This window comes from Calonectris borealis, chromosome 13 (assembly GCF_964195595.1).
Source record: "Calonectris borealis chromosome 13, bCalBor7.hap1.2, whole genome shotgun sequence".
Classification (NCBI taxonomy): domain Eukaryota; kingdom Metazoa; phylum Chordata; class Aves; order Procellariiformes; family Procellariidae; genus Calonectris; species Calonectris borealis.
This window is the reverse complement of record NC_134324.1, coordinates 1,740,188-2,021,717: the sequence shown is the minus strand read 5'-3', so window position 1 is coordinate 2,021,717 and position 281,530 is coordinate 1,740,188. Positions and strand designations below refer to the sequence as shown.

Below are 281,530 nucleotides of genomic sequence, written 5' to 3'. Positions count from 1 at the left end.
TCAGGCACTGTTTTTCTCTAACACCTGGGGAGGAAATGCCACACAATAACATCTTAATTACATCTGCAGCATTTTGCAGTTTTGCCATGTTTCGAGCAGAAAGCATCCTTCCAATTCTGGGATGACACAATGGTTAAGCTACAGCCTATTTTTCTTACTTATTTTTCTTACTTTTTTTTCTTATTTTCTCACTTTTTTAGCTTCTCACCTATTTCATTTTCTATCCATAATGTGGATTGTATCAAACTACCAATTCCTTAAATGGTATTTCTGAAGCTGGGGTATCGGTTGCCTTAAGGGATTTGACTCCAAGTTGGTATTTCTAACCATATATAATCAGATATAGGATTAATGAGCTAGGAGAAGGAACATTTGTTGCCTTTGAGTCAGTTTAATTTTATTTTTCCCCTGTGTTGTACTTGGAGAGGGAAAGTGCAACTACCAGTTGCACTACCCTTGAACCAGTACCACAACTCCTATCTATTCATTAGGGCTTAAATCTGAGCTTTAACTGGCAAAACCCCATGCAAACATTCCACATCGTTTCTAGGGCTGTTTAAGTTCTTGCACAGAAATCAGGCCCATTTGAAGTGCGTTTGAGCTGTGTGTGCAAGCATTAGGGACATTTACCACAAACACATCTTGCAAACGACTTCCCACACACACAGTGAGCATTTAGCTAAGATAGCTAATTAAGGAGCCAGATCACAACAGTCCTACCCCCCTTGAGAAAACAAGTATCCCACCAACTTCTAATGGGTTTTTAACTTGATATTGTAACTTTCAATTTTTGCTGCATTAAAATGAAAACCTTTGAGAATCTGTTTGGGAGATTCAGAAGAAAGCTTCTGAGACTGGGATAATGCCTCTGTCTTTAAAACCTGTTGAGAAACTGAGTATGGTCTGGGGGGCTCCACATGGAGAACACCCCAACGAGTAGTCAAAGAGAAAAATTCAGAATTGGCTTCTCAAAAAGTCTAATTTCAGACTAAAACAAAGTTCCTTATTTCCTCTCCTCCCTGAAATCAATGGAAGAATGCACGACAACCCTACGATCCCCTGTAAATCAAGCCATAGCTAATCCCAGTTTTCATTGGGCTCTGACTGAGAAATTATAATTGTCTTTGAGCTAGAACTGTACTCTACACTTTCTCATTTCAGACTGGGTTATTAGGTTTGGGGCTTTTTTGTTTGGCTGTTTTTTGGGTTTTTTTGGCTTGCTGAGCTTTCATAAAACACTTTGGGTTTTTTATTTTTCTGTTTACTCTTCGTAAGCAGAACACAAATGTTTCCCAGATCTGTCAGTAATTCTCAGGTTCCTCTTCCATGTCGATATCAACCCCATCTCTACTTTTCCCAGGATGTCTCAATATCTTTGCATCTAGATAAAAACATTTTTAGCCACAGTAAATGAAAAAATACATTGTCTTGGATAGCTGCATCTCATAAATTCATGATGCAATCATTTTTTCTGAGAACTATTGTACAGTTAAAAAAAAAAGAAACCACTGTTTTGTGGTCAAGACATGCACAGTGATGTGAGAGTTTTACTCAATTGAATAATGGTGTCAGGGTGCAAAGATCAGCCATGGTGATTCCTTTTTCTTTCTTTCTTTCTAACTGGAAAGAGAACAAATATCTGGAAGAAGCACTGAACAGTCACTGTATCAGGGATTTCAAGTTAGCTCTATTAACTTGTATTTATTAGATTGCCACAGAGCAAAAGACATCAGGCTTCATCAAAGCAATATCCTGCCTTTTGTCAGTGGTCTCAACAGATGCTTCGGAGGAAGGAAAGATATGCCTTCCACAGTGTGTGCGGCAGTGAGACAGCATGTATTGGAGCCGGAGGGAAGTTCCAGCGAGAGCACGTGAGGGATACCGCGAGGGCTGAGCAGTGTTTAACCACTCTTACTCACTGCAGCTGTGCTGGGGCTGGTGCGTGTTTAGGCAGCTCAGGCAAGTGAGAAGTGCCTGTGCCCTGAAAGGTGGTGCCATGGGAGAGGTGCAGGAAACAGAAAGGGATAAGCATGTCCTGAGCAGTCCACGGACTACCTTGCAGGAGGAGGAAGGGACAGTGACCACATACAGTCAGGCACAGACACCTTTGAACCATAGAATAGGCACTGCAGGGCAGTGAGAGAGAAACAGGGCTGATTTCATGTGAAGTCAGGCCAAATCTGCAAGCAGGAAATGTTTGTTATTTGCTGGCAATATAGCTTCTTGTTAAAAGTGGCAAAAGTAATTAATCCTATTCTTGTGGGGAGTGAATGAGCGATGGCAACAAAATATATTTTTGCTTCCTAAAACATAGATTAAAGCCGTTGCAGAAGTGAGAGGAGCTTTGCAGCTGAGGGAACTCATTGTTTTTCTGTCCTCATTCAAACCTCTCTGTTGAGAAAAGGTTACCAAAAGATGGAGCGAGGGTGTTTAAATCCTATTGTGGTGCTGTTTAAACATGACCCTTTTCACATTAAGGTGTGAATTCATCACACGTAGCTTAGCAGCCTCTTCCATTAGCGCTGTATTTTTAAAATTACATGTTTAAGCCCAAAACTCAGCTACCTTTCGTCTTGTAGCTACTTCTTCAGACAAGGCTATATATAACTTTCAGCTGAAACTGGCCCAGAGCAGTACATGGCTGCTTTCTGCTCGTATATGTTGGGGCTAGACCCACTGCATCAGCATATCCTTGAACAATAGGAACTCCCATGCCTGATGTTTGGACACTTAAGCAGAGGCTTGTATGCGGCTCACGGTTTCTCCTCCAGCCCCAGGGGGGGTAGGCTCCTCGGGAGAGTGGGTGCTGCAAGCAGGGAGCTCAGAGGAGAAGCTGAGCCAATGGGTACATGATCTTTCCCTCCATCTTTCGGCTCAGTGAGTCTTGAATTCTTGGCTGCACAAGTGGAAGAGCTGAGAAAAGAAGGGTGGAGAAGGCACCCTTCCTTTTTACAAGGAACGATTAACAAGTGTGGTAGGTAGGGCAGTTTTTCTTGAGGTGTGTGACATGGGTGGGAACCCACCTTGAATGCCAGCACTGAGCCGCGCGGGTCCTCCAGCCACGTGGAAATTACAAAGGACAGCAGTAGCACCACCACAACTGCCAGGCATTTGGTTTCCATTTGTTTATTTTAAGCACCACTGCAGCTGCATTTTGTGACGACCCTGATCCTGTCAGTGTAAGTGTGCTCTGAGCACAGGGACTGGGTGATCTAGGTTGTCCAAGAGGCTTGAAGGAATAGCTCTGTCCTGGATTCCTGCCGGATTGAGACAGGAGTTTGGTGTTGAGCGGCTATGAACAGGGCAGCTCTAGGCATGTGGCTCAGTTCCAGGCACCTTCTGTAGCACAAATGGAAATGCAAAGTGTCTAAAGCACTTGGGCACATCCAGGGCGGTGCTGGCTGTGCCTGTGACAGCAGTTTTGGTACCTCTGTCCTACCAAAATCCCTTTTAAGAATCCCAAGTCCTTTGTTTAACCTCAGCTTGAGTGTTTGGGAGTGTGCTTGCTGATTGAAAGCTGATCACCAGGGAAGACAATTAAAAGACTTCCCCATGTAGGTCACCAAAAAAATGATTTTTTCTCAGCCTGTTTCTCAGCAAGAGAGTAAACTTGGGCAGAAGGCAGCTAATACTGGAACACTGGCCATGCAGCTGCATGACACACAGCGTTGACCTGGCTGAATTCACTGAGGTTTCACATTCATTCACGAAATTTTCACTTCGGAGTGGCATGCTTGTCTGTCCTTTTGTATAAATTTGTCCTGTACTCCCCACTGCTTGTCCTGATTCGTTTGACTGAAGTGTGACTGCTCCGACCAGAATCTAAACCAATTCTGGATTGTTGGATAATCCCCTGGTGCACAAATCCCCACGTCTCCCTGTGCTGCAGTTGCTGCAGAATGCTTTACCCTCAGACCATTTCGCTCCAGCACCGAGCAGCGCGGCTGTAACAGCACAGTTCTTTGCATGAGCTGTCTGGATATTTATGCAGCTTCGTGGGCAGGCTTCATAGCCCACACTGTTTCGTGCAGCTGTGGCTATACTGTTATTAGTTCCCCAGGCAGCACGTCTGAAGGTCCCTGAGCTATGATATGAAGCATAGACAAATGTTTGTGTATTTATATAACTTCCCTGATAAATTATTTGAGCGCCTCGTGGCCTTTAATGTGTTCAGCCTACTAGGAAAGGCAGTGGTATTAGCTCTGTTTCACAGAAAGAGGACCAAGAAACAGAAAGGACTAAGACAAAAAGCTTCTGATTTCTCATGTTCATCTTGGTCCCTTTATCCACAGCCCTTCATGTCAGCGTTTATTTGGCTCTGCCTTTATAGCTGGCTGCCTTAATGAGAGATCTCCGTGTGCAGAGGTTCATTCACATTGCAGCTCTGCTAATGGGTGCAACCATGCCAAACCAGCTGGCCAACCGTAGCCCTCCAGAAAGATCTTTGCAGATTTTAGGACTTTTAGCCTTCCTAAAGACCAGAATGTGTCCAGCAGACCATGGCAGTCTTGAATCACTCCCTTCTGATTCTCAACCAGAACTGCAGCTGGTTCTCAATCCATTCGCTGTTCCATCTAGAGAGGGGGGCAGCCGCTGTGCCATTAGCACATGCATCTTGCATTGCAGGACTGATAGCTCTCCTTATTTCTGTGCTTGCTAACCCAAACATCACAGTCGCTGGGGCTGGCTTCTATGCTGTGCCATCCTTTCTATTTACTTGCTGGTGTGGCACTTTGTCTAGACCTTTTTTCTAAGCGGTCCTGAAAAAAACTCTGAAAGGAGTAACGTGGGCAGAGGCAGATGGATATAGAGTCGCAATGAGCACTCTGGGTTCAGTGCAGCAGGAGGCTATTCCTGTTTGGTGTGCATTGCCTGCGCACACCCAGGCCCTTGTGTTGGTTTTCTTTTATCACGTCAGACAAGGCTGCTCCCATCACCCAGGGCCTGACTTCTGGAGCGGTCCACATAAGAAAGGGCTACAGACAAGGTGGATGAAAGACTTGCACAGAGCACCACTGGAGAATTTTGGGAGTTGCTCAGAGCCCAGCCCCAGTGCAGACCGAGGTGCCGAGAGGAAGCGAGGCAGCCAGGTGAACCACAGACAGCCACCTTGTCTGACACAAACTTCACAGCTCTTTCAGAAGCTGTTTGGGCCTTGGCTCTTGGCTCTTGCCTCTGCCAAAGCCATGGCCAATGGCTTCTGCAGTGGAAATTCATGCTCCTTGCAGCCTCCCTCTGCTTCCACAGGGCCCTCCCATGGAGCCGTGTGGCAGGTAGGGCACACAGGGTCTACCACAGCATGCAGCCGTGATGCAGAGCAGGAGGGATGGGAGGTGAAGACCATCACCAGGCACATCCTGTCTTTGTGCATGAGATCTGCTGAGGGGAAAAGATCAGTCCTGGATTCACGAGAGCACATTCCCACACTGCGTTCAGCAGTTATGGTGGCGGTGAAGAGAGGAAAGAGGCCTCTACTGTGCAGACAGGGCGTTGGTTTATTAGAAAAGGAAGAAGGTTTTCTAGGGGGCTGCTGAAAGGAAGCTGGTGTGAGAGTGACTCAGTGTCTGGAAGGCTGGAGGGCTCCACAAACAACAATCTCATAGCAGTGGTGTTTGGGAGCTGCTACATCCAGTTACTAAACCTTTGCTGGTGTCAATACCCCTTAATGGCCCTGAGCAGCCTCACCTGGGGCTCCCCACACCTACCCCCTGGCTCCATTTAAGCTCAGGGTGGGGCCCTCAACCTCTTCCTCACCTTGGTGCAGGCATGCCTATCTCTGGCCCTGCCTCTGGGATGGACCTCAGCTGTGCAGGTAACTCACCTCTGGCATGGACCCTTGGATGCACATCGTAGTTTGTTTCCAGCCTGGGCTTTGACCCTGGCTCCTGGGGGGAGGTTTTGGAGTCTTGTTGCAGCCTTGTCTCCAGCCCTGCCTCTGGCTCTGCTTCCCTTTGCTCTGGTCCGGAATGCCTGGATGGACCCCAGACCTGGCTCCATGCTTGCCCTGGCTGGGACTGTTGATGGGATGAGCTGCCTGCCCTGGGAGGGTCACACCCGGTGGGTGAGGGCACTGCCTGTGCTGGGATCACCCTTGGCTCCCAGGTCCCCTGGCTTTACAGAGGCCACCCTTGTGCTCCCTGATGGTCTCCTGTTCAGTCTGAGGTTGTACATAACTTCCTGAGAATGCCTGAATAGCTGCTTCCTCTCAAGCAAAGAAGTTGGAGCAGATAAAGGACTTGTAGCCTTCAAGGTCAGTGTTAGAGTAGCTAATTTTAGGTTTTGGAGTGGATGCACAACTCGATAAGGTGTTGGTGCTTCCCCTATGTTCCCAGGGAAAAGTAAAGCATCTTAAAAGGGGATCTGGAACAGCCAGCATCCTGTGCAGATAGCAGCCTAAGCTGAGCTCATAAGGAGCATTTAGCCCAGGGACCATTTTCTACTTCTATTTTATTTTTAAAGAAAATGCTGACTTTGTTGGACATGTGATGGCTTATGCTAACAGTAGGGTATACACAGAGGATGTCTGTTGGGTTCAGCCTCTCCACAGAGTCCGTAAGGACCTTGTTGGGGCACAAGCGAGCACCATGCTGTGAACTACTGTGCTGGGCTCCTCCTTTAGTTACCAAGAAGAAATGGGTATGGTTAGGGTGTGATTGTTTTAGATACCTATTCTAGAAGAAGATAAACTTTGCTATTGTAAATGGCTATTTTCCTCCAGTGACTAAAGGGAAGTCAAGATGACTAATTAGCATCTAAGATTCTGCAAGTTGTGTCCCATGCCCGGTGTCTGGAGCCATGAAAAGGTTGAGATCAGACATGCCCACAGAGTTCAGACAGCAGAACTATGAGAAACTGTAGCATGTCAGCTTGGGATTTAAGCTCCTAAATTTCACTTGAGTGAGCTGCCAAAATCCTTTTTGGATCTAGCCTGGCACACCTGGCATAAAGGTCAAAGCAGGAGCTGGGCCCCTTCTCCTTCAACCTACTGCCTTTCCAGCTGCTGAACTGCTTTTTCTTCCTTTCAACTATGAAACCGATGGTGACGGGGCCATGTAGTCCCCCTTCTTCCCTGCCAGCCTCTGTGACCCATTTCTTGCTCTCTGGCAGAGATGGCTGTGGAGTTCATTTCGATTTCAGACAATTGCATTTACAGAGTAAATGATTTTATAGCTATGGCTTATTAATGCTTGGGCTTACTTGCTATTGCAAGCTTATTTTTCAGCTTTAAGCTCTGGCTAAATGGACTTTCCCTTGCTGAAAATGTGCCTTCAGAGCAGGAAGGAACTTGACTTTGTGAAGATTTATGTCCCTTTTAACCTAATTACTTGACTATTTGTAACAATAAGCTTCAGTTCCATTTCAGATAGTAAAATTTCTGTAAGCAGTTATTTGCCCCAGGCTGTAAAGTATCTACTACTGAAATGCAATGAAATGGAGGAATTTATATGTATAAAACATTGCAAATGTGTTACTAAAGTCTGGACCCTGTCTTGAACCGTTTGTGCAGAAGTCTAAGAATGTGGAGTTGGAAATACGATGTATGTGGAACAATACAAGAAAATGTCAATTTCTAAAAAACACTTAAGGTTATTTAAAATGAACTTTAAATGTTTTCTGGCTGAAATGAAAACAAAAGTGAAAAAATTTCTCTAGATGTGTAAGTGTAGGGAAAGCAGAAGATTATTTCACTGTTATTGAGAAAACATGAAATGAGGAAAAGGTGTTTCTTTGGAACAAAGAACCTTACAAAATTTTGAGACAAAGCACTTTAACCACTTTTGGTCTGATAGACATTTCCATCCAACCAAACTTTATTTTAGCAGTAAATACGTGCCTGAAGGTTTTAAGCAAAGATTCACCTCAGCAAGCACTTCATCTCCCTGTTGCTTCATCCCCCCCTTATTTCTTGCTCTGTGCAGCTGCTGTCTTTTTCCTTTAATTAAAAATATAGCTAGATGGGCACCAATAACAAGATCTCCCCCATCTCCCCTGGCGCAGCGCAGGGCCTCCATGCTGCCTGGGTCCCCCTGTCCCTGGGGATGCCCCGCAGGAAATGGCGGCCAAGGAGGGCCCACAGTGCCATTAGCTGTGGGGACAGCAAAAGGCGACAGTGGGGCTGCCTCCAGCAATGGGAGATCACCATCGGCTCTGCGTGCACACCCAGGCGCAGGACACCGTCCTGGGAGGGTTCGCCCTCCGGTGGCCCTGGGAGCCGCGGCCATGCCAGGGCGTGAGGCCTTGCAGGGCGTGAGGGAACCCGCAGGTCGTTGCCTCACAGGGTGGGTGCTGTGGCAAGCGCTCGTTCTTCATCAGATATCCTCCTCAGGGCGTTTCCACTGTCATCATTTTTTCTTCTTTTTTCTTTTTTTTTTTTTGCGTGTATTTTTTTCCTGTGAAGGATGGACCAAAAGAAGTGATAACAGGAAAGCACAGAGCTGTATTGCTTGCCCTCCCTGAGGTGCAGGAGGGGCAAGCGGGAGCATGTCCCCTCTGGCCCCAGCCGGCCATGCTTCCCCGCAGGTGCTATAAGCACCAGCGCGGAGCGTGTCGGCTTCACGCTGCCATACCCTGCTCCCCTGAGGGGAGCTCTGTTGAGGCGGAACGTGCCGGAAGGGCCTGGCAGCCATCTTGGCAGTGCCACCTTGGCAGAGCCCTGTTGCGGAGGGGAAGCAGCTGGGTGTCTGTGGTGAGGGCTGCTAGCAGTCCTGGCCCTGCTGGCACCCCTCACTGCGCCTCAGCGGTGGTTTCTGAGGGAAGGTGTCCGTTTCTGTTAATTGAACCCAGAAACACCTCTGATTTTCATCCGTCTGCATAAGCGTAACAGCCCCGTGCATCACTTCTGCCCTCCATTCCCGCTCTGTGCAACTCTCCTGACAGAAAAGATGTCCTGCTTTTCTGCTTTCCTCCTCTCACTCTCACCTGGCTTTTTCCCCCCCATCTTTCCGCCCTCAATCCTTGTAAAATCCCTTCTCTGTTCTGATTTCTTTCCCACCGGTACTTTTATTTCCTCATCCTCCTCGGTTCTGGAGATCTTTTTCTTATGCAGACAGATCACCTTCTTTATCTTTACATCTCCCACGCTTGTTTCCACCACTATTTCTGCAAAATTGGCTCTCATTTAATTCATTTCCTGCTTCATTTTCTTTACCTCTCCCCTACCTTTTCCTTTTCCGTCTCTGAAATATTTACTCTGTCTCTAGAAAAGTCTTCATCCCTCACAGCCTCCTCAATGTCAGTCCTTCAGGCACTGCTTCTGCCTTTGACAATGTCTATTTTCACCTCCCTTGCTTCTGCTTCCCAACCCACCTTCACACACCTCTGTGCACCCCTCGCCCTTTCTCTTCTTCTCCATCCCCTGGTTGTTGATGGGGATCTTCACTCAGCCAACTTCTCCAATGTCAGCTCATGTTTCTTTGTCTTCTCTTTGCAGACTTCCCCTCTTGCCTTCCATGACCTCAATGATTCATCTTGCACTTTTGGTCCAGCCTCATGTTGCATGGTCCAGCCTGACAACTCCAGGCTCTGCCTTTCATCCCATACTCTTTCGGTTACACGTATAGCTGGCATGAATGCTGTTGCCTTTCTGCAATGCACATGTGATTTCTTTCTCAGAAATTGTGGTGTTGTACTTAGCAATTCTCCCTCTCTGGGTTAATCAAACCCCAAATCCACAGTTCTGTCTTCTCTTGGCTAGAACTCCATAGTCTCCTGGTTTCCCTGCTATGTCTCTAGTCCTTTTTTCCCCCAGAATACATCTTCCTCCCTTTTTTAGGTTTCCTAGAGGATTCTGTCCTTCATTCTCTTCCATTCTCCCTCTACACCCCATCTCTGGGTGAAAAAGAAAAAGAAAAAGAAAACCTTTGCCTATGCTGCACAACGTACAGAGTGAACCCCTCGGGTGCTGCTGGCTCACCTCCCTTTGTCCGGGTTGTAGCCTCAGGAGAGCCAGATGCCCTCTACAGTTCAGTGTGGTCCTTACTCTACCATTCCAAACTCACCACTGCATCCTTTTTAATCCCAAGGGATAGCATAGAAATTGTATCTGTCATCTGATATTGCTATAGCTGTCTCATCACTTAGCAAACTTATTGGAAATTCATGATGCAACACCCTAATGTGTGCGGAAAGCAACAAACAATGGCTGTCTCTTCATTAGGATTTTCACATGCTTCAGCTTTTTTCTGATGGGTTGTTTAAGGAGAGGAGACACCTTTTCAAAAGATTCCTTAACAATTAGTTGATGTTAATAAATAATTGACCTCTCTCCAAACATCATTGACACAAGTTATCTCCCAGACTTCCATCTTGAACAGCCAGCTTTGTTACCACAAAAGATTTTTGGTTGCTAACATTTAGCTCCTGCTTCCCTGGAAAGAGCCATGCCAGCTGATCTTGTCCTTGATGTTTCCAGTAAATTTCAAAAGCACTTGAACGTGTGCACGAGTCGAGCAACAGGGTGGAAGTGAGCTGGGTCAGTGCTCAGAGGTGCTCGGGGCTGTGCCTGTGCTTCATCAGAAAAGGAAAAAGAAAACTTGCCCTCTGGCAGAGTGACATTATGGTGGGTCCAAGCAAAGCACCGGTGCTTTCAATTTGGAATTAAATAACTTTCTAAGAGGTGTGAAAGTGGGGAGCAAAAAGAGCTTTGTTATGGTAAACCTCAAAGGAGAAATAACTTGGCTTATGTTTACACTTTAACAGGTGGTTCTTTTTTTTAGTTTTAACCACTTCATCTATGTCTGCTTTGAAGGTCAGCCAGTTTCACATCAGCTTTTCATGGGAAGCTGAGGGTCTTTCAGATTGTCTGCTAGCAATATTCCTGATCAACTATGCAATTATGAAGACATCAGTAGATTGGCCTTCTTGGGTAACAGTCACTCTGTTGTCCGTCTTGTTGCAATAAGCCTTTTATAATTGTTTGAAAAATCTCCTATAATGACCGAGTTCCCTTTGAGGGCAATGACACTCTGGATCAGGGGATTAATAAGGGAAGTCACCAAAAAGCGTACTTGGTACCTCCATCTCAAGGAAGAGCCTCATACTGCCTATTCCCAGCATTTGTATATCGCTGCCTGCAGGATTGTGGCTCTGCCGTCACAATACCAAGAGGTGTTATTGCTAAAGAGTGTCTCTGAACTGCAGTTTTGAGAGCAATTTGGTAATCTGTGAGCAATTTCTTATAGCAAGGATGGAAGGTGGTGGCAGTGGGAGGAAAGCTAGAAAAAAGGCACAGCTGGGGTATGTTCTCCACGTGAGCCTCATCCCTGGTCTGAACCAGGATGGGGAAGGCAGGAGAGGGCAAGCTTGTGTGGGAAGCTGGTTGAATAGTTTGATTTAGACTAGCTGTAGTTTTGGGTTTTTTCCTCCTACTCTTACCATCCTTTTGTTTGATTATCTCAGTATCTATCTGAGGGGAGTGTTTTGTTGCAGGCCAGTAAGTACACCGAAGAAGCATGTGCAGTGTTGTCAGGGAAAATCCTCATTTCTACAGGGGTATTTTAGAGCTTATTTGGGCAAATAAGCTGAGCTGCTTGGAGCAGTACATCGGAACCGAAAACGAATGCCTAGGAGTAGCTGATGTTATATGATGGCTTGAAGATCTTGCAAAGCAGAAGTGCTCTCACCCCCCCACTGAGCTGCTTAGGTCAGTTCCTCCTCTTGTCTTGTGTTTTTCTCTCTGAACAGACGGTGGCAGTACATGCTTTAAGCACCAGTTACAACAGTTAATTTAAAAAAAAACCCTGAATGCAAACTTCTAAACCTTTTCTTACAGTTGCTTGTAAGAAATGAAAGAAGTATTTATTCCCCCATGCCCCATCGCAGTGCTTTTTGTGCAAGATGGTGCTTCCCGTGTGTAGATAACGCAGCTTTGGGGATTTTACTGATAGATCAACTGTAGCTCAGGATGGTACAATGGGAAAAGCAATTTCTGGCATTGGAATAACAAACATTTCATCAAAGGAATCTGTCCAAGGTGGAATAAAGAAGGCAGCTCAGAGGAAGAGGACCTTCAGAAGCAGTTGCAGAGGAAGAAATTCTTGCTATGAATGTATGGCATGAGGATTTGGAGTGTCTCAGGCTAGCTTGGATAAGAAGATTTTAGACGAGTTGTTTTTGAAAGGTCCTTATGAATTTCTTTTTTCCTGATCTTTCCTCTACTTCCTGGGGGTCGTGTGCGTGGCAACAATGTTCTCCCTCCAAAGATACCCTCAATTTTCTCTGTCAGTAGATGAATTTATGGAAGGCAACTCTCATTCTCATTACACCTTCCTTTCGTGTCCCACGGCTGCCCTCTGGTGTTGCTGGGGCTCTGTAACGGGACTGGTCCGTTATCAGGTTTCTGGTTGTCATTAAGCAGATTTGCATACAGACTTTGTAGACTTGAGTTTTGCTTCATGTTGCTTATCTTTTGCCATTACTGCTATTTGAGGGTACGATTCTAGGACCAGACTTAAATTAACAACCTCTAATACAGACACTGTTTTGGTATAACAGAGATTTTTTCCATAAAAGGTAACTTCTTACAACTATATTTGCGTTCTCACTAAATGCTTTACAGTTTCCGCACCTCTCTTTCCTTGATGCACCGTCTGATTTGGCCTCTCTTGTTATGTTTGACATATATAACTGTTTTGTCTGTGATACAATAAGACCTTCACACAGGAAAAACAAAAGAAATGGCTCTTGCCTCTATTTTTGCAGCAATCGAAACCATCCACGCCTATCCCTCATGTGGGACAATGGTTTTAGTCCAGCAAGCCAGACAATCAAATTAAGTCATTTGGGAGCACTTTGTATTCACTTTTTCAAGCTTTCTGGAACCACCATGGTGTGGGCAGTCTGTAAGAGATGCTCTGGAGCAGGCTGCCGTGCTCACCAGGGGTTCAAGTTTAACTGGAGACTGGATAAAACCCTGACATGGAGCAGAACAGACCCATTGCACTGCTTAGCTCAGAGTGACATCTGAGCAATGCAGACCTGCTGTAAACAGACTTCTTTTAGTTTTTGAAAAGAAAAAGGAGCTGCTGTCTGGAACACAGATGGCTTAAATTGTAAATTAGTCTGTATCTAACCAGTTGAGAAACTTGCTATTTCCTCAGGCCCTTGCTGTCTTTAATAGCTTCATTAGTCTCTTAGTTAACATGAGCAAGCCACAAAACTGAGCAGTACCGGACTGCACTCTGAAGTAGTGGCTGCACTGCCCTCAGGAAAGCCAAAGAACACTTGCTTACTGTAAAGAAGATATAAATGCATAAGCCAGATGTGGAGCTAGAAATGAAGATGACTGAAATAACAGAGGCAGAAGGCAGCAAGCATGTGAAATTCAAGGCTTAAAAGTGTGAGCATTTTCTCACTGAATGCATCTATGTACCTAACTATATGAATAAATAATGCTTTCTAGCAGAAGTGTGGGAAAATAAACTGTTACTGGATTTAAAATATGTCAAAACCCTACTCTAATTAAGAGCGCATTCATGAAGGGGAAGTTTGCGGATGTCTTCTGTGGGTTAGGGAAGCTCAAAGTGATGCAGAGGGAACCCATCTATTGCACAGGACAGATATGCCTTGGACAGCTGCTTGTGTGCAAAGGCAGAGAATAAGGGAAGAGTATATTCTTACTTCTAAGGACCAGAGAAGAACTGACCATGTGGATGCAATCATTTGTCATTGGAGAATGCTCTCCTTGTACACAGAACCCAAATAATTAGATGTGTAAAATTGAGAAGCATCCTTTACCAACCTTCAAGGGTCAGATTTTACAAAGACTACCTTAAAAAAATGACAGGCCAGCAGAGTTCTAAGAGCTATCCTCTGGGAAAAAAAGAGTAGGAATTTGTGCATGCTCTGTACTGCCTTTGGGAGAGGCAGCCCAAGTCCTGAAGACCCAAGGATGTTGGAAGCACGTCTTAGCAAAGCGCTTTCAACCCTGAAGAGGTTAATTGAAGAGGCTCCAGTCCTAATGACAGCAAGTGCAAAACTACAAGTCATTCCCAGACGTTTCCTGTGGAGTGTATTGACACAGCGTTCCTGCAGCAGGATGATCAGGAGAGGAGACAAGTCGCTTGTGCGTTCTGGGAATTAAGAGAAACAAAGCATCAGGGCTCCCATGTAGCTTTGGCCAACTTCCAGGTCTCATTGGTGGGAAAGAAGTATTAATTGAAACTCACCAAAAACTTCTTACTGGCATTGCTAAAAGGGGTCTCAAAAACAGTCCTCCTCCTGATTTCTAAGGCTTGATATTAATTTTTCATCTAACTATATAATCTGCAAATTAAATGTTACAGTGGACACAGTTTAGAGAACGTGATCTTATGTAATTTGCAGTAAAGCACGACACATCCCTGAAAATCCCTATTTTTCCATACCTAGGATTGGTGCACATCTCATCTGAAGACTGCCCCCGGGGAGGGGGGAGTGGTGAGATCGGAATCTGATTTGTCTTCAAATAGTACCAGTGAAATTATGACTTGTCACCTACTGAAGCTTTGCTGAGGCCTCAGTCAGTTTGATGGGAAGGGATGTTGCAAACTTGTTGTAATAACAGGTCAGTGACGTTCTGCTCAACAGAGAGCTGTTAAGGGACCTCACTGTCTTGTGCCTGGTAATTATTTAGGAATTACTGTATACGTGCATGTAGTGGTGAGGAGGCAATTGCCTGCCCTCTTAGTTCACTATCACTGTGTGTGGGGGTCTCACGGAGCAGTCGCACCTTGCTGGCTTTCTTGGTACTGGCAATGATGTGTTTATTCTTCCTGACTTCTTACACTAGCACACGGTTAGAAGAAAACAGGATGAGCCGGTAGCGTGAATCCTTTTTGGGCTGGGAAACTTTGGTGTGGGAGTTGATGACATCAGTGATGCTGGACCTAGGAGTCTCTACCCTTTTCTTTGTAGTGCCTGTGAGAGAGTTTCAGCATGTGATAGATGGGAGGCTATAAAAAAGTGACTCATGCTGGTTTAACTTATCTTCCCATTTCATGCTTTATGTTCTGGGTTTTTCTTTCCTGTCTGTCCTACGCCACCTCCCTTTTCTGGCCCATTATGTCTGCTCTCTAGCCAGCTCTCTCCTTCCCTCTAGTTCTTACAGGTTTCTTTCTGCTTTACCTCTTTTTATTTGCCCAAGCCCATCTTGCCCCCATCACGTCTTTCAGTTGTCTGCATGTCCCTTTTTCATCTCTCTCTGTTGTTCCTTGCATCCTCCATTGCCCCGGGGACATGGGAGGACTTCGAGCTCTACCTCCTCTACTTTTGAATTAGGTGGAAGCATTCAAGCCATCTAACTGCCATCTAATCAACATATTAGCTAATCCCAACCTCAGTGCTGATTCTTTAACGCAGTGTAACACATTTAACTGGGTAAAATCAAGCTAAGGGGTAGGTTGAGGAGATGTATTTGGGGAGCACCCATTGCCAGGCAATATCCAGGTGGATTTCCAAGGGCAGGTAGATGGCTGCAAAGCCAGTACTAGGACTGATTTTACCTTCAGAAGTGGCGTAAGACTCTGTAAGCAGGACCTGCCTAAGGGTGGGTGACATCTCTGTGCCTGCAATGTGGCAAGTGCACAAATGCAGGCTGCTAATGAACGCATTCCTCTTCAGGGTCCCCCTCCAGATGACAGGCAGAAAAGCGTTGGGATGACCCTCATACCTGATCCTGTCTCATCGGTCCTGCAATGTGCAAGGAGTAGCATCTGCCCACAGATACCAGCCAGCATCACCTCCGTGATTACATCCCACTTCTTGCTGAGCATCGTGCCTTTGGATCAGAGGTAAGGAGTCAGCGCCCAGCTCCTGACTCTGCAAACCTCCCTTTCGGGTATACCATGTTTTTATTGTTCATGAAAGCTGGAAAGAAAAAGATGTTTCTTGTTCTAGAGGCTTACTTCGAGATGAGATACTTTGCATTTTTGTTTGACACGGTATCTAATGAGCCATCCCAGTGACAAGAGAACTGGGAAAGGCAGATGGGAGTGTGCTTAGAAATGGCCCTGGGCCCTGTACCAGCCAGGTATCCTAAACCTGGTTCTCACTTGAAATGTGCTCACTTGAAATAGCTTCAAAGACCAAAGAGAAATACTGATATTGCCTGTAAACTAAATTCTTGATATTTTGAAATAATTGCACAGCTGTTGTCTGAAGAGCTGTAACATGAAATCAAATGTGTCAGCAGTGGTTTAGCATCATGTGGCCAGGCACATTGATGGTCATGGTAGGATGACTGGCCACCTGAAGTGAAACCCAGCACACCTGGATATTCACAGCCAAGTAATGCCCAGCTGCTTCCTTCCCACTGCTAGATTTGACTTAAGTGTTGGGTTTTTGGAGGGGAAGAACAATGTTGTCAGCATTCAGCTCTGAAGGTGGAGGCCACGGAAGCACTTGTGCGTGAAGCCCCAATGCTGGTGCAGGCAGTGGTTTGCTGCTTCAGGTGTCCAAGTTGCAGGAGTTTGCAGAGTCTGGACATTATGCCTTGTTTTGTTGGTTTGACTGTACAATTCAGTGTCTGGGGTTTTTGTTGTTGGTGGTTTTTTAAGGCAAAACTGTCTGTCTCATTTCCATCGTTAGGGAAAAACACTCTATACAAACAGCTCCAATTCTGATACAGAAATATAGTATGCAGGGAACAGGCATTTCGGCGTGACTCCTGAGCTAGGGCTCACTTCTTCCAAGTCCGTAATAGCTCAGGGCCAGCTCAGCAGAGAGCTCTCTAAGGCTGACTTTTTCCACTTTGGTTTTGGGGGATGAGTTTGGTAAGGTCTGCGCCGAGGTCTCTGAAGGTTGTGTCTGGGGTCCGCATCAGTCCTACCCATGTCATAGCCCTGTCTGAGCTGAAGCCACTGATGAGGGTGTGCTTGTTCAGAAACAAATGAAGGTGTGCAGCATGTTGGGCAGGTTTTCTTCTTTTCTGTATATTTCTAAATAAATAGTATAAATGTCAGTCCTTCAGCTAATGGAGAAAATCTAGACTGTTTAAAGGGAGATTAGTTTCTGTGTCAGCAATCTGTCAATCAGTGTGACTATAAAAGATAACAGCTTCAACATTAGGGACTACAGTAGAGAAAGCTAACTAAAAATGTTTCTGTACGATTCTCCAAAGTATACACCCCTGAAAATAAAGCCTCCTTTGCTGTCTTGCCCTACACCTTCACCAGAAAACTTGCCTCTTCCATTAGGAAACAGAGTGTTTTAAGTGATGTATGGACATATAGGCCACACAGTGAGAGCAGACCAAGAATTTGCAGATCCTAAAATGAAGGATTTTCACATTGGAGGAGTTTTTACTTTTAAATAGATCAAGCTTAAAAATAAGCCCAGTTGTTCTCATGTGTTTGACATCAGGTTTCCTGTAGAAGTATTAGCAATAAGGTATTTAAATAATTACCTTTACCCTTTGCCAGCTTTCTCTGCTATCCTAAAGCTAGCTTAAAAAGAGTTGCTATGGAAATTCAAACTTGCCAGGCCATATGCATAGGATTAGAGTTTGACTATGAATCAAGAAACAAAAGGAACTGGATGAAAAGTCTTTTTATCTGAATGCACATCTTCAGCAGTGATCACTTGTAATCAAAATTCCTTCCCTGATTTCCTGCTGGAGACCCAAGACTGCAAACCTGGCTGCAGTGCAAGAGGAGCTAACACGAACCTATTTTTCGTCACTATGGTGCTAGGAATAAATAGCCTTTTTTAGGATAGTCTCCAAAATACCAGTGGAGCTTGCTAGTTAACACACAGTCATTCGACTTCTGAATTATCTGCATCCTTTTGTATTTCAATTTATCTTGTGTTTCCTTAGTTAAAACATTGTTTTCCATACGGGGATGCAGCTTCCTTCCTCACTGGCTTTTCATGTTCCCAGTGTGAACAGAGGAGCATGAATCAGAAACCTGCTACCTACCACCAGCTTTTTTCCTGAGAAACTAAGTGGCAACCTGGCAATCTCTGGGATGGCTTGTTTTTAGCCAGTTGCTTCTTGAGGTCTGAAATTGTGTGATGCTGTGACGTTGAGCTTCATCATTATAAAAATGACTGGGGACATGGAGGTTTTGGAAGAATTATTTTCCTTAGTCCTGTGAAATAACTGAGACGGGAGGACTTTTTACATGGTGTGAGGTTGCAGTTGGACTGTGCTGTTCCGTGCAAAGAAAGATGTGACCTTGAGGTGCACAATCTGACTCGATTTGATAAGCCACTCGCAGTTCTGGCTTAGAGAGTGTTACAAAGCCAAGATGCGCAGCTTTCATCAGTTCTGTAAGGTGCCAATAGGCCTCTCGCAGAGCCCCTGGCTCTGCACACGGGGCCAAGCACATTAAAAATTAGCCGGTTGAATTCTTCCTGTGAATGTGTCCTTTAATGTTTCTCTGGAACTTTGTGATGTGGCTCAGCCCATCCAGTGCAATGTCAATGATACAGACAGATACCAGGCCCTGTCTCTGGTCTTTATCCAGAGCAGTCATACATAGGCCATTGCAAAAAGAAAGAAAGAAAAAAAAGTAAAAATATGCTTGATATAGTTTCAAGAGAAAGCACTGTGGAATATGGTCTTTCACTTTAAACTCTGCAAGAAAAGGAAGTAAATTCGATCTCTGCTCCTTGCCTAGAGCCCGTTAGGTTTCTTTCTGTAGCAGTCAAATGAGACAAAGCCAGTAAAAATATGTCCTGTTCTAGCCATTGGTCTCACCCTGCTCCAGCTGCAACTCTCCGGTTAGCCTTACCAGATGAAATTTTACTGCTGGAGCTTGGGCTATGAAACTGAGCAGGTTTATGAGGAACTGCTTTAAATCTCCTGCGTTACCCATCCTCCCCCTGGTGAAATATTTAGCAGAAGAGCAGTCCAGGAGAGAGGTGTGAAAACACTACCAGCAACGGCTGCTGAGAAAGTCGCTGTTTGCTCAGAGCCCTGCTTGGTGTTTGCGTAGATTTCCTGTTTGAAGCACAGACCCGGCTGTGGTGTTGATCACCATTACCAGATAAAGATCGTTTTTAATGGTGAGACGGTATAGCTAAGAAACACTGCATGAATCAAGGCGAAGCATGTCCATTAGGAGCAGAGACCGTGTCTGTCTTTTCTGTAAAGCATCCAGAGAGCACCTTCATCTGAGATTGGGACCCTTAACAGCTCTTATTTCCCAAACAAATCTCTCGTCGGGGTGGGGACTCTTGCCTTGGATTCTCCCTGAATAGAGACAGAAAGATATAGAGATAAATGGGGCCTACTTCTGAGAGCTCCCATGCGTAAGACAAGTCATTCTTGAACCGAAGGGTAATTCCAGCTCTAGCTGTTAGCTCCGCACACCACAAATTTCTTTGCGTAATCAGGAACTTGTTCCATACATCTGCTATATAGATTTACTTGTAGCATTTCCTTTTTTACCGAGATGTCCTTTTTGTACTGTGATACTTCAGTATGTACTTTCCTGTAAGTACTCTCCGTGGCTGTGTCTGTACTGCAGCACGTTTTCCCAGTGCTGGGGCCAGGCGTTCGGCTCCCTGAAATCCCTGCCAATTCTAATCTGCAGCTCAAGTGACTTGGCACCCATTTCTCACAAAGACCCTTGGTATCCTGCACCTCTGTGCACGCCCCAGATACTTATATTTATCTTTGCCTGATTAGGGCTCATCTGCTGCAGAGTTTCTGCAGATGTTTCTTTATTTAAACCATACTTTATGAAGGGAAGGAAAGCATGCAGAGGAAGGAGGTGTGTTTCATAGCATCACTTACTCTGAAGTGACTCCAATGCCAGGAAAATGTGCACATTGCTCATAATGCTTTTTGTCTCATTTGTTCTTCCCTCCTACTCCCCCTTCAGCCCCCCCCCCAAAAAAAACCATCAACAGGAATTCCTTGCTTCCTTACTTACTAATTAAATCTCTCTGCCTACAATAAACCAAGAAGGTCTGTCAATGAGGCAGTATGTGGTCAAATGATGGTCAGAACCGCTCAGCAGGAAATTTGGTAGGAAAATACGACTTCAGCATCTTAGCAGGCTTTATTTTTAGGGTGCATGAGCTTGTTTAATTTTCAGATGCAAACTGCCAAATTTCTATTGTTGTCAGATGGCTCATGTCCCACCAGGCTGAGTCAAACTGGTGACTCACGGGCAAGGAGGAATCGCTTTGGCAATGTGTTGTGATTTTCTTCCCTCCTCCGGTCTAAGATGTCGAAGATGATAAAACCTCCAGTCTACGATGATAAAACTTGTTTGCAAAACTAGTTTCCAGCTTGTTCTGGTTAAAAAATCCTGTTCGTAATAAAAAAAAAAAACAAACCATCGCATTGCAAAATTATTTGAAAAGCACCTGACGTATTAAAGTTGGGTGCTTTTGCAGTTGGCGTGGGCTGTCTCTGCTCATGCTCTGGACTGGCCAGGTGCAAGCCAAGCCTGAACGGAAACAACGGGGCCATGTTAGCTCAGCGTTGTTCCTCGGCCAGCAACCCCTGCCGAGAGCCGGGATTTATTAAACCCAAAGCATGGTGCTGTACTGGGGCAGGGACGAGGATTTCAGGTGTGAACTGACTGGCATCTAGTCAGCTTGGCAAGTGGATGTAAATCCTGTGGAAGATTCAAGTTCATATGTTATTTGAGGAAATTCATGTTCTAATTCCAGCACACAGCCTCTCTCCGTCTCTCCTCTCCCTCAGCCCCGCTCCCCCCAAATCCTTACCCTCACCTATAGTACAAGCTATTCCTTCTAGAAATCACTAAATTAGTTCCTTGAGTTATATATACATGTGGGATTATCTTAAACTCCTTACTGTGCTTGCTTCTTACCCTTCTGCCCTTTTGGCTCTTTAAAGCGTTGTGCGCAGTCGGATACCGGCTGGGATACAGCGAGGATGTGCTTTCAGGCCATTGCCCACAGAGATGAGAGAACCTTACGCCATTCTGGTGGTTTTGTCTTACCGTGTGCTCTGAAGCAGGTTGGGGTCTGGTGCCTTGCAGGAGAGCAGCAGCTGAGCAGCGTGGGGGCATGCATCACTTCAAGCACTCCTATATCTTACACCCGGGTGTGCAGTTACTCCTGGGTCAGTCTGTCTGTGTGTAGCGGAGCTAGAAGGCAGCGAGCCTGACTGTCCGCGGAGGGGTTTTAAGGTTGTTTCTTCAGGCTTACAGCACCTTGCAGAGATCTTGCCAATTCACTCAGAAGTTATTTAGAAGGAGCCAGACATTTCTTCTGTTATCGCAGTCACCAAGAGGTGTTTGGATCTAATGACTTGTCGCCTTGCCCGTTGGGCATGTCGTTCAGAGCACTGGTTCCCCTACACGTCAGCTTTCTCCTCTGCGTTAGCGTGCACTAGGCATTGCTGTCTGGCAGCTGTTCAGGCACCGAGGACATGAACTGTTGCTGTCAGCGTTGAATTATGCTCGAGCGTGCCCCTGAAAATCAGTAACAAGTCTCTCTAATACAACATCTTGTTCTGTAGGCCTCGTCAACATGGAAAAAGATGAATGGCCTTAGCAGAAGGTACAATTAAACTTATTTAGTAGCCTACTACAGTGTGACACTTACTTCTGCTTATAGCAGGCTTATATTGGTTTAATTAATACATAAGTGACTTATGTACTGAAGGGTCTGTTATGAGTTCGTAGGTTGGTGACTATATGAGATTTTTCTGTTTATTTTACTTTTAAAGAACTTTACGCATTGTGAGTTTCTTACTGTAGCATGTCCTTGGGCCCTTCACTAAAGTGTTAGATCACACAAAGTCTGAGGTTTGGGCGTTGGACAAATCCACATGTGATTTTTAAAATTCCTAAATAGCCAAAATGTCCAGTCCTGCAATTTTTACATCAGTCAAAGACTGGCTCAAGGCCATGGCAGTCTGTCACATACAAGGACTTCTCAAGAACTCAGGCAATTGTTCTCACTTCTTGACAGTGGTTATCCTGATTTTTTTTTTTTCCCCTCTTTGACCTTGTGTCTGATCTGCACACTCAAACTGTCCTGCTTTGTCTAACAGGAATAAAGTGATAACTGTCCCTCCTCAGCTGTAAGCTTGCTGATAACAGCAAAGGATGCTTTTAACAGTATCGTGTATTTCTTTTCCAAGGGCATGTTGCTATATCAGCAGAAGGTACTCTGATGCTATGAGAGCTGGAGTGCAAACCCAAACAGGTTAAGATAACTAAATAAAAATGGAGTATGAGTCAGGCTCTCAAAGGGAGGAAGGTGATTGTTTGGTGGGGAATATATGCAGCCAGCTAGGTTATGCACTGTAAATGATGTGTGCAATAGGTTTCATTTCTGTTTTGAACTGTGAAATAGTGTTGGAATCATCCTCGATAATTCTGATACGAACTACAGGTATGCTGCCTATGTGCTGACCTCTAAGGATGACATGGCTTTGGTGAGGTGCTAGTCTTACCAGCTAGGGAGTTTAAATGTTCAGGTGTTGTATTTAAGGCTTCACGTGGAAATCAAAATCCACCTCCACTATACACCTACCCTTTATTCTGGGAGTGGGGCTTTGTGATGCACTGACCTGAGCTGCAAAGCTGGCTTTAAAAGTTCCTGTTGTCGTGCCTCCATGGATGCCATCCCCTCAGTTGTGCCAGCACAACCATTGATGGGATAGAGCTATTAACAGGAACCTGGTTAAATGATCCAGATGAAAAATAAACCCCCATTTTGGGAGGAGGTGGTGGAAATAAGAGTTATATTTAAACCGGATCATTGCAGTGATCTAGTAGACAATGTGACCTCCCAAGTAGTTGTTGCACAGCTCAAGGGCAGCAGAAGAGCCAGAAAGGGGTGTGGGGAGAAGAGCAGGTGGCAGCCTCCGAAATCAGTTTCATTGTCCTCCACCGCTCAGGAAAAGAGGGACAATTTAACTATGAACACTGGTTTCAGAGAGTATCAACCAACATGAATTGTGTTTAAAGGGGGAACTGTAGAGTGAGTAAGTATTTGGGAATACGAGTGACTGCTGCATGTGAGTGTCTTACACGTACCTCTTCCATCCTCATTTCTACCTGAGGTCCCTAGCTGCTATGCTAGTTTTTGATGATGAGATAATATATGGGAACAAGACAGGAATCTGAACTTTCAAACCACAGTCGTATTTATGGCTGTACCAACATCGCAACAAACGGGTCTTACCAATATTCCCCTTTCTCTTGGGTTGGGATGGCTCTATTGCGTAGGTATGCCTTCTTTCACACGTGCAAGTGGGAGTGGGGTTGCAAAATGAAAAATTATTCTTGTGAGCAATGCTGAGAGAAGATGCATTTCAAATTATATAGTTGGCAATGCAAAATCTTTAGGTTAGTGGAGGAATTTTAATAGGAGCCCTTGGCCCCTTGCTCTGTGGCCTCTTAGCTGTACACGTGCCAAGTGCCAGCACTGAAAACAGCATAACCAAGGACCAGAAACAGAAAATGTCTTCTCCAGATATCATTGCGAGAAGAACATTTAGCAGGATGTGATTGTTGGACTTGAGACTGAAATTTGTCTTTTCATAAATTTGAACCCTTTTCCTGCACAAATCTGAAAATGAATCAAGATCTCCTCAAATTACTTCCTGGGTATGATTGCAGTCAGGTAGTTACAAGCCTGGCTTTACACTGGTTTTAAGAAGTCATTTTGCATACTTGATATTGCTCATGTGCTGGAAGTCTTGTTTCCCTTCTGATAGCGCTACAGTTGCGTAAGTGAATCTCAACTCAGTTGTAACCTCAAGTTCTATATGAGTGGCACTGATCATACCTTTTTATACCAGAAAATATTTTCTTGCTAAAATGTCTTCACTGCCTTACCCAGAGCAGCATGGTCAGCATCTGACCTTGCTGAATTGTGCCCTATGCTTACCCAAGGCTTTATTGTGGTGGTTTTTTAGTCCAGGTTGTGAGTGCATTACTGCACAGGTTCTGTGCAAGGCTATAATGGACAGTGACAGAGCAGGCTAGAATTTGTAATGTTAATAATGACAGGATGTCACTATTATAATATAAGATAACTTTTTTAACTTGTGTGACCTACGTAAAATTTGTAAAAGTATTTCCCAGCCAAAGACTACATCTGTGCAGTAGAAAGCAATCCTCCCTGTGATATCTCACTGTGCTGATCTGATCCTGTGCCCTGGGACGTCTCTGTTTAAAGCGCTTTCCCCAACTCCCTAATGCAGCTAATATTGACTTAGCGTATGAAATAACACCTCCACTGCCTGTCAGCTGCTAAATCAGCATTGTTCAAATGTGCCATGTGGTTCTCAGACTCCTTGTGTAAGATCTCAACGCTCGCTTTTGCTGAGATGGCTTTTCTGCCATCTCACTTCCAGAGATAACACAGCTTGATGCCAGCTTTGGAAACAGCACAGTCCTTCCAGTGGTCAAAAGATATTTCAAGATGAATTTTATTCTGTTAGTGTGAGGACACAAACTTTGTGCCGCAGTTGAGTTTGAAATTAATGTGTAACAGCAAAACCACCAGGTCTAGAAAGACATTTTCCCCTTCCCTTAGAGACGATCTCTACCCTCACTTTCTTATTGGGTTGAGTGTCGTGTAACAGTAAACAAACTCCTTCCAGCAAGGCACGAGAAGTAGGAAATGTGAGGATGAAAGAGGGGCTGCAGACGTGCACGCTGAAGGGAGGGTGGCTGTGGGAGGCACAAGTAGGGACAGAAGGTGTTTTGGCAGCCCAGGCTCTGACTTCATCATCCTGTGCAGGAGAGAGATATGGGAACTCGGGGAAACAAATTTATTAAAATAGGTTCGGTGGCAACTGCTTCGGTCTTGTCTGTGGTCTTAAGATGCTGACTTTCAGAAGCGATCTAGTGAATGAGTTCCAAGAAAGTATTCCCTGACTGCAGAGACGATTGAGGTTAATGATGCATTGCCCCAGAAGGGGCAAACAAAAAGGAATGACCAGTTTCCCATGCTTACGGTTTCCAGGAAATTCTCCATGTGTGCTGGATGTACTCAGAGTTTCTTAAGAGGTCTACAGAAAAACTTAAATTTAAATATTATTCCAACTAATACGTATATTTATAGAAGTCAGAGTAAATGAGCACACTCACACATACTATTTTTCCAGAAAAAACTTTCCTTTTTCATTATACACACACATGCACACAGATACATAAAAGAGCAAACAGTGCAAAACATGCGTGTTGTTAAGTTCTATGCAATATTTACATTGGTCAAAATCCCCCAGGCAGAGAAAAGCTAGCACAGGTGTTTCTTAGGTACTGGACAGTTAAATATTCTGGGAACACATATGCACAGTGATCCTAAAGAGAAACCACCCGACTCCTTGCTTGTCCCAGTGTCTTAGGAGCATGAGTGTCCTGTTGTTTTTGCATGGAAGTTAAATTTAAGAATTAAACAAACAGCAGTGTTAAACATTATTTTAAAGTGAAGTGACAGTTTCCAGAGAAAAAACAGGAATAGCGCTATGCTTTGCTTTGCTGTGAAATGTGCCCATTTTAGAGAGGTTAAAATCACTGTTAAATGACAAGCTTAGGACTGTCCATTTTCTGCCCTCCCTTTTCCCTACCCAGCAGGCTCCAAAACCTGACTAACATGAAGAACCCTGGCAGGCACAGCCCTTCACACATGTCCACATCGGCTCTATTGACGGCTCTGCCTGGCAATCTTTCACGCTTCTGGTGCAAACTCACTATGTTTCATGTCTACAGCAAAAAGCACAGCAAGGGGCAGAACGAGCCCTTACTAATATACCTGGATGTTGACGGAACAAACGTGGAATGGAGAAGATTACAGCAGCTGGAATTGGCACCTAGAGAAAAGGATCTTCGACCACTGCTGAGGGAAGAAAAAAGAGGGGGTTGAGTAGATCTTCCTCACTTTCTAGGCAATTTGAGTGCATCATCTTGAATCTCCCACAAACTTAGTTTTCTGAACAAGACATCTCCGTAGCACAGCATCTTGGGGGTGATTTGAGTTCTGGTCCTTAGGAGTGTGTCAGAGAGCAAATGCACAGCTCATACCCAGGCAGGACTCTCAGGGGTAAGCTTGAGGTCAGTATTCAGAAGTTAAAATTACAGCTTTTCCGGCATTAGGGGGGGAAACAGGGCTTGGACTTCTAATCTTATGAAGAATAGCTCTGCCTCTGTCTTAAATTAATGCTGAGCAACATAATCTGCTTACTGAAATGAGGACTGTTTTGTTTCTGTTCTTAAATCCCACCCAAAGAACTATGTGCAGCCCTTTCAGATGCAGCAGAGCTTTGGGGTTATCCTGTGCTTAGGCTTACGTTTGCTCAGCAGACGCAGTGAGACCCAGCCTGGCTTTTGGTGCCCCACACCAGCAGAGAAGGACGGGGCAGCTCTCCCGACCCTCTCTGCGGGACGGTCACCTTTGTGCAGCCGGCCGCTGAGCAGAGCTGGGGGTGTGCAGGAGCCTGGCGGTGCTGCTTCCAGCCCACGTGCCTCTGCCTCTTTTGCTTGGACTTTGCAGCCTGGGTCGATGATAATTTGAGCATCTCCTTGCTGTGCTCTGTGGTGTGCTGTGGAAACAGCCTCGGCTGCTCCCCTCAGTTCTCTCACACCTCCTAGTTTTGCTTTTTGCAAATAGAGCACTGTGTAGACGTGCTTTCACAGGGACTGTTGTTGTCTGTTGCTGTCCCTGTTCTGAGATGGCATTTCCAAGATGGCAATTTGCTGCCTATTTTACAGCAAATCCACCCATTGCGAATGACATGGGGTGTTGCTGGGGAGCTCTTTAGGGACACCGGCCTTCGAGAAGATCATCAGAGGTGCTGTATCATCTTATCAGTGTGGTGGGTCCCCTTTTCCTTCACCAGCTGTTTGTCAGAGGGAAGTCCTCTCTGGGTTACACAGCAGGTTTTTGCTGGGTAGGGGGCAGGGAGGGAGAGCAGACAGTCTCACTCCATCACCCCTGCAGCACCACAGGGACAACTTCCTAAAAATGTTATGGGGCTATTTTTAGAGGGACTAGAGGCTGAATCTGCACAGCAGGTCTGCAGTGGGCAAACTTAGGAGGAACAGAGCCTTGCTCTCTGATGAGCAGCTATGTACTTGCACGTGCCACACAGGAACTTTTCATCCTTCTTGCACAAAGGAGCCAGAACATGACTTTTGTGTGACTTGTGTTGCCTCCTTGCCCTTGCATTTCATAGACTTGAGCCTGAGTAGTTCGCACTGATTCTGCAAAGCTGGTGAAGATTTATGCTGTCCCATGAACAATTGGCACCTTTCATCTGATGTAGAGCCTGGTGTGTTACTAAGAAAAGCCTGCTGTAAGAGGGGGGGCTTTCATGGTGACTGTAATACAAGGCCCTGCTTCCTCCTGTCATGACACCTACCATGAAAACTCAGACTGGCGTGGCATTTTGCCTAGGTGTACGTATAGAAAGGTGAGTTTGGGCAGAGAGGTTTTCGTGTTGCCTTTCAGAGCTTCAGCTTTCCAGCAGGGCAATGAGTTGCAAAGCCTGTGGTGAGCTTATAGTGAATGAATCACACACAGAGGACTGAGGAATAGGAAAAGTGAGCTGGCTGGGAGCAATGAAATCCTTGATTAATGCTGTGTGTTTAGCATCTGAGAGGATTGCTGGGCCCTGTCTCTCAGCTTCAGCTAGATAAAGGCACTGACTTCTAATTAATTTGATTTTTGCTTTTAAACTCATAGTTCTGGTGTGTGCCGTTTGCTGACAATAGCCCTTTGTCAGACAGGGGAGAAGGAACACTCAGCTGCACCTTGGCCAGAAAAACTGTGAATCCACTTTTCTTTTACCACCATCGTTCCTTCCAGCTTCGCTTTACCAACATCTGAAAAATTACTTTTCCTCTCTCTGAATGCATAATTGGTTATTTATACACAAACCGTAGAGCATTTACTTCGTATACCTGACCTAGAAAAAAAGATTAGTCAAGAGCTATCCTACCAGATGTGAGTGTCAGTCAACATATGATCTCCATATAATTTATAAGGTATTAAATTACAAAATAATGAATCTTTTCAGTTAGTATTTTGGCACATGATGATAGTATTACATTTTATGTGAGAATATCGACCACAGCTCTTGCCCCATAAAACTGCAAACAGAAATTTGTAAGCGTTGGCACTAGTTTCGCTTAGAAAAAGACACCCATTATGCTCGGATTACAGTTAAGCTATGTATGTACAGCCTGGAGGTTGTCCAGTCACACGCAGTTCTTTCCCTCCTCTCTTTTAACATTTCCTTAAGAAGGCTAGACAGTGGTTTCTAGGTTAGATTTTTTTTCTCCTTCCCTTGGATTTAACTAGAGCAAGGTCTGCGGAGCACAGAGCAGAAGGTTTTCCAGGATTCTTGCAAACAAGATATTCCTCTGCTGTCAGCTCCGAGGTGCTGGGCCAAATTCTGCTCCCGCTCACACTGGAGTGACTGAGCAGGCACCATGCGTGAGAACAGCCCTGTCCCATGAAGCTCCCAAACCCATGTAACTCGGGAATCTCATCTTTCTGCTTTTTGTGGCTTGTGGAAAGAAGCAGCTTTAAAATAAGATTTACAAGCTGACAGTTAAAAGGTTGCCCATTGACAGCAAGCTGGCATGTAAACAAGTTTCTAGTCTCATTTTGTAAAATTGACAGAATAAGGTTTTTTTGCCTCGGAGAAGAGCACTTACGCATGCACCACATATTTTTCTTGCAAATAGGAAGAGGGTTTGAAATGCACCCTCAGCTTTTTAGTGAATCCTTCCCACACTCATTCCTTCTCTCTCCCATCCCTAAAAACAAAGCTCTAGTCTCATTAAGTAGAATTTTTAATAACCAGTTAATGGTAGGGCAGTGGAACGGGGGTGCCCCACCTCTCTTGCACAGCTTAGGATGTGTCAGAGTTGTTGATGGTTTCACAGCCCCCTCTTCTTTGCTTGACAGCGTTGCAGTGTGAAGGAAAGGTTTGCTGCATGCGGAAAACCCTGCCTGTATCGAAGCCTGTAAAATCCCTCTTGGCTCACTTTGCCTTTCGATCTGAAGTTATGGAAACAGCTTCTCTGAAATATATACATTTTATGGCAAGTGTTGAAACAGGCTCATCAGCCAAAGGAAATACGAATTTTAAAAAGCCCTCTAAACAGTTCGGTTCAGGCCTGTGCGGGAAGGAAAGGGGCACGGCACTGTCTTTCACTTTGCGTACAGTTAAATGGCAAATACTGGTGCTTCTTAAAACACAGCTCATTGCTTCTGTTTGAAGTAAACCTTTCCCAGCTGCTGACAAATTCACTGTAATTGACTGTGCCCTTGTCCTGCCACATCCACCTCACCCCACCAACTAGTTTGACCCATCTGTCCTTGTTTTCACGTTTTGTTTCTGCTCCAAAGTGTTGTCTGAGGGTTTAATATGCAGCAAAAATCTCCCAAGCCAGTCTTGTGTGCGAGTTTCTAGTAAATATAGCTGTAACTTAAAGCTGAGATATAATAGTTTGGTACTCTCATGCTCCCTGCATATGATGAGTTGATCATATACTTTTCTGCAGTAAGAGCCAAAAGCCAGGGGCACTAGATAAGCGACAGTCATTTTAGGGCTAAAATAGAATGATCTCTGGGGTCTGTCTTAGCCTTTTTTTGTTCAAAGTGAATGTAGTGCTAAATAAATATTCCCTTCAAAGCATTAACATTTTTTTGCAGCTGAATTCTTTTCACACTTTAAAAACCTCTGATTGCTTTAAGTAGTAATCACATTTGATGTGTAGCTCTCTGTATCTCATGAGGCTTGATCTGAGAGACTTAAGATAAATAGTTGAGTGGAAAACATCTGTTCAATTAATATTTTGTCTGTCTTTTTTTTGGCAACATAGTCATAGAATTACCTTTATGCTGTACTGTGGAAAATGTAGATTACTGATCTAACAAGTCGTAACTTCATACTTTTGCAAAAGTTGTTTTTCTCATTTATGCGTCTTACACTTAAGAATGAATCAGCCTGTTAAGGTCAATATAGCTTCAAATATGAAACAATGGCTGGAGAAATGAACCACCTAGTAAAACGCAATGACATACAGATAGTTAACTTTCCATATATTTCTATAATCTATATCTATAAAAGGAAATGCAGGATATGTAATAAATTAATTGAAAAACAAGAAAACATTGCAGTAACCGACTAAGAAAAAAGTGCGATTGACTTGTTTTACTTACTCTTCTTTTGGAGTTACTTTGAGATCCTCTAGTTTAATTAGTTGACTGTATAGCAAAAACCAGCAAGCAATCACTTACAAGATCTTCTCTTAATTGGATGCTCTGACATCAATTGTCTGTATCCAAACAGGCTCTTTAGTAAGGTCAGCACTCTGTGGTTCTTCAGCCTGTCAGCTGCACGCAATTTCCATATGAGAGATTTGCCCTTGCCAGAACTCTGGGGTTTCAGGCCTTTTCTTTCAGCTGACTTTATAGTCTAGCCCTTACCAGAAATAGTCACATATAATCTCCTGGGACATAAAAGCCCAGGTGCAACAGCGCAGTAATGAGCTCTTTACTTATCCCTAGAGGTGGCATTTAAAATAAATTAAAAGATAGCTTAATCTGACAAAAATGAAACTTCTTATTTCAAAACTGCATTATTAATTATTCTCTTCTCTTATTATTTTTTTCTCTTCTATCACCAAGCAACTGTTTTGTCTACTTTCAAAACAATTATTTACACTTCAAACCTCTCCATACAATAAATTCAGCAAGCCTGTATCTGGTGAAACAGGGATGTATACTCTTGCAGTGAAATAAGGAAAAGCCAAAAGCTTTTATTATGCCTTTTTAAGCAAACATACATATTGTGTGAAGTTATTGAGTTAACATATGATGATGCATCTCCAGAAGGCATGAAATATTGGCAGGTATCTCTAAGAAAATTATATTTTCCATTTCCCAACTGGTCCCATGTGAACTGCTGGGGAAAAAAATGCCAAATGTTGGCAACTTCTGATTAAAGAAGCTGTTCTGTTCCCTCCTTAGTTGGTGCATATGTTGTCACCCATCCATAATCTCCAAAGGGAGATCCATCAGGATTTTTGTATTTCATGTTCACCTGTTGCATCTGATGGGACCATTCCAGTATAAGGATTTGTCTACCTGTGTAGTTATCCCCCAGCAACTTTTCTTCATTAACCCCATGTGTGAGCCCGCATATTCTGAAACAAATATTTCACACATGGTGTTAATCAAAAGTTAATGGAGGATAACTCCATGTGTAAACATCTCACTAGAAATGCGATTCAGATGTTGGGTCTCCTCCATTCGTAATAGCCTGGTCACTTATTTCATCCTGTGGTGCTGGTAGAGCAGTCTTTGTTAGAGGTGTCTCAGTCTTGAAAAGAGAATCCATTTTTATCTGGGTTTTTATGTTGAAAGACTTCTGGAAGGATTCTGATGTAAAGTAGTAGATGAACGGGTCAAAGCAGCAGTTCATTGTTGCAATGCACAATGTGATTGGGTACATTGTCCTCGCAAACCTCTCCAAGGAGCAATTTGCTATCGCCTGGGACCGCACAAGAGCATACAAGAAGAGTATGGAATTGTAAGGCACAAAGCACACGACAAAAATGGCCACGTGCACAATGATCATTTTCAATACTTTCTCTTTGTTTGTCCCAATTTGAGACAAGGTGGCAGGTTTCCGGAGAGTCCTGAGAACTAATGAAGAGCATGTAAGGTTGAGTAGCAAAGGAATTATGAATCCTACCACTTCAATAAATATAGTGATCTTAGACAGATAGGTTTTCCAGATACGTTTGGAAAAACCTTCGAAACAGGTTGTGCTGGTGTTGGAAATGTTGGTTGTGGAGAACAGTGAAGCTGAAATTCCACCGCTGAGGACCAGTATCCAAACACCAGCACAGACTATGGCAGAATTTCTCCTGGTCCTAATGGTGCGAGATCGGAATGGATAGACGATAGCAAGGAAACGGTCAACACTAATGCAGGTGAGGAACAGCATGCTCCCATAAATGTTAGTGAGAAATGCTGTACCAGAAATCTTGCACAGGCTATCTCCAAAAGGCCAATGCCTGTTGAAATTATAAAAAATTTTAAAAGGCAAAGTGAACACAAAAAGCAAATCTGAAACAGCCAGGTTTGTCATGAAAATGGCTGTTTCGCTTCGCATTTTCATCCGAAAGCAGAAAACAAAGAGGGAGGCACAGTTAGTAATCAAACCAAGGATGAAGACCACACTGTACACGGCTCCATACAAGTTGTACTTAAAGGAATCATCTGTCAAACAGGTATGATTGTTGCTGTGGTTTCCCATGCCAAGTTTGTGGTGTACTTCTGAAGAACTTCAAAGTCTACTTCAGTGACATCCATAAAATAAGACAGTGATCTCTTTTCTTCCTGAAGAAACACATTCCAGGAAGGTTGCTTGACACCTTGCTACCACATCTCCGTCATGAATCCTTTCATCCTAAAGGAGAGAGAAATAGATGCCATCAGTCTAGCCATCACTATCACCTAAAGTGGCTGTGCAAGAGAACACGTACTCTTTCCTTTCCAAATGAATGGATGTGCAAACAAGACCAGAAATTGGTTTTCAAGGTAGTCTTTATAAATTCCACTATTATTGGGATTTTTCAAAGTTGAACACAGCGGTTACTGTACTCAGCCTTTCCTTTCCTTCCCCCATCGTTCCCTCGTCCTCCTGTTGGAAGGAGAGTGATCGCTAATTCCAACTTTCCACTTGGAAAGGTTTTTCTTTAAAATTTGAGATGGAATTGGCCCAGTGTGTTTGGAAAGAAATCATGGACCTACGATATTGCCCAGGTATAGAATCAAACAGCCCGAAACGTTCACCTAAACTTGTAACAAGAGGAGAAAGAAGTTGAAAGTTTTAGTGTTTGCGTTTAACTGTGCAGAAATGAAAGTTCTATGGTTTTTCAACCTTTTTTTGATGCAAAAGTATTAAAAAAACCCAAACCTTACATTGACAAAGTACTGCTTTGCCTTTTCTCTACTTGAAAATAGGAGCATCCTTACACATGTTTTTCAAAGTGAAAAACTGAAATGTTGTATTTCAGAAATGTTTTTCAAAAATACTTTCCAAAGTTATGCTTGCCACTTTTGGAAAATGTTGCATTTTTTTTCTTTAAAATTTCTGCAAAAATGGTATTACTTTCAAAAGGACTTTTTTTGCAAATGTAAAATGCTTTGCAAAAAGGACTCCTCTAAGTTGTACTGACAGCTTCATTTCATTTCTACTCTTTGTCAAGGTTCAGAACTGAAATTTGGGAAATCTCATAAACTACACTCTCGTAAGATTTTTGTCCCAATTCAGTATGCTTTAGAGAAGTGTAGAGTTGAAGTAAGCATGTTTGTTGGAAATCAGTGCTTTCTGAGCTGTCTTGATGTTCTCTTATTGCTATTCTAAGTATTGTTTTCAAGGCCTGTGAGGATAAGCAGTTGGACAGTCTCCCTCACTGGAGTGAGGAGGGTTTGTGTGTTGGAGCGTGAGCATGGCAGCCAGTACATCTTGGAAATGTGGAGCAAAGTTGGATAACTAAGGGAAAGACCTTTGCCTTGTAAAACACGGCAAACCAAATACAAAACAAAGTTTGTAATCTTCTTGTAATCTAAGAAACATCTTGGTAGGAACAACTATGGAGTAACTTAGAGAGATGAAACCCTTGTGAAGAGTACAATTCTGTCCAGAAAGTGATCATCTGACAACATAGTTTCAACAGCAAACATATAACTGAGCAAGCTTGTGTTAAAGGTTGAAATGGCAACATATAAACAAATAAACCGGGGAAGAAAGCATGGAATCAAGACAGTTTGGGATGCAGACTGATCAAAATCAAATGTTTTCCGTATGTTTTCCTACTGGAAAAGCTCATGCTGACAATTGTTCTTGCACGCAGGCTGTCAGCGAGTCAGCTGATAAAATGTCAAGTGTTGAGAAAGATGCAATAGCCAGGGCTTTGCCAGATGGAAGGTGCAAATTCTGCCCTCACCTGGGAGTGCCTGGGCAGCTGCAGGCTTTACAAAATCCCGGAGAGCAGGCAGCACCTCGCCTTTGCACCTCATCAATTAGTTGGACGTAAAGCAAAATAGCAGGAAGGGAGGATCCCCAGATCTCACTTGTCAGAAAGATGACTTTCAAAAGACTTGAACTTTTGACATCCAAAAAGATGACTTGGAACTACTGGGGTCTCCTGTTGGGGAGGGTCCATGTTCTCTGCAGAGCGGGGCAGCGTCAGGGCTGGGGCAGTGAAGTGCTTTGTGCTGGTTTGCTGTTCTGGCTGTGTTTGCTGTGCGTGCCTCGAACTACCAGAACTCCCTGTGATTTTCGTAGGCGGCTTTGGTACACGCTCTTCACTCAATTTAGTAAATTCTTCCTTCGGTTTAGTTGCATTTTGAGTTACACATTTGTGATGATATCCTGCATTAGCAAATGTTCCAGCCAGAAGTAGATACGCCCTTATCTGATCGCTGTCGATTGTGTGGCAATGACAGAGGAGACCAAGCCCACGTTGGGGCTTTCCCTACAGCACATGTAAGCAGGCACTTCGTTACACAGACTGTACAGGGCTTTGGGGACAGATGGACAGAGTAGGGAACAGGCTGTGTAGGGAAGCAAAATGTTCGTTGCACCCCTTTGTGCTTTTGACTTATCTCAGTGTTTTTCCTACTAAGTTCATGGCCAAATGAACTTTACTGTGAAATGACCTAAAGAAGATATTAAGCATTTAAACTTATGAAAAGGATAGTAGTAAAATCTCAAAGGTGCGCTTTCTTTGAATACATAGTAATCCAAACAAGCAGAGTCTCACCCACAAGTTGAAACACCTTTAAGCAAGAACTTAGTTGGATTCAAAAGTGCACATGAACTCTAACAGGAATAGCTGTGCCTCTTAGCTTAAACCTCAGCCTAATGCATTAAATTCTTGGCTTGTAACTCCCTTTCAGTAAGGAAAGAGACTGCATGTTATCTCCATCAAGAGCAATTTTTGTTTATACTGAAACGTAACCTCCATAAGTAGACCCTTTTCTTCTGCAGTTTGTAAAACACAGGTGTGCCAGACTCTCCTGGTCCAGGTTTCATGTCTGGGTCCTGGCTGGGGAAGTTTGAGAGCGATTGGGTGTCCTTTGAAACCTTACATAGCCATGTGCCTGGGAGGTCGATGGAAATCCCACTTTCCAATCTGTGCATGCAGTCCAGGATTTTGGCTGTTCCTCAAAACACAGCCTGACGCAGCAGGTTTGAAAGGCAGCTTTGAAATGCTTACCTTTACTACTGACACACATGGTCGTGGCCAGCAGCCTGACCCAGATACTCGCTACACAGGAGAAAAGGTGCTCGATCTCTTGATTCTTTTTTCCCTGCTCTGCATCAGACAGCCACAAGGTCAAAAATTTTCTGGTGTATAAGTCTATGGGAATTGCCTGCCAGCAATTGTCTAGCTAAGTTATGATCTTTAAAATATAGTCGTGTGTTGTTTACCTATCTAACACTGAGGTGTCTAAACAAGCTGACAGGTTGCTTTGAAACTCAGCCATGTGCTTTAAATTCTGCAGCTTGAGTCTACAGATTTAGTTTTCTGAATGCAAAATTCACATTCTCTCCTTTCGACTAAGGATTAAAGCAGTAGGATGCTCTTCATGTACACCACGTTCACCACTGCTATTGCCTTGTTGGGGAAAAAAAACCTAGCAATGTATTTTGAGACTTAAAATGCTGAGGTAAGTGAATATAAAGAAAACCACTTTACCGTTCCGTATTTCAGGCAGGCCAAAACTTTAAATTCTGTTTCTAAAATGGGGGGCAGTACACAAGGAGAGGAATGTATCTAGCTGTTGTCAGAAGTGGTACAATAACAGAATATACAGCCTGTTTAATGTGGTAATATTGAGAATATTCTCTCTCGCAGTGGGGATGGTACAAGCAAACCTACAGGAGCTGTTACTTACTCACGTAACCCTGTTATTCTCAGAGCTATGAAGTGTGGTTCAGCAGAGTAGCTGACAGGGTTTGCTCCCATTTGCCTTTTATTGTAGAGATATCCCCTGTCTTCCATGTACTGAAAAGAAAGGAAAACTACGTATTACTTCCTACGGTGCACGAGTATCCTGTTTACAATTCTTTTATTTCCTCCTCCTGGCACCCCAAGAAATCTTCACAACTGCCAGCCTGCAGCTTAATTCAGATCAACCGTTTGTTAGTACAGAAAATTACTGCAGGTAAAAAGCACACTTTAAAATCAGATTCTGTAATTCTATTAAGCCCATTCTTTCTGCTTCGTACACATCCCATTCTCCACAAGTCCATCAAACGGAGGTCAGAAAAAAGTGTGAAGTTTGGGACTGACATTTTTGCATCTTCACATTTCCTTTTTCTCATAGGAGATGTAAGATGAATGTAACTTTAGCAGCCAGAATACGTAGGATATCCTGTGTGTGTTCATTTAAATAACTAAACACTGCAAAGCCTTTTCTTGTGAGGTCTGATACAGACCAAATGTAAAACCTTTCAAACCTGAAGGATCTCTTTCTAGACTATCACTATGTGTACTCAGGTTATCTCTAAATTTTGTGAGACAAAGGTTTTATGGGCACAGAAGGCAAAACCTGACAGATCAAAAGGTGGGGATCTGAGGTTTTTTTGGGGGGTTTCTATGGGTTTTGTCCAGAAGTGTCCCTAGGTTATGGTAGCACTTGTTGTGTTTTGATATAGTCTCAGACCCTGACCTTGGAAATAAGTAAGTATTTTCCTTGGGCACAGCATGCGCTTTATGCCTTCTCTTGACAAGAACTACATTCATTAGAGGGTTTTCACTTCCCTGTTACTCACCCAGTTGGTACAATGATCGTGTGATGTGTAACTCACTCCCACCACTGAGCCCAGGGTTATGGCTTTACAACCACAAACTCTACCATTTCTTCAATTTCTTGGTTTTTATTTCCCTCCTTCATGCCACTTCAGTTATGCAGAAGGCTCAAAAAAAGTTGTTGCTGGGGGGGGGAAATTGTTTGGGTTTTTTGAAGATTTTTGCATAGATAATAATTCTGCATAAGGCTATAGGACTTGGATTCTTCCAGACTAAGTACTATAGGTAAGGGGAGATATACTGCAACTGTCTGAATATGGACTTAAAGAAGAAACTACTTCTACCTGAAAAAGGAAACATTTCTGACAATTCTATGGCAGTGCTAATGAGGAATTATGACACCACCAAACTATCATTTCTAAAGGCTTACAAATGTTCACTTGAAAACCACAAAATGTGGTTTTCAAAGAAAGCAAAGCAAAGCAGCGATGGAAAACGCAACAAAACGGTCTCACCACAGAGTTCCCCACTGCTTTGCCACTTTGCAATACCTTAGTGCCTGCAATGGGATCTCCACTTACTTTCTCTTTTCAATAAAAGTTTCACTAGTTATTTTTGGTTGCAAAGAACTTTGAGAGCATTAACTGAAAGCAGTTACAAGAACAAACCTCCAATTTGGGGAAATCTGGTAGCTGGATTTTCCCTTTTCAAGGCTGACAGGGCAGTAACTGTGTTGCGCAGCGATGCTGGCTCCATTTCCCCAGTGCCAGCAGTGAGGGCTTACGGAAAGCTGTACCGGCAACAGCGGGTGCTGCTGGACCCAGCTGCTGCTCCGGGGAGATGGCTGGGGATGGGAAATGGCTTGGGACACCAAGGTGGGGTTGGCTTTTAAATGGACGAGCTTGCTGAGCTGCTGTGAGCTCTCCATCCTCCCCAGAGCTTCTTGCAGTTTCACAGTAACCTTCGCCTACGTTTCTTCCCTGGTGCAGTAGGAGCAGGAGAAAGGGTGGGATTAGACAGTGGGAAACAAAGCAGCTGCCTGTAAACAAAGCACTATTGACTATATGAAGCGATGGAAAGTAGAAATATTTCTAATCTCTTTCATTTACTAATCCTAAGTGATGTATTTGAGAACAGTAGGAAAGAATTAGACAGAAGTGCGACTTTGAAGTCCAGCAAAGGTTTCTGTAGCTTCAAAGAGCCATTCTTCCCTGCGTTTTATCAGAGGGAATGCCTAGTCGGTATGCTGGGCAAAAGGGGGACGTTTTCTGATGATTAGCACAAAAGACAGGCAGGAAGGCTCTTATTCATGGCTTTGACACTTATTGTGCAAGGACCTTCAATACCACCAGTATCCTCATTCCCCAGTATTTGCTATGAGTGTAATAACGTCTCCTGCACCTGGTGGGAAGGTGAAATCGTGAGTTGCTCATGATCATTTCAGTCAATCAGGTTTCACTGTCTGCTTTTCAAATCTTCTTTGATAGAAGAAAAACAAAACACAGGAGCCTGTGGGGCATTTCCCTTTGCTCAGGCACCAGGAGTGATCCCGGGGACCTGTTGGGATTAGGTGGGAGCGCGCCGGCCACTCCTTTTCTCCCTGCCTGGGATGGCTTTGGCTCTCCAGGAACCTCACAGACCCTCCAAGTTCAACAGCTACTTTCTGTTGCCTGGAAGTCAGTGAACGAATTGCGGCAGGACCCCAATTTCATTCTTCTCCAAGACAGAGTGGGGAAGTGGAAACCTGAGCCCATCGGACCTAATCCTAAAGGCGCTCTCCTTTTTTCTTTCCTTTTTTTTTTTTTAATTGGTCAGCACTGCCATTGTCTCCTAACTGTCCTTTGAGACTTACAAAGCATTTCCTGCTCATGGTGACTTCTCTGTGCTGTATCTGTTTTGTATTGAGCTAATTAAAATGTTTCCTTCTGAAGAGAATAGTGAACTGACTTAGCCCATATTCAGACACTGATCCTCAGGGCATGACTCTCTTTTTGTTTTCACTGAGAATGTCTCTCTCCATTTACATCACCCCTTTAACCCTTGGTGCGCTTTGGCCTTCCCCATCCACCACTGCCTTCGGAGGGTCTGGTCCACAGCCCAGAAATGATGGAATTCACCTCAAACTTCCCAGCAAAGTTTGCATTATTTTACTCTTGTAAGAGGGACTTTTTTGCTTGCGAAGGAACCTCAATCTGATGATGGAGGACTGTAGGAATGCTGTTTTCTTTTGACCCTCAGGTCTCTCACTAATGGGAGATTGCTTTATAATAGCATCGCTAGGTTCAATAGAGATCCCGATAAGAGAAGATTTAGATGCAAAGAAAAAACTGATGAAACGATGAAAAGCAGAGTTACACTGTTCAGCCCAATACTTGAAGATTTACAGGTTGTTTTCACTCAGGAGTAGAAGCTGGTGATGGAGGTAGCTGTGTCTTTGATGTAGCCCTGTTTATTTACAAAGTGTGGTTAAGAAAAAAAAAATAAAAAATAAGAGAGTCCTGTTTCCCTGAACCACTGGGGAATCCAACAACAGGACTCGGTTTATTTGCTTACGGTTCCAAAATGCTTTCCAGTCAGCGTCCTGCCCAAAAAGCTTCCTTTCTTTGCTTTCTCTGACACAATTTCCAGTGGTTCCTTGGTGATTGCTTGACTTTTTGGCTCCTTGTTGCCTTTACCCAGCTCCTCGTGAGGTGCCTGCAGCCCCATGAAGCCCTCCTTTCACCCGAGCCTCATTTGACCGCTCTCACCCAGGGCTGTGGCTCCAGGCTGGTTCCTTTGCAGTCCCTTTGCTGAAGCAGGAGAGCTGAACTTTCACCTCTGTTTATCCAAAGATTATAGGCTTTTTTATTTTTTCCCTTGCATACATTAGCACCAACAAGCTTCCATCCAGCCGCCAGCACCACAGCACAAACGCCTATTTCAGCTTTTGCAAGCTGAACTGGGTGCAAGGAGGTGCGGCTGGTTCTCTTGTGGGTGCTGAGCACAGTCCTTCAGCGGGGCAAAGGCAATCTGTACTCTGCTCCAGTGCTCAGGACCTTGAAGGATCTGTGCCCTGCATTTATTTACTGGAAGGATTTGATAAAATAGGGCTTTATTCTGGGGGCAAAAGGGGAAGGTTTGAGAACTCTCTTTTGACAGCAGTATGGTCAGCCTTAGTTTCATTTGCTCCAGTGGTCTGGCCTCTGAGTGCTGGAGATCCGTGGTCCCCTCCCGGAGCTGCTGGGCTCCCTGTTTGCCTTCGTGCATGTTTCTCAGCAAGAAATTTTTGCTGATTTGGAGGCATGACTGGGATTTTCATGTCATCTCCCTCACCTCCCCTCTGGGGAAAAACATTAAGGTCTTGAAAAATATTTAGTGATGTATAATGAAAGGATGCATTTATCATGTAAAAGCACATGCATGCTGGGGCGGAAGATGGTGTGTTATCTGCAGGTTCAAGAAATTAAAATGGGAATATTATTAGATGAAAATAAGAGCTTCCATTGTGGCCGTCTATATACAGGCATAATGGGTACTCAAAATATCATGAGGACATGTTATGTACAGAGAAAGCAATCTGCTCTGTTGCTAGCATGCACCTTTGCCTCTGCACTTAGGGACTGATGAATGTCCCTCAATTTCACTTGCCAAGATAGAGAGACTTGCCTTTTTCTACAAAACCAAACCAAGCCATTACAAATAATTCAGAAAACTTTCCTTGCAGCTGGGGTCAGCTAAGGCTAGTTTGGCTCCAAAGCGTTGTGGATCTTTACCCCCTTTTATGGGACTGAACTGAGAAGATGGTGCATTAGAGGAAGTCTTGCAGAGCCACTGTCTGTTCTCGTGAATAAAGAGCTCCTCTTTTCAAGGAGAGAATTTGCCTTTTGTGAAAGGTGGTGGCTCCCCTTCCCTGAGACTAAATCGGATCCTTATTTACGGAGGAGGAGCAATGTGTGAAGGAGCAGAGTGAGTCTCTGCACGCACACTTGACCTGGAAGGACCTATTGAGGCTGGATGCGTGCTGCAGGAGCCATCCTCACCCACCCCAGCCCGCGGATGGGACGGCTCACCGCCATCTCATTTGCGATCCTGGAGCAGTGAGAGCCGTCAGGCTGGGGCCACCACATCATCCGTGCACACCTGGCCAGCAATGCTCAGACATCAGTAAGCAGAGCCTCGACACTCAAATATGCTTTAACCAGAGTTAGCTACAGCCTGCACAGACGCATCACAAACATGGGCATAAATACCTATGGCTGCAAGCGGCCGCCCTGTAAACGCCAAGGCAGTACCACGATAACTGAGTCCCAAATCGTTTTGCCATATACTGCTCTCCTCAGGGAGCAATCTTCTCTCACCCTCTGTTCCAGAAGTGACATACCCTCCTACAGCGCACCCTTTTCCCCAGGGTCTGGCCCAAGGTTTGGGTAAAATTGCCTTAATTCCTGCTTTTGTGCTCCAGCCGTGAGGTTACAGGCTGGAGGAGGGCAACCATCTTACAGCTGGGAGCGCATCCTCTCTCTGGCACAAGCTGCAGCGCTCAGGCACACTGAATGTTTTGATCGCTGCTTCTCAGAAAACTGGGAGGCGCAGGTTTTCGCAGGTTTTGTCTCATTACAATACTCTGAATGAAAGTGAATGGGTAGTTGCGTTCAGGCATTAGTTCTGTTTGTCTGTGTAGAGCTGAGCTCCTAATTCCAGAATTTGAAAGACACTGATTTTTATCAACTGACCTAACCCCAGCTAAGGAGGAGTCTCATTTTTAGTCCCAAAGGATTAAAGTGAAATGTATGCTCAGCCTCCCCTTCCCTTCCTCCCTCCCATGTTTTTCAGGACTTTCCTTTAAAATTCAGAGGCTTTGAACCCCCTAAAGTAGGAAGGTTAGTTTCCTGCCTGTTTTATTTTGGCTTTCAGAATGCTAGTAAGGAAAAGAAGATGGAAAAGTGTTACGAGGGGAGAATATCCTTATCACCGACCTGTGAACTTTGCACTTCCCATCCTCTGGGTTTTACTGTTCTGTTCGTGTAGGGGAGCGATACAAAACCATGCAATTATCTCCTCTCAAACAAAGATTAAGGAGTGTCATTAAAAAACCCAAACATTTCTTGCAAATTCTTCTGCAGTGGGCTTATATTGTATTAAATATTTTTTCTTCCAAACAGCTACATCTTTTAGATTAAATATGTTGTTCATCATTCATTTTACTTCTGACACCAGGTTTTCTATCTGCTTAGAGCTGTATTTGAATTTTTCTCGTGGAATTTTGCCACTGAGCTTAAAAGGAGTAGATTTTAGCCATAAATGAAAGCCAAAGTGATAAATAACATTTTTAAGTTTTGCAGTATAAAACATATCACTTATTTCCTAATTTTTAATATAGTATAGTTTGTAGGAACCAGATCTCACATTACATGAAGCTGAAAGCATGTATCATTGTAAGCTGAAAGTCTAAGTTTATGCCCCATTTATATACAACCCTTTCTTAAGCTTATATTAAAGCGTCTTTATGATACTGACTTCAAGTACAAAAAAAAAAGCCCTAACCAATGGATATTTTTCACAAATCTGAAACAAACAACAGGGATAGAAAAGTCCTTAACTTGTCATCTGCAGTGACACAATGAGAATTACGATGTGAACTATAACGATTTCCACGGCAACAGTTTGGAGGAGTAGCTCACATAGTAATTACTTTCCAAAAACCTGGAGATCATCTTTCTCACTTTAAACAGAAACATTCGCCTCTCCCGTCCCAACCATAGCATAGCTCAAGTAAGAGGAATGAGATCTGCCTGTGTAGAAAAAACATTGCTAATCTCCATTGAAACGTACAACTCGAGCCCATCTCCGGCTAGTTTTATCCCACAGATTTGTCTGAGCCTTCAGATTTCAGAAAACACTACAATCCTTTTTTCAGAGCTGACATTAAATCAGATGCTTTTCTGTTGAGTTAGAAAGTGAGGAAACAGAAACTTACCACGGCAGAGCAGCCAGGGCTGAGATCATGCCCGCGGCTCGGCAGATTTCAGCCCGATTCCTCCCTGACAGCCCACATTTATCCTTTTTGTGTGCGTGGAACGCAAGCCGAGTTAGTCCCACACGGAAGATCTGCGTGCTCGACTTTCTAAAAGTTTACCCATTCATCTTCAAAATCTAAAGCGACTGGCAGTTGTCTGCCTTCCTTTGTTCGGAGAGGAAACAAAACTGCTGAACGCTGCAGCCATCATGTCTTGGGAACGGGACACAAGAATGGGCCCAATGTCTGGGCAGGGTCTGTGGGCAGGGGGAACTCTTGGGGGTCTCGATAGGAAACGCTTTCCATTGGGCAGGGATGTATTATTAGTGCCTGAGCCCGCCCCGCGCCTGGGTCTCTGCTGGGTCCCTCTCGCGGGGCTGTATTCCCTTCCCGAGCGTTGCCCAGCCCAGGCAGCTCCCAGTTCAGAATTAGCAGCTTAAGGACAGCCCGACAATGGGTAACGCGGATTTCCTGAGCAATTAGCTGGCGGACACAGCCTGCGAGAGCGTGCCCGCGCCTCCACGCCAGGGATGGTAATGAGCAGGGGAAAAGCTGTTTAAATCTCGGATTTTCCTTTGCACGGCTGTAATTGTTTTTCCTTCTAATTAAAAAATACAAGTGGGGAGGGGAGGGGGGAGCTGGGAATGGGGAAAGCATTGGGTGAGACTAAGAAGCTGCAAAGCAAAGCTGGCCATAAAAATAAAATATCTTTCTAAACAGATTTAGAAAGGGGTTGTTTTTTAGGTTGGGGTTTGTGTGGTTTTTTTTTTAATCTTCTCAAAGAAGCTGACTAGAACAGTCTGGACTCTTGTCCCCCTGCAGTTTGCTCTGAAAGCCCTGGGTTCCTGCTGGAAAACCTGTAGGCTTTCAAATGTTCAGGGACATAATTACAAATACTCCAGGGAAGTGCGGCTGCTTTTGCCTGTGTAGCTCACCCTGAGAGCTGCTGCTGCCTGTCAGTGAATCTGCCTTCCAGCAGAGCCACTAGCTAAAAGCTTTTTATTTTTATCTCTTACCTTTAATATCAGCCCTTCAGCTAGGGAAGAGGATCTTCTGGCAGCAGGAGTAATGCAGCGGATGACTTACTTGCCTCAGCCTGTTTGTGCCGTGGAGCAGCCGGTGCCCTTTTCTTTCTTTTTCAGCCCTCTCCAGTTCCATAGGTTTGAAATCCTGAGTCTGCTTTTAAAGCCCAGCCTCCCACCTAACGTGTCTCACTCGCATTGTGTTTGTCTCTCCTTTTCCTCTGCTCTTCTTGGCTGTTCCCACAGGCAGCCAAGGCCGGTAAACAACTCATTGTGAAGCTGGAACTAATGTTATTCCTTGAGCTGGTGGCTGATGCAGCGGTCTCTGACTCGCTTCTGCAGCACACCCAGCTGCCACAGGCTTTTATCCAGTCAATGCAAATAACTTCCTGAATCTCTCATATAACAGCCTAACTCCAGCCTGCAAAACCTCATCCTCTGAGGGCTCATGGTTTAATAAAACATATAAAAACATGAGCGTGGATTTGGATTGAAAACGGTGAAGGTGCAGATGTTTCCTGCTCCTAATGGTCAAAGGTCCATTTTCCCTTTTTTAGCTGGTAAAGATGACAGACAATCTGGGTAAATTATGAAGGGATGGCCGAAGACATCGGCCATCACCATCACTTGTGTACAAATGTGGGGGTGAGTATGCGGGCTGGGAGAAGGCTCAAGATGCAAAATCCACCAGTATCACCAGTAAACTCGCATACAGAAATCAGCTTCGGCCCTTCATGGCTTGTGGGCATTTTCAGGCTGGCTGCATGGAAATCCTGATCCCTCGGGTATAATGCAACTGCTTTTCATACCCCGGGGCCCATTCTTATGCGGGTGTGAGTCCTCTCAGCGGGACCGATTAAACAACATGTCTGCATTTGAAATCGCCCTTTTTAGGGAAAGGAGTGTGGTTTGGATGGTTGGAAGCTGCGTATACAGATTAGAATGAGCACACTGAAACCCTTTGCAGATTAACATCTTGTGTCTCAGCCTTCAAAACTACCAGTTGCTGGGCAAAACCGTTAGAGAGGAGACTTATTACTCCTTGAAGATTAAATACAGCATAAATCTTGAAACAAAACAAAACTTCTGTGCTTCTTACAGTATTTAGCCAGAATGTTGGCAATTGTGCCAACTTTGATGCTGTTGGAATTTAACCAGGCAGCTGTACCTATCTGGGATGTTGATGTTTGCTTTCTCTAGAGAGTTACTGGATTAATTAAACACTCCTAACCAAAGTCTTCAGCTGTTGTGAACTTCAAGGGCTCTCAGGAACTCCTCCTTATAACGTTACCGCTAACCTAACAGGAGACTGGGGATGGTATTTTTGCCCTTTATGGAGTCCATCCTTCTAAACTATTGTAGTTGTTTCAACTTCATATACATCCATGGTTGCCATTAAATTCAAAAGCATCTCTAGTCACTGTTATTCAGTCACTGTTACTTTGGGTTCTTTCTTTAAAGAGGAGCATCTTTTTCTACTAGCCATAGCTGAAACTAGAAGCTGGACAAGTAGAACCTCTACATTGACCCATGATGCTACTCTCCAGTCTCTGGAGTTCATAAAAAAAACATCCCAAACTTTTCCCTTATGGGACACAGAAAGGTTTTGGTGTTAACGAGAAAGAAAATGTCCCCAGAGCAATATGTTCCTGCTCCCCTCCAAGACACATTTCACAAAGCAATACACATACACCTTTACCTTCTCCGCACCATTTTGCATAGGCCAAATGCTGTGCTATGAATGTACTCTGTATATTTTTTTAAATAAATAAAGTACAAACATTTCCAACAAAGTACCCTTAGCATAGGTTTATTTGCCAAACATGAAAAAAGGAGGTGGCTGCCTCTCTTCTTGGTTACAGTTACAGGCAAGTGTTTTCTTTAAAATAGAAAAACAATGAATAGACTCCTCGGCTCTTCATCTCTCCTCTCTGCACAACTCATTTGCTGTCCCCACCCTGATCCCATGGAGTTCATCTTAGACTTGGGACAGGGTGGGATTTAGTGAGCTCTCCTTGTTAAAACATTGGCAGTACATCAATAATCTCTAGTTATTTTGGAAAACAAGGGAAACTGGACTGTTATCTTATTGGAAACCATGGCTGCTGAGAAGGCATAACATGTTTAAGCAAAAGTTTTACCCCCTGTTTACAGTACTCGGATTTTCTGCTTGTGCATAGAAACCCTACTGATATGATACTTCTGTTATAGTCTTGGTTGTCTGTTGCGTCAGTGGTTTGGTGGCTTTTGGACTGGCATATGAAATTTCCATTGATTTCAGCCAGGCAGGAATATCTGAATTTAAGGAAGAATTTTGCCCAGAAGACTAGCATATTGCATTTCCAGATGATTAACACTTAATTCTTCTGTTGTCAAACATACTGACTATTTTCAGTCAATTGATGCTTTATTGTGCCAAGATTCCTACTTCAGGGCACTTATGAGCACTCAAAAGGAGCCAAAAAGCAGAAACCAAATTAAAATTGCATTTTAAAGGCCACTAGAATGTGTATGATAGAGACATTAGCTTTTCCCTTTCCTCCTCTATTCATTGGCAAGGTTTATTTCCTTCCTTTGCTTTCCTACAACAGCAGACCTAGTTTGTCATTTGGTAGCTAAATATTGCATGGCTTTAGTTCATCCTGGTACGGCAGCGCATATCAGATGTTCTGAGGCCCCGTGGAGCCCTCCCTCCCGTAGAGAAGAGTCTGTGAACAAGCTGCGGTGGTCAAAACGAACCATCCAGGAGTGGCTTCACAGCACCAGAGTGGTTTAGGGACCCTGCCTGGGGAAGTGGGTAACCCACGTTGCCAAAATACTTACTCTTTGAGCTTACAAACTCGGCTGTATTTAGAAATTTTGGCTGTCTGCTATACATCCATATGATGTCCTGTATCATTGGCTCATCCTGTGAGGCACACAGCTTCCTAAGGTCTCACGCTTCTAAAGTACCAGCTTTAGGACTACAGCTCCCACTCTACAGCAGTTCCAGTGGAATAAGGTTAACGTCTGGGTGACCCCAACGGAAACGTTTGGATGATTAAACCAACAGGTTCAATTCCATTAAAACAAAGTATTTCATTTAGATGTACCCCTGGAAAGCTAAAGGAAAAAAATCAGTAATACTGATATTTTCCTGGGGAAAAAAGGAAAAAAGTGACTTTACAGAAACCACAGTCTCTGCTGGAAAAGATTTTGAAGGAAAATTCCTGAGCAGATGCAGCAGAACCCTTCAGGAGCTCCCTAATGCTGCAGTGTTTACTAATCCTTAATGGTTTGTCAGGGCTTCCATTTGAAATTCTTTTTGAAGAGTTTTATAACAAAGCCATAAAAAATCGCTTTGGAATCAAATGGAAATGCAAAGTCTCATCCTGTTTGGTTTGTTTTTTTTTTAAATATGCATTTAGAAGGACCTTTTTCGATCATTTTAAATGCTGTAGAGACATAGGAAAAAAAAAAAAAGCAAGTGCCCATTTGAATTGATATCCTTGCCATTTTAAGAAGGCTTCATTTGAAAACCCTGGTTTGTAAATTTACCAGCATTTAAAGTTCCATTACTTTCCAATCCAACAGGGCTTTTTGCTAGTAAATGACAGGATATTTCTTCTCCAAATGTTTAGTCAAATTGAAGCTTTTCGGGGGTGGGGGAAAGTGCTGCTCATGCCAGCGCAGTGACTGAGTGTGCAGAAAGTCCCCGCTGCTCTCAGTGCTGACAGTTTTCTAGCGAACACAGCCTGCTAAAAGACGAATATGGTCCATCCGGGTAAGGACTGGATTAACCGATTAACCTGTGATTTGTTTCTCTGATTTTTAGACCCATCCAATAGCAACTATTTGCATTCTCATGAGTCCTGAGGGCCTTTCTTTATTAAATGCAGTTAGCTCAAAGCAAAGGCATTAGATTATGAGCTGCTGAAATGTATTTCATTGTGTAAAAAGTAAAACAAAAGTTTGTACTGTTTGCTAGGTCAGGCAAATAGAAACCTCCAGTGGCACCAAATGCCTGAACCAGAATATTCCTCCAAACTATGCATTTTTCCTAAGCCTTTGCTTTTCTTTGCTACGTAGCATCATCAATAAGCTAGAAGAATGTCAGTCCTTTGGACACTGTCCTCTCCGTGCCTCGAGGCACGCGCCTCCCTTTGCTTTCCATGTTTTGCAGTAATTTAACCAGGCTCTTCCAAGTCTGTCTCACTAGTTTCAGAGTCTTTAATTTTTCTTGTCAACGGAGAAGGGATTCATTTTGCAGACTCCCCACTCATTAGTCATTTTCCCCATAACGTGGAGCAATTTCCAATTTTGCATGACCAAATCTAGCCCATAATATCTCCCTTCAGAAACTGTATCCAGGAGTTACTTCAGGCAAGAAAGAAATACCTGATTATTCTCTCCTCCAGAATGAGTTCAGAATCTCGCTCTGTCCTAATTTGGTGTGGGATCTGCCTTGATTCTTTTTACCCAGTTCAAAGAGACTGCTTTTCAGCTCTGCATGCTTCAGAGTCCCCGCTTTAATAAACACGCGGTAATGTATACCATTGTTTTGACAAGAGGCACCGGTTATGCCGAAATCTTATCCCCTGGAAAACGGAGCAGGTGTTTTCCAGCAAAGCTGCTGGGCTGCCTGCGTGAGCCGCCACCAGCACCAGCTGATGAGGAGCCTGATTTCAGAGTGAAGTGACATTGCTCCTGTCGCGGTGGAGGATGATGTTTGAACGTGTCCAAGGGGAAGCTGAAACGGCTGCCTTTGTCTTCCCATGGTGGGGAGCAGAGCAGGTTTTAACAAAAAGCGGGTGAAATAGAGTTGGTTTATTCTTTTTCTGAATCCCAGTGATAGCCAACCAATGGCTCCTATTCCAGGCATGGTGGACCCTGGTTTTTTTAGTAGGGATAGCCCTGTTTGACTGGTGTGACTGGACCTGCAGTGGCTGTCGGTGTCAGCAGAAGGTACCGTACCCATATTTCACACAGCACAGCTTCCCTGGGTTGTGGGGCAGCTGTAGTCAGACCGTAATGTGGCATCAGTAAGTGCTAGTGTTTTACTGGAGGAAACCGAGTTTCACCAAATAATTTGGGAAGGTTGAAGAGCTGCGATGCCAGGAAGAGCCACTGCAGAGCAGTTAACAAAGCGAGCAGAGAACCACAGACGATGCGGGCCAGTGCTGGCTGACTTCCCCATGCAGTAGCAGGGACAGCATATCGGAGCACGGCAGTGGAGGGATATTAAGTTTCAACAAAACAAACCCAAAGGACATGAGAAGCCAGTGAATATAGTCTGTGTTCTGATGGCAAAAAATCAGAGTTTGAAAGGAGCCTGGAGCACCTAAAACAATTGAAGGCGCAACCGGGCAGGAGCTTGCAATTCTGCTGTGCATGAATAGAAGGAAGAAGCAGCTGAATATCAGGAAACATTTTCTAACAATGTGGACTATTAGGCTTCGGTGGAGACTCCCGAGGGAAGTGGTAAAAGCCCACATGGGCTGAATAATAGAAAAGTAGACAAAACCACAGCGTACATATACTGGAAAGAAATCCTTCAGTATGGTGATACACAACTCACAATTCCTACTGAACATAGCGTTGCTATTATTGATAACATCTTTAAGATGCATGTTTTGATACACAGATTTAGGAGAATTCTTGCAAACGAGGAGGCTGCAAGCTTTCTGTGCAGGTCCTGTCCCTGCGAGGTGGGCGGTAGAGAAGGGGGAGATGGGACACGCTGCCCATCACAGCCCCGCGTTTCCCAACAACGCGAAGTGGTTGCCTTGGCTATCCCTGTCCCTGGGAGGAAACCTGTTTTCCGCATTTTCATAAGAAATCTCAATTAACCCAGGTCCCGCTCCCTCTAGAGGGCGGCTGCTTCCCTTAGAACTGCTTGGGAGAGTGATCTCCCCACCAGCATGCTCTGGTTCCCACTTTACATGCAGTGAGCTGTTGGGGCTTGCAGGATTTTGGCTGTGCCGCAGACCGCAGGGTGATGCCAGACGATCCACAGCCCCATCGGGCTCCCCCCACCTTCGGCGCTGCGCCAGCCTCCATGGTTCTATCACCGATGGAGAACGGAAACAGAGCTAAATTAGTAAAATTCATCATGCTCTGTAGCTTCACTGTCTTGGGAGCACCTTGCAGCATTGCAACATACAGCAGAATAGCTGTTATCAGAGAATTTATTGATGAAATAAATATGCTAGAATGGATGAAAAATCAAATATTTCCAATTTTTGTTGGCATGCAAGCCATTGCAGTACCTAGGAGTTGGTCTAGCCTGCGGTTCCCCCCTGCCTCCTCAGTGGATGACCCTTTTGAGTATCTTAACCCAAAAGAAGACTGAGCATCCCTAACGCCCGACTCCGCAGTGAGGTGTGTGCCATTGCGCAGGGCTGTGCCGCACGCCGAGGTCCAAACCCTCGCACTGTACTTCTCTCCTAGGCACTGTGTTAGTAAAGCGTATTAACGGAGATAATCTCGCGAAGCCATGTGCTTTTCTGTTGCACAAACTTACAGTCGGACAGTGTTATGCAAATCAAAGCGGTATTATATGTGTTGCACCACCACTTAACTCCTGCTCTCTACCAGCCCATTGTTGATAGTACTTTGGCATCGTGTCAATCTGATTGCAATTAAGCTTTTTACAAAGCATCGTTCAAGGCTGTCTGTTCTGGTTTTGATTGTTCGTGCTCTGAAAGGTTCTTCACAATGGATGTTCTGGGGAATATGCTACCAGCTGTGTTGGTAATGCCCTTGTCTGATAGTTTTGATAATTTTTTCGTGACTCCTGGAGGCTATTTTGGTACCAAGTTGTTTGTTTTTCTGATTGAAAAGTGGTTTCTGAGGAGAGAAAAGTACATATTTAATGCCCTAGGGTTATGCATTTTTTTCCCCAAGCCTTTTTCTAACCACAAAAGACTTTCTTAAGGTTTCTTCTACTAGAAGAAGTTCCTAACGAAAGCAGGATGCTATGTGTAGAAAAGCAGTAAAGAGGAAGGATTCTGATACAGATATCAAGGCCTAAGTGTGTTGCCAATACATAAATGTAAAAATAAAATGGAGCCTGTGTTTCATTTTGGAAATAGACTGTATTTCCAGCTGAAACTTGTTGCCTTGGTTCAGCAGAGTCTGCAAAAAAGCAGTTATGACCCTGTACTGAGAAGGAGCAAACAATCTCTTTCAGCTCGTGAGCAAATGTGGGAAGGCAGCAGCATCCAGCCGGTGACTGTCTTATTTGGGGAAGGTCTGTAGCTTGGGATCCCCCCTCCTCATGGCCGGTTTCTTACGTTTAAACTTGGGATGCTTATTTTCCATTACATTCTTTCAACCTCTTCTGTCTCAGGACATTATTTTGGCATTGGGGTATGTGTGTGTGTTTTTTCTGCAAATGAGCTTAATGTGCAGGAATTAGGCTGGTCAGGTCCCTATTTTACATCAGCTTATAGAGAATACAGAAACTTTCTCTCCACTGTGCTCTGCGATTCTGACGTCCTCCCCTGCTTGCAGTCCACCTAATCCAGAAACGGTAGGAAAAAGATATTTCTTTAACGTTTGACTGTTTGACCTAGCGCAGGAATTGACTATTCCAGGCTCTCTCCAGCGTTTCTTGTTTCTCTCCACTTTGCCCTAGACCATTATATTTCACTCCATAAGTCTATGAACTGCTATTTGCATCTGTGCTAAAGCAACATAAAATAAACATCAGGTGTGAAAATATAAGCATTGGCCAATTTCCTTTTATTTTAAACTAAAGGCAACTTGCAGTAATTTAGTACGAGTTGAGCATATCAAGGTTTCCCTGACGTGAGAGAAGATCCCTCCTCCGTTTGATTGATAATCCTCATGGACAGAGGGACAGGACCCAGCTCCTGTCTGAAAGCACGTGTATCTCCTTGGAAGCTTGCAATGAAATGTTTCCTTGTGGATGGCCCCAAAACGCCTCCAAAGTGCCCATCAGGGAGCTCTCATGAACCCCTCTGGAGCATCAGGACCTGACCTTCTCCCTAGCGACTCTCCCTTTCTCCAGGACCATGGTAGCCTATAGCAGACACTTGGCATCCACTGAAGTTACAAATTAATCCCAAAGCTTCTAGTTCACAACCCAAAATTCATGCCCAGGCTTACGCTGAAGGACCATGGCTGACGGAAGGTATACTACATGCTGCACATCGCCAGGTGTCCTCTAGAAAGTGAATCCAACCAGTTTTTCATGGAGTCGCCTGGAGAGAAGTTATTATGGGCCAAACTCCTCAGTGATAGCTTCCACCAACAAGGAGGCAACGGCAAATATCTAATTACATATACCAGGGCTTAGCTTAACAGTGTGTCACTGATACAGGACAAGCTGTGCAGCTTGTGAGGTTCAGAAATATGGATGAGTCCAAACTACAGAGTTTTGAACTGAACTTTCCTGCAGATGTGAGGAGCTCAGGGCATGCATCTCAGCCCGAGCCACCTTGAAAACGGTATCACCAGTGCTATGATTTAAAATACAGAGGGCTGCTGTTAGCAGATAACAACAGATGGTCTCTGTTCGCTTCCTTGGAGTGCCCAAGGAGGGCTGCAGAGAGGCTCAGGGTGTGACACCTGGACACCGCTCGGCTGCTGCCAACAGGTTGTGGTACAGAGAACGCAGATGTCACATCCTAGCCGCTGCCATGCTCCGAGGTCTGAGGGTACAGCGACAGCAGTGCCTCGGGATGCCCGTCGTGATGAATATTTCAGTTTCTGGTACAAGGCTGCCATGGGGCACGTCAGCACAAGCGGAGAATTTGTTCCAATAATAATGACTTTCTGAGATACATTTGCAGCTCTCAGCTGCTCATCATATGGAAAGACCTGGTGCCCAAGTCATGCGGTGACTGAGAACCAGTGGGCCTTTCAGAGGAGAGAGGTATTTCTGCAGTGCCATCAGGTTGAAAAAAGAGCACCAAGACAAATAAATACAGAAGATATACTGAATAAAAGCTGCTTTTCTAAAAATGTTTTTACTCCTGAAGGAGGAGGAGCTTGGAGAGGCAGCCTACCATGTCAGGGGAAAGGCCACCCTGTCTAGGAGCTCCTTAGATAAGAGTGGAAATCCTTGTATAATGTTTCCCTTTGTTATCAGAGGGGAAGAAGCACTTTTAAAAGCATTGTTTTTGCAGAAGAAAGCAACCAACAGGGCCATGACTTTTTTTCTTTAATCTTTTCTCTGTTGACTCGTGATGGCCTTCTAAGCCGAGTCTTCAAACCACCCGCCGCCGCTGTCCCTTCGCCCGTCTCTGCCGTGGGCTCTCCCAGGGCTCTCTCTGGGTTTGGTCAGTTCCTGGTGCAACTCTTCAAATCTAGGAGGGGTTTTTGCTTCTGTGCTCTTTTCCTTCCCTGGCCTGAGCCTACCCACCTGCCTGGGACATTATGTCCTCACCCCCTGCCCATTGCTTCCCATCACCGTGGCCATCTCGCACGTTCTTTGATCTGCTCTCAGGGCACCGAGTCCCTTGCTTCGCTGAATGCACCCTGTGCACAGGTTGCTGCACAGGAGAGGCTGATGCTCTGTATTTGTTACCGGGGCTAAATGTTAGCTAATTTGTTCCCTCAGCAGAGTTGGTGCCCCGCTGGGTCTGGGTCAGGACAGGGTTCACACCAGACTGCGTGCCTCCTTCCATGAGATGCTCAGCATTTTGACTAAAGTTTTCTTGCAATTCAATGCCCTCGGATTTAGTTGCCAAAGTGCCAGAGCTCCTGTGAAACCAGCTGCTCCTCTGAGATTTAGCCATATGCAGACGATCCCTTCCCTTCTGGTTTTATGCATTATCTGGTACCACAACAACAGGGGTTACACGTAAAACTTGGGAAGACTGAGGAGTATCTGGATCTGAATTTGCAGTTTTATTTCTCCTTTGTCTGAAAGCCATTTTTAGTGTGGAATTTCCCAGATTCAAAATTCAAATAGCATTCTTATCCAAATGACATCCTGACAGTTTGCACCAATGTGGAGATTTTCATCTTGTAAAATTCCCCATGGCTGATGCCTTCCCGGTGACCAACGCCACTGCCGCCAGCTCAGCTCCCGCAGGAGCGCGAGGCACCGCAGCCCCGTTGCACACCCGCCGCGCTGCTCTAGAGCACAGCTCTCCGTGGAACATGAGACCCTCACTCATAATTCATGGACTTCCTATTTTATCATCACTAAGTGAACAGGGGAGGACAAATACGTTTCCTGTGACTTGGAGCAAAATACAGGATTTACTCCTGGGTTCATGTCTTCCCTCCTTTACCACCCTTCTTCTCCTGTGGGAGAGGATTTACTTAAAGGAAGGATTTTACTTAACATTTAACAGTGAGTGTTATTGACTAAAGCAAATAGACCAAAACAAATAAACCCCTATAGTTTTAGATAGTCTGATTAAAAGCCTTTCCTGCTGGTTGCTAAGTAGTCTCTTGTTCCTTGCGATGTAATTTCACTAATTAGTAATCATCATGGACTCCTCCAAAGCAAACTGGCTGTGAAATGGGGAAAGATGCGATGCTTTTTTGTTTATAATAGCATCTGAGCAACTGCTGCCCAAGCTGCATCAGCACCCACTGCCCTCCGGTGCGGTGCTGTGGACTTGAGGATTATCCTGTCCCCACCGCTGCCTTTGTCAGAGCCACAGATGTGATGTTCAGCAAAAGGAAAACTGGGAAGATTTTCATCTAATTCAGCTAGGGAGTGACGCAGCCACGGCCGGCAGGTTTGCTAAGGCTTCGATGGAGCTATTCTGTATTTGTTGGAAATGGCTTTTATTAACCTCACGCAACCAAAAGGCTTCCAAATGGCCCAGTTCAGACTCCTTCGCTTCTGGGCCTGACTCTGTGCTGCCTGTCCCGGGGAGGGCTGGGAACATCAGGGAGCAGAGCGCTCCGTGGGCTACGAGGGGCCGCGGTACCCAGGTTGACTGCAATGTACATTGAGAGTAGGACGGCATGTCGAGGCCACCGAGATGCATTGACCGCCGCATGCTGCGGGCTCTCCCCACTCCCCTGGCAGAGGGACCTCTCCTCCCCTGCAAATCGCCCTTTTTGAGCTCTGGCCTGGCAGTGCAGCTCTGCCTGTTCGGGGATTTGGCTGCTGCCACATAGGCTGCGGCTGTGCAGCTCTGCCTGCAAGGCTGCAGGAGGCCGAGGAGCGCGTTGCTGCTGCCGTGGCATGCTGTCCGCGGCAAAGGCTGGAAGGAGAGGCTGTGCCACCAGCAGCATCACCCCAGCCCGGCAGCAGCAGCCCTGCCAGCCTCCGCATGTCCTTCAGCATAGGACAGTCCTTTCCTCATCGATCACCTCTGCGTGCACATCGCCCTACCCATTTCATTGCAGACTATCATCGTGTGGAAGATAAAAGGCCTAATCCTCCTCCTTTTCTGTAGGCTTGGTGCGTGCAATTTCCCTGCTTGCAGAGAAGGTACTTCCGCTGTGCTGCGGTGAGCTGGGCTGCAAGGCAGACCCCAGCCCTGGGGAGAGGCAGCTCTTCTGCAGGAGCTGCAGATGCAGTTTCCTTGCAGGACCGGAATACAATGAGTTTTCAATCAAGCCAGCATCTTCTAGCAGGCTCTCAGCCCTGTGCCTGGGGGGATCCAGCTCCAGCTGCACTGTGCTGTGATTCAGGACAGGAAGCAGAAAACAGCACGCCCAAAGGGAAGCGCCGGAGGAATTCAGGGAGACAGAAAGCAATTAAATAGCCTGGAATTTGTCCAGGTCCTTGGGGTTGTCACCCCATCTCCTACAAAACTTTAATGACCACATGTGGCCTGGATCTCCGTGCCATGTCCCCTCTGAGAGGCAGTGTGCAGGGCAGTGGGACCGGAGCAGTGTGAAACGTTTCCTCGGTACCGGTTTCAGACCCAGCTCCAGCTCCAGCCGTTGCAGTGCAGTTTTCTGCAGCAGCTCAGCTAGGGAGTGATGCAGCCACGGCCGGCAGGTTTGCTAAGGCTTTGATGGAACTATTCTGTATTTGTTGGAAAAGGCTTTTATTAACCTCATGCAACCAAAAAGCTTCCAAATGGCTTCCAAAAACGGGGGGGTTTGCTTTGGGAGCTCTCGCTGTGGCAGTGGCATGGCTAGACTCTGCTGGAGCTTATGATATACATTCTCATGGGAATTTGAAGCGACTTCTCGGACCATTACTAGCAGATGTTATGTTTATCCTAATGCTGACACGTCTTTAAATAGCACAGTTACATCACAAGGTCCCTGTTTAAAGAGTTTACCACTATCACTTTCGTTGAGTGTAGTTCATTCAAAGCAGTTTGAAAAGGAGCAGAGCCTCCCTAAGCACCTCTTTGATCCTACTAACATTTTTCTGACCAGAAATAGTTGCCAGAGACTCTCCCTTCTCTGTCAAGTCATTGTTACACCTCTTCTGTAAATGTTTTTTTCTCTCTATCTGTTTTCTTTAGCTTTCCCAAACCACCTCTCCTACCATCTTCCAAATCCTGCTGAACTGCATCCAAATTCCTCATCGCCCCCCTTCTGAACACAGCCTTTTGGTACAGGCTGCCCTCGACTGCCAAGCACGTGGTCCTCCGCTTCACCTTGGAGTAGATGACTTATTTCTAACCATCCCTTGAGAAGTATGATTTCACCTCTTTGGCTGGGGTGCCCTGCTCCAGTATTGGCGGGACATCTGTTTGCAATGTGAGTGATAGAAAACTGTAGCGGTTTTTTTTCCCCTTCTCCTTCTTGTTGGCTCTTCACACTTAAACTTGGCTTCTGCTAATTTATAACGATGATGGATGCATCTTTAATCACAGGAGCACTTTGCATGTCCCTCTGGCAGCTGCTGCCTTTGATACCATGCCCGCGCTCGGGGAGCTGCTGCCAAGGCAGAGCAGCGGCTGCTGGCCCGGCTGGTGGTGAGCACAGCCCAGGGTTCAACACACTGCTCGTGTTTCCCCATCTCTTTCTTCTTCATGTGTTTTTATTTATTTTTTGACTGCATTATCTTTTAATGAGGACAGTGTCGCCAAATGACAGTTCAGTCTAAGCTTTTAGCAGCACCAACAAAATACCACCCATGGAGAATGAACCAGAATCAAGGTCTTTCCGATGGTGGTAAGCAGTGGTTGCAGCAGCTTTACAACCATTTTTAATAACGGTCCTTTATCTGGAGAAGGAGGGAGGAAGAATCTTAATAAAGCCATCTGATGGAAGGAAAAACTTACCCAGTGCATGGGCTCAGCTTCGCTACCACTGCAGTTGGTTGGGTTGCATGAGGGTCACATAAGAGCAAGCTGAGTCCTATATTTCTCATCCTCGGGCCCCTTTACAGGCAACAGAGCTTTCAGTTTGTTAAACATGATGCTGCAGCACAGCTGGCAGTGGAGAAGGGGAGGACGCAGCCAGCCCTGCAGCTATGGCCCGCTTCCTAAGGAGAGAAGGGGACAGGAGCTGCTGAAATGACCCCAGCTTCATTTTTTGAGATACTGTTGCACCTGAAGTCATGGGAAGCACCATAACTTCTCATCACTAGAGAAGCTCATGATTATATACCCTGTTCTTCACCCCACGTTGCCATGGGCATATCTGTGGTCAAGTGGACATGTTCTCTCCATCCCCGGCAAGGGCTGTAACCCACCTTTTGCTTCTCTTCCAAGCTGCTGCTCAGTCTTTGTTCTCCTCCCCTCTGGGACCCTTTTCCTTGGCCCTTTTCAGTTTAGTTTTGCTACGAGCACAAGTTATGACCATAGCTCTGTCTTTGCGCAGTGTTGGAGTTAAACTTTCCCCTTGTTTTAGAAGAACACATGGTTTTGCTTAGCACTAGCTAAGGAATTACAAGCCGTATGTCTTGAATATGTATCTGCCAAGGTAAGTAATCTCTGCTGTGAACTTGAACAATCAAAGCTCATGGTTATTTGTTTTCCTATGTATAGATTTACCAGCTGCTGGTCTCTAACATTTATTGATGTTTTCTTTTTTCTAATCAAGACGTCATTGCCGTGTTTAACTAGGCGGTCTGTCATCTGACATGCGGTGGGGTAGCTGGGCATACTGCGAGGCTTTTCCACCGCCCGGGGCAGCGCAGCCCTCCTGCACGCCTGCAGCAGCCTGGGGCAGGATCTGGCAAGGAATCCCAATTTACTGTTTCTATCAAATTTACTGGGGGGGAACAGGTACAAGCAGTGTTTTACACATCTAGACGGCTCCCCGTAGTCAGCCCCCAGAAAAGGACTTGCAGAAATCTTAATACGGGCTGTTCAAAATGCCAGGGGAGCCTGAAAGAAGTGACTGGATATTTTATATCAACTTTTCTGAAATGTGCAGCATATGTTTGCTTAAAGAAGATAAGGGAAAGCCTGACTCTAAAGGTGTGTGTCGTATCTTGTGAGATTCCTGAATATTTTCTGTGATTCACTTTGGTTTATGTGTTAGTTAGGTTCTGAGGGAAAGCTTTGCAGAAAGAGCATATCCTGGAGCCATCCCAACTAGATCTTGAATCTTGTCATTCACAGGTGGGCATTTGTGTTCACAAAACTCATGATTCCTTGCTTGCTGTGTGTCACTTAGCCCCGCCAGCGGATTGTATAGCTTTATCTACACCAGCGTCCGTGGGTTAGACACGCTGGATGAGGACAACTGAAAACGATTTGTGCTGTTTATGATTCAAATCAACAGTTCTCCATATACCTTACGCTGAAAAATTTTAAGTGTTTTGAGCCATGACTATCACATTTACAAAGCCTGTGCAGAAGGAGTTTCAGTTATGGAAGGAACTCATCAGTAAAGGATGAGGAAGGGGTTACTTTTTTGTAAAAAATGACTGTGTTTTGCAAAACTGCCTTGGCAGCATTGACACAGACAAGGCTTTGAGACCATTTTGATGGCTTGTACAAGTTGTTTTTACAAATAAAAACAATTTCCCACACTGTCATTTAGAATTTGCTTCCTACCTAGTGTCTTAACCTCAGACTGGTGTGGAGAGAGCAGTGGTATCAATTTAGACTGCAAACGGAGCATTCCAAAGTTAAGAAATGCCACTATTTCAGTTATCTGCACATTTTTTGTACCAGCAAGTATGTTATTTTCTCCACAAGCTACCACTCCATTTTGCTGCACAGAATGATAAACGGCAGGTTTCAGAACTTGAAAAATTGGCTAAGTCTTTACAAAGAAAGAGTTTATCTAGCTCAGAGGGTTTTTCCTTGCCAGATTTCAAAGGCTTCCTCAAACAATGACAGCAACAGAGATTCTTGGGACAGTTTTTGAGAAAACTTTAAAATGCAATTTGGGAGCTGTTATCACTTGCCTTTATAGTACAGAGAAAAAGAGATTTGAAATGTGGGTACTCTCTGATAATCTACTGACTTAAAGGACCATTTATTTTAGTCCTGGAGTTACTTGACATGCATGCAGGCATAGAGCACTTCCAAGATCTCTCTAGCCCCAGGGAAACATTGGGAGCAGCCTGAGGCTCAGCTTGCCCTGCAGCCTGGCTGCACCCAGCACCTCGCCTGGAAAACCTCAACCTGTGCTCCTGGCACGGGTTGCACGCATCTTTTTTTGGTCCAGCAACTGGCACAGAGCCTGGCGTAGCTGCATGTGCAAAAGCAGGGCCAGAACCCAGCAAAAGCGCCTTCAGGGAGCAGAGCCAGGGGAGAGTGGTCTCTGGTCTGCTGGGAGGGAGCAGGCTGTGCTTCAATTCAGAGAGGCACAGCCAAAGTAATGCCGCTTTTCCTGGCTGCAGGCAGAACTGTCTTCAGTCTGGCAGAAGCACAGAGTACGATGCCTGTGTCCCTGTTCTCTAAAGGGAGGTTTGAAATTGGGAAGGGAGAAAGGGAGGCAAGTTTCTGGTCCCTTCTCCCCCAGGGAAGAGCTGGTGCTCCCGGGGAACGAGCAGAAGGGAATGCTGTACTAACCTGCTACACAAACCGGGACAAACAATATAAAAAACCCATCAAGTGCCACAAAACGAGCCCTAGAACATAGATACAGCAAAATCTCTGCTCACCAAAGCTCCCCATGCCACAAGCAGGGAACAGGCAGGAGTCTGGCTTTTGCCCGTCTGTCCCGAGGCTTTCCGTCAGTCGGTGCAAGCACTCACCGTTCGGTTCTGTTTATTTGGGTGAGTTGTTCTTAATCTTCGTGGGAGGATTTCTTGAGCTGCAGAATCTTTGATTCTGAGCATGCTCTGTGCTCTTGACCAAGGCAACTATATTGAGCATTGAGGTTTTGAGGTTGCTCTGGCTCTCAGCTGAGCAGGTCTCCGTAAACACACAGGGCATGGCGATCCCGGCGGCAGCTCTGCTCAGGCGCAGCACTTGAACCTGACATTTAAAAATAGCCCGAACGGAGGCTGAGAGATGAAAGGACCCCACAGCACGTCCTCCAAAAACAAACCCTTTAATGAAGCCGAGGGACTGGGGCTGGACCAACAACTTTGTGAGCAGAGGGAGATCTAGTAGCCAGTGTCACTATGAATAGACCGCTTGTAAAAAGGCTTACGTGCAATTTGCACAAGCGGGCAGACTGCGCAAGGAAAAACAACATTCAATGAAATCTTTTAAAAAGCTCTGCTTTTTCAGTCCACGTTTAACATTTAAACTGCTATGAATTTGATACCCCCAGATTCAAACTTGTTCCATTACAGAAGCACACAAGAAGGGGGGAGAGAAAAACTCGTTTGGCTTGATTTTCAGGTAAACTTAGACTTCTTCATGAGCTTTTTTCCTGGCTTTTCTGTATTAGTGGAAAGCAGATAATTCCACACATTCTTACAGCCTCACAACAGTATCAGTGTTTTGGCTAACAGCAGTTCTGTGGATAACTTGGAGAATCAACCCCATTTTCTATGCATTGAAGAAGCAGCCACCTCTGTCATAAAGAAACCCACGTTCGTGATTCAGAACGGGATATTCTGCAGAGCAGAAATTTTGTAGAAGAGCTGCAGGGGAGTTCCCACCTGCAGGGTTTCGGGCTGTCTTACCCACCCGCTGCCAGCCCTCTCCCATAGCTGAGCACAGCAAAAGAATAGAATAGAATAGAACAGAACAGAACAGAATATTTCAGTTGGAAGGGACCTAAAACGATCATCTAGACCAACTGCCTGAGAGGAGCCACAGCGCCATGTGTTTAGCTCTGCTAGGACGGTGCAAAGCACCACTTCGGTGTCTCAAGGGAATTGCTTGAGGCGGCTTCAATGACAGGCTATCTGTTAGTTTAGTAAGATGATGTCTGCATTTTCCAGTGGGCCCAAGTAAACTGCTGCGTGTCATGCTGAGCTACCACATTTCCATGAACGTGATGTAAAGTTGAGAGATTTTTTTCCTAAAACCAAGCAAATCGGGCTTCTGCAAAATGTACCTGAAACTAGTGCCAAGCGCAAGCAGGTATAAACACTAAGAGATGCAGCCTGAGCAGGAGCATGAGATCCAAAGCCACAAACTCAGAGGAAGCTCAGCTCGGTGTTTTATGGCTCCGAAACGACTGCAAAACAGTACAAACATGCCCCTGTTGACTTTAACTCTTTGGGGACCTGCAGCCATCTACCACGGCAGCACGGAGCTCCATGCAGTCACCGAGCCTGCCTGAGCAGGGGGAAAAGTCGGAGGCGTTTGACACAGCCTTAAATCCAACACTGTCTGGGCTCAGCCGTGCCTCTGGGCTACTCACACTCTTGGGCTCATCCCTAACATGCAGTTTTTCCAGCTGCTTTAAAAAAAACCCAAAACACCAAACCATAAACCCCATTATTTTTCTCTCTTTCAGTATTAGAGAAACTCATCTGAGAAGTGCCCACAGCAATTCTTTTGTTGCCTTTGCTGATTAACTCCTCAGCCCTGGAGGCAGCACATATCATCTCCCTCAGAGGACTGAGCCAGATATTCCTGTTCTCTTCTTCAAATCTGCTTATTCCCTCAAATGAAGGATCCATCATGGCTGACATTAAGCTTTTAGGATGCTATTCGTGCTGCTTTCTCTGTGACCCTGCGCACACGTACTGTCACACAGTAATATCTGTGTTCCTCCTGCCTCTCATGGGGTAAAATAAGTAACCTGATATTTTGTGTTCCTCCGCCTGATTGCCTCCCTCTTACAAACAAGGCAGAAGCAGCAGCGTCAGGGTCCGTTCGGTTGTGTGTGTTTGCATTTTGAGTGGTGACTACCTGAGATCAGTACCTAGGATGGTCAAGAGGAGGTTGTGAGTGCTGCGGGGACCTGATTTTCAGAAAGCAGGTGCTCAGCACCTGAAGGTCAGCTCTTTGTCAGAGTGGGTGCCCCAAACATGAACCTTTTAAACATCTCCATGAGTGTTTCTGCGGCGTCTTCCTAGCTGGTTGTGTGCATTTGCAAACGTGGCCTTGCATTAAAAGCAAATACTCCAGATATACCTGCTTTTGCTGCTGTGATGGGGGGTCCTGGATCTATCAGCATCTGACTATATTACAAGGTAGTGCTGTGCAGAGACTTGAGCTACTGCTGAAGAGGCAGCTCATCCTGTGCTAATTAACTCTGCCGAGAAATGAAGCCTGCCAGCCAGGGAGGACCGGCCTGCTGACAGCCCTGCACTGTTCCTCGGACTGAGGGACTTTGTTCAGCGCAGGTGTCCCTGCACGAAGCCCAGCGGGCTGAGCTGCCGGGAAGCAGCAGGCACCGTTCAAGATTGCACGGAAACCCAGGTCATGTAGAGCAAATCAGTTCCCTCCCGCAGACCGCTGGCAGACACCCCGACTCCCAGAGTTTGCTGGATGTTACCAGGGAGAGCATTAGCTATTTCTGTTTTGCCTCTTGTTGCTTTTACAGCAGCAGTGCTGAGGGCAGGGAGCAAAAACCGTGTGGTCAGATAAGGCAGCCACTCTGATCGCAGAGGAGAGAGAATAGTCTTGCCTGTATTGCCCATCCTCAGCCGCCATCTGAGGTACGAGCATTGTCAACCAGCTACAGCCCACAGGTGCATTTATAAAAATAAGTTCCCCATGATAATTCAGGCCTCACTTACTAGCTAAATGGTGAATGTGCCCAGTGCCTCAGCCCTGCAACGAGCAGCACAGAGCCTGTGGATGAAGAGCTATTGTGCCTGCAGCCATCCCGCAGTGGAGCTGGGAGGGGCAGTGGATGTCGCGCTAACGGCATTGCATTCGACAAACTGTTGTTACTGAGAAAAAGTCAGATCGGGCCCACAGTGTCGTGTTGATGCTCAGATAAGATTGCACATTACTGGGGCCAGGGGAAGGAAAGGGAGATGCCACCCACCCTTTCTTGGAAGTGCGGAAATTTCAGCTGCTACAAAAGGCAGGTGAAATCAATGTGTAATGCTCCCTGCAGAGCTGACTCTGGAGTTTTGCCATTTTACTTCAGTCTGTAGACAAGATAAGCAGGAGTTTGCTTAAGGAAGGGCTGAAGCCAGGTGTAACCACAGCACTGAGGAAGCATCACTAAGCCTAACGTTGCAGGGACTGGGATTCGCCCTGGTTTGAGATGGGCTCAGGCAGGTGCAGGTGTGCAAACACATGGGGAAATTTGGTGATGGTGAGGGGACAGCCCTTCTCTGCCCCCACTCCAAAGAAAATCCAAGCCCATGGAAGGGGGGCTTAAATCAGGAGCTCTGATAATTCATTTCCTATTTTTTTTATTTTTTAAATTAGCTTTGTGATTTAAGATTGCTAATGCAAAAAAAAACCTGACAAATTTTGAAGAGCGAGGGCAGTATTTGGTTTCTGAGCAGCCAGCACCCTCTGGTGCTAAGGCTTCCTGACAGGCCACCACAATGCGCGGGCAGTTTGCAAAACAAGAGCAGCAGAGCGCTGAGCGCCGGCCGGGAGGCAAGCGGGCAGTGCTGCAGAGCCGAGAGCAGCCATGTGGTGCTCAGGTATGAGCCTCTTTGGATAGAGATCTTACTTCTAACTACTCTTCACATGCAAACTTGATGTAGGAAGAGAGGGACGAGGCAGAGCGGGGCTAATTTGTCAGAAGATGAGAGAATTATGATTTTTTTCCTAATAACAGTTTCATGCTTCCATTCCACAGTGGCGCAGACCTTTGAAACCAGCTGATTAAAAGTACAGCTTGCTTAAGTGGATGTTTTTTGCCTGCGTTCAGAGCTGTGCCTGTTTACATCCGTGGCAAAGCTGGCCCTAGAGATTTGCAGCAGCGTGCACATGAGCAGGATGCGGCCCTTGCTCCTTTATCCCAAGCCGAGGAGCTCTTGCCGCTCTGTTTTTATGAAGTGCTGTTTCAGCTGCGGTTGGGGCTCACCTGCGCTTTATAAGTACTTGTTCTCTGTCAGTGCAGGGCTTGGGCTCTGAGTCAGCAAAACATTTCAGCACGTGCTCAATCATACCCCAGCCCATTACAGAAGTTAAGCATCTGCTTATTTTTAAGCTTGCACTTACATATTTTTGGGGCGGCTGGAGCGGTATTGCCAAGCGATGGCCAAGACCGGGTGCCAGTAATGGTGGCTCTTGTTGCCTACCTGGAGCTCCAGGTGCCCAAGCTGCTTTCTGCTCTAATGCTTCTAAAGAATGAAAACCAGTCCAAAACTGTAAATATGGGAAAAAACATTCCCACAAGTCATCTGCTGTTAATTTACAGTTGAATCAATTCATTTTAATCCAAAAACAGCAGAGCAGTTTTCAGTCTCTGAAGACCACTGAATATTATACTTGATATCATAAGCAAAAGGATTGCAGGGCATGTCTTTCCCCCAACTGTTTTATTTCACTAAGAGCATTTAGTGCTTTGCCAAATTTTGTCTCTGAGGGTCACTGCAAATGTGTTCTCCTTCTGCTTTTCATATAATACTGAAAAGTGAGCTGTGGTTGTGTAACTCGTTAACTATTCTTGCAATTTTAGCTTGGAGGCTTCTCTTTTTAAATGCACACGTAGAGCTTGCTTTCACAGACTTATCTCCCCCTAAAACAATAAGAGCAACCTGTGCAGTGCTGCCACAGCAGATTGTTACCTGAAATAATGTGAATTATTTCTCTTGGAAGCCAGAGCAAACAAAACAGCCAGATTCTCTGATGTCTTGATCTGGAGAGGCTGCTCGTGGCAAGCGGTCAGCCTCCCAGCTGTCACCATGGTCAGCTTTAAATATGAAACCTTTTTTCCAGATCACCTCCCAATAAGTTGCTTGCTATCTGCAGTATCTGGTACTCGGGGTGATCGTTTCTCTGCATGTCAGTAATGGGAACCAGTTACTTAACAGCAGAGGAGAAAGTACAGATAAAGCAAATGAGCTTACCCAAATCGCTCTTGCACTGGAAGTTATTCCGTCGTCAGACACTGATCCTCTCCCCTGGTGCTTGTCCAACCCGCTGTAACAGATGGCCCAGGCAGCACGTCCCTTTGTCTGATTTTATCTTCTCTTTGACGAGCATTTTCGCTCATGGGCCATAGGAGGTGTCCAGGACAGTGGTCAGGGCTGCACTCGGGCTGACGGGTTTTGGAGAGCTGCGCAGCGAGAGGTGTAGCCATACGCGGGGTGAAATCCCGATGCATCTCCCTGCTGAGCTGGCAGGGACCGAGGCTGTGCAGGTGCTGCGGTCACAGCCCGCTCGGCTGCTCCGGCGTGCGCTGCCCGTGCCCCGCTCCCCGACGAGCGCTCCCAACACACGGGGCTGCTCCAATCCCTCAGGAAAAACATCTCAGGCATTGCTCAACTCCGCTCGGACAAGTTAGACTGCACAAGGCATGCTTCACATTAAAATTATATCTGAAAAGAGCAAATGGACGTTGCCTGATTTATGTCTTCATTTACCTTTTTTTTTGCCTAATGTTGAGGAAAAAGCTTGGTAGGAAACAGTAATGTTATGCATCTGGCTATGAGCACTGCTGGGTTCAGTGTCTTTTGCCGTGTTTAATTCCTTGCAGCTGCTCAGGGTTAGTTAATTATCTCCTCAAGAGAGGAATTTCTATTTTTACAGGATGACTAGAAGGCTGACGGAAACGTGCAAGAAAGCAGAAACCCAAATATTTAGGCAGACCCATAAAACGCTTCCCATAGCCAACACCGCAGCTGCAGCTAATGCCAAATGCTCTCTGTTTGCTTTCTGGGTGATACATTTTTCTTAAGGGATAAGTTGCTGGAACAGCTTGAAGTGAGCATCGCCTTGCACTTGCAAAGCCTCAGTCACACCTCGGTATAGAGCTGTACCAAAAAACAGCACGGTGTGTTTTTGCTTCACAGAATTGTTCCTGGTTGGTTGATGTTGTCCTGGTGGCGGGTGAAGTCTTACTCTGCGTTACTGCTGCCTTGGTCCCCGCCGTAGTGAAGGGTGCTGCAGACCACGCCGCAGTGGCTGTCCTTACAGGCACGGGCAGAGCCGTGCCGGAGCGCAACAGGTTGTCTGGGACAAGGGACAACCGTCTGGGTGCAGAAAACTCACATAGCTTGGGTGGCTGTAGGTCTCACCGTGGCTTTCCTTACTGCGTGAATGTGCTCCAGGGCTGGGGAGGGTTTCATGCAGCCTTCGCCGGCGTGTGGATGCTCACCACCCCGACGGCGAGTGGCGTGGGGCCTGAGCACGTGACAGCACGGCTCATGCACTCAGGATTTAAAAAATATCTATACTGTCGTTGCTGAAAAGCATGAAGTCTAGTCTCACTTGATCTCTCCCTTCCTTTTCGCCTTTTTAACTAATAATAGGCACATGTAAGTGATTAATGCAACCTCGTGTGACTGTTTCTTGTTGTTTGTGCAATCCTCAACATGTGCTTTATCTTCCAAGTACGAGGTGGACGTGTCTGGCGTTTCGTACGCGAGGGACTTTGCCAGCCCGGCGGGACGGCGCTCAGCCACGCTGTTGTCACGCCACCGCAGCTGCGGCGATAGCTCCCGGCTCCTCCCTGCGCTCTCCCCGGACCCCTGGGACTTACACTGGGCTCACTGTTGGAGGGGATCACTTGTTTTATTCTGGTAATAAATGCTTTTTTAATTTGCGGCCTTAATATTCAAGATAAGGTACTTTGCCTGTGCTATACAGATACAGTCTTTGCTTCTCTTCTCCTTCGTTAACAGCGATGCCTGACAGCTGCCGGGGTGGGTTTTGTCTTCAGCACGCTCTTTTGACCCCCCATGTCCCTGCTGTCCATCAGCAAGTCCGGGTGGATCCATGTCAGATGCCAAAACTGAGGATAGAGGGGAAAATCAATTAAAATCTTAGAAAAACTTTCCATATCCCTAAAGAAATCTTGTTTTCTTTGAAAAATATTTAATAGAAAGTTGGATCTAGGTTCCACATTCTGTCCAGCTGGCAACCAGTTCACAAAGTCATCCAAAAAATTGTTTTGAGACCATGTTATTGACAATACTAACCATTTAACACACCAAGTGAGTTAAAAAATAATGCAAATATTGCAGAAAGTAAATGCATAGCATGTATACATTTTATGAAAATTAAGGGAAATTAAGGTTGAAAATGTGTAAGTATAAAGATGGCGAGAAATGATGCCCGGTGCTCAGGTGAATCTCCCCCAGATTTCTAATCTTGCACCGCAAAGCAAAGGGGCCGTATTGCACTCGCCAGGGGCAGCCTTGGTGTGAACGGGAGCTCGGGCGCGTGTGCCTAATTCCTCCCGTCTCTGGGTCGCACAAATCTGAGCTGTACGACATGGCCAGTTCCAGAGGCTGTGGATGAGCCGCCCGCTGCTTGGCTGACTCTTCCTTTGATTACTTTCTACGTACCTTTTCCCTTGATGCATCTTTTTGACCAAACTTACACAAAAGGCTTCTGTCCGTTAAGGCACACTGTGGCTCAGCAGAGGCCCTGCGAAGTCTGGTGGCATTGCTGGATCTCCTTGGGGTTGTTTGCTTAACTTTCTACGTGCTCTTTAGATTCGGAGTGCTTGTTTTGATCTTTGTTTGAATAATACTTTGGAGTGTTGATCCATGACGTGGTTTCCTACAGCCTCCTAAGAGGTACAAGATAATAAAAAAAAAAAAGTTGTTGGTTTTAGGGTTTTCTTTTTTCTTTTCTTTTTTTGGGGGAAAATCCTACTAGGTTTATGCTGTATCTGGGAGGAAGGTTGGTTCTAGGTCTATAAAAACGAAGCATGGATGCAAGCTTGAGCAGTAGGAGCATGGATAACATAGGTCCTGCTGGAGCAGGGAGCTCCTGCAAATGGAGCAGAAATGTGATAGTATACAAGGGCATTTAGTGGAAAATGTACCGTAACTTAAATGATTTGGTTTATCTTTGTTTGTGTGGCTGGAAGTCTGGAAGATTTTTGGCATTTTCCAAATCCCTCTGTTAACCTATGGTAGAGCATCACTGAGCGATTGGGAGCTGGGGAAGATCCACTAAATGTGAAAAGCTGTGGCCAAACCTAAAGGCATAGGCTGAAGCAAACAGTCTTGTGCGGGCAAAACCGAGATGGTTATGGTTTCCTTTCTAATTTCTGTGCTCCTGGAACATGGGTAAGCAGCTGACAGTCTGTAGTCCATAAAAAGGCAGATAAGCGCTAGCAGAAGTTAAAGTGCAGAGGACCCCAACATACTTATCTGACCTCGGGTACCATGGGCCATCACGTCTGTCCTCTTACCCTGTTCTGAGCTTTCCAAGTTGGAGACACCCACATTTCTTTGCAGTTTGACCCAAAGCACATCTGCGTGCTGCTTCCCCAGGGCTGTCGTGTGGGTTCTCTCTCCGGGGCTACACCTGCTAAGAAATACAAGGAAAACTGGCAGGCGCCGTACTATGGGAAAAAGAAGTCACACAGCTTCGCAGCATTAAAGAGGGCCACACGTTAAATAGCCAGCTACACTGGTCTGTAAGGACAAATAGGATCTCCCAACGAAAAAGCTCCTCTTCCTGTCTGTTGGACCACAAAAACCATGCTGAAGAAACACAGAGCAACACCTGGTGCTCCAGGGGTTGTTTTTCAGGTTACTAGAAGAGGGAAGTAACAGTTTTAACACACAGGCAACGTATCACAGCAGCATGCAGGTCACTACACACGTATTAAATTAAAATCTTTCCTTAAAATGTGCTGAAGTTGCGCTTGTGTTTAGAAACAATAAGTGGTAAAGAGATGCACGCTGAAAATACAAAGTAGAAGCAGTTGTAGTTTAATGGCAGGAAGGCATGGTGGTGGGGAAAGCACCAGCCTGGACCGTCTGTGCCCAAAGCTCGGAGAATAGGGACCCCAGAGTGACGTGAGCCCCCTTCTTCCACCTCCATCCCCACCCAGGTGGCCCTGTGATATCCAGTTTAACTGGCCAGAGAAGTGGATTTCTGCTCCTCTTAGCCAAATATACCGCCTCCACGGCATGGTCATGGCTGGGAAACCATAAAGGATAAATGAGACTTGATACACACATATATTCCCCTAACGCCCTGCCCGGGTCCTGCACTGCCGGTGGTCCCCCAGAGCACATTGTCAATGCCAGAGAGCTCTGATCTCGTCCTTCGGGCTTCTCCACATGACCTGCCCTCGCCCAGAAGGTGCAGAAGCCGATGCCTTTGGCATATTCACTTGGGAGCTTTGCCTTGAGTGGTCTTGTCTAAGGCAGATCTATGGCTCATTTACTCTGCCAGCTGGACCTGCCATAAATGCAATGAGCCATAAATATAATTTTCATAAATAAAAAAAAATTCCACTTAGGCATCAGCGTAAGGTCTAGTCACTCTCCTTGCTCTGAGCAACTGTGTGACTCTTTGGAATGAAGTGATCAGGTATTCTGGAAATTAAATTAATTTCCAAATACGTGCAGGGTCACAGGGTAATTCTAAGACAAGGAGTTAAACTTGTTTCCTTTCCCTTTATATTTAAGCTCATTTTCATTGTGTGCAGAGCATATCTGAGATAAACTTTGCAGTAAACACGCATTAGTACCCGATTCTGCAAGGAAACATATTTCTGTCTTTTTTTTTTTTTTTCTTAAACTAGGGCTTTAAATGGATCCTTCTATAATTCTCAAGGTCATTGTTAAATATTTTAAATAGTTGGTCAAATGCCAAACTATTTTCATTGCCTGAATTTCTCTCCTTGGAGAATTATTGCAGACAATGAAATGTGGCATCTTCAACATTTGTGTCAAAGAGAAACCTACCATGACAAGCAGGTTTGTAACTCAGGAACTTGACTGAAGTTTAATAGTGTATTGAGTAGGACAGAGTCTCATGGTGTCTGGTCTTAATCACCAGGTCTTTGCGGCATCCTGTACTGCAATTATTATAGCTTTTATTTATTAGGGAAAAAGAGATCTCATTTCTGCATTTTGTATTAAATTTGGGCTGAAACTATCTGCAGTCCTTAGAAATCTCTGGATGAAGCAATTGCATGCGGTGGGAAGGCTTGGTTGCTTTCAGTGTTAGAGCATGCTCTCCAGGAATATCCACAGGGCTGGGGAAGGCAAAATGGCCAAATTGAAAGGAAAGTGCATTTTTCCTTTCTTCCATTCCCAAGCATGGTGTATCGATTTGCAGTGAAAGCCTATTTGCAGTGAAAGACAGTGGGAGAATTCCGCAGCAGTTTGGGTCAAGCCTTGACCTGCAGTGGAATACATGAGCAAGCCTCGATCTTGCCATACAGCTTGGTTTTCTGTTTTCTCAATTTTATACTGGAAAAAAACTAAGGTCTTTCTATGAGACACTTTTCACCATCACTTTCCCCACGGAAGGAGTTGAGGGGGCTTAAATGAGGCTGACAGATATGCAGCAGTGAAAGAGCTTGTACCAGGCAGATAGCATAGCTACACTCTATATGGAGATTGATCAAAAATGTTCAAATGACTAATATGTTGTTTGCCTGATCGTGAACTCTTATTCGCTCGGAGAAAGAAGTAAGCAGAATTTTCTGAAGTTGGATTATGAACAGATCAGGCATTTGTCTTCCTTTTGTGAGAACAAGTGAGCATTCTTAGCCAGAAAACAGATGAACCTGTACTTGACCGAGTGAAACGCAGTAATTTTTGTTTCCTTCAAAGCCCTAACTTTGATTTCGGCACTTGATTGACACTGATACTCCAAAGTCTCTGGAAAGAATTGGGCATTTAACCCTGTTACAAATCTGCGGGCTGGGCTGGTATTCATTTCCCTTAGCTTACCCGTAAACATCTGGGCTGGGCTTTAGCGGGTACTGTGCCCCGTGCTAATCGGTCGCTGGCCGCGGGGGTAACGTGGGCTGGCGTGGAAGCTCCTGCTCGCCACTGCGGCCGGGAGGGAAGGGCACGTACCGGTGGCCTTGCAGCAGGACACGGTGTGGTTCTGACATCTGTGGGGGACACGCACCACGACCACCGGCGTGGCCTCTGACAGTGGGAATGAAAAGACTGCATGGAGATGTCTGACCATAATTTAATTAGCGACAGCAATGATCTTGAAGGATTTCATGAAAAAGATTATGAAAGGCGTTTTACTTTGTAGAGGAGACAAAGAACTTTTATTTTGCAACTAGTTAATCCTTCCCCCCCCCCGCTTTGTTGCCTTTTTTCTCCTTTAAGGGAAGTAGAGGGTAGAAGTTGTGATTAATTTCTTCCTTCATTTCCTTGCTCTTACTGAAAATTCAAGTAAGCACATCCCATGGAGTGCGGGGAGAAGAGTCCTTCTGGCAAAGTAGGGTAACTGAGAAATTTGTGTGTGATTGCTCTCAGTTCAGCCACGTTTCTGAAACCGCCTAGTGCACGGGCAGTAGGGAACCAGCCCACGTACAAGGGTGTTTAGCTGCTGCAGAACAAATTGTGCACGTATTTGTTTCGGGAGTGAAGACAAGTAGGAAGTGTTGCCCTTTGCTTTTCAGATGCTCCTTCTGTAGCCTGAAAATGATTTTTAAAGCTGGAAATTAAGAGTCTTGGGAAAAAAAAGATAGTACGGTCTTAATACAGTCTTAACTTTTTTAACCTCACAGTTTTAGCTGTTCCAAATGCATTTACCTGATGAGTTTATATGTGACTGTGTTTGTCTGGAGGCGGCATATTTTGGCTCCCTAGATGTTATCTTACAGCGAGGATCAACATTTCTAAGCATGTATTTCTACAACCAGTAAATAATGCGGAGGAGACAGTGAGGTTCACAAGATTTATCCGATGGAGGCATCACCCAGCCCCAGAGGAGGCTGGAGCGATGCTGCTTTGGTGCTCTCTGCAGTTTTGGGGTATTGGCACGGACACAAACTGGCACAGTGTTAGCAGGGAGATAAAAGGTGGTGACTGCAAACCTGGCTAGCTAAAAACCTGGCTGCTACAAACAGTAATGCAGAGATGGCGCTCGAGAAGCGTATCGCTGGAGATACAGAGTTATATATATATAACTATAGAGTTATTTCTTTATGATCTCTTTTCTGGCCTATTCAATATTTGTTTTACACAGCTGCCTCCAACATCTGCTTTTCATCTCTGCTCTTTATCCATGTAGGTATTCAAAAATGCCTTTCTTCTTTCAGCTGCTTTATATGTCTCCTGTCTTGTCAATGAAACATGCAGCTAATTGAATTCAAAAATCATTTTAAAATTGGCTATTGTGTATTTTACATACAAAAAATAAAAGGAGTAATGTCAACTGCCTTCCACATAAAGGAAGATGGGGAAAAATAGCAAGATGAGCCTGAAATTTCTCAGGAATCTGAAAGCAGGCTGAGCCTATTTCAAGTTGAGATCTTTTCCCGTCTTTCTACCTGACAGCTTTTAAGCTGCTTTTCCAGCCTCTCCCTTCTTCACTTGGGACAATTAGGACCCAAGCTGTGGTTCAGCCTTTTAGCCCAGGATCCATCTCCAGAGCATCGGGCTTCCCGAGTGAGCAGCTTCTTCTGGTTAAGCATCTAGCCATAATGTCAGAAATAGCTGATTATTTGGCTCTTGTCATCGGTTGGCATGAAAACGTTGCTGAGCAGCACCCCTGCCCTGCGACAGCGGGTCTCAGCAGCTCTGCTTCACCCAGCTGTGAGGAGGAGGTTCGCACGTGCGGGGGCCGTGTTTAAGCAGCTATTCTGAACCAGTTTCAGCCTGCAATCGTCTTCCCTTCTCTCCTCCTCCCCAATAAATGCAGGGTTGTTGCTTTTGGATAAAGGAGGCCGCAGCTCTGAGGGATTTCTCAAAAAGCAAATATAACTTTTGACCTCAGCGAAGAGCAGGATTGAAGGTCAGCAGCTTCACGAGCTGCACGGGCTAGAGACACTGATGCCTCCTCCCTCTCATACTCACTGCAGCCTCCTCGGAGAAAAACCCTTTTTCTTCTCAGAAAAACCCTCTCCTTTTGATGTTTTTCCCATTCTTTGTTATTTATCTCCTTGGACAAAGCCTGCCCTTTGAATAACATCCCTCCATGCTACAGTATCTCTATATTTCTATGGCTGAGCTTCTCTTGCATCTTGAATCAGCCATGTAACAGGCAAATCTGCATTTTCTCACATAGATGATCAACAGTGAGAGTAGCCGCTAAGCCCCACTGACTTTTATGAGGCAGAAAGCACTCCCATGCCCAGGTGGGGTAGTCTGAAGCATAATAACCAACCCTTCCAGCCTGGGGGGCAAACGGGGTTTGCATCCCCCTCCCCTCATCACCTTCCTCTGAGCTACCTGGGCAAACAGCCCATCATACGGAAAGGAGATTGGAAAAAAGCTGCCAGGTCCCAGCTCCATCTGATGTCTAAAAGGCGTAGGGGGTTTCAAGGAGAGAAGCAAGGAGCAGAATTGAGGCCAGGTGGGATTGGGGTCTGCAAGCCCTGGAGGTCCCAAAATCAGTCCTGCAGCGGAGCAGCACCGAGGTCTGGATTCACATCCACTGTTTTTCTTTAGTAGGCAAAGGAAAATCTGATACGTGTTTGCGTGTTTGTACATCTGAAAATGTAAACTATGGTAAAGTATCTGCTTATAGTGTGACCTCTTAACCCGTGGGTTTTTTTCTGTTCTGAGGTGAATTCCAGAAAACCACTGTGCTGCTGTGTTTACAAGGAAAATGCCTGCTTTCTGTGTTCTCAAGGCCACAGCATCTCTCAATAAAAATCCTCTTTGGGAAAAGCAGGCTAGTTAGCATTGCTCATCCCAGTAAAGTTGCAGTGAATGAATATTCCTATCCATTATTTTTAAAAAAAAAAAAAAAGGAAGGAACTAAAATCAGATTTTAAATAATCATTTGCTACCTCCTCTGGTTATGCGTTTGTTCTGAGTTTTAAAACATCGAGGCACTTTGTCACCCTACCCAAAACCAGCCTTAATCCCAGGGCTCGGGGCAGGCAGCGGGGTGAATGCCCCTTGTAGCCAGAGCCCCGGACAATCATTTCTAAATGCCGGGAGGGATTTAGCCCGCTCTGGGGACTCGCCGGTGCAGGCTGGCAGCCGGACAGACAAACCACCCTTCCAGAAGGATGCTGGCTCCCCACCGTGGCAACAAGCGCGATTTTAGCTGGCGAGCCTGTCGGCAGAGGCAGCCCAGCCGCGACTGAGGTTGAAGCAGGACGGAAAGGCGAAGGACGGGTGGTGCCGGCCGGCCGCGGGGTGCCGGCACCCCCAGCCCCCTGCAAGCTCCCCCCTTCAGCAGCCGCTATTACGGGAGCTGTTTCAGCAAAGGGCCGGGGTAGATTACAGTTCCTGTGAATGACAGGCAGGGTCCCACACTTCCCAATGGTTACCCGGCTCTGTAAACAGACTTCTGTGAGCCTGGCGACAGATCAGAGCCACGCCAATCAGTCCGTCCAGCTCTGCAGCAAAGCTCCACAGCATACTCAAAGAAAAGCCAAAAACAATATGTTTATGAAATCAAAACATCACAAATATACTTTATTTACACTGCTGACACCGAAAGGAGAAACAGATGCTTCTGGTTTGGGTGGCTGTCCAGCCTAATTTCAGGAAAACGTGGAGATCAGAGGGAGGAAAAAAAAAGGAATCGAAATGTACAGTCTGTCACATCTCCAGTTTTAAATATTATAAATCATTCATGTGCTGCTACAGCAAATGGAGACGGGCTCCGCTCTGCCAAACGCCGGGCTGTGTCCCTCCGTGGATTGATGCCGTGGGTTAAATTGTCAGTAAACGCCAATCCTGTGAGACAGCCACATCGGCACTGCTGCAGCGGCTCCTTTGCTGACAACGCGGCGTTACCCCGAGAGCGGGGACGATCCCAGCCCAGGCCCAGCAGGACAGGCAGCTTCCAAGCTGCCGAAGGGCTATCGCTGCAGTTTAGCAACCTCCAGCGAAGGAGCGTGTGTTGGAGCCGAGTGTCAACCAGGGCAGCCCAGAGCCTGCTCCCGGCGGCATGAAGGCTGCAACTGGGAGAGCGCTGGGAGGTGCAAAAGCGCTGTACGCAGCTCAGATGGGCCCTTGGCACAGGGACTTTTGCTGGATAATTGTCTTTATTGCCATAAAAGGTAAAAATAAAACACGAAGCAACACATTAAGCAGTGCTGCTGACATGCTGATTGTCTGACTGAGCAGTGCCTGGAGAGACAGAGTCCGAAAAAAGGATCAGGGCAAGAGCCAGCCTCTTCATAGCCCTGTCACTTTTCAGAATAGATAACTGGCAGGATTTATATCATGAAACACATGTCATTAAAAATTCTTCCCAGGGTGCTGATGGGGTTGGAGTGCCTGTGCCTCGCAGGCACATCCCTGCTGAGTGGCACCAGCACCCTCCTGCGTCTGACCGGCCTTGGCCTCCGCTGGGACGCTCTCCCGTCTGCGGCGGGTCAGTCCTGCACAGCTCTGGGCAGCGCTTGCCTGTCTTTCCTTCCTGATAAGCTGCAGTGAGGACGTGAAACATTTGCCAGAGACTCGAACATTGTATTATTTCATATGCGCTATTTATTGTTTTAATACGCATTCTATCACCACGTGAAATTTGACAGGAGCGAGTAAAAGGTGTCCCCATCTTTGGGAATTATCCCAAAGCTCTGAGTTAAGTCTTAATTACATCTCATTCCTCTCAGCCAAATAGGTGGACAAGGCAAACAAATAATGTATTATAAAGCTGTCCCGCTTTCTGTCTGGGATGAAAATATGTTTTCATTGCCACATGGACAGGAATAGTAGCCTGGGTCACGCCGAGCCGCTGGGTCTTGGGGTGATGGAACTGCTTTCTCCTCTAACAGGCAGGACCTGCAGCGCCAGCGGAGCTGAGTCACAGCCTCCCTGCCCCAGGTGAAGCTTGTTCGGGCAGAGCTGTGCCTGGACCTGCCGCCAAACCTGCCCCTGCCTCCCAGAGCAAGCCTTGAAGACGTGTCAGTAAGGGCTCTTTCATCAGCACCGTTTATACACCGTGGTGTGATTGCCATGGACTGAAATGGGTGAAACGCAGGAGCTCTTCCCGGGGTTTCCTGGGGTGCAGTCGCCAGCCCCGGGGCTAACCCTGGGCTGCAAAGGAAAGTAAAACTAGAGAAGTTATCAGGAGGTGTTAAGGAATTTATCCTGTCAGTTCCTCTGTTTCGGGGCTTTGGAGCTTGCTTGGAGGCCCTTTAAGCTGTGGTAGTGCGGCTCGGCGTGTGGTGGGGCTGCGAGCTTCCGCGGAGGGTGTGCTGGGGTGAGGGGTCCCCAGAGAGCTGCTTTTTGGCACGTTCAGTTGTTCAGATTTTCCAATAGATTCTGGCTAGTTATTCATTATCAGGGTGTAGCTAAAAAGAAATACATGAAGGAAGAGAGCATTTTTCTTTTGTCTGGATGAAATCATCTGTGTTTCCTAGTGAAAAGGATTCTTAATGACGGAATTGGCTGAACCCTGCACATCATGATTAACGTGGAGGGAGTTTACACCAGCTTTTGTCTTTGGGGAACAAGCAGACATGCCCCAGGACTTACACCTGCTGAGGCACTGTAGCACTGGGAAGCACACAGTCCCCTGAGAGAAAGCCACGATCGGGCCGCCCGCGGAGCTGCAGAGCTGGCTGGACATGGAGAGCGTCACTCACCAAACCCCTGGCAGGGACAGCAATGCCTGCGCTCCCCCTCCGACCATCCACGCTGGCACCAGCCTCAACGGGTAGCTGCTTCGTTGCATGGCTGAGCCTGCACCAAGCGGGATCAAAACACAAACACAAATAATGCTAAACATGAAACAAATCCCCAAATTAAGTCATCCATTGTATGAGGTGAGAAGCTGTTACCTCCACGCAGTGTGGTGGCCGAGGGGACCGGTGCTAGCAGCAGCGAGCAGAGCTCACCCCCGCTCTGCTCCGATGGGTTACGGTCCTTCCCCATCCCTGTTGCATCCTCACAGCCTTGCGTGCCTGAATGCACCGCTCGACTCCCTGGGTGCAGCCTCCTGGTGCCACATCTGTAGCTGCAATCTGTTCTTCCCCTAATTATACTGTAAGATATATGTCCAGGATGCCGGGAGTGCTGGGTCATGCAGCTGGAATCGAGCACTTTTTCTTGCAAACGTCAAGCTGTGGGGTGACTTCTAAGTCACGGTGTCATCTGATACCCTGGTAAGCTCCTGTTAAATTGAAAACCATATGTCACCGAGGGAGCTTTGCGCGGGCTGTGCCCTGACTGCGTGACCCACGCTGCACACGGGTTTGCTCGCAGCGGCTCCTCTTGCAAAAGCGCAGCGCAGGTCTGCGCGGTGTGGGCAGGACCCCTGCCTGCACCCTGAGCTTTCGCTTTCCATCCTCAGGTGTGAACACATTGTCACGCTGTTATGACAAATGTGCAGCTCCTGGCTGCCCACAGGCACCTCCAACAGGGCCAGATCCTGAGCAAGAGGGTTGCAGAGTAGTGCAGGACTCTTGGGTACCAGCAGCCCCCTGCTAGTCCGGGTTGTCCCATCTTGGAGCGGTCAGAGGACTGCCTGGAAAGTCGCTAGGTGAGGATTCACACAAACCTGGTGTATAAACCTGCTACAAACTGGTTACGTCTGTCCCAGGGCCGATTACTTGCTCTGAGTTAAGACCCAGTACGTGCACGCCTACACTTTGAGATGAGCCACCTGCGGCTGCTCCAGCACGGTCGCCGTGGGCGAGCAAAGCCGGACAGGATGCTCCTGCCTACACTGTTGCATGTAGTGTTCGTTATTCATAAGCAATCTAAACTCTGGGCTTTATTTTTTCCTGCAAACACTTGTTACTGGTAATTTCCCCCAGCGCTAATATTCTGAAGTTGTTTGGTGCAGTTTTGGCTGTGTTGATGGCTTTGGCAGAAGGCTGTGTGCAGGAAGGTAGTTTTTAAAGGTCCTCGAGGTCACCTTTATGGGAGTGAAGAGGGATTTTTTTCCCTGTGGAAAAGGCATTTTGAGAAAATTAGTCTGATGAGAGAGAATTTTTGGCAACTAGAAGTTTCTTTTTTTAGGTGGCAACTTTTGTTCTCAGTTTCCAGAAGAAAAATTGGATTTTTAAGTTGTGTTGGTTTTATTTAGTTGAAAATCCAACTTTTTGCTGAAAAGAGAACTCCAGAGAAGCTGCAGTCAGCCATGGTAGTGTATGGGCCTTAATAGTTAAACATAAGGTCATGCGTCATGAAATAGAGTATGTGTATTTTTAACTGCTAAACTTTCCATTACTTAGGTCTTTTGCAAGCAACGCACACATAATAACTTGATTTTCAGATAAGTTTCCTATGTATGAATTTCCTAATCATTTGAATGCCCTGCTGATCGAGGAGGAGCTGTAGGGGTGGTGTTAGGGCAGGGGGCTGCATTAAAGCCAGGGATGCCGGGGAGAAGACTGAATGCCCGTGCAGCCCCGCCGGAGAGCAGCGCTGCTTCCGTGCCCTCCTCCAGCTGCCGGTAGCCAACGTGTCTTCCTCAAGCCTTCCTCTCCCAGTCCCCCACAGCCTCTCCTCCCTTGTTAATCTTACGTGCTGTACATGCGTCCGCCAACTAATGAGCCACAGCATCCCCGAGCCCTGGAGCCTGCTGTCACCTCCGGTGTCCCACATCGATCGCCTGGCTGCCACAAGTCAGGCACATGAGCGCAGCAATTATCAAATGCAAGGAATGATAGAAAATGGCCTGTTTATGTCGTGTTTCTCCAGTAGCCTTCTTGCTGCCAGAGCCACAAGCGCAATTTAGAGAGAAACAAAAAATGTGCTGTATATAAGAGCCCTTCAAAGGATGGGAATTGAATGTCTCTTGCCTTTATAATACTCTCACCAATTATGGGAGTTGTATAAAATGCAGGTTTTAAGAAGCAAGTTTCTAATACTTCTGCTTGAAAAAAAAGTTTATTCTGTAAAAGCTGTAGGTGACTTGTCCTTCCCCTTTTCCCCTTGGGGTTATAGTGGCGGTGCTGTTATGTTTAAACTAAATGCAATGTATCACTGCGGTTTGTTGCTCATTTGTTTTGGATAGTCTGGGAAGGTGTGATCAGCTTTAATACTTACTTCTCCTCTTTTACCCGTGATCAGGCAGGATTGCCAAATCTGATGGGAACAAGAGGGAGAAAGTGTTTTTCCCTGCATTTTAGTGGTGGTGGACTGGTTGTTCGAGGATTTTTTAAAATGTGCTCTGGACACGTCTCATTTTTGAAAATCCACCCTCTGCATGGATCAGTTTTGTTCTTTATGATCAGGCAAACATGATAGCCCGCCGACACGAGCACAGGCTCCTCAGGGTGAGGGGATCAGCACCTCTACAGCGTTTTAGAAATGGGAGCCCTGTTCTGCAGCATGCTCAGGTCCAGGCATTTAACAGGTCTGGCTTCCCGCAGCAGCAAAAGGCTCCGTAATCCCTGACAGCAGCAGAAGCGTGTTCTGGTCACAGCGGGAACTGGTCACTGTGTGCAACCAAGAAAGATGTGCTATTTTTCAGCTTCTGCTTTCATTCTCAGAGAACTGGAAGTAACACACTCACAAATACCAAAAGTCAGAATGAAATGCAAGTGGCAGACAACAAACCCACATTTGGACTAAAAGTTTAAAAAAGGAGTGGTCTTAGACCAAACTATATGTCTACCCATGTTAAGTATTAATTTCCATGAGTATCGGTTTTTATTTGCCACAACCTAAGTGGGACAGATTTATTCTTCAGCATTGGCTATATAGCAATGTAATTGCTTGCCCTAACTCAAATAATGCTTGGGGCAAGCAACTGGATAATCAGTCCCAGTGGGATTTATTTGGCACAGTTGCAGCATGCAAGGGAGAGCTCCCAAAACCAGATCTGAATAAATGGGCATCGTGTGGCAGCGGACTGCTGTGGCAGGTGAACGGTGCCATTGTGGGACCAGATCTGGAACCGGCCGTGACTTGCTGCCTCCTCCCAGCATCGCGCTGTGCCACAGCATCTGCCGCAGCAAACCAGGAGGATTTTCTTTTTGTCTGGCTTAAGCCATTGCTTTCCCAGTAGAGGGCACGATGTGCAAACAAGAACGGTGATTAGCCCTGCCAGAAGCGATTTCAGAAATGATACAGCAAAAAGGAACGAGTGTGCAGAGCCAGAAACCCCAAAGGCAGGACACGTCGGGGCATGGCATGCCCTTTGTGCGGCCGGGGCTGCTCAGCACCTTGCAAAGGGTCTGGCTGCCTCTCAAACGAGCACCCCCCACTGCTGACTGCTCCCAGCCCAGAACCGCCGTGGCCAAATATCTTCTGCACTTTCGAAAGCACTCGTTTTCCTTATAAAACACCCTCAGAGCTATTTTAAATGTAATTTGGAGAAATTTCTGCGAATCAAAGAAAAGCAAGCCAGCATCTGTTAGAAGGAATGCAGTTGCTCCAGATTTTCCAGAATTTTGAGGCATTGTTGTCAAAATAGCAACATTTTCCAAGACAACTCAATGTCTTCTAGCAACGTAATTTACTGCAGGGAGCAAACCCATCTCTTCAGTTCAATGGTGGGTTCATGTGGGTTAGGTGAGGTCTAAATTAAAGCCCTTTGTTTGGATTATCAGTGCTTAAGAAAATAGATGTCTGAAAGGTGACGTAGTTGTAGAAAAATACTTTCCTGTCTGACTGTTTCCTTCTCAGAAATGGTTGCCTGGGTTGGTATCAAACTTTATTTGAAAGAGGCTTCTCAGCAAAGGCATGAGAAAGGTTCAGTTCTCATCTTAATTAAATGAGGCAAACATGCTGTTTAGCCTCAGCTGTATATTTTAACTGTTCTGGTCATTCCCATGACCTGGAAATTTCCCTCTTTGTCCACCATCACGTATCTATTCCAAAAATACTTTTATTTCAACTTTCTGCTCATATAGTACTACTGCAGTAAGGTGATTCCTGACTGACACACACTTAAAAACATTGAAACGTAAACCCATTTTCTTCCGAGAGGCAAAGTTTACACACATCCTAGATCACTGCAGTGACCAGTTGGGCTGAATGGACAAAAATCACCTGCTCTGAGCAGCTCCCGCATGGTGAGAAGGGAAAAATCACAAGCACAAGGTCTCCTTGGTGCTGCCACCCGAGAAAGAGGGTTGTGCTGCACCGCTCCCTTGGGAGTTGCGTGCTAGAATTGCTTATCTGCTCATGGTTTCATGAACACTGTTGTCCGTTAGTATTATGAGACAAAATGACTGGGCCGTGAAGCTTCAGGGTGTGCAAACAGCAGATAATGAAAGGCTCGGCAAGGATTTCACACCCCTGCCCACTGGGGCTAACGGGTTTTACAATTTATTTTATGCTGCTTGGCAGGTGTTGAAAAAGAGAACTTGCACCAAAGATAGCCCTTGAGCTGGTCACACGGATTGCTCAGCAATGCAAAGCTCTCGGCACAACCCAGGTTGGTTGGGGTTTTGTTTCACCCCTGCCCTGCTTCTAGGATATTCTCCCAATAAACAGTAGCCTGGCTGGTTTTCCCAGTTGACCCATTATCTTGAGTCAAGGATTTTTTCCAGCTTTGGAGAGATTTGTCTAAGGTTACCAACGCCTAAACCAGACAGGCTGCAGATGTGCACTTGGCACCTGCCTTCTCCATCACCACCAGCTTGTGCTCGCCCCGGGGTGTTTGCTTTTCTTGACAGCTCCTTCCCAGTCCCACCACTGACTGCACCCCTGGCCACCTTCTTCATAGTTTCTAGCAGATCTCCCATGGACTTTCCGCCATTCCCCGTGGACCCCTGGGCCTCACATCACCTGGAAAAGCCCTTAAAAGCACTGCCTCATCTGCACAGCAGGTCTTACTCTTCTTTAAAGCTCTGGAAGGATTTTAGGTTGGCCCCCAAAATTTTGGTTTCTGTTGCATCTTCAAGGCTCAAAATACACCGTCCCCACCGAATGCAGAGGGAAGGTCTGGTACCCACAGGTACACGTGCCGCAGGTGGAGGTAAAAGCATTTACAGGTGGCCTCTGAGGGGGAGATCAGGGCATGCCCTGAGCCATCACTGTTTAGCGGAGGCGTCTCCGTGCCAGGGCTCGGTGCCCCCTCGCTCCCCCCAGCCGGAGGATTCCTCTCTCGCTCGCACAGGGGCTGTGCGAAGCGCAGGACACAGCCGGTGCGAGAGGTACCTCCTGCCTGCAGCTGCCTGCCCCGCGCCAGGCTCCGTCCTGCCCATCGGTGCCTTCCGCTGGCCGTCCCCGCCGGTTTGCACTCCCACTGCAGAGGGGTGGGTTCCTCTCCCTGCACCTCGGAAAAGGCGTCTGTGGTCAAGGAGAGGATCGACTGGGCTTCCTGGGACGCCCAAAGGAACAGCAGTGTCTGCAGTGCCCATGAAGAAGTGCTGTAGTTTTTCGGCGCAAGAGCTCCGAGCTCTTGGCAAAGACAGATGGGTCTGTGACCCTTTCGCAGAGAGCGGCCTGACCTCACAGCCACGGCTATGTGAACGATCAGATGTGCTGGTTCATGAACCAGCCCGAATCGCTTAGGAAATCGTACTTCAGATGAAAAAAAAAAATAGCCCATGTAGAGCTGTAGAGAAATCCCCTTTCTTTTAATGATTTTGAAACTTCATGTGAGGATGCAAACGAAAGGAATAGAGGGTCTGTCATCCACCACAAAGCGCTTTGGGGATTCCAGCTATGCAAATCTCTCGGTAGCTCGGTCTGCTGCCCCAGCTGCGGGCCCGGAGCACAGAACTTCCTCGCGGAGCATCTCCTTCCCTTTCAGCCTGACCACTGCCCAGAAAACCCGCCTGCTCTCAGGAGGGACGCCGGCGGCGGGTCGTGCGTGGGGGCGAGCGGTTGCGTGCACAAAAGCCGCACCAGCGCAGGGAAAAGCTAAAGGCTGCTCAGCCTCTTGGGGGCTTGTTTCCAGCCATCGCTGCAGGGCATGCACCAGCAGCTCTTCAGCCCTGGGGAAGGGGAAGAGAGTCTCCCCTCTGCAGCACCCACAATCTGCGTGCTGAAACCGCGAGTAGACCCTGGATCTTCAAGCTCCCTGGTGGCTTTCTGCTGACAGGGGAAAGGAAATGCTTTCTATTTATCAGTTTTATCATCCTGTGTGAGTTTTGTTTCCTTTACATTTGAGAAGGTGATCAGAAGTGGGGTGATGGGGACAGATTGCTGGTAGGCGTGCGACAGCAAAAATGTCAATTTGCTTTCTGCTGCTTAGATTTAGGACCGAAGATGCAAGCGTGCAGCAGCGTCTCTCTGTCATTTGGGTTTTCTCTGTGTCCCTCTCTGCCACCTAAGGAGTCAAATGTGGTCTAAATGTTCACTAATAAAAATGTTGCCAACTTTGGCTGTGATAAGATAATCATCTTATCTCTAGATCTCAGCTAAGCGAATCCAATACCCGACATTTTATTTTAGGCCTGTCTTAGTTTTGGTGAGCGTATAATGTGACTTGGGAACCTCTGTTCCTCAAACCATGTCAGATGGGGGAAGTTTTAAGCTCCACTCCAGACCTGATCCGCAGTCACTGAAATCAGAGATAGATCAGGCCTCTGACTTCAACACAGAAGAGAAAGTCCTCACCAGGCTGTTCTTCACCTTCCCTGGGATTTTTCTTGCAAATCCATCAAGGTGGAGATACAGCAATCAAAGCAACGGGAGCAGCCATGGTTATGGGGTCTGTGGCTACCTTTGCAGAACGAGGACAGTCCCTAGACTTTTGTGTTTGGCTTTATTATATGCTTTTATTGTTGAAGACTATTTGGGGGATTCATTTGCCTTTCAGAGGAGTGTGTAGTTAGAAGATGCTGAAAAAAATCTCAGAGCTGTTTCTATGTGTATATTCCTCAGGTTTTGAACAGGAAAGGTCACTAGAGAGTTCACTGGTTCTTAACACATACAAGAGCAGGCAGCAGGATAACAGATGACCCAGCTCTAGAAACAGCCAGGTGGTTTCCCACCAGGTTCTACAGATAACCTACTTTTATTAGTATTTTTTGATAGATCTCCATCACTGATTTCCCAGAAGATAAAAACTGTTGTGAAGAAGTACCCAACACAACATTCTGGGATTCATAGCAAGTTTATTCTGGCTGGAGTAAGCTGATAACTGTCATCGATTCCTTTGCTTTTGATGGGGAGTGCTATAGTATTAACATCAGCTAACATAATTTTGGTTGCTAGCTTGCTTAAGATTAGTAAAATGTTCATTCATACTATGGAAATGAGTCACTTGGGAGGGAGAAGAAATTTCTCGAACTCTCATTTTGCACAGTGTGAGAGTCTCAGCTCTGTTTAGTCATCATTTTGTAGAGTGTCTTGTATTAAATGATTCACTTTTTCCAGAGCATGTGAATTTTGGATGTTTCTGAATGTTAGAATAACAATTCTTCTGGTGCCCAAAAGCCAACAGAAACAAGTGGATGGTGTTATTTAAAGCTTGACCTCACAGCCAGCTGAAAGACGCGTCCTGGCGTTGTAAGACAGTAAGACAAACTCATTGCCTAAATGCCTCCTATCCCAAGGTCTTGAGGTAAGACTGAGAAGGCAAATAGAAAAGTCACAGTGGAGCAGAGCACAGCAGAGCTCTCTGCAGGGGACTTTCCGTCAAGATTTTTCATTGAAAAATGGCGATTTAACAAAATCCTCTATTTTGTAGTGAAGATGTAGGAACACTGACCAGTTTCCAGCAGAGCAGAAAGCCTGAAAGGCAGGAGAGGTCCCCAGTGGTGGGGGGCTGTGAGGCTCACCACATTCAGGACCACCAGGCTCCCACTCACCAAGCAAAAGTCCCAATTCCCGGCTCTCATCAGTGCCTTCGAGTGTTTCCATTTTGTTCACTGGCTTTCTAAAATTGCCAGGGCTGCAAAGCGTCAATCATTCCCTTGCTATTGCAGATGGGGGACTGGGTTGTTAGGACAGCTTTCAAGTGTTGCAGGGGGCTTGCTGGCATCTCAGTACAGCTGATGAACTCTCCATCTTCAGAGATCAGCATCACCTTGTGCTCAGTTTCCTCACTTTTCTGCACCACAGCCCTTTTGCTTTGATTTAAATACTGCCATGACTGATACTGAAGTGGCTGTGCAGTTTTATCAGACACAGAGGCAACACCCAGGAGATGAACCCACTGCAATAACTGTTTTATTAGTCATTATCAATATATCTAGATAGAAAAAGAATGATTAAAAACCTTAAACAACAAATCACAACAATCAGAAAAGGGCTTCCCTTTGCTGTCACACAGTAATCACTCATCTCCTCGCAGAGCATCTGGAGCAAGCTGGAGGGCTGCAGGAATCCTGATGGGGAACCGAATCCCCTGACCAAGGTGAGGAAACGGTCTATGACCAAGGACACTGAGCAACAACCTGAAAAATGACCCCACCTTCCCTCTTGCCCACTCAGCATCTCTCTCCACTTGCTGCCCAGGCAGCATTTTTGGCCTCTTGTGTCCCATTTGACCCACCCAGGGCCAGGACACCTTGCAACGTGCTACACTGCAGGCAGGCACTCTGTCTTGCACAGGGACCAAATTAAAAGCTACATCAAATTATTATCCATGAACAATAGCATCTCTGCTGCTGAAGCCACTTGCCCTCACTTTCTGTGACCTCGGAGCCGAACTTTGGACTCACCCGTTCACATATTCTTGTCAATGTGAAGCTCAGCTAATGCTCTGGGCGTTTGGGAAAGTAAAGCAGGCAGGTTTCCCCTTGCCTGGTTTCCTCCTGTCCAGAAAGAAGCAGCACTGCTCTACAGCTGCTACAGTAAAAGGGTTGCTAGACGCTCTGTGTCCCCATGTCCCCCTGGACACGAGAGCAGAAGAAGGTACCACCCGTGGGATCCGCTCGTACACGTGCAGCTTGGTCCTGCTGCACCGTGGTACCTGGGCTCCTGATTTCCAGATACAAGTACATACTTGCAGTATTTTGCTATAGGCTACCTTCTTTTTATGTGCTTGCTGTTTAAGCCAAGCCACGCTCAGTGTTTGCTTTCATTAATTTCTTAAGAAAAGGATTGTCCTGAGGGCAGAGGCACTTATCAGGAAAATCAGGCCAAAAAAATTCTTAAGCTAAATGATGAATTCAAAGATTAAAAATCCTGTATGCCTTACGTACCAAACACGGCTCCGGTCCGTTGGTGAACGCTCTGTAGGAGGAACTGAAAGTATAGCAGATCCTCAGAAAGAGTATACATTTGTAATAAACAATGTACGCGCATTAACAAAACAAAATTTTATTAATTACAGCACTTCAAATAGCATTTCGTCTCTCCTGAAAGTGGCACTTCAGGCTTCCAGAGCAAGAACAGTGAATCGCAGTGCATCACATTATTAAGACATCCTTCTTGTGGAAGGAATCAGCTTTGTTAGGCAACATCCTAATTTAAGGGATTGCATCAAAGTCTTTTTAAGTGACTTGATTACATTTCTGTTCTGCTCTTACTAGACACCCAGCCCTTAGCAGTGTTTCCTTTCAGTCTTCTGAGAAACAACACCAAGCACTCTTCACTCGCTTCTGGCCCTGCACTGTCCGCAGCATCTCTGGCACTGCCAATGTTCATCATAAATAACTGCACTTAGGCAGGTAACTTCTGTGAATTCTGATAATAACAATATTCATAGTTTTTGAAGTGTATTACTGCAGCCAAAGGGATTAGAATATTTTTGAAGATTTTAGCAGTTGTAAGAGCTCAGTATTTTCATCTCTTAGAGCCAGCCAAGTACATCCGCATTATTATTGCTTGATTTTTGATGTAGAAGCAAAGATTCAGCCGTTCTCAGAGAGTATAGCAAGGGTCGTGAAGGAACACAAAGAGAAAGGGGAAAGGAAGCAGGAAGGGTCTCTAAAATGACTCTGGAGATACTAAGCAGGGTATAGGCGTGTAAAAAAGGTTTTCATTAGTGTCTTTGTAAAAAAAAATGCACTTGAGTGATCTCAGAGATCCCAATGTAAGATGCATGCTCCTTGGGCCAGGATATTTGCCGTTCATTAAAACTGAGCTGACTTTATCTGACATACAAAAAACCCTATTTTGTTTCATTTAGTCTGGCTGCGATGCAGACAGTCCCGAGGAGAGAAGGACCTCCCACTGCTGGCCGCCTCCTGCCCCGGCAGCACGACGGGTGCTCCCAGTTTCACTGCCCCTTTTCTGGGTGTTGCCTTTCAGTCAAGTTAATCTTGGTGAAGGAGGAAAAAACCACTTCTGTGACCAAGTACAAAAAGTGTGATTGTGAAATTTAGAAACTGGCTGGTGAGCCAGTTTTCTTGGCTCTGGAGCAGAGCAAAGAGCAGGAAACTCCTCCACGCTTGCTGTTTGCTTTACTGATCTTCAGTTGACAGCTCCTGTGCCTCTGGTCACCTTGGACTACAGGTGGAAGAGGTCACAGCTCCAATTTTCAGCTCTGATAGTCTAAGTGCCAAGTAACTGCTACCAGCGGGGCATGTCAGGCATTCACTTGTACCAGTTTGAGCATGAGGACCTACTGCGGGCTGAAGGAGCGAAGGTTAGAGCTGAAATTCATCACGCTTGGGTTTTGTACCCCACGTCCTCCTTCTTTTCAAATGGACAGAGGCTTATTGCTGTGTTCAAGCTGGCAAAGTGTATTGAAGGTCTGGAAACATGACGGAGGGAGGCTGTATGTAGCGTTTTGGTTATTAATACTTGGGGTTTGGCTTATTTCACTTTTCTTTCCACCTTTTATGATCTGTGGATTGCAGAACATATCACAGAAGTTCAGTCTTTCAAAATCACAGTCTTTAATTGAAGCTGGAGGCCATCTCCCATGCAAAGTGCAGGAGTAATTGAAAGTGCCTATGTCCACTTGTACGTTGGGGAGCATCTGAGGTATCTGGAGTACTTTATGTTTTGCTGATAACCTCCCAGTGCTTTGAGGAGACCCCAGGAATCACCACCGGGGTAACAGCTCTGTTCTTCATCCTCCCAAGCCCCAGTGCAGTCAGAGGGGCATCCATGGCCCTGGTCTTCTGCACCACTGCCAAGGGAGCTAGAACAGCACTGCTAACCTCGGCGCATCCCTCCCTGCCTCCGAAACCATGGCCACCGAAATCACAGCTCCCTCTGGGTGCAGCACATGGAGCCCTCAACACAGGGGTTTTCTCAATCTCCCTCCCCCCTTGTAGGGCTGCAGCAAACAACTGCATTCTGGCTTTCCACCTCCTGTTTATTTCTGAAGGGGGATGTGAGAGAAGCTGTTTATTACTTTGTTGTAGCAACCTCCCAAGACCAGCTCCAGGCGTGCACCGAGGTGTGGCGGCCCAGCCCTGCTCTGTCCTGGGGACTCTTATGGTGGGGCTGATGCTACCTGCGGGAGAAGCCCAGCTAGGCTAGATCTGCTTGGTGCTCACCTTGTCTCTCGATCCGACCTGCTGAGCCCAGGGTCACCTGGGTTAGAGGTATTTTAGGACATAGGTCATGTCTTTAGTATACAACTAGATAGCTCTTGGCTCAACGGATCCCTGAGTAAGCCTCTAAGCACCCTTTTTATATAAAAAATATTTGGGTTGCTTTAGTTTTTGCAACCCTTCATGAAATGTCATTTGTTTCACGTACAGTGAATAAACTCTAGATCGAGAACATTCAAAGCAAGCCCGCAGTGCTCTAAGGCTGTCAACACAAACACCCACAGCCCAACTTCGTTGTGTTTCAGTGCCAGGGGCTCCTCAACCCCAAGCTCCTCACAATAACCAAGGCTAAATAGAATCGTAGAATCATAGAATCATGGAATCATACAGGTTGGAAAAGACCTCTAAGATCATTGTGTCCAACCGTCAACTCAACACACCATATCCACTAAACCATGTCCCTAAGGGCCTCATCTACACCTCTTTTAAATACTTCCAGGGATGGGGACTCCACCACTTCCCTGGGCAGCCTGTTCCAAGGCCTGATCACTCTTTCGGTAAAGAAATTTCTCCTAATGTCCAATCTAAACCTCCCTTGGCGCAACTTGAGGCCATAATAGCATCATAATAGCATCAGAAATAGCATCAGAAAATAGGAAGGTTTAAACTCAGTGGTGTGCCAAAACATGAGCCTTGGTCCTGGTTATTGAACAGTTTTCAAACCAATAGTTTGAATTTGTGTTGAAGTTCCTTCTGTTTGGTGTCACAGCGCTGCTTCCCCTGGGAATAGGCGCTACTTTGTTTTTAGTGTAGATCTGTTAGACATGCTAAAAAATATTTTGTAGTAGATGTATACATTGACAATCCTTAAAAGAATCCCCAAGAAGTAACTGAGGGACCTGAGAAGGGCGGCAGCCGTGCTGGAGAAGTGAAACAGCAAAACAGAAGGGCTGCGGGTGGGAGCAGAAGTGCTGCTGGCCTCCAGGAGGTCATCTGTCTGGAACAGGGCACACTCTGCAGTCACCAGGATCCAGATGATCCTGGATGTCAGCCTGGCGTTTTTCACCGTCCGTAAACATCGAGACTCTGTGGGGAAGAAGGTTATCAAGTAAGCCTCGAAGGCAATGCAGCTTAGCAGCAAGCAGCTGATGTGTGCGTTTGCAGTGAGCAGGTTCTGCAGCAGGGCTGAGGTGAACGCTGTAGATGAGATACTAACATCGAAGGTCCATACGACCATCTCGGAAACAATGCTAACACAAACCGGGATGTCTGCCTTTGCTAGGTTCGAAATGAGAACCGCCGTGGACTTGGACGAAACCTTTGCAGACTGCAGGATGATTATCGTGTACAAACTGCCCAGCAGGCCCAGAAAAGTGCTGATAGCATTTGAAGAAGACAAGACAAGGTATTGGATATATTTAAGTACCAGGTATCTTCTGAGATCTTTCATGTGGTCTCTCTCCATAGAAATGCCAGTTAGGGAAGAATACCTAGAATACATATGAAAAAGGGTGGTTAAATGTAAAATTAGTGAGATAGACTCCAGACAAATTATTATGTACCTGCATTTGTACAGACACATGCTGGCATCCTGCACACTCCAGCATTATTGTGGCATTGGTTGGTTACCCAGCTTCAGAGGTGCTGAGTATGTGAAATCCTCACACTGCATCAATTATTAAATAAATTGCATATAAACCCAGGTGATAGCATTTTATTATAGTTAACGCAGGAGTCATTTCAGGGAACTGGAATGGACTAATACTGGAAAAATTGAGGCCAGAATAGGGCTACTTTCATTATGCAAGTTTTTTTCTGTTTGCCTTTGTGGGTCAATTCAAGAATGAAGAATCCATTCTCTAGTGTTGCAGCAAGAAAAAGATTTCCCGTTGTGCTGTGTGGAAGAGTAAAAGAGATATTTATTACTCATTCTGGGAAACAAAGTAATTAACTAAAGGGAACTATGCAAGAAATGTCCCAGTTGAATCAGTAGTTGAGAATTACCATACAAATATCCATTTGATTTCCTTTTCCGGTCATTAGCTCAACACTTCATACACATTCATATGGCGGCTATAGCTTCTGAATTGAATGCCTGGGCCCAGTGTGGGAAATGGCAATAAATTACAGATGCTGGGCTACTGGGAAAAAGATGGGCTCAGCAGTGCCTGCTGCTACAGCTTCACGGCACACAACTGCGGGCTGCAGAAGCCCATGGGGTTTTTAACTTTTGCTGAGAGGGATGTGGTCTCTGGTTCGAAGGGTGGTTGGTGATAGCATCCCCGTGCGCACTGGAGCTCCTTGTGCCTGCGAGCTTTCGGCTCTGAGCACAGGAGTGGAGATTCCCGGGGCCACGCCGGCTGCTGCATGGCTGGAAGCTGGTCCAGTTGGCACCCAGCCCCAGCTACGGCACCATTTAAAATGTTTCTCTAATGTTCAGATTTTATATCTACATTTCTTTGGAAGTAAACAAAAAGCCCAAGAGCCATTTTAAGCATTATTGCTAAAATGTATTGTTTAAGTTTCTTTTTCTTCAGTACCATTAACAAAACCTAACTTGCTATCCCACCGGTGAGGTGCCTGTTGGCAACCACTAGCATTTTATTCCTTGGGCTTAACAGAGCTATAATTAGATACAACTCTAATTTCCCTCTGAGGCAGCTATACTGTTATGTTTCCAGTTTGATTATTAGTTGAATCTCCTAATGCATCCAGTTGGATTTTTACGAATCAATTGTGAGATCTGACCCGGAATTTGAGGGAAAGTTTATAGACCTGTGGGAAGGTGCACAAATGAGCCTTGGGATGAAGGCGTTTGGAGGAGGACCACATCCATTGCTCCTGGTGCTTCTGGGTGCCTGGAGTCCTTTCATACTTACCCGCCACTGGTTGCCTGCAATCTTCTGCAGCGATGGTGTGCTTTGGGGTTGGGTTTCTCTCTTGACAGGCCTGATACAAGCCTCAATTCACTAGGGTGTGCGAGCAAGAGGAAAAACTGCATCCCTCCGACTGTTAGCTAACGCGGCTCAACCCAACCAGCCGTCCAGAATGGCGCACTGCTGGGTGTTTCACTGAAACAATGAAACTTATGAAAACAGCCAGTTCCCATAGGCTGCCAGCGGGAGTCCTTCTTTGTCTGACCATTATCTCCTACAAAAGGTTGCGAACAGTCCCGTTGCCTTAAATTCAGTGGAAAGAGGTACCTGGATGCTCTGCTTCTGCCTGGCGGTCCTTCACATCTTGGACAGGTGGCTTCAAGTGAAGTATTTTGCATCAGTGAGATTAAGTTTGCTTAACAACTCTTCACAGTCATTTCGTATCAACATGCTGAAGAAATCTAGTAAGTCAGGTCTGCATCCCAAGGCTTTACTCATTTCCTATACAGGCAAAGTACCCATCACCTTCAACTACAGCTTTGCGTGACATAGAGAATTGGCCGGAGATGACTAACAGCCAGTTCCCATAGGATGCCAGCGGGCGGCTGCGTGGTGTTTAGTTGCTGGGTAGGGTTAAACCACGGTGAGGAGAGAACCAGCAAGTGTCATGTATCTTGAATTTTATTAAGACTTTCGATATTGTTTCATGAGGCATTCTTATAGAGGCGCAAGGTAAGGAAACGTGGAACTAGATGAAACTACGATTAAGTCGTGCATAGGTAGATGGGAAATCAAGAAAAACCTAATTATCAGAAATTAGAGGAATTATGCATCAGATGGGGTTCTGCAGAGATCTGATATTTTGTTCATTTTCATTAACTACAATAAGGAAAAGAGTTCATGCTTATTAAGTTTGCTTATTAAGTCAGCTATCGCAAATCTGCAAGTACAATTTCGGATCCATACAAGAGCTGGTCCTTGCGTAGCAGTCAGTGAGAGGAAGAACGAATGTGTTGGCAGGAGGAGGGAACAAGCCAGGGGAGGAGGATGGCTGCCGTAGGCAGCAATGCCGGCGCAAGTGGGTATCGATACAGCCCGTGGATGGCAACACCCACAGCTGGAGTCAGCGACAGCCGTGTCAGGAAAGGCAGATGCCATCTTGTGATGCATAAACAGGAGAAATGGCTGTAACCACATGGGATGAGTCTTTGGTTTTGCTCAGCAGAAGTTTCGTCTTGACTGAAGTATGCAACCAGTTTTGAGGCCAACAGTTCAAGAAAGGTATCGATCGCTGAAGATGTTTCAAGGAGACCGATGACAATGTTCAGAGAGAGAGAAAACACGATACAGAGGGAAAGGAATTGGGGTTGCGTAGTCTAGAATAGAAGAGATGCTCACTTGTTTCATTTACATCAGGCCAATTTAGATCACAAGTAAGGAAAGCTTTTAACAGGAAGGATGATCAAGCACTGGAATAGTTTGCCTTGGGAAATCACAGACCCTCCGTCACTGGAAGTCTTCAGGAGCATAGTGGGACGGTGTCTGTTAGGAGTACAGGTAGGAACAGGTATCATCTTGTAGGTTGATGGACATCAAGTGCCTTTCAGCCCTATTTCTTCCATGTCTGTGAAGAAGTCTGTAGATTACCAAATTATAGTAACCCCTACCTACAAATGAAATAGTGCCTATTTTGTCAAGAATGATCTACTCGGATAATATTTAAGTTATGGCTCATGTCACACCAGAAGATCAGTTCATGACCTTCATTCTGCAGACATCCTGGGACACAGCAATACACTCTTTGCTCAGAAAGAACTAATCTCAATCATTAAAATAATATCATTGTTATATTTATACTAACAATTTTGTATGAGCCATCTACAAAGCCATTTGTGTTGTGTCTCGAGTTCATCATTCGGTTGTGCCTAAGCTGTTTGCTGTAATGTTTCCAAACGCATCTTTATCCAGACTCTACTCCTACCAAAACTTTGACAGTTATTTCCCTTTATTTTGAGTATTGGATCTAAAATTGGATCAGTGGTGAAAGGATCAGAGATTTAGCTAAATACAACAATGCCATTTCTTTCATATTTGAGCACCTATCTCCTTATGTAAATTCTCAGTATTCCTGATGTGAACACCTCGGAACTTGTACTTCAAAGTTTTTCCAGTACAGTTACCAAACAAGTCTGGGTGGTTGCTTTAGTCTTGGCCTGTTTTTTCTTTTGATGCGATGATGGGAAAATGATAATTCTGAGTGATTCCTATGAAAAGTACCAAGCCAACTTTTTTCAGACTGGGATTCCCATCGATTTGCTTGTTGAGACTTGGTTTGTACCAGGTTGACTCATCCAAGATTCACATGCACCTTTTTTTTTTAAGTATCTGAGCCAACTTGTCAGTGGAATCCTCTATGGAAGGGGTAGGAAAAATTTAGTCCAGTACTTCAGCTGAACTGTGATACAGTTCATCTTACCCTAGTTTTCCACAGTGATTAACTAGAAAAATGATTCTGCATTTTCTGTTTTGACAAAATCTTTCTGAAATCAGTGATCTGTGCTCTTTCCATTAAGTCAAGGGGCTTTGTCACCAGTTCTGGCGCAGTCCCTTTAGTGTATACTAACTCACCAAGAAGTGGCTTTGCTTCACTGCTGAGAATGCAGGAGGTGGTGAAGAGGAGGGTTAATCTCTGAGCTTTGATGTCTGACCATTGGTTTGACCATTTGTTTCGATACAAAGCGCCAATGAAATTAAGATCTGTTGGAACAAAACCATCTGACTCCACAGCGTGAAAGCTCATACCACTCACTTGCTAGACGTGGAGGAGAACTAAGCTGTGATACGTACAGCTGAATACTGATTTATCTTGTTATTCAAGCAAGGTACTCCTCTGGAAAGGTACATTAAGAATGTTCTATCTTTTTTTCTTTTTTTATTGCAGCCTATTTCTGTGTATATTTTCATTAAGTATATTTTTGAGGAGATGAATTATACGCCTTGATAGACATCTTTGCTCATTTTACGACAACTGATTACTGTTGTGAGTTGTTGTATGCTGGAAAGTACATGTAACCTGGCCCAGGCTGCTGTGTGCTGAAGATCAACATACCTAGCCACAGAACTTCAGCTAAATTCAAGGCTGTGATTCCCAGATGAGGGGTAGTAAACAAATCTAAGCTGGTTTGAGCAGCTGAATGAGGGAGCAAAATGTATAGTTCATTAACTTTGGGATTTTATAGCTCCTCTGGATAATGTCAAAATACAACTTCATTGGAAAACAAACTGAATCAAACAGAAGTTTGCCGTGTGGATAAAACCAGATTTCTCCAGTGAGCCCGTCTCATTCACACATTTCCTCCATCCTTTTTTTCACTTAAGAAGTTCAAAAGGAAGAAGACATCAATGCCTGGATTTACAGCAGAACTTTATCTTGTCCATGTGGAGCATTTTAACTCTGAGCTTCTGGGCAATGGGTCCTATCCTACACCCCAGGACTTGGGGATGAGCCCATAGGCTCTTCTAATGATGAGTATTAGAAAATGATGCCGAGCAGCTGGTACAGCTGGAGGAGGTGCCCAGAAGTAGCCAGTCCAGTCACTAAGGAGCTCGGGGTGTTTTTCACCTCTTCCCTTCTTGAAACCTTCGGCATTTTACATAATGCTGCCAGCATTTTACGTAACGTGGCAATGTACTTTGGAAAGGAACTGGAGTTTCTGGATGGAAGATGCCTTCCCACTTTCTGTTAGAGATGTGTCAGTGGTGTCCTTCCTTTCAAGCCATGGCTGCCCCAGGAGACCGGATCATTGCCGTGGCTCCTTCCTGCCTCCCTCCACCCCTTTCACGCTATGATTTAGTGGTTAAAACTCTCATCCAGAATGTAGCAGAACAAGGTTTGATTTCCTCCTTTGCTGCAGGGGATTTAGATGTTTATCTCTCATGGATGTCTCAACCAGCAGGCTACAGGTTGTCCTGAGGCGGGGATGCTTCTCGTACCACCTAAGGAATCTGGGCACAGTGTAGGAACACAGCTGACACCCTGGGCCAAGGGGCAGGGATCAGGAAAAGGCTCATGGATCACAAGACAGGTAGTTGTAGATGTTTGCTAGGGAAAAGGGCATCCCGTTTTCCAATTCTTGCTCCAAATGCTGTTTGGATACATCTGCTCTGGTAAAGTAAACAGAACTGGGAGATGTTCCCGCGTGCTGGAGCTTCATCATCTTGAGAGAGTTCCAATGGCCCCCAGCACAGTTTTGGCATCTGCCATCACACACCCTCCCGAATGCTGTGCGGGCTTGGGCTGGGCTTTAGCAGGAGGCAGGGAGCGCTGCCCATGCTGCAGGGATGGTTTGAGGGTACGGTCCTCGTTGCTTTAGCTGAGCTCAGTGCCAGAGACCAGGCCAGGGCACGTCACAAGTCAGACATAGCCTTTACATATGTAATATTAAAGAGTCATTGGATAAAGAACAGATATATGAAGAGAGTGCAAAGCAAGGTCCGAAGGCCCAGCTCCTTCTTTGAAGAAGGTGGTTGCCAGCACGGTTCTCCTGAGCTCCTGCTGCCAGCATCCTCCTCCACAGCCAAGCCAGCAGCTTCCCTCCAGCTGGGAAATCCTGCCAGCTCATGAAGGACCTCGGAGAGTGGAGAATAGGTGTTCTGCAACGGCAGACCCTTCCCTTTGCCTGCACCAGGGTAGGGGCAGGCAGCAGGGGCACCTGCCCTCTCTCCACCCAGCCAGGGCAGGCGGGATCACGCCTGGGATGGGGCCAGGTGGGAACAGGAATGGGAGGCTCTTTCCAGAACAGCCGCTCCTATCCTGCCAGAACGGCCAGAATGGGTGAAGAAGGCACCCTGAGCCAATTCATCTATTTATTTAGAGTTTTCAAAGCAGCCTCTTGTGGTATCCATTACAGGTCATCCGCAGGGGGATCGCTGCGCATGGACAGTGGCACTTAGACAGTTTTTGTTTAGTCCTTATTCAGATGAAACCTCAGTTCAAGCTCATGGGAGGTTTCCTGAACTAGCACTTTGCGTTTTCTACTGCGGTACTATTTTTTACCTCCACAGCAATTGCTCTCCTGAGACACCTTACAAATTCCAGTTAATAATATCTTCTCATTTGTCATTGGTATGCTGTTGTAGTTTAAGAGGTACAGAAGAATATCTCCTACTCTTAAACAAATACTTCCTTTCAAAATTCCTCCTGGAATTGTGTCAAAGAACATACAGAAGAGGAGAAAAAATTTGAAACCCAGGTTACCACTGAATATCCTGACAGTAATGAAGTGGTATTAGCTTTTACTTAGTTTAAAAGCAAAAATACTTACATTTGCTGGGAAAAGCAGCCAGGAATAGTTTTCTGCATCACTGTATTCTGTGTATGGTCTGCAGCAGAGCTAAAATGTGCCGTTTCCCTTGGATTGCTTCCTGGTTTTTATATATAGCATTGCATATTCTGTACCACGTCAGAGCATGGGGCTACGCTGACAGAATTTGTTTTGCTAGGCAACATCCCCAGAGCTGGTTTCACAAGAATTACTCACTTGAATCATGGTGGCTATTAACTTTCAGCTGTCTGGAAAAATTGATGCCCTGTGTGGAAAAGGAGTCCCAGACACTTCCTCAAATACATGCTTCGAGATGGAGCAGATTACAGGGTGTAATCCTGAACTCGTCTGGGTGTCGCATGAGCTAACACAGATTATCCATGAGTAGAAAAATTATTCTGAGCAAAGAAAATACGTCCTCTGGCATGAAAAGCAGCACTATATCTAGCTGGACCGGGCTATCCCCGATGAGTGTTTGTGTTGGTGTTGCCTGGGATACCCAGATTTGATGCTGATTACATTTGCGCTAACCCTCCTCTATTGTTCTCCAGGCATGACGTTGGTTAAGCCAAGTTCATCCGAGTTTCAGGGCAGGGGAGTCTCTTCACGAGGTCTCGGTGCGGTGGGAGAGTGGAGAAGCATCCCACAGGCATCGTGGAGAACAGCAAACCGATATGTTCACAGCCACGTGAACAGGTACCACAGCTCCCAACCTTATCGTGGATGCCGATCTCACGCCTAGCGTCAGTACATGAAAGCAGGGAATTAAAGGCAGTGACGCTGCACTGGTTTCTGATCAACGGGGAGGGTTTGCTGCCAGTCCAACACCAGCTCTGCCGGCAGCACGCTATTCCCCTCACTGCTTCTCTAAGTGACGGAAAGCTGTAGAAAGATAAAGCAGCTGAAAATCCAGGTGATGCAGAGCACTGTCGTTACAGCCGCAGCCCCAGGATCGTGCAGGGGAGGCAGCCCGGTGCTCTGCCTGCTCGGAGGGCAACGGCAGTCCTGGGTTTGCACTGGAGTACTGGTGAGAGGACATCGGCCAAAGCCAGAGAAAGTTCCTGAAAAAAGGGATTTGACTGGTTGGTGATTAATATAATTTGTGCTTTGATTTATGCGTATAAGTATTTGTTCTTGTATTTGATTTTAATAAGAATGAGTTAGCTTTTGCCTGAGGCTCTCCATAGCGCTTTTGTTTTTTACAGCTACCGTTTCTATTATATTTGCTTATTTTGCTTGCCTGCCGAGATGATAAAACAGAACCGTCAGCTGCAAGAGCATAAATTCTGCAAACAAGCTTACACACTTTCTCACCAGCTTGAAGTTTCATAATAACCGACGGAAAAGATAAGACAAACCCTCTGCTTCTCCAAGGCACCACCCATTTCATCAGAGTGCTTCCCCCGTGGCACCGACTCTGTGAAAACAATAATAAAATCACAGGGAAGGCGGGAGGGGTGAGATCGGGTGCTCCGGACCCAAGCCGTGCCCCACTTCGCCTCACAGGCATCTGCAGAGCCAGTGCGGAGAGACAGGATCCGCCGTGGGAAAGGCAGCTGTGGTGAAATCTTTAATCAGTTCCCCTCAGTTCATCTTTACCTGCATTAGTAATCGCTCCTGATGACTGATGGCTTTCAGTGCTCCTCTTTGAACCCACTGGGATCTCCCTTAATGCAAGCAGAACGAACACAGCATCCCCCATTGATTTCTGCAGTGGCATGAGGTGGTTTCCAGTATTTTTCCATAACCTGTTTATTTTGCACCACCCCTTTGTTTGAAGGCTTTGGCCAGCTCCATACATTGATTAGCAGTGCTCTTTACAGCTGAGAACTTTCAATTTTTTTTCCTCTGCAACTGAAATACAATTGAATTTAATTAGAATTCAGCAATAGATAAGAAAATTTCAATTTTCTTCTGTCCAAAGTACTGCACTTTACTTTTGACCCCAGAGGGTTTCCAGCACTTTTCCCTTGCCGTCTCCTCGGTGTCCCCTCTCCACCTCTTTGTAGAGCAATTTTGTACACCCCGAAACACTGCCAAGGGCACCGTGAAAACTGCCCATCGCTCCTACAGCCTCTCTCTCTTGCTGGTACTGAAAACAGTCCTATTCCTATTTCTTTTCCTTTATACCGTGCCGAGAAGAACTTCGTCGAGGAAATCCAGATAAATTACATCATCTGAATACCTTGCATTTTTGGGAGTTTTTTTAACATGCTTGAAGATTTCGAGGAAATTGTAGGAAGGCAGTTTTCTTTGTAAGTAACTCTGCAGCTTGGTCCTACAAAACAAGTCATAATTATTCTTTGGTGGTTAACCATTTATCTGGTTCTAAAGCCGTGCCAGCTGCTGCGATTCCCTGGGCCATCCTGTGGTATGTACAGCCTGCGCTGCTCTTCTCATTTTTGCCTTAGGTTTTTTTTTTCTCTTAGGTTGCTTGAGAAACCAGAACAATTACTGTCTGATCTTCAGCCAAGATTTCCTGTTTCTCCCCTCATTAAACGGATGGAGGGTCTCCTCTCTGGGCGGAGACCCATCTTTATTATCCTCAGCGAATACGCACTTCTCCAGCACCTTTTGTGATTCCTCACTGAAGTTCTCCACAATTCCTTGTCATTACCTTCTCTCCCTAGCCTCGCAGAGTTCAAGAAATTCATTTTAAAATTGCAAACCAGCCAAATGACTGTCTCTTCCGATTAGAAAAGGGAGAAGGAGAAGCCAGGCAGGTATTTGCAAGTATGAGGAAGTTTCCTTACAGGGAAACAGTGCAAAGGTTGATGGCATAATCCTTTTTGTCTAATGTATTGAATGTATCAAGATTACAGATAACATGCATGAAGAAGTGGTGGTGATTCATAAAACTGAGGGGAAGAACTAGGTACAAAATGCAAATTCACTTGGTTTTGGCTTCCTTCTTCACTGACTAACTCACATTTAGTGGTAGCAGCACTTTGGGAAATGCCCCTCATCCAGGTAAGCTGAGAAGGAAATTGCCCATAGTTGCCCAAAGCTGAAGTTTTGGGAATCTCTTGAATGAGTTTGCAAGTTCTCAGCTGACAACTCTTCTGAATGAATAATGCAGGAAAGCCTGAAACCTCCCTACTGCCCAGGTCAACCCCTTTTGGGCTTTAGCCCTGCAGAGCTACAACCCTGTCTGCACAAATCCCTCCTCAGCAGCTGCTCACGTTTCTCTCTGTGCGATGAAGAGGCCTTTGTGCCTTTTTATTTTTGTTCATGACGTGGTTTTACGTGCAGTCTGTCATTCTCGTTCAGGGCTCACAGCAGCCGCAGCTCCCGCAGTAGCTACCACGGTCAATTCAGTCTGTTTGCAATTAAGGGTCCGGGGAAGCGCTTTCCTTTGAGTCACAGCATTCCTGCGCTGCCATCGCTCAGCTCAGCTCCGAGGACGAGGGCGGTGGGAATTTCCCTGGCATCCACAAACTTCCTCGGCTCTGGCACCGCAGCTTCCTGCTGAACTCCTCCACTTTCCCCGCTGTAGGAAAATAACGGAAGATCAGTGAGGAGGATTGTAAACACGCTCAAGTGACCTGCAGCTGGGGTGTCAAAAACCACAGATATCATAATAATTGTTGTTTGGCCTTGTGTGTTGGACAAGTAGAACATCTGTGTTTCGATAACGTAGGCCTGTGATAGACTCCGAGGCACTTTATCGAACATGCTTGAGATTCCTGCCCTGCTGTGGGAAAGATCAAAGCACAGCGGTAAACCACGCCTGCGCGAATCCCTGAAATACAGGCGAAACCAGCAGGGTCGGTGATCCTCCAGCAAGGACGAGCTCCGCGGTGCCGGCGTTCCCGCTCGTCTGCCTCTGCCCAGGTGCTGCTTCAGGGATCCCCTGGTTCTCAAGGTAACGAAAATAAATGTACTCTTTGCATTTCATCTGTGGTTTTGTGGTTGTTCTTGCATCCTGCCTGGGCTGGCTCACACACACACCCAACGCCGTGCCCTTGACCGGACTGTCACAGACAGTGACAGTCATGTGTTCCTCATGGACCACGCAGCGTGAAACTACAGGCATACAGTGTTTTCTTCCCAGTGCCAAAAATTAAATGTGATTTTTGCTCTGCCCTTGGAGGAGCACTAGAGGCAATTTTGTTATGTCCTCCAAAGATCGTGCCTCCATTTGTCCCTACACTAAATTCTGCCCTCTTGCATTATTCTATTTCCAAGGCATAATATTGTTACCTAGCTAACTGAATTATAAAATTAAGTATATTTGAGTTTAAAAGATCTTACTACATCCCATCAATGTAGAAGGTTTTTTTTTCACTGCAATTATTTGTCCAGTACTTTGTCTTGATTAGATTTTAATGTCTCCATCTAAGGACCTTTCCTCCCCTTCCTCGATGCACAGTCTAGGAGCTCTTCCTACTGTAAATGGCTTGTTTGCTTGTTAAGTGTCCCCTTGTTACTTGCCTCCATTTATCTATATTGTCATTTATTCATATCCTGTGTTCTCCCTCTATTTTTTACTTTCTTGGTGTTTCTTTGTACCTGACACATACGTAAAAATTTATGGCCTTACTCACAGAATCTAATATTGTATTCATAAATAGGGCCAATTGTTTTGACTTTTTTAGCTCGAACAAGATGCGAAGGACAATCAGTAAGAATATATGGTGAATTATTAGCAGCTTTTCTGGGAAAGCAAGAGCCAAAACCATAATCATCAGCAAGAAGTTATCCTGTATGCTCTGCGTGGGTAAGGGAGTTTGTTTTTCAACCTCAGGCCAAGATACAGATATACAAAGTTTTACTTTTCTCATATTTCCTGCATTTCATAAATCATCTGACCAGCAGTCTTTCAAGACTTTTGTTTTCCTTCCAGTTCCTCACACCTGAGAACAAACAAATACACCGTGTGAAGCACATGAGAAGGCAGAAACCCACATCCCCTAGCTTGCCACAAAAGAGAAGAGTGAGCTCATTTCTGTGGTCTTTCAATAGGAATTGCATTGTCAAATTTAGAGTGCATCCTACATGCAGCCTATATTTATTATTATTCCTAACAGCAAACCAAAGCATGAGAGCAGCACTCAGGTGCCTCTTGGAAACACAAATGGCTCCAAGAGTTGCTCTGCATCCAGCCCTCCCAAGCAATGGGAAAATGGGAGCGAGCCGTGTCACTGGGAGAGACTGGTCCGCTCATTCCCTTGCTTCACCTTAGAAATTTTTGGTTATTTTGTTAACATTCATGTAATAATGTTGCCAGGAATTGAACTTTGCTCCACAGTAGATGAAACTGCAGCAAAGTATGATTCACGTCCCACACCACCACTGCTCAGTGTTCAGGAGTCGTCCAAGGACCTCTGTGGTCCGAGTCATGCTGGGAACTTCCCAGGAACACACTGCTGTTCCCACATCTGTCTGTGATGCACCCCGATTTCATGCTCCCCCAGGCACCTGCCCCCATGGCTCTGCTCCCCCCAGCTTGCCCGTTTCGCCGTTTCCCTTCTGCTGCTCTTAGTTGTAGCCTTGGCATGGTCAGACATAACGAGGCTGCTGCATAGGCTTGGTTCACTTGAAGCTCTTTGTTGTTGTATCCAGTGGCAACAGCAAATTTACTTTTTGGCCTGATTTTTTAAAAATTTTGGCAGCCTGAGCGTCTCCAGTCATTGACGCTGGTGGGTGCTGCTCAGTGGCCAGCCAGGCACAAGAAAAGCTGTGTGCGAGCTCTGAGTCCCGGCAGGGCAGGGCAGGAGCAGGTACCAGCAACGTGCGTCCCATCATCCGCCCTTGCACGGGTGGCAAACAGATGTGTAGATATTCAGCCGCTTCTCAGGACCGGCAAGCCTTGCAACAGGCTTGGATGGTATCTCTTCCATATGGGTGCAGTCCATCGCGGCACCAGCGGCAGGATGGACTGGATATCTGCTGGTGCTGGTGAGCATCCACCAGGCAGTAAATCCAGGGAGCAGACAGGGACACGGTCACGCAGACGTGTGGTTGCTGCTACTGCTCTGGAGTGGGTTCAACACAGGCTTCCCAGAAAAATATTCTTTGCTGTCCTTGAGACCCTGGAGGATACACATGACATTGCTCGCCCGGACTTTCTTTGGGAATTATTTCCTCCACAAACACTTGTGATGCTTCCCCTGAATATGAGTCTAATTTCTATTTTCCCCTGAGGGGAAATAGAAGACACATCAAGGAAATTGTTTTCCAGTGACTGGGGCTACATTAGAAGAAAATATTTGCAAATGTGTTTTTCAACGTTAGTTGTTTAGTTGGCATTAGTTGTTTTCCAAGGCTATCTTGGTCTGAGGTTGATTTTCTTTTGGTTTTGGTGGGGGTTTTTTTCCTGATGTCTGGGGGTTGGTTTGCTTTGGTTTTTTTTTTTAAGAAAACAGTTTTGTTCAGGCTTGTAAACTGGAATAGCAAATTATCAGTAAAGAATGAAGAGCCCCTGGCACTGAAAATTCAGTCATGAACTGAAAACAGTGCTTAAGGTCTGGACATGTTGCAAATGGTTGAATTTAGTGGAATGAGATTCCTGTTTCCTAACAGCACCAGGAAACAGAAGATTTGCTCAGGTCTTGCTGGGTTTTAATTTGGGATGGGTGACAAATAGCACCAGTGCCATTTCCAGAATGAGGTACCAGCCCAAACGGGGTCTTGTAGGTCATGTACAAGCAGAACTAATGTCCCATGTCTCATCAAATGCATATTTACCTGGAGTAAGGGCATTCGCCAACCTTTACACCTTCTTGGCAAATGAAAGCAGAGCAAAAGCTCGTTGCAGTGGTGGGAGGTAAATGCAGAGTCATGGGAAAAAACTAAAGGAGTTTTTTGGAATTTTAAGAGTTTAGTGAAGACGTGGCTGGAGCGCGGCAGGATTCGAGCAGAGGAAGCCTGTGCTAAGCAGTGGTCTCTGATAGCTCACTCAGCAGCTGAACTGGAAATCCCGACCCACCAGCAGCGCTGGAGCTAATGCCATGATTTGCCTCCGTCCAGATCATTGTACGTGCAGTCATCGCATAAAGCAACCCTTCTACCGCCCAGGGGAGCTGAATTACTGGTACTGCCTTCAGTGTTTGCCAGAAACCTGCTTTCTCTGTATTGAAGATTAACATTGGTTATCTTCAGCTGGCATGGGGGAAACTTAGTTGACAGAAAGAAAAATTTATTATTTCTTCAACAAAAGATCTTAGGAGTTATTTAGAGTGTTATTGTTGCCTAAAAGAATGAAAGAAGGAAACAAATTCTGCGCTACTCCATGCAATTCCCTTATTAGTACGTGTATTTTATTTGGTCAGATGACAGGCATTAGTAAATTGTTTCCTAGTGGGACCACACAGATGCACAAAAATAACTTACATAGAAAAACAGGTAATTAAGAGAGCAACCTAATTGCACCGTTGTCAAACTTCGGACACTGTGCAACCTCACTGGCAACCCTAGAAAATCATTTTGGAAACATAGTTGTCCTGAGGGAGTCATTTAGGCCTATTTAATGCTTAGATTGTTTAAACATTGAGAAACTGGCCATTGTCCCTTATTGCCAAGATTTCCTTGTGTTCCCATTTAACATTTTTGACAGTCAACAACATAACTAAGCACGGGCAGGTTGAAGCCGGCAGCACGCAGCCGCCGGCGAGCAGTCGTCGAGTGGCACGTTGAGGGAGTAAATCCTGCAGCTAGCTGGGGAAAAATGGCTGCAGAGGCAGTCCTACGGGTGGAGGGGCTGGCAGGGACTGCCGCGAGCCAAGTTCTCCCTGTGCTCTCCTCCCAAAGGGAGACTGAATATGTTGGTTTTCCACATTGAACACAGCCCCCAAAGGTAGCACAGCAGGTCCTCGTGAGCAATCACAGGTTTATGTAGTTCCCTTGGTCAAGAGAAGGCAGGCAGGGCTGTCCTTGCAGAGCAGGAGGGGCAGGGGTTGTTGGTAATTGCACAGCTGAGGTTGAGAAGGTCAACTTGGAAGAGGGGGAGGGTGGGTTTGACCAGATCAGCTGGGATTCAGGAAAGGGGAAGGAGAGAGTTGTTCACATCTCAATTAGTACTGGCCAAAATATGCTACTCCCAAGCTACGCAGAGCCTCCAGCACACCCTCAGCTCTGGTCTCCGTGGAAAACCCCCTTACCTGTGTCCTCTCCTCAGTGGACCTGCGTGCCTTCGCTCCACAGCTTCATTAGTGCCTGGCTCTGAGGGAGGGGGATCTCTACAGCCCTCTGATCACCCGGGCAGGGTTTCAGCACAAGTGATTCCCCTTTCCCGGCACTTGTTCCTGAAGTGACTTGATCCACCTAATCTCACCTATTTAGTGCTTACTGTTACAGCACTAACGTGGCCGCAGACCTGCTCTCACCGCTGCGGTGAAAATCACTCCTTTTCCTGTAAGCGCAGGCTCGCATGAGGAGTTAGAGGTGAGAGTACTGCCACCTTTCTCTTCTATTTCCTCAAGCCTTTGCCTTTTCATATTTGCATTATGGCCTCTTGCTTCACTTTCTCTCTCCCGCTGCAGCTCACATGCAGCGTTGCAGGTTCTTGCACGAGCCATTACTGTTCTTTTGCTTCTCGTTGTCTGTAACAGCGATGCTGTAACTGAGAAAAAGCTTGGAGGCAGCATAAACACTTATCGAACAAAAATGGTGCTTTGTTCATTCTTATCCGCTCTCTCAGTTGTCGTATCTCTCCTGCTCCTTTTTTGCGCGTGGCTATTGCACTAGTTCAGTATTCAGAAGGTCATAACAGACATGGATAAAATTGCAGTTAAGGTAGGGCTGGCTTCAACACTGCGGAAGACCTTTGGTGAGCTTCAGCCCCAAGCTGTGTCCTGCCAAGCAGCTCCCCAGGACTTACACTTGATGCTTTGCCCACTGACCCCTCCTATTTTGTAGAACTATAAGAAGATAAATATAAAATGTTTATTTCTGGTTGACAAGGAATTAGTCTTAAACCACATCCTTTCTGGAGGGCCCGTTTCAGCCTGGTACCATGGCCTGGCCGGGCAGAGTGGTTACAGATAGGTCCATGTAGTGGCTACGGGGCCTCGGCCAGCCCCACCAGCAGCAGATCTGCTGGGTTTGCAAAAGTTGGGAATAAGGAAGGGCCAGAACAACCCAGTCTGTCTCCTGAGGTTCCTCTTTATTTTCCCCATGAAAGGTAACAGGAGAGACACGATTGTTCTCATGAAAATCCTCAATTCACTGCAAGTACCATGTAGGTGTTTTATGGCAAAGACAGAGCTTTGGGCAAATTGCTTGAGACAAGTAGACCAGGGAGAGCATTGGTGGAGTGGAAGAGAGCTTCGTACGAGCTGGGACAGCCGCAGCTTTTGTCATCCAGAGCAATAGAGAGGAAAATGTTGTTCACCTCTCAAAGAAATTCTGGTCTTAAGATCAGAGACAGCTGATAGCAGGATTTTCAGGGCTTGTCGCTTGGCAGATCACAAGTCTGTTGAAGCTGATAAGATAAAAGATCTGGAGAGAGTCTGGGGGTAGGAGGAGTAACATCTGTTAAATGGGGGAATTACCAGAAGTTTGTTGGGGGTTTTTTTGGTTGTTTTGTTTGGTTGGTTTTTTTCCCCAAGGCCACTCCAGTGGTTTTCAGAAGAAAATGACTTTCACTGCCACCTGAAACTTCAGATGGTGGGTTACCCGCCTCTTCACAAACCCACCCCAGTGGGCACGGGTGGTGGTGCTAATGCCAGTGGCTATCACCAGGACCTGCACAGAGAAGGCTAAAGGATTCCCAGCCTTCTGTAGTTTTATTGGGATTTGCTTTTTCCTCTTTTGAAGAGAGCACTGGGACGTGTAAAATAGGACCTAGGACCCATCTGCTGTGCTGGCAGTAGTCAGTGAGGTTGCAGAGATGCAGAAGTACTGAGAGCTGGTCCTTGGCAGGGAGATGTGGCAGGTACTTGTGCTGACTTCTGCACTGGCACGGCCCTGTGGATTTGCTAGAACAGCTACTCCTTCCAAAACCTCTGATGTCTGTAAAACAAAAATAAAGGCTAGATAATGATGATCCCGTTCTATGGTGTCCTGCTGGGCCTTAGAAAAAAGCATTGTGGGAAAAATTAGAAGGAAAACACAACATAGAAAGAATAACGCATACAAGTACAACTAAATAAATAATGGAGCAAGCCAAGACTTCAGCTAATAATGGCTCATGGCTCTGGCAGTGAAAGTCTGAGAGCTTGGAAAACATCAGCTTGATGCTTTTTAATTCTGTTCTAATACAGAGCTTTAAAGGCAGGAATGAGAAGCTGAAATCTGATTTTTGAAGGCAATGGAAGGACTTGAATGTAGGTAGCCTAATCAGAAGACAATGCAGGAATCAGTTGTTAGGTTTAGAACTGGGTGGGCACAAAATGCTCCACTTTCTGCAGAAGTCATGCTCCCTAACTGCGTCTTTGGGTCTGCTGCCCTTCACGGAGGACAGGCAGGTACAAGTATACAGTAACCCTACATGACTTGCATGAGTGTGAAACGTGGTGCACATCAGGAAAGGCCCTGGAAGAACAGCTACGAAGGCTGCCAGGCAGAGAGCAGCCATCCAGATTAAGCACAAGTATCTCAACATACGGCCTTTAACATCAATTCCTTGTCAATCCCAGCCTGTAAGTTAAACAGAAGCATAGCGCATTTATCTCAGAAGTACTCAGATGCCCAAAAAAGGCCAATTTTCATGATGTAGGGTGATCTTCAGGGAGCAAGCGTCAACCATAAACCTGACAGATATGTGCAGACACTTTCCACAGAAGTCTGAATTCTGAGAAGAGGTTGGCGTTGGCTGTGGGTTTTTGTGTCAGCTGAAGGTCAGAAGTCACTCTTGAGCCTGATCTGGCAAAGCCAACGTGGTTTTGATGCACAAACAGCCACAGAGTAAATAGATACAACTGTGTTGGTGTGCTTTATATCTAAGTGTACTTCCAAATTTGAAACAAAACCTCATAAAAATGACTTCAGGGAGCTCATAAAAGTTGGGGAAAGACCTGTCTCCACCAGTGGTACCTCTGGGCACTGACTGCCCAGAGACCGGCATCTCTGCAACTGGCAAGCTGATGGATCAGAAGAGGCACAGAGGGGTTTAAGACGTTGGCAATGGGTAATGAATCCAGTCTTTACTAGATGGTAACTACAGTACTGCTTTAGCTCTGCTTCTCGGCACTTGGAAATTTACTGGAAGAGACTAAAAAGGCATTAATTCCAACATGAGCATGTCTCAGTTTTTGCAAAAGCTCCACTCATAACTGCTGGACAGGGTATGTTATTTGTCATCCCCCCATGGGAGAATTTTTCTTTTCCAGCAGTATTTTTGTATTTTGAGCGATCTTCAATGGAAACAGAGACGTTGTCTTTGGATTTTAAATGCTGTTGCCAAAACTCAGAGTCAATATGATTATAAAGCTATGCTTTTAATTGCTGCTGTATTAAATTTGAGATCAACAAGAATAAATCGTTTCATGGCACGTTCATGGCTGGTACCATCGGTCTGAGCCCAATGGTGTGGCTTTCCCTAGAAGTGGCTGACCAAGGACTGCAGCCTGGGCTGCAGGTTGTTCCCAGCCTCCGCCACCACACGTCGTACCACTGCATTTTAATTACCGGTGATCACAAGGGAGACGATCTTGTGTGTGATTTTTTTTTTTTTTTTTTCCCATCTGCTGGGTTTTTGTCCTATTTCCCAACTCAGAAAGAAGGCTATTTCATGGTTCCTCAGCATGGCTGTATAAATTAGTTTATTAAGTGTTAGAAATTCAGTTCTTGTTCATTGTAAGATACTTTACCTTGCCTGGTATCATAAAAGAACATTAAAATTAATGCCTCTGGCAAGAAACACCCCTATTTTACCCAGATGGAGCTCAGAGCTTTGGTACTAAAGAGAATTACGAACCATTATTCTGAAAAAGGACAATCAGTTGGTGCAGTTGCCGTTTCACGCTTCATTGTACAGCTAGTCCCCTCTTACAGTCTTCTCTTGTCATTTCCTTTAATTCAAGGTTGTTCTGATTTGATTGTTGTGTTGACTCAACTCATCTGGCTGCAAAAGAGGAAGAAAAATAGGAATTATGTTGAATGACTTTTGGGCTCCATCTCCAGAGCTAGTTAGTCACTTATGGCTGATGGTTTTCCTCTCCACCCAGGGAGTCCCTGCAGACGCGCATGTCTTGGAGCGTGATGGATTAAACTCTTAAAAGCACTTAAATAGCTGAGGACATCTGAAATCAAACAAAAGAGGTTTCATACACTTCACTGAATCTAACAGCCAGAGATTTGCAATGTGATTTAGAAATGCCCAAGCAAGGGAGGGGAAGAGGGAACACGCGACAGTCAGAGGTTATTAACACCGGGAAGAGAGAATAATTATTGGAAGTGAGACGTCAGGTTAGAACTGGAAATAATATTACTAAATTAAAATAGAAAGGTCATTTGAGAGTAAACATTGGAATAACTTCCTAATAGAGGGAGGTCCCAAGCAGAATTGGGTTTCCAGAAATTAGATCAACATATGTGAATATGTAGAATATGTGTCTGTGCTTAGCTGAAGCTGATGGGTAAAGTTTGCACGCTCAGATTTTAAGGGAGAAAACCCTTTTCCCAGGGCTGCTCCTTATTTCTGCTCCGTGGGAAGTGGGAGTAACGTTAGGAGAAAAGTGAGTCCCACGGTTTTGCTCAGACCTGAAAGGTTAACGTTTTTCCCAAGAACCAGCAGAGCAACTTTTCCAAGACACTCTTTTATTATTTTGCAATATGCACAGACTGCACTTGCCAAAAACTTTTTGCCTTGTAAACTGGAGGAAAAATAAATCTAGAGCTGTGTAAGATCTGACCTAGTGCCAGGAAACGAAACCACCCCGGCAACACTGCGTCCTCCGCTGCCTTCGGTGTGCGCCGGGCTGTGGGTGAGCGGGACCAGGGCTCTGCTCCCCGTCTCGGAGCAGGTATGGAGACATCCCGGTGCCCTCCCCAGCCCTGCACCCATGTCAGGAGGAATCGGGAGCGTTTCTTCCTGCAAAATTTGACTTTGACAGGCATGGTAATAAAGGTGACTTGTTTCCTGTGTGTGCTTCATTGCATGAAATACAGTAAAGCACACTAAGGGCAATATATAGTGCTCTGACTGCAGAGTACCTGTTTTGATCTACCATTAAAAATCATCTTTACTAGCCCATTGATTTTACCGCTGTCTTTGAATGTTATTTAGGCAGCTTCCAGTGCACTTTTTACTTTCTAATCACAAAGACTTGTTTCTTGCCTGTCCTTTGTCCTCCATCTATTATCTGCCCGAGAATGATTTTTTTTTTTTTTTTTTTGAATGAGCCCAACGTGAAAAAACATGTAATTGGTTTAAATTGGTTTAAATGCATTATTAATGCTTTCCACCAAGGGAAAAGAATATCAAAGTGCAAAACCTTAAAGTGCATTTCAAAATATTGAGAATCGCATAACATAATTAATAAAGGGGAAAAAAAAACCCAGGTTTTTGGGAAGACATTGCACCACTGGTTTGACAAGAAATAATTAGTTGTACAACTACGGCAGCCTGTGATTAGCATTTTTAGCAATGGGACTAGATTACATGGATGTAGTGATTAGTGAAACACAGGTACAAAAACATTGCTGAATGAAAAATAATGCTTGGTTTACACTGGTGAAGTCGTGTGTGGTTTGTAGCTATTTCACTTCTCAGGCAAAGAGACTTGGCATTTGCTGTCTAAGAGTGGCTGAGCGGAGATTCCTTACTCCTAAATCCTGGCAATCTCCTAACCAAGCTGAGGAAGAGTCCTGGTAGTTTCAATTGGACTAGATGATCATTGTAGGTCGCTTCCAACTGAACTATTCCATTCTAAAGCACATTCATGGCATTTTATGTGCGTGGTCTGTAGAGGACAATTTGAGCATGTGTATCAAACAGAGCTTACGCTCGGTTGGAGGGAGGACGCTGCTCACTCCATCGTTGGGATAGCAAGATGTCTTCCACTGCAGTCAATGGAAAGTTATCTCACGTTGTCAGTCCACGCAGGCAGTCTGCGTGATGTGAATTTAATGCGTGTAGAAGTGGTGCTCCTGATGGGCGGCGTTGGAGGCTGCAGTTGTCTGTCCCAGGACCAGATACATAACAGTCAGGACTAGTGTGGTCCCCTCCGCTTTGTGCTTTACATGAGCGTGGAGATGAAAGACATCATTTCACAATTTTTTCCCCGATTTCTGCAATTCCTATTGACAACAAAGGCCTGAGATCGTGCTGGGATCACATGCTCGTGCCCCACAGAGCGCTCGCTCAGTGCCCGTCGAGCATCAGCAGCCCATCACTATTGCCAGGCGTTTCAGCCCGGGACGGGGCGGTGATGCTTTCTCCCGGGAGCACCGCGGGTGAGCAGGCAGCGCTGCCTTCGCTGGAGAGAGGAGTTACAGCTGGGCTGGACTGGTAGCATTTTGTCATTGTGGGTGGACATCAAAACATCCACCGCTTTTGAGCTAATCTAGAGCAAATACCCGTTCGTGAAAACTCCCGCAGGTGCCCGTTGGCAGGTGCTTACACAACAGCTACTGTAAAATCCCCTGGTTTTAAGTCCAGTGGAGAACAAGCCTTTTAACGAGGGACATGGCAACACATGGAGCTGAGCAAGGAGGAGCAGAAGGGATGGAAAAGTGCGATCCTCTTCAGTCCATTTTTCTCCTATTTTAGAGAGATTTTAAATCTACAAATATGCCTTACGTGATAGTTAGCTCGCTCAGTAAAAGCCAAAATCAACTCTTCATCCTGCAGACAGTGGCAATGCACAGAGCAGTTGAGTCAGGCAGAAAAACAGTCGCATCCTTCTCCAGTGAGGGTTGGAGTTTGTGGGGGTTTTTTTTATATAAAAAAAAGCCCCCACTTCTCGGCGCGTTCAGATAAGAGCAGCCGCAGAGAGCAGCAGGTTATATACCTGAAGGGCTTGATTCACAGCCCGGGGAAGGCGCTTTCGGGGCTGATCAGAAGCTTATAGCCAGCCTGGACCAGGCACATCATTTGGGGGCTGAGACCACAGCTAATTAAATCCAAGTGGAAAGCATGGGACAGAAGTATGGGAAGTTTTGAAGCAGTGGATCACAACCGGATGAGAGCACAAGCAGCTCAGCCTGGCGGTATATGCCACACAACTCGCCTCTCTGACCGAGAACATGAATTATTTTCAGGCAGTTCCACCAGTGACATTTAGGGAATAAGAGGATGTAACTATTAAAGCCCAAGCTTCTACTATTTCATAAAACTTCCCGGTGATATCTTCCACAATCTGTTCTAGAAGCAGAAATACAACATCTTCTCACAGATAGCTGGTATATAGGGTCCCCTTACCTGAATCCCAGATTTGAACAAAGAGCCTCCTTAAGTATGTCATCATTTGACAGGGGTTTTTCTCTTCACATTTTTCCTTTTATATCAACAAGAAAAAAAAAAACAACCAACAAATTGAGCCCTTGAATGCTCAAAGAACAGGAAATTTCTAATACTGTTTCCTCTGGTGATTTTAACCAAATTACTTTGCATATCTGATGATCTGTATTCATCATTCTCATGCTGGATGTCTCAATTTTTGTTGACTTAAATTCTCATAATGCAATTGCGTATCCTACCCTTCCATTAGTTGTTAGACGAGGCAAAATATTTATCTGTTGCTGTGTTGCCATTAAGAGCTACAGTTTATTTTGATTCAAAGTTGATTGTTTGGGTCATTTTCTGTTTGGATTGGTATTAGCTCCCCTGATGTTTTCATTGGTTGACAAAGTCCTCTGCACAGGCATGGAGGTGCATGTTTAACCATCGGCACGGTTTGCAGCCTGCTTTCTCCTTTCTATGAGAGCTTGAGTAGGCTTTTGCTATGTTAGTTTTGCTATTTTTTAATTATATCCTTCAAAGATCTTATTTGTCTCCCCCTTCATGCAGGGTCCATCTGCTACCAGTGCCTACCTGTTGCATTCACTCCTTCGTGACCGTTAGAAGCCCAGAACTACGGAGCTCCAAGGATGCCCACCAGCGATCTCAGCTTAGACACGGACATGGGGCTTTTCTTGTATGAACCAGTCAGTAACAGCATCGTCCTCCTGATTATTCATATGACCTAAATATAGTCCATAAACCAAGGGATATTATCCTAAGAGGAAATAATAAGAAAGATGCTCTTTGGACAAAACAGTGAAGATGTTTTCTATTCAAGTCGAGATCAGAGTACAGAAGCTATGGATATAGGACAGTAACTACTCTCTTCATTTAAAAGTCTGCCACATACAGCACTGTGGCAATTGCAAATTGAAAAAGGAAAGCACTAAGTAGGGAGCACTTACACTGGGCGCACGGCCAGTGCACACAGTCACAGGGCAAGATCTCGCTGGCAGAAGCCGTGCTGCAGATCCACACACCGCAAAGCAATACAACACCGCAGCAGAAGGATGCTGGCTCGTCACCCGGAGCTCTGGTCCCACGTCCTTTTCCCAAGCCCCTGCTTGAGGCAAGCAGGACGCTCACAACTCCTCTTCCCGCTGCTGACTCTTCTGGTCATGCAGTGACCTACACCCAGCGGAGACAACTGGCCTCTTCTCAGTGTCTACGATGGGGCGAAATGACCTTTGTGTGCAGAGCTTCCAGGCACAGCAGACTACTCACCACGGGTTGTCCTGGGAGTTAATGTGTAGGAGTAGAAGAACGAATTTTCTCCTGGCAACCAGCTTAGCCAGTCATATCCTTGTGTTCCCCGTGTCTTTCTAGGGTAAAACTGTGAATAAGAACAGATGAGCACAGGTGCAGCCTTGATAAAAAGGAAAGATGCTGGTAGATAAAGGAAGTAATTAAAGGGTTAAGCCCATGGCGGTGTGTGTTTGATCAGCAAAGATTAACTGTGCAGGTTTTAGCCGACCTGGTATTTCTTCTTAATTAAAAAAAACCCAAACAAACGAAACAAAACCTTTGGCAAATCAGGCTGTTTTAAATGACCAGCTTCTCCAGAGGTGTAAATCACAAAGTGCCGATCGCTGCGGAGCTCTGGGAAGCGGCCGGCCACCTCCATGGGTGCGCAGGACTCCCTCCCACAGAGAGCCCAAGGGATGTTCCCGAGGGATGCTCCCGAGGGATGCTCCCGGGCTTGGCCGGCACCACGGACACCTCCTGAAGACGGAGCACATGGACAGTGGGGGTTTGAACGCCGTGTTAAGGTACGTCCCTGAAGCAGCCCTAGCACGAGGCAATCTAGCCCTGAGGAGAACCTGACTTCCACGTGGGCGTGCTTGTACAGCTAACGTGGAACTGTTCTACTGAAAGGCAGGGTTTTGCATCCTGATGGATGTTTCCCAAGAAAAGCCTCTGCTGGGCGCCAGTTGGCAGGGCCTGCAATCTTATTCAAGTACGAGTAGATTAACACGATCTCTGATCTTCTGTGGTAATTTACTTGACTTACATTGTGTCATAGATAATTATCTGGCCATCCTGCAACACCTAGCAGCAATGTATATCAAATGATGCACAGGTTTAGTTGATCGCAAAGTGCCTCTATTATCAATGTTAAGATTCAGTAATGCACATGAATTTGCCTTTCAGCTTAGGTTTTAAAAAATTTCCAAGTGATACAAGCCCCGAAACCATTTTGATACCAAAAATTCACATATTTGCATGATGTTTATTCCATTCCCTTTCCAAAACGAGAAAGCCAACTTGCATATACTATTTCTGGCTTTTTAGATTACTTTCCAAAAGAAGATGAAAGCAAAATTTCCTCATGAGAAATGTTTTGTTGTGTACTGTTGAATTTTCCAGGGGTAAGTTTGTTTTCTCATCTTCCAGAGAAAAAGAACCCTGGTAGTTTATGTAATCAGAAAACTCTGCTATCAAAAACGAACATCCGAGAATTAAAATGCTACTTTACCTTTACTATTGTGGGTGGGAAATAACTGTAATAAAAAATCTCTGATAGACTATTTTTATTTTTAAAAATTTGTATGTCAGAATATTTACCAAAAAAAGTGGTAAGAAGCAACAAAGCTAGCTATCTGAAACAAAACTAGAAAATCGAAGCACAACCTTTTGTCTTGAAAGTAAATGCTAGTTGAGATTACCTAGACAGACTCCCTGTAACCCAGATTACAAAGCCTAAAGTCACTGCTGACCTGCACAGACCCTCACGCCCAGTTCCAGTCTAAGGGACAATAAATGCACTTTAGGTCTGTCCCATTCCGGAAAAAATATTAGAACGATAGAATACTTTGGACAGATTTGCATATAATACAGATTTCACTTCTTAACTGATGTGAAACAAGGGGAATTAATATGATTTCCCAGCTTCTGATAAATGAAGCCTCCAGGAACGGGAAAACGTTCTGCTGCTTTTGCCTGAAAACGTGTCATCCACAAAGCGACACCGAACGTTTCTCATTCCTTGACTGGTATGTCTGCAGTGTGACCTGTGAAATAATGGCGACACAGCTTAAAGAAAGCTGTATCTCACCCATCTGCTGACGCACTCGTTACATGTGCAACACAGGAAGAGGAAGCAGCAATTGGCTCTATCAGGACAGCATCTCCTGACGGTGTGGCTGTTCTATTTATTACAAGTTGACATGTTGGAACCATAAAAAAAACCAAGGAGATCCAGCTCTTCAAATCAGCAGTCCGAAAGTCTTCACGATGCCTTTAACTGTGCTCTTTTCTAAGCTGGTTAACCACGCAAGGGACTTGGGACGCTAAGCTGCAAGACACCGGGAATCCCTGCCTGCCATCGAGCACAGCAAGACCTGGAGGTGTTCAGCATCTGGTAAAGCCAATCCCATAATGCCTACAGAAAGGTAAAAATTCAAACCTTGTCTTTTGCAGACACGTATGTGGTGTTCTTGTATGGAGTACGATCAGCTGATGGCACATGGGCCAGTTCTCATGGCTTGCTGAGGTCCTTCACCAGCCGAACCACAGCAAAAGGATGTCTCTGGGTCCTTGTCTGGAGTTTTGGCCTGACAAGCCCATCCTTTCATTTTGCTCAAGGTGAAAGGATCGGAGCAGGTTAAAGGGTCCCTAAAAGCCCAACTTCCGGAAATTTTCCCTGGCAGAAGACCCTGGAATTACTGCTCTCTGTCCCAAAGCCCCCTCCAGACCCCGGTGTGGGTGAGTCGAGGGGATGCACCCAGCTGCAGGAACACCATGAGGCACTTTGGCTGCAGCACCCCGGGGAGGCTGAGGCAGTGCGGGCAGCCCCGTGCCCCTACCCGTGCCCGTACCTGTGCCCGTGCCCATACCTCTGCGGCGGGGGCCGCACGCTCTGTTCCACTTCTCAGAAAAGGCAGCACAAACTCTCACCTCTTGGTTTGCATTTTGAGTGGAAACCACATGAACCCTGTCTTCTTCGATGAAACAGAAACAACGTTGTTCCCTGGCTGATGTCTTCTGTCATTTCCCAGATTAGTCAGCCAACCCCAGCACTGCCTCCTTTTGCCAAGAGAGATTTGTGCCTGTGAAAAAATAACATAATTCTCCAAATATTTAGGATAACAATGATGGGATTGCTGAATGCTGCCCTTGCATCGTTTCTGGTAGTAATTTATTTCATTCGTCTCAGGAGAGCAAGTGCTTTATTCCAAAAAATGCTAACTAGAGACAGTGCTGAAGATGTCCCACCATCTCACCCAGCTTCGCATCTTCTCTCAGTCCTCTTTTCCACAGCAGCTGGTTGAAAAGGTTGTATTTGCAGTAGGATACGATCAACGGCTTCATGATCTGAGAGAGTGACAAGGGCTGAGGTTTTCTTCACAGAAAGTTCCCCAGCTCCATTCTTCTCCCACAGAAATCAGGGGAACAGGGAACTTCATTGGTCTCCTATGGCTGGGATGGAGCAGCTGCTCGACGCTGCCAGTAAGGGCCACACATATTAACCTCAGCCCCTAAAAACCAAGTGGAAGACAGGGCCAGTGCTGGAACTGCGACATCAAGTCTCTGTGCCGGGTCCGGGAACAAATGGAGACACGGGTCTAGGTGACAGTAAGGGACGGTCCCCTGGAGAACCAGGTCCCGCTGGGTGGGGACCCTCGCAGGAACTGTTATAGCGAGAGCAGAGCAGAAAAGCGATTGCCTATCCTTGGCATGAAGCAGAAATTACTTTTCCAAGTAAGGCATCGCATTTGCAAGCTTGACGAAGAAGGAGGGGGGCATACCTGTCTGACGCCGGCCACGGATACCGTCGTTTCTCGGTGTGGTTTTCTGCCACCCAAACATGCTGACTCAGCTCACCCGCGGGCTGACGCCGGGCTCGCCGCTGCTCAGAAATGGAGGGGACGGCTCTGGCTGAGCAGCTCCTGCGCAGGCACGAAGCAAAAGCCGCTTGTTTCAGAATGACTACGGGCTGTCAGGCATCAGGGCACAGAAATCGTTGCATAAAAAAGACTCTTCATCTCCTCTCGCACTTGGGCAACATCTCCAAACCTTCCATTTCCCTGTGACTTTCCCATCCCTTTGCAATGCTAGATCCAGGGCCACCATACCTGTGCGCTCCCTTCATTAACCCACACCGAAAGCTTTCCGTGCCCCGTTCCTCCTTTTTCCCCCCCTGCTTTCCTCATGTGCTTTATTTCATCCACGTCAAGGGAAGGACGTGCCTGGGCTGATGAGTCCTCCCTCGGCGGAGCACAGGGAGCCCAGCTACGCGCTTTCCAGGTTGGGGCTGCCTCAAGTGCAGCTAGGTCGGAGCAGGCAGAGCTGCGCCCAGGTCTCCATCCCCGGTCTCGGGCATCACCACGGTCATGCTTTTCTGTAGAAAGTGCATCCGGCAGATGACATTGCCGCCAGTCATCCTTCCCCAGTGTCACAGAGTGCAGTCTACTCTAAATAACTTTGAGCAAGTCTGAACTGAAGTTGAGATCACCACCCTCTTCACACAAGATTGAAAGAGAAACAACCTATTTTAGGAAGTCCCAGGAGAGGAAAGAGAGAGCGACATGTTAGAAAGATGTTTGCTTTATCACGAAATGCTGTCTTTCTGACTTCTCTTTCTTAAATAGTCAGTGTGAAAGCAGTTGCCAAGGCTGAAGAGCTTTTTCGTTCAGGCTACAAACTATTTAGGTGTTTAGGAAAATTGCTTGAAACTTCAATGGTAAAGGAAGAAGCAGTCCGGTGCACTGGGCTGATATGACCTTTATGACATTTAATGAAGGGCTCAACATCTTGGAGCCTGGTGTCTGACGGGAGCTGCGGGCATTCAGGGTGCAGGAGGAGAAGGCAATGGAGGGTCAGCCAGTGCTAAGTGGCAATTTACCTTAACCCTAAAGCATGATCAGGCTTTTTCCAGATTTGGATGGTCCCAGACCCCTAAATGGTCTGTGCCCCTAAATTGTGCCTTATCCCATTGTCCTGTGAAAAGGGAATCAGCCTGATTTACAGCCTAAGCATCAAATTGCTCTTATTAAGCACTAACAGAACAAATTTTCAGCCTCCAGATGTCTACCAAGCCATTAAAATTTGTGTTGTTGTTAATCAATAATCACCTTTATATCAGTGAAAATCTTCCCCAGAGGCAAAAGGTATCTTATCTAGGCAAGTCCCTCTGGTGAAATACTGAAAGAGCTGATGCCTCCGACGCGGTCACCGCTCGCACAGAGATTGCTGCCGTACGGGAAGTGCAATTAGCACCATCAAGGTGGCTGTGAGCATCTGCCGCATCACTCGGCTTTCTAAAGTGCTCTGAAACTCCCAGTTTGTGTGGGGGTCTTCTTCACCCGCTTCTCTGGCAATGCATCCACGGGCTCCTTTGGGGAGTCCTCCCCTTCCCTCACCCTCCTCTGGGTATCTCCCCTGTCCACGCCTGGCCTTTATACAGGCATGTTCTTGTTGCCATCTCCTCCATCCTTTGCACTGCCCCCTCCCAAATCCTTGTCTAACCTACCCTGTATCATCTTCTTGAGACTTTGAATTGTCAGTCCCCGTGACCTGATAGCTCGGTTTGGACTCCAGCTTACAGGAAGGCTCTAACAAATCAAGCAGGGGAAGAAGAGCAAGGAGGTGACCTTGTGTGGTGTTCCCTGAAGTCCCCATGGTGCATGGAGGTGTCAGGGTCGGCCACACTCCAGCCACCCATCCCAGAGGACAAAAGGTTTCATCCAGCTCCTCACAGTGTCGATATATTCAGTGAATACGCCAGTCCTGCCCCTCGTTACGACGCCTGGCCCCCATCAAATACCATGTGTCTTCTCGGCCTCGTTGTATCAGAGCTGCAGTTCGACCTCCTCTTAGAAGTCCAGTGAGGAAACTCTTCCCACACCAACACTCTGGCTCTTCTGCCAGCACATCTGGAGCAGCAGCAGCCTCCTCGATCCCACAGTCTGACCTTGCAATTAGAAATCTTCCTGTTCTTGAGGGTAAAGGGCAGAAAAGAAAAGAAGAAGGAGCAGCAAAAAAAAGGAGAAGGAATAACAAAACTGAGTAGCAAAAAGCAGAAGGAATAGCAAAAAAAGGTACCAAAAAAAGCAGAAGGAATGGCAGAATGGAGTAATACCAAAATGTGCACCGCGACTAAAGCAAACTACAGAACCAGTTCACAGTGTAGGAGATTGCAGGCGGTGCAACGGGTTGCCCAGTCTTGGAGGCCCTTGGACCTCCATCCTTGAAAGTCTTCAAGACCAGGTGGGATAAAGTCCTCAGCAACCTGGCCTGGCCTGGTCTGAGCAGGAGGTTGGACCAGAGATCTCCTGAGGGCCCCTCCAACCTGAATTATCCCATGATCCTATGATTTGACTGTTCCTAATATCCTCCTGGGAGACGGGCAGGCTTTTCTGTGCGTGGGGTAGGCGAGGAAGGCAGGGAAGGCTCTCAGGAGGGGCAGATGGATGAGGTGTACTTACTTCTCACACACCTTCACTGTTCATAGAGAGTGGTGCAAAAGAGGAACTGCCACCTCCGCAGCACCACGGCTTCGTCTGAAATGCAAGTCTGCATGTTCTGGGTATGAGAAGGAGCCAAGGACCTGCAACAAAATTGCACACTGCTGGGTTTGACAGCAGAAGAACCTCCTGGGACACATCAGGGTGGAAGAGATGCAAGCAAAAAAGAAAGAAAAGAAGACCTGGCGTCGCAGCTGGAGGAAGCAGGCACAGCTGCAATGCTCGGTACTGCGAAACCTCCAGGCGGGTCTGTAATGGGTCTGTAACGCCAGTGCCAGGCGAACAAGGGCTCTGTCATTATATTCAGCCCATCTCCAAGCCTTCGCTTTCCCCACGCAATGTGAGACAGTGAAAAGGGAGAACAAGAGCATGGTGAATAGCAGCTTGCAGTGGCTGGGTGCAGTGACACTTAAATAAAGCACACAAGTACAAAACCAAAACCGTGCAACCCGCGCAGAACCTGCCATAACACAGTCTCCAAAGAGACCATCATCCACCTCCCTCCCACGAGAGCAGATGCCAGTGTACTGTTGATCTTATTTGTGGTTCATTCCTAGAGAGCAATAATGAGTTTATTGACATGGTGGCATTTATTTCATTCTAAATCATGTATTTAAAAGGTTCGAGGTGGCCAAATGTGTCATTAGTGCTCTCCAGCAGCCTTCCCCCAGCGGCTGCTCAGCTCTGCACCCTTCCAGCTCTCCCAGCACAGCACCTGGATGCCATCTCCCCCGCCTATGGGGCCACGCTTGGCCCTTTGCACCCGCATGCCTCTGGGTTGTGCTTGCTGGCTCCGTCCCCTGCCCCAGGCCAAGGTTCTGGCACTCACCAGCTGACACCAACCTGGGATCTACTCCCTGTAATGAGAAAAGGTGGGTTTGGAAAGCCCCGGAGCCCGGACGTCACTGCCCAACCATCTGTAGGGGTTTTCTAAATGTTATCACCCAATGTTGTGCCAGAACTGAAGATGTAGAAACAGCCCACAAGAAAGCAAAGAGCTGGAGGAACTTCACGAGCGATGCTTGCACCGAGCCCTTCCCGCTGGAAAGAGCCACGGGCCGTGCGGACCCACGCACAGAGGCAGCGGGGTCCGAGGGGCTCGCGTGGGAGGCAGGGGTGGAAGTAACCACGCTCCCTCTCCCCGCACGCCGTCCTCCCCATCTGCCCCATCTCCCCCCCACCCCTTACGCTGCGGTGGGATTCCACCTCTGCTGGGGAGAGCAAGCCCTATAGCGGGGATGTTTCCCTCCTACACTCCTAAATAACAACGCGGGATTTCCTGCTGAGCCGTGGACAGGAGCAGCCTCGGGGACCCTCGCACGGGGGCACGGACAGGCAGGGAGGGGTCCCCTCGCGTCACCTCCACACCACAGAGGTGCCGTGGAAACAGGAGGACGTGGAGAGACGTACGTCCCGTGAGCAGAGAGCAGCGTTTACAGGCTCTCCTGGTTACTATCATGGTTTTTTGTGCCTGCCACTTTGGAAGTTAATCCTTAATTCTGAGGAAGTGCATTTACTCAGTATTGTTATTTACCATGAGAAGCTAAAGCTTAGTACTAGAATTACTACCAGAGGTCATTGGGATCACATGGAAGAAAATCACTTTTCCGCGTTCCGGATGAGTGTCGGAGCTATTCCTTGGCCACCGCAGTGTCTCTGCATCCACTGCCTGTGTGACCCTCCCGTTCCGAGGAAGGGCTGGCAGAGAGCTCTGCTCCTCCTGTCCCCAGCCCGGACACGGGGGCTGCAGGGCTGACAAGGCTGCGGGGACAGCCCGAACAGCTCTGCTGGGTGACCGTGGACCAAGATCACCCCGGCTGTACCTTTGGCAACACTGGCTCTGCAGAAGGCAGGGCATGCCACCACTTCCAGGACAGCGTAGGGGCAAAGTTTGCCCCTGAGTGCAGGAAAAATCTCTTTTGGGGTGTACGTTGGTCCAGCACAACTAGAAGTCAGCACAGAGAACATTTGTGTGTGATCTCCATTTTTTAAATAGGTGAGCAGCAAAGTGCTTGGAGACCATCAAGATGTGGGTGGGGATTTTTCAGTAGCTGACTTGCCATGAGGTGAAAAGGTCTGCCTCCACCGGTATAATTTCTTGGGGCACGGTGACTAGCCAAGCACACCAGGGGTTTTACTGGGGCACCTTCCCGTCCCGCTGCTGGTGTGCAGCTGAGGTTGCCCCATTTGTACTTGCCCCCCCCCGTGATGCTGTCAAGCTACCACTGTTTCCCAGCTGTGTGCTTCACCGCTTTGGGTCGCATCTGGGGGGACCATGCAACCAGCCTGGCTGTCCTCGCCCAGCTAGAGAGCGCACAGGTCTGAGGAAGCTCCGAAACCAGCCATCAAATCGGAGCTGGGGCAGAAAAAATGGCTCAAAATTCGGCCGTGCGGTCACTCAACCATGCAGCACTGTGTAAAAGCTGGGGTGTCTTTTCCGCAGGAGCACCTGGGGTCACTGCTGACAACACCCCCTCGTTGAAAAGGAGCTGGAGAAGACTGGGTTTGGGGACACCAGCACCCCGGGACCAGGGATGCACACGAGGACCGAGGTCTTCACGGGGAGTATCCCGGCAGGGCTACCTCAGGTGCTGCAGTAGGTGCAGCTTGGAGGCACCCCCACCACGGGCAAAAGCTTCCCCCCAAGGGCTCCCCCGCCGCCCCCAGAGGAGGCGGCAGCTCTGCAGCAGCCGGGAGAAGACGAAAAGCCGCCGGTTCCCCCAGCCCCGCCATCACCGGGGGGGAGACGGGCGCTCCCGGCGCACACCGGCTCCCGCGGGGCAGCTCCAGAGGCGGGGAGGAGGCGGCCGGGCGTCCCGCCCGGGCTGGGGGGTCCCGGGGAGGGGGGTCCCGGCAGGGGCTGGGGTCGGCGGGGCGGGGCCGGGGCGGGGCCGGGGAGGGGAGGGGCGCGCCCCGGCTTAAGGGCGGCGGAGGGGCGGCACGGGCAGAGCTGCGCGCCCGGCTCCGGTGAGTCCTCGCTGGGGGTCACTCGTGGGAGTGGGGGGTCGGGACGGGGCTCCCCGGTCGCTGCCGGTCGCGCGTGGGGAGCGCTGCGGGGAGCCCCGGCGTGGCCGGGCGGGACGGCTGCTCTGCCGCGGGAGCGGCGATGTCCCGGCCGCAGGGAGCGGTTTGCAGCCGGGCTAAACGCCCACGGAGCTCGGTTAGACCATTTCGTGCTAACGAGCTGGGTTATTAATTAGCGTCTGCTGCTTGCTTCGGTTATTCCTTCTGTTCCTCTAAGACCAAACTCTGTTCCTCTGGCAGAAGGGAGTTGGTTTGTGAAGTGTGTTCGGTCTTTTGAGGCAGTTCCTGTGCCTCCTCCACCGTTAAATTCGTTAAATTCCACCACTAAATTAATTAAATTCCACCATTACATTTGTTAAATTCTGCCCAGGTCAGTGCTCGGAGCGTTCCTGAGGACTGGTGACACTTTATGGCTGAGTTTGAAACAAATGATAGTACCTTCTTTGGTAGTATGCTTTTTGATTGTGTGATTAAATGTAGTATAATCTACTTATGACCAACTGTGAAGCTAGCTGTGCTGCATGAGACTTGGAGAATAACAGTTGTTTAGGGTTTTGCTTAGTTTGGGATGCTTTTTTCAGGTATCCATCACTGCTCCCTCTCACTTGTGTACATTCCTAATGAGCTGAATTCACCCACACATAAATAAATGATTCAGTGACCTATGACTATACAAATAAAACTAGCCGAAGTGATATTTGTGTTCAATTCATGATGCAAACCTGGCCTAAAGCCTCAGCTAGGAAATGGTGTTTTGTGGAGTTTTTTTGGTTTTTACAGGTACATTTCTAGGTGTGGAGCTCTCTTACGCTCTAGCAGTCTGCGTCAATATTGTAATCATCAGTTTTCCTTTTGGTTACAAAAGACATTTTAAATTATGATTAGACATATGATAGAGAACAGGTCTCGGTTGTCTTTTAGACAAACGCCTCGCATTGTTGTTCGCTATCTGCTAATGTCTGTAAGAATAGCAGCTGAAAGACTGAAATTTAGTCCCCGAAGCAGGTAAAAAGTTCATAATCCAGCTCGATACCACTTAAGAACTGTGCACAAATAGCCATAGAGATTAAATAAGGAAGTTTATCTGATGCACAAATGATGGGCTGAGACATTTACCAATATCTCTCAGCTATCTCTCAGGCAGGATAGCTAAACTGGCAGAAGGGAAGAGAAATCCACAGTGGCAGGAAGGCAGCAGTGCCTTCTGCAGACACACATCGCTAGTGCCCTCCCAAAAGGCACAGGGGACCCTGTCCCAAAACGTGCTGTTGGGAGGCGCGGGTTCTGCCCGCACTGCCCAGCTCCCCTGGTGCTCCTGTGCGTTTCTTCATCTGCAATCTCTTCCCTTCTCAGAGCGTTACATCACCTTACTGCTTAAACATCTTTGTTTATCCACTGGGTTTGCCACGCAGCCTCATTTGTCCCATTTTCTGCTCCTTCTTCATACTGATCATAACTGCCTGGAGGTGCAGGCAGACGAAAAAAGCCTCAATGTGCAGAAGAGATCACTCTTAATCGCAAACATCTTGGTTGTGTTTTCTTTTTTTTAATGTCTGAGAAAGAACTGATATATGATGCCTTGGTAAGTACAGCGATTTTATCTGTATGAGTTTTCATTATATAATCAAGCCGCTAATCTCAGTGTGTTCTTACAGTGCACAGCACGGTGAGGTTTTGCTCAGCAGGTCTGCTTGCTAGGCATTAACCCAGCATAAGAGTAACAGCAGCAAGAGCTTCACCACCTGCGTCGGATTATCTTGACAGATAAAAACAAGGAATGGGGATCATGCAACTTCTTTCAGAGAATATTGCTTGCCGCTCTCAAGCAATTGGTTAAAATCAGACCAATGTTACCACAAACTTAATTTTAGCTCTCTCTTGGAGATTTTCACACGTTATTGGAGTGATGCTCTTTTCATAACTTGAACCTCAAGTCTGAAGTGAAGACCTCAGGCAAGCGAGGATGCCAGCGGTGTGGGCTGAAGGCCGGGTCTCTCAGCACCTCCCAGGGGACCCAGGGCTCGGTCTCCTCTGCACCGCGCCACCGGGGCAGCAGCTCCGTGCTGCTGGCTGCCCCTCGCAGAGGAGGGGCGGCTGGAGCCACGAGAGGCTGGCGGGGGCAATCTCTGGTGTTCAGACCCGCTCCGGGCTTTCCATCGCGAGGAGCCCAGGCTCGTCCAAGCTGGGGCTGAGGTCGGGATTCTGCCACCACCAGAACCGGGCTGCTGAGAGGCGGCACTTGCGGGGCAGGGAGAGAACACGGTGGCAAACTCGCTGCCCCTCTCTGATTAACAGGTTATTTGCAATGAGCATCGCTAGATAAGCTTCATTTATGCAAGCTAAGGTGAACTGTAAGTGATGATGTACAACGTACTGATCCACGGCTTTTGACAGATCCGGGTAGAGCCGTGTTGAGTCTTGGCTGCCTCTTCTGGCCAAAGAACCCCTGTGCAGTCGCATGGTCGGTCGCTCACACACCCCTACGCGTCCCCGAATAGCCCAAGGGGAAAAAACGTCCTCTCTTGTGTCAGGTTTTGCCTCCTTTCCTACCTGTGCCACCTCGCTGGTACCTGTTGAGCTTTAATGTAATTTGTGCGTTGCGGATAACGAAAGGATTGTTTTAAGAGCATAAACTCCCAAATAGCTGAAACTTGATAGAAACCTGGCAGTCTTGAGCATCCCAGTGTGATTCTGAATTCCCAGTATATCCTGGAGAGAGAAAGCCTGGGGGAATCCTTCTACACTAATGCTGCCAGACTATTTTCATGGATGAAAATACATACCATTTAACATCAGTTTTGAGCACATACGTAGTGTGGGTTCTCAGTTGCTCTTGTCCCAGCTGTTGCTTTCATCACTGGTTTTGTTCAAGTCCTGTTATTTCAGTCTGTGTGTACCCTGCAGTTCTGACTGTCGCGGTTTTACATGGTCTCAGACTGCAAGTGAGATTCTGTGTCTGAACCATTAGAAATTGAAAATAAATGAGAAAAATATGTAAGTGCATGTTTTCCTCTTACTTTACTTTAGGACAACCCAAATTAAGAGTGTCATGCCTCACTGCACTCAAATGAATAGCAAAAGGAAATCATAAAACTTCACGAAAGACTGGCTGAGCAGATCCAAAACCCTCCCTGGCTGTAGAGTCTGCTCTGGAGGGCTCCAGACCTGTTAATGTAAATCCAAGCAAGGTGCAAAACCAAGCCTAAGAAGAAACCCTTTGCTAGGGAGTGACCTCGGTAGCGCAGATGTCTCCAGACCAAGAGGTCTGTCCTCCGAGACACGAGCCTCCCTGCAGCTTCCCGCTCCGCCTGCCGGGTGTTGCAGCAACGTCTCTGCCCAGGCAGTGCCAGGGAAAGCGGAGCCCTGCAGCATCCTCTGTGCTACAGTGATCCTTCCCCTTCATCAGATATGATAGGCGATATCTTTTCCAAAGCTGGTAATTACATGTATGTATTAGCATAGCAAGTTTAAAAAATGGTGCTGCCTGTGAGTAGAGGAGAGCAAATGCAGAATTTGGGGAGCTGACAAATGTCTGGTCGTGCACTGAGCAGCCTCTGGCTTGGAATCGTCTTCCACCTTCTGTGCAAAGGATCTGGGGTTTTTTAATTTTTTTTTTTTTTTTTTAACTGGAGAAAGGCTTGTTTGACCACATCCTTTGCTGTTTCAGAAACCTTCTTGCGGTGACCTGTCCTTGCGCGGGCAGGCGTGGAGGTGGAGCACAGGGAGACAGCCATTTGCCGGTGATGCGGAGCGGCGGGACTGAACTGTCATTAGGGACCAAATCTGGTCTTTCTGTTTTAAATTGCATAGTGCTATTGCCACCTGCATTATTTCTCTCTGCTGTTTTAATGAGTAGCTATGGTAGTTTGCAGGGAGTTAGAGCTTTTTGGTAACTCAGCGGAAGAAGGATGCTGCCAGTACTGAGGACTTATGAAAACGTGACTCTCACCTTTACCTCACCAGTTGTTGGTACCAGGTTAAGAAAGGTGCTGGTAGTGGGTAGTTATAATAACACAGATCTGCACAGATCCACGTCCCCTCCTAGCTGTTCTCTCCTGTACGAGAGACATGATAGGTTTTTCCTCCTTTTTAACAATCACATTTGATTTTCGTGTGCTGCTTTACATAACTCAGAGTTTTTCATCCTTAGGCCTGACATTCATCGCCCGACGGAATCGGTGCCTCAGCCAGGCAACATGCCGGCGCTGTTCGATAACCTGTCCTGCCATCACTCCATCGACGACTTCCGAAACCGAGTCTACTCCACGCTCTACTCCATGATCAGCATTATGGGCTTTGTCGGCAACGGCGTTGTGCTGTACGTCCTCATAAGAACATACCGGCAGAAGACAGCCTTCCAGGTGTACATGCTGAACCTCGCCGTGTCCGATTTCCTCTGCGTGTGCACCCTGCCCCTGCGTGTCATCTACTACGTCCACAAAGGGAACTGGTTCTTCAGTGACTTCCTATGCAGGGTCAGTTCCTACGCGCTGTACGTCAACCTGTACTGCAGCATTTTTTTCATGACTGCAATGAGTTTCTTCCGTTGCATAGCCATCGTTTTTCCAGTCCAGAACATCAATTTGGTAACGGAGAAGAAGGCAAAATTTGTCTGCATCGGCATCTGGATTTTTGTCACCCTGACAAGCGCTCCCTTTCTGCGAAACGGGACGTACCAACATGGCAACAAGACCAAGTGCTTCGAACCCCCAGAAGACTCTCAGAAGACAAATCTAGTCGTGATCCTGGATTTTATTGCCCTATTTGTGGGTTTCATTTTTCCCTTTATTGTCATAACTATCTGCTACACCATGATCATAAGGACCTTACTGAAAAATTCCCTGAAGAAGAACCAGACTAACCGCAAGAGAGCGGTCTGGATGATCATCATCGTGACAGCCACCTTCTTGGTCAGCTTCACCCCGTACCACATTCTGCGTACGGTCCACCTCCACGTTCTGCGGCTGAAGAACGCCAGCTGCGAGGATGCCATATACCTACAGAAATCGGTCGTGGTAACGCTCCCCTTGGCAGCTTCCAACTGCTGCTTTGACCCACTTCTCTATTTCTTCTCAGGGGGCAACTTTCGGAAGAGACTTACCACGTTTAGGAAGGCTTCTTCCTCCAGCTTAACGCAAGCCTTCAGGAAAAAGTTCTCTGTAAAAGAGAAGGATGAGGAACCCTTTGGAGAAAGCCATAGGTGGAATGGAAAGGCAGCCGTGGCCCCTTCATAAGGGGGCTAGACCTTCCCCTAAGATCTCAGATGGGCAATGGAGATCTCGGAACTCTTCCAGAAGGTATGATGGAGGCTTGCAAGCCTTCGTCGCAATTAGATATGTAATAATAAGGGTGGACGGTCCCTGATTTATGCTACTCGGTGGTACAGCCGCCGCCGAGGATGGCCAGCCCCTTCCCCAGGAGCACTGCTTGGACATGCACAGCCACTTAGCATGGAGCAGCCACCGCCAGCACCAGAAAACTGTTGGTCTAATGATAAACTCGCATAAACAAACTCTTCAAAGCCTGTATTTGGGCATTTGCTTCATTTCAAAACTCTACAGAGCGTTAATTCTCCGAGTCAGTGGGAAATGTAAACACAGCATTTGCTGTACGTGGCACTCGGGGAGCTGCTGACAAATAAAGAGGGCAGAGTTTTCACTGAATCTTCAAACAGCCACTAGATTATTTACACAGCAGAGGTCAGGGTAATTCCTGCCCTGCTCCCAGCTGCTTCTGGTTTGGATTTCAGTTTTCAACCTAATTATGTGTGTTAAGACTTGCAGGGTTGGTGCCTGGGTTTGCAAATCCGGGAGCTCAGGCTTGAGCCCCTCTCCCACCCTGAACGAGCAGCTCTTTGGACACGCTCTCTTTGGACACGCTCTCTGCCAGCATTTTCTGAATTTCTAGAAAATCTTGTCTCTGGGAGCCGTTTTAAAATTGCAGTATCCTAGTGTGCATTTGAAACTTATTTCAATGGGACGGGTCCTCTAAGTGATGGCTGCGAGATCTGGATTATCACTCCAGTTCTTTAGGAGGTTTTACGTAAAAGTAGAGCTCTGGGTGCCGAGAGTCCAGTGAGGGATCAGGCCTGCCCATCTGAACTATTCACCAATTTAAAAAAAAAAAAAAAAAATTAATGCAGAAGTTCTTTTTAAAAATAGCTATATATGATATTTGGTCCTGTTCGAGAGCGTTCCCCTTGCTCACACCTTGCAGAACCCTTGGACAGATCTCTGGAGGTCAAGAGTCTGATGAGTCCAGATGAGAGATGGGTGAATCTTATTTTGCGTACAGTATGATGAAAAACCAGATTGGGCTATGTTTCTTATGTAAAAAAAAACCAACACAAACTTCAAAATCTTGGACAGAAGGAAACATTCCTGTGCGTTTCCAGTGAACCCATGGAAAAGTAGCGCTGCCTGCCTTTTGCTGGAGCAAAGCCCAGCCCGACACGCGTGATACATCAAGACAGAAATAGAAATTCTTGTAGGATTAAGACTCTCAGTTGGAAAAGTAGTTGATAAATGAATAGCAAATATGTTTTGAGATGGTATTTATGAAGCTACTTGATGTTATCTTAAAAAAAAAACAAAACAGTTTTAATACTGTAGAATAAGAGTGAGCAAAAGGAGTTTGGCTTGGGGCAGGCGTCTGCTTGAGGAATTACCTTTACAGATAACAGAGGAGTGTAAGTTCACTCTTTACACCACAGTCTGCGTATCCCTGGGTCAGCAAAAGGCACTTAAAAAAGCAAATTCACCTGCAGAACAATTCAAGGATGTGAACTTTCAACAAGATCTAAAAGCCCTTTAGATAATTTTAAGGATCTGTAAATGGAAGAGGACTGGAAGGTGTTCGTGCAGAGGAGCGTTACAGGTCCCCTAAACCCCAGGAGGGCAGAGCTCATGGCTCGATGATACAACTGTAGGCCGCTTTGAGAAAGCGTGGGCACGAGGGAGCTGGCTAAAGCTTCTTTTCAAGGGTTAGCATTAAGTGTTATAGCTGCCTCCCCAAGCATTAAAGGCGTTGTGCAACTGTAAACAGAAATCATCATGGAAGACTGAGTTTCAGAATATGTAGAAATAATATTGGCATATTCCCAAATTTTAAAATATTGTACAGTAAAGCTATATATATGTATTGCAAAGCATTTTTATTGTACCAGAGTATTTTTTCCTTTTTATCTTTTTTTTTTTGATGAGACAATGGTTATGGCAAGAGAAGTGGCACTGGTTTTTGTGCAATAGGAAAGACTATTTAAAAAAAGATTGCTGTAAATTAAATGAAAATGTTAAATTGTAACCATTACTGTTTTCTGTGTCTTATTTTAAAGTCTCTGCATACAGATTCTTCTTCCCTACAATGCATTTTTACCTACACACAGCACTCGAGCGTAATATTCACATAATAATCATTTATAATCATATAATAAAAACTTAGTCAAAGCAGCACAGAAGTTGCTGAGGGCAGCCTGGAGCGGGCTGAGGCATTGGGGGACTCGCTGCCCGAACTCTCGGAGCTGGCGTTTGGTGTGGGGACCTGTCGGAGCCAAGCCACTTCTGATGGCAGCTGAGGTCTCGGTAGGTCTTGCAGAGGTGGAGCACCCCAACAAATAGCGGCTGGGACCTCGGTAAATCTGTATTTATGGATAGAAAATGCTTGTAAGACACTTGGCGGGAAGTGATGCTTTTGGTAAGGACAATGCCTTGTGTGGGCACGTATCAAACACGGGCTCCTGCATGGAAAAGTACGCCGAGAATGATATTTTCTACTTACGTTTTCCAAAAATACATGCAGGATTTGCAACGTTATTTAGTTATAAAACTCCATCCTGTACTGGTGAGGAGGGAGCTTTGCCGTCGGCTCGGCAGAAGTTGGGTTTCGCTCCGGGCAGCTCTGCCCAGCTCCAGGTGAGCGGCAAGGGGGGTTGTCCCCTGCCTGCCTTTGCCCTGTGGCACACAGGAAAGGGCCACCCTGGCAGCGAATGCTGATCAGGTTTGGCTCAGGAATAGGGACCTGGAGAGAAATACGTGCCAAGAAACGGGACCCGTTACCCTCATGAGGTGAGGTAGAAATCGCGGCGTTTGTATGGGCTGTAAAAAAGACGGGGGTGGGGAAGCGGGACGAAGTGCCGTCCTGGGACAGTGCCTGTGGCAGAAATGCCTAAAAAAGGAAAGTGAGGTGTTCAGTTTCTTGCCTGAAACTGGACTTTTTTCTGCTGCATATGCTGCAATTTATGGTACAATGGTGTCCCCTAGTGCCGAGTTATTCCTGGAGCAGCTGCCTGTTGCCTAATGAGGTTTCTACTGTCTTTTTTAGGTAGTCCAGCCTCAGCTCCTCCCCGTAACGCTGTCCTGTTTCCTCCGGTGTTGGTGGCACTCGTTTCCCCCTCTCCCACCCCTGCCTCCGTTTTATTTCATAATCTTTGGGTTTTCCCTCTCTACCACCTTCTTGTTTTTTCCTGTTTTCCTGGAGGGATGCTCAGGCTGGGAAGGAGCCAGCCACGGAAGGGGGTCCACCCATCCCCACATGGCCACTGGTCCCCGCATGGGGACCCCGGCCTCGGCGCTGGCGGCGAGCAGGGTCCCTCCTCCTGCCCCGGGCTCCAACAGCACCGTCCACCTTGCCTAAAAAATGCTGTTTCTCTGTTGAATGCCTGTCCCGGCATGGAGCTTGGACCTGCAAAGCTTTCACTGGAAGCTGATGGTAACTACAGCCCTTTGGCGTTGCATCATCGTGACAGACGTCCCATCGTTTTGGCCTTCGTTTGTCTGGGAAGGTTATTTCTGATAAAAGCCAGTATAGCTCTGGAAGAAACCAGCACCCAGGACGAGCTCCTCACTGTGCCCATGTGGCAATACCATGGTCTTGCTTGTCTCCTACCAAAAGAAAAGAAGTGGTCCCCACCGCCGGCTGCCTTCGCACGGACACTGCCCTGCTCTGAGGAGTCCCTCGGGTCCTCGGGAGGGGAACCCAGCGCCAACACGGCACACGGCAGCCACAAATATCCCAACCGAGGAGGAGGAGGAATCACCATGCGGCTGTCAGTGCTGGAGAGACGGGCTATGCCTTGTTCTAGCCCTTCACTTGCACACTGCCTGATCTGGCAAACAGTAATTATCTCTGGGTTAATGCAAGGAAGTTCAGTGGGTAAATTAGACATCGGTGTTCCGTATCATTTCTGTTTGCTCAAAGACGGGAAAATAACTGGAGCATCATAAATGCTCCCAACCAGCTGCCGTGTCGTTGCTGACTGTCACTTGCTGTGCACATCGCCAGTCCTAAGCACTCAAAAACCTTGAGTCAAGCCTTCCAAATCATCGCTTAATACTGTTTTGGATCTCTCTCTCTGCTGTTCAGTGCCTGTGCCTGAGGGAGCAAGCAGGTAACATCTTCAGGCTTCGCTCTGCAACCTCCACAACTAGAAATACACTTTTTTCCCCCGAAGCAAACCAAGAGTGGAAACTTCTGCTCTAGACGTCTGATTTTAGCCAGCGTAAGTCAAGCCATGAAGAAAGTCTACTTAGGGCTAGTGTGTCTGCATTACAACCCTTTTAAATTACACGTGGGGCTCAGACAGTGTGGTAAGTGTATTCTATACACTAAAGCATGCACTGGTTAATAGTATATTGAATGTAAAAAATAAGTGCTTTAACCTACTCTTCTCGCTGTTGGGTTTTACGACTGCGGAGGTGCTGTACGCCCCGAGCAGCATTCAGAGCCTGATGCCTCACCAGGCAGAGAACAAGTGATGCTTCAAGGCGGACCGTGCCGGCTCCCCGCAACAGCCCTTGCCGGGGCAGGGGGTTCGCTCCCGTACGGAGGGGAAAAAAGGCCGATCCCAGCTGAAGCCCATAGCGTGTAATAGTACGTACAACCTGCAGGTGTGAGCATGAGCAAGGGCTGAGGCCGGGAGGAGACACCGATTCCTTAGTCCCCTTTCATACTTTCAGTACACAAACCATACGTACAAGGCTATAATACAGATATTGTGGTTTCTGTTTTTAAAAAAAATGGGGAGATCCAGCCCTCTCGCCAGTGGGTTGAATAGGTGCCACCAGAGCATGAAATGGAGCAAAACCATTAAATATAAGAGAGAGAAATCTGCATTATGTATGGATTGAGACAGTAATCTTTTTCGGGCTGGGGGATTACAGCGTAACAGATAGCCATGCAAATTCCTTAATGGGAAGACGTGGCACGGAGTTTCCCTTAACAAACAAGAAATCCTGGTCTAGCAGATGCCCAGGACACAGTGCCTCCCAGATAGACTAACACCTCTCCCCTTTACCTCTTGGAGGAAGGGTTTCAGGAGAAACGTCTGTGCAGGCAGAAAGAACCATATGGGCGCTGTTTTGTCTTCGTAGCAGGCTAAAATGTGGTTTTATTTGTGCTCATTTTCAGAGAGGGTCCAAAGCAGCCACCTGCTGCCAGAAGCTAACCACAAACTAGATTTCTGTTTGCAAAAATAAAACAATCTTTCTGTTTCCAAGAGAACAGTACGAACCTTGGTTTCCAATAAATCCTGGCCTTGACTGCTCTGCACTCCTTTTCAGAGCTGCTCCATACGAGCGCATCGCAGCCTGCCCTTCCTCGGCCACGCTGCCGGGGCAGGCGCTGCACAGAGGGTTTTCAAGCAGGACCCTCTCTCACTCGTAGCTTTTCTCAACGTTCTTCTTCAGCAACAGTAAAATTGTCTGACCCTGGTGCAGGGAGAAGAGGGGACTCTCTGATTTCTCTTAGGCTGCGTGCCCCCCAACCCGGTCAGTCAGAATTGCTGGTTACTTCTGGAAATGGTAAGTTTTGGGGGAGTTTTCTCCCCACGTGCGTGTATATGCTTGAACACACTACAAATCACAGAAGATAAAGTCATATTTCTAATAGCCAGTGGCATGTCTATCTCGTTTATAAGCCTTCAGTGGTCTTTTTTCCTCAGGCTGTAAAAATATTTCCTTTTTTGACACTTGTGATACTGTAGCAAGTTGTCGTTTGGGTTTTTTAACTCCACACTGGTTTTGCCTGCTATGGGGCCAAATTCCAATGCCACAGGCTGGGAAATTCAGAAATTACACATAGGACGTAACCACCCTTATTCTATATGAAGTGTCTTCACATAAAACGCTTGCAGGATGTGAGAAGCGAGCAACTCTTCAGTTTAACAAGCAATAAACTGCAAGCACTGGCAATAAAGAGAGATTTCCTGTCTGAGCAAGGTGCTTTCCGTCCCCACCATCTGCAGGAGCCTGGGCACATATTTTGGGGCTGGAGGGGCTCGGTGCGAGGGGTGGGTGCAGCCCACAGGGTAGCTCCCGCTGCCTGAATCCCCCCCACAGCTGCAATAGGGGTCTGTGCACCCAGGCGTTGCAGGTCCCTTTGCAGGAGCTCATTCTCACGCTGAATCCTAATTTAGCATTTTTTCCCCCATTTCCACTGCGGTCTGACATTAGAAGAGGGACTTCTTCCATATGGCAGGAGGGAGAACACTGGGCTCTTTATCCTTCACGTATGGCGGCGGAGGATATGACCCGATTATTAGGGGAAAAAAATAAGCAGCAAAAATGAAGGAAAGTACATCAGATTTTAAAATACCATCAGTGTAAGCAATAAAACGTCTTAGAAACGCTGCTGAAAGCAAACCTGAGGGATGGAGAGCCCGGGCTGCCACTCGGGGTTACAAATCCATCTCTTGGCGCATGGGTGGGCACGATTGGGAACTCAACCCTACTTCTCCCAAACTATTAATGTCAGCTCTGCGAGTGGCCACACGTACAAACAAATATTTGGAGTATTTGCAAACTTCACTTGAGCGTGAAATGTGCCCGTTGCTTTCCTGTCAATGCGGCTTCTTACGCTTCAGAGGAAGCCAGGCTGCTCTCGGAGCAAAGCGAGGACCCTTTGTTAGTTCAATAAATATATTCCAGATGGATATTCACCGGGGGGGGGGATAAAGGGGAGGAGGTAGCAAAACCACCCTATTTTGGTCAATAATAAAAACTCCTCTTCCAGGAACACTGCTGCATGTCTCTGCTAGGGATGCTGAAGACTAAACAGAGTTTGTTTTCGGTTTAGCCCATTGAAATCCCTTTATTTGCGAGGAGTGGGTCTCTGTGATGCTCTGCTTGAGTTTAACTTCAACAAGGCTCCACGCAGCCCCCAAGACCCCCCCAGATAACGCCTTGCGGGATCAAGGGCCAAAGGCACAGCGTTGCCCTGTGTAACCGTTTCGGGAACCGCTCTCAGCGCAAGGCAGGAGGTTTCTGCAGATATTTTGTCTAGCGAGCCCGTGCCGGGGGTGCTGCAAAGGGCTGACTCGAGAACCGCTCGCTTTTGCGAGCAGTTATTGCAAAAGGCGAGCGTGTGGCCTGACTCTGTTGAAGAACTGCAGCTATCCCAGCGGTCAGCCGAGGCTTCAGTTCCCTTCTGAGTAACCATCTGAAACGAGTCAGTCCCTACTCGCTGCCCTTTTCTCCTTCCACGTTACTCACGGCAGGAAGCCTGCTGGAGTGACGAGCACCGCTTACGTGAGTGAGGCCTGAAAAATGCAACAGTGCCCTTTCACCACCATTTTTCAAGGAAAATGGAATGAGAAGTTCCCCGTAATTGGCCTTGAGCCTCTGCCTCCTGTCAGCAGCGTCTGCTCCCACGCGCCTCCATGTCCTTCATCACCCCGACTTACTATGCCAGAGGTTCACAGGACTTCAGAGCTGGTTTATGTTCCTCCTCGCCCTTTTCTGGGTGCTCAGGTGGGAAGGGCATGGCTGCAGCTCCCCAACAAACCTGGAGCAGCATCCTCACCCTGTGCAGGAGAGCTCGTGGTCCCCAGCTCCAGGCTGACCCTGGGGCAGCTCCCTGCTCCCTACCTGGGCAAAGGAGAGCAGCCAGGCTCTGCGTGCCCAGTCCAGCCCCCGTGACGAGGTGGCCCAGAAGACTTGCCCCGGAGAAGAGCCACGAGCCGTGCACGAGGTCTGCTTGGTCCCGCGCTGTGCGGGACTTGAGGCGGGCAGAGGCTTTGTGCTGAGTTCAGGTGGATTTTCTGCTTCGGGATGCAGCGCAATGACTCCGGTCAGGGTTAATCATATCCTGTGGTAGGAAAAACAGTCCTCGGGGATATGAACTAATAAAACAGAGGCACTGAGAAACGGTTGCCAAAGCCCCGGGGGACAGTTCTGCACATCCTGAGGTCCTGGGTTCTTTTATCTTATGATCTACCAGGAGCCTGTTCAAATCTGAATTGCGCTGCTAATACTGAGCTGACCGTAGAGTTTGCTTCCACTGCAATTAACTGGGATTGTTCTGAGGGTCAGCGAGCGTCCCTGGTGCATCTGCGCGGGCTCTGCGTTGCCGGCTGGTCCATGGCAAAGGACGCTGTAGCAGGTCAGTGCTGGGCAGGAGAATCGACGGTGATGGAAAGTGGCACCAATGATTCAGCCGTGGCATCCGCCTAAATTAAATTTCTAAGTACAGTAACTCTCTCCCATGGCGGGGAGTTCTGATGAAATAACCCCAGCTCCCTGCAAACGTTTCATATTACACCGAGTTTACATAAATATAAAGGCACGGACCTCACCAAGTTCCACAGCTTCCAGCGAGGAGTGCCTGAGCCTCCATGGCCACTGACCCTGCAGGGTTATGTATTTTGATTTTCCCCCGTTTATTTCTACTGGGTGTTCCTCTAAAACAACTGTGCTCCAACGAGGAGTGCTGTAGCAAGAGATGCTGGTTACACTTCACGCTCACGGAGAGCACGTTTCGTTGGTGAAGTGACTCTTCTTAGTTAGAAGGAAGTTGTGAGAGTTGATTGATAGTTGCAAGGGAAAAAAAAGTAGAAATATAGGGTATTAGCCATCAAAGCTGGAAAAGCTTTCTCTGTGATAGTCCTGCTGCATCAAGGCAGACAGAAAGGAGCAAAACATCACAGCTGTGGCCACGCCGTCTGCAAGGAACCTCTTGATATTGATTCAGGTATCTCACCTGCTTTGTCTAACCGAAGTATTCTCTGGGCAGCAAGCAGAAGGGAGCCGTTCACCGCCTCCTCCACCCCAGTCCCCCCCAAAAAAAAACAAGATAATGAAAAGTTAAAGTTGAGAATTAATCAAGGATTCAGACCAGAGAAGCCCAACAGCTGAAGTTTCAATGCCAAATTTAATTCAATTATACACAAAAATATGTAAATGCTTCAACCCCTGGTTTCCCTAGAAAATTGAAATCTTTACCAATTACCAGCTCTTTATCCAAATTACAAAGATTATGTCAATACAAAGCCTCCGTGTTGCACTGTCCCGGGGCTGTTGGGAGAGGGAGGAGATTTGGGGCTGTTTGAGAAAACAGTAAATTGGGGGATTTGTTTGTTTCTTTTTATTTTACATTAAACTTCAGGGGCTTTTCTTTAAGTTTAGTGCAGAACCATCGCAGAACAGCATCGCTTTTACTATCCCGGCTTGCATAAACACAGTTTAAGCTCCTTTTGGATGAAGGGATCTATATTTAAATACTCATGGCTTTTATGATTGTTTTTGCTATATTCTATATATAAATACAAACCTACTTATCCAAGGGCAGCGGTGAAAAGGCAGCTACACTGTCGGTGAACGAGAGACCCCGATGTTGGCAGGACATTTTCTCTCCCCCTCTCCCAAAGACAGAGGAGGACAGGGTCCGTTTTCCTCGCGGTTCCCCTAGGGAGGCACCGACTGCATTTTGTCCATCAGAAGGAGGATTTTAAAGCCTCGGCCATGTAACCTTTAATACGAGGGGGGATTAGCAAACCTCCTTGAGTGACGCTGTGACAAAAGGCCAGGCTTGCGCATGTTCTACCCCCGCCTGCGTGCCCCACGCTGCTGGCACGGCCGCGGCACCCAGCCAGCACGGTTTGGGAGGAAAGGCTGAAGTAACTGCAAAGAGGGGAAGTGAAAAGCATATTGCTTCATTTTTTTATGAAACAAGAGTCCTGTAGTTCTCTCAAATATGTGCTCTGTGTTTTTGTTTTTAGAGAAATGGCTGGAATAGGCGCCGAGGACACACGTGTAGGTGGGAGAAGGATTCGGGTTTCTGCTCGCAGGTGGCCCTCCCGGGGTGACTGGCCAGGCTAGATCATGCACGGGTACAAATATTCCATTTTTGGAGGCTTTCCCTCAGCTCCATTTGAAATGCTTAGGATGAACAAGAGCAAAGAGGGTCATTTCAAACCTTTTATTGCTAAGGCTATAGTGGTTCAGGCTGTGCCGTGACACCGTGCTAGGGGCAATCTGCTCCCGCACGCATTTCGCAGTGTGCGACGCTGCTTTACCCAGCAGCACGCGGAGTGAGCTGCAAGTGGGATGCAAAGCGAAACTTTTCAATTTGCCGGGTTTAACGGAGACTGCTGTTTGCACGACGTGGGACCTCTGTAGCTGCGTGGTGGCCAGGGCGATGCTCATCTGCAGGGTTTGGCTGAGCTGCCCCCCGCCATGCAGAGGAGCATTTGGCTCAGGGGTCTCAAATCAGTTCCCGGCTGACAGCAGCTTATCACCCCTCTCTTACAGCTCTAACAGAAAACTCTCCTCCATCGCTGCCCTACTTATTTCACCCCCATTATCACCGCAACAGAGCAAACTCTAACGAACTCAGGCTCCTAACTTCCCTGTTAAGCAGGGAGCGACTGTTATTCCCAGTGTGCGATGAAGAAGTGAGGCAGTGACCGATGCCGCAGCACCAGGCCACTCTCGGCCACCTTTTGCCAGCTGAAATGTTCGTCCCGCGCTCACCACCCGCGAGACCGAGGTGGTGACCAGAAGCATTGCCCAGCCGGGCTCCAGGCGCGAAGGCAGCTTCAGGGCATGCTCGCAGCAGCGTAACTGCTTACACCTCACTTTCTTCTGCTTTTCTTGCAGATGATGGGAAAATTCACTGCTGGAATGTCAGAGATGAGCCCCACATCGATCCCCATGGATGACCTCAGCTGGCAGCTGCTTGGGGCCTCGCGCGCAGCCTCCGGAGCCACCAGCCCCTTCTCCGGAGCACGGCGTTTGCAGGAAACTCGGCAAAGCAAGCATTCCGCCTTTCTGCAGAGGAGCTTTCGGAAAGGCTGTGTAAAACCTCCCCTCTTCCAGCAGCCTCCGTTGCAAGGCACTCACAATAGCTGCAGCGAGGAAGGCAGTGCAGATTTTTTTTCATAGCAAGAGAAGATGGGGAAGGTGGGAAGAGGCCAATTTTTTTTTCTGCTTTCTCATGCACAAAAGGGTCCTTATTCATTTTCATAGCAGGTTCTCTCACACAGCAATCCGCTCTGTCAGCCAGACAGCGGAGAAAGTCTCCTTATGCAGCTACCTCACACAGAATATTGCTGCTTAGACCTTCTCGTCTGCTCTCTGAGGATGGGAAACTAGATCCATGACAATCTCAAAATGGAGAGCATTAGCCCCGAACAAATAAGTAGATTGCAATAATGGATACAATATGGAGGTTTCCTCGAGGAGCCAGTATTTGTATTCTTCACAGCTGCATCTTTTTCTTTTTCTGTTTTTTTTCTTTTTTCTTTTTAGCCTGAAGTGCTCCCAAATGCTTCATGCCATGTGGCTGCTTCTTATTTGCATCAAAGACCTGATTCATCGCTGCTCTGCACTTTGAGAGATTACGTATGCTCCTGCAAAGCAGATATAAAATGCTCGTCGGAGAGTATGGCGAGCCCCGTCTGCCGTGGTGCAGACACCGATCCGACGCGAAGGAGACGGTGCTCCAGCTCCGACGCGTCTGCCGAGTGCTGCGGCTGGAAGAGGAACCCCCAACCCAGAGCAGGGGCCCCCAGGCCTCCATCAAGTGAAAAAAAAAAAAACAAACAAACAAAAAAGGGAATGGAAACAATAATGAGGAATGGGGTTATTGTAGGAAAGAGCAAGTAAAAGAGGTTGTTCGGGGACAGTGAAGAAAATGCCAGATAGGAAAGAAATAGTGCTCTGAAGAAAGACAATGGGGAAATAGAGTGAAACAATTGAAAACCCATGTTAAAACAGAGCAGGGAGATCGCTGATCATAGGCGAGCAGTTTTTCACGAAGGTGCTGCAGCTTTGGTCCCTTCCAGCACACACAGCTCAGGGGATGCAAATAAAACTCTTTGCGTCCGTAGTTAAGGTGAAACTTCGGTGCTAACGTGATGCCATGAGGGAGATGGTTTTTACTCCCTAAATGTGAAGGGGGAGGGGAGTTAGAAAATGGGAAGCAGCCAGAAAAATGAGTGAACCTGCGTCACCTGATGGAAGGTAGGAAACCTGCCCACGGGCAGAGCAGGAGAGAAAACAGTGCAAAGGGAAGAGCATCACGTTACACTTGACACGAAAATATTTTCAGATTGCATCAGTCCTTTATTGCTGATGCTTCACCTGCAGCTTATCCAGACACGGCATTTAGAACCAGTTAAAAAAGAGATCAGTATTTCAACAACTAAAGTCTCAGCCTTTTGTCTGATGGAAAAAATCAATTCCAAATGTGGAAATTTCAATACAGACTATAATTTTGTTACAATTCAAATTTATTCTGCTTGCTTTCTTTCCTTTTTGTCCTTCCCCTCCCCTCTGCTCTTCAAAAATTGGCTCTGATGCTTCGTTCCCACTCTCCAAAGACCCTTTGCAGCTGAGTTTCGTGCAGCAGGAAACGAGCCCCTGCCCAGCCTAGCCCAGGGAGCGAACCCGCTCCTTCCAAATCCCCTGTCTTTGGGACTAAAACGCAGGACCCTGGTGCTGCAGCATCTTGCAGATTTTACCTTCATGCAAAGCAACTGTAAAGCATGTTGATGATGTTTTTTTTAAACATTTTCAGTCTCGTTTATAAGACCTAGCGGTGAACTCATTTTGGCTTTCTCCTTTTCCCGCTAGAGCGAGGACAAGCATCCTCCAGCTCTAACATGTTTAAATTATGGTTGTTTTGAGCATTTCTGAGGATCCAGCCACTGGGATTACTTAGAACTACGACTAGGTTCCCGTCAGGCCAGGCGAGCAGACCTGACGGCTCCACTGGCACTGCTACCGGGGCAGCTGAAGAACTGCCTGCGTCTTCACCCTGGGAGCGATGATTCCGCCCCAGCTCCTCAGAGCCTGAGTCTTCCCACCGCTGAAACGTCCGATGCACCCCCCGTGTGCTCTGGGAATGCGGCAACCCCAGGGAGCGAGGCCGGGATGGGCTCCCTCCTGCAAGGAGAAGCTGTTTGCAAGGAGACCACGATTTCCTTCAGCCGTGTGTTTTTGCTCTGGAGCAAAAGGTACGGTGCCACGTTGCGCGTGCTTCCCCCGGCATCTGCTTGGGCCTGCCTGTTTCCAGCGCTTTGTTGCAGCACGGAGTTCTTCAGCCTGTTTGGGGTTTTTTTTGTTGTTGTTTGCTTCTTGGCTTGGGGGAAGAGTTATAAATTTAGAGGTAAACACAGCTAGTGTTTGGAATTAGACTGAATCGGGACATTTGATTCCTATCTGGGCCTTTGCTAAATAATTTGAGGAGGAACTGAGCAGAAAGACCTTGCAGAAGGTGGCGGAGGCGTGTGGGAGGGAGCGGGCAGTGTCCCACAACCACCTCCTCCCTTGGCGGTGCCACAGAAGAGCAGCAGCTCCAGGCTGGGGCCGAGAGGCGAGCGACGACTTCCCTGCTCCAGGCTTTCAGGCGAGGAAAGCGTTGGTGCTCGGGCGGTGCTTGAGGCCAGGGCAGCCGGCCTCTTCCAAGACAGTAAGGAAGAGCTGGAGGGTGCCATGTTCCCCTCGGCCAGAAGACCAAGCAGCTCCTGCGCTTGCTGGCGCTTCTCCAAGGCTCTGCAGAGCCGCCGGGACCGGTCGCTACGAATCCCCTGACAAACAGCGCTCGTCCCCGGGCTCTCACGGCTCAGCGAAGAGCAGACTTTAATGTGTTAATTACAGGGGCCGAGGTCAGCAAGGAGTCAGAGCTGCTGCTAAATATAAGCAGGCGGTCATTCGGATGAAGACGGCCAGGCAGCCGAACGCTCCCCACTCTCGGCACCTTCAGCCTCCAGGGATCCTCCCGGCTCTGAAAAGGCCCTTCCAGCCGCTTTTCCCCCTCATTTCAAAAGCAGCCGGAGGGCAATTAGTTTGCCACAGCTGATCGAGCTCCAGAGGAGTCGCGCTGCCTTTCAGTGCTCCCTGGCATCCTCTGTCGTTATTTACAGGCACCCACGGGCAGCGAGCGAGGCGGGAGCTCCAGCCATCCCCGCTCCCGACGTTACAACAGCTTGCGAGGGTGATGAGGGCGAGCTTGGCTCTTCCTCCTTGCACAGAGAGGTCAGCAATGGGGCGGCAGCAACAACCCAGGGTTTAATTCACTTTTCCTAATAGACCCTGCTGCGTTTCCAATGAGCTCGGTCAAACCTGAAGGCTGGGGCGAAGGAGGGTGCGGGTGCAGCTCTAGGTCGGGACAGGCGGTGTTTGCACACAGACCGCGCCGTATAATAAGTGAGAGAAAGAATCGTAAAACAGATGTTCTGTGCAAATTACCCAGGCACTGAACTTCACCCCTTGCCACTTACAACAGCCATAAGCGCGAGGTATGTTTATTGTGGGTTGTGGAGGGCTTTTGTTTTGCACCTTTATCATCACTTTGTACCAACGGCATTGTGGATCCAGTGAGGATATTCAGTGAGTTCATGTGGGATTTTACGTGAGAACTTCTATGCAAGAAGTTTCTGGTCTGGGGTGGTGGGTTCACTGGGAGAGGTACCACAGGGGGGTCTGGGTCCTGCTTGGAGACAGAAGTGCAGACGCGGTGTCCGTCTGCATCTCCATCACCTGCCAAACTTCTCTGCCAGTCCATTCTGGCCTGTCCAAACTGGCACCAAGAATCTGTCTTCGTTCTTCTTAAGACTGAAGGAGTGGTCAGGCCTTGGAACAGGCTGCCCAGGGACGTGGTGGAGTCACCATCCCTGGAGGTATTTAAAAGACGTGTAGATGAGGCGCTTAGGGACATGGTGTAGTGGGCATGGGGGTGTTGGGTTGATGGTTGGACTCAATGATCTTAGAGGTCTTTTCCAACCTTAATGATTCTATGATTCTATGATTCTAAGACATCTCTCTCTTTTTTTTTTTTTCTGTAAGAATATCACCGGTTCCAGTTGTACCAGGAACATAAACCACTGAGAGGGCAGGAAGGACTGTGAATGTTACTGGGCTCAAAAGAAAAATCTCTAAACTTGGTTTAACTTCTGCACTGAAAATGGCATTACTTTTTTAATGACATAGTGGACAAAACTTCAGAGAGCGTGGAGCAGAGTGCTGGTATAATCCAGTGCCCCTGATGGTATCACCTATTTGTTTAGACAGTGTTGATTAATGTTAAATCATTTCAGCTGGTGATGACTTGCTTCTGGGGTTCAATGGCAAACAAACAGCAAATTCTCTGGAATGGGGATGAGTGCACCTGCGCATGCAGAATAGCAGGCACGTTTCACCCACCTGCAGGGGAAACTCCTGCTCCCGACGCCCCGCAGCCTTTTCCCATTGTGCTGCTTTCAAAACCAGCGCGGAGTGCTGGTTTGCTCTCGATGGACCAGATCCTCAGCTGGAGAAAACACTCCTATTTCCAGTGGGGTGGATGGAGCAATGCCAATATATACTGGCGGAAAATCTGCTCCAGTATACACTGTTTACTTTTGAGGATCTAAGCACATACGCTTCCAACAAAGTGCTGTTTGATAGAAGTTTGTTTGCCAGGTTGCCTTGCCTCGGTCCCTCCTAAAGTGTACACAACAGTATTTTGTATATAATAAGAGAAAATGAAGCGAACCTCGTTCGCAGGTCCTAACGAATTCAAGAGATGAGAGGCTTTGCTAGACACTAGTTAAAATAACCATAATCATCATTATTAGTGCCATGCAAGTACGGAAAAAAAATGTTTTTATTATGGGCTGGAACTATAAATCCAGAGCAGCTGCTAATCATCATGATAAGTGGGTTGTTGGTTTGGAGGGGTTATTGTGCATCCAGGTATTTACTGTGGTCAACCATAAGCAGCAGGTTTATGTTATCCAAGCCTTCCAGCAACCTTCCCGCCCATGTTCAGATTGGAATATGTTGTAATTGTAATATTCCTCTTATCTCTCTTTTCTCCCCTTTCTTGTCAAAGGCTTTTCTTTTCCATTTCTTTAATATTTTTCTTCCTCTCCCCTCCCTTTTTTTTTATTTATTAACTCACCTAGAGCAGTTGAATTAGCAAAGAAAAACATAGAAATTACAATTCAAAATCTTCTAATGGAAGAATGAGCGTGTTTTTGGCACTGCTTCTTGCCATTGTTTTGTTAAGACGGACTCTCCTTAACTCTCCTTTTCCATTCCAGAGACTGCCCGTCCTTTATAAGCTGGGATTTCTTCCCATTTGTGCTCTCTTCCCTCCCTCCTGACTCATTTCCACTTCCCATTTTGGCTGTTTCTTTTCTCTTTCCTTTTCCTTTCTCCAAATGTTCTCTGATCTTATATTCTGCTATTTTTAATCCCTTTTTCCCAGGTCCGGATCCACTCCCTGACCCGATATCATCGGAGCGTGTGCCTCTCTACCCTCTTCCTCTCTAGACTGAAAGGGTAAGTCTTGCCTGGGCAAGTTGAACCCAGCGACTCCAGATGAGCGTTGCCTGCTTTTGTGTGGGAAACCTGGCATCACCGCTGTCCTTGCACAGTGCTTATGGCTCTCCAGGAATTTCAAAACACAGTTAAAGCCCCCCCTCAGACTTGTTCCACGCTGTTCTGTAACTTCTGACCCATCTAACCAGGGCCTTCTTTCCAGGCAGTTTGGTCACTATTCTGCTCCTGCCAAATATTTCTTCTGTGCAGCTTTGCCATCTGGAACAGCCCGCCTACGTGCCTTCAGCCTCACCGACTGGCCATATAGTTTCCAGTTTCAGCTGAAAAAATTTTCCCTCACTGTCATCCCATAGCAATCTGAATGTAGGATGTAGGCAGCAAACGTTCGGTCATTTATTTTCCACGGTGTGGGAATAGTTCTCGTGCTTGAAGCAATTTCAGTTTTAAAGGAGCCCTGGAGCTTGTGGAATGTGGCAGTTTTTAGATCTTTCATCCTAAGTCTCACTAGCAACTAGCTGCAACTCTGTAAGCTTTTCCATCAGACATCATATTTGCTAGAATTACCAGTGAATACCTTGCTAGGATATAAAGTCTATTTAGAATGGGAAATTAAGGGGGGAAAGAAATGATTTAATGAAAGGTCGGAGGGGAAGGAAAAGGATTTTTCTGAGTGCTAAAATACTGCATTATTACCTACAAAGGAATTCCTGTAATAATCAAAGCTGGGAGGTCCAATAGCCTTCAGTGCAAAGAATGCTCAGCATTCACCCCCGAAGACCTTCTTTATTCTGGGTATATCAGACACAGTACGCTCCTGATGGGGAATCAGACCTTGGTATATCACACAACACCACTAGTCATAACTTCCAAGGTTTAGCTGGCAATGAATAAATACTGAGCCTGCGAAGTCAAAATAGTCCTTGAATTGCTGCCTTCAGCAGCAACATTCATTTAATGCAATGTATTTCAAATTTCCAAATCGCATCCTGATGGGTCTCTTTCAGAGGATCTCCCAAAAATTAAGTACAAATATTTCACTTCAGAAATTAAATCCCCAGGGCACTAGATACGCTTCGCTGCAGATTAGTTAGAGCCTGTGGAGTTATAAGATTCCTGAGATGGAGTGCTGAAGATTCCAGGAATTCTCTCAAAGGTGAAATGATTAACCAACCTTTTGTTCCTAGAGCACAATAATGCAGAAAGCAGGTCTGCATTCACTGAGTCCCATGCTGGACTTGTCTTCTACCTTTTCTGAAGGGTTCACAAGCCTTAAATCTGAGCTGGAATTAAAGAATTTCATTTCAGAATTGTCAATGAAATGAAGAGCTAAGTAATAGTGACAAAACTAAGACATGACTCAAAACAGGGGAGCAGCTTATTTTTCCTCTGAATCTTTTACTGAAGATTTCAATATCTATTTTATTGGCATACGGAATTATTAGTTTCTTTTCAACTATAATAAAACATGTGATGTGCTGATCCACGCTATTCCACAGGACAAAAGTAGGAGCTGCTACTTTTCTGTAGCAGAATCAGGCCAGTAGTCACATGTGTGCAGAAAAACTTGTGAAAGAGGCAGAAAGAAGAAGAAATTTCAGCACAGGGACCATGACAGAGATTTTGCCAATTATCTCATTAAAAGGGAACGGTTTCCCCTGCCTTCTCCACCTGGAATTGGCCATCAGTCCAGCTACCAAATTTTGCTTTTCAGATCACAAGGGGCATTGCAATGAGCTGTTCAGACAAGAAGCTCTCGTATGTGTTCAGAAGCTTAAATAAATAGAGGTGACAACAGAGATCAGAGAATTAAAAGATAATGGGCTCCTTGCAAAAGCCATCTTTTAATGCACCAGCAGTGTTATTCTGCACCAAATGTGCATTTCTCGGTGATGCTAAAGCACAATGATAGGGTTTGCTTGTTTTCTCCTCAAAAAAAATGTAAAACAAATGTAAAATTCAGAAATATTAGTGAAGTCTTGTAATAGCTAGACGATCAAATACAACAAAAGAGAAGAAAGGGACAACACTTCAGCAAGTGCCGAACGCACAGACGCAATCCAAGGATGATTTTATCTGTTCTTTCACTGTTGGCTATCAATTTGCAGAGAACATAGTCATCATTTTATGGGCTAATATGAATAAAATTAATTGTAAACTTACACTGAGTGTTTTTGTGGTATTTATTTAACAAGGTAAGTTATTAGTTGCCTAGAAATTCAGCGGACACCACCACCTCTGGCCTTCCTTAACACTGTTTGCTTATTTAAAAAGATGGATGGGAATTTATTTTAGTCCTGTTTAGCATAGGTTGTTCAGTATGGCAAATCAACCACTTCCACTAGTCTCCAGAGAGAAATCCTCTGACATAAAGGAACAATTTCTTCTATTCATTATAAAATTTCCTATATTCATTAAAAATATATCTAAGATCAGTCCAGGGGTAAACACATGGCCATTCATTTTAAAAGGTTAGTTTCTTTATATGTATGTTATATCGCTTGCATATAGGCGTTGAGTTTGACCTTTTTCTTCTGAACTGCTGTGATCCACAATTTACGTGGAGCTGGTATAAGAGCACAGCTGCCACGTTTATTTTGCATCCACACAGGAGCTGACTCCCATGCTGTGCACAAAATATCCCTTAAATCACCGCTTTGAAAAACTCGCTTAAAACACATTAACGGAAACGTATCGGTGCAAACTGTCCGGTGGAAATAAGCTGAAGAGTGCAAAATTTATTGCTGCATTAATTGCCAGAGGAAATGGATGTGCCAGAGGGGCTCTTCAGCTTGCGCTGTGTTTTTCCAGCCCCTGCCCTTGATCGTTCTTGCAGCAGGGCTCGGTGCCCCCGAGGGCTCGGGATGCTCCGAGGACGGGTAAGAGCGGACGTGGAGAACGGAGCTGCCTGTCAGGATACCTGGCTCCTCATTTTGACAAGCCGGTAACGAAATCTCGCCTTCCTCTTTGCTTCGCCCGCTTCAACGGTTGGCGCAATACCCCTCACTTCTTATGTCATCAGCATTAACGCTTTTTACATTTTCAGACGGTGTTAGAGTTCAGGCGTTTTGTCTTTGCACGAGCTGTGAGCCATCTATCCCCCTAAGTTGGGGGGGGGATGAAATGTATAAAATGTGTAAAACGCCACATTTGTCCTGGTTTTGGCACAACGGGGCGGTGGAGGCCGCAGAGCTCCCGGCCAGAGTCGGTGTGTGTGTCGCACCCGTTGTGCCGTCGGGTGACAGGCAGCGCCCAGGCAGGACACCCGCCATCAGGTGCCACCAGCTCCGTCCGCAGAGGGACAGGGCCCGGCGGGGGCTGCAGGCCGCGGGGGCACCTCAGGGGACATGGCCCAGGCCTCGGTCATGGCGGGATGGTGGGTGCCGGCCTGCCGGCCACCCGCTCCGGCCACCGTGTCACCTTTGTCTCCACTCGGTGGCACCTGAAGAGCTGCGTCCCCTCCCTCGCCCCCCAGCCCTGCCTCCCCCGTCAGGCACCCGCGGGCCCGCGCTCCCGCCCGGCCGGGGCCTTCCAGCCACCTGCGGGCTCCCCCCCCGCCCCCCCGCGCCTCTTTTCGCGGGAGCGGGTGGCTGAAGACGAAGATCGGCCCGGCCTGTGGTTGGCGTGCCCGCCCGCCCCCGGCCGGCGGCGGCGGCGCAGGCGCAGTGCCCGCATTCCATCATGGCGGAACGGTCGGTTGGCGGTCGGCAGCGCCGGGGTTGAGGCAGGGGCTGCGGCGCCGCGCACGGTCAGTGCTACCGCGGGGCCGCCGCGACGCGGACCGGGACGGGGGGGCCGCTCCCGTGGGCTCCCTCTGCCCCCCGCTTCCCTCCGGGGAGGGCGGGAGAGGGCGGCGGGGCCGGGCCGGGGGAGAGCGGCGCTCCCCACCCAAGGCGCGGTGGGCAGTGCCAGGAGCTGGCGGCCGGCTCGACCCGCCGGCGGCGGCGGGGAGCGGCGCGGAGCCCCGCGCTGGGGAGCGGAGCCCGCCGAGGCGGGGTGGGGCGGGGGGGCAAGGCGGCGGGGTGCGGGACGGCGGCCGGGGCGGGGGGGTGGACAGCGGGGGGCCGCCGTGTGGGACGGGGCGGGGGGCAGAGGGGGTGAGGGGCGATTGAGGGGAGAAGCGGGACCCGGGGGTATGGGGCGGGTGTTTGGGGGGTGGGGGGGAGCCCGGGGTATGGAGCAGGTTTGGGGGTGGACGTGGCGCACGGGTCAGGTGGGGGGGAGGCAGGGCGAAGGGGGAGCCGGGGCAGGAGGAGGGCTGTACGGGTGGGCTGCCCCACGGGACGCGGAGGGTCTGCCCAGGGAGAGCCGGGGGAGGGTGGTCTGGGGTGCAGGGGTTGGGGTCGGTGCGGGGGGGCCGCTTCTAACCGGACAGCCCCGCTGCGGCGGCAGCTCCGGGCGGGTGGGGGGGGCTGGGAAGGCAGAGGGGGCTGGGGCGGGGGTCGCGGCGGTCCCGCTCGCAGGGCGGGGGTATGTCGGCTGTGTTTCAGCGAGCCCCGCTGTACCTCCCCGGCTGGGGTTAATGCCAGCGAGCTCCCCGGACTCGCTCTTCCCTTCGCCCGTCCCTGCTCTTCTCCCAACGCACAAATTCTCCGTCTGTCTCTCCCCCTCCCCTCTCCTTTTTCTTCTATTTCTTTGGGGAGAAGGGGTTGAGATCTGAAGTCGTCCCCCCCGCCCCAGCTTCCCCCTCGCCGCCCCCCCCCCCCCCCCCCGCCCCGTTCTCCCTCCTCGGCAGCCGGAGCTGCTGCCTGCAAATGCCACGTAGCCTTCTAGTTGTTCCCCTTGGCTGATCAGCAGCTCGAGTACCAGACACCTCCCCCAGCTCCTCCTGGGGTCGGGGCAGGGGGAGGTCAGTCCTGTCATCTAGTGTTTGGGTGGTGACCATCTTTTACCCTCCCCCATTCTGCTTTGTCCCCCTCTGCCTTGGGGCAGCAGCAAAGGTGGGGACCCCACTGTGACTGCTTTTCAGCGCGATCCTATTTACTGCCTCTTACAAAAGGCTGTTGACTTCAGCAACGTGGGGTTGCTTTCCTATGGAGGGCTGGGGGAGAGTCTCCAGGGATTCATGGCCCCCAGCCTCAGCAGCCCCTCCGCTGCCTCTTATTTGAGATGCTTCATGCACAGCACATCGCAATAATCTCAGAAAACAGGGTAATAATGCATTGCTGGCAGGTGTATTTGCTTCCTTGAGCAGCTCGCTCTCAGCTGGTTTTTGAGTTTTGTTTCTGTTTAAAATTTGCTATTTCTTGTTGGAATGATGGAAATTTTCTGTAAAGCTAATTTATTTTCCTAATTGAGGTTATGTTATGTTTCATTTTCTATCCATTCTTTGAATATTTTATATTTTCTCTGTCCTGTGGTAGCTAGGTTTTTAACATTGGCAGTCCTTCCTTGCTTTACCTGATGCCTAATGGTGAATACTGACACACAGTACTGCTGCAGATAAGTTCTTTGGTAGCTCGGTATGCATATGCCTATGGCCTGTGATTCCTAATGTTCTTCTAATGTATTTATCTTTATGTCGCTTGGTTCAATAGGGAAATACTATCTCAGTCACAGATGGAAAGACTGAGGCACCGAAATATTTATGGCCCAAGGTCACACAGGAAGTATGTGGTGAGGCAGGGAATTGAATCTAGATTTCCTGAGACTCAGATTAGCATTTTAACCAGGGAAGCATCCTCTCTGTATTTTAAGCCAATAAATTGACCTTGGAGTTAATATCCAGCGTAGAAGACAGTACTTTGTGTTTTGTTCAGTATCTTTGTGAGTAAGGAGCAAAACCCAAGTTGCTTCCCACATTTGCATTCCTTTCCTTGTTTTTTGTAATTTGTATGTGAAAAAGGATAAGGTGGTAAAATAGGAAAGATGTTGACTTTCTCAAGGCTCTGTGCGCGTAATCATGCATGTTGAAAAACAGCCAGCTATTACACTGTCCTCTCTTTTAGGTCTTTTTACCTCACTGTGTTCCAAATCTCTGAAAGTTTTGGAATGCTGTTGTTGTCTGGGAATAATTTGTTCCTAGCTAGGATCAAATAAATCTAATATTCTGTAAAGCTGAGTTGAAAGCAATCTACTTTGTGTTCACTGGAATCCTGGATCTTAGTTTGTGATTCTTAATACAGCAGTCTGTGAATAAACAGGACTTGTATTGACTGTCTTAAACGTCTCCTGGAGCAAGCTATTACAAGTTGTTCACTCAGTTGTAGGCTCAGTATTGTTGCAGCAAGTTTTTGAAAAACTTGGCCTTAAGTGCAATTAAGCAGCACTTTGACAATGAAATGGAATAATTTCAACTTCTTGGGCTTTGTATCTGCACAGATACATATTGCAGGCTGTTTTCATTCCTGTTATATTAGAATAGCTTATTTTTGTTTGTAAAATTTGGTAGTTAATTTTACTACAGTGTTTTACTTGCCAATGGTTTTGAGGAATTGGATGTTAGGATAGTTTAAAACAATAACTCCTAGTGTATTCACCTTCAGAGAGAATAAAGATAACTTTGTCTACACAAATGCGTTTCCTGCCACAACCCTTGATCACAAACTGCATCTTTCTTTGATGTTGTACTGAAACCAAATTTGCAACAAAGTTGGATATAAATGTTCTGTGTAACACTTTTAACCGTCTTTTGTTTGGGTTTTTTTGGAGGCTAGCATTTGCATCATGTTGACTGTGTGGGTTGTCACACCCATGCCAACAATCTTTCATCTTTTATGTTTATTTTTAGGAAAGGTTTGGTGAATCCTTAAAAAAACAACTTTTCATATGTACTGTGCAAACAGGAAAAATTCCAGCATTCTGCTCACAAGAGAGAGTGCCTGGCCTTGGCAAACCCCCACTGGGAATGCAGTACATTTGAGTGGTACTATGTATGTATTTGTAGACCCATTTGTACACCCGTTATTGAAAAAGGTTTTGGAATCCCTTTGGGTGAATTTCAAGCAAATAAAAATACACGTTTTAAGCTTGGAAGACTGAAACTGGCGCTTTTATTTGATGACCTGCTATTTCCCCAACTTGGAAGACTTCTTGTCAAATTGTAGAAGTAAGCTTGTAACTTTTAAGAAAATATACAACTGGGAAGGCATTCTTACAATATTCTGCATCAAAGTCATAAGCCGGTACGAAATATTGTAAGAATGCCTTCCCTCGTTACGTGTTTTCTTAATTTCCTGTCATAATTTCATTCAATCATAGAAGAATTTTAAACTTGCCTCTGAAAGCAAGTGAGAGAACCTCAATATTGGTTACACTGCAACAGTCAAGAGACTTCAGGAAGAAAATTACATTTCTCACTTCCAATTTTGCTATATCTCAAAACGATCAGGTCTGAACTATCGGTAGTTAAAATCATGGTTGCTCATTGCTCTGGTTTCAAGACTGGTGAATATCAGAGAAGTAACCTTTTCGGTTTTTTCACCTGTTTTTAGCAAGTTGTCATGAAGCTTACCAAGGTCAAGATGGTTAGTTTTCAGCTGTTATCTTTGCTGCAAGCCAGACCTTAACTGAAAAGTTTTGGATTCCTGAGTGAGGAGCACACACTGAACTCTTTATTGCATTCTTGAAGAGCTTATTGTAAAAGCAGCGATAATTTATTCTTTCAGTGGTGCTAACACAATCCTTTCTGTGTATTGACCAGCAAAGACAGACCACTGGCTCGGAGCCCTTAGTCTGTTTCAATCTTAATGTAAATCTGCTATTGTTCCCAGTATCTTGATTGATGTGGAAAATGCCTCCGTTAGCTCAAGATTCACTTTTCCAGCATTGGGGCCTGATGCTTTACATTTTTTCACCCATCTCTTATTAAAAGTAGTTCAGGAGGAACATTTATTAGGCTGTGACTTCAAAAACATCTGTGACTTCAAGACAGTATCACCTTTCTGGTGAAAATAACAATGGATCTGCTGTGTTTGCTGGAGGAAGCTGTGAGCTTCTGCTGGCTGGCTCAGTGCAAAGTTAGCCAGCTTAGTCTATAAACTACCTCAATCACTGCAGGGGCAGTGATTTCGTGGAGCATTCCAGTAAAACTGCAGAATATACCTGCCTGTGCCTTATCTTTAGAAAAACTACATTGGGAGTTGACTAATACTTGTAAAGACTTCCTGAGTTTGGAGAGCCAAAACAGTGCAATTTATAATCAACAATGTGCAATGGTTTAGGAACTGGAGATTGGTACTGGGTCCAGTAGCTTGAGAAAGATGATGACTTTTACATTATTAAATATAACATCTTGAATGGCTTCGGTGACTACTGAAGCTGTTCATTACTTGCTCCTGGTGGAGCATCTTTAGTGGAACACTTTCTGGAATAAAGCTCTGCTGTCCCGTAACAGTAAACTGTGATTGCATTTTCCAGATTGTACAATTTATGTCTCTCTTATGTCGCCTATCACAGGATAAATACGTTCATGATAATTTAAATTTAGATACATTCACATACTTTTTGGAAATGGATTTTTTTTTTATCATTATTGTCATATAGAGGAATAGAACATTGATAGCTAAGATAGATAGATAGATAACTAACATAGATAACTAAGTAAATATGCTTAATTGCCACAGAATGCACTTCATACAGGAACCATCTTCATAGCATTCAAGTAACCTTTCACTAATTAGATCATAGCTTAAGCAATGGATTGTCTTTAGCTAATACAGCATTAAATGTATGTGCAGTGTTTACTCAGTTGTCAGGTTTTGCATTGTGTACATACTGAATAAATGCAAGAAGGCTGCGTAAGGTCTTTTGGTTCTTTCCCAGTGGAGTCTTCCTTGAGTTTTATTTGCTTATTCTAGTGGAGTTAATCATTGGCTGTTCTCTGATGTCTTTTGCTGTTTTATTGAATGTAGGTTGTTTTCTTTCCTTTAGACTTTATGCTTGCCAAGTCACTAAAAAGCAAATTACTATTACTTTTTTCTTGTCTGCAGAGAGAAGACTGAGGGACAGTAGAGCACATCACTCATCCTACAGCAGGCACTGACTGTGTAACATTTATCAACAGGATCAAATTCAAGTCAGGAGAGTGTCAACGGTAATGAGACATAACTTACTATTCTTCCAGCTTTTATGAAGCATTTTTTCCTGTTAAGTCTCTAAGTAACACTTTAAGGTGAAGTAATATAAAAGTATTTGACAGACTTCTAAACTTAGGACTCCTTTTTTTTTTTCCTGGAAGAAATTTTTGGGTAACTTACTGTTAAAGGGAAAAAATGAATTAGGGAAGGAAGATCTGATAGAGTTCTTGAGGTAAGAAGAGGTTCAGTATTTCCCCATAAACATGGGGAAAATTTTATAAGGTAGCAACCTTATCTTTATTTCCACATGACTTTCTCTCTCTCTCTTTTCCCCTCATCCCCTTAGTTGGAAGTTTTGTCTTAGAGAGACTTGCATAATTGGCGTTTGGATAAAGAAAGTAAATTCTGTTTTTAGTGAAATGCATTTCCTGTGTAGAAAACATCTCAAGTGGGTGGTAGCATGCTGATAAGTGACTGAGTAGGTGGCCTTACTCAGATGCATTGTTTTTAGTTGGAGCTCATGGAATTGAGCTCCTCAGTCATGGAATTGATCAGGTCATGGAACTGACCTGCTTGAAAAGCGGAAAGAAATCTGTCAGAAAATTGCCATCAGTATGGCATTTGTGAGAGCAAGAATTCTTCAACTATCTTTTGTTTTTTTAATGAAGATCCCTGTGAATTATCTTCTGATGTACAATACTGCAAGACCTTTATGAAACCATGGCAACTGCATTCTTAAAAATACAAGTAGCCAAAAGTAAAGACAAGTTTTAGAAGCTGTTGGCTAGAACAGCGTGTTTTACACGGAAGGAGAATAAGCAGATGCACTATGAAATATTTGTAAATCAGAAATCATGTAAAGACATCTTTTCATCTTTTTCATCTTTTAGAGAGTCAAAGTGAGTATGTCCTGAAGACCATCATCAAGCTTTTTCTGAAAAGATCATTTATGTATAGAACCATCTGTTGCATTGGTGGAGGCCTGATCTTTCAAATTCATGTGTTGAATCCATGTTTCACGATCTGTCTGTAGATTAGAAGAGAGCAGTTGTTAATATTACTCAAAATGGGTATCCATTGATACTACACAACTATTATATAGTCACTAATTAACCCTGTCCTTTGACAAGTTTTTGATCACTGTATGTGTAATGTTGGCTGCATATAGCCTACAACAGTTTATTCTAACACAACTGCTGCATTGAGGAAAGCAATCACACATCACCTGTGTTAGAGGACGAAATTGCATTTTTTGCGTTACATCACAGCTAATGTACTGTTTATTGAATTGAAAGGCATCCAAGCAGATTTTAGTTTTTCTGTGATGGGGGCGTATTTTTGCTGTGGTTAGGTCTCCTCAATGAAGAATTAGTTTTCATGTTATGACTATGCACCAAAATTCAAGTGTAATATGCTAGTCTCAACTTTGTGAAGAACAGTTTACCCCGTTTTCCCAAGCCCTTTCGTGTTTGGTTCACAATTGTCCGATGCAACAGAGGATATCAAGTAAAGAACAGAATGGTAGCTAATCAATGTAGAATAGGATGTGATGTCAAACTGCGTAAGTAAGTACAAAACAAGTCTTTGGGGAGGAAAGTTGAAAGTGTCTTGTGAGCGAAAGATCAATCAGCAGATGGACTTATTACAAGATATAAAGAAAAAAAAATTGGTAACCGTGTTGTAGTCTCCTGAATTGAATAGGTATTTTGGGAGGAAAATCATTTAACCATTTTAAATATGGGGTTATAAATTTGGATGAAGTGTTTTTATCTGCTGTTTAATGCCCTTTATTAAATAGCCTCAACATTGATATCTCTTTAATGGACATCAGTTGCTCTCAGTTCTGCCATGTGAAGTATTAAAGTGTTCCAAACTAGTGATCTGTACCATTAATGTATAACTTCAGTTGGGTTCATCATACTACATTTACTTGAAGGAATAAAGGTAGCCTTTAATGTTTGCATGGATGTAAGTAGCTTTAGGACTCTTTAAGTACTTGCAAGACAGTACATGTTAGTATTGAGCAGAATGACTGTTTTCATCAGAAGGTTTAACCTGCTTACAAGTACATATTTTTGTCCATTTCAAAATGTCAGGGGTGATAATTATCTAGAAGAATTATTCAGTTTTGGAAGGTATTACGTAAACAACTTCTTGGTGTATTGTAAATTGTCATTTTGCTTTTTAATGCCTAGATTTCTTAGAATATAAACTTTATAAAAACATATATATGAACTGTAATCCTTAGATTCTTCAAAACTGTGATAATTTACACTTATGCTCTTAGGTAAAGGTGTGATTACATCCCCGAACTTGTAGCAGGTTAACTGATTTAGCAAAAAATATTTAAAGCTCAGACATAGAAGCAAATTATTTTAGTGTGTTACCATGCCTCGGCTGAACTGTGATAATGGTTAGATGCATGTTCGTGGCCTGGTCACAAATGCTGGGTGAAGTGTGTTTGCTTAAACCTCACATGTATGATCTCATACTTGTGTTTTACCTTGCATTTTCCATGAACTGAAAAAATGCACATGGTCTGTTACCATGAGACTGCTCAGATGTGGTAATTTAAGTAATTTATTGGTGTGTTTTAGCCCTTGGTTTAAGTATAACCTGTTTTAACTAGACTAATTTGATCTGCTGTGCAGCTAAAGCATTACAGCCTGAACCTCTTCTCACGTTGCGCAAGGAAAACAGTCTTCAGTTTGTGTATCAAAATGATTCTTCCTTGCTTGAAGTTTGCATAATCTCTTACAATTTGAAGAAATCCTTTGCTTTCGCTGTATTTCTATGCTTGTTTTTGAAGTCATGTTTTGTAAGAGAGTTCTTAAATTGAAAAGCTTGTTTGTATCAATATATTGACAGGATACATCAAGCACACTTCTGATTCGCAGAAGCAGATTGAATCAGAGCTAGTGGAAAATCAGCCTTTGCTTTCCTTCATGCCTTCAGAAACCTGAAAGCAAAACTCCTACTTGTATTAATCTTGTGAAGTCCTGATGTTACTTCTGTTTTGTTAGATTAGATGACAACTGACTGCTCTGACCGGTCTCGTGGTAGGGAGCCTTTCCTGGAAATAGTGTTGTTACTGTTGGTTTTAATAATCTGCATGATTGGTCTCTCTTAGAGACAAATTTAAAATAATTTGTTGTTCAAGATTTGGAATGCAAGCATTTGGAAAATAACTTTTTGTTCAGATCTTGTTTGTATCACAGCAGCTGTACCAACTTTGTGCTCGTGTCTGCCATCCCATAATGCTCTCTAGGTTAATTTAGGACAGGTATTACACAGCTCTGGCACTAAAAAGGTCTGAGTTTTGGTGCTTCCCTGGCATAATCCCAGGAGGTTTCACGGGCTCAGCAAACTGACATTTATGTCTGTACAGCACACAGCGTGGCACGTTTGGTGTCTGGAAATACATCACGGAGGACAAAGAAGACCAGCCAAGTTCAGGGTACACTTAAATTTGCCACTTTGCTGGCTTGTCCTCAGCCAGCTCTTACTTTAAGATTATAAGAAAAGCTTTTAAAAATACTTAGATATTTATTCCTTGCTGGAACTAGGTATTCCGCACTCTAGAGAGGAAACTCAGATGAACAAGGTGCTATGGAATGTCTGTTCCTGTGGCGGTGGACTTGTCTCCACATACAATGGCCATTTCTTTGGATTGTTTCCAGTCTTTGAAACAGAACTTTTTGCCCTGGAATTGAAAAGGTTGGTAAATAAATGGGCAGAACTTGTTTCTTTTAAGGGGAAAAATTATCAAAAAAGGGATTCAATTTTACGTTCTACTTCAAGACCAAATTTTTCCCATAGGGAAGAATTGTACTTAGTTATCCAGGTACTTAACCTGAATTTCAGAGTCTTGGAGCACGTGCAGCTCCCTGTAGAAACTTGTAGTTCCCATCTTGTAAATCTTGGCATGGTTTTAAACATTTTGCTTCTTCTGTTCAGATCTGTAGTTACTTAAAGGTGTAAACTCCAGCTACCTTTTTGCTGATCGGTTAAGGTTTCTCTGTGGCCATTACTGCAGTATCACCAACATATATTTTCGGATATGTAGTAGGGCTTGTGCTCTTAAGAGTATAAGGTTGTCTTTCTAGAGCTGTGTGTATTTTATTTGCAAAGAAATACCCTATTAGCTTTCCAGCTGTTCTTCACCACTGTTAACATGATGACTGCACCATGAGACCTGTGAGGACACTGTCATTGCTTTTGTTCTTCGTAGGGTTTTCCTTTCTCATTTTTTATCATCTTTTCATTTCAACAGTGCGCTTGACTTCTTGTGACTCTGGTCAGAAGTTTTTTTGGAATTACTTTTCACTGAACCATGGTGTACGTTACTTCCATAACTTCTAAGTGATTTAGATAGGCATTTGGGTATAGAATTTCAGTAGTATGTTGTTAATGTGTAAATAAACTGGTTTCCTTCAAGGTCTGAACAACCAGAACAATGTTTTGAGATTCAGGGGGCACAGTTTCATGCTTAGAAAATCATATTTAAAATAAACATGTTGTTACATTGCATTTATTAAAAGCTTTTTCATATGAGCTTGAAAATTTCGTGTTTTGTATAGCTTTAGGACATTAAAATGAGCAACTTCACCTATGCCAGAACATGTCATCTTCCTAGCTGGTGGAAAGAAGCAGTCAGTTTTGCATTTAATTTTTTTTTTAACAACATTGGTACAGCTGGAAAATATCTTAATCCCATCACTTTTTTTAGAGTTGAAATAAGAATGAAATACTTTAAGGGATCGGTCCTTTGAGGCGTTCAGTTCTCTCAAACACTTCTAGAAGCAGGAATAGGACCTTTCAGGAACTACTGGGTTTCATTTTATGGGGCTGGTCACTTAGGAAGCAGCACAGAAGTGCTTAGGATATGACTCTGCTTTTCTGGCAATAAGAGTAAAGACATAAAATAACTGAAACAATAAAGGAAAATATTTATCTAAAAGTAATATAATGTTTGCATTATAGAAACTGTTAATGCAAACTTTACAGGCATCATAAATGAATAATTGAAAGGACAGACATGGCCATAATATGACCAATGAGCATATTGTTAATAACAGCTCAAATCTAATGGACTCTGGGCATTGACAGATACTTTCTTCCCAGCTCACGGTTCTTAACAGTGGAGAACAGCAAGAAATTTCTCTTCTGAAGAACAGCAAGAAATTCTGCAGTCACTGGGAAAATGTGTATAACCCTCTAGGATGAGCACTACCCTTCAGATTGTGCATTTGCCTTTTTTGTCCCCGTGGAGTAGAGCTCTCGAATCTTAAGGGATGTAGTTTCAGGCTAGAAAGTAATTCTTAAGTGCTATGGGCGGTTGCTGGTGTAGTTTCTATTTGAGAGTGGCGGGGAGCAATTTTTTTATTGCTTTCCTGGCACAGTCACATCAGGAACCTGATCCAGATTGGTAAGGGAGGATGCAAGTTGATATTACCACTTACGTCAAGAGTTCCCATGTGTCTTAGTATGTTGTATCTGCTGTTTCTATGCGTTATCACTGGTGTCCGTGATAGGAGGGCTTTCCATCTCAATCTTACTCCTCCTTAGGGAGAATTTCTATGGGCAATCAGGTCTCACAGTACCCTGACAGATGAGCATTAATACCGAATTTAATCGTCTTTAGGAAACAAGTGTCCTTCTGTAATTTGCTAGTTGCTTCCCCCCGACCCCCCGCCAGCCCCCGGCTCTCCTACAGAGCATTTACACCTTGACTTCTCCCTCCATGGGTCGCTCTTGTTGGTGGCCACAGGAGCCAGCCAACTTTCTGCAGGTTTTAGGAAGTTACTAGAGGTCCTTCTAGCGGCTGGCCTGATGTGTTTGATGCCCAGATGGTCTTTGTGAGGGCAGAAGGTCTATCCGGACTGTGATAAAAGGCTTGTGGTCACTTTTTTGCTTTACCGTGGAAACCATTAGCACTACTTTAGAATAAGCATTTAAGTAACGGTTAAACTTTTTGGAAAACACAGAGAAATGTTTTGGAATTGTCACTTTTCTGGATGTGAAAAGAGAAAAAGATTTGAAAAGAGTTTCTAGACTTGATGCAGAGTGCGGAAACCTTGCACTATGTGTCTGTGGAGTTGGGGTGGACATTTTGTTAAGTTTTTTTGTTTTACTTGTGTCACAGACCTCACCTAGGTCAAAATTGTGAGGTCCTAGCAATACCTAGATCAAAATGACATCGGGCTTTACAGCTGTGAGTATTAAAAATGTTTGACTGAGCACATTTGTTGGGCAAGTCATGAAGAACGTTTTCAGTATCAAAGTTGTGGTGCCTTCTGGCTAGAAGCCAAACTTCATACAAGATGGTGCAGACAAATTCACTTGGGTGTCATTATAAATTATTTCCAGCATTTTAATGAAAACATATATTTAGTTTTGAACAGATGACTGTTATGGAGTGATGGTGGTCTCTTCAGAGCTAAAGTTGTAACTGAGCTTCTGTTAAGTCTGATTCTGTTAAGTCTCTCATTCCCTTAATCTTGCTAAAAGTAAACCAATCCACCTAGAACGTCTCATGTGTGGTCCTGTGGCAGAGGAGAACTATTTTAGGATTGGGATGATATCTTAAACACCTTGTTAATACTGTTTATTTGAAAAACTTGTGTGGGAGAGGGTAGCTTGTATCTTTTTTCCAAAAAGTTTCCTACCTCAAAATTGCATGGGGCATAAATTTCAAATCTGGAGGGGTGAGGGTTTTTTAGAATTCATAAATAAGGTTTGATCTCTTTGACGAAGCTATTCCTTAGCCTGAGGTTGGGGATGACTTTTGTTTGGGTCTACTGTTGTTCTTTTTAACAACCTTTGGAGATCACTGATGCAAAATTTAACTGACGGGTTAGAGTGTGTTTAAAATACTCAGAAGTCTCAGTTTGCAAGAGATCCTCTGGAGTTTAAGGCATGGTAGTGTCTCGACGATTTCTTTATCAAAGTACATGAGGTTCATGTATGTATGTGTCCACAGATCCTGTTCTAGATGTTACTTTTTTCCAAAGGTAAAAGACACTAATGAAGTATGTTGCTTGCAGTGAGACTGGGTTTTTTTTCCCCATTTAGAGAAAATAAATATATATAATATATAAAAATATAGTAGATATATAAAAAAATACTAATTAGTAATTCTGTTTATATAAAAAGGTATAATTAAAGCTTTAGCTTTTTATACAATACTGCTTTTAATAAATAGCAATATGGTACTAGTGTACTTCCTGCAATAAATGTAAACTTATGATCAGGCTAGAAGGTTGCATAAGGCACTGAACCTAGAAATCAGGAAGTCTGAGCTAAATTTCTAGCTCTCCATCAGACTTCCTCTTTGGCCCTGGACACATTGTTCTAACTCAGGCACACTGTATTTAAAAAAAAAAAAAGTCTCCATTTCAGTAATAAGCTCCCTGGAATAGGAACTTTCTCATATTAAATCCAGCACTTGCTATAATGAAAATACAGTCTTTGTGATAGCTTCTGTGTGGGATTGTACATTTTTTTTTTACTGTTTATGAAATCTGTTCAGCTTCTACTCTCTACAGCGTTCCTCCCCTATTTAGTTTGTGTGCGATGTCTTTCTGGAGAGAGATTTTTTATATGCTAGGAAAATATTTTAATATGAGATAACAGGATTTTTAAAACTTGCTAAATATATAATGCTGCTAGACATTTGCACAGTAGATAATCTCGTATTCTATTAATATGATTAAAGGATATAATTCCAATGAAAATTTATTTTTCAGTATATGAAATTTTTCTTATTTTGTATAGTACTATAAAACACATTTAATGAATACACAAACTTCTCCTTGTTTTTGCATGCCCTGCACATAAATAGCTGCAAATTCATTGTTACTGCCTAAAGAGAAACCATGTCTGTAAAACTGTTGATGTCGTGTTGGTGTTTACTGGTGACTGTTAAAGCTCTTGATAAAACAGAAGTGGTGTGTTTATACAGGAAAGTTATTCCAGTTGTAGCTTTTTCTTACAGATATTACTGTTATAATTTTGAAGTTGTTTCTGTTGTGACATCCAAGTGGAAGTGACTGAGTTGAATGTGGTGCCTCATTCCAAGCTGCACGTTGGCAAATGGCTAAAGGAGGTTTTGTAATGCAGTAAGCATTGTTTCTAGTGCGTTTAGTAAACATTTGCTAGTAACTACCCCCATGTACTAGAATTGCATATTTATTTCACTTTGGACTGAAACTATTTCAGACTACTTTAGAATTTAATGTCAAAATGTCTCATGAGAATCCATGATGTTTTCCAGACTTAAGGTATGATGATCTAGTATCATATAGACTTCAATTAGCTACCTTTGCTTTGCTAGTTCCGTATAGGGAGCATAATAGCTGTTTTGTATGTAAATAAGAGCCCAGCTTTCTCGGCTGAGGCGCTGACTTCAGACGGGAGTAGGCATGAATCAATGAACACTGAGTTCAGTGCGAATCCTCGGGAGCTGGACGGGGTCCAGGGTGACTGCAGCACTGGTTGAGAAGAATTTGGGCTGGAGAAAAGGGAAGGCCAATGTTTCAGTCTTCCAGAGTCTCGGCATTTTTACTATGTCAGGAAGTGAGGTCAGGCACAGCCGCTGTATACCGTAATTGTTTTCTGGAAGGCTAGTCATTAAGATTTTCTGTTTTTCTTAGAAGCCTTTGTAGTGTGAGACTGTCAGTGGAAAATATTGCCTTTTTTTTTTTTTTTAATATGGTTAACATGATTAACCATATTACATTAGCAGAGTGTTGAATTACTCAGGAACACTTCTCAGGGTACATTTTTAAAATATGAACTGGTTTTATTTGGTTTGAAATTTTTTTTTAATGTTGTAAAATAAATGACAAAAGTTTCTTAGATGAACAAATGTGTCTTGAACAAATAATCTATGAAAGCAGTAGCTCAAGCTATTTCTGGTGTAGATTTCTGTTAACTTAGAAATGTGATATCCACTATTACTTATTTCAGCTTTGCTAAAACAGTGCTTCAGAAGGTTTGTTTCTGAGATGGTTAGTCCCAATTCTTTTTTTTAGTGGCTATCATGCTATATGGGCTGAATTCATCGTTCAGCTCAAATGAAGTTTGGGAATGACCTTTAGCTGATGTCTAATAGAAACCACTGTAAAGAAATTAATCAGGCCAGAAGTACTGTTGCAAAATGTAACCTTTCTAAAAACTAATCTGTTTGATTCCATACTGACTCAAAAATCTCCAGTGCATGGTGACAAAGCTCTAGAAGATACCTCTACGAATTCTGCTATTGATTCATATATAATGATTCACTAATTCTCAGTATATTCCTTTGCAACTCTGAAAACTACAAAAATTGCCTAGTCTTTAATGGGATGGGATTTTTATTGTTTATTTTTAGTCTAGAATTTAAAATTTTGTGTATTAGCTCATCTTTAATGTCAATGCAGCCTGTGAATTCTTAGTGCAAACACTTTTTTCTTTTTTTGCGCTGGCCACTTGGATAGTTAGTAGTGATGAGAAAACACCTAGCTGCCAAGAACAGACCCTGGAAAATAGCAGTCTGAGCCTCTATTACCAAGCATGTGATAGAACAAACTAGCTTTAGGGGACCTGAGAAGCCTTTTGATGCAGTTCTACCTATAGGCAGGTTGTTCCTTTTTGGGCCATGTACAACTCGCCAGCTGGATTTGCCTCTCCGAGCTAACTTGGTTTGGGGTAAAACGGAGGGTTCAGAGAATGCCCGGCGTCAGTGGCAGCGTTTGAGGGAAGCTGTGAGACTTGTAGGACTCTGACTGTGGGAGCTGTGGATGGAGGCGGGTACAGGTTCCTCGAATCTCTTCTCTGCCCGTACAGTGGTTGCCCTCCACCTTTTCTTTAGAAGCAGCTCCCTCCCTCCCTCGCAGCAGCCGTGCTGCATGGCTTACCCTGCCGCTGCCGTCGGTGGCGAGAGTGGTGGGGCTGAGCTGGAGGACGGCAGGGCTGGGTTCCTTGCTCCTAGACTAGCAGGAGGAGGCTGTGGGTAATGGCTTTTCAAGATAGATCTTTGTGTCTGTTTTGTTTTTCAGGAAATTGTGTTGAGTATGTAATAACTTTTCAGGAATTCTCATTTTTTTTTACCCAAATACCACCTACTTCCTTGAATGAAATGGAGACTTTTGGGAGGCGAACCCGTTGACACCATGTTCGGTGGGAGTGCTTTATTTCCCTTGAAAGGTTTTACCTATTAAACTGGGGAGGGATTGAGTCCCATGCTCGTTTACCAGCAGAGGTGCTACCTTTGAGAGCAGCAGTGTCTTTTGCTGGTCTCTTATCAGTATTTTCAAGGAATGAAGCTGTGCTCTAAAACAAAAAAAACCTTGGTTTTTGCAAATCTGTCAGTGTGCAGTGGGATGTTCCTTTTTATTGCTAGTGTTCTGCCACTTGCAGCCATCTGAGCCCAGCTGTACAGAAAAACGTTAGTGTTCTGAGCCGGGTGAAACTGCCCAAGAGTTATTAAAATGGTTTCATTTATGCGAGTACTTCTATTTTCTCTGACCATATGGAGATTCCTACTAAGACATGAAATTGTATTTGCTATTTTTGGAGATTGTCATTAACTGTATAAAAACATTCGTTTCCTAATACTCCAAGTATGAAGTTCTTCCTCTGAAAAATGTGAAGTTACAGCACTAAGCAAGTAGAACATACGTGTGCATGTAGGTGTAAATGTAAATACTACTTGTAGATTAATGATTCTAAAAACCATGTGGATGTTGGTGCTCTGCTCTGCAATTTGTACTAACTACACTGTGCTGCTCGCTAATGTAGACAAAGCCTCAGAGAATTATATTCAGCCAACACGGGAGATTAGGATAGAAACTTTGAACGTTTATTTAAAATTGCAGGTGGTATTGGGACTTGTTTCAGAACACGTTTTTCTACAGCTGGTTATTTTGGTTAGTTGAACATTTGAATGCAGATGGGGTTGCTTTTTGGTAAAGGGTTTTCCCCTTTACGTTAAGTGCTAATTTCTGTCGTCTTTGAGGTTCTTAGATGAAAGAAATTGAGACTGTATGCATATATAAAATAAAGTACTTTCAATCTGCCTGTGTATACTGAATTCCTATTATGGCTTTTAAGACATAGATCTAACCTCTAAACCTCTAAAAATGGGAGAGGTGTAGTGGAAGAAGCTTCTGCCTTAATTTTAACATACTGACTGGCAGTGTTACCATGCAGGTATTTTTAAGTGGAATAGTTATAAACAATCAGATGAGGTTGTTTCCTTGGCAGAGGTAATTCAAATCTGACAAATAGGATGGAAGATTATTTTATTCAGGAAATAAATAACATGCTAAGGTAGTTCAGTATATTTAGAACAAACCTGATACAAATTTAAACTTTGGAGGTCGTGTCTAGCCCTTGCACCTGTGCAGTCATATTTGGCCTCTTAAAATTGTTACTGGAGCAGATCCGGAAAACGGTTGGTATGCAGAATGAGCTGGTTTCTTTGGCAGTCTTGGATATTTTATTATGCTGTATTTTATGGCTGTGTGATTGTATCAGTTATTTTGACATGCTTTTGCAAACAAGAAAGAACGTGGTTTTTTACCAATGGATGCTACCAGCCTCTACCTTGTAATGGTAATAGAGGAGAAATCCTTGTAATCTCAACTGTTATTACAGACCCTTTCAGAACAAAATGGGTTAATGCCAGAAGAAATTATTCCCCCCCCAACACTGTCAATTCCATACTGGTTATAGAGAACTGAACAAGGATTTGGCAGTTGTATATATACTGACTTGGTTCATACACAGATTTGGGAGTGGGAAATGTTTTTTGTTTTGATTTTGCGTTTTATTTTTAATTTAATGAATTTGGACTATCCTAACCACATTTTGTCTTCTGTCTGGGTTTATAGGAGGTAATGGGAAGGGAGAAGGAAACGTCAGCATTTCCTGTATCCTGTTATCTTGTGCTTTTTATGGATGCTGAATTAACTATGCACTGAAAATTCACTAGCATTTGGATTGTATTTTGGCTTACTGTAATTACAGATTATTCATTAGAAGCCCAAAACTATGCAGCACTTCTCGATATGCAGTTCTCCGTGGTACTCGGTTAAAGACTTTTGTACAAGGGACTCTATTCTCTTGTGTTGCCTTAAGCTTTGTTTTCAGTGTGTCAGACTTCTGTATTGATGACATGTTGCAACATTGGAGAAATTGCGCGGGGGGTTTTTTGATCATTACAGGGACTGAAATGTACATGTAGTATGTGAATTACTTGGCCTAAAACTTAGGTTCTGGAGTACGAGCAATTTAGAAATTATAACTACAAATTTAAGAATAAAGTGCTGCATGAGTGTAAATTATGCTACTGTATAATTGCATCACTTATGTACTGATTTCATCATTCGTGGCATGTCAAGTTGAACATGCATGATACATATTTAAAGAGCATATTTTTGGAAGAAGGATATGTATTGCTTAAATGCAGTACTTAAAAATGAAAAGTAGGGTAATATGTTGGACTCCTCCGGTGTACTCCACTACGAAGAACTCGGGTATATGATATGTGATCCCCTCCATACTTCTAAGACTGTCAGTTTCCACAAGTTTTTAAATGTGCAATGAAGCTAGAAGCGGATGTTTTACAGTAACTTTTGTCTCCAGTTAAAGTCAGCTTATTTGAAAATCTTTGGGGGAGGGTTGTGGAGTGTTGAAGTCTGATGATATTTTCCTGTTGGGTTTTCAAATATTCTTGAATTGCTGTCATTAAAGGATTCAATTAATAGCATAGTGCAAGTGTGTGTTTTGTGGAGAAGGAAAAAAAACCAAAAACAAAAAACAATGTCCTGAAGGCACTGCTGTATTTTTCTTCTGAAACATTGGTGCCAAGTTTGGCAAACGAAGTAGAGAATTATTTGGGGGAGAGGAGAGATGTTTCTAATACTGGCACTCTCTTTTGTTTTAGCAGGTGGTTAATGTGAGCAGTTGTCAATGAATGGTTTTCAGACATGATGGCCGACCAGCCGCCTCCACTAGAAGCTACACCTATATTGAATGAAGTGCCACTTCTACCTCATATGGTTAATGGGGACAGCATACAACAGGCGAGTAAATCCATTGCACTTCCATACAAGTCATGTAAAACTGCCCGTGGTGGTAGTAGGGAGGTTGACATTCAAGCATACTGTAAAAAACAGAACAGATGGAAAAACTGATTGTTGTACAACTTGTATGATGGCTGAAAGAGGAGGAGGCTTGAAATAAAGCAACTACGATACTGATTTGCAAAGCTAGAAAAGCACGTGGTTCTCTGCACTGATATCATCAGTGAAATAGAAGTGCAAATAGAGAGAGGAAGAAAATCATTCAACGTTAATACAGTGGAAATATGAAAAGATTGCAAATTAAAAGGAATGTTTGTTATATGCATGTAAGTGCTTTAAAATTAAACTACAAAACCAAAGAATAGAAGGAAAAATGTAATATATGGATGTAATAAAGCACTAAGGTTTTGAAAGCTCTTCTTAACGCTCATGTAAAATAATCAGTCAAGATTAGCAAGTGGTTGCAGTGCTCTAAACCAAGAAGTGTATTGCAGGGAAATGAGAGGAAAGACCTTGGCTTCCTGATATTAAGTATCTTCATTAATAATTGCAGTGCAGTGGTGAAACCTGAGTATACTTAGTTGAAATGTTAGAATTTTATTGGACACAACCCTTCAGAAGTACCTGGTATGTTTAGAAATACAGAAAAAAGTGAAAGCAAAATGATTTGTCTGAAGTACAAACTTGTAAACTTGGAGTGAATTTACTGTTTGACAGTAGAAGCTGAGTGCCTTGTACTACAAATGCTGAGATATCTTCCCATCATTTGGAGATAGACTTTCAGTGCACTCAGAAATATTACAGCTATCCTGATGTTTCAACACTGGATCTTAATTTAAGAAGCATCTTACCCCTGCCCTAGCAGCTACAAACATGACAGATCCTGGTAGGAGAGAAAAGGTTGGTTGCTTGCTTTGTTTGTTTGTTTTAAATAGCTAAGTGGCTGTTTGTTGGCAGGCTGCGATTAGATAGCAGGAAATAATCTCATCTAGGCTCCCTTTCCCATGAAAGATTGGACCAGATGATCTCTCAAGGTACCTTCCAACCTGGGCTATTCTACGATTCTATGATAACAAAACATAAATTTGAAGGCTTTATGTGCCTGGCGTTAAGTAATCATTTTGTTCAAGCAAGGGGCAAAACTGCCCACTGCTTTAACCTGATCAGTATATAACTTCAAGTATCTGACAGTAATTGAAATAGGAATTAAGGGCTTAATCCAGAAGGAAAAGTTGCACAAAAGTTTCCAGAGGATAACTGTCATATGAAATGATGATGAAGGATAACAGTGAAGACCTTGGCGTGTTTGAATGTACAGTGGATAAACGAAATAATCATGAATTGTTGAGGGTCTGATAGACTATAAATGTTTTAAATGAGATATCCTTTACCTTGTAATTGTTACAGATGGGGAAGGATTGTGGTATACTTGCTTGTAAAAATAGCCTTTATTTTAAAAAAAAAAGTCTACTCTGCTTTTTTTCCTCAGACTGGAGATAAAAGTACAGTGACTGTGTTTTGAAATAAGTAAAGCTATAGAGTCTCTAAGCTAGTTTTGAAGTTCTAGCATTAGCAACGTGAAATTTTAGACACTGACCAGCTGTGAGGTTATTCAGTAGGGAGTGTTTCATGTTACACAAGGAAAAGAGATCAAGTAGATCTAATTGGAGACCATCTCCATGGCTGTATTTGTATAGCATGTCTTGGTGTAGATCAGCGTTTAGGATACTAGTGTGTATTGAATGACTCAAAAGCAGGTGACAGTTGTTGAAATTTTCGGAACCTAGTGGAGACTGTTTGCAATCAGTTGAGGTTAAAAAAACCCACCAAACAAAAAAACCCAAACAAAAAGCAGTTGGATCTTGGAGATGTGTGGCCAAATGGCATTTGAAGAGTAGACCTGAAGGCTGATAGACTGCAAGTCTTATAATTGAATTATATTGGAAATAACAAATAAGTCTGTCTAGTGAAAAGCTTCGTGGAACTGGGAACGTGATTTCATGTTAATGTGCCAATATTTCTTATTCTAGCGTGTCTGTATATAAACAACCATGTCATGTTTCCATCCATATTGTGTTGCCATCCTTTGGTTGCCTAACAAATACACTTGCTGCTCTTGTTTGTGGCACTTCTCTCTAGAGAGGCTTCTGAGCTACAGTCTCACATTGGAAAGTTTGCTTTTAAATAGAGTATTAACTTAGAAGCTTTATTAACGCAGATGATTTGTAAGTATTTTGCTGCCAGTGCCATAGAGGATAGCCTAATTATAGAGTATTATACAGTGGTTGTGTTTCCAGAAATAAAACTTGTGCTGTTTGGCCAATCACTTCAGTCAGATGCAGCACCCAGTTCATTAGTTTCATTTCACATAAAGTTGGAAGTTTTCTGGTCGGGTTTCTTGTTCTGAAAAAACTTCAGCAATGGAAAGTGTGTGAATAAGGGATAAAAGCAAAACACTGTCCAGGGGTTTGAAATAGCTTGATTCCACTAGTTCTGAAATGGTTACGTGGGCCATCTGAAGGTGTTGACGCTACTGTGACTCCTAGCACTAGTCTGTCGTCTAACTTGGCTTAGATTGACTAATTAGAAACACTCAAGCTTGCTGGAAATTTTCCTTGGTGGAAGGTAGATGGAACTGCATTTGCTTCATTAATTATAGTGAGTCATTCCTCTAAGACATTGCCCCATGCATTCCTGAAATTCCAGTCTCTGAACTGCTCTACAGCCCTGTGATTACACCACTCATGATCCTTTTCACTGAGTTCAGTTAATAGCTTCCTGAACTGTTTGTGAGAACTTCAGTTAATTGAAACCTCTTCTGAAGATCTGACACATTCAGACACTCTGAATTTCTGAAGGACTCCCTTTTCCTGCCTCTGAATGTTCTTGCCGTTGAAGATGAGACTTGCTGTGAGGTGTAATACCTGCCTATAGAGTCCTGTCCCCTGCTAGTGTCCATCCCCAGCAGCTGCTGTTCGCAGCAGACCTCATCTTTCCTCGTTCTTTGTGCGCTGGTAAATCCCCGGCCCGTTATTGTCCGTTTTCTTTAAACGAGTAACATTTGCTTCTCTCTCTTTACTCCTAGAAATTCAGTAGAGTTTAAGTCATAAATTTACTTATATACTGACACATCTGCTTAAGTTTCAGTGTTTTAATTATGCCATTTTTAAAAGTGTTATCTGTCATCTGTCTGTCTCATGGAACGGTAATAAATATTACTGACTGGCTAGATGGCCTTTTCAGGGGTGTTTGGCGTTTTTATTTATGTCCAGAAGAAACTCATCTACTTTGAGTAAAATTGTCTCCTGTACCATGAACTCACTGGAGCAGGTCTGTGTTCATATATGCTTCTACATCCCCTGTTAAAACATAAAAGCTGAGATTAATATAGCAGTATGCAGAAGCTGCAAAATCAGTGTTAAACAGTGTTTAACAGTCTGCTGCTTTGAGTTTTGTTTTGCACATAACAGTTTAAATGTAAGAGATCTGTGCAAACATCCATCTCTTTCTGTGCTGAAGTTGCACACTCGAGAGTAGAGGGAGAGAGAAGCGGGAGACGTAAACTATAACTTCAACGAACATGGGTTTTACAAATATATTTTATTTCAATTTTTACATTGGCCTTTCTTTATGCGCTAGCTGTCACCAGAGTGGAATTTTGACTGTGTAACTGTGCAGTTCTTACATGGCCAAATCCTTCATTTTACTAAAGAATTAGTCCGGTGCCTATGTAATATAGCAGAATCTCGCTGCAAAATTCTTGTAGTGATGTTGTCATGTTACAATAAAACTGCAGCACAGCTGCCAATATTTCACAGTAAGACTGAAGAACGTGCTATGGATGGGGTGGAATGAGGTGATCGTTTGTGTTACCCAGCACAAGGGAACTGATGAGAAATAATTCTGGCAGATGTCCACATTGATTTGTGTGAAAGGGAATGTGATCATGTCCAAATTGACCTGCAGAATCTCACTGCTAGTTGTATTTCTCTAGCTACAGGATTACACAAACACGTGAGGAAATACACCTGATCTTTCAGGAGCTTTAGGGCAGAGGTGGTAGGCATGACCTACTTTATCACCTCCTCTACCCTCCTTCCACGCCCAAAGGACTGTATACTTTATTAAGTTACATGATAGCATCGGAGAATATATTGTCAAAATACATACCAGCATGCTTTCAGTGAAAAAACATGGCTGAGTTTTGGGCAAAGCATCTTTTTTCTTTGTTTTTCCTTTTCTTTTTTTTTCTTTCTTTTTGTGTGTGTGTGTATAGTCCTGATTTTGCCAGTTTAGCCCTGAAACTGAAATAATCTCATAGGCAAAGCTTGGAAAGCAAGTTGGATCTTAGGTAATTTATTGCTTCAGTAAAAGAAGGAAAAGCAGTATGAAAATACTGAATAAAAGCTTAGCTAATTATTTCAAGGGAAGCACTTCTGGTAGTAATCAGAGAAAAAAAAACCTGATTATGCAAAACTAATGATTTAATGTCAAAGTATGAAGAAATTTCATTCTACCCATCAGTGTTTCTCATCTTGCTTTTTTACTCTCTAAGGTTGCCAAAGCTATATTGTTTTAATCTAACATGTGGGTATAAGGAAGAGATGGGTTTTTTCTGCCAGATAATTTCTAAAATTTAAAAAAAAAAAACCAAACCAACCACCTCTTTTGTGTTTTGTTTTCTACAGGTTATTCTTGTACAGGTAAACCCAGGTGAAACATTTACAATTACAACTGAAGATGGACACATTCAATGTATTCAAGGTAAAGGAAAAACTGAAGTACTGAATCTAAATATTTTGATTCTTCAGATATCACAGAATTACTACCAGTATTTGTTTCTGTAACGTTAAATGTGTTTTTATATGTTCTGCAATGTAATGAATCAGTTTTTTCAGTTTGTACTTAAAGCACAAATGAGACAGCACTGGGAAATTTCCAAGATTCCCTGCATCTCTGCAGACTTTGCTGCTAATTTATAAAAGGCTGGCATCTCAACTGTTTTTGTAATGATCCTTGAATAACTGTCTTCTCAGAATCTTAACACATGAATTTACATGGGATTTAGTCCACACTAATCTAAACAACATTAATAGGCGCTGTGTGACCTCACTTTACTGTAAGGTAGTGACATTAGCAGCCTGCTGATACTGTGGGAAGCATTGCTACCCTCTGTGTGTGGCTACTTTTTACCTTCTGGGTAAGTAACAGAACTGCAAGTCTCAATCGGGTCAAAATATCCCCTGTAAGCCAAGTTGAATTTATCAGTACTTCCATTTTTGGAATATTTTTCACCATTTCAAATGATATTATATAAAATGTGTCCATTCTGCTTTCATCAAATCCCAGACAGGAATACTTTCTTTCAGCTTGATGTGAAAAATAATATATTCTTATTTAAAAAAAAAAAAAAGTTGGTAGACCAGCTGTCAGCATTACTATGGTGCCAGTGTCGTTGCTACAGACTTTTAACTCTGTCACAAAATAAGAACTAAAATATATCTATACTGATTTTTGTACAATTAAAGAAATACTGTTGCCTGTATAAGCACGGTGGTTGGGATAAATCTAATCTATGCTTTTTGTAGAATAAATATACAGCCATACTTGCATTCAGCAATATTATCTAAAATTCAAGATGCTCCCTGAAAGTTATTAAATCATACTTAATGGGTATTTTGAATGTGAAAATGAGATATCCATCAGTGACATAAATTCCATTATTTTTCTTGACGGAAACTTGGTACGTTCACCTTTTTTTAAACTCGCAGTCCTGATTATTTAAGTTTCTCTGCTAACTGACCTTTTAATTGGATAGTTTAAGCCTTGCTTCTAAATCTACTTGTCTAAAAGGAGTTCCATAAATACAGAGTTGGATGCAGTTGCTGGCTTTTCAGGCACCAAACCGAGCCACCACCTTTGAAAAAAAGGTGTCTCGAGTTTGTAAAAGCCTCGTTTGTTAAAAAGTGGCACCTTGTTACTTCTCAGGTCCAGCCCATGTTCCTATGATGTCACCAAATGGTTCTATGCCGCCTATATTTGTGCCTCCCGGTTATGTATCTCAGGTAAACTTTAATTTATTCTTGTATTTCAGTATGTTTGTGGGTGTGGCTTTTTAACAGTAAGGCTATTGATTATTTTATCTGGAACAGCTGTTAAAAGCATTTCTCATATTTTTTCCATTGAACTTATCAACTATTTAACTTACTTTATTGTAGGCTCTATCACCTTCTGTTCACTTAGTCATATTTGATCTAGTTTTCAGGATTTTTTTTAACAATACTACTAGGCAGTAAAAGATTACTTTTAGTAAGATGGCTCTGAATTGGCTGGATGTTGAGCTCCATTAACAGGATCCACATCTTGATTTTTCTTCAGTCCTGTTTTCAGGGTGAAAGTAGGTGCCTGGGTCATATGAACAACCACAGTTGACTGCAGCCTGCGAAGTGTCAGAGGACTGATGAGTACAGACGGTGCTTAGCGCTGCTAGAAACAGCCTGATGGGAACATAGCTAGGGGCAGCATCAGAATTGAACGTATCTCACACATTCTGTGGATGTGAGACTCGTGTTTCTTTCATTGAGGTTATATAGGTCATGTAGCAGTATCATTCTCTCTTTCATCCCTTAAGTCTTTTTTTTTCCTGTACTGCATAAGATATTCCTTTAATGTGTTCTCTTAATTCAGATTTTTCTATTCTAATATAACTCTATTTATCAAAGTTTTCAATGCCCCTTTCTTTACCAGCTCTGAACTCCTTAACATTCAGCAAAACACTCTCCTGTTATAGAGGAGTGTTAATGCTAGTGACGTGCCTATGAAACGGGCAGGACTCTGGGCTTCTCTCCCAGCTTTACTTTTCCATTCTCATTGATTTTCCACTCCTCTGCGTTGTTAAGTCATAGCAGATCAGACCTGCGTGTGGTATTTGAACTGTTATCAGAGGTATTGGAAGTTACCCGTTTGATTTACTTTTGAATCAATGCATTTTTAAAGGGAAGTAATTAAAAACAAATGTTTAAATAGAATATGCTAGGTTTCTCATTTTCTAGTGATGTTCAAAATTAGGAGTTTTCTGATCAGGCTTGAAAACCTTGTAACTGTATGTTCTTGAGTTCCTCAGGCAAGCTGTATGTCTTTTTGCATACAGCTGGCTCTGCAGTTTGTGCTTCTGCTATTACAAGTAGGTACTTTCATGCAGACCCTGAAGAAAGATCCCCCAGATAATTGATGCGTCAGTATGAAATTGAGTCTTCGGTGCAAACAATATGCAAAGCGCTGGCAAATGCTGAGATGTACAAACTGAAAAATACATTTGTTCTATGTTTGCTGTCACATGAAACTAGGAGGTTTGGGTTTGTTTTGTTTTCCCTAGGTCATTATGACAGGGATAGACAGGTTTGAAGCCAACTTTAAATCAGCGCTTGGGTCACTTCTCCTGATCTCGTCAGCAGATGAGACTTTAACTTTCTGTTCCCAAAACTGTCTGGCAGAGCCCAGAGATAAGTTATGTTGGTTTCTGCCTAAGTGGAATGAAGTGATTCAGTAGCAGATAACAGGACGTAGCAACTTCAGACTGTAAAATCATGTAAAAGTCGTATTATATTAATGTACCCTTTCTACCCAAAACTGTGCCATGTGTTCTTGCTTAACATAGATATAAAATAGAGTTAACATAGCCATCAAAATTTGCTATGAGTTTCGACTTGTATATGTTATAGCGTGTGTTATAATATTATGCAATGTAATGTAGTTCAAGTGACGTGTTTAGTTCCGTTCGTGAAGCAAAAAGCCCCCCCACGTTGTTTCTACAACAAAGTGTATTCAGTGTAAGCTTAGTCTTAAGTGTAAGTCCTTATAATTTTTTTCCTCTATTTAAAGTCTGTTAAGAATTGCTAATAATACAGTCGACTCTGAGGTCGTCTCACAGCTGAACTTTGTTACAGCAATTTGTGAGTGGACACATTCTATTTCCCTTCAGAAGAATAATTTCTCGTTAGTTTGCTTTATCTTTTGCTGAGGAGCTTTTCAAAATGTACTTTTGGTGTAAGCAGTATTTCAACATCCATAATGCCTTCTTGGCCAACTAGGAAACGCTACAGTGATTTCTTATAGCCAAACTAAACATTCTTTAAGAGAGGATCTTAAAGGAACTAACAAGATAAAACATATGGCTTGCTTTTGTGTAGTGCTTTCTTTAAATGACTGAAAATATAAATTGTGTATATTTTTAGTAACAGAGGGCTACATAAATAAGTTGAAATCTTCTAGGAGCAATTTTTATTTGTATGATTTACTTTACAGATTGCATTAAAAAAAAAAAATGTTTTGCATCTCAATTTTGTATGCCAGCCTGCAGCTGGAACGCACCCCCAACTTGGATCCACAGATAATGTTTTCTGCTGACTATGTGGTCCATCTCTGTTAAAGCACTGTAAGGCCCTGCCTAATAGCGTTTGTGATCTGCATTTTTAAATGCAACTCGGAGATGACTGATGTAGAAGGAAGGAAGCATAAAGCTGCAGACTAATTTTAAACCAATCTAAGAAAAATGCCTGGTTTTCCTACTGAGACTTGATTAATTTTCGAGTGTTGGTTTGCCTTTAATATTGAACATTTTTCTATCGTTGATTTTTTTTTTTCCAATTATATTGCTCATACCTGTTTAATTTTTTGTGTGAGGGAGAAGAGAACAATTGAGTTGTTGTGTGCCTTTAAATAGGATTTAGTACAATCTAGTTCACTTCTGAGTCAGACTTCACATTAGATACAGTCTGAATTTTATGCCAGTGGACTTCTGTGTTGTGGCAGAAGAAACAAAGTGGAATATGACCAGGTGATTTCTCTGATGGTCAACTCGGAAGCCTTTGACCCCATCAGAACTGCAGGTGCTGAAAACGTAATCCCTCAGATAAGCAAAATGGACTGTAACCACAGAGTGACAACGCATCAGTGTAGATGTCCTCTGTCTGTACTATGAACCCTACCTGGAGAAAGGACCCTGTGAACCTCAGCCTCTGGTTGTCTGTTCCAGCTGTCTTAAAGATGAGACTAAACTGGGCATTGTTTTACTTCAGTGTCATCATTGTTTAATATGTCTTTTTGTGAATCGTACTCTCGTGTTATTTCTTGACCTTGTCTTCTAAAACCTGTGTTCCATCCAAAGTCTCTTCTCAGTTTTAAGATTTAGAGAAGTGTTATTGTATAAAACCTTAATGTATTTTATATTTACTGTAGGAAAAGCAATACATTGAGATATTAATCTATTTCACGCTGGCAGAATTAGACTCCAGAAGGAGCCTATATGTTGCCAGTTTAGAACACATGCTTAAAAGGGTGCATGTGCATACATATGCATGCACTGTCTTAGCATCTTTTTATCCTAGAGTTCAAACGCACAGACAGGTTCCTTGTCTGAATTCTCTTAGCCTGTGGCAAACATGAAATGTTTTGACATTTGAGTTGGGTTGCATCATAGTACAAGACAGCAGAGCTGACTTGTAATACTTTGTACTTGCCATAGGCTAAGAACGTGTACGCAGACGTGTACCACAAATCAGATGACATGCAGTGACTTGTACATATGATAGCGCTGTCAGTCAGGATGTGGTCTAAAGCAGTTCTTCTAACTGTAATTACAAGTGGACTGGAAATTATGCCCTGATCAATTCACATTACTTGTTTAAAAGAATATATACATTATTCATAAATTATAGATTGCTTAGCACTTTAGTGTGTGAAGTTCAGCTTCTTAAAACTGACTGCCTCAAACTCCAGTTTCTTCCAGTAACATATGCTGGATTTCCACTGGAATTCATTTCTGTGTGCATATCCCTGACTGTCAAATTGTGGGTATAAACTTAAGCACAGAGACTCTTTATTAAATGTACAATATTTACCAGATCGTTTTTGTACTGACGGTTCATTTCTTATGTTGCATGACAGGTGGTGGAAGAAAATGGAGTTCGTAAAGTGGTGGTATTGCCACACTCAGCTGAATTCCATCCTTCCATGCATCCTCCTCCTCCTCCTCCCCATGTGCCACATTACATGCATCATCACCATGCTTTGCTTCCCCACCCACCTCACCCCGTGTACCCTCCGGTTCCTGGGACAGGAGAGCTACCACCACAGTTCATTCACCAGCATCCACCACCACACGTTTTTCAAGAACAAGGTGAGAGCGCAGGTGATGTTTACATACACGAGAAGGCCTTTCACTCAGCGCGTCTCGACTGAGACAGCTGAGTTCTGTCGGTAGCTCTTTCACACGTTTCTGTGATTTTGGTGCTAGTTATCAGACTCCCTGAGCCTTATGTGCGTTTATGGGGTATGTTAAAATACACTTGTGTATAAGGTGTCATGGAGCCTGGTCTGAAGGCACTCTGCATGTGCAAAGTATGATTGTATAAAGTTTAAATCTTCTGCTGTTCTGTTTTTAAGGATTTAACGCAAAAGCAGTAACTTAGCAGTGTCCTAATACTGTGTATATTTTTCATGGATCCTTACTTTTGTTACTGTAAGTGCCACAATGATTGCTTCTACCTTCCTCTAAAATTGTGCTCTCCAAAACTGCTGTGTTTTGTCACAGCCTTGGCATGAAGTTTTTTTGAAAATGCATTTAATTTGATACATGAATGTATTTTTTTGGCTAGACAGAGTCCAAATATGACTGGAAAGAAAATAAAAATAACATACATAAACCAAAAACCATAGTAACCCATGTTGGGGGGTGAAGTGCAAGTCCACTCTATATTTAAAAACTGAATGAAGCAATACTTCAGCAGAGGACTGGGATCACTGCTGAATTAAGCCAGGCTGTAAACCTTATTATATAAACAAACATTTAACACAGAAAGAAATTAGACTATGTAAGACCATTCTCTATCTCTCTCTCTCAAGCTGAAATTAAGCTATTTCAGCTCATGTCTAGGGTAAAATATTCAGTATTAGCACCCAAGCTATGTATTAAAAAGTTAGTTTGTGTCCTAAATTTGCTTACACTTTTTTGAAGATGTGACTGCATGGCCGTATCAGGGAAGCAAGGCAACTGTAAGGCATAATCTTGAGCAGCTAACAAAAGAGAAAGGCCTGAAGAATTACACTCCAAAAAAAAAAAGAAAAAAACCCCAAACCCTAAACTCAGCAAGTGATCAAAAATAATGTTAGAGAAAAAAAATCAACAGTTTGGATATGGGTTAAATAGGAAAAATGGAAATTTACTTGCAGATATTTTGTATGTCTTACTATAGCATTTAACTAACGTTGACAACGTTTCAAAACAAGAATTAAACCTCCAGGCGCATTCTTCTCCTACTGCCTGATCTTTATGCTCATACACTGATTTGAGCCCAGTCCATAAACTCGTTATCAGGTGAGCTTCCTGAAGTCTAGCCAAGCTCTGCCAGTCAGCAGTGCGATGTGTGCAATATGTTTCTTTTCTCTTGCTCTGCTGCCCAGAGACACCTGAGTATGAAACTCCTCGGGACTTCACAGATGCACCAAGCCCAAGTTATGTGAGCCATGCAGCTCCATGCGTCTACAGACTGACAAAGCAAGCAAAGTGAAGTTCCATGGGTTTTCAAGTTCTGGTTTTACAGTTGTTATTCTTCTAACTTATAGAGCGTTTCTCAGATGTCAAATAAATTCTACTGAATAATGAAATAAGTTCTCCTTTCTTTGTAGAACCTCGTTCTCATGGAAGGACAAACTTCATTCAGCGAGATGAACGGAGTCTCAAAATGCAAGAACACCTGAAGAAAAGACTAAAAGACAGACAAGCTAGTGGTCATACTAACAATAAACTTAACAGTCCTCCATCTTCACCACATAAAGTTGTTAATTCTTCCAGTGCAACAATTCAGAATGGAAATGGAAAGGGACAGCAAGGGGCCGGAGGACCACTAAAGCAGAAGCAGATAGGAAAAACAAAGGGCAGTCCAGATGCAGAGATGGGAGGTAGGTTGCATTGAAAGGGTAAAGTATTAGAAAAAAAATACTTTTCATTTTGTTTAGATGTTTTTTCCTCTAGAAATCATAGTAATGCCAAGTTTGTTCATTTGAGATTTATCGAATAAGGTCTTCAGGAGGATTGAATTTTAAACCTTTTGTTTGCTGCTCTGCCTTTTCTGACCCGGGACTGATCAATATGCCAAGTGAGGATGACCTGTGGGTACATACATAAGAGACTTCTGGTGTCATTCTTTGTGGTACTTTTCAGATAACTAGGAGTTATTTAAAACTTCAGGAAACAGGAAGGTTTGAGCAACTGTCTGTACAGGTTGCTGTTTGATGTCATTTCAGTTCAGCGCGTTGTTTTGCTCAAATGAATGTTTGAGCTTTTTAATAGCTTATGGCTATTTACTTGCACGTACTAAAATACCTTGTGTACAACATCTTTTCTTTCCTGTTGGTTTGAAACAGTGTTGCTGAAATGCAGAAATGATTCCTTAAATGATTTGTGCATCTTTTAGTGTTTTGTTTGTGCGTATTAAATTAAGTGGTCTTATTAGATTGCAAGGTCTACTCCTTATCTGTGTCACTGTTGTATTTAACTCTTCGGTTACAGAAATAAAAGAGAAATCTGACTTTGTATCTTGGGAAGTAAGTAGACGTGGAAGCTTTTATCCAACTTGTTTCAAGGACGAAAAATACACTTGAGTAAAGATTTGTCTTAATACAAATTTATTGGAAGGAAAAGAAAGAGTTTTTATTTGCAGGCGGAATAATATCCTGAATTGTTCGACATGGACAATTGTAAAGATAGGATTCAGTTTATAGATGTAACCCTTTTGGTACCTGTAGGTATTTTTAGTGTGCAGTTGTGATCAGGCTTCTTCCAAGTTATGCCTAGACCAAGTGTTTTGCAATAGAAATTCAAGGAAAGCTCATACAATAGAGAGATAAGATCTTATTGTCATTTTTTTAACACCTTTCATTTTTGGAGGAATGTTTTTGTGTTGTCAAAGAAAACCCATTTATGCTCAGATTAGGAAAATATACCCTTTGTGCAGGATGTACTAAAAGGGTTTTTGTAACACTGTTAGTTTTGGATAGTTCATGTTTCTACCCCTCACGCAGCCAAAACAAACAGGGGAAATGAACTTTGCACAATAAGTACTATTGTTAAACTCTTAATGAGGCGAACTCCATCTTGTGGTGGCATTTTTGTAACAGACTGGTTTACTCTTGGGATTTTCGGTAATCTGTTTTGTATTTGAAATTTCAGAATCTGACACAGAATCCAAGAAATGTGATACTCACTTGAGCATTGGCAAGCCAGTCGTAAGTATTATCCTTAAAATACCATTATTTTCTGTACATATACTTTCTATAAAATAACATGTGTCTTATTGATCTCTTTCTCTTTTTTCTTAATGGTTTACTTTTTTAATAGTGAAAATGTATTTTAGTTGTCAGAGTTTATAGCTGGGAAAGGGCAACCATGCTATGGAAACCCACTATTTCTCAACTTTCTGAAACAGTCTGTCTGACTCTGTCTCCCAGTCTGTAAGCTGAGAACATATCCACTGTTGAAGTTGTCTAGTGTATGTGAGGGCTTTAGTGCCTCGCAAACTAAGGGCCTGCTAAACTAATGGAAGTCTGTCCACTCTTGGAACCATCCTTCGTTCAGCATAGAGGATTTAAGAATATTGGGAATAGAATTTACAAAAATAGGTCATCTTTTTGTTATGTTTAGAAATTGGAGCAAATATTTGAGTATTTACAGACTTATTTAGGAAATTGGAGTCTGGTGATGTTATTTAAATGTCTAAAGGCTGAAACTGCACTGATATTTTTGATCTTGAGCATGCTTAATGAAACTCTTTTTTGCATTATCTATACAGTAAGCATGGGTGGTATTCTTTTGCTCCAGCTTTCCAACTATTCTTTGTTACGGTAGTATTTTTTCATTGCTGCTTCTGACATCTGTACTTAGTGCTAACAGAAGGCTGTGTTGACTTTGTCAGAGAAAATTTGGAGTGTGGGCATTAAGCAGCAAAAAACTTAGACCAAAAATTTTAGTCACGAGCACTTAAAATCAGAGCCTCTTGCCTATCCTATAGCTTAGTGGTTAAATATTAAGATTATGTGAGGGAGTTACAATAAAGTTAGAAAGTTAGGCCCTCTGACTGTGCCTAAATATAGATCTGGTGTCAGTGTTCAAGACTCCAAATCTGAAAACTTGCTCCAAATGAGTGATGCAAACAGTGCAGGTGAAATAGAAATTTTCTCTTCAGACACTGAGACAGCGTAGTGTGTCTATATGTTTGTTTAGTGTTTGAAGGGAAATCCTTTTATATGATATTTTAGAAATGAAAAGAGGAAATAATTTAAATTCAAATAATGACTCCATATTTCCACTACAAAGGTAAAGAATTCCTCCAGTGAGGAACTTCATAGGCAAACTAGCGACACCATGTTATTGACTAATATACCTTTTATTACAGAAAGCAAACTTACTTGCATTATTTATGCTTTTAATAGGTTTCTGATATACAAGCAAGATCAGCCGTTCTGTCCTGGAATCTCCCAGTTAGTTCACAGAATGGAGAGAGCCATAGTCATAGTCCAGCAGCATTTACATTTGAAGTAGCAATATCCAACAGTGGTAAAAATGGAAAATTTAAATCTGTCTATGTGTAAGTTTAGTTTCTTCATTTAAGCACAATACCGATGTTTAAAAACATTAACCAATCAGCAATCTCTCTATCAGGAGCTGTTTGTTGACTTGCAGACCTACCTACTTCACATGAAATAAATTTTAAGTAATATCACTAAGAGTTACATGGACAATGGAAAACGTGAAAATTAAATGTGCGCTACATGGTTTTGCTTTTCAATAAGCTTTTATCCTTTAAAGTATAAGGAAGAGCTGTAACTTTTTTTTTTCCCCCTTTTCACAGTGGAGAAGAATTAACAATTACGCTTCCTGATCTCAGACCAGCAACTGATTATCATGCCAGGTATGTTGCTGGGAATGAAATAGTTGATGCTTTCGTTGATACATTAATTACAAAATTACTGTGGCTTCGTGAAAAAGATCTGATCACAAACAACTTGAGGAATATTCTGCAAAAATATCATAGTTATGGACACTACTGCTATCTGAATTCCCACTGATCTTCCAATTCCATAAAAATGTCACCTCATTTTCTTCCCTATTATCTTCTCTGTCTCTTCGTGTTTCTCAAATACAAACTTTAAGTTATCCTCTGTTGGTATTTTTTTAGAACAACAAGATTGGACTCAGTGAAAGAGATTATTGTAGGCAGAAGGCAGTGGTAAATAAAATAATTCAGCCTTGAACGTGGATCTGCAAGTCTGACTTGTCAGCGTGATTTGTAAAGTTGCTTCTCTAAACTGCAAGCTTCTGTAGCAGTGCAAGAAGGGAAGTGGAAACGGTTGAAATGGGGAGAGGTTAGATGCCGTGTTACAAGAGAACGAGACGTGACATTCAAGAATTGCCACGCAGAGTAAATAAGCATTACTGGAGAAGATGTTTAACTGGTCAGGAAAACGTCAAGCTGGTTAAACAAGCCAGGAGAACACTGTGATCCAGCAGCAGAAGAGAGAGCTTCAATGCTCAGGCACAGGAGGAGACAAGTTTTAAGACTTACTAAAGCAAGCTCCTATTCTTAAGCTGCAAGAGAGTTCCAAGTGTGTTAAATACTCGGCACAACTCCGCTTGCACAGGGTAGCATAGTGTGTGTTTGGCTGGTGGTGTTGCTTTCCATACAGGCCAACTTTCTTTTACCTACAGTTCATTTGATAAGACGGACAGTATTTCTGAAAAATGACTAGTCAAGTCCTTGCTCTACGAAAACAAACATAAGTGAGCATGGCTCTTCTAGAGATTCTGTCTCATTTGAACAATTACACTGATAAACATGGCTTTATTGCCTGAACAGCTGATTTAGCCTGTTTTAGTATCTGTACTCTTGAACAAGTAAGCGTTGTCCGTATCTGAATCTCAAGGTCTTTTTGGCAAAAGGTTAATTTCAAGTCAGGTATTCTATTACCATTTGGTAACACTTGCTATAGTTCCATCATGCCTCCCATGTGCTTTTCATCACTAAAATATCTCCACTGTGATAGATAGTAATTGTGAAGTAAGTGAAGGATGCCAAATGGAGTCTTCAAGATCAGTAAGTGTACCTATGTGATCTCCATCACACCAGTCAGCATGCCCCTGTCTCCCTGAACATAGAACGGATAGTAGCGTTTCTTATGATGTGGGCATCAGTTACTAGAAGCTGGAGCGACATCATAAACTCACTTTTTGTTATTTCTTCCTGAAGGAAAAGGTGTGAAATGGTTGTCTTTTGAAATCAATGACCTGAAAGAAGAGGGATTGGGCACCTGTTTCCTATAAGTGAGCAGGCTGGTCTTGTTGCTGTAACCACTGCCTGTGATTAAATACATTTCTAAAGCTGACAACTCTTTCCTTAAATTTTCAGGTGCTAATGCAATATCTACATAATTAATTGTCCTTTGTTCAGAGTTTCAGCAACCAGCAGTTCCATAAAAGAATCCATTTCAGAATTAGTGAGTTTCACTACAGAAAGTTGTGAGCCAGACTGTCCAGCTGCACCGAAGCTAATTAACAGAACCAAAAACAGCCTGAGTTTGCAGTGGAAGGTAAGCAGTCTGATGTATTCATGTATGGTATGTTTAAATTAGCTGTGTCAATAATTTAGTGTGTACTTTAGGTGCTGGCTTTAAGTTGCTCAGTTAAGACTGATAACTGAAATCATGATCGTTTGTTCCTCTTTCTTTCACCGCTTACTTAGTTTCCTGCATATGGCTTTAGTGTGACAGAGTTGGTAGCGGGTCTCTCTGAGTATGAACTAATCAGTAGGAAAGTTCTCTTCTCCCCTGGCAGCATAGGAAAGGATAGAGCATTTACACTTTCGCTTGGGGTTCCTGGGTGATAAATAGGCATGACTTAACTTATAATTCAGAGGTCTCATACTTATTCTAACCAACTCATAGTGAATTTCGTTGGCTAGTTTGTAGATTTAACTTTTGGAATCTGACTTTTGAATATATACAGTACCCGTGAAGACTTGTTGGTGACTGTTTTCTTGTCTCTTTGTGTTTTTCTTATAATTATGCTTTTACCTGGAAAATGGTTGTTAGCTAAATGACTTTAATTAGTTAAATTATTTGTGTAATCTGTACTCAGAAAGTAAAGGTTGTTCCCAATTCGTATGTCATAACAAATACAAATGTTGCTTGTCTGAATGCTTACATTGCTCAGACAATTGGTGAACACACAGTGCAAGGACACAAGGAAAAAAGCTATAAGAATATCATTTGCATTACTCATAAAATAAAACTGTTCATATTCTAAACTATCATAGTTAATAGAAGTAGTATAGCAGCCTGGAGAGCCATCAGGAATGAGGAATTAAACTAATTAAAATACCTGCTAGTTTTTACCCTTTCTAACTCACTTTACTGAATACATGCGTCTGTGCCCACAATAGTTTCAGGTTATCACAAGTGTGTTCGTGGAAGAAGAGGGCTGTTTGTATGCCTACTGCAGATTCCTTTCAGCTCTACACTAAATATTTTGTCTTAAAAGGCAGTTGGAGTATATTATATGCAATTGTTAAAAAGTTTTGTAATGTGCAAAAATATTTATAAAAGTAAACCGTTTGATTGTAACTTTTTTCATTGTTTCTTTATTTTCAGTCCTCAAATGACAATGGTTCCAAAATAACTAATTTTCTTTTAGAATGGGATGAGGTAAGACCTTTTCTAGTGCAAAAAAATCATAATGACATCTGTAGACCAATTATACTTAAAAATACTTTTTGCTTAGGTACATCAGCTATTTTCAGTGCAACTGTCCAGACAGTTTTAAAGGGACAAGCCAATTAAAACGCTTGAATCAAATGACTAGTATTGCAGCAATTCCAGTAGACAGTCCTTTCAGATCCTCTGAGAGGACAGTGTAAAACTCCCTCATTTGGTTTTCGTCATTCAGAGCATGATTAATTCCTATGCTCTGTTTAAATGGATGAGCGTTTGGCTTGTATCTTCAGTAGCTGACACAAATATCACTCAGCTTTTGAACTTCTTCTTGAAATGTATTCCAAAGTGATAAAAAAAACTTCAAAAATGCGTTTTGTTTTCAACTGCAGTTGTTTATTACCATTTTGTCAAATCTACAGTGCCAAAAAATAAACAGGTATCTCAATCAAAGTGTGGTTTTATTATGAAGAATGCTCATGATTACTATCAGCATACTCAGTATGACCATGATGACATTAGTTTTTTACATTCCTTAGGCTTACTCCTTTTTTTTAATTATTATTAAATAGGTGAAATGAGATTTAGGAAAATTTGGAGTGAGGAAGTTGATCTTAGCAGAGAGCATACAGTCGCCATGCAAAAAGTTACTCAGGTTGTTCTTGCTTTCTTAAAGGGGAAGAGTGGACCCTTCAAAGAATGCTACTACGGGCATCTGAAGCAGTATAAACTTACCAAACTCTCTCCTTCTACAAAATACTCACTCAGATTAGCCGCTAAAAATGATATTGGAATGAGGTAACGAACACAATATATCATATCACTTATTTTCTCATCAACTACATCTGCTGTTGTTAATATTATTTAAAAATATTTTTCCAGTGGATTCAGCGAGACCGTGACATACTATACAGCAGGAATTGTCCCACCAGCCCCATCGCCCCCCGTGCTCGTTGAAGCAGGAGTGACCTGGCTGTCAGTAAAGTGGAGCCCACCTAACGGGGTGTCCTCAGATGACACTCTCACTTACAGCTTAGACATGGAAGAAGAAGGTTCTGTAAGTGCTGGGTTTTGTTATGTGTGCAAAAGCCTGATACACAGTAGTGCTTAAATAAAAAATTAACTCTGTATTTTACTTTAAAATAAAATGCTGCAAAATACTGCAACAGTTGGCAAGTATTGCATGTATTGGTGAAACAAAGATGAAGTTTGAGCTGAAAAAAATTTGATCAATCTGATCTGGTTTTTTGTTTTATCATGGAAAATTAGTGACTGTTTTGTTCTTATTTTCCCTGCTTTACAGGGTTATGGTTTCCAACCACAGTACAATGGAGATGAACTCTCATGCACTTTAAGAAATCTTAGGAGGAGTACATCCTATAAGTTTAGGGTTTGTACTATATTTTGTTTCTAATTTAATTGTGACTGCATGCTTTTCTGGAGTTTTAGCATTTTCATACAGCAAAGACACTTTCTATGGAGACAGCAGAAAATTGCCTGCAGTACTTCTGTTGTTATAATAGTTTTTGGTGGAATCATAATACAAATCAGATTTTTTGTAGTAGCTTATTTTATTTTCTTTTAAATTGTTGTCTTTTCTGTTGTGGGGTTGTTTTTTTTGTTTTCATGGAAGAACTTTATAAATCAGCAGGATATTACTTGTCATTAAATCAAGCATTTATTATGTATTCCATTCATTCCTGAAACAGCTCTTTGCCTACAACAGTGAAGGAAAAAGTAGTCCTAGTGAGGTGGTAGAACACAGCACCGAGCCTGACAAACCCGGACCACCAAGTAAACCAGCTGTAAAGGGCAAGATCCATTCGCACAGTGTGAAAGTCACGTGGGGTAGGTTGCCTTTTGTTAACATAGCATTTGAGTGCTGCTTATGTATATACAGTCACTCAGTAATGCAGATTAAAAAACAGAGGCGAACTCAGGCTAGTTATTTGTCTCTTGTCTTGATAAGAGATATGATATCTTGATATCGTGATTGCAGGAGAAATACTTAGCATTACCAAAAAATTGCATCTTGGTTTGTTTTGGGGCTGTAGCACGGAAGTAGTGTTTTCCTTTATTCATTTTAGAGAAGCTGTCAATGGTGTTGGCTGTTGTAATAGCCTCTAGATTTACTGTGATGCTTAAATAATTTTCATGTGCTCTTAACAAAATAAGAGATGATACCTGAAATTGGCAGTGTTTTCCTAGTTACTCTTCTTCCTGGCATAATCATGATTAAAAACAGAAGAAACTATTATTCTGGAAGACATATTGTGAACATATAAGTAGACAGTTTTCTTTTTCTCTTTGAATTGAGTTTTCTACTTGAATGTATTCTACAATGAATGACCATGTTCTCTGAAAAAGCTGGTAACAAAATAATGCATTGTTTTTAAATCTTCTATAATTTATTTTAAGATGTTGATTTCTTGCAGAACCACCCAAAGATAATGGAGGATCAGACATTTCTAAATACTTTTTGGAAATCTCAGAAACGTCAGTTGGTAAGCAGTCATCTTTAAGTACTAATTCAGCTTGTATACTAACTCAGTGTACTGATTCACTACTCATTGTTCTAGCAATTACTGTTCCGTTTTCACGTGTGTATATTGTGTTGTACATGTTCTCTGCATAGTTGACCATTCAAGTTTGATTCTGTGGCTTGACTATCTTTAATTAATAATTGAGAAAATTTTCAAGGTTTATTTTTGCAAAATCTTTGTAGTATAAAGTATTTTTTCTTTTTCCTCAGGAAGTAAATGGGACACCATATACAGTGGTTCCCAGAGAGAACATGTATGTGATCACCTGAAGCCTGGCACTTCGTACAGAATGAGAGTTTATTGTGTCAGTAGAGGTGGTGAAAGCCAGGTGAGAAAAATGAGAATAAATTTGCTTCTGAAAACTGTTTCTATTCATGCTTTAGTGAAATGTGGTTTTGTGTTTCCCCTCTAAAATCATGTGTGTTACTGCTAGGCTTCTGATGTTATGACTGTTACGACATCAGCTGTTCCTCCTGGACCGTGTCATGCTCCATGCCTGGCGGGCAAAGCTAAGCCCAAGGAAATCACTTTACAGTGGGGTAAGCTCCAGTGTTTCTGAGCAAAATATTTTTCTGATTTTAGATGTCAGAACAAAAATGAAAAATCTGTAGAACTCTTCGGGGTGGGGTGGGGGTGGGGACATATAGATGTAGTCCATGTCCTTAGTTTTGGGGTTTTTTTTCAGACCAGAGCTTGCTAACAACCTCTGGCTAGGTGATGCGTGCATGCGCGTGGTGCATACGTGGTGAGACTTAAGCAGAAGTAAATGTCTTCTGGTGAGAAAGCTTGCTGAGTGCCTCATTGCTGACACGTGTTTGGCAATTTAAAAATCAACCTTCCTTTTCTCATTTTTATCTCAGTAAAGGAGATAATCAAAAAGTAATGAAGATGCACTGGTTTTTGAAGGAAAGATATGGAAAATGAAAAAAAACTGATGAAGGCCATCTTAAACTAATTGGTATCTGGGGGAAAAAAGCAAGCTTCATAAAGTGTTCCTGCTCAGATATATGATAAAAGCCTGCACTCTAACTTTTAGAATTCATCTGGTTCAACTTTTAGCTTGAGAAGGCTGATTAGAAACTATTTAAAAGAAAAAGTGCTTTGTGAAATTAATAGGAAAAAAAACCTTCTCTTTTTATTTCATAGACCCACCATCTGTAGATGGAGGTTCCGACATTACAGAATATATTATAGAGATGGCAAACTCTGAACAAGATGAACGCAGACAAGTGTATCAGGGTCCAGCATCTGAATATGTAGTAAACAATCTACTTCCAGGGAGAACGTATTGCTTCTGGATACGAGCAGCAAATAAAGTTGGGGTAACCACTGTGCTAAGGAGATCAAGTTTGCTTTTTCTTTACGCAAGAGATAGTAATGTTACTATTGTCTTATCTTGTAGCTTCGGTGTTCTGTCATAGTTCTGTTGAAGGAGCAAAATTTCCTACAGCATAAAAAAAAATGATTTGAAGAAGATTCAATAAATTAGGGCTGAAGGAGGGACTGAATGTCCCTGGCTAAGGGGATGTTCACTGTGTGTTGCCTTTCTGTTGTTGTTTACTGGATTACTGTCAGTACCGAAGGTGACTAGTCCAAAGTTAGTGCTAGACATTCTCTTCCTACTTTTAGTCTTGTCTTTGACTGCAGTGTAAACCCTACATTTCTGGCTGTGAATAACCACTTAATGTTTGTGCCTTAAGAAATTGTCTTATGTTTTACAGTTAGCCTAGACTCTGCAGATTGGTGGTGTGGGAATAATATTGTGTAGAGAGGGGTGTGTTCAAATAATGCCAGGTTTGAAAAAGGTTGGGATAAATGTTGGTTGCATAAAAGTCTGTCTGAAACAGTACCCAGCTGCTTCTGGAAGCCAGATCCTGACTACAGGGGAAGGAGGAGTTACAAAACCATAGCAGTGGGAGGATTAGAGATATCCTGTAGGCACAGGGCCAGTTTGTAGAGTAAACTACCTGAAAGGAATTTTAAACAGTGCTGTGAAACTAAGCACTGAACTCTTCTATTTATTTCTCTATCAAGTTAAAAATAATTTGTTTTCTTCAGCTCATATGCTTGCACATCAGTTTTTGCTCTACTGCTGTTGCTGTATTCATGCAATCTTACTTTCTTGCAGTTTGGCCCTCACTCTGACAAAGCGGAGATCTCTACTGCTCCAGGACCCCCTGATCAATGCTGCAAACCCCTGATAACTTGTAAAAGTGCAACTTGTGTTGTAGTTTCATGGGAGGTAGGTTTTAATGATTGTCAGCAATACACAAGTTAGTACTTGGCTTTTAGAATTCTAGTGACACATGTATGATACACAGAAACGGAGGAAATAACAAATGTAGGGCTGGAATATTTTGAGCCCGTCTCTTTATAGAGATATACATTGGTTTTGTAAATTTTGCCAGCTAGGAATTTCCATCTTAACTGAATAAATTGGGTGACGTTTAATCCTCCTCATGGTATGGTAACTAGTATATAATATATTTAATTCATCCAAGCTGTAAGAGATTGTGAGTCATTCAAAATTCTGGTCTGAACTGTGTTGTTACTATAGCCACGTGTCTAGATGGAAACCTTTTAACAAGCTGAACTTAAAATCGTGCCCTTGGCTATGGTGGAAGAAACCTCAGGTTCCAACCCCAATGCTTCTGTTCCGATGTCTCTCTTTAGTGTAACGAGAGATCACGCTTGTATGGTGAACGTATGTGCAATAGCTGAAGGAAAACTTATCACTTAAACCCACAGAGTCCTGCGTGCAATGGTGCAGAAATCGGTGAATACAGACTGGACTGGGGACAGGTGGAAGGATCAATGCATATCATTTACACTGGCCCTTGCCAGAGCTATGAAGTAAAAGGTCTCACACCTGCAACCACATATTACTGCAGAGTCCAGGTATGAAAAGCCTTTCGTTATGTGTTACTAAGCAAATGAACAAGTACATACAGTTTGAAGAAAAACTTCAGCTAGAGATGAATAAAGTTAGGTTCTGTCACCTACTAATGCAATATAGAAGGTAATTGGTAAATACACTTTCTCTTCTCCCCCAGTCCCTCCTAACTACGTGTTTCTAGAAGTGAAATTTAGATCTAGTGTTGCATTAAATACCAGACATTTTGCTGCATTTACATTTTATTTGGGAGATTTTCCATTCTCTTCCAAAGTGCTTTTAGTGACACGCAGAAGGAAGCATGGTAGATGTGACTATCTGGTTAGAAAAATGCAGATTTGGCAAACAATACGTGGTCTCTCTTTCAGGCTGTGAATGTCGCTGGCGTTGGGTTGTTTGGCGAGACTGGTGTGGTGACAACCCCTGCGTCGGTGCCTGCAGCAGTGTCAGTACTGCATTTACTTGAAGAAGATCAAATGGAGATTTCTCTTCCTTTATCAACGTGCCTTGCAATTCAATGGGAAGAACCATGTTGTCATGGGTCAGAGATCACTGGATATAATATAGAATATGGGGAAAAGCAGCTTGTAACTGTTGGAAGAAATACAAGCCATGTTCTTGAGAATCTGCTGCCTGACACTCTGTACAGGTAATAACTAATCGTTTTATTCTGAAACACATTTGTAGGATTTTCAATCAATAGCTTTGAGGGTAGTGTTTTAAATTTTTAGAGCAATTTTTCATTTGGCTTACAGACTATTTGCCTAATTTACTCTGCAACTCCAAAAAAAAAAAAAGAATTGTCATATCCAGAATCAAACCATGATGTTTTAGCGGGAAGAGTTAAGATTGCTGTGTTAAGATTAACATTCTGTCTCGCAGCCAAGGCTTTATTCTAATTTTTCTGGGTTTAGAATTTTTTATTCTGAATCAATGCGTATAATGGGATGATCAGTATCTCACCAAAAGAGGATGAATGTATAGATAAGAGCAGAACAGCTATTCCTGTGTTGTATGCTTAGGCTTGATTAAAGCTTAGTTCAGATTATGGATCTTCAGTGTCAGCTGGAGGCAAACAGTTCAGTTAACGTGGAAGACCTGGGCGCTTGTTCACTGAACAGAATAAACCTGAACAATACTGAGAAACACTGAAGCTTCATTGTGTTGAAAACAGTATAATTATGTTGACTTGTTTTGAAGTAGAATATTTTTATAGTTAATTTCTAACTGCATTTTAATTGCTTTATTGTTTGTGGTTACATTCTTTACAAATTTCAACTCTTGCTCTGTTACCTAGCGTTTTTTCAGGACCTTGGTAAATTAACCATATAGCTGCTCTTCTCACATTTCTAGAATTAGAATACAGGCCATAAACAGCTTTGGAGTTGGTCCTTTCAGTCATTCCATTAAAGCCAAAACAAAACCACTACCTCCTGACCCTCCTCATCTTGAATGTGTGGTCTTCAGCTACCAGAGCCTTAAACTTAAATGGGGTGAAGGTCCAAGCAGAGCTTTAATTACCAACCCTACACAATTCAACTTGCAGATGGAGGACAGGTTTGGCAGGTAAGATGATCAGAACGTTAAGGATATTGCTGCTTTATGACTTCGTATCTAGTTTTTAAGACACTTTAAGTAGTCTTGCTTCTGTTTGCACTAGTAAGTCATTTGGGCATCCCAAAGTTTGCCCCTTAGTTTGCATTTTTGCATCATACTTTTCAACCAGAAATGCTGTTAATAGCTGTTGCACTAGTATTTACTTGTAAACAGTAAATACTATTTACTATTTAAATAGTACTATCTTACCATCTTCCCATGCTGCCAGTTTTTTTATTTTTTTGGAAATTCTAAAATGAAGTCCAGTTTGCGTATAAGAAACATGGGGTTGACAGCTATTCTTTAACTTGAAATTACAACGTATCTGGTGTGTACGAGGGTTATTCTCTTGATTCAAATCAGGAGTTTGGTCATGTAGTTTCAGTGGTAGCCTGTGTATGGCTGTAGCTTAGTGCCTAGACAGGTTGAATGAATGCTTCGTGAATGTAAATTAAGACTTCCACCAGTATGAATGCTGTGTGCTGCTGATTTAATGCACATCATGAACTGTTGATGACAATAGCAGAGCTCAAGCTGCCTGACGTTCGTTGTGCCTGTACGTAGAAAGCTGGGGCACCCGGACTGTATTGTCACTTTTTTGTACTTAAGTTAGATACGAAAATGTTCCACTTATGATAGTGACATACAAATTTGTGATTACTGAATAATACTATTGAGTATCTATTCTGTTTTTTCTTCCAGGTTTGTTACTGTTTATAATGGTCCTTGTCATACATACAAGGTACAGCGACTCAGTGAATCCACTACATACTATTTTAAAATCCAGGCATATAATGATGCTGGAGAGGGAGAGTTTTCTGAAGTTTACGCTTTCACTACAACTAAGTCTCCACCCGCATCTCTTAAAGGTGAGCTTATACTGCACTAGAAACTTCCGCAAGCCATTTACATACTAGGTTAAATGCTAAAACCTGACTCTTCCCAGTCTAGCCTCTTTCCAGGGCCTTTGTGGGACAGAGAACAGAAACTAGCTGTGACGGGCATTACCTTGGTATAAGAAGGGCTCTGCTGGCGTAGCACCAGCGTGTGGTCATCTCCTACACCGTAGCTCTTCCACCCCGACAGTGAGGATTTCCTCTGCCCATTTTCAACTGGAAAGTAATTTTTCAGGGTTACCTGTCGTTTGATATAAGTTACAACAGCATGTAGGCAAATGAGAACACAAATAATTCCTCTGATCCTCACTTTGTAATATGAACATTAAAGATTGCCATGAGAAAAAGTCATTCTGAAGATCAGAATGCTAATTACCTGCAGGAAAATTAGTTGACTCAACCATGTTTATAACATGCAATTTCAGCTCTGGAGGTACATGGACATAAATGCTGTTTTCTTTAGTGATTTGAAAGTGCTTGCTCATCTGTACAAGCATAGACGTCAGAAGCTCATCTTGTCAGCTTGAAAAGAAAGACAAGTGTAACCTACAAATATTAGTGATCATTTTTTAAGCTTATGTCATGAAATACAGCAAAGAGAAAGAATTAAATAAATCTTAATTGCTTAAAATTATTTGAATTATTGTTATCTCTAAGAATGACAGTTACGTCTATATCATTAACAAACATATCGGAAAAACCTTAAGCTTTTAGACTTACACTGCCCAGTCACTTGCATTAGAACCGAAGTATTTTCAATGGAAAATGTACAAAAGCAAAGCATACTTTAAGCCAGAGTGAGAAAACATCCTTGTTGTCACTGAAACTAGTGCCCATTTGCTACATTAACTGTGAAAATGAGTCACTGTAATAATTGGTGATTTTGGCCATTTTCTTGTGATTGAAAAAACAAGAACATTTGTAGAGACCATTGTTCTCTTTTTTTCTCAAATGCCAACAAATCACTTTTTTCTAGCACCCAAAGCAAATCAGCTGGAAGAAAACACTTACGAAATCACGTGGGAACCTTTACAGCCGATGAAAGGAGATTCCATTGTTTACATCCTTCAGCTTGCTGCTGGGAGAGAGTTTGATCAGGTATCTTTCGTTTAACATAATGAACTTGAGGTGTTTGTACTTTGAAAAATTATTGCAAAAAAAAGATGTCTATATTTGAAGGTTCAAATTCTATTTGGTGATGCTAGTGGCAGGAATACTTTTCCTTTTGGCAAGGGACTCGATTTACCATCCTGACTCCCAAGGCGCTTTATTCAATGTCTCAGTGCCTCTCAACGAGGCTTTAAGTTTGTGATGGGTGAGGACAGCTTCCAGTGTAGGGTCCTGCCTCTTCACAGCATCGAAGGTTGCCCCAGATTAAAGATCATAAAGTTTCGTTTCCCTGTTGACCCTTTGCTTGTGCAAACGACTGCGAGGGCGGGCTTGAGGGTCCTGGGGAGAAGTGGTTATCTAGAAATGGGTTAACGCTGTTTTATCCTGTTCTCCCAGCATTTTCCTTGGCTCTTTTGATTCTTAAATCGTACGGTCTGTGGCATCACTACCTTGGCTAGTCACAGACAGCACTTGCCCTGCTTTAGTGGGGGAGCTATACAGAATGGTAGCTGTGTAGAACGATTTTTTTTTTTTTTTTTTTCCCCCTGAGCCTCAAAATCCAGGTCTGTCAGTGTGGGGCATAGCAGGAGGCTTTGGATTATTCACAAGAAAATGAATCATAAATTCTTCAGAAATAAAAGCTGAGATTTTATTAAGTTGGCTGGAAGAGAACGACTCCAGGCAGTGTCCAGCGCTGCATGCGCTCGCAAAGGAGAACGGAAAGTATTGCGTGGTGTTTGCAAGATGAATCCCATGTGAAGTGGTTCTCTCTCTTCTTCTGACCAGGTATACAAGGGACCAGAGACTTCCTTCCGTCTCACAAGCTTGCAGACAAACTGTGAATACCGGATCAGAGTCTGCGCTGGCCGACAGTCCCAAGACTCCACTGGATCACAAGAACTGTATGGACCTTACAGTCCCAGTACAGTGTTCTCATCTCAGAAACAAGAGCTGGTTCCAGCGTGCGCTGATTTGACGACGGAGTTGGCAGAGACTAAGAAGACATTACGTGAAGAGCGCTTCATTGCTATCGTTCTTCTCTGCGGATTTGCAGTGGTTGCTATTTTATTTGCTGTTGTTATTCAGTACTTTGTAATCAAGTAGACGAGAGCCTATTCAGTACTCAGCTTTTTGTACAGAAGCTATTTCGGGTATTTATGGTTAGTTCTAATTAAAATCCTAGCTGGAAATGTATAGTTACATGCGTTTCCACTTTTGCTGCTGGCTAACAGTGAGGCTGGGTTGGCAGATCCTTTCCAAATACTGAACACAGATTTCTGGTAGAAAGGGTAATCCTGGGTCCTCTGTAATCAGGGTTAGCTGTTAATAAAACAGCAAAAAACTGCCTTATCGTGCACGCTGGTGTGTGTGCGCACTCTTCCTCTCTCCCAATTCAAAGCGGGGCCCTTCGGCCAGTTAGAGAGGGAAGGCATTGATAGAACAACTCCTTTTCAAGTACAACTAGAGCAGTGGTAGTCGATCCGCAGTGTTTAATCAGGTATTGTTGTAGTTTGGTATACATGAAATACAGCAGCACAAATGCTTAAGCTTAGAGCAGTACTGTATTGCAGAACATTACTAGAGCGTACCACATTTAATATACTGTAGAAGGAAAGCAGAATATTGACTTTGTCTTAGTGATATTACTACTTTACAGTTATTTTAATATTTCGGATTCAGTAATAATCATTTCAAGCGTTAAAGTAGAGGGTGCCAGCATTTTTAGAATTTTAATCAAAATGCTAGACAAAACGTTAGCAGGACGTAATGCACATACGGCAACGGCGTTCGTACGTAGCATTGCAGAAAAGGCCCCTTTTGTATTGTACATTTCTGAATGAAATGCTTTCTGCTGTTGGTGAGCAGCTGTTGGCCCAATCCACATTTCACTCTCAGTGCCTGAGAGAAAAGTAATTTCCTGTGCTTCTGATTAAATCTTTGCAGTGTTTTCAGAAAAGCACAGGTATTGTCTTTAAGGAGAAAGAGTGCATTTATGATAAATGTTACACTATTTGGCTCAAACTGAGCAAATGTTTTTGTACTATTATTAACCTAAAAATAAAAAGTTCAAACTGCTTTTGGATGCCCTTCTAACTTAATCTGAATTATCAAATTGTACATGAAAGAACTCTTTTTAGATAACATTTATACAATGTTTTAAATGACTTGCTATCCCAGCGGTAGCAGCTTCACATTCCGTTGTTTTCTAGATGGGAATGTTCAGCCTGCTATGAACTTTTCTGAAACGCGTCCTGTTTGTCTGGGGGGGATTTTCTGTGGACACTGTGCACTACATGTGACTGTTCTTGTTAAATCTGCTTGCGAATACCTAGAGATGAGTCTGACAGCTGTCTTCTTTACATCAAACATTTTGAAAGCTGGAACTCGCAAATTTCGAACATGTTGCAGAATGGGTCTTCCCAATAGCATTTGGAATATGCCATAGAAAGGTAGATTTAGCGTATTTTGCAAAGACTACGGCTACACTTCATATACATCAGAGCAATGCACTTGTACGTGGAATGTTGGATGTGATAGTGCTACAGGCTAAGTATTTCCAGTAATTAATCACTTTAAGGGTCTTTCTCCTATGGCAGTTGATGAATAATGTTGCGTTATAGTTTGAGGCATTGTGTTGTATTTCAGATGTGGAAAACCTAAATTATGACATAGTATCGCTTAATACTCTTAAAAGTAGATTTATGGTGCAATCTGAAATTAATCTTTTCAAAATGTACTCTTCATTTTGTACTCTATTTATTTTGATTAAAAGTCCTGGAAAATGTATGTTTGAATGTATTGTTCTACTTGTAGCAGAACTTTAAGTTAATCATTTATTATATCATAGAAATCTCTCCCTCCAGTGTTGGAAAGAGTTTTATACAGATATTAGTCTTTAGTTTGCAGAAGAGTTTACAATCTGTCTTTATTTCTCTTCATAGTCTACTTTTAGCAAATAAGACTGCCTTCAGCAAATCTCTATTGCCAAAGGGTTATTTCTTTAACTCTTAGAACGAAGTTTGTAGAGGTTTATTTGGCAATAATATTTCTGATAATTTTAAAAGATAAATTAGGATTGCAGAGTAAATACTAACAAGTCATGACTCCTAAAAAGTGAAAGAAAGTGGGTTTTTTTTGTAATTGCCACAAAATATTCAACTTTCCAGAAAATATCCGGGAAAGCCCTCCGCAATACGGATTTTACGTCAGCTGTTACCCATTCCAGAACGATATACCCTAGTGGCATTAATGTATTAGGTATCTTCAGTTTTCTTGTATTGTAATTTTGAGGTATCTCAAACTTATGTTAAAGCTGCCATGCATTGTATTACTAAATTGTAACTATCAAATAGATAATATATTTAATACAGCCAATAAATAATACAAATGTATTCAAATTTGACTACAGGGTTGTGTGTGTTTTTTCTGGATTTTAATCTTATTCGGGAGCAGTCATTTGTGTAGTATGTAATTTCAGGTGAAGAAACGTGTTTAGCCTTGTTACTAAGTGTCATTAAGAGCTGTCTTAACTTTTCTTCCAGAAAGATTTTGGGTTTTATTGTGAGAACCTTTGCACAATACTGTCCGCTTCTTTTCCAAGAGCTGTGTCAGTCGGGGGACCAAACAGTGCCATTTCTGAACCCTTTTACGTGAGGTCTTGGGGCAGCCTGTGAACTGCTGATCTGGACTCGGTGTTTGCCTGTTTTACAAATAAGGGAGATGGGCAAATGCCTTCCGCTCTTGCTTCCCTGCCCAGCGATCGCCCACCTGCGTAATTTGTCCCTGGTCCGATCAGATGAGCACTAAAGGCAAGGACTGTTTCTTCTGCAGAGCTTAGCAGAGATGGGGTCTGACTTTGCAGAAAGCTGGGCACAGTCTGAATAAAGAACAAGACAAAAGACTGAAAATGAGGGAAGCAACTCAAGAGACCTGAGGGGCGAGCAATAAATCAGTTTGTTGGAAGAAGGCAATGCATTCATAGTCCCACTAAATGAGTAATTTCTTATCACTTTCCTTTCAGGTACCTTACAGATTGTGTTTCTTACGCTTACTTGCTTGAGAGCAAGCAGCTGGCCTGGCTTTAGCCTCCGCTTTATCTCTCTTGGCTTCTGTGGGAAGAAAGTAACGAATTATGTTTCACAGGTCTGTGATTAACAAAACGTCTGGTCCTCAAAAACGGAGACAAATCCCTTCACCGGAGCTTTGTGGAGAGTTAAGCCTGACGGTGCGGCTGGCAAGTTCACTGAAGAGAAGAGCCCAGCCTCCCTGTGCCTGCCCCTCAGTGCGGGAATAATGGGAATTGACTCCAACCTTCCTAAAGCGTTCCAAACCCATCTCGGGAAACGCGTAGCGAGAGGTAAGCCAAAAGGACAGCCTTAATACTTGTTCCGGTCTCCATGTGCACTGTCTACCCAGGTTTTAACCCACAATACTGCTGGCAACATGGGTAGTTGTGTGAATTCAGTCAATGCTGAACAGCTGACATGAAAGAACCAAGTTCTGTACCTTCACAAGAAACCTTTTCACTCCTGGTCAGGCTCTTGCAGCGCCGAGTTTGCTTGCGGTGCAGGATTTTGCTCATCCCTTTCCTGTATTTGTGTGACATGACGTTGTAAAGTATAGGGTTTATGGAAGCCCCTAGATAGAAGAGGAGCATGGCGACGAGGTTGAAGTACTGCGTGAGGTCGTACAGGATGATTTCACTCTGGGCGAAGAGGATTCGGCCGACGTGGAATGGGAGCCAACACAGCACAAAGGCCAAGACTACGATGGCTGAAGAGGAAGAGAGCACACTTGGTCATCTTGAGCAGAGTTTATTCTGCCTCTTTAAACTATTTAAGGACCGAGACGTGAGCTTGCCAAGTTTAACCCAGCAAAGACAAGACCTCCTGCCTTGCCCAGTTGCTTTTGTGCTGTGGTTACTGGTAATCTTAAGCAACAAGCACTTAAGGTTGCACACAAAATTAATTGTTTGCAAATAAAATAGGGCTCTCAACACCCATGTTGTCCAGTGGAGATAAAGGAATCGAATCAGGCTGGGGCAAAGCAGCCTGTACTTAAATTAAGGGCTACTGCCCACTCTTGGCCTGAAAACTGCCATCCTGCGATGGGTATCGGAGGGGAAGGACCAGGGACACGGGAGGTGGGGGACCCCTCTGGGCAGCGGAGGGGTGGAAAAGGGGAGCAAACTGGACCAGGAGGCACTGAGGAAGAGGATGGAAAAGCAGAGCACGCAATAAGCAAATAAAGCCTGGCAGGAGACAGCCGGTGGATAGCTGTGGTACGTTTTACTGAAGGTATCTCCGGTCGTGGGTGCTGCTGCTTCCCCGGGGACAAGGATTTTTGGGGGGTGGGCTTGGGAGGGAGCAGTCAGAGGGATGGGGAGGAGGGGAGGGGACCCAAACCCTCCTGGTTTCAGTGTCTGCACCAAGGCACAGGTACCAGCTGGCACAGGATAAAGATCACGTTCAAGTAAGCCCAGACAGGTGGGTCGTTGCCATCCTGGACAAAACCATAGTCACTAAGCTTGAGACATTTTGCAGGGGAAATGGCTTTAAAACCTTTCCTTGCCACAGCAGGGGAAGTGCCTGGTCTGGTTTTAAGTCACACAATTTTCCCAATTCTTTAATTTAATCACACAAGGTCAGAGACTGGGGGGGGACATGAGGAATGTGATCTCAAAACAACCAAAAGCCACCCTGATCTGCTTCCCTGCCGTGCAGTAAGATCCCTAGCCTCAATACCGTGCAGTCGAGGACTCCCCTTCTTACCAGAGTGAGCAAGGAACATAAATTAAGTGTAAATCCATTGATTTTAAATCTGTGTAACCCTGTGTGTTTTCTCCCTCCTCTCCATCATCCCCCGCATCGCTGTACGCCCCGTGGGAGTGATTAAAGAAGGCAGCTCTTCAGAGAGGGTTTCTAAAATACTCTTACCCAGCATTTTGACAGTCTGCGTGTGAGACCTTTTGCTGCCCGCAGCCTGGCAGCCCGGCAGCCGCTGCCCGCTCCGCCGGAGCTTTCTGCAGATGAGTCCGTACAGCAGAGTCAAGCAGAGCATTGGCAGGAAGAAATAAATGGTAGAGACCCAGGTCATGGTCTCGAGCAGCCCCGTGCGGGCCACGCGCTCGATGGACCTACACTCCCGGCTCTCCTGGGGCAGGCTGCCGTTGGGGTGTTCCACCCCGAAGAGGAAGAGGATGGGGCCGGCGGTCAGGAGGGAGCAGCCCCACAGCGCCAGGATGACCCGTTTCACCCGGCACTTGGTGATGGTCGCTTTGGCTTTCAGGGGAAAGCAGATGGCAAAGTACCTCTCCACGCTCACCGTGGTGATGTGCAGGATGGTGCAGTACGTGCAGGTTTCGCTCAGGTAAATGAAGAACTTGCAGAGAAAATCCCCAAATATGTAGGGCTTGTACTTCCAGAGGCGGTACAGATCCGAAGGCAGGCCAAGGAAAATCAGCGTGTCTGACAGCGCCATGCTGGACAGGTACATGTTCACTGTCGTCCTCATCTCCTGCGAGCGTCTGAAAATCACTATCGTTATCAAATTCCCAGAGACTCCCAAGAAAAACAGGATGATGGAAATTACTGTCACGGGCACCAAAATATGGATGTCAAACAAAGAAAAAGACTGATCTTCAGAGGAGTCCGTGTCATTTCTGAAATAGCTGTCATTCGAGATGGAGCCCATGTCTGGTTTCAAAGCCAAGGGCAGGGCTGGCTTCGTCTTCCCCTTCGACGGAAATCTCAGTCGCGGTGAGGGAGAGGCATGTTTCAAAGCCAGTGTCCAAGCACCAATCGTCTACGCAACGATTCTTACGTGATCAGTTAAAAAATTAAAATTATGTTCATAAACATTTAGCTGATGAAGCTAAGTACCCAAGTGCCAGTTAGTCTGTTTTACGAGAAGTGAAGGAATATTAGATTCACACATCCAGCATTCGCCAGACACCACCTTTTAAACACAATATTGACCATTATAAAACAATATTTACCATGCTGATATTTACCCTTAGCTTTGCAGCGTTTGGAAAAGGGCCATTTTTTAGATTTCCTTTCAAGTTCTGTGAATCCCACCAAGTGTGTAGAGCCGGGTCTGGCAGCGGGCTCTGGATCGATCGCAGGGGAGCTGCAAGGAGAGGCAGTCCCCCCCAACGACAGCCGGACGGGAACAGCCTCTCGGATGTGCTCAGCTGCTTGCCAGAACCTTCCAGCACTTGTGAGCGCCACGAGTGGAAATCTTTAGGATGAGAAGTTTTCTTGAGGCTCCGCCGAGGAGCAGGGAGGCTCGCGGGCGGTCACCGCGGCTGGCAGACACGGGATGCTTCACCTGCAGGACGGCTTCCCTGCCGGCGGTGACGACGATGCCGCTGTGCCGGGAGGTCCCCGGCGTGCTGGAGTTCCCTGGCACGCGGCACGATTTCTGAGGAAATCGGCTGGGGCCGCCTGACTTTTTGCGGCCGTTTCCCGTGCTGCCCATTCTGCGGTCATCCATCTTCCTCCCTCCACCTACACACCGCTAATGATGCTGCACTAAATACGCACCCCCACGCCGCTTTTCTCCTTACCCTGCAAAAGGTGCCTGCAGTTACCAGGTAGGGTAGAACAGTTCTTTGATACTGGAAATTTAATTAGCCCGTTTGGGCCAGTTACATAATTTTCCATCATTCTGTGTTTACTTAGGGCCTTTCCCACTTGAGCTCCTCCCCAGCATATGCCGCCGAGTGAGAAACTTCTACTGACAGTGCTTTAATGACATTATCAAGATAGGATGGAAAAGCCTTTATTTGAACATCAGTCTTCAAAATGAGACAGTCTGACACTTAGCTCTGATTTACTTTCCACTTCAGAAAAGATCAGAGATTATGAGCTGGAAAGCGCGGAGGAGGCAAGGGAAAAAGGGGCCAGCGTGAGGGAAAACGCAAGGGAAGGCTCCGGGAAGCTGGAGGTTAACTGCACGCAGCCGGAGAGAGCAGGGCACCGGAGAGGCCGCGTACGCCGCTTGGCTCGACAGCAGGATGTGTCCAGCCATGATCCTCGGAAATTCCTCCATAACCCGGGAACCGGGGCGCTGGCAGAAGTGAGCGGGGTACCCGGTAGAAAACAAACCTCCTCCGTTCTCCTCAGAGCTCTGCTCTTTGCAGTTTTTCTTGTCTGAAGGACTATTCAAAAGCCAGCATTTTGTAGAGCCAAACAGTGGGATTTGGGCTCGAAAGGTCAGCGCTGAACACAGTCACTGTGTTGTGTTGACAGATCCCTGGTTCTAACGTTAGGGAGATTTCTGCTGCCATTTCCAAGAGCCAGAAGCGCTGGCTGTGGGGTTTTTTTCAAGAGATTTAGGCACCTGAACACCTCAAAAACAGAAAAGCCGTCTGTGTGCCAAGGCTTTACTTTGCTGCACCTTAAACACCTCTACAAAATCTGTCTAAGAAGAAATCCCCAATACTTAGCTCTGCACTGGTGATTTAAACGGTGCACCCCGAGCGGAGCTAAGCCCTGGCCGGCCGTGGGCTGAACAGTGTGCGGCTGTCGTCCCTATTTATTCGAGCAGATCGCTCCCAGCTGGGAGACAGTTGCCTTTGATGAACGTCCCCGGTTCAGCAGTGGCAGACGGAGGAGTCAGCGCTCGGCCTGGTCACGCCGTGACCCAGTTTCCTGTTTTCCAACGCTGAAAGAAACCCCAGTGTCTGGGCAGAGATGAAGGGTGACTGCTCTTTCATTCAGCCGACGCGCGGTGCCTCCGCAGCCAGCTGAACGCAGGCATCGCAGCACGGCCGTGCCCCAGAGGACTGGCGGTGGGGAGGAAGCTTTCACGGCCAGGCAGACCCGCTCCAGCTCAGCTGCCCACACGGAAGGCATCTGTGGCCTCGGGGACAAATATCTCCCGTGGAAACTGGCTCTCCGCATCTTCTCCTTGCCGCTGGTTTCCAGGCAGAAATGCTGCAAGTAGCTGCAGCTCTTGGTCGTGCTGCTCAGCCTGGAAAGTCACCTCTGCGCAGCAGGGTCGGTGGGGAAGGCGGTCGCAGGAGATCTGGGGGGGTGGCGGAAATGTCTTTGCCCATTTTTGGGGGTAAACCCAGAGCCCTTTGGCAGTACAAAGTATCTTTCTGTTTTAAGCATCAGGAATAAATGGCAGTGATGGCAGACGGCCCCGATGATGCCAAGTTTCAGCTTGATCCACAGCCTGCACCCAGTCCACGGTGGGAGAGCTCCCCTCCCCCTCCTCTCTAAAACAAGGGAAAAAAAGTGGGTTTTGTTTGTTGTCTAAGGTCAGTGTCTGGAATTCATCCTCCGTTCCCTCCTCGCAGGATGTTTTTGTGTAATATACTATGACTCATGAAAGTCAAATGACTTGGACTATAACGCTACAGTGCTTCCAGCCAAAGCGCCTCAGCAGAGGCATTCCGGCACGTGCTGGACGCGGGTTTTCCAGCTCCTCCAGCCGCCGCCGCAGCTGCGGGGCTGCCTCTGCCCTCCGTCAGGCCGAGTCGGGCACCCCCCATCACCGGCAAACCCGCGGCGTGGGGGGCCAGCCGCCATCTCAGTACGTACACGCAGGGGCCAAGTCAGATTTGAAAGTTGCATTTACATCTAGGTGGGCTGAGTGTACGGTTTCCAGGTGTTAAACATCATCCTTGGTAGAGATGAGAAGCAGAGAGAGAGTCTCGCTGCTGCTGGAATGTTTTGCAATGCGTTGCAGGCATGAATCAGAGGGATCACAAGTTAACAGCTGTTTGTTTCTTCTTGCTCTCGGAGGAGGTTGGCTTCTCTTCCCCGTTATATCAGCTGGTCTAGCGCGGATATCGCATCCTCCTCCAGACCTTGCTTCGTTTGGACCGTCACGGCTAATGACAACACCGTTGCAACTTCCTCTGGTATGCTGCTAATCCCCCCCTTTGACAACATCACAGGAAAACAATTTTTTTTGGTTCTGTTTTGCCTCAGAAAGCGAGAGAGAAACTTTTGATGAGACTTGCATGGAATGTGTGTAGAGATCCTTTGGCTGCTAGGAAAACAAGCTTAAAAAGTCCTGCTGCCAGTACTCCCATTTTTCTTCAATCCGGGGAATGTTCACAATTTAAAAAGTGGCCAACGAAGACGTTAATGAAGTATCGTACCCTTCTGCTTCATCACTGCACAAACAGCTGGCGTTGGACTGTTCTGCAGCAAGGGAATCCGTCAGGGTGTACCGTGTATCGCTCTGTCTCCACAAATATTTTTATTAAAAAGAATTTCTGCATCACAGAAATGCAGTTTTTAATAACAAGCAGAATAAAGGCCCTATCTAACCCAATGCCGGTCTGACCTGGGGCCTGTGCCTCCCCGCCCCGGGGCGGGGGACACAGAAACCCCCCGCTTGTGCCGTGGCTGTTAAAGCCCCGGAGCGCTTGTTTGCTGCGCCACAGAAAGGGGGAGCGGCAACATCCGCATGACACAGGCTGCTGCCGGGATACAGCTTCTCCTCCCCAGCGCTGCCGCCGCGGCCTGCGCCCGCCCCGGCCCCGGCGCCGGCCAGGCCGCGTCTCCATGGCAACCACCGCCCCAGCCGCCCTCCCGGCCCCCGTAGCGGCGCTCGCGGCTCCCTGGTCACGCGACCGGAAGCGGCGGCCTGAGGCGAGCGGAAGCGATGGAGCCGGCGAAGATGGCGTCTCCCAAGAGCGCGCCCAAAGACGCGCAGGTACCGCGGGCGCGGCGGGGGCTGGGGGGGGCCGGGCGGGCCGGGCCAGCGCGGCGGAGCTGAGCGGTGCCTCCCCGCCCTGCAGGTGATGGCGCAGATCCTGAAGGACATGGGCATCACGGAGTACGAGCCGCGCGTCATCAACCAGATGCTGGAGTTCGCCTACAGTAAGCGGCGGCGGCGGGGCCGGGCCAGGCCGGGCCGGGGGCTCTGCCGGGGGCTCTGCGGGCCCGGCACCACCAGCGGCGCTGCCCCTGGGGAGGGAAGGGCGCAGGGAAGCGCCGAGCGAAGGGAAATGCTGCCTATAGCCGGGTTTCCCCGGGGGGTTCCCCTGTCGGTCCTCAAAAATAACCCCGGAGGAAGCGGTGCGGGGTCGGGAGGGGGAAGATTTCTTTCTTTTAATCCGGCCTTAATGAGAGGTTTTGTTTTTCAAAGGGTATGTGACTACTATACTGGAAGACGCGAAAATTTACTCGAGCCATGCGAAGAAATCCAGCGTCGACGCAGATGACGTGAGGCTGGCAATCCAGTGCCGAACAGACCAGTCGTTTACATCTCCACCTCCAAGAGACGTAAGTAAAACTGTATTGATAATTGCAGAAAACGATAAAAGAGTACAGGGGGGGAATGTAACCATGTCTCTTCAGTTCTTGTTAGATATTGCAAGGCAGAAAAATCAGACGCCGTTGCCGTTGATAAAGCCTTATTCTGGACCGAGGCTTCCACCCGACAGATACTGCTTGACAGCTCCCAACTACAGGCTGAAGTCCTTGCAGAAGAAGGTGAGGGCTTTGGGTACGGAAGGATTCTCCTAATGCCCACCTTGTTTGTCAGGAATGTTCTTGGAATTAGAGTTTTCTGCACCTCCGAAGGATACGTGTGGGCAAATGCTGACCTGTGCGCGTTAAAATAACGTTTGAAACTAGGACAGTGGTCTTTATCTCTAGGAATTTGCAAGTGTTCTTACTGTTTGTTAGTTCCAAATGCAAAGTGTATTAAAAATGCATCTGTGAATCTTTTCAGCGTTAAAGCAAAATTGTCGAGTTGAGTATCAGATTGTAAAAGGCTTTAGTGTAGATATTAAAGGGTATTTTGTGCTTATCCTTAGTAGTTTCTGCTTTAGAGGGAAGAGAAAATATTTACTTTGCTTGCTGGAAAATGCTGAATGTCTCGGTGTGTAGGATTTCGTATTTATTTCCCCCATTTTAAAGAAAGAATTTTAAAAGCTGAGCTTAAGGTTAGATATCAGGTATTGACATGGGACATGCCTTGGTGCTAGCTGTAGAGTAGAAGAATAACTGTTGATTAAAACGTTCTAGCTGTTCTTTCCAGTAGAAACTAACCTGATTGACCCGAGGGCTGTTTGCCAGATCAGCTCTTTGCCAGTCTTGGCATTATGTCACGCCCAGGAGCTCTCCAGCTCACGCCAGTGACGTTCACACCATGAAGAGTTTGAAAACTTCTGTGTTGGAATACAATTCGCGTATTGTTGCTGTGAAATAGCCTCTCTGTGGTTTTGCAGGAACAACCATTTCTTCTTCTCGTGTTAAGAGCTGTTGATTTCTAATGGGATGCTAAACCGAATGTTCTCTCTCGACAGGTCTCTTCCTCTGCAGGAAGAATAACAGTCCCTCGCCTGAGTGTCGGTGCTGTGAGCAGCAGGCCCAGCACTCCTACTTTAGGTAGGAAACAGCTCAGTTGGGGTTTCCCAGGTTGATTTTATGAAGGAAAAAAATAGCGAGGAGTAATTTAAAGCATGCTTCAACCCGGACATGTTGGGTGCCATCTGAATTTAGCGTCGTTTGACAGCATTAGAAAAATTGAATTAATTTCAAAAAGATTATTGCAATCTGTGATACATATATACATTACTGACATTCTGTATTTTTATTCCTGTATAACTTCTACATGTGAAGGGACTATTCAAGTCACTTATATAAGTTTGAGGGTTTTTTCCCTCAACACAAGCACTACACTGAGCTACAAATAGCGCTAAATAAAATCCATTTTTAAAAGGTTTGCAAAATTTATGACTGAGCATGTGCAGTGCACACATGTTAGTGTGTGTGTTTGTGGCTGAGAATTTTATAGGTCTTGAGCAAATGTGCAGTTCTGCCTGAAAATCTAACGCCTGTATATCCAGTATCAGTATGTTCCTGCATGTTCCCACTACTTTGAAAATAATAGGTTCCACTTTGAAAGCAAATTTATGAGTGCAAGTATATATTTTGTTTTTAATTTATCTTTTGACTGAGTTGTTTTGAATTTCAGGTACACCTTCAGCACAAACAGTAGCCGTCTCAACAAAAGTCGGCACTCCGGTGTCGCTGACCGGTCAGAGGTTCACCGTACAGATCCCGTCTTCTCAGGCAGCCGTCAAGTCAGGTAAAACACACGCTGTAAAGGTCAGCAGCGCTTTTTGGTGTTCTCTGTAGCAGAACGGAAATTAATTTATAGTAATAATGTGGGAAATTACTTCATCTCTTCTGTTTTTTAGTATTTCTTGTCTTCTGTGTCTCCGTACGTAAGGCAGGCAGTCCTCTCTGGTCATTGCAGTCACTTCTAGTTTTAATTCCCATTTCTAGCACAGGGGTGTCAGCCAGAACATACAGATTGCCCTTACGCCTTAACTGCCACCTCTGTGCTCTCTCGCTCCTTTGGGCTCACCCCGCTAGCGTCTTCCTGTCTTCTCTACTTCGCGCTCAGGATCATTCCAGGGTTCTCAGCCCGGAATATTCTAGCAGCGCACTTCTTTATTGGGTGGGAAGTTCTGTTTCCGTGTAGGAAAATCAACTGTCATTTTTTTCAAGCTTTTCATTCAAAGGCTTCTTTTGTTTTTTCACAGCCACACCCACTACTCCGACAGTTCAGAATGTTCTAATTAATCCTTCGTTAATTGGACCAAAGAACATTCTTATTACTACAAATATGGTATCATCACAGAACACAGCTAATGAATCAAACCCCTTGAAAAGGAAGCATGAAGATGATGACGACTATGATAACTTGTGAAGAGGCTGTCGGATCGATCCCCTTCCCTTCAGTGATTCATATTGAGTCTGATAAGGTTTTTGTAAGCGGTGTGCGAGCGTGTAAATACTCTGTTAATAGGCAGCTGGCTGTGGAGTGAGAGAGAGATCATTGCCTGTGGCAAGAGGAAAAAGCAGCTAGCCTTTTCCTGTGGCCCGTAGTGTCGTTTGAACCTCAGCAGCAGCGGTGAGCCCTGGTCGCTGTTACACAGAACCGTCTTCTGTCTCTTCTCTCGCCTTATTTCTAACAGACGTGTCCGTGTCTCCGAGGCCGGGTGAGCCAGGTGCTGGCAGTGCTGTCCCGTGCCGAGTAAAAGTCATTTTTAGAAAACGCTGGGTGGTGTGACATAGATACTCATTTCAAATAACGCCAAAAACGGAGTCCTGGGTGAGGTGGGGCGTAGCTGGGGAATATCAGCCTTTTTTTTTCCCAAGTACATTTGCTGCTTTTAGGTTGTTGGTTGCATACGCTGTTCTCCACGTGCAGTTCCCGTGGGCCGGAAGATTATCTCTTAACAGTAGGAATGCAGTAAGAGGTAGAGGGGGGTTTCTGGAGTGCGCATACTTACGCTGACCTCCGGTACCCATTAATGCATGGTTTCTGTTGGCCCTAACACCCACCCCAGTACCCACAACCCAAAAGTTAGAGAAGAGGTAAAATCCCAGCCAAGATTTGTTCTTTATTGGTTTCCAAAGAGCTGCACCTCTGTCAGCCGTCACGTCGTTAAGCTTGTGCTTACATGTGGGTGGAATAAGGTGTCGCTGTTGCTGTGGCACACAGCAGGATTGCCCGAGCTTGGCTGCGAGTGTCTGACTTGATGCCGATGGTTTTGTGGTGTACCAAGATCCCAAGTCTGCTCTGCTAAAAGACTGAATAAATGCAACGTGGTGTTTGTTTTTAACAATATCTCTTGGCTTTAGCTCGTAATGCATCTTTTCTCGTGCTGCGCTTGACGTGACTTAGCCTGGGCGAGCTCTTGCACAAGTTGTGGCTCAGCTGCAAATGCAAAATCGCTGTCCCCCACTAAGGCCCTTAAGGTTCACACGTAATTGACTCTACCAGCTTTTAAAACGATGCAGAGATGAATGCTCCCTCTTCATGACACTTCTTTTCAGGAGTGAAGTTGCCTGACGGCCGCTCGCTTTGCCCTGGGCTGGCTCCTGCTGCAGGTTCGGAGGCCGCTGTGTCTGTGCTGCTCTCCGGAACTGCTGTGTTGTTTTCAGTTTGCTTTTTTTTTTGAAGAAATGCTGAATAAAACTGGCTTTCCGCTGTGGGAAAGGGAAGCGTGTACAGGTGACAGTGTGAACTTTTATATAAAGACTGAAGAAAAAAACTGTTCCCGGCAGCACGTTAGGAAGGAAAAGCACATGGTGGGCGCTGCGGGGGCCGGGGTGGCACAGCCGCAGCAGGGGACGGCGCAAGGGCAGGGGCGCAGCCGCCCGGGCAAAGGCGGAGGCTCCCCGTGGGGTCCCGGCCTCACCTGCCCCTACAGACCCCTTATTTGTGTGCGTGTGCACAGATGCAGATGGGATGGCACAACCTCCCAGGGCCCTTCTCACGTTTCTATACGCACACACGTGTATATATGGCAGGGTTTTTTTGTTTGTGGGGTTTTTTTTTTACATATGTATTTTTGTACACACACACACAAAAAATTGTATACTCTCCCAGACAGCTATTCTTTTTTTTATATTATATATATATTTTTTTTTTTAATATATATATATATACACACACACACACACATTTTTTGTTTATATATATATATACACACACAGAGTATAGAGAGGCTAATCTGAACCCCATCGGTCAAAGCTGTCCTGGGCAGCTGCTCTTCTCTGATGCCTTCCACTGAGGCAGCAGCGTTTGGGAAAGGCGAGGAGAGACCTGCCGCCCCTGCCGCTCCCCAGACACCTCCTCGAGCACCCAGGCAGATTTTTCATAGTCCTGTCTACTTGTAGGACAAGTTTGGTTCAACCACAGGCATTTGTTACCTTGTGTTTCACCTGCACAAAGATTTGTTGCTTTTGTGCTGTGTCTTTGTTCTTCAAATATGAAATGATCCTGACTCACAGTTTCTAAACGCCTGCATAAGGATGGGAAGGTTTGTGGGGTGAGGTGGATGCCCTTTCGCTGGGTAAAGGCCTCACGACTTTCAAGCTTGTTTAAATCACTTTGAAACAAACATTTTGCAACTACCAAGAACTTTTATTGACTGAAGTTAGGAGAGCAGCCACCTAACAGCTCTTTATCGAGTGGACCCTACGTGACTACACGGGATTGTGTCTCGGCTTGCAGTTTTCACAGGCAACACTTGCCTGTGCCTCACAGGGCTCCTAGCACAGTTTTATCAGCGAGAGCTCTGCCGTGCTCTCACACCTCATAAAAGGAATAATCTTGTCATAGAGGGAAGGGGATGTTACATCGCCCCGTCCTGTTGATACTAATTTTATTTAGGAGAAAGCATGCAGTTATCCTGCAATGTTATTAGAGGCGTGCCTGAACAGCTCCTGTGCAGAAAAGCCTGCTCAGCTTGCACAGAGCCAGAAGCCATGAAATTGTTAATACTGCACCAAGCCCTAAAAGATCAACATAGAGGGCTCTCACAGCTCAGGGAAGGTACGGTGCTAGCGCAGCATCCGAGTTGTCCCTACTGCCCTTGGACAAAAAAAAAAGAAGTTACATGTGAAGAAGCAAGCCTCACTTTTTCTTCATGCTGCAACTCAAAAATGAGGAGGTAGTGGCAAGCAGCAGTAGCCTGTCTGGGCTGCCTGCTTTTTGAGTAAGTTATGACAGAAAAGGATCCAGAGCAGTCAGTACTGCAACTGCTAGAACAGTTTTGAGACTAATTTTAATTGCAGAGATCCTAGAGTACCTGTGTGGTTCATTGTACACAATAATGTAAAATTAAGTCAGGGTTTTTTTTAGTAGTTACTTTATTAAAGCTACAAAACCAAGTTAAAATTACTACAATATTCACATATGGCTAGCAAGTTTCTAACTTCATTGAATGAGGATACACCAGTGCCCCGAAGGGTACAAAACCACTGGCCATTTCGTATCTGCTAGCTAGTTAAGACTACAGACAGTGCCTCCTCGGGATCAAGCACCAGTGGATCTCACACAGCAGCTTGGAACAGTTCCTCGTGCTGTATTGGAAGAGACAGTGCCCAGATTTCCAGTGCAAATGCAAAATCTTTCAAGATTATGGATTAAACTGTACCCAACGTGTTCACAGCTCCGGCTGAGGAAGGCAGCTGGAATGAGCAACCTGGGTAAGTCACCTCCACTCCCTATGGAGATTTCAGAGGAGAGTTTCTTACCAGGGGCTCAAGTCCCACACATACAAATATTTACAAAGAAAATCTAGCAAGAACTAGTGTTTGACTCCCTTGCCGATGCCAGAAGCTGTCAGGCACAAGTCATCAGGCTTTTGCTGCAGCAAGAGATCCCAACACTCTTTTAAAAAGTCACCAGCAACATGGTCTGAGGAAGCACAGCACCACCCAGTCATGGGGCAGCTTCTGGGCTCATCAGTCAAGCTCCTCTTTGATAGGGGTACAACCTGAGAAGAAGCTGGTATTGCTACTCAGCATTCTCTTCTTTCTCTTCACAAGTGGTATCTGGTTCTCTTGGGACTCCTCATCTCTCACGAGCAGGGAAGCAGCGGTGCTGGGCTTCTTCATGAAGACATCTTGGTCTGTGATATCTTTCAGGACCTATCAGAAAAGCGAGGAAGACAATTTTGGAGTTGGTCACTGCCCTGAAGAAGCCAGCCAGCTTGCACTGGAGCTTGGAGGCAGCACATACAGAAGTTGCCAGGCCAACATCAAGAGTTGCTTAGTTTCTTTACTCAAGTCAAAATTCTAAAGGCAAATTCATGGGCTGAGCAGGAAGAGACAGCATTTGGAATAGTGTGCAGAGGGTACACATGGAATAAGTGAATTCGTTTCGCTGAGGCAGTTACAGCTGCCAAGTCAGCGAACACAATGGCTTAAGAACAGTAAGTTTGGACGTAGACAGGTATGATTTTGTCCTATAAGCTCCTCAATTACCAGTCTCTGCTTTATTGCTGGAAGGTGCAGCAGGAAAGCATGGCAGGCCTGTATGGCAAAGTTTTAGTATGAAAACTTAAGAATTCAGCAGACTCAAAACTTAAATACAAGCTGGCTTCACAGCTGTAGTCTGTTCAGAATTTCCTAGCAGCAGTGTATCATCTTGGGTTTTTTCTCCTTTAAGATCCATCACTAACCCTAAAAAAGGTACGTGCACATTCAGAACCACTGTTCTTTCTCACAGCTTCAGGCAGTACCTTTGTAGTTGGTGTGATGCACACAGGCTGAAAGAAGGTCTCTCCTGCAGTCACTTCAGTGGGGTCTTCGAGTTTGAAGGAACCTTCCGAGTCCCTTGTTCGGTCCTCACACAGTGTGGCGTCCTAAGGGGCAGTACTGTTTTGAGGCACTTTTACAATATCCACCCCTTCCTTTCCCACCAACAGCTGAAGAAATACTAGGGGTCCCTAAGCCACCTTCTCTCCAGCTGCGAAGTAATTCATAGTACAGGATGCTAGATGCCTCTGTCAGGCAACTGGTCTTGTAAAATAGTCAGTAATTAAAGAATTACTATGGGAAGTCTCTGCTTCAAATCCCTAAGATCCAAAAGTAAGGCAGACCTTTCTAGCAAGAGTTCTAAGGAACATCAGTTGCTCATGAACCTTCCTGATGTTACAAATTATCCCTTCCATTCTTTAAAAAAAAAAATCTGAAAATGAGTTACGTTTTTGTGCTGTCTGAAGCTAAGATACAATTTTTATTTACTAAGTGCAAAAGAATTAAATTGTTTGCCTTAAGATTCATGGCTGACAACTGGCAGTCGGTAAATCTATGCGCCTTGGGACATCACGCAAATTTCTATATTTAGTGCAAGAGCCTGGTACTGCAGTGGAAAACTTTGTACTAAACTACCACAGATAAACACTGCATTATAGTGACACTTAGCAGTGTTTCAGAAAGGTGCATAAGCTTTAGCTTGACAAGCTGTGCATGTACACAAATAGCATAACTGCTTATCCATTCATCCAGCTTTGCTTAAACACACCGTGTAGTCTGGACGTTGGGTGCAGGCCCTTCCGCACCCACAAACGCAGCACTACTCACCGGAAAGCCAGGGTCTCTATTTCTGCATTTTGCAGAGTCACAGCTACAGCCTTCGGTGCAGCCCACCTTCTGCTTCCTGCAGCCACACTGTCTATTTCCACATCGGCCCTTGCAGGAGCACTAAGTAAGAGAAGAGTTCTGTGCAGAAAGAGCTTTGGTGGTTTTACAGACTGCACCTAGACTGCCACAGCTGTCAACACCTGAAGCAGTCCGAGGGACAGTACCATCCCCAAGCTGCCATGAACCTTTTATTGTTTCACTGTCCGTCCTGCATCCCAGGAAAAGAAACAAGGTCTTTCCACCTACAGAGCCATCTCTTGCTTCAGTATCCCCAAAATAAGCATCTTTGATTTCTCAGTCCCTGACTTCAAGTTATCCAAAAGGGTGCCAGTTTCCGTGTCAGTTAAACAAGCTAACATTTGCACACTAGGAGGCAAACCTGAGTCACCGTACCTAGGGCCCTCCATCTAGATGGAGGTGACCCAGTTTGGCTACTTCATGGCATATCAGAGCAACGAATCTCTCTGCTAGCCTGGGTCCGTGAAGCAGTAGCAGACTGCACGGACCAGCTGCTCCAAGCTACGGTTCTGAACTGAGCAGTAACTTGCACTGGAGTTCCACTGGGCTACACAAACAAACTCAGAAGAGCCAAGTGTCAAGCACAAACCCTCCTCCCTGCAACATGGCCCAAAAGAACTCCCCCAAAAGCAAACCACCGATAGTACTGTAGTTCAGAATTTATCAGGTTGGCAAGCTCCAGTGAAAGGAACTAAAGCTAGACCTTTATATTCTTTTTCTGTGGTAACTGCTGACATTTTCACAGTCGCTCAGTAGTGAGGTATGTAATAATTTACCCCTTTGTGCAAGGGGAAGAAGAACACATCCCACAAGGGGGGTCTAGCTTCATAGCAATTCAAGCCCAGAGAGGCCCATTGCTTCACAGTGACCTGTGTTCAGCACGTTCAAATCATCTCTTCCATCCCATCAGGAATTAACCGAGCAGGCTGAAGCTTCAAGCCCAGCAGACTGATGCAAACAGAAGATGGAAGCTGAGGCTTCTGTCAGGAGTAGGAGCCACAGTACACTGCGGTGGGAACAGTACATAGGGATACACGACAGGCCATCCTCTTTGTCCCCTCAAATAGGGTCCATGAAGGAATAAAGTTGCTGCTAGGGCTCACTATTTTGCTGCTGTCTGAAACATATAGGCCAGTTCAGTCACAAGTAGCAGGACAGAACATGTGCCTCTCGGTAGAAGATGACCTGTCCAATGAAAAACTGTTTAGGAAGGTGTTGCTGACTGTAGGCAACTCTTGCTCTTTCTGTCAGAATATGATAAATAACCAGTGCCAGCAGTACTATCATATTAAGGCTGTTCAGAACAGTAGTGGAGACACTACAATCTCACTGTTTCTCTGTACACGTACTAGATCCTTAGGGATACAGGCAAGTGATTCCCTTATAGGTAATAACAAGTCAAAGGTAACTGGATCTTACCCCCATCACGCTTTTCTTTGCTCCTTTGACTGCTTTTACTGGAACCCAGTCTGCATCCTCCATCTCCCCTCCAGACTCCCCCGAGTCAGAGAACAGCTCTTCCACATCCATTTCTGGGGTTGGTGCACGGGGTTTTGCTGTCGTTTGCCGGCGAGTCTTTGGCTACACACAGAAATTACAAGGTTTGAGGCCCCAGAAGGAACAACAGTGGGTTTACATTTTATTAAGGCACTTCAGAGTCCCACCACCACAGCCCCATTCCTCTCAGACAGCCAAGAAGGCTGTAGGGCTAGGGAGGAGACAAAAGATGAAATTGTCAGGATTAAAAATTCAATCAGTCAATTTAAACTGCTATAGCTGACAAATCCTTGGATATTTAATAGATTTGTGTCACAGTCTTGACAAAATAGTTTTAAATCATTATTCCTCCCAGCACTAAGACTTGGCTCTTTTGCAAGGCAATGATTAAGTTTTCTATGACAGATGCCTTGCTCCGTGATTCAGAGACTGGAAATGCTACAGAGAAAACACCTGGATTACTAGGGAGGATACAGAGTCAGAGATAATTAGACTGAGAAAACAGGTTTGGGGTTTTGTTTTGGGTTGTGTTTTTTTTTTTCTTTTTTTAAAGATTGAAAAACTAGCACAAGCTGGTTTCAGAAGTATTCTGAAAACAGAAACCTTGAGGACCTGTCTGAAGTAGACAACAGGCCTACTTCAATAAGCAGAACAAGATGCCTTCTAAAAAGCAACTTGGGAGAAAGAAGCCAAGATTACTACTAGCCAACATTGACTTTTGAAAAGAACCCAGGTACAACACAAGCATGAAAACTGGTATGCAGCATCTTTACTTTGGGTGGAATATAATCAAAAGAAGAATCTGGGGACTCAGATGGCATTTGCTGAATGTGGTGAAGCTTCTGTCCACTGGCAACTTGGAGGAGCAGCAGTTTCTGTTAAGAGGGACAAAGGTTAGCTTTGCAAGATACATTAACCCAACTGCCAAGAACCTCTTATGACTTGTGTCTGTACCAATCTCTACCTGTTTAAGAGTGTCATTTTCCTGGAGAAGTTCTTGGTTCTTCTCACAGATCTCCCTCATTTTCTCCAGCTCTTCCTCCTGTTTGCAAGACAAGATGATATCTATAGGCTTATGTGGGGGTAGCACAAATAGGAAAATCTACCTGTCCCAAAAAACTATTTGGATCTTTCTTGCGACACCAGAGGGGTTTCTTTGTATTCTCCAACAGGAGATCAGCACTGACTGATCAGGAAAACCATTAGTGTTACCACCTTGTTTTATGCATAACATTGCCAATACAACTGAGAGAATATGATCCTTTCCGAGTGACCATTTAAGATATAAACCTCCCTCTATTTCTAAGGCTTATCTCCAAATGAGGTGCACCTAGGACTGATTAAGCTTTAATACATCACTGACCATGCCCTTCCACAGGAGCTTGCTACACCACTTAATTCTCTTAGCAACAAGACAAGGTGCAGCTTGTAACATGTTTATATGATCAAGCTAAAGTTCTTCCATTGCCAATAGCACAGTGGAGCTGTGCTCAGCAAAGGATTAGTAATAGCATGTTGAACACCCTAACTAAAGGTGTTCCGAGCATGGAAGAAGTTCGTTTGAGCTGGTCAGATTGTGGTAGGCCTCATTGTTGCATTTACATTTATTTAATGGAAGAAGATACATTGAGAAAAAAACACAGGCTTATTCAAATCTGTATAACAACCATCCCCTGTAACCAACTGAATCGAGCAATCTTAGCTACAAACGGAAATGCTCTCAATCCTTCTGCACCTTCCTCTCTCTAAAGCCACGATTCCAAGTAACAGGTAGCCCTAATGAGCACACCCCCCACATCCAGACACTACCTGGAACCTGAGTCGCTCTTGCAGCTGTTTCTCCTGCTCACTTAGGGAATCTTCCAGTTTCTTCTCTGCTGCTTCTTTTTGCTGAAATTGGCTAAGCAGGTACAGAACCTAAAAGCAAGTTAACATAGCAGAGGCAAAGAGGCGTGAATTCCTGGAGACATCTGTCAGCCCAGGGATTAAAGGCCTTGACAATTTCAGAAAGATTCTTTCTGCCACTTCCAGCATGATTCTGCCCTGATCTACTTTAAAAGTTATCTTTAAGCCTCACTTAAAGCATTGCAAAAAGTTACTGAATAAAACAACTTGCATAGGACAGAAGATGAATAGTGAGATTTCTTGGGCTTTTGTTAGCTATCCTGCAAAAGTCTAAGAAATCTTGATCAGATATACAGCAAGAGACTGGTTTCAGCACAACACTTTGCCTTTATCTCTGGGCAGATCTGGGAAGCAGAGTCCCAAGACACAGGAGCTCTCAAGATTTGTCACTTAAGTTTTACCTTCTCCTGGTGGTGTTGTTCCTGCACCAAAAGCTGATTTTGGAACTCAGCCTCCATCTCCGTTACATGGTTTCGCTCTTCGATCAGCATCTTTTGCATGTCTGAACAGTTGGCTTTACTCTGCTGAAGGCTGCTCTCCAACTTGCTTTCCTGCACTTTTGAGGAGACCAGCTGAAAGACAAAAGCAAGATGATTGCTTGGGTCAAGGAGTTCCATGTTTCTGTTGGGGCAGACATGCTTCAGCCTGAAGGCAAAACATTTCTGCTTAACTTCCAACCACCCTAAGAATTGGACTGGCTATCAGCAACAAGAAGGCTAGATGAGACATTCGGAGCTAGACATCTGACAGCCAGTATAGAAGTGCAAAACAGATAGCAGGAAGTTTTGCTAACAGTTCTAGATTGATCTCCCTTCCTGCAGCACTTTAAATCTGAGCATTGCAGGGCATTCAAAAATGAATGCTCTCTCATATTAGCTCCTTCATTCTTTTCCTTTAATTTCCAAGCACCACGGACTGATATACGATTCTGCCATTCAGTTGCTCTTTCCTTGATTCCACATTAGCCCGATTCCTACTCTCTCCTACCCCCAATCTTGTTCAAGCTTCTCCCATCCCAACATCCATTCCACTGCTTCCACTCTGACCTCAGAGAATGGTCCCCTTATTTCCCTGCAGATTGCCTACTTGCTCAGTAAGTATTTTTTAGGTACTTTCTCTTCTCTTCCACTTCTGAAATTTGTCTCTTCCCTTTTACTATCCCCATGCAAGCCTTCTGTAAGCACAGCTTTAGCTGGTATCTCCAGACCTGTGTCTATTCTGTTTCCCTATTCTTTTTGGATTTCACTTCCCAAAGTGATCTACAGTACAGGAGAATATTTTAATCAGAAGTTGTGAGGGAAATAAACCTCATCCAGTACAGCAGTGCTTCACTTGAATTCCTCTCTGCTATCAAACCTGTTAGTCACTTCCTTTCATTCCTGGCTAAGCACTTAGAGCCTTTGTTTTTAGTGATAAAATAGGCAAATTCAGAATTTACCTCTCCAAGGAGATACTTCAAAGCACATTTAGCCTCTAGAATTGTTGCAATACTGTCCCAACGCTGTTTCACACGATCTCCATTGTCTGCATCCAAGAGTTTCTGCTGTAGATCCGCTATCTGGGCACTCCTTTGGAAGGACACATGTATTTGAGGTTACAACACAGGAGAAAACCTGGGCTAGTGTCTGGTCTAAAATTACTATTACCAGAATAGTAGAGAAAATAGTTCAATTTTGACTGCTTAGTACAGCAGCTGGAGTCTGCAATGCTATACCAGGGAGTTTCTCCTCCCCTCCATGCTTCCAATTAAAAGTGCAGCGTTTCGCTCCTACAGAGATGCTCAAATAACTAAGAACAAAGCAATCTTAGTAACTGATTAGCGTCCTCATATCCCCACATTTTGGAAAAATTCGGAAAAATTCAAACCAGGAAAACCACATGGTCTTATTTCATAATTTTTAGTGTCAGTGTATAAGTTGTTTTACTTTCTCTTTTGTTTCACAAAAGAGTTGTAGATAGAGATGAGGAAAAAAATGGAGGCAAGGCTGTGCAAATCAGCTTTGTCGTACCGCCTTACCTGAGCCCCATCTCAGTTTCCAGGCTTTCTATCTGCTTTGATATGGAAAGGTCCATCTCCGAAGCCTGCAAATCTGCGAGGGAGTAGGTGCGTCTCTAAAGAATTACAGCAAGGGACAGAAGTGAGCAATAAGTGAAGAAATGCACACAAGACTGGGCTTTCATTTACAGACATTTCAGCAAAGAGGAGCCATACTATTATAAAAGCCTCCAAGTATCTCTCTATAGCTTAAATTCCACTGCTCCTTCCCAAAAGCATAAAGTCTTTGATAAGGGGTGTTACCCACTTACTCCCATCAGATGCATTGCATTAAGTACCAAGTTACTTCAACAACTCAGTTCCCTGACATGCCAGAGGACAGTAACAACATTAACCTTTTCTTCCAGAAAGGGAACCATCTCCATCCCTACCTTCCGAGGGAAAAGGTCAAACAGGAGTGAATAAGAGTAAGTGACAGTACTTGCTGAACAGCCAGAGGTGTGGGACAGGGAAAGTGGCATTTCCCTCTCTCTTACCCGGAGCTTTAGAGGTGGGTTTTCCCCAGCTTCTTTCTTCTCTTTAAGCTGAAGGAGCTCCTGTGCCAAGATCTTTCTGTCCTCCAGAAGGTCTGCAAGGTGCCGTCGAGCCTCTTCAGTACTAACAAGAACCTCTACTTCGTTTGCAAGCCAACTCTGGAGGAAAAAAACACCAAAACCTAAAAAACAGTATAGTGGTTCACCGTAGTCTCAACTTCAGGACTGAATCCTTCTCTGAAATGCCTTCACAGATAACTTGAATAATGACATTGCCTCCCTTAATGTGTAACTCCATGTTCCTCCCCTCTGCTGTCCAGCCATCAACCCCAGCAGCACCTACTGAGTTAACAAAGCTAAGTTTACCCATTGTTTGTTGGAATGCATGACATATTGTCACTCACTTTTACTCGTGCAGCAACTCCTTCCATTCCCCGATTTTGACTCTCCTTCCGTTTATCTGCAGCCTCCCGCTGTTTCTGCAGAGCATCCTTTAGGCGCTTGTTAGCAGCTGCTGCCTGTAAAATATTTTACACAAAAGCTGAACAGTAGTTACTTCACTTAATCTGCAACAGTTGAAAACATGAGATATTCACAATGCAAGTCAGACATTGAGACAATGAGAAGAGAAGTTAATAGGTTAATAAAACTTTAGGATTAACCAAAGACTAGAGAGTTCCTGACCTAGTTTCCGATGCTGAGATTCCCAGTTTAAAGAGAATCTGCTTCTAGGCCTAAAGGTAGAAGAAAACATCCAAAATGGTTTCAAGATCATTTCTTCTATACAGCCATCCTGAAAGAATTTTGAACTGCAATCTAGTGTATCCACTCAAGCTCATTTTACACTTTCTAGCTTGGGTATCTGTAATAGATTTGCCACAGTAGCCTGATGCTCAAAGGGTAATTTATCCTTTAAGGAGCAGATTTAACTAGAATCCTTCAAAGGCTACAAGACAGCATGGTATTTTTCTACCAAGAGAAAAGCACCAGACCTCCAAATTGCTTTTAAGAAGTTTCTGCATATCCTATTACAACCTTCAGCCACCCTTTGCAGACCTTTAGGAATTGGTCAGAAGTTTCTAGCAGATATTGGCTCCTTACCTCTTCTGTTTTGCGCCGAAGTACATTGGCCTGCTTCTGGAAATCTCGTTCTAGCTTAAGTAGCTCATATTGTCTCTTGCGATCCTGCAGGGAAATAGTGTTAAGACAGATGGAAAAATCACATTACATTAATACCTATGGCCAGTTTCACACTTTTTGGAACAGAATAATTACATTTGCTGTTCTGCAATGCAAATGGTTCATGATAATAATTTCACTGATCATTACAAGCTTAAGCCATGTAGTGCCTCTGAAAACAAATGGCTGTAGGCTTAAAGCGGCTAGAAGGGGCTCCACACTTTCCATCAAAAAGGTTTAGGAGCCTGAAGGTTGTAAGAGACTGCAAACCAAAAGTTTAAGAGTTAGTGTCCCAAAGCATCGGGGAGCAAGCTTTTTACAGTAAGAATTCCTGTGAGATGAGAACTCAAGAGGTACAGATGTTTGCTCTCCATTACACTTGAATGCTACAAGCCAGCTGGATTTCATTAACAATTCTCACTGTTTACCTGCAGATTCAATATTCCTTTGAAAGTTTAAATACCTCCCATTCTGTGGCCAAATCCTACAACTTTAAATACTTAAAAATATTAAACATATTTGCCTTCTGCTTTAGAGCTGAATCATGACGACCGCGTTGATAGCTTTAAGATTACCAGACACAAGCAAGCGAGTCAATTTACGACAACTGGTGAAAGGTGGCAACCATATGAACTAATGTTATCTTCAAAGCATTCCCCAGATGTTTTTCAGATGCTTGTAAGTTAAACAAAGTCTTGCAGCAAACACTTTAATGATTTGTTTCGCTCTTCAGAGGGAGGTACAGTTTGGGGGCTTGTTGTTTGCTCACCCGTTCTTTCAGCTGGATCACTTCCTTGTCCTTCTGTTGTTTCCATTGCCTGAATTTCTCAGCATCATCTTTCATTTGGCGCATCAGCTGTACCCTTTGGTTTTTCATTTCCTGAAAAACAGAAATGGCTGGAAGAATTGTCCAGTACTTGCATTCTGGGTAGTTTCAACCTACATTCCCCTAGTGTGTCTGTCAGAGGTGGGGAGTGGCAGATAGGAAATTTTACAGTGTGCTGCCCACTCTGAGTACATGCCTAAGGACACTCTCAAAGTGCTAAAACCCAGGAATTCATTTTTTAAGGCATAAAGGGAAGACAAACATGCACAGTATACACATGGAAATCAAAGTGAAGTCAAGTGATTTGACTGAGGCAATAAATTATCAGAATAGCTATAAGACACTTTGGGCTTCTTTTATTCGTCCAAGTCTCAGTAGTCACCTGCCTATTGTATTACACCAGCCACAGTGGTCACATTGCCAGAGGAATCTTGCCAAAAACTGGTGTTCTCAGTCTAACAAAACAGAAAGTGAGTGCCTGCTGTCTGGAAGCTGCTTTGTCTACACTGGAGCAAGCCTGAGAACTGCATGCTAGGATTAGTTACCCTGATCTCCTGGTTCAGTTTGGAGACAGTGCGTTCTGTAGATTCCTTCAGCTTTAAGAGCTTTGATTGCTCATTCAGCTTTTTCTTCAGCTCATTAATTTGCCCTTCCAACTCCTGGAGTCTTTTCCGACGCCGTTCACTCAGTCTGTAAAGAAATCACACTTTAAAAACAGCCCCCCGTAATAACTGTTATTCTCAAACAAGTACTCTCCAACTTTAGAGACACCTTATGGAAAATGAAGCAATTGTGTATTATCATCTTTCCCACTGATGAAAGCCCACTATCAGGCTTCTCTGCAGTTCATACAACTCACATGGCATGTTAAAGGGATGCATTTGCATCAAAAGAAAGAGTTTTTACAAATAGAAGTAAGTGCAAGACAATGATTTTTCACTGGCGCATTAACACAATTTTCAGTGCTGTAAGCCGCACGGCTTGTGTAGTCACTCTTACTTGGCTTGGTTGACATCCTTCTTTGCCATATGCAGAGCAAGGATCAACTCCTCCTTTTCTTTTTGCAAACTGCTGACCTCCAACTCCAGATCCTTGATATTAGTCTAGAAAGGACAAGAGTAGTAAGCCTCCAAATAAAAACCTTGAAACTTCACTCTAAAACAAAGCTTTAAGATAGGAGGCCTTGAGAAACTACGTTCCTTTCCAACAGGCTGTAAACCACCTTGTCTAAAAGCAGTATGAGTGTCAAAAGGGCTAGTTCTCCATACACCGAAATCTTAGTCAGTCCGCAGAACCATTGTAATAAACTAAAAGTTATGACTGAACAATTTCAGAGGAGATCCCAGCACAGCTAGTGAACAGGGGAAGCCAGAGCAGCTGGCTGTACTATGAGAGTTAACAGAGAAGTACTTGCATTTTGGCTTGGTGCAGCCAAGCAAACCACCAAGTAAAAAGCAGAGAAGCCCATTTCACATAGAACAGCTAGTGGCTAATAGTTTATTTCAGGGAAAAGACAGTCTTCTGGCGGCAGAGCTATTTGTAGATAGCTAGGTATGGTCATCTCCTCATCTTCTCTGCTGACACCTGTAGTTAACTCTCCCCCATGCCCAAGGGGGCAAGTGATCCAGCTTAAGGAAATATATAGACCCAATAAGAACATGCTCATAAGAGGACAGATCTTCTCCTCCCTTCCTTCCTCAGCATGGAGCGACTGCATTAATTGGGAAAAATAAACTGAACACATCTTTACAAGAACCACTTCAGAAGAGTTTACCTGGTATTGGGACTGAATGGGCTCCAGCTGACTATCATTCTGAGTCATTTTTTTGGCAAGTGCCTCTTTCAGAGTCAGGGCTTTATTCAATTCAAGCAGCTCTTTGGACATCTGTGCTTGACGGAGGGCATGTTGAGTGGTGAAGTCATCCGAGGTTCTCTTGGTATCCTGGCCCATTTCTGCTTCCTGGAGGAGACACAGTAATGGGCCAGAGAGGCCAATCCAAAGCTCTTTAACTATGTGATCACAGTTTCTGCAGAACACTTCAAATTAATTTTTTTACATAAAAAATTAGATATTCAGAAGTGAGAACAGGTTACTGATCTTGAATGCTTGGAGCAAATAAGAGCATAGAAAGGTAGCACTTACAAAAGTGACACATACTATTTATCAAATATTTGGATTAGAAAACTAGCGTAAGGACGCAGATAAGAGGAGTGATGAGGGGATAAAAGCATGCCCCGATAAGGCCTGCATTGCTGGACTCCCTCACTTACAGCTGTAGCATCCTGTTCAGAGTTTGCCATCTCTGTAGCAGCTTCCATTGTGGCAGCATTTTCACTCTATATAGGACAAAAAGGAAAATGTTGGTAAAAAGTGAAAGATTAGGTAAAATGAAGCTAATAAGTCTGTTGGCCTATTATGACAAAGCATAATGTTATTCTCCTCTGTCCAGAAAGTTGTCTCTAGAAAGCTCTAGAAAGAGGATGCTATTGTCTTCCTCCTTTAGTAAAGTAAGCATACTCCTCCTAGACTAGCTGGACAAGGCATTCTTTCTAGTCTTCCCTGAACTCCAGCACTGGCAGCCAGCTCCTCACAAGAGTAAGGAGTCTGGGAACAGGAGCAATGTCTAGTAAGGAAGAACAGAAAAGTTCCTCAATTAGACGAAGATTTGACAACTTCTATTTAACAGTGTCAGGTCCCTGCAATTTGGGTTGCTCATTAATACTACCAAGTTTATAACTCTTCTTCTGACTTCTGGATTGTAAATCCATGCTAATCTTCCACTATCAAATTCTTTTAAGGAGAAAAATCTTCCCCCACCACACGCAGCCACTTAAGCACAAGTGGCCTTTCTGCAGCACTAAAAGCACAGCAGGACAGCTTGTTTTGAAGTGGATATCAAGAGTCATTTAATATTCGTAATTCCTGGGCTCCTTAAGCAAGGCTTCTGCAGAGTGGAATCCACTGCTCAGCAGATTGGCAGAAGAGCCCTAGGCTTCATCAATAAACTCGCTTGGCACACATTCTTCTCTCTCTGGATTCGGTCTTACCTGCAACTGAGCCAACACTTGCTGCAGATTGCGAATCACCTCTACATTCTCTTTTAGTTCCTCGTCTTCCACAGTCTCTACCAGCTTCTGCAGATCAAGCTTGCATCTGCAATGCAGACGTGGGAATAAGTCCATGAGTATTACATGGCACGTCTGTGTCACACACGCCAATGAGGAACAACTATCCCCACTGAACATACAAATGAGTTCTGGATGAACAAACATAAATTGACTGTATCGAGTTTATCCCAACAAAAATATTTAATGCTGAAAGACATTTCCTTAGCACAAGTAGGGTGTGGAAACAGACTTACACAGCATGTTGCTGAAGTTGCTCTAGTTTGGCATTCATCTTCTCATTTTCTTGTTCTGTCTAAGAGAAGTCAGAATTATACTGAATTGTATGAAAAGCAAGACAAGAAGCCAGAAAACAGCTAATTTATTTGTAGCAAAAGATATGTGGTCAGTTTGTGGCAAATCAATGCACTGGAAGATCTTGCATGATCCTCGCCACTAGTTCATTTAGACTTAACACCCTTTTTCGCAGGAATATACACTGCAATGAATCAAAACAAAGCAGAGCAGGGGGGTGGGAAGAGAGGGAGAGCGCACATGCACAAGTTGTATTTAAAACATTAAAGCAAGAGAAAAGCTGAAAGATTCAGGTCTGCTTTCCCCACTGAAGTCACCAGATCTATAGGCTCTGACAGGCTCTGGGAGACTTTTGGTTCTGACTACCTGATAGCTAGAGATTTGAAATAAATGTGAAAGGAACATTAGAGAGAGATTCCTAACGTGCCATTAGTACAGGAGCTGCTATTGATTAATCTTCAGCAAAAAGGGGAAGTCATGCAACTTAAAGCACTTCTTGGGTAACTGAACCTTACCAGAATGATCCTCTCCAACATCTGTGCTGTCTGACCAGCAGCCTCACTCAGCCCTCTGCTCAGCTTTTGATTCTCCGCCATTAGTGACTGGTTCTTCTCCATCAGGGACTGAAGATTCTCTGACGGTGCCATACTACTAAAACATTAAGGACTGGTTTGCTTGTGAACATGATTTTGCTAGAGGTTTGTAATAGCACTGAAATTACCTCCAAGTTTCCTAAATAACTTGCAATAAATATGGGTCGTGGTAGTGGAACAGAAATAACTGGAAGAAGTCTAATCTGAATTCAAAAATTTAAGTAATACAGCACACCAAAAGTAGACATATGCAAGAGAAGAAAACACCCTTTTGAAACAGTAATGCTGTTTAATCAATGCTAAGTCTGTAAACTGCATGTACTTGGGTTTTGAAACATCCTCAGAAGACAACACCTATACAATCCAACTCCTCCCTGCATTTTGTGCCTTTAAGAACAATGGAGATGGAGGTGCCCTGTATTTAGAGGTGAGGAAGAAAAGAGGGATGGATGGATCTGAGAAACAGATACTTAGTTAGGAGACATTGCCTAGTTCCTCTTGTATTTCCTACAGCCAATTTTTGCAATCTTAAGGGGTTTGCTACAAAACTAAGTAACCCATACATGTGTGGAATTTCAGTAGGCATGGAAAAAAAGAACAAAAGGAAAAAAAAATTGTCCAGATCCTATTAGAAAGCAACCGTTTGCTCTACCCACAGTCTACAGCACTGTCTGGAGCAGAGGTGATCTAGAGCCTTTGCTGGTGTGCGACAGCCATCGATTACATTGAGCATTAACCTACAAAGCTTACTTGAGAGACACTGGGAGGGTCCCTCCATGGGCCTGCAGCAGTAACACCTGTAGCTCTTGCACCTAGGAAGACAAATAATTACTAGTTGTAAACCTCTCCCATATAGTAACTAGATGGTTGAAGGAACACTATTAAGATCCTTAGTCTTAGTATGAGTCATTTGTTCCACAATTGTCCTTTTACCACTGCCTGTGGAAAGGAATCATATTGCTATAGTATTTCAAGTAATTTACTCCTAAAAAAAGCTATCTTCTCTTCATCAGGAATGCTCAGATCAGATCACCCACAGACAGTTGACATACATTCTGTGCAGGGTGTCAGAGACCTCGCTGATCCAAGGGGCAGGTCTCCCACTTTGCTGAACCAATGCTCTGTTGCTACCTTTCACATGACATAAAGAGTTAGGTCACTTGCCTTCCTAGGCTACTTGAATATGCGATTTGAATTTACAGTGTGTTAATAAATATTCACTAGGCTCTGGTGAACACTCCTATGCAGCAAGCAAAACCACTTACTTGCTCCATTGTGGAACAAGATTAATGAGTTCTCCTATGGAAAGGTAGCATGAAAGACTACCATATGCACACAGCCAAGTAAGCACAGCAAGCCTGGTTAACTCTCATCGGTAGACAAGCCCTTGGGCACTTCTAGCTCTGGGTTTAACCAAGTCTAGTTTATGCAACTTATTTCCCTCTGAACCTGACCACATAGGAACACTCTTCACTTCCTACTCTGTGCTGGACATAGGCAGGTGATGTCAGCAAGGCAACCATCACTGTGTTTCTAATTTTGCCTGTAGCCTAATGGGCATGATTTGTTCAGTGGAAGGGAAATGTAAATCACACTAACACTACCATTTTTCTATGGCATTGAATAGTTGCTGTAGAATTACAAGAAATATTCATGTATTCCCTTTATATCACTTAACACTGTCATCTCAAGAGACAGAGAAACACATACTAAATATTTTTTGCATATTTTGTGTAGCTAGGCATCCTATGTCTTTACTCGCCGTTTACTGAGCTTAGCACTAAAAGGATAGATCTACTCCTCTCACATGAAGAAAGCACCCAGTACCTGCTGCTTTAGATGATGCAACTCAGCCGCCTGGGGATCAAGGTTGACAATTGGTTTATTTTTTATTTTTCTTGCTCTGTCAGCATAACGCAGAGTATTTAGAGTTTCTTCTAGATTGGAATCCGCTGGGCTTACACAGGCAATCATGAGAGTGTGGCTGTTACCGCCCAGAGAATCTGAGAAGGAAAACAAGGCATAATTAAAGCTTTGAGAAAGAGCAAGAATGACTAGTGGGATATCATCATTAAGATATCTAAGACTGCCTGCGTGCATCTCCATACTACTGCTAGAAGAAGACATCCAGCCGTAGTTTTGTGTCATTGTCATCTACTTTTTCCTCTGCCCCAGTCAGTACTATACTAAAGAGCTTTTTTGAAAGCCAAAGTCCCAAAGTTACATCTCAGCTCTAAGCACCAATGGTTTCACATCAGAAGCCCCAGTAATATTGTTGTCCTGTTAAGTAATTTCTGTAACTGCTGTAATTTCTGTATGCCATTTCTGGCATAGTTCTTTCAGGTTTTCCCCTCCTTTCTCCCACACAATAATACTCAAGACCTCCATGGATATCCAGACATCAGAATTCACACTATCTTCCAATTTAAAGAATGATTGGCCAAGAACATGTTTGTGCATATCATCAAGCTGCATGGCATTTTATCCTTTGGTTTTACACTAACACATATTGACTACTTAAAACTTTTGATCAGAAAAAAAGGGCCCCACATCCAGCTCTGCATAATCCAGTTTCTTTTTATTAGATACTTTCAGATATGGAAAATACTGAAGAGCTTAACTTTTTGTACCAAATTATTTAACTACCAAAAAAAAAAAATCCCAGTAAATTGCATTACTATAGCTATGCCCATATTAAAGGCTAATTTAGATAAAATGTATTAAAAGACCATCACAACTACTGAAAAATAAGTACCACAAAGACCAGATATTCAGACTAAGAAAACAAAACTAAATGTGATGCGCACAGTGAAGGCACAGACAGCTTGGGCTTCATTCTGGTTGCAATATCCTCCAGTGAGTAGCTATAATTAGGGTATAATAATAGATCTCTGCTTCCAGACTTAACTTCTCATCTTTCTTCTCCCCACCAAAAAAGAAAAATGCACTGAATTTGTCTAGTTTCCTCCTGTCACATAGGAACTGCAAAAGAGCAGGACTCAAATGAGCCCATCTCAGTGCATTTGCAACCTAAAAATAAGAGTATGGAAAAGGTCTAGCTTCAGTGAGAAAAGGAACTAAACCAATAAATGCAATCCCTTTGTCAACAGCAGCTACTGCTTTGAACTGTGGTTGTGTGGCTGTTGGGTTTTTTTGCTACTTTGTTATTTATTTTGCTACTTTGTTATTTTGCTACTTTTGTTATATTTGTTTTTGCTACTTTGTATCTGTAGATTTAGGCTTTATCATTCTCTGTCTCTTACCTTGCAGCAGTCTTGTTAGCTTTGAGTCTCTGTAGGGGACAAACCCACCCTTTTTATTTTCATCACCAAGAGCACTAATCACATTCCCCAGGCAGAGGAGACCTCTGTTTATGTTGATGCCTGCACACAAACAGATGACAGTGAGTAGAGCCACCTCAATAGCTAGGAATTGGTCATTTCCTGTCCTTATTAAAAAATTTAAGAAGGTTAAAAAAAGCGCATTATAAGGGTTAAAGAACTGCTTTGCTTTTCCTGACAAGGACTCAATTTATTAACTCAAAAGTGGTGAGAAACCCAAGCTATACCAGTGCTTTTCCTACAGACCTTCTTTTAGTCTGTCTCCCTCAGCCTTGGTCTTCTTTTGTCTCTCAGAGCCAGCAAGATCAACCAGGTGTAGCTTGGAGTGAAAACTGCTGTTCCTATGGCAGAAATAAACTATTTTACTCTCTCAGGTAAACATGAAGTTAGGAAAGGAGCAGTCCAGTGGTTACTACAGTTGAGCTACTGGGCTGAAGAATGTACTTCATATCAGAGACAGCCAAAGAAAGGAACTGCCTCAAGAGTAGCTCAGCTGAGTTCATCCAAGACCAAGAAAGAATGACAGGACTATGAAATTTAGAGTAAGTCTGACTCCTAACAACTGCTAGGAGTGGCTGCGCGATGACACTTACTTGTCATTTTTCTTTTTCTGATCAATGCAAATGGTGAAGATGGCATGGGACCGTGAGGACTGGGAGTTCATTGCCGTGGAGGCCACCGTTCTGGAATTGTTCCCTTGCTCTAGGCAGGATACAGTATCTTGGGCACAGGCGACATTTCTTTCTGTTAACCCTATAATCTGTATCCAGGAAGAAAGCATCATTTATCCTCTCCTTCCTTTCACCCCGACTTACATCAGAAAAATTATCCTCTGTCTTAGACTACGGCAGACAAAGTAAAGTCTCTGTGTCAATAGGCATTCACAAGAATCAGAGTCTCGCTTCAAGGCAGAAGTTTGGTATGGATTCCCCCAGCAAAGATTTATTCTGAACTCCGCATCAGTAAAAAAGTCGCATCACCTCTCCCTCATCCTATTCCTACATGCACACACCAAGTTGGAGCTTGAGCTATGGGACGGAGCTTGAGCTATGGGACGGAGCTTGAGCTATGGGACGGAGCTTGAGCTATGGGACGGAGACAGGGCTCCTTAGTAGTCTGTGGAGAAATCCCTAGCTGCCCTCAGATATCCCCTGGCCAAACTGGGAACTGAAAGTTGTGCCAGTCACAGGCAGAGAAAGGGGAAACTGGCTAAAGGAGGTAGGGTATTTGTGCGAATAGAGTGGAGGGGAGGCAGGTATTAGGGACATAAAGGACAGAGGGGACTGAGCAGTAGGGACTGGTCATGCTCCTTGGCAAGCTTGCGCTTTCCCCGAGGGGCCTGTCTCCCTGGATCACAATGCCGCTACTAACACATGGACGAGTCGCACCCCAGTACTTTAGAGATGACAGTGAGCAGCACAAGATTACACAAAAACATTCATGGATCAAAGCTACAGGTGTCATGCACACCTGACCCGTGCATGTGACAACCAACAACCTACCCACCACTGCAAACTGAAACTGTGTGAATGAAGCACAATGAATGGATGGAAGTTTAACTACAAAATAAGCACACAGAGCAAGCTGCAGCACAAGGTTTTTCTACACTATAGCACACATCTGTACAAAATTGCTAAGAAAATAACTTGGGCACCTAAATAGTTTCCCCTCAGTATCCCTTCGTTGCATGCTATTTCTACAAACTGAATAGTACAGTTGCAACAGAGTTTGAAATTTGGTGAGGGGACCCAAAGTACAAGGTTCTCAGATATTCAACTAAATCAGCCTTCAAAAAAAGTCACAATATGACTTGCAAGTGGCTTTGTCATGAATGTCTAACCCTATTAGTGTTACTCTGAGAAAACTTAAGGATCATCAACAGCTCAATTTTGACAGGAATGAGGAGTTGTGATGATTTCATATGCACTAATATAAAGCAGTGCTCAGGGAGTCAGACAGTTGTTTCACCGAAACATTCATCCTGAGCCATGTCACCCCCTTATGTACCCGTATCTAACAGGGCAACAGACCTTTATGCCTTCTTTCGGATCTTCCCGTATACTGATTTGAGAAGACCGTTCTCTTGATGGGCACAGCAGGTCTAGAATATCCTCATTGTAGATCTGAAAGCATCAGAACAGCAGTTCAGAGCTAGCAGCCTCGCAAGAGAACAATTTGCATAAAGAAAGATGTACAGTTCGGCTGAATCACAGCTAACTTTGTATGACATTCTATTCATTTCACCTTTAAAGAAAGATACCTAGGACTCAGAACCCAGTTCCTGACAAAATCTTACATAGTTTTAGGTTTTGATTTAATAAATACCTATTACTTGAAGGAGGTGGCCTCATTAAAGCTCACTTTATCTGTAATTCATAACTTTATAATAGTTTGGAAATCAAAACAACTTTTACCTCTAGATAAGAAACCTTGAGGACGAATTCCCAATCCTGCCTTTGCTCCTTCTCCTTAAATAGCAGTTTGATGACCCGAGGGATGACCCCCACACTAGGTTCGTGCTCTTGATTGGCAGTGTAGGTACCTCCCATAGAGTACGTTTTTCCAGATCCTGTCTGTCCGTAGGCTAAGACGGTAGCATTATACCCTAGGGGAACAAAGGATGCCCGGATCAGACGGTCACGTGGGAACCAGGAGAAACTCTAATGAACAAAGCTGCGTTCTAGTAAAAGCATCCTTCCAGAAAAGCACTGCCCCTCACTGTCAGTTTATGCAGCCTTTATGCACAAGTCACAGTTAGCAACATCAAGGAAAAAAAGTCAATGAAAAGCTCCCCAAAGCACAGATAAAATTATTATTCCAGCTCTTTTTTAAGTCTGCTCTGTTGCTTTACTAGAGTTAGTCATAGAAACACAGTGCAAGTTCTCTGTCATCCCAGCTCCACTATAGCATTGGTAGCAGCTTCTGGTATAGGATGCTTTACAATTCATCCTATTATTCTTGGTAAAATTCTCTTGCTTTACATAAACAGCTTCAGGAACCGAAGTGACCCACTGAACGCACACAAATCATTTTGATAGCCCTATGGAGTATACAACAGGTTGTAAACAGGTGAGATCTGGCACTTCTCACTAGAGGCTGGAGTCAGTGTCTAGATAGCACAGGATTTTATTTTCCAAGATCAAAGAAGAAATGAGTTAGAATGCAGAATTAGACAGCACAGCACCTTCTTCCACATGGCTAAGCCCACTAAAATCCCTGGTATTTTAAAATAGAGCTTGACCTCTATTAGCACAAACCTTTGAAGATGCCCCGTATGAGAGGGGCAACAGCTGTGTTGAAGACTTCCTCTTGCTCAACAGAAGGGTCGAACACGTAGTCATACGTGAAGGACTTATCGTTACCTACGACCACCTGCGGAGGAGACGAGGACAGACAGCGCTGACTACAGCACCCTGGCAGCAAACCCCGGGGCGGAGGAGGAAGGCAAGGCCGACCCCCGGGCGCAGAGGGCTGGCTCCCTTACTTGCGGTTCCCCCGGCACGAAGGACAGGCACATCTGGCACCCCTCGCTGGTCTCCTTCGGCACCAAGGGGCGGCAGCGCAGCGCCACACGCACCGGGATCACCTTGTCATCTTCCCTCACCATTTTCAGTCGCCGTGGCCTGCAGAGGAGCGGAGCCGGGTGAGGCCTCGCAGGAGCAGCGCCCGCGGGTGCCGGTAGGCACCGCCCTGGCGGGGCCCAGCGCTGCGGCCCGCAACCCCCGCCCGAGGCCTAGGCCGGAGAGGCGCCCAGACCCCGCTACCAACCCCCCGGCCCAGCGGCGGACCAGGCCCTCCGGGCTCCCCGCGACGCCCAGGCCCCGCCGGGCCAAGACGGGGAGTGCGGCGGCCACCAGCAGCCCTGCCTGAGGGGAGCGGGGGCGCGGCGCTGCCCCGACCCACCTGGAGCCGCCGCTGCCCGTTGCGATGGCGGCGCCTCAACCGCCAACATTCAAACCGGGGCCGCGCGCCGCAACCGCCAATCGCGGCGCTGCGCGTCAGGGCGCGCGGCGGGGCGGGGCGAGGGGGCGGGGCGAGGCGAGGGGCGGGGCGGTCCCGTCAGGCGGCGCGGCAGCATGGAGGGCCGGCTGCCCTACGACGACTTCCCGGTGGTTTTCCTGCCGCCCTACGAGAGCCCGCCCGCCTGGGTGCCGCCGCACGAGGTGAGGGGACGGGGTCGTGGTCGGGGGCGGCCCGGGCTGGTGGCAGGCGAGCGGCGGGGGCCGCGGCCCGGCCCGGCGCGGGGGTGTGCGGCGGGTCCCGCCGCCTGACGGCCGCCGGCGCCTTGCCTTGCAGAGGGTGTACCACCCCGACTACAACAACGAGCTCACCCAGTTCCTGCCCCGCTCCATCGTCCTGAAGAAGCCGCCCGGGGCGCAGGTGAGACCCCGCTTAACCCCCGCCCCCGCGGGCGCCGTGGGGAGGTGCGGGTCCTGCCCGGCCGCCTCCTGGGCGCGGTGTTTGCCGTGTTTGATTCACGCTCGTCGTTCCCAATGCCTTTCCTGGCAGAAATGGGTTGGTGCAGAGGCCGAGCTGCGGGATTACGGTAACCCCCGATTGGCGGGGCCAGACAAGGCGCTGAGGGCAGCCGGGGGAGGCCGAGCAGGTTCCTGGCACTTTCGCCATCCAGGGGCTTGGTAGGACGGACGGGGCATTGCTCCTGCCCTGCTGGGAAGGGCCGTGCCATAGAGGGAGAAGGCGGCGTTGTGGGTGAGGCAGAGAAGTCCAGTATCTTGTGATGTGGCGCTGGTGAAGGACAGGGAGCAGGGGGCCCCTCGGGTCTTCAAGGTGAGAAGTTAGCGGAGAGGGACTGGTGCTCGCTGCTGCCTGGCTGAACGCTGCAGCACCAACACCCTCCATCCGGAAGAGACACATGTCCAGTGGGAAGGGTGCTGGGTCGAAGGGGGTGACTGCATTTCACTGCTGGTTTCTCTCACAGCTGGGCTTCAACATCCGGGGAGGAAAAGCCTCGCAGCTGGGGATCTTCATCTCTAAGGTGTGTCTGTCCTTCTGCCATCCCCTCCCTGTGTTCTGTCTGTTCCCTTGGGTGTTGCTGAGCCAGCTGGGTGTGCAGGGAGACTGTCGCATGCCTTACATGCATCTCCGAACTCATAGCTGTAATTTGCCACGCACCAAGCAGCAATCAGACGGTCCCGCAGCATTTCCTGATCTCTCCCCAGCCCACAGAGTGTGGCTGGGGCACCGCAGTCCCCGCTCCCCATCCTCCCTGGTCCCGTGGGGAGGCTCTGGGGCTGGGCTGCCTTGGCTGCGCGGGAGGGGAGCTGCGGCACTGGCTGTGCGGAGAGTCACTGCTGCCGTCTCTGCTCTTCCCTTCACAGGTGATCCCCGACTCGGATGCGCACAGAGCTGGGCTGCAGGAAGGGGACCAGGTGCTCTCAGTGAACGATGTGGATTTCCAGGACATTGAGCACAGCAAGGTGAGCGCTCCTGCGGCCCAGCTGCCGGAGCAGGGACAGGATGGGGAGTCTGTGCATACGCCATCTCCTTCCGGCCTCTCAGCCTGCACCAACTCAGCTGGTGGCACCACATAATCGATGCATTCCTCTTTCCTATCCTCCAGCCCAGTCTGGTCACTGAGCAACTCTTTCTGCTTTCAGGCTGTGGAGATCCTGAAGACAGCCCGTGAAATCACCATGCGCGTGCGTTACTTCCCCTACAGTAAGTGCCTGCTAGCTCCGAGTCCAGTCACCTAGCAGCATTGCTCCTTGGGAAGCACACTGCCACGCATCCCTGCCGATTCCACTTGAGCTTGGCGGTGATGAGTCTAAAGTCATAGACGGTGTTAAGCTAGCAGCCTGCAGATCAGAAAGAACATTGGGCTTTGATTTGGGGATCAGGACAGCTACCAAGTCAAAACGGTACAGACTGGTTTCAGCTGCCCACATAGAACAACTTAGCGAGCAGGGTTTAGCAATACAGTGGCATGTTGGGTGGGATGATTGTTGAATGGAAATGTTAACTTTAGAGATGTAGAAGCAGCCACTTATCCTTGAATAACACAGGAATTAGTTCTGTCACTAGTGGACCTATGCCGATGGTGGACGCTGCTTGTGGTTTTTATCCCACCCTAAGGATGTTTAAATTCTGATTGAGGGAAGAGAGTGTGTTAACTCTCGGTTTCTGCACCCATAAAGTTCATAGATATAAGGGGGGGGAAAAACAGAGGTCAAATCAAGCCAAACAAGGATTCCTCATAAAATGGAAGCTGACCCTTAAGTGAACAAAGAAGAAAAATATGGAGCAGGGGAAGGAAGGAGTTTAAACAGACTTGTGTTCTAAATGCCCTGAAATAACTTGAAATGACTGGCTGGGGTGCAAATGTGCTATTTTAAACCCAGCTGCTACCCAAAAGGGTAGCAAACACTGCCTCTACTTAGTGAGGTATAAACAGAATATATGTTTTCCTTTAACATTTTGGCTAATTCCCCCTTTCCATCACCACCTGCTGCTCCTGCCCTTTCAGCCTTGCCTTCTCTTTCCCTTCCAGATTACCAGAGACAGAAGGAAAGAACTGTTCACTAGTAGGCAGCTGCCTGCTGGGTCTCCAGAGTGGCCATCCTGCAAAAAACTCTCTACTGCTTTCCCTCAACATCCGAGATGACACATCAAGTTTCAGCTGTCACTGGAGGTACAACTGTCCTGTTGGCTGCACGGGCATGAGCTCTGCTTCCTGCGTGGAGGGACGCCAACAAAGTCTTAATTAGCTGGAAGATGGATGGGGCTTTAGTCTGTACTCCTTGAACTGGGTGTTGAAACAAGCTGATGTGGAAGTGGGTACTGGAGGGCAGCTTCTCCGGCAAGATCTGTGCTTCTCTTCTAGTAGGACTTAATTTAGAGGAGTGCTCTGCTGGTTCTGGATCCAACCCTTGTTGCTAGATGTAAGGCCAAGAGGGTCTGAGCGTGCCTGAGCAGAGCACAGCCTTTGTCCTCCAAGAGATCAACCTGTTCACTTCTCCGGTGACATGAAATTCTTTCCTTCTCCACTGTCCTACCTCTGCTCTACACTACTGGGTTTCCTTGGGACTCGAGGAACAGGAGTAAAATCCAGTCAAACTCAGTGCACATCTCTAGCTGCACTAGTCTGCCAAGGCACGTTCGTACCTCTTTGCTGCTTAACGACCCCCACGATACAGGACCGAGATGCTTAGAGCACGTTTCTGAACTGCTGCGGGCACTTGGCCAGGTTCCTCAGGTGTGGTGCTTGCACGGTTAAGGGTTTCACTCGCTGAACTTGCTTCCTTCACTTGGCACAGCCCTGTCACGTGCTCCCATCAGAACTCCCCGCTACTTTCAGGTAAACTTCTCCCCTTCCCTATTCTCAAAGAAAGGGGACTAAGCCTGCTGTGCCCTGCGCTGGGTGAGCACAGATGAAAACATGCTAGTTATCAGCAAATCTGGGTGCAAATACATGGTTCTATCATATTGTAAGTGGCATCAGGACAGCCCTTGCTCTGGCCTTCTGTGCGGTGTTTTCCGCTTATCTGTAATAACTGAAATAATAAAACAAGTACAGCAACCAGAATTCATCATATTCCCACTCAGGAAGTCTCCGTGGAGTGTTGTTTGTCACCACCCTCAGCACTATCCCGAGGAAACGCCGGGCAGACAGCTGGGACAAGGGTTGGCTCCAGTTGCCCTTGCAGCCTGTAGGAGGGAAGTGTGGGGCCCACACATGGTACAGCTCTATTTTAAGGGTGTTTTTCCACTGATTGTGATGGAAGTCTGCCCTTGATTAGCCTGGAGTGGTGTTTCAGCGCTGCTGCAATGGAGGATTTTGTCTGTGGTGGCACTAATGCATCTTCCTTGAGATGGCCCTGACACAGCTTCAGCACTGCCAGCCAGGTTGCTCTTAGCTCAGCTGCTGGGCAGAAAGCTGAGCCAGGCTGATGCAGAGTAAAATAAACTAGAAAAGAGACTTTCACTCAGAATAAAAAAATTAGCTTTTCTACCAGGGAAATAAACATCCTGGGAGCCCCACTGTAACACCCCGAGAAGGTAAGGTAAGAGCTCTTTTACGGAGACAGGCCTGTGTGTCCCGTGGGACATATTGGCCTCTCCAGTCTCACGCCAGTTTCCCAGCATTTACATGTTGCTTGGGGAAGGAGGATGCTCAAGTTACAGCAAGGCAGCATTTCACACTGCTCCGTCTTCCCTTCTCCCCCCGTTGTGCTCAGACGTGCCGGGGTGAAGGTTCAGTGGGCAGTCCCTGTCCCCAGAGCCAACCCTGTGCTCTGCCTGGTGGAAAACTGCCATCGAATGTGCACGTGAGGCTTGTGGCACACAACCCAACTGCTGAGGAGCCGAGAGGCACCTTGAACTCTCCACAGGGGACTGCAAATACAGCCTCAATTTTCATCCTGCTTCAGAGCAGTCCCTCACAGGAGCTCCAGGAAGATCTCCCCTGCCTAGGGCAGCTTCCACCCTGCCATTACTCACCGGTAATTACTCAGGTGCTTTCGCACCATCGCGCTGACCCCGTGACTGGCTGTGGGCTAACAGGGAAGAGTGGATTTTTTCCCAAGACACGTTCATGTCAGGTATCTTAATCGACAAAGCAGTGATAGGGTTTATACTGGCCATGACAGTCCATTTCATCCTCCGGAACTGGAGGGACAAATGGGTAGTTACTGATTCCTGCTGGGAAAACAACAGGTCCAGCAACACGGGATTTTTTCAGCGACTTGCAAAATAGAGGCCAAGAGTCAGGAGCATTGGAGCAGCTTTAGCTTGTCAATGAGTAACTCCCTGGCCAGGGAAGCAGACTGGCAGAGGTACTGCAGGTAGCTTAACCTTTTGGAGCAACAGTAACAGCCCCAGAACAAGCTGTCTTGTGTCAAGGCATGGCAGGTTACACCTGAGACACGTACTGCACAGCTCCTCTCCCTGAGCGTAACTCAGCCAGGTTGGTACAGGTGGCCCGTGTGCTCCTGGCCCCGTTCAGTCTCGGTGCTGAGCGGGGCTGCTGTGCTTGGATCCACAGTCACGTCATGAGAGAAAAGGCTACAAACCCAGAGATTTTCTTTAAAAGCTCCCCCCACCCCTTATTGTAAACCACTGGATGAGCCTGAGCAGCATCGCGTAACGTTCCTCCCTGCAGCGACGCTACCAGCATCAATTCTCCGAACCGCTGTGCTCGCCCCTCTCCTTCGCTTCGGACCGGCCGCTCTCATCGATGCTCTCCAGCGAGGCGGCACGCTGCAGCGCCAGCTCCGACAGCACCAAGAGAGGAAGCTTGTTCTGCTCGGGGTTTCATGTTTGCGTCATGCTGCTGCTCCCAGGCAGGGTATTTCACGCAGGCCTTGTGCAGTTTCTTTAACATCTGATCAGGAGCAGGGAAGCACAGGGGGAAAGAACCATGGAAGCTTAGAAAAGGTCTTGGCACATTTCTCATCTAGCCACTACTAACACCTACTCCATTTCTTTTCTGGCTGCTTAGGAGGGGCTCAGGACCCACTAGAGAGAAAGGCAGAAGGACAATTTAACTCCTTGGGACCATCTTCTGCTTGCCCAGATCCCTTGATAACGCCAGCTTCTTTAGGAGAGTGAAATTAAACTTCCTGTACTGAAATCCTTTGTCCCTGTCCCGCTCTGGCACGAAAGACCCCTCCAGCACTGCACTGCCACTCAGTTCAGGATCTCCAAAAGCTACTGAGCTTCAAGATCCTGTTCAGATGGGACATGAAAAGGGGGGGGTCAGGCAGGTTATTGCAGAAGCGCAGACCAGAGTCGCCGTGTTATTCATATCCCTCTGGCTTCAGAAATGAATCAGTCAGCTGTCAAGACTGATAAGGCTGGCAGAATGTGACGCCACACCAGAGGTGAGCCAAGATGCCCATTCCTAGCGCAGCCCCGCCGCGGAGGGTGGCCCACCCTCTGCAGCCCTCTGCTCCAACCACTGGGACTTGGCACACGCACCTTGGAAATGCTCCACTCACCTGCGGCGCCAGGTACTGCAAAGCTTTATTTACAACCCGCTTTGGCAACGACCCTAATAGATGGAGGGGGGAAAAACCAGAAGTTAGTGTGCCAGAAAATGGCTGCGCTCCTACCAACCACCCAGCAGCCCCCATAGCAAGCTGCAGCATTAGCATCACCACTTGCCAAAGAGGGTCTGGAACAGAAGTGCCACGTTACGTAGGTGCACTCCGGATTACGAGCAGGATTTCCGCAGACTGGGGCCAGAATTTGCATCACCTCGTCACCACATCCCGAGGCCTGCAGAACCAGGTTACCTTTCGGATCCACCTGAGTCCGGCCGGTCAGACTGCAGCTGTTGGGCCCAGTTGAGTGCATCAGGTATCCCGTCAGGAGAGAGACCGCCCTCACCAGATCCTTGCGTGGAGGGTATTCTGTGCAGACACATCAGACAGTCAGATGCTGTCTTCCATCTTCCCTGCCCTCTCTCAGGTCTGGCATTGAAAATACAGGGCAAAGACTAGGCTAGAGACACAGAGGAGGTGCCTCAAGCTGAGGAACTTGTAAAGGAATTACACAGCTACATGCTAGGGGCTCTGGGATGCCAGTTGTCCTAGGCACAGGCAGGATGTTGCTGTCTACAGATAGACTGCTGCAATCCTGTGAGGCTGGCACCAACTGGGTGTAGCTCAGCTTTAAGGGAGCCAGCGCCAAATCCTGTTCAAGAGGGCATCCCAGACTCCTACAGCTGGTGACCAACCCTGGGACAGCGTTTTGCCCTTAACGGGACCCTCCGGTTCATGGGATCGCTGTAATGGGAGAGCCTTCTACCCGCTCTTCACTCACCGGGTATTTGACAGAGAAGTTGATAATGGTGCGATGCCCATCCTCGACCTGCCAGGATTGCAGTATCACCACATCCTTGTTCTTCAAGGGCTTCAGGCACCACCCTAAACAAGAAGGAAAAGTTGTTTCACCTGCCTGAACAGCGCGTGGGGTCCGCATGGACGTGCAGCCACTCCAGAGGCTTCTGCCTGGGCCGAGTGTCCTCCTCTAGTTCACTTAGTGATCTCACCATCTCCTCCAAGCAGCACGACCCTATCCCTTACCAGCCCAACTGGTGCTACCTGCCTCTGTAGCAGAGGTCCCCAGTGGTGTCCTGTACCCCAAACATCTCTCTCCTGCCAGGCAGCCTGGACAGGGTGGCTCCTCTGTTTAACACAACCCAAGACTTTTGTGGAAGTAAGCCAGTCTCATCCCCTGTCCCCCTCAGGCCCCTGGCCCCCACTCACAGGCACAGTAGCCCACATCAGCATTGGCAGCCAGCCGGGCGATGTCATGCGTGTCGATGACGTTGGCGTCCCATTTCTGTCGATACTCGATGTCATGCAGCACATCGTACGCTGTCTCGGCTAGCACGTCCAGGATGTCGATGCGGCACTGCGGGGAGCCCCGATGGCTCAGGACAGGCTCTCCCACCCCACGCCCTGCACCCCTGCCCGGCTGGGTGCCTGTGGGAGGGGGTTCCCCTGAGGCCAGCAAGGCTGAACACTGCCCTTGGGCTCCCAAAACACCTCGCACCCCAAGGGGAGGAAGGGGCTCGCGAGGGCGTGGGGAGGGGGACCCCGTCACACCCCCTCCAGGGAGAGAGGGGCTGGGGCCACCAGTGCTCCCGCCGTGCCCCCGGGCCGGCGACACCCCCCTCGGCCCTCCAGGTCGGGAGGACGCCGCTGAGGAAGGCAGGTGCTGAGGGGAGGCGGCGCGGCCCGGCCCGGCTCCCCCGTCACTCTCAGGGCCCTCCCGGGGCGGACCCCCACTCCCGGCCCGGCGACACCCCCGGCTGCCGCCCACCTTGAGCCGGCGCACGCCGCATCGCGGCGGCGGGGGCTGGACGCTGACGGCGAGACCGGCCGCTCGCCGCGCCGCTGCTGCCCTCGCACCGCCGCCGGAAGGCCGCGCTCCATGCGCCCGCCCTCCCCTCAGCCGCTCCTCGGGTGGGCCACGCCCCCGACCGCCGGGCCACGCCCCCGACCGCCGGGCCACGCCCCCGACCGCCGGGCCACGCCCCCGACCGCCGGGCCACGCCCCCGACCGCCGGGCCACGCCCCCGACCGCCGGGCCACGCCCCCGACCGCCGGGCCACGCCCCCGACCGCCGGGCCACGCCCCCGACCGCCGGGCCACGCCCCCGACCGCCGGGCCACGCCCCCGACCGCCGGGCCACGCCCCCGACCGCCGGGCCACGCCCCCGACCGCCGGGCCGGTTTGGCGCCCTCCTCATTCCACTCCCAAAGCCGGGCTTACAGCCGGTAAGCTCGACCTTCTTCCACCATACCCGACGTGGGACAGACCTGTTAAACCTACGAGTGAAATAAGCAGAGGCAGCAGAAGGCCCCTCTCCAGCAGCAGGACAGCAAAGGCGTTGGTGAAATAACTTTATTTAGTGTGATACACGGCTGTGGTCAGACAGTCCATACTCATATTAATAGTCACACTTACTCGGCTAACAGCTAGGAGACAGCAGGGCCAGACACACACTCAATATTATACACATCCATAGAGAAGACAGCGGGAAGTGAACTATTTTATTTCACTAGTTACCCCCCCGTTACTTAGGGTCTCCCCCCTCCCACCCCCCGGTCCGTGACTCGGAACAACACGACAGCAGAGCAGCGCACACCTGCCTGTGAGAAGGGGACAGCAAAACCTGTTCTACGGCAGACACGGACACACCGACAAACATCAGCAATTCCCACACAACAGGGGTATGTACAGAGGAGGGGGCTGAGCTTCCCGCTGGCGCTGGGACCCGGCTACGTCAGCTGGGACTGTGGGTAAGGGGGGGACACTCCAGAGTGAAATGGGAAACAACATCCCAGCTTCCTCCTGCAGGCCGGCTCACCCGGAGGAGAAGGGACAGGGCTCTGGGGAACAAAAGGTCACCGGCAGCGAGGCGACTTGCCGCCAGTAAGCCAGCGCGGGGACTGCCAGCTCCCAGTCCGAGGCTGCCCCTTCCCCTCCCTCGACGGCCGCAGGCTTCAAAGTGCGCACGCTGCGTCAGTGACCGACAGGCATCCTGCTAGGGGAGCGTCACTAACCACCAAGCGCTGTTGTCCCCACCCGTCACACCGCGGTCAGTCGCTCTCCTGCCCACCAGCATCTCCCCGTCAGCACAACATAGGCCGGGTGATGAAAAGAACAGTGAACAGCTTAGAGCCATCCGACTGTTTCGTTCTCCTCGCCGTCAACAAACCTACAGACTTCTGGTTAGGACAGATGGATGAAAACCCCCCAGTAAAAGTCTCTGAAAAGCTCTATTAACGTAATTAGAAACCAGGGGCAGGGGGAAAAGGAGGTATTTCCCAACCTCCAAGGTTGAGAAGTGACAGCAAAATTCACTTCAGCAGCATACATTCCTCCATTCCTCTACCCAGGTCTGACAATAAATCCCTGCCACTGCTCATCTCAGTTTTGGCAATGTTACAGCTTAACACGATTCCAAAAGTGAAATGGCTACTAGCCCCATCCCCCCAGAAGTCCACTACAAAGGCAGAAGCAGCTATGTATGATTTCATCAAGCAGCAACCTAAGTGTGAGAGCAGAACAGCTATCACTGGCCTTCCACCTGCTGTAGCTCTCCTGCTCCATGTGAAGAAGCTCCCAGTCCATGTGACGATGAACAGGAGAACAGAGACTAGGAAAGGAGCATGAACAGCATCCATGACTCCCAGGGCAGGTACTGCCCCTATAGTGATGGATTTCGGGTAGGTGTTTGCTTTCGCTGTTGACAGGCAGGACCCAGGTCTCTACAAACCACCCTGAGGATCTCTCCCTCATGCTGCAAAGCCTCTGTACCCTCTTCCTTCCCCAAATCTGACAGCCAACACTCACCAAGCACCAACGTCCTCTGGAAGGGAAGATATTCCAACTGAGGAGAGCAGTCTGTGGGATGTCTCTGCTACACAAACGGGAGCAACAAGGCCAAAGCTATCAGAGTTTGGGGGTTTCCAGTGCTGTGTGTAACACGAGGGGCTGAGCGTAGGGCAAAACTCAGAAGTCGTGAGCAAGAGTTAGCCAAGATCATCCACAGAAAGGAGAAACCGAGGAGCTAATATTGTGTGTGCCCTGCAGGAAGCAAAAGCCTAGAAACAGATAACCTGTATTGTCCAAAAAGGCGAGGCCAAGTCAAACTGACTGGTTTAGAAGGAGCAGCCTTTCAACAGAGGAAGTGGGGATGCAGGACAAAGACAGGGCTGGAGTGGACAGGGAACTAGTTAAGATGCAAGGCAGTAAGGAAGGTGGAAAGCCCACCCCCAAGCTTTATTTTTGTCTTCCCTAACTTGGTGGCTTTTCCATTGCATTCACAAGATACATCTGAGCAGACAGGCTCAAGGTGGGGGAAGAGGGGGAGAAGAGGAAGAGAGAGAGAGTGTAAAGGGCACCAGAGTGCCAAAGTGCAACAACATAAAAAAAATAAAATAAAAGACAGGACACTCATTCTGCACTCAGGGCTCATACCATGCAGTAAGAGGGGCGGCCGGGGCTGCTCCCCACCAGTAAACAGGGAGTTCGCTCGCTTAGTAGATTGGTTTTTCAGCCCACAAAGTAGGGTTGCCTAGCCAATGAGCGGTGATGTTCTTCAGTGAGACTGGCCGGTTGGGGAATGTGCTGCTACAGAACGGGCCTGTTAGCAGGAGCACCCGCTCTCCGTTACTGGCTGCTCAGGAGGTTTCTCTAGTTTGATGTCAATCACTGCAGGAGACAAGTTAAGGAAATCAGCCAGCTCAAGGAAAAACAAGGAGGAGAGAGCACAGAAAGGGATCAGTATCCAAAAAGGTTGTTAGTTGTCCCTTCTTGATAAGGGCATGCATTTTAGCAGAGCAGAACATATCCTGCCTGAACAGGACTAACTGCAAAACCAGTGGACTGGGTATGTCAAGATCACTTAGAGGACAGAGCCCAATCGGACCGGACTGCACACAAGACAGCCCTGTGCAAAACCAGGAAATATTACGGTATTTTAAAACTATGCAGATTTTATCCTAAGCTTAAGTGGAGAAAGCAAAACTTGTGCTTGCCGTTATAAGTAGTTCGGTACATTTATATATAGACCACAAGCAGGGTCCTCAATTTATGCCCATAGGTAAGCACCACGCTATACTGGCTGTTTCAGCCATGTCCCTGCAAAACCCCAGTAAGGCCCATCCCCACAATGTGCCAAAAAAATCAGTAAGCCCAACCTAACAAAAGATAATTGCCAGATTCTACAGGAAAGTTACTGATGAGAAAAGCAAGGATACTGTCTTCTTTGCTCTTCTCTGGTGTGCTGTCCATCCCAGGTAAGGCAGCAGCCACACGACGGAAAAGCTGAAAAGTAGCAGTAGGTAAAGCTGAAGGCTTATCAGAAAAAAATGCATGTTAAAAAACTTTGCTTTACAGCAGACCTTAGAGTCCGAATTGTACAAACCTGTTATGTGGGTACTTCAGCAAGTAAAGCAATGATCAACAAATGCCACAAGAATTTTACCTAAGAAATTTAACGGGTTTTATTAAAGAAGTTATTCAATACCTACAAAACAGACAGTTTTATTTTACTTGTTTCTGCTTGAACACAACATGGAATTCATTAGTAGCAGTTCTTCTAGGGACGCATAGAACAATTCCCTCCTGCACTCAGTAAGCATGTCATCTACCATTTCCAGCCTCAGCTGCTTTTGCACACAGCAATGTTACAGTGCACAACTCAGGATTTCTGATAAGCAACCTCGCAAGAGACCAAAGGTTTAAGAAGTTTATGGAATAAAGGGTTTTACAGCCCATCCTTTCAGTTCAGTTCTGCTGCAAAACAGCTATTTGTGAGCTGAACAGCTGGCTCAAGTGAGCTGCATTTAAGGATGCAGCTAGAGCTGGGAAGGACTATCATATCCTCATAAAAAACAGAAAATGGTTTTGCATAATTTTTCAAGTCAATGCTTAGAGCTCCTCCTGCTGACATTAATGCAGCAGCTAACACAATCAGACACTGCTAGGCAGTCTGGTGAAAAGCGCTGCATAAAGAACTAGAGGAATCACCAGCTAGTGATGATTTTTCTCACAGTAGCTCGGCAGGGGCTTCTCATCCACCCCTCCAAATTGTGTTACTTGGAAAATCAAGCCACTGAGGTTAGCATCCTTTGAGTCACAGAAGTTCTCACCGCAAACACCCACTACGCCAATAAAGCAACAGTAAGTTCGAACCAAAGATTAAAGTGGATTCTAGAATAGCCGAAAGAAAAACAAAACCAAAGTCTCCTAGTCCCATTGTGAGGTTCTCCTAACCAGATGGTGTGCAGCAAACTGTTAAGTATGTTTCCCAGCTGACACCAGTAGTACTTATGTTCCCTGCAGGTCCCTGGACCTTATGGCTGCCTTACTCCAAGTTCTGTCACACTTCAGAACGATTCCTGAACTAATGGAGAGCGGGATCACAAGCTTATAGCAAGAGGCAAGGGCACAAACTGAAATACAAGACATTCTGTTTAAACGTAAGAAAAAGGTCTGACCTTTTTTTTTACTGTACAGATAGTCAAACACTATGACAGGTGGCCTGGAGAGATGGAGTCTCCATGCTTTGAGATATTCAAAACCCAACTGGAGTTAGTTCTGGGCAGTCTGCTCTGAGCGTGAGGGTTGGACTAGATGATCTCCAGAGATCCTTTCCAACCTCAACTATTCTAAGATTTTCCTCTGCGGCTTGCAAACAGAAGCAGGAACTTCTACTCTAGTGCATCAGCATATGCAATTATCCTGACTAATGTCAACACTGATTTTAGAAAACAGTGCATTAACTGTTAACAAAAGCAAAGGGAATGTACAAAATTATGTTTGACTGGCTGCACAAAATAGCAGCATTCCTATCCCTCAGCACATTCTGCTTTTAGACTCTCCTTTCTTTCCAGGAAAGTTTGCTTAGCTTTAACAGCGAATCATTGACTTGAGCTTCCACTAGGTAAAGCAGCAGCAATGATATTTCAGTGGCTGACAATAAACAATACAAGCAAGTATCTGATGGAACATGAACCCTAAGCAGAAGCTTAATCCTCCCACATACAGAGCAGTAAAGTACAGATTTCCTGTCTTTAGAACAGAACATTGATCTACCTGTTTCACATTGTATCCAGTCTTCGCGCTGGTCTCAATAAACATCACATTCAGCTCTTTGGCTCTCTGTTCACCTTCTTCTGTAGTGATTTGCCTGGACAAAGATGCAAACAGAAGCAGAAAGACAGAAAGGAAGGGCAGACAGGAAGAGTTAGAGATGTCTGTGACTGAGAAGCTCTTCAATGGAGGGCTGCTCCACCACCCCTTACAAGACCTCAGGACCTCTCAGTCTTTAAGACACCCAGGTCCTCCAGCTAAGAATGAAGCCACCTCAGGTAAGTTACCCAGGGAACGCCTGGACTTATGACTATTAATAACGGATGATCAGCACAGGATGAAGTGTGTGCAGTACATTTGAGCCTCATTCACAGCATCCTCAAGGGAAGGAAGAATCCCCATACGCTGCACCTGATACAAGAAGCAGCTTCCCAGAAGTCAACAGAAGGGAACTCCGTGAGGTTACAGAGAGATTTCAGAAAGGCTCCAGCAGCAAGTACAGTGCAACAGCAAGTGCTAGGCTGCTGCTTGCGGGCAAGCACCTGCAAATGCACCTCTGATCAATACCCTGTACATACTTGTTTCACATTATATCCTGTGTTAGCACTGGTTTCAATATATATCATATTCAGTTCTTGGGCTTTTCTCTCACCCTCCTCTATAGAAACCTGACTACAGCAACGAGAACAAATCACAGAAAAGAAAAACCAGAACAAAGAAAAATAGTCCAAAAATAATAAAAAGAAAACTGCAGAAAAAAACCAGCCACCAACTGAAGCAACATTAACAGGACAGAAAAACTTAACAGGCTGCATCAAATAAGAACAGTGCTATTTTTAGTTCAGCTTTTTGGCCTCAGAACTTAACTTGCACCATCACTTGGTTTTTACCATAGGAAGAATGGCTTCCAATACACTGTATTCCATTGTGGAAAATGTGACCAAGCCCAGACTGATACTGTGGCTTTGCTCAGCCTTAAAAGGCCCAGTATTTCAGCCTAACACAAATCTAACTTCCTTTTAAAAGAAAGGCAAGGCAGCTTCTTTTACTGATACCTGGATATACACCATAATTCCAAACTCTAGCCTAGACCAGGACTACTGTCACTTACATTAAATTTCTAAAATAAGAATTTCTAGTGCTATATGAACGTCAACTGTAGTTATGTTTCAAACAATTTTCTGGTATTTTTAATTCTTATGGCAGTGCTGGGCCAGCTGTCCTGCACACACACTCTACTTCACTTATGTACTATCAGGAAATAATCCAAGGCAGAAATTATCCCATTGGGCTTTCCAGTTCCACATGAAATTGCATTTTGGTAGAAATTCGAAAGCCTCAAACCTAAATGCCAGATTAATCAGTTAGGGAGCTGCGGTTATTTCTAGCTCCCAGGAGGGCATAAGAGGTGCTAAGTGGTCAACACCCAGAGCTGGCTCAAGTAGAACATCTCGGATTTTGCCGAGTTGCTTTTGTAAGCTGATTTCAGAGACCAGACTGATCTGAGGTCTTGCTACCTGGAATTCTTAATCCAAATCAGCTATACACATTTTTATCACATTTCTGAAGCTCTGAGCACCAAGTTTTATCAATATTTCCAAAGTGCAAAGCACAGGACACTTAGAATGGTCCCCACTGGAAGTGGGAAAAGCCAAATAGTTGTCAAGACTCAGGTGGTCTGTGTAGGGGACACAGAACACATTTCTGTAAGAACCATCAGTACAAAGCCCACAGCTTTGGCCCAAAGCCCAAGCGCCCACTTGGAGCCTAGCTTCATCTTCTTCCCCACTGACTCCCATTTCCCTATCTATGCTCTTCCTGCTAGGCATGGCAAACTAAAAGCTAACAGCATGATTTGTACAGGGACAAAGGGCAAAAAGCATCTCCTGACACCATATTGTGCAGCCAGGGATGCTAGCTAGCCATTGTCTCATACGAGCATTTGGACACCAACAAAACCACAAGGGAAAAAAACACATCACAATACATTCTGAAGCAATATGTACACCGCAGGAGTGAGTAAAGCAATGTGATAGCATCCAACAATGAAAGAGTCAGATCCCTGTTAGGCCCATCACTCCAAGAGAGAGAGTAAACAGGCAGTTCAGATGTTCAGATTTTTCTGAGAAAACATTTATGTTCCACCTGTAAGGCTTTTCAAGCTGTTATCTTTTGATCAGAAGTGTCTTGTGAACAGCCAAAGGATAAGGTTTTGATTTCACAAGACCTCATTTTGTTGTGAGATCCAGGTGTTTCCCAGTTCTGCCTTTTTGAGATGCTTTCTTTTGCATCAGATAAAAATTCCCCACCATTTCAATACTTCATATGTCCTATGACATACGAAGCACACATTTTAAAGCACCTGGTGTATGTGAAGATGGTTCAATTTAAAGTATTGGGATTGTAAGGAACTGCATGGCTTACTCCATCTTCCCTTTGCCAACTACTACTGACATTTAACGATTACAATAAAAATCCTTCCTTATCGACACTGTTTCTGATGTCTTCACAAAGAATGAAAATCTCTGAAAACATTAAACAAAATTTTTGCTAAATCAACAATCAAGAGAAGAATTTGAAATAGAAGTGCAAAAGCGCAAACCTGTGGTCTTCTAAGAAGCTACTACATTGGTTATGTTGGTTGAAGTGGCATTGTAAGATTAAGAGTTTTAAAAGCAAACTGCTTTATGACATGTCCTGAAACATTAAGTCCGTGTGATTTTAAGAGTCTAATTAACTTTTTACATCTCTTGGGGAAGTCTGCTTTCGCTAATCTAGTTTTCTCTCACACATCCGCAACATCGCAGTTTGCGATATGTATGACATGAAATTTATGCTCAGAGGGAAACCTTTTAGATTTATACTGTAAAATCTCATGCTGCATCTTGTAACAAGAAGAAACTTTACTATGAACTTACAGTTGGCACACACAGAAAGAGTCATGTAAATAGGATTATTGAAAAAAGGCAGATTTCCTTGCTTTTGCAAGACATCTTTTTGGCTTTATCTCACGAAAAGAAAAATCAGTCAAAATACACTACTGAGAAACATGGTATAGAGATACTTAATCTAAGTAAAAGGAATTTTTTAGGTGGATTTGTTTTAAGCAAAACTATTTGTAGAATAGCAAAGTGGAGTAACTTTGCATAATCTGAAACCAGAAATCTGAATTTCATGACAGGCTACTTATGCTTCTTTCAAAAATCAACAACTGCTTTGAAGACAGACTTTGAAGTCAGCCAGTTCCTTGCTTTCACTGGTCAGGGCAGCAAGGCTGCCAGCTCCCCTCCATTACCTCTTGTCTGCCAGGTCGGTTTTGTTCCCCACCAACATGATGATGACGTCGCTTCCTCTCTCTGTCCGAACATCATCAATCCACTTGGAGGTTTGCTGGAAAGAATTCAAGTCTGTAGGGAAGAATCAAATGGGAGTGCTGAGGATAAAACTTCTTTTCAGGAAGAATGCTATGCCTGTACTCAGGTGCTTCTCCAAATCTCCCCACGCAACATAAAAAGGATCCATAAATTGTTTTCCGCTCAGACAGAAAAACAGGGTGGGGGAAAAACTGTTTCTAATGTTAATCATCTTTTTGCAGAACTTCTGGTTGTAATATATTCGTTCTGCTTACATGCAGTATTTCAAATAATGAGACACCAAAGCATCACTCACTTGTAATGTCATAGACTACCACAGCAATAGTGGAGTCGCGGATGTAGCTGGGAATGAGACTGCGGAACCGCTCCTGGCCTGCTGTGTCCCAAAGCTGCAGCCGAACCTGCTGGTACCAGGCCAGGAAGAGCAGAGAGAAAGAGAGAGACAGCGAGAGAGAAAAGAAAGGAGGAAACTGTCCTTTAGAGAAAAGGCCATTTCTAGAATCAACTGTATGCAGCTCAGTCTGAGAAGCTGAGGTTGACCTTGTAATCTTGCCCCAAATATCCAAACAGCACAAAAATTAGCTTTTCTGACTCTGTTTATAGATAATGTGCTTTAATTACCTCCTTTGCTTGCCTAGAGATTCTGCTATTGCCCCAGTCACCACATCCCAAAGAGCTCTAGCTTATGGCTACTACCTCCAGTCATTGCTGACAGCGGTAGCCAACAAGTAATACAGAGCTGGTCTTCCTGGTCTACCCAGGATCACATATGGGGTCGTCACAGGACTCCTAGCCTAGAGCATCTCAGAGCAAAGCTTTTTGGGCAATTCCCACGACAGACATGCAATTCCCTCAGCCCAGACACCACATAGTAAGACAGCATCCATTCTCCAGCATCAAGCATCCAGAAGATGGCAATGGGGATTTTCATGCAAAATTAAGGCAATCAATAACTTAAGTTCCAGCAGAAACAAAAGCAAATGTTACACACTGTAGGCTTTACGTGACACAGAGGGCGTCAGGTTCTCCCTTTTAGATAAGCACAAGAGTCAGAAACAAGCACAAATGCTACGAGGTACAGTTTGATCTCCAGAACTATGCCCAAACACAAAATTGACCTATTATATATGACAGCTCTAAGGTCTGGGACCTGCCTATTTGAAACAGCAATGGTCAAAACATGCCCAACTACCACAGTGAATGCTAAACAAAAGCTTTTCACAACAGGGAGTGACACCATTTCCTTCCAAGTCATTACCCCACACAGCTAGCTGTACAAATAGCACTTCACTGCTAGAAAACAAGATCGCTATTGGCATTCCCAACAGGCACGAGCTTCATAGGAGGGCAGATACTGGCTCCCAGCTTAATTACGTGAATTGGTTAGATGTGCTCACAAAGCCACTTGTTCAGCAATGAGGGAGAGCAGCTGTTTATGCACAGAACAGCGGTTAATAAGGCAGCTTGCAGGAGACTGGCTACAAGGGAGAAAGCAGTTTCAGAAGGACCAAGAACTGGCTTGTTCGGAAGAGAAATAGAAGCTGGACAGAGCACACATCTGCAAAGTGCCTTGCTACAAGCAGATTGAAAACATCATCGTATCTATATCAGGGTATGTAGATCTGATGCCCTGGGCTTAAGGAAGATTAGGGCTTATAGTTAAAGCAATTAGCTCATGCTTCATTTTGAAGGCAGCCTTGATTACAGTAGCAAAAGTCAGGGCTCTTCACTACCCCAGGAAACTCAGGGTGACAAACTCCAAGCACCTGGACAATATTACACCAGTGCTGGAAGATCAGATTGATAATGACAGTTTCTGGCTCTCGCTTCTAGACTTTCACAACAAGCTTCCACATAGTCCCCAAGACGTTGCTGCTACACCAGACTATTCACCCAGAAAGTTTACCAAGTGGTGATTTAAACACTACAACCTTCAGACTCACAGTCAAAAAGGCAACTAGAGGATAGAACTGGGGAAGAACTCGCCCCGGTAATCTCGTACTGAAGGGTAACACTATCTGAGGGAAGGCCTGCAGCTAGTATGCAGGTACCATGCAGGCACCCCTGAAGTGACCTGAGAAAGTTAGCTACAGTATTTCTGTCACTTCTCGTTTCTAGAACTCAAAGTTTGCGTGCATCCATTCTGGAGGGGAAGAGAAAATATAAATAACCCACTCAAACATGACAGCATGCTAATAACCCTACCAGTCTGGAAGGATGAAAGGTCCTCAACCAAGACTTAATCCAGCCTCTCTTAGAAACAAGGTAACTTGTTCAGAAAGGGGCCCAAGCTGCAGTATGGACTTTCACCATGGATCTCTCCACAGGCCACTTGCATTTCAAGATGCCCTTAGATTAACAATAACTAAGCAATTTCTCTTTTTCTTTTCAGCTCACCACATGCTAGCTAACAGTTTCTCTCTACAGTTAACGAGTATCTTGGCTGGCACGTAAGTATATTCCATGGGACTGTCCCTATTTTACACTACCATGACCAGCATTAACTTACAGGAGACAATCTGAGTTTCCCAAACACAGTTACCACTAAAGACACTGCAAATATATAGCTCTTAAGAGTAGTAAAGGAAACTGTTTTCCTAATACCACTAGTCCTCACCATCATCATGCCCTCAGAAATATATGAGCATGTTCCTTCAATAACACAAGAAAACTAAAAGCCTCTCAGTCACTAAGAACAGAACAAAGAGCAGTAACAAGAAAAAATGAAATTATCCGAAAAGATCAGAACATTACTAAGGCACAATGAGATCAGCTATCACTTAATTACTTTTGACACGTCTGGAAGCTGTTAAGAACAGCCTAGACTGTGGTAAGATTTTTCCACCTGCTTGGATAAACAGCATCCTGTACCTGTCACAACAGTGGGGAGAAAAGATGCCAACCTATGCAGCCTGCCACAGTGTCTCACTTCGATGTGTTCCCAGCAGTCATCATGTGCACACCTCAGCACTCCTCAAACCCTAAACAGATCATTTCAGTTCTACATTAGTTTGCAGCAAACTTGAAATCCTCCCAGAGTCAACTACTTAAGCTACAGAGCTGGGAGAAAGACCATGTAATTATTTGCCCTCAATATGTAAGATAAATCATAACAGAAGTTTACTATTTGTTAAACACTTCTGTTAACTGAAGCGAAACAAACCCCTGGTCCGTAAAGCCCCACTATAATCTAGAGTTTGTGACAGAATAAAGGTGGGCCAGAGACTTTTCATCTGCGCTACATTCTTTACTTAGACTTTGTCCACATGGTATTGGCTCACTGCTATATATCCTGTCTAGATATTTATGCTGATACTGTAGCTTAACCGAAAAAGCCAGATCAAGTGGAATCAATAACAAGGAGTTATAATGAAATAATTGTATTCATATCTTCACATCTTACACTAAGACATTCATGCCAAGAGTTATCGAGAATTTCCCTCTAAGCTTGTTTATTCTTTAGACGTTACGGTTGTTACATCTCTTCTCTTTCAAAAGCTCTCTGGTTACTCATACGAATCGCCAGCTCTCTTCAATGAAATGGGAGTCTTGAATCCTCGTAAGTTGCTACATAGCTTTTATTCAAATGAGCGTTGTACTGTTTTACCTACTCTGACAGTATTCCTTTGCTTTGGCATCTGAAGTCATTACTTGTATTACCTCTCTAGTTATCCAGACAGGAAAAAAAAAATTTCATTCTGAGGCTTAAAAAAATCCCCCAACACCAGAAAGAGTAAAAAGCTTTCCAAAGGCTACCAATCACCTTTCATTCCAATCGGCAGACACACGAGAAGTCACAACCCCTATTCACCTACCTGCCAGTCCTCTGTGTATCAATTCCATAGTTTGAGCTTTGAGCAGACTTTTCCAGTTTCCCAGTTTCTATATTACGGGATGGAATTACCATTGGTTGTGGGGAAAGATGCTCTGCTACTTCATCTCAGCTCATGAAATACCTACAGTCCTGGCGCCGACGGCCTGTCTTAGCTCCTTTCAGATAACACCACTTCCAATGCATAAAAGGTACATGTTAAAAGCAATGTCCCTGCAGACACTCTGGCTCAATACCTACTTGTAACGTCAAAGACAATGACAGCCACAGCAGAGTCACGGATGTAGCTGGGAATGAGGCTGCGGAACCTCTCCTGGCCGGCTGTATCCCACAGCTGCAGCCTGATCTGGGAAATGGAAAAGTGTAGGGGAAAAGGAAGGGGAAGAGCAGGAAAATGGAAAACAAAACCAAAACTCAAGTGAAATAAAGATAAAAAGAAAAAAATTGCAAGGCAAAAATAATGCAACAAAAGGAAAGTTAAAATGGAACAGAAATGTGAAAAGAGCCAACAATACTTCTAACCGCATTCTCACAGTAATCTCAGCCTAGCATGTCTGAGAAACCTCCCTCCCTCCACAGACCCATAATAACTCTCACACTTGAACATGTTCTTCCATTTAATCATAAAACCAAGAGATCCCTAAAATACCTTCTCACACCATCTGCTAACGAGGGAAATAAGCATATATACCTCACTGCATCCTGCCATGTCAGGACTCTGGCTATAACGGCCACACAAGCAGACTGCAGCCTACAGCTAGCTAGATGCGGCCACTCCTAACCGTAAGCACATCATCACCAGAACATCATCACCCCACTACGGATGAATCCACTGGAAAGCCTGGCGTCAAGTACTGAAACACAGTAGTGGGGTACAAGCCAGGATAGCAAACATTCTCTAGACGGGCTGATCTTGGGCTAAAATCCAACAAGTCTGGGAAGATATTGAGACCCAGTAAAGGAAATACTACTTGGTCTTTCAAGAATGAGGTCGTAGCTGTAACATGGAACTGGCAGCCTGACAGTTGGGAGCGAGGACGGGGCTTCTTCTGGCCCCAGTTCACTTAGTGCCACAGCTCCCGATGCACTGGCAACACGCTGGAAACGGCATCCTTACAGCTGCCCTTTGTGGAAGGCTACAGGAGATGATTTTGAAGAACCCAACTCCACATATATTTGTCCCTTCTGCTGGCTAGCACATGCTACCCAGACCATATTTAGAGCTGAGTGATCTGGCACAGGTATAATTTCAGGATATATTATTTGGGGTAAGGACATCTCAAATACGCCAAATCATACACCACAGTTAGAGGCTTATCGTTCTTCATTTAAAGCACAGCAGTCAAAGCCTATTGCAAAATACAGCATTAGCATATCTGAGAAATTACTTCAATGTCTGAATTTTCCTAGCTTGTGTGCTTGTATTTCTCCCTCCTCTGATTTACATTCAACACCTCTCTGTTATTTAAACAGGCTTTATGGGCTCTGTGGACCACTTACATAATCAGGAAAGCTAACAGTATATCCAACATTGGAAAGAAAATAGTATTTTCTGGATAGCAGGCCAGCAGGTGAATGACATCCTGACCTACACAACCGTAAAAAATCAATACACTGCTGAAAACAGCACACAGGCATTCCAACTTGCCTTCACAGGTGTCAAGCAGAAATCCCACAACTTTTTTCTTCTTCTGCCACTGCCAGTCCCATTGAAAAAAGTTATCCAAGTAGTTTCTCCCAAACAAAGATTAAGCAAGGTCTTTTCTAATACTGAATCACTGGTAAGACGGCAGAGAAGCACTCAGGAAACTCACCACACACACTGGGCTGAGACTTCTTCAGAACCGACAGACCCAAAGCAACACAAAGGACTTCCATCGCACCACTGGCCCCTTCCTCCCCGCCACAGTTTCATACTTCTCAGCCAGTAGTAAAACTAGCAAAAAGGCAAGTACTAGCAAAACATAAGCTAATGAAAGGACAAATACTGAAAGAGAGGAGAAGAATGTGAGGGATCCCTTTATGCAAAAAGGAATCGCATGCAAGCTAAATCCAAAATGGCTTTATTAACAGTACGTCAGAACTGTGCTACAAAAGGAGCCTTTCTACGAGGAGGAACTATGCCACCACTGGTAATCACGAATGACTTCAAGACTTGGAACTGCCTTGGGTCTGCTCAGATCCATTTACACTGACAATCCCAGAGGCAGAGCTGCAAATTCTGGAAGCAAACTACGCCTAAGGTACTTACAGTAGACAGCTCATTCCCCGGGATATGGACGTTAGCTTGCCCCAATTTTGCATGAAAGATTTTGACTTCATTTTAGAACTATCAGATATTAACAGTATCAGAAACAGGAGAGTGGGTCAGTGATTTGATTCAACAAAGGCTGTCCCTCCGAAGGCTGCGGTGGGATTTCAGCAGCCATTGGAGGAACAGCCAGGCGAGAGAGCACGCACAGCAACTCCTGCTCCCATGATCGCAGTTGCCATGCTATCACACAGATGCCTCACTTACCGTGCGATCTTCAAGATACATTGTTTTTGACAGGAAATCAATTCCAATGGTCGCCTGAAAAGAAGAAAAGCATTAGTAACTGCAACTTGCCTTCCAGCATCTGCAAATCTGATCTTTCCATACAAATGCTCAAAAATGTTCACAAACTCATAATTAAGCCGTTGAAGTAATTTGCTTTCAATACAGTTGATAAAAACAAAGCAATCTGGATATCTGCACCATCTTCATTTCACGTCATTCTTCCAACACTTCTCAGCTGCACAAGAACCTCTGAGTCTGGATTTTAGCCTCAGACATTCATGCATCTTAACACAGATCATATCTGAACGGGCATCTCTTTCTGGTCTACCGCAATTCAGTCTGGTAAGAATTATCTTATTAGAAATAACCAAAAGGTAGAGCAAATTACATATACAAACTGCAGGCAACTGTGCTGAAAGCTAAAAAGCAATGTTTACTCAGTACTTTCCAATTGAGAATGTGCTTGCTTTCCAGTGATATTTAGAAGCTTAATTTCCCAGGCAGTTCTTTCTGTAAGTCTCCTTCCATTCAGGTCTCCATTGCTGTACAGCATTCCGGTACAAAGACGTTTTAAGTCATTTACTAAGTGAGATGCACTCCCAGGCACTTAAATCAGGCAGATGTCCTAGCCCATCATAACCCAGGAAACAGGAGACAGGTTACTGATGTAACAATTTGAGTATTTTAGACAGATTATCTCCAGTCTTAACAGGCAGCATAACGTGTTCTCGAAGGACGCCATCAGAACGTGAACCATTTAACATTAGAAGAGACCACAACAGGCAATTTCTGTAGATAGTACTTATTTCTGGAGCCAGGACACAGTTTATAACAACTACAATAAGCAGATAAATCCATGAGAGCACCTTACAAAAGTCAGGAAAAGAAACACAGAAAGCACAAGAGGATCCAGTTCCAGTGCATGACTTGTCCTCAAGAAAACAATCTTCTCTTCCTTTTCCAGCTTAAAATTCCTCCAATCTAAACCAATAACTCTTTCTGGCCTGAATTAAAAGAGAACACCATCTTCCTCAAAGATATCTGTTATTCCCTTGAAATACCGCTAAGTGCTTTTGATATAGCTAACCCTTCCTGAAAACCTTCAGGCTTCTTACACATCTTCAGCTTTTCATCTGCAGCCTCTTCATCCCTACCCTACTCTTTTCCTGCTGAGATTTCCCCAGCTTTTTCTATCCATAGCTTTTTAGTTAAAAAAAAAAATATATAGTAGTAATAAAAAAAAAAAAAAATGAGAGAGAGAATATACCATGCTGACTTCTTGCAGATCTATCTATACACTCTGGATTCAGAGGCTAGAGACCAAGAACTATCATAAGCACATTCGTATCTCAGTCTTTCTCTCTGTTTCCTGAGACCTCCATATCCATCGTCAGGCATCCTGATCATCGTCTTCTCTGTTAGCCAACCCCATAAACCAACATTTCTGCTTTCCTCAAGGCTTCTCACATATCCAGACAGGAGCTAAACCTTGCTTCTTTTTTGTACATTGTAATTCCTAACACCATACTAGATGCTTGGGCTTAATCATAAAGTCTCACCTCCATTTCAAGGCACATTACAACCTTACACATGATATTGAACTGACATCTCATGGGGAAATGTGCTTGCCCCTGACAGTTCTCACAGGCATACATTTTAATAGCGGGGAATAGATTTACCTATATATATGTGTATTTAAAAAAAAAAAATTAAAAAAAAGACTACCACATACCTGGTAAGTATTGTCAAAACTGTCATACATAAACCTGGTGATCAGAGAGGTCTTCCCAACTACAAAAGAAGAGAAAAATTACTTTCAAGCAGCAGTGGAAAAAAATAACCACTGCTTTGGGAGTGACACGCTGGTAGTGCTGATCATCAGAATGAAGGTGCCAACCTAAGGATATTTCCCAGCTACATCCTCCTGCGAAATAACCAGCTAAGAAATTCATTCACAAAATGATAGAAGTATGTTAAGCCAAATCAATCTCAGGAGGTCAAAAATCAATCATGATGAAAACTTGGTCCTCAAATCAGGTACATTGTGATCCATATGACAAAGAATTATTTGTTTGCTTTAAGCAAGGAATATTTATTGCTGTTTTGTTACTCATATTTTGCTACTTATGTAATCATCAAGTCTTGGACTTCTAGACACAAACATCAAAACAAGACATGGTGATAGCCTGGACACCGTTTATCTGCCTCTGGCTGGGTAGAAAAGCAACATTCAAGACTCATAGCCCTTCTTCATAACAAGATTTTAGATACAGAGTAAACTTTGGTGGTTTGCTTAAAGACTTTAAATGTATGTCTCCAAATATTATCAGTAGACAAAGTGCAGAACTGACAAGAAACAGGAACCAAAGAGAAGATCTCCAATCCTCTCTCAGGAAGCTGGAGGAAGCCAAGAAAAATTCAAAGGACGTGGATGGAAGAGAAGAGGGAAAAGGAATTGCCTAGAAAGGTTGTGAAATTGTGAACATTGGAGAGGATTAAAAACAGGTTGGACAAATGTCTGTCAGCAGCAATATCAATCCTGCCTCGGTAAGGAAGGGGAATTAGACAACATCTGGAAATGCCTCCAAGACCTACAGCTCTGGGACCGAGGAGGAGGTAAGCAGTAAGAGGTCTAAAGAGAGTAATACAGCAAAGAGTAGCGCAATTTCAAGAAAAAGATACAACTCATCCATATATTATGAGGGAAGGGGTACAAAAGAGACTCAATTTCCAGGTAAAACAAAAAATTGAAGACGTAAGGTAGGCAACGGCCGCGCTATACGAACAGCACTGCTTTGCCATTTATTTTCTCTCTCCAGCATATGCCGCACGCTCGGTGTGGACACGGCCAGAGACACAGCACACGGGGCGGAGCAGCAGCCTGAGAGCCACCGCATTTCCCCCAGACGCCAGCAAGGCCCGGCCGCCCGGTCGGCCCCGCGCCTCCCCAACAGCAGGGCTACGGGCCAGCCCCGGGAAGAGGCCCGGGCCCGGCCCCGGCAGGCGGGTTAGCCAGGCCCGCCAGGCAGGCAGACCGGCTGAGCGGTGAAAACGGGGACCCGGGCGCTCGCCAGGCCCGCGCCTCCCTCCGGCCGAGGCCTAAGGCCAGACCGCCCCTCCCTAGGGCGGGCGCCCTCAGGCCGACGCCCCCCGCGGGGGCCCCGGACGGCTCGTCACCGCCTCCCCCCCGGGCAGAAAAAGGCCCTTAACGGTTCCCCCGCCGCCGCAAGACCCTCACGGGCCCCCAGCCCTTGACGGCTCCTCACCGCCCCCCCCGCAGCGGAAGGCCCGTGGCGGCTCCTCACCCCCCCCAGCCCCATCGGCTCCCCCGCGGCCTGCCTGCCCCCGCCCCCGCCCCGGAGCCGCCGCCCCGCTCACCGCTCTGCTCGCCCAGGAAGACGAGCTTGAACTTCCGCAGCGGGTTCCCGAACTCGCCGCCGCTGCCGGGGGCGGACATGGCGGCGCGGGGAGGCCGAGCCGGAGCCGTGACTGAGGAGAAGGAGACACCGCCGAGCGCACACCGGCACCGCCGCCGCCCCGCCCGCCGCGCCGCGCGTCACTTCCGGCGGCGTCACCGACGCGTTACTCCGCCCCACCCCCCGGGGCGGGCGGTTGCCATGGCGCCGGGCCGGCCTCCGCGGGCGGTGCTGGTCGCAGCCGCCGGTGCGGCCTGTAGCGGGGGTCCCGACCGAGAGCGGCTGCCGTCGGGTCCTCCAGCGCCTCGCCCTCCCGCCGAGGCCCGCGGCAGCCTGCGCGGGCGGGCAGAGGCACCGGCTGCCCGCTTCGATTTCTCCCACGGCCCCGGGGTGGGCCCCGCGCCCCGGCACCACGACACGGAGCCTGCACCGGGCCACTGGGGCGGGTTTATTTATAACGGTGTCACAGAGTATTGCATAACGCAGGCAGACGACAAACACGCTGGTGACGGCGCTCGGCCGGGCTCCGGTGCACCCTCCCTGTGCCGGTCCCCTCGCTGGCACCCATGGGTGCAAGGGGGTGGGAGCACCGTCCTCCACGCAGTCGGGACTTTCCAGCGTGGCGGTACCGGCTGGCTCCCGCCACCGCAACCAGGGCTTGGAGCCAGTGCAAGGAGCCCGGGGGAGGAGGGCGTACCTAGGGGAATACATCGCACCGCGCGTAGAGGGCTGAGGTGTCTGCACCGCGTGCGGTACAGCGGGGGAACGCGCTACGGGCATCTACGTCCCAAAACGGGGCGCGTGGGACCGGTGGCTCTCCGTGCAAGCAGGCAGCAGGTTAGCTTTCCTCTTTGTCAGCCTCCTCCTTCTCATCTTCATCGTCTTTCTCCCCCTTGAGTTTTTGGCGAGCGAATTCCTCGATGACGATGTCCTCCTCGCTGGAAGGGAGAGCAGAGCGTGGTGAATCCGCGGAAGGCGACCGTGGGGAGCCTGCAGTCCGGCTGCCCGGGCTGCACCGCAGCAAAGAGGGCGAAATCCCTGCTGACACCCAAACCCTGCTCCTACTGTGGGACAATGCGGTGCTTGCCCTGGCCCTGTCACCCCACACACCGCAGGGAACAGTTGGGTCACTGCGAGCCACAGCCTGACCCGAGCACACAAATCCAGGACGGGTTGACTGTGAGCGTGCGTGACCGGAGGAGCTGGGCTCTCGCCTGCAACTTTTGGCATTTTTTAAGGCAATATTTTGCATTGTCAAGGGAAAAAAGGGAAGGAAAAGAAATTAAAGTGGAGACAAAGAGATTAGTTACCTCCTTGCGAAAGGCAAGCAGCAGATGACATCAAGTAAGAGCCACAAAATGAAAAGTGGGGGAAGAAAACGGAAAAAAAGTGTCAGCAAAACCGATTCCAAAAGCTTGTGAATGTGAAACGACTTGGCAAAATCTACAGGGAGCGATGGTGGGGACAGGCCAAGAGATTTCCTCCTCTGGAAGTTTAAATATCCTCGCTGAGCTGGGAAACTGATAGGCTTTGGTGTGAAAGCCTTGCAGTTGCAGCCCGAGTTTCCAGGCTCCAAATCCCAGTGCTCGTGTCCCCTTGCAGGGTGTAACCAGACACAAAAACAGTTTTTTGGGGCTTTGCAAGCCAGGGCCGGCTGCGGGGCTGGTTGGCGGCCGTGGCTGCCAGGCACAGCTGCCAGGAATGGGTTTGGCACGCTGCAGCTTCCCGGAGGGAAGCAACCCCAGCTGTGGCTTCAGCTGGAGTAAGCTCATGTGGTGGGAGGAGAAGAGGGCTCTGGCATTGGGGAGCGTGCGGGGGCACGGGGCTGTGACCAGCACCGCTTCCAGCAGCCAAGGGACCTCAGCGCGGGGTGGATGGGGACTGAGGCCGTAGGGGACGTTATGTCCAGCGCTGGCACTTGTGACAGGGAGACGCAGTACTGCCGGCTGCTTCTGAGGGACAAGGCAAGATCCGGGCTTGCAGCAGGAGAGGCTGTTGTGTTTGCAGCAAGGGTAGTTGTAAAATAAGCCCTAGAAATTTGCAGAACATGCGCTGAGCCCAGCATTTGAATCCTCCCAGCCTGTGACAATGCTCCTGCTGCCTGTGCCACCATGGAGGGTGTCATGCTGTCTGCCGTGACACAGGGGCTCAGGACTTTGCGTCCTGGATGATTTAATCCAAGGATTCTCAAACTGGAATGGGGCATCACATCATCTGCGATGGATCTGTCACATCCATCTGCGATGGATCTGTATGGTTTATGTGTTAGAGGAAATACTGCCTTGGGGTATAAGGAAACATCTTTTTACCTTGGCTTATCTGTAGTCCATTGATAAGCAAAGCACAGGAAGGCAAGGATTGAGAGAGACACACATGCAGGTTAATAGAGAAAGGACATTTCAACTAACATCTCTTCTTAATGTTCAGGTGTTTTTCTGAAAAGACAGACGTTGAGACGGGTGGCAGCCGGGGTGCCGCGGGGAGGAGAGCTGCTCCCACGGCTGGTCCCAGACAGAGGGTGGCTGCCGCGCAGCCAGAGCAGCTCTGCCCGTCGCACAGCCACGGGTGCTGGGGCAGAGCAGGGCCCTTTGCACAGAGGCGGCTGCATCAGTGTTGCTTTTACCAGTTCCCCTCTGAACGGGAACTGCCTCTTCCTCCCCTGCGTTTCAGCCGCATCCCAGGCGCTACTTACCGTCCGCAGGCTTCGGGTGCATCAGGATGACAGGCAGCTCGACACCAACGTCGCTGGAAGGAAAAGCACTTCTTTCAATAAACCCGCCCAGCACCGCGCCGTGCTTGGCCCCGCAGGCAGCTCCCTCCTTACCTGGAAGTGAGATCCCCCAGGATGCTGCGGCAGCGGGAGAGAAGGGACAGAGATCAGCCAAGGCAGAGGTGTTAGACTTAGCTTTATAATAAGGTAGAAGATGATTTATAATAGGGGTGAAAGGCAGCGGTGATGGGGATGGAGGAGTGGGAGTCAGAGAGCAGCCCAGCATCCGGCTGCACCTCAGCCCGGGGGAGCGGGGCAGGGACTAGGGGACCCACCGCATGAGTCCCTTCGTCACCTGTCTGGTGGTACAAGATCCCACAGCATAGCCCAAGGGGATGGTCCCTGCCCCCCGCGCCTGCAGAGCCTCACCCTCCTCGGGACACCACCAGGTTGACCTTCACTTTGTAGGACACCAGGATGCCCAGCACCTCCTTGTCCATGCCGGGTCTCAGGCTAGGAGAAAGGCAGAGCGGAGCAGTGAGGTGGGCTCGCAGACCCCATCCGCTCCCCCCACAGCAGCTCCCGGGGCTGCCTCTGTGCCCCATTTCATGTGGGGTGCACTGGGGTGTAGGAGGAGGGGACAACACAACGTGGCAATAAAAGAGAGGGGAGGGCAGGTCACTTGGCTGAAGCCACAGAGCTGTTTCTGGAAGCCACTTGAGCTGCCTGAGCTGGGATTTACTCCTGAGATGAGACCCGATGCAGCTCTGCGAAGGGATACAGGGGCTTTGGACGATGGTTGGGACTGGGAGGCTACATCTACGAGATGGAGAGATGGTCTGTGGCCATGTTACAACATCCCTACATTTTCCAGCTGGATGGGGTGGGCTCAGGCACAAGAGGTGTGGGGGACCCTTGGTGGGAGCCCAGAGCATCCTGAGCAGCGGGAAGCTGTTGGAGAGGGGGGAAGGCATGAGTCCAGCTGTGGTGGGCAGCGGGGGAGCCCACCTGGCTCTTACATGGTGGTGGAGGCCAGGTTGGTGTCCTCGTGCTTGAGCTTGCCATCAAGAGCGAGGCCTCGCTTCTCACGGTTGGCTGAGAGCGTGGGAGTAACAGAGTACGTTTTGGAGAAGGTGGAGTTGGCCGCCACGTTCTCGCTGGAAGGGGTGGGAGAGGAGAGCTCAGAGCCAGCACCAGCCTGGTGGGTGCTCAGCACCCGCCGGAGATGCTCAGCATTGCACCAGGCACCTGGGCAGAGCCAGACACCCCCGCCCTGCCCTCCCCATGCAGCTGCCTGAGCCTGTTTCCTCCTTTCGTTCCCTTATACAACCACTTCTTTTTTCTACCCCCCGCCTTTGCTGCAGCCCTCCTCGTTCTCAGGGGCGCAGAGGCTGTGGCTGGCCTCAGAGATGCAAAGTGAGGAGAGGAAGCAGCGGGGGGGCAGCTGCGCACCTTCCCCCAGGGACCTCCCCAGCCAACACCGGCTTGCGCTGGGGGGCACGGTGTCCACAGCCTTCCCTCTCCTCTGCTTCCTCTGCATCTGCTCTTCTAACCCTGATATTTTTGCTGCCTGGTGTAAAACCGTCTTCCCTATCCCCTCTCCCCATCACTCTCCCCTTCTCCTCCTCCTCCTCCTTTCTCTTCCTCCCTCTGGCCGTGACGCCATGCCACCCCCAGCCTCTTTTTACTTACTTTATCTCCTCGGTGCACACAGACTTTGTGTATTTATCCAGCGAATAGAGGACCACGTCTGTGATCTGATCAACTGGGGAGAGACAAGAGGGCGCAGCGTTGGTGATGCGGCAGAGGGACGGGCGTGCAGTCCCCATATCCAACAGGGAGGCTGGGATGCGGTGGGCGCTGGGACATGCCCCCCCTGCCCCCTCTCACCTGAGATCTTAATTTTTTTCACAATCTTGTTGGTAGTGTTGTTGATGTTGACAGTCACGTTGATGGGTTCTCCGTGGTAGTAGATCTGCAGTGGGAAGAGGCTCAGTTAACGCGACTGGGCATCCTGCTCCCCATCCCTGGGGACACATGTGGTGGCACGAGCCGGGGGACAGTCCCCGTACTGACCTCCTTATCCAGGGAGGCTTCGAGGTGCAGGGGCTTGTCGGACATCATGAACTGCCGGGTGGTCTCTGTCTTCGGAGGTGGCCCCGTCTTCAGGGGAGCAAACTGGATCTTGCGGATGACGAGGCGCACCGAGTTCCTGCGGGGCGAGAAGCGGTCACCCCCAGTCCCCCCGGCAGGGATGTGTTGACACGGCCTTCACGGGGGACACGTCGGCTGTCTTCAGGGACATCACAGTGTCTCTAGCCAAAGGATGCAAGCTGCAGCCTGCTCTTAGGACATGGTGGGCACTGATATGGGGACCACTGCCCCTCCTTCGGGCAAAGTAGCCCATCCACATGTGGCACAGGCTGACAGCAGGTCCTCGGCCAATCCCGAAGCTGGCCACCCCAAAACGATCCGGTGGTTTGGTTTTAGGGCCATGGCGCAGGAAAGGGATCCCCTGCAAATACCTCTTGTGAATTTTCTCCTCCAGATTTTCAGCACAAAATCCTTTGACCTCGAAGTCCACGCCGCAGGCCTGGGGGGACACGTACGGTCACTAAGCAGGAAGGGCTCAGAGCTGCCTGAGGTTTAGGTTCATTCCCCTCCTTCCTCTACTGCATCCCTGGAGATCCTGGTCCTGACTCCAGCCATCCTTCCTCCCCAGCCCTCACCCCGTGGGCCACGCCCCCATGAAAGAAGCAGCTCTGATTTTTGGCACCCCACAACTTAACCCCCTGCCAGGGGGAACGGGTCCAGGGGACAGGGGTCAGGGATAGCAGCTCACCTTTCCCACATCGTCTGGTCCCGGCTGGAGGGTGACCGAGCAGGGCAGGTTGGTGGCAATCTGGGCAGAACAGGGAAAGAGAGAAAAAAGTAAATAAAGAACGTGCCCGGAGATGAGCCCTGGTGCACACCATGGAGGTGTGTGGTCAGGAAGGGCTGAGCAGCCCCTACCTCGAAGGTGAAGGGGTAGGCGTTCTCCCCGAGCTTCTTCATCAGCCTCTCCTGCAAAGGAGTGAGGGTTTTGGGTGCCTGGTCCGGCACCGGCGGGAAGATCTGGGTGGTCAGGACATAGAGGTCCTTCCTGAAGGTCAAGCCGATAACGTCGAGGTCATCTCGGCCGTAGCGAAACGCGCAAGTCAGCGTCACGTACACTGAAGCCGGATGGAAACGGAGAGGAGCGGGGTTAGGGGAAGGGTGAGGTAACGGGAGGCATGGGGGAAAGTGGTTGAGAAAAGAGGAAAGAAAGAAAAACTACTTTAATAACTCTCTAGGAGAAATATAACCCTGTTATCAGGACCCAGACCTCAAACACCGAGTTAACAAGATTCATCACGTGTTTCTGCAAGGCACAGGTAGCTTCAGAGCCGGTGCCCCAGGTGGAGGAGGCAAGAAGAAAGAAGCAGCTTTCCTCTCGGGATCAGCCACCATGACCCTGATGTATGACGAGCTGTAGACAACCCGTTGCAGTTTTAACCTGACTACAGTCCCAGGTTGCTTGAGCTTTGCACCAGTTTCCATCCCTTCCTCTTATAATGTGGGGTTTTGTGTCTTAATACCTTTTCTGTCCTTTAGGTACTCCGGGTCGATCAGGCAGACGCCATCTGCAAACAAGCAAAGAAGAAGGGCCAGTGAGCTCAGCTGCCCGGGAAGATCCTTGCAAAAATACAGTACTTTTTAAAATCAAATAATATGCTTATCAGCTGGGAAGGTGACCGAGGGGAGCTGCTGGTGAGGGGGATGGCGATGCCTCCACCCGCAGCATGGACAGGTTGTTTTGCAAAGGGATTTTGTCCCTTTCCCCACCATTTTTCTGTAAGGGTATTTGCAGGAAAATAGGACGTTTGCTGCTCTGGAGCTGCCCTTGCTCCTCCTGCTCCAGTAGGAAGCAAAGAAGCAGCCATGGGCACAGGGACCGGTCTCCCCGGCTGCTCGCTGCCCGTGCTTCCCCCTCCATGGCGGGCACGGCCCCACTCACCTACGGAGTCCACCGACTCTACGTGGTCCACAAAGTCTCTCTTCCCCAGGTAGATGGATAGCTGGAGGCAGCACAGGGTGAAAGGAAGAAGGAAACAGGTTAGTGTTTGCCATGGAACCGGCTGAAATTTTCACACCCCGGGTAGTGTTGGGGGGCTCGTTAACCCTGCCATTGGTGCGTTGGACCAGGCATTGCATTTAAGGATTCATATAGGTTTTTTTTTTTAAATTTCTAGTTTGAAAAGCAAGCCCTGCGGTGGCATTGTGGCAGGTATAGCAGGAATCAATCCGATTTCAAAGGGAAGGGAAACCCAGCCTGCGTCCAGTCCCACGGGCAGAGCCAGCCCGGAGGAGCCCCGCAGCCCCTCCACACTGGCACAGCCTGCACCCCCCGGGGACGGGGCGCACGGACTCACCTTGCTGTTGGGGCTGGTCTTCTTGAACACCCTGCAGAGGAAACACAAACAGACAGGTTGGGAATGCCCAATGCAGGGAGAGGGCTTCCCTGCAAGCATGGTGCATCTCCAAGAGCTACGCCAGAGCGTGCACGGGATGTCCTGGCCTTGGGGAATTCGGTGTCCTGCAATTCAGAGCCAAACCCACCCCGTCTGGCTGCCCCGGGGGATGTCACGCTCCTGAGCTCAGCTGAGGAGCGGGTGCATTAGCTGGCTGTGCCTTGCGGGCAAGTGAGAAAGCACCAACACGCAGAAGAAAAGAGAAGGTGCTTTGCTGGCCCCGCGACGGCTTGCTCCGTCTTGCTTCAGCGAGCTCATGTACCTGCCCGCGGGGGCAGAGGGTGGGGGGAGCCGGGGAGCTCGCTTTCTCCTTCTGCTCCTGCCCTGCAGCACCCTGCTCCATCCCAATTAAAAAAAAAAAAAAAAACAAAAAAAGAAAAAAAAGACACTTACTTCGATCCTTCTGCCATTTTAAGTCAGCGGCCGTGCAGGCGGGGATCTGCGGGGAGAGATGGAGGGGAAGTGCTGAGCGAGGTGGTGGGGAAGGGGCAGCCGCCGGCCGTCGCCAGCCCGCGGGAAAGAACCATTCTGTCCCAATGAACTGCAGGGCCGCGGTGCTGCTGGGCCTTTCGCCTTTGCAGAGCTCGGGTGGTCGGGGTTCAGCTGGGGCTGCCCAGCTTCGGGGCGGTGCACAAGGCACGTGCTGGTGGCTGGAGACCCGGCGGGGCAGCCGAGCCGAGCAAGCCCCTCGCCCTCGGCTGAAAAGGCAGTGAAGAGGAGGTGGAAGAGAAAAAGGGAGAGCGATGCCCCAGGCAGGGTAGGCTTCCGAAAATAGAAAGCACAGGGGTGACTCCCAAGGGAGCGAGTTCAAGGCTGGGAAAGGCAAGAAAATGAACAAAATGGCTTACGGAGTTTCAATTTTATGAATATTTCTGGTCTGCAGGAAATTGGCTGTTATGGCTTAACGGCAGGAACGGGCTCATTTTGTCCCATCACTCACGGGAGAGTGAAGAAACCACAGGCGCAAAGGTCGAAGGCAGCTTAACCACCCCACGGGCAGGGGGGTCTCGGGGTGCACAGCCCCGACCCACGGTCCCTCCGTCCCCATCCCTGGCCGGCAGCGCCAGGGCCGGCTCTGGGAGGGCAGCGCTGGCAGCCCTGCCTTCACGCCGGGAGCCCTGCCCGACTGCTGCCTGCGTTTTGCTTGCTCAAACCTGGCGTCCAGAATTAAACCGTAAATATCGCACTGATCACCAGCTGATTCACTGGGAGATTAGGTGGGATGAGCTCAGCTTCTTAAAGTTAGGCAGCTCTGACATTAGCAGAGCTTAAGCCCAGGCAGGATTTTAAGCCCCAGGGGCAGAGTTACCTCTTTATGCAACCGCAGGGATGCTGGAGAGAAAGAAGAAATTGATACGGGGGGGAGGAGATGATCCTCTTCCCCACAGGAAAACAAGGGATTAGTCCCAAACACAGGATCTTTGATGCCCTCAGGTGCTGCGGGATGTGAAGCTCGGGCAGCTTGGGCAGCAGCAAGAGAAGGTGCGAAGGGAGCGGGCGCAGAGCAGTGCCATGGGCTCGGCCCTCTCCAGAGCCCGGGAATTGGGGATGAGGCGATGAAAGGTGGAAGAGAGAAGAGCTGAACTCCTCCTCTGCATCTCCCAATCTCCAGAGAGGGCACTCAGACCCCTCCTGGCTTGGCTGAGCTCTCCCACGCTGCTACCCGACCCCTCCACCCATGCACTCTGGCTCGGCCACGCTGAAATCCTTCTGGCCACATTTTTCCTCTTTCAGCCCCAAACCACCCTCCTTCCAGCCACAGTCCGGCACCAATGTCCCTGCCCCCAAGTGTTCTACAAAGCCACAGAATCTGTGCCCCAAAGCGCTGGCAGGGCCCAGGCAGCAGAGCAGGCAACACTCACCTGGCGGGTGGACGGACAGACAGACGCTCTCCTCTTCCTCTCCCAGCACGTCCCGCTGCCACCCGGTCACTACGGGCTGCTCCCAGCCCTGCAGCTTCTTATACCCCCCCGGCGGTCCCTCCCCTGGCATCTGATCTCACCCGCTTGGCTTTGGCTGGAGATGCGGGGGGGGGGGGGGCGGGGTGTGCGCGCGCTGTGGGAGAGGTACTTTTGGGAAGAATCCTATTAGTTTATTAACTGGGGAGATGCTTCATGAGTAGGAGTGGGCTATAAATATGGATGCTGCTGGAGCCCTGAGAAAGCAGCTTACGGAGATCGGCAAAGCAGGCTTAGGAGCAAGGTGACGGTAATTGAGGCGGAAGCTCTGCTCCTGATGGGCAGGGGCACGGATTCCCACAAGGGCTCTCCGCGACTGCTCCCATGGCAAGTGGAGCTGGGCCAGCTCTGGGCACGAGGGTGGATGGAGATGGCAGAGGGGAGGGAGGGACCTGCCCGGTTTTATCCTTCCCTTACGTACTTTGCTGAATGGCTGACAGATGGATAGGAGGTGCAGGTGGCTTTTTGCATGGCCAACGTGCCCTTCTGGCTGGTCACCTAGAGGTGACTCCTGTGGTCCAGGGCACATGGGACACCCTTGCCATGGGGATGCTGATGTACAAGGTCATGGGGCGAAGGCACACACGAGGCTTGGGGCTGCAGCGGCTGCTCCCATGCCAGGCTTCACCCCCCCAAAACAGCGGGGAAGGGCTGGCCACCCCTCGATGGTGGGACACAGACCTGCCACTGTCCCCCAGCACCGCTGGGCAATCTGCTCAGCCCTGTGTCTTTTCATAATGCCGCGGGCTGGCCTTGCCTGACCCGATTAGCACATCATTAATTCAAGGTTTGCTGCTGCAAATAGAAAACTGTTAAAAGCGCAGAGTGGATTTGCCTTTCGGCTGGCCGGGAGAGAAGCGCTCCCCGCTACCATCCTGCCTCGGCCACGGCTGGCGCGCAGGATCCCCCTCCCGCAGGATCCCTGCAGGATCCTCACGTGGATGCTGCCCCCGGGTTGGGCCTAGGGACAAGGCACAGACCCCAAGGACAACGCAGGGCAGCCTGCAAACTGCTCCAGCAAGGCCCCACTCATCTTCCTCACCTCCAGCATCCCTCAAGCCCTTGCTTGCTCGGCCAGACCCTTTGCTTTGAGCACGCACTTGGTTCTGGCTCAGCCCCCGGAGCTGAGCACCGAGGTTGGGATGTCTCTGCTGGTCGCTGTGCCTCCATCCCAGAGCTGCCAGCAGCCTCCTCCCAGCACCCTGGATCAGCTCAATGACCTTCAGCACCTGGGTACCAACCCCTCCCGAATGCAGCCCACCTGTGCCCCCGGCCCCGTGGACCACCAGGAGCCACTGGGAGCCACCAGGAGCCACTGGGAGCCACCATGGCACGCCAGCCCTGCCAGCCCCACCAGCCCCGCTGCCCAGGGCTTTAGCTGTCAGCACACGTTGCCGGGGGCCGGGACTTGTGATCTCTTTAATTGCACACAGGAGAGCTGCTTAGTTTGCAGATTAGCGGGCGCTATTTCAGCCAAGGTCAGGGGGACACGTGAACTGTGATCTTCCCGCTGGTGGATAGAAGAGGAGGAGGAGGAGGCAGCCCCAACCGGGGGGGGATGGTGGAGCGGCCGGCTCCAGCGCCATGCCCAGGGCACCTAATCCCAAGCTCTCGGTTTGCGGCTCTTCGTTAGGCTCTTAATAAGGCCTCTGAGACTGGTGTGGTTCACAAGGGCCATGGCCATAGGGTCTGCAGAGCATGCTGAGGATGCAGAGCAGATTTCATTATGGGTGGCTTCAGCTATGTTTAATCCCAACTGGGTGGATTCAGCTAGGGAGACCTTACCCAGGTAGGGGGGCAGATATTTCCCCTCCCCAAAACGGTGGTGAGACAGACAGACCACATCCCTTCCCGCGCTCACGCCATGCTCTGAACCAAGCGCCGGGAAGGAAGCTGGGGGATGCAGCGCTGTGTTAAAAATAATAGGGAAATGAGACAGGGCTTCTTCCTTTTTCCTGTTTAATAAATGGTCAAAGGCTCCTCTCATCTGCCTCGTCCCACCCGTCCCTCCAGGTCCACGTGCTGCGTGAAGCACAGCTCAATCGGCCCCTTCTAGTGGGGTAGGACGCCGGCCGACGTGGCGCTGGCGGAGCGTGTGGGGGCCTGGCTTCATCCCTGGCTCCCGATGGACAGTGCCCTGCAGTGTCCTGCTTCCTCCGGGTGCTTCGGTGCCCTCGGCCGCAGGAAGGGAGCCCGGGGGAGCCGGAGCCACCCAGCAAGCTGGCACTGATGAACCCCCATTGCCTTCCAAAATACAACTGTCCCCAGGGGCTGGCAGAGCTCCCCGGGTGCCGGCGCCGGTGCGTGTGGCAACGTCCCGGCTCAGCCTCTGGCACTGCGCACCGCAGCCCCCTTACGTAAACACCCGCAGCCGGTGCCGCTGATTTCTCAAAGCCCCTCAGAGCTCCAGGTCTTCTTCCCCTGATCCGGATTAGCAGCGTGGACGGCATTAATCCGAAGCCAGGCGCCTTCGCGGCTGCGGGGAATTATTGCCGCACTGTTAAGTAATGGGAGGGAGCAGCGCCGGCGGGAGCGGGTCTCTGGCAAGACGGGGGTCTCCACCAGGATGGGGGTCTCCAGCAGGATGGGGGTCTCCAGCTGCTGTCCCTGGACAGACCCGCCATCACTGCATGTCCCCATGGCGGGCGCTGGTGAGAGATGACACTGCTGCCCTGCGGCCCGGAGCTGCCAGCCCAAAATCAAGCGGACTGCCCAACTTCCCGGTGGCCCCGGCCACAGGTTCCTCTCGAGGGCGGGAGCCCAGGAGGAAGCCTCGGCAGGGGCTTTTGGCACGTCTGCGCTGGGGGGCTGGGGCAGGCGGTGGTGGGGGACGGTTCCTTTGCGTTGGGCTCATGGCTCAGGGGTCAGCTCGTGATGCCAAGTGTGGCAGACAGCCAGGAGCATGGCTCGGCACGGCACTCCATCCCCACCCTCATCCTCCTCTGGCAGGAACCTGTTGTCCTGTCTCCCCCCAGCGCAACCCTGGTGCTCCCGGGCACCCTGGCAGCAGACGGTAGCTGCTGCTCATCTGTAATTAATTGCTGCTAATCATCCTAACGCAGCTCTAGCCAGCTGCTTGCCCAGGCGGCCACCGGCACGTGCACGGCCCGCTCGCTGCTTGCCACGAGGAGCAAAACCTCTGGGCCTGCGCCTGGGAGCTGCCGGAACCCTGGTGCTGTTTGCAGCCAGGAAAAGCCTCCCGCCTTCCTGACCCCCTCCCGGGAGCCCCTGAACCCCACTTCCCTTCCGCCCGGAGGCAGAGCACCCACAGATGGCGTGACATGAATGCGATTATGGGCGCCCAGCTCGCTCGGTCGCCCAATGCCTGCAGCATCTCTGTCTCCGTGTGGCCGGCAGCAAACGGCAAAGCCCCGGCATGGGCAGCAAGCTCCCCGGGAGCAGGCAGCTCGGTCGCTGCCCGCAAGCTGCCCGCCTGCCCACTGCCCCAAACACATTTCAGGGCTTGCTGCTGTCCCACACCACTGGCAGTCCCCTCTCCCGGGGTCCTGCCCGAGGGACGGGGCTCTCCCCCGCCATCGCCCCTCGCCCCCAGGGAAGATGAGCAGCAGGGAGCGGGGTGGGGGCAGAGCCCCTGCTCCAGGACTGCTCCTGCCTGCACCCTGCCGTGCTCAGCCCTGCGTGGCCGCAGGCTTCCCCCCAGAGCGGGGCTGGAGCGGGAGGAGGAGCGAGGAGGCTGGTCCTGGCGACGGGGGGAGCAGAGCGCGGAGAAGGAGGAAGAGCGCGGCGGCCGCCGCGGTGCCGAGCGAGCGGCACGGGGGGCCGAGCGGGTGGGCCCGGCTGGTGGGGCCAGGGTCCACGGGCACCGGAGTGGGTGCTGCCTGACCCAGCGCTGCTGCCCCGAGGGGCAGCGTGTGCCAGGCAGGGCTGCCAGCACGCCTCGCGGGAGGGCACGCCTCGCGGGCGCAGCATCGCCGCTCCGCTCCTGCTTGGCTGCACCCCGAAAGCTTGGCTCGCTGTCCCCAGCACCCCGCAAGGCCGCAGGAGCCCCGCACCGTGTCTGCGAGGGACGGTGAGTGTGTCGGGTGAGGTCTGGGTCCCCCGGTCCGGGACACCTTGCTGTGCACTGGGGCAGGATGGTGGCCCCGGGACTGGGGTGGCAGCACGGGGTGATCCCCCGGCGGGAAACATCTGTTCGCTGATCTCTCTGCCCTCGTGCACCCCGCAGGCTGGAGCCCCCCGCGATGAGGAGCGTCCAGACCCCCGGCCTCCCCCAGCCACCCCCCCGGTCCTGCTCCTGCCACGCTGCCTGGCCGCGGGGCACCTCGTCCCCATGAGGATCACCTCGGTGGCTGCACATCACCGCTGGCACCTCCAGCCACCGGCTCGCTCGGGTACCGGGGGGCTGGTCCCCCCACACCACCCCCACCTTCGCCTTCCCCAACCGACTCAGTGGGCCAGCTAATAGCCAGCATCCGCTGCTGAGCCCCGATGCGGGGCTGGGCCGGGGACACAGCGCAGCCGGTGTCCCACCACTTCAGAGGATGGCAGCAGCAAGCTGGTACCACCGGGACATCAGCCGGGTGGTGGCGGAGGAGCTGCTGGCCAAGGCCGGGCGGGACGGCTGCTTCCTGGTGCGGGACAGCGAGTCGGTCTCGGGGGCGTACGCCCTCTGCCTCCTGTGAGTCACCGGCCTGGCTTCTGCTCGCGGCTTCTCCCTCTTGTCCCTTGCTGGGGTCCCTCTGTCCCTCTCCCCGCTCCGGGCGCGCCACTGCTGGCACCGCCAAAACCTCATGGAAAAGCCTTCTGCAGGGACGCCGGCGGGGTGCCAGCTCTCTGCCTCAAGGGTTTTCGAGTGATCCCCAGGTCAGAGCAGGGAGAACCCCGCGTCCTTGGGAGCAGGCAGAAGCCTGGGCCGGCAGCCCTGCCCAGCACCGGGGTTGCCGAAGGGAGAACCCGAGATCCAGGGCACGCCAAGCCATTTTGGGCTGCCCGCCATCCTGGCCCCGTGCGCGGGAGCGGCTGACTCGCATCGCCCTCCCTCTGCAAAAACAAACATCCCCTCTCCCTCCAAGCCCCAACGCGGCCGCATCCGGACCGCGACACCCGCTGTTAACATTTCAGATGCCGGGATTTCGGGGCTGCATCCCCTGCTGCCCACGGGGCCACCCGCCATCTTCACACCTGGGACCGGGTTTACAGCCCCTGAGAGCATTGTTGCTGGGGCTGCCTGCACCCTTCCTGCTGCCTGCACCCTTCCTGCAGCCGAGCGACACGTCTGCAGCGGGGAGCGCGCGGGGCGGCGCCTCGGCGGGTTTGGCAGGATGCCACCCCCTTTCCTACGGCCGGCCTGGCCCGGCGCGCGGGACAAATTGCAAACACATGGTGTCGAGGGGTGCGGGGGGTGCGGAGCACGCTGGGGGTTCAGCTGCCCCGGCTCTGCCAGCACCCCGGCACTGAGTCGAAGGTCAGGCCGATGCCAGACAGGATGGTGGCAGGGGCAGGGATGTGCAGTGGCCTCAGAGCGAGTATGACTGTGCTATCGCAGCCACGGGGAGCACAGCCGGGCTCCGGCTGCCGAAAACCCTCACTGCCATGCGGAGCCTGCGGGCTGTAGGTGCCCCAGCGAATGCTGGCAGAGACACGGCTGAGCCCCCGGCGTGCCGTGGCTGTGCCCGCTGCAGGCAGGGTGCTATTTGGACGCTGAGCATCCTCCCCTGCAAAGGGGTGCAGACCCAGAGCTGAGGGTGATGCTTTTATTTCCAGAAATGAGAACTCAGTTCCTCTCTCTGCAGAGAGGATGGGGCGTTTGCATCAGGGCTGGGTGCCGGGCACCCCCCAGCGCTGCCACGTGCCCACGGTGTCGTGGGGGGCACGATGGGGGACCCTCGTCTGCTCTCTCCCAGGTTCCAGCAGCATGTCCACACCTACCGCATCCTCCCTGATGACGAGGGGCTGCTCTCTGTCCAGGTGGGTGCAGCGGTGGGTGTCCAGAGGCTGGGTGCTGTGGGGGTGCACTCCCCTAACACCTCCGGGCACCGTGCGGGGGGGCCACCAGCTGCGCGCTGAGGCACGGGCAGGATGCAGGTGCGAAGGGGCCAGGGTGCTCGCCTCCCCCGCCGGCCCCTGCGCAGCACCCGGGGAGGTGGTGTCTGCCTGCCCTCCCCGGCACGCCGGTGCTGCGAGCGAGCGGTGCGGTTTGCTTTTTGCACAAGCTGCCTGCAGCGCCCGGCACGGCAGGATGCGAGCGCTTTGCAGCCACCCCTTCGGCATGGGGCTGCCTGGGGAGGCTTCCTCCCCGCCAGCCCCACGGCTGCCGCCAGCCTGCCCAGGGCGGCACAGCAAAACGCTTGTCCCCTTCCTGCCACTGTCCCCTGCCCCAGCCTGGCCAGATGGCCTCGACCCCTGCGATGTCTGTCCCCGCGATGTCTGTCCTGGCGCCGGCTTGGCATCGCTTCCCCTCTTTGGTCTCACTTCATGGTTTCTCCCGGTACCCGGCTCTCTGCAGTCACCCCTTCTGACACCCTAAAAAGAGCATCCCGAGGGTCCCTAGGGAGCATCCCCGTCTGCTGCCCGAGGCAGATGTCTCCGCACTCCTCTCCTTGCTCTGCTGCCCTGCCAGGGGCCAGGGTGAGCTCCCCATGGGGCCGGCATCCAGCTTGCCATGGGCACATTTTGGGGTACAGACCCGCTCGACATGGCAGGCTGGTCTGCAGCCCGGCGGGGGGCTGCCCCGGCATGTGGAGCTGGCGGATGGGGGGACGTGACGGTGCTTGCCCCCTCTCTGCCTCCCCAGACCATCCGGGGCATCCAGGCCAAGTGCTTCCGCACCCTCCCCGACCTGATCGGCGCCTACCAGCAGCCCAACAACGGGCTGGTGACGCCCCTGCTCTTCCCCGTGCACCGGGCGAGGCAGGGAGCCGACGAGGACTCGGGTGAGCCGGGGAGGGGGCAGCGGGGGCCACGCTGGGCTGTGAGCGGGGAGGGGGTCCCGCTGAGCTGGCTGTCCTCTGCCCGCAGATGGGGAGGATGGCCGAGGTGGTGGCCACGTGGCGAGCGCCGTCCCAGCCGGGGGAGCCGGGGCAGGCGCATGGCTCGGCGTTCCCATCGCCGGCCGGACCCACATCTCGCAGCAGCTGCACCAGAGGCTGCAGGAGCAGGTCCACAGCAGGTAACGCACCCCTGCCCATCCCAGGCTGACGGAGGCGATGGGGTGGGCACGGCCACCCCTCCCTCGCGGTGGTGGCACCCTCAGGAGGGGATCTTTCCAAAGATGCCCACTCGCTCTTGCAGCCCGGCCAGCGACTTCATGGGCTTCATGGCTGAGTACCTGAACCATCACCTGCAGCTGGACCTCGAAGCGCTGCGCCACGGGCACCCGCAGCTGCGTCATCTCAGCACCGCACTCGTCACCGCCTGCCGGGCGCTGCACAGGCGAGTGGCCTGGGAGCGGCAGGGCTGGGGGGGGACATCCTCCGGGGCCACCCGCCTCGTCCCCGTCCCCTTCATGATGTCCGAGCATCGCCACCGAGGCTCGGGAGATGCCCTTGCCGGTTCTCACCTGCTCCTCTCCTCTCCTCTGCAGTGAGATCGACTTCACGCTGGCGGGTCTGGAGACACTGGCCAGGGTGTTCGACCCCCCCGTGTCCCCTCGCAGCCCGGCCAGGGAGCAGGTGAGCTCCCCGGGCCACTGCAGCCCCAGCCACCCGGGGGTGCCTTGTCATGCGTGGCGTGGGTGCAGCTGGTCTGCAGGGGAGGCGGTCGGGGCGGTTTCGGTGCCTGTCGGTAGCCAAAGGTGCTGCACGCCCCGTGGTGCTGCCGGTGGTCCTCGGGTGCTGCGTGTGCCGGGGTCCCCGCAGCCGGCAGAGGGGACCTGGCTCCCGGTGGCCTGGGGACAAGCAGCGACTCATTTCTGTACCCGCTCCAGGATGTGGTGGGGGGGGGAAGCTGCTTCCCCTGCCAGACCCCAGGGACCCCCACATCTCGGGGTGCAGCCCAGACCAGCGGGGAGGAATCTACTGGTCCAGTGCCACTACGCTGCTCCAAAAATGTCCGTCCTTCCCCTCAGGGTTTCCTGACCAGCGATCCAGACCTTGAGCTGCTCCTCAACAAGATATCTACTGTCAACCATCTCCTCTCTTCGCTGGAGAAGAAGGTGCCTGCCCCCCCGGCGATGCCAGGCTGGGGAAGCCCGGCTGGGTGCAGGGGGGGGCACGGCCACTGTTAATGGCAGCTCTGCCGGTGCCCCGGGCTGGGGAACCTCGCTTTGCTCCAGCAAACCCCTCACTTAAATTAAACCCTCCAGCAAAGCAAGCTGCCAGGGGTGGCACAGCCCTGGGGTGCCCCTCAGGGCAGGACGGGCTGGCACAGGGTGCCCAGGGCTCCCAGTTAGCCCAGTGCCCCCAGACCGGTGCCCGTCTCTCTGGCAGGTGCTGAAGTCGCTGCAGGAGACGGTGTCGAGGCACAACCTGGCGCTGCCCAGCGTGGCGGCAGCCCCCCCGCCGGCCGCCAAGCCCCTGGCCGTGCAGAGCTTCGAGGTGAGGGCGGGGGGCGCGGCAGGGCCCTGGCGTCGCTGCTCGGGTGCTGTGGGGCCGACCCAGGAACCACGTCCCCGTCTGCAGGTGAAGGTGGGCAAGTCGCAGCGGGCAGCCCTGACGGTGGACGTGGAGTCGGGTACGGTGGCCATCACCAAGAGGGGCAGCGGGTCCCCGGAGGAGACCATCCCGCAGGACAAAAGTAAGGGGCTGCTGACCTCCCACCAGCTGCCGATGGGGCACTGCGCAGCCGTGGGATTCCCTGGCACAGGCCTGATGCCAGGGTGATGGGCTGCAGACCCGGTCGCGCCCCGAGCCCCCATCCCACGCTGCCTGCTGCCCCCATGGCAGGAGGCGGGGGGCCACCATTGCCCCCCTCACACCCGCCATTCAGTCCTGCAGCTGATCAAATACCAGAGTGTGCAGAGCAAGGTGAGGCTGGTGTACGACCGGGAGCCACAGAGGAGCCTGAGCAGAGACTTCATCTTCCCCAGCGCACGGGTAAGCAGCACCGGCTGCGCTCACCGGGAGTCCTGGGGGAATACAGGGCCGTTATGTAGCGATGCAGCAAATGAGTGGTCTCAGGGTTGAGACCACCCCTGCAAGCTGGTTCCTATGCCTGGGGGTGATGTCCCCCTGATCCCACCACTGGCACCTCCTGGGGTGCTGTGGCTCCTGGCTCCCCTTTAGGACCCTAAGTTACCCGTATTGTCCTGCAGAAACGAGAGGCCTTTTGCCAGCTGCTGCAGCTGATGAAGATCCAGCACTCCAACCTGGACGAGCCTGACCTCATCTCGGTGTATGTCGGGACATGGAACATGGGTAAGGGGCCAGGATAAGGTCGCATTGTCCTGGGAGGCTGTCGTGGCTGATCATGAGCCCGGGTGGGTTTTGGGAGGTGAGGGCTGCGGGGAGCTGCCCCAGGAAACCTGAGGTCCGAGCTGGTCCTCGGTGGGAGGAGGAGGCTGGAGAAGACCCTGACCTGGTTGCTTTTGGGTTTGTCTGTCCCATCGTGATCCACTTGCCCGGTGGCTGTCAGGGGAATGGAGGAGCTGGGGTACTGGGAGGGTCTCGGGTGGTAGCAGTAAATCCCAGCATCAGTCGGGGATGCGCATGGGTGAACCACGGGCTGGCACAATGCTTCCCGTCCCCGGCGGCTCCTGGAGATGTGTAGGGTCTGGGGTTGGAGAGGAGCCCGAGGAACCTGGCATGTTGTCCCCCCGCTCGGTGACCCGCTGTCCCCTGCCCGCAGGCAGCACGCCGCCGCCCCGCTCCCTCGCCTCCTGGCTGACCTCGAGGGGCTTGGGGCGCACGCAGGACGAGACCACCGCCTGCATCCCCCACGACATCTACGTTATCGGCACCCAGGAGAACTCTCTGGGTGATCGCGAGTGGGTCGAGTTCCTCCGCGCATCTCTGAAGACCCTCATGGCCATCGACTACCGCGTGGTAATGTCGGGGCGCAGCCTGGACCCCTCCAGCTATGACTGGGGGGACACCCAGTGCTGGGCAGGCTAAAGCCATCTCCTGGCAGTCTCAAGGAGCTGGTTGCCAGCAGCAATCGCCCCAGGGCTCTCACCCCCAAACCCAGGGTCCTCTCCCACCCCAAATGCAGCCCAGGGAACCTCCTATGCCCAGTAGACCCCGTGCAGGGAGTGCCCTCCCCAGGAGCCAGCTTTCAGGGATGGGTTGGCTCACCTTGCTGCTTCTCCATCCCCACCGTGCTCGGCCGTGGGGCGATGTGGGGGGAGCAGTCAGGCTCACCCCCTGCCCCCCCCCCCAGGTCGCCCTGCAATGCCTCTGGAGCATCAAGATCGTGGTGCTGGTGAAGCCCGAGCACGAGCGGCGCATCAGCCACGTCCACACCTCCAGCGTGAAAACCGGGATCGCCAACACGCTGGGTAGGGATGGGCATGGGGTGGGGGGGATGCCCCAGAGCGAGGGGGCAGCCTGAGGCCATGCCAGGACCTCCGGGTGCCCCCAGAGCTCAGTGCCTGGCACATCCCTGCAGGAAACAAGGGAGCTGTGGGCGTCTCCTTCCTCTTCAATGGGACCTCCTTCGGCTTCGTCAACTGCCACCTGGCCTCTGGCAGCGAGAAGACCCACAGGTGAGGAGCTCAGAGGGGTGGGGCTGCCCCAGGGCAGGCGGGTATCTCGGGGGGCTGGAGGAGCCCCAGGGCAGCTGTGGGTCTGTCCCTGTCCCCCTCCTGTCCCCACCTGGCATGGACAGGATGAGGATGAGGTGTCCCCAGGGTGGCTCACACAGTGCTGCTGTCCCCCCGCAGGCGTAACCAGAACTACAGTGACATCCTGCGTTCCCTGGTCCTGGGCGACAAGCGGCTCGGCGCCTTCGACCTCACCCTGCGCTTCACCCACCTCTTCTGGTTCGGGGATCTCAACTACCGCCTGGACATGGACGTGCAGGTGGGACCCCGCAGGCACCGGGGCTGGGGACAGTGGCACGCTGGCGGCAGCGCCGGTGCAGCCGCAGGGGTGAGAGGAGCCGGGGCTCACCACGCCTTCCTCCCCTGGCGCAGGACATCCTTGCCCACATAACCAAGAAGGAGTTTGAAGCCCTTCTGGCTGTTGACCAGCTTAACCTGGAGCGGGAGAAGAACAAGGTGTTCCTGCGATTCAGTGAGTGCGGGGGCAAGGGCACTGCTCCCCCCATGAAGATAGCGGCACCCAGGGTCCCCGCAGACCTCTCCCTGTGCCACCTCCGGCACTCGGCAGTGCCCTGTCCCGGCACAGCCTCATGCGAGGTGCCGAAAGCCTGGCGGACATCAATGTGCACCGTGCAAGCCCGCCGGGGCAGGTCCCTGGGCTCTGGGGGACCTCTGCAAGCACGGGGACAGTCAGAGGTGGCCAGGGTTGCCAGCCGTCGGTGTCAGCCCCCTGGGGACTCTCCCCGGCGGGTTGCAGCTGTGGGGACAGGCAGGGACGCTGGCCCTGTGCCACCTCTGTGTCTTGGTTCCCAGGCGAGGGTGACATCTCCTTCCCGCCCACGTACCGGTACGAGCGGGGCTCCCGGGACAGCTACATGTGGCAGAAGTTCAAGCCCACGGGGGTGAGTTCCCCGAGCCTCCGCCGAGCTGCAGGACATCGCCGGGGGACAGGGACGGCAGGCTCGGACGGTGCCAGCGGGGGCTGCGTGGTCATGCTCAGCCCCCACACCTCCGCCAGCCCGTTTCCTCCCCAAAGGGGGTCTGGGTGGGAGGGAGCTCATTTTTTGGGGTGCTGGGTTGCTTTCCTGGGCTGGGGGGAGCCAGACCCGAGGCGGCACTGAAGCCGGCTGCTTTCCCCACTTTCAGATGAGGATCAATGTCCCCTCATGGTGCGACCGCATCCTGTGGAAGTCGCACCCGGAGACCCACGTGGTCTGTAACTCCTACGGTGAGTGAGACCCCGGGGCTGGGGAGAGCCTGGGGTGGCCAGCGCTGCCTGGGACCCCGGGGCTTGGGGACCGTCACCCAGCTGCCCCCTCCCACCATCCAGGCTGCACCGACGACATCGTGACCAGCGACCACTCGCCCGTCTTCGCCACCTTCGAGGTGGGAGTGACGTCGCAGTTTGTGCCCAAGAAGGGTAAGGGGTTGGGGTCTGTCACCCCCCGCGCCCGGTTTGGGGCGAGCCCTGGCCATGGGTGCTCGGCTGGCGCACGCCGACCCGCCGGTGCCTGCCCGCAGCTCCCGGGCCCGGCCCCGAGCCCCTGGCCTGCATCGAGTGGGAGAGCATCGAGGTCATTGTGAAAACCGCCAGCCGCAGCAAGTGCTACATCGAGTTTCACTCCTACTGCCTGGAGGGTGAGGTGGCCCCGTGGGGACGGCGTGCCGGGGCGTGCTGCGGGGGGAGCCCGGCCCCGGCTGGAGCTGTGCCCCCCACTCTCCCCTGGCAGAGGCCCAGCGGAGCGGGGAGAACACCTCCCAGAGCTGCGACATCCCCGGCTTCCTCAAGTTGGGCTGGTCCGCAAAGCATCTGCCCGTGGTACGCGCTGGGGGGGGGCAGGCGCTGGCCCCCCCAGCCCTCGAGCATCCTCCTCCCTCCTCTTGCCCATCCCTCCTGCTGGCTCCATACCCTGAGCCCCAAGGGGTGGCGGGGGCTCTCACTGTCCCCCCCAGGACAGACCCACCCCTGTGCCACCCTACCCTGCGGCAGCCCCCCTGAGCACTCCTCTCTGCGCGTGCAGCTGAACCCCATCCTGCCGGACCTGGAGTACCTGGGGGACCAGCACCTGCTCCTCAGCATCAAGGGTGTGGAGAGCTGCGAGTCCTACGGTGCGTGTGGGACGGTGGCGTGGGGGCCACCGTGGTGGCACGGGAGGGTGCCAAGCATAGACCCCGCACGGCTCAGGTAACAGCCTGCTGGGTGTAAGGTTTTGCAGCTGGAGCTTGGCAAAAGGGACCCTGGCACCCACCCTGCTCTGCGGTGCTGCTGCATACGGGGGGCTCGCCTGCCCCCCGAGCTGCCCGGGCAGGCTAACACAGCGTGCGCTGTGCCCGCAGGCGAGTGCTGCATCGCCATGAGGTCGATGATCGGCAGCATGGCCCAGCAGTTCGAGACCTTCCTCTTCCACCGCGGTGAGGAGACGGGCTCCATGCGTGGCTGGATGAAGGTCCGGGTCCCCAAGGACAGGCGCAGCACCCGCGAGAGGCTCTACGGTAACGGGGCTGTGCACCAGCCCCCTCCCATCGCCCTGGGCTCAGGACCACGCTCAGGCACAGCATGGCCAAGAGCCGCTTGTGCCCGCGCTGGACCCCGGCCGTGGGCAGGGGCCATGCAGTGCCCGGTGGGGAGAGGCTTGACTTCGGTGCCTTTGCAGAGTGGATCAGCTTCGAGGAGGAGGATGCCGAGCCGGCGGCAGACGCCCCGACGTGCCCCAAGCCACCCCTGCAGCGCCTCAGGTACCCCAGCCGGGCTCTGCCCCGTCGCGAGCCCCGGCCGCGGGGTGATGCTGAGCCCTCTCCCGCTGTGCTTTGCAGGAGCCGGCCCCGCAGCCTCCCGGAGCCGGCCGCTGGCTACACCAACCCAGCCTACTTCATCTTCGAAGGGGTCCCCAACGCGTGGGTGCTGGCCCCCGGCGCCGGCGAAGCCCATGACAAGCAGGCAGAGAGCCTGGACTGGGGCCAGCGGCACCGGAGCCCCCTCGGGGCACAGGTCCCTTCGCCCTCAGAGGAGGAGCGGTGGGGCGGCCGGCCCCGCTGTGTGCCAGGGGGCCCATCCCGTGGGCGCCCACTCAGCCCCCCCGGCGTGGGCCGGCAGAAGAGACCTAAATCGGCCGTCCTGGCGAGGGACACAGCGGGGCTGGGCGACTGCTCGCTGACGGCGCTGCACATGGCCACCTGCCTGAGCCAGCTGGACTGGGCGTCCCCCGAGCACGGAGGGTGCAGACAGAAGACCCTTCTGCACCAGACCCACAGCGCCCTGGAGCCACCCCCGCGGCCCTGCCGGGAGGTGCCGAGGTGCACGCCGGATACTCACCAGCACGGCCGCCCTGGAGAGGTACTGCTGTGGTTCCCACGGGGCTCTGGAGCTCAGCTGGGGGGCTTGGGGAGCTCAGGGAGGGGAGGGGGCCTGCTTTTGGCCATGGGGCCACCAGCAGATGTGGGGTCCCCTCCCCATGGCACTGCTCTGCCTGGTGGAGCCACCACGGTGCAGGCAGTGGGATGCGGTGGAAGGTGGAGGAGCAGCAATGTGCCCCATTCGCACGGGGCGAGGATGTGAAGGTGGGGACTTCATGGTCCTGGTGTGACGCTGCTGGCGTGTGTCCTTGTTCTTCTTTCCCCAGTGGCCCTGCGACAGGAGCGAGCGGTCCCACAGCGTCGGCGGATGCCTGGGCCACTTCGGCTTGCAGCAGGACATGGAAGGGCTGCAGGAGCACGTCTGGGACCACCTGGAGATCTTCAGATACCCCCAGGCCCTGGAGCTCGGAAAGGGGGGCACCGTGCAGGCCAGCTCCTGTGGCCCCAGGGTCCCTGGCAGGGCCCCGCGCCCTGGAGGGGAGGAGAGGTGAGCCTCGGGGTGGGGATGCAGCAGGGCAGGGGCACGAGGATATCAAGTCCCCAGATCTCCATGGATGCCCCGGGGCCATGCGGGCTCCCCGCTCCCTCTCGGTGGCTCCCCCAGCACTTGCTCCCCCTCGCCCCACGCGCAGAGACGTCACGGAGCGGGACCCGCTGGAGGCCGGGCTGCTCAGCCCGACCCATCCCTAGCTTGTCCACGGCAAGCTCGGCGAGGGCACCGCGGTGAGCCTGCCACGGAGACCTGACCCCAGACCCAGCACCTCGAGCACCTATCCCCACCCCTGCACCCACGTGTGCTCTCCTCCGTGGAGTTCCCGGGGTTGGCGGAGAGCTGCTGAGGAGGACCGGGCAGGCAGGCACCCAGGGCTGGACCTGTTGGCCACCCTCCCAACTTGTCTGGCCTCACCAGCAAGTGACTGGTGTTTCTCAGTTGGAAAGTCTCAGGAAGCTCCTGCGGCCATTGGGACGGACACTTTCTGAGTCTCGCCGCCTGTCTCCATCCTCCTTCCCCAAAGCGATGGAAGGACCATGCTGAGCCCCACCAGCAAGGAGGGACAGGGGGGATGCTGAGGCCACCTGGCAAGTGGGGACTGCTGGGTGCTTTGGACCTCGAGGCTCAGCCTCTCCAGGTGGCCGACGTGCAACCTGCAAGGGCACAGCGGCATCTGTGG

The 281,530-nt window shown here is 46.8% G+C and overlaps 11 protein-coding genes across 20 annotated transcripts; 5 read left to right on the top strand and 6 right to left on the bottom strand.

Moving 5' to 3' along the window:
* Nucleotides 1-30,674: 30,674 nt before the first annotated feature.
* On the bottom strand, nt 30,675-32,286 carry LPAR4 (lysophosphatidic acid receptor 4). The gene has a single exon (XM_075161924.1). It carries the CDS (start codon nt 32,198-32,200, stop codon nt 31,154-31,156), a length of 1,047 nt encoding a protein of 348 aa, XP_075018025.1. The 5' UTR covers nt 32,201-32,286; the 3' UTR covers nt 30,675-31,153.
* A 93,107-nt stretch (nt 32,287-125,393) lies between these two features.
* On the top strand, nt 125,394-129,700 carry CYSLTR1 (cysteinyl leukotriene receptor 1). Its single transcript, XM_075161923.1, has one exon. The coding sequence runs from the start codon at nt 126,438-126,440 to the stop codon at nt 127,473-127,475; it is 1,038 nt and encodes a 345-aa protein (XP_075018024.1). The 5' UTR covers nt 125,394-126,437; the 3' UTR covers nt 127,476-129,700.
* A 17,741-nt stretch (nt 129,701-147,441) lies between these two features.
* Nucleotides 147,442-196,065, top strand: LOC142087576 (fibronectin type-III domain-containing protein 3a-like). 4 transcript variants are annotated; one of them, XM_075161921.1, is made up of 28 exons: nt 147,460-147,525; nt 150,508-150,649; nt 152,708-152,811; nt 165,726-165,864; nt 170,553-170,628; nt 171,853-171,929; nt 175,810-176,041; nt 177,550-177,822; nt 179,093-179,148; nt 180,352-180,506; nt 180,771-180,830; nt 182,367-182,505; nt 183,565-183,618; nt 184,301-184,422; nt 184,507-184,681; nt 184,928-185,014; nt 185,334-185,472; nt 186,060-186,128; nt 186,377-186,495; nt 186,601-186,706; nt 187,314-187,489; nt 188,296-188,409; nt 188,916-189,065; nt 189,429-189,709; nt 190,414-190,626; nt 191,359-191,525; nt 192,529-192,650; nt 193,449-196,065. In XM_075161921.1, exons 4-28 carry the CDS (start codon nt 165,769-165,771, stop codon nt 193,764-193,766), a joined length of 3,576 nt encoding a protein of 1,191 aa, XP_075018022.1. In that variant the 5' UTR covers nt 147,460-147,525; nt 150,508-150,649; nt 152,708-152,811; nt 165,726-165,768; the 3' UTR covers nt 193,767-196,065. The 4 variants fall into 4 exon arrangements, with proteins under 4 accessions (XP_075018021.1, XP_075018020.1, XP_075018022.1 ...); XM_075161920.1 differs by lacking the exon at nt 150,508-150,649 and having other exon boundaries at nt 147,442-147,525; nt 165,729-165,864; XM_075161919.1 differs by lacking the exon at nt 150,508-150,649 and having other exon boundaries at nt 147,442-147,525.
* Nucleotides 196,066-197,087: 1,022 nt separating this feature from the next.
* LOC142087491 (growth hormone secretagogue receptor type 1-like) lies at nt 197,088-199,532 on the bottom strand. The gene is made up of 2 exons (XM_075161791.1): nt 198,599-199,532; nt 197,088-197,435 (listed from the first exon to the last, which is right to left on the bottom strand). Exons 1-2 carry the CDS (start codon nt 199,353-199,355, stop codon nt 197,128-197,130), a joined length of 1,065 nt encoding a protein of 354 aa, XP_075017892.1. The 5' UTR covers nt 199,356-199,532; the 3' UTR covers nt 197,088-197,127.
* Nucleotides 199,533-203,261: 3,729 nt separating this feature from the next.
* On the top strand, nt 203,262-207,660 carry TAF9B (TATA-box binding protein associated factor 9b). The gene is made up of 7 exons (XM_075161918.1): nt 203,262-203,342; nt 203,428-203,509; nt 203,778-203,914; nt 203,990-204,124; nt 204,943-205,024; nt 205,614-205,727; nt 206,188-207,660. The coding sequence occupies exons 1-7, from the start codon at nt 203,292-203,294 to the stop codon at nt 206,352-206,354; spliced, it is 768 nt and encodes a 255-aa protein (XP_075018019.1). The 5' UTR covers nt 203,262-203,291; the 3' UTR covers nt 206,355-207,660.
* A 1,638-nt stretch (nt 207,661-209,298) lies between these two features.
* Nucleotides 209,299-230,871, bottom strand: KIF4A (kinesin family member 4A). 2 transcript variants are annotated; one of them, XM_075161916.1, is made up of 31 exons: nt 230,800-230,871; nt 230,381-230,519; nt 230,154-230,268; nt 229,311-229,501; nt 228,927-229,019; nt 227,490-227,656; nt 227,143-227,237; nt 226,819-226,938; nt 225,383-225,558; nt 224,306-224,367; nt 223,478-223,613; nt 222,905-222,963; nt 222,591-222,696; nt 221,814-221,879; nt 221,317-221,502; nt 220,542-220,645; nt 220,088-220,232; nt 219,486-219,596; nt 218,639-218,722; nt 217,942-218,055; nt 217,541-217,696; nt 217,026-217,120; nt 216,447-216,576; nt 215,410-215,580; nt 214,913-215,020; nt 214,068-214,145; nt 213,877-213,978; nt 213,026-213,187; nt 211,529-211,648; nt 210,685-210,807; nt 209,299-210,091 (listed from the first exon to the last, which is right to left on the bottom strand). In XM_075161916.1, the coding sequence occupies exons 2-31, from the start codon at nt 230,501-230,503 to the stop codon at nt 209,906-209,908; spliced, it is 3,684 nt and encodes a 1,227-aa protein (XP_075018017.1). In that variant the 5' UTR covers nt 230,504-230,519; nt 230,800-230,871; the 3' UTR covers nt 209,299-209,905. The 2 variants fall into 2 exon arrangements, with proteins under 2 accessions (XP_075018017.1, XP_075018018.1); XM_075161917.1 differs by having other exon boundaries at nt 223,478-223,610.
* Nucleotides 230,872-230,925: 54 nt separating this feature from the next.
* On the top strand, nt 230,926-234,433 carry PDZD11 (PDZ domain containing 11). Its single transcript, XM_075161915.1, has 6 exons — nt 230,926-231,059; nt 231,193-231,276; nt 231,836-231,892; nt 232,236-232,334; nt 232,515-232,575; nt 233,405-234,433. Exons 1-6 carry the CDS (start codon nt 230,973-230,975, stop codon nt 233,437-233,439), a joined length of 423 nt encoding a protein of 140 aa, XP_075018016.1. The 5' UTR covers nt 230,926-230,972; the 3' UTR covers nt 233,440-234,433.
* A 406-nt stretch (nt 234,434-234,839) lies between these two features.
* On the bottom strand, nt 234,840-239,112 carry LOC142087905 (uncharacterized). The gene is given in 6 exon segments (XM_075162693.1): nt 234,840-236,164; nt 236,166-236,236; nt 236,853-236,927; nt 236,929-237,266; nt 237,675-237,782; nt 238,125-239,112. Coding segments are annotated over 6 exon segments (1,716 nt in total). The 3' UTR covers nt 234,840-236,028.
* A 140-nt stretch (nt 239,113-239,252) lies between these two features.
* RAB41 (RAB41, member RAS oncogene family) lies at nt 239,253-257,265 on the bottom strand. Of its 6 annotated transcripts, none has more exons than XM_075161912.1 (9): nt 257,092-257,260; nt 255,446-255,504; nt 253,693-253,746; nt 251,415-251,520; nt 247,638-247,746; nt 247,264-247,375; nt 243,972-244,065; nt 242,132-242,198; nt 239,253-241,583 (listed from the first exon to the last, which is right to left on the bottom strand). In XM_075161912.1, exons 2-9 carry the CDS (start codon nt 255,469-255,471, stop codon nt 241,519-241,521), a joined length of 633 nt encoding a protein of 210 aa, XP_075018013.1. In that variant the 5' UTR covers nt 255,472-255,504; nt 257,092-257,260; the 3' UTR covers nt 239,253-241,518. The 6 variants fall into 6 exon arrangements, with proteins under 6 accessions (XP_075018013.1, XP_075018014.1, XP_075018011.1 ...); XM_075161913.1 differs by having other exon boundaries at nt 247,638-247,743; XM_075161910.1 differs by lacking the exon at nt 251,415-251,520 and having other exon boundaries at nt 247,638-247,743; nt 257,092-257,265.
* Nucleotides 257,266-257,918: 653 nt separating this feature from the next.
* Nucleotides 257,919-264,799, bottom strand: ARR3 (arrestin 3). The gene is made up of 17 exons (XM_075161907.1): nt 264,783-264,799; nt 264,291-264,321; nt 263,876-263,936; nt 263,457-263,501; nt 262,852-263,051; nt 262,682-262,741; nt 262,365-262,432; nt 261,916-262,051; nt 261,730-261,814; nt 261,532-261,604; nt 260,859-260,996; nt 260,269-260,352; nt 259,954-259,977; nt 259,822-259,874; nt 259,439-259,448; nt 258,440-258,442; nt 257,919-258,067 (listed from the first exon to the last, which is right to left on the bottom strand). The coding sequence occupies exons 1-17, from the start codon at nt 264,797-264,799 to the stop codon at nt 257,968-257,970; spliced, it is 1,188 nt and encodes a 395-aa protein (XP_075018008.1). The 3' UTR covers nt 257,919-257,967.
* A 5,265-nt stretch (nt 264,800-270,064) lies between these two features.
* Nucleotides 270,065-280,849, top strand: LOC142087569 (phosphatidylinositol 3,4,5-trisphosphate 5-phosphatase 2-like). The gene is made up of 27 exons (XM_075161906.1): nt 270,065-270,377; nt 270,534-270,986; nt 272,212-272,275; nt 273,102-273,240; nt 273,326-273,476; nt 273,599-273,739; nt 273,891-273,978; nt 274,374-274,460; nt 274,735-274,842; nt 274,927-275,041; nt 275,234-275,340; nt 275,559-275,661; nt 276,092-276,288; nt 276,623-276,740; nt 276,851-276,947; nt 277,125-277,263; nt 277,377-277,476; nt 277,818-277,906; nt 278,151-278,232; nt 278,335-278,424; nt 278,526-278,642; nt 278,735-278,823; nt 279,026-279,113; nt 279,342-279,497; nt 279,659-279,740; nt 279,819-280,338; nt 280,625-280,849. The coding sequence occupies exons 2-27, from the start codon at nt 270,850-270,852 to the stop codon at nt 280,847-280,849; spliced, it is 3,429 nt and encodes a 1,142-aa protein (XP_075018007.1). The 5' UTR covers nt 270,065-270,377; nt 270,534-270,849.
* The last annotated feature ends 681 nt before the right edge of the window (nt 280,850-281,530 follow it).

What these genes read in the sequence shown, in the direction of transcription:
- LPAR4 (XM_075161924.1), bottom strand. Translation starts at nt 32,200, where the DNA reads ATGGGAAACCACAGCAACAATCATACCTGTTTGACAGATGATTCCTTT.
- CYSLTR1 (XM_075161923.1), top strand. Translation starts at nt 126,438, where the DNA reads ATGCCGGCGCTGTTCGATAACCTGTCCTGCCATCACTCCATCGACGAC.
- LOC142087576 (XM_075161920.1), top strand. Translation starts at nt 165,769, where the DNA reads ATGATGGCCGACCAGCCGCCTCCACTAGAAGCTACACCTATATTGAAT. An exon ending in GCCTGAGTTTGCAGTGGAAG is followed by an intron (nt 182,506 to 183,564) that starts GTAAGCAGTCTG and finishes CTTTATTTTCAG; the next exon opens with TCCTCAAATGACAATGGTTC. An exon ending in GTACATCCTATAAGTTTAGG is followed by an intron (nt 185,015 to 185,333) that starts GTTTGTACTATA and finishes TTCCTGAAACAG; the next exon opens with CTCTTTGCCTACAACAGTGA.
- LOC142087491 (XM_075161791.1), bottom strand. Translation starts at nt 199,355, where the DNA reads ATGGGCTCCATCTCGAATGACAGCTATTTCAGAAATGACACGGACTCC. An exon ending in GCAGACTGTCAAAATGCTGG is followed by an intron (nt 197,436 to 198,598) that starts GTAAGAGTATTT and finishes CTTCCTCTTCAG; the next exon opens with CCATCGTAGTCTTGGCCTTT.
- TAF9B (XM_075161918.1), top strand. Translation starts at nt 203,292, where the DNA reads ATGGAGCCGGCGAAGATGGCGTCTCCCAAGAGCGCGCCCAAAGACGCG. An exon ending in TGAAGTCCTTGCAGAAGAAG is followed by an intron (nt 204,125 to 204,942) that starts GTGAGGGCTTTG and finishes CTCTCTCGACAG; the next exon opens with GTCTCTTCCTCTGCAGGAAG. An exon ending in TCAGGCAGCCGTCAAGTCAG is followed by an intron (nt 205,728 to 206,187) that starts GTAAAACACACG and finishes GTTTTTTCACAG; the next exon opens with CCACACCCACTACTCCGACA.
- KIF4A (XM_075161916.1), bottom strand. Translation starts at nt 230,503, where the DNA reads ATGGTGAGGGAAGATGACAAGGTGATCCCGGTGCGTGTGGCGCTGCGC. An exon ending in GCTAACAAGACTGCTGCAAG is followed by an intron (nt 225,559 to 226,818) that starts GTAAGAGACAGA and finishes TTTCCTTCTCAG; the next exon opens with ATTCTCTGGGCGGTAACAGC. An exon ending in GAGTTGCTGCACGAGTAAAA is followed by an intron (nt 217,697 to 217,941) that starts GTGAGTGACAAT and finishes TTTTTCCTCCAG; the next exon opens with AGTTGGCTTGCAAACGAAGT.
- PDZD11 (XM_075161915.1), top strand. Translation starts at nt 230,973, where the DNA reads ATGGAGGGCCGGCTGCCCTACGACGACTTCCCGGTGGTTTTCCTGCCG. An exon ending in AGGACATTGAGCACAGCAAG is followed by an intron (nt 232,335 to 232,514) that starts GTGAGCGCTCCT and finishes TTCTGCTTTCAG; the next exon opens with GCTGTGGAGATCCTGAAGAC. An exon ending in CGTGCGTTACTTCCCCTACA is followed by an intron (nt 232,576 to 233,404) that starts GTAAGTGCCTGC and finishes TTTCCCTTCCAG; the next exon opens with ATTACCAGAGACAGAAGGAA.
- RAB41 (XM_075161908.1), bottom strand. Translation starts at nt 257,170, where the DNA reads ATGTCCGCCCCCGGCAGCGGCGGCGAGTTCGGGAACCCGCTGCGGAAG. An exon ending in GTTTTGACAATACTTACCAG is followed by an intron (nt 253,747 to 255,445) that starts GTATGTGGTAGT and finishes TCTTCTTTTCAG; the next exon opens with GCGACCATTGGAATTGATTT. An exon ending in AGAGAAGAGCAAAGAAGACA is followed by an intron (nt 241,584 to 242,131) that starts GTATCCTTGCTT and finishes TGTCTCCTGCAG; the next exon opens with TGATTGACATCAAACTAGAG.
- ARR3 (XM_075161907.1), bottom strand. An exon ending in AAGCCTCCCTGGATAAGGAG is followed by an intron (nt 261,815 to 261,915) that starts GTCAGTACGGGG and finishes TTCCCACTGCAG; the next exon opens with ATCTACTACCACGGAGAACC. An exon ending in CTGGGGGATCTCACTTCCAG is followed by an intron (nt 259,875 to 259,953) that starts GTAAGGAGGGAG and finishes TTTTCCTTCCAG; the next exon opens with CGACGTTGGTGTCGAGCTGC.
- LOC142087569 (XM_075161906.1), top strand. Translation starts at nt 270,850, where the DNA reads ATGGCAGCAGCAAGCTGGTACCACCGGGACATCAGCCGGGTGGTGGCG. An exon ending in CGTGGTCTGTAACTCCTACG is followed by an intron (nt 278,233 to 278,334) that starts GTGAGTGAGACC and finishes CCCACCATCCAG; the next exon opens with GCTGCACCGACGACATCGTG. An exon ending in CACCCGCGAGAGGCTCTACG is followed by an intron (nt 279,498 to 279,658) that starts GTAACGGGGCTG and finishes GTGCCTTTGCAG; the next exon opens with AGTGGATCAGCTTCGAGGAG.